Consider the following 288,358-nt stretch of genomic DNA (forward strand, 5'->3'; position numbering starts at 1 on the left):
AACATTAATCTCTTTATTATTTGTAAGTTATTTTATGTTTAATTTTAAGTCTCTAATTTTGAATAGAACTTAAGTTTTTAAAAGTACGAGTATTCATTGCTAATCTATTGCTCTTATATCACATAACTGTTTCATAAGAACTTTATTGTGAATCTATAATATTCGTATTAATGCATCTGAAATTTTTAATGCTGATTTTATTATGGTACTAAAACTAATGTATAACATAAATACTGCCATCTGTTCTTGTGTAAAATCCTTTTATTTTACACGTCATTCTTATGTTCGTTCAATCGTATCACAACTTAAGTGTCCCCAGCATAATATTTATTGCATTGCCTCTTTTGTTGCATTCCTGTATGCGTCCAACTCTACCATCGAGTTATTTTACTCGACATGTTCCGTCTCTTGAAGATTAAGCTACTAATGGTGCCTGACAATAAATAAATCTGAATCAAACTCCTGTGTAGGGTAGTCTAGAAGATGAAGAGGTGAAAAGTCTAGAACAAAATACTGTATTGGAAAGAAAACATAAAATCATCTTAGCTATGAAGAGTCGTACTGTCAGATAAGTTGCCCCATGTACCGCAGCAGCTCTATCATCAGAAAATCATCTTACAAGTAAGAAGCAGAAGATTAATCTTCTGCATCTTGAAAAATTTCCATGATTAGTAGTGCCAGTTTTAACTTTTCTACTGATTATATCTTCTTACATAAGTCAGCAATTTCCAAAAATTTAGTAATAAAGTTAGTGAAAATATCAGTCTTGAGAATTCAAAGTCCGGCTGTTTCGCTGCTTCAGTGGTCAGTGCGTAAGTTGTCTTTAGGTAATTTCCTCCTATTAGGAGCATTTTTAATGGAAAGATTTCCCGTCTCAGGTAAAGGCTTTACATCTGGGTTTCTTTTGTGAATTCTTATGCAAAGATCAAAGGATTTCGAGGAAGCACCAGGTCTTTCTTACATCAAACGCATGTCGGGCTTTCATTATCAGGAAGCCTACACATATTAGTCAGGTGATCCTGGCTGTTAGAGCACTTTTGTGGATTGTTCCAAAAGATTTGGCCATTTCCAAATCTTTGACAATGAAAACATATCATAATGCGTTTGTTCGTTCGACATCGTCTTATGGAGACTTTCAGATTCAAGATAGTCTTCACTTTGTAAATATTCATTCTTGCGTCATCGCTTTTTACCGAGGCAAAAAAAAGACAAGAAGCATCTCTTCTGTATCATGGATTTTCTTAGTAAATAGTTTGACTTTTCCCACAGAGTATCTTGCTATACAAAATTCCATCTTACTGCCTACATGGTCAGAATCTGCGGTAAGTACTCGGATACTCATTTTTATTGGTCTTTCTCCTTTAGTCCTAAATGTGCTAATAAGCAGTTCATTTTTCATCAAATGTCGTGAGAACTATCTGCTGCAGTTCCAAATATAAGAGTGGTTTTTATCTTTTGTCAGCGTTCCGGAATATTCTTTTATACCATGCCGGAAAAATGCCTTCTTAGTTTCTTCCAAACACAAAAAAGGGGCATTCTTTCTTTGCCATTATTTTCTTGATTGTCAAGGATGACAATCATGCTTTCCTCTTGAAAATCTATCTTAGTATCCTGCGGGGGGGGAACCGCAGCTAAGTGTCGAATTTATTGTTATCCGATGACTCTAGAACAGCAACATGGTTTGTGTCGTCTTGGCAAATTTCGTCGGTATGATCCATTCTTTATCTGAATTCAGCTGCTGTGGTGTAGCTATGGTGTAACTTTAGAAGAGGCGGGCTTATTAAATTTATTGTTTTTCCTCCTCGGTTAGAGAGAAGAGATATCATGTGTGTATTTCTTGAAAATATCTGACCTGTTAGGACCTCTAAACTGATCAAGAAAAGGCAATGTTTATCCATTACCGCTAGAAAGCCTTTCGTAATTTTGCATCGACGGTTTCCTACAGCATTTTTTAAGTTGCAGGCCCTCAGTAGTTCTAAGTGTGAGGAAGATCTCAGGAGAATCTTTACAATATAAGTCATCTTCCTCGTACCCAAATATATTAACAATATCTTTCACCTCCGCAATATTATTCGGAAAATGAAGAGAGGTTATAATGTCGAAAGGGTACGAGGCAGAGACGTCTCAAAGTAAGGAAAAACCAGCGGTGAACACGGAGCAAGAACATTCTGTGGTAGAAAGTCAATTGCAATGTGTAAATGTAATTACGGTATTATGGCATTAGCCAGCTAACCATGACAAGAATTACCCGGCAAAGCACTGTGTCGCGGAATTAAGCAAACTAGAATTTTACAAAAACGTGTTACCCACTAACTGCGCACGAGTTTGGAGTTCAAGCGTTGTGTTTGAGTTTTTTGTTTGTGATTAGTGTGTGGTTTCTTTTTTCTTGAGACATGTGCGTGTGTGTGATTATGGCAAAGCCTCGAGGGCTATTTGCCTAAGGGGAGGGATGCCTTCGTGGAGGACTTTCTAAGGGAAACTGGCTCGTATACACGTTACACATGGGGAAAACCACAAAAATGGAACGAATGGGCTGGCCCGTGCAGCCAGCCCATTTGCGGGATTCGAACCTCGGACCGAACTACCAGTGTTCATCGACTTTACCGCTCGGCCGCTTTTTCTTGAGACGAATAATCGTAATCCAAATGCGGAGTTTGCCTTCTAATGAAAAAGAAAATATTGCATATTTTAAGAAATATGGCATATTGCATAGTAGTAGAGAGTAGAAATGCGCATCCTTATACCAACAACCCTCTTTCTTACCAACAACTTTGGCGATCTATATTGATGTATAATTGATATCTTTACCGGATAATAAAAGTGAGTGTTGGGGTGAGAGAAAGTGTAGACATTTCGTTTAGGATATTCAAAATCACAATTGCCTGGCGGTATTACAATTTTGAAATAAACCTGTGATTGATGCTTTCTTTAAACATATGTTTTTGCCTTTCAGTTGACAGCCAACAATGGGTCCTTCTTTTCATCGAGCAAAAATATTTCCCTAGTAGTCTTTTCATTATTATTATTATATGCAAATGCAATGTGCATAGTAGGTAGTGAGGCAACACCTCAATTCGGAATCAATAAAAATTAAATCATGGTTTTCAATCTTCTTTAAAAAAGTTATTTGCTCTTCAAATGAGATAAACTACAAAGTTCTTTTCTCGTAAAGAAAGCAGAAAAGCAAAAATATTCTACCCATAATTGTTTTCTTCTAATAATAAAAATTTACTAATAAAGGTTCATATAACAAGTAATAGAGAAATACATCAGCTAGAAATATAAATTAAGGTAAAATTAGTCTTTGAATTAAAATTTTTTAAAGAATATTTCCATATTTTTAATTATACAAGCACACTGCACGCGATTAAAAGTATTCTGTTAATAATTCTTTTCTTATTCGATTTATCACTTTTAAATACAGCTTGCATAATGTATAGTAAGTAAAAGATGATGGGAATTGGAAAATTAAATGCGAGAGATATTCAAATCAGGCTTGAAATTGTTTTTAAAAGAAAACTTATTTCTTGAGATAAATGCTGGATACCTTTCTTCGACGAGCAAACAATGTTCTGCCAGGAATCTTTTAGCTTATTTTAATAAGTACTTACGAACATAATGTATATAATATGTACCAAAAGAACAGGAAAACTGCATATTCAGGTTAAGGTGAAATTCAATATTCGCATGAAATTTCTTTCTTTTTTTTTTTTTTTTTTTTTAATTCTGTGTATTAGTGTGAAACTTTTAAATTTCAGATTTATTTTTTCCTTTCCTACATACTCCAGCAATTTTCTTCTTGCTGTAAAACGCTGGAAATAACGGTAAATATACAATAAATAAAAATATTAACGAAGTTATAGGATGCAAAAAGGAATATTTTATTTCAACAAATTTATTTAATTATGCGTGTAGCTTTGTTTACAATTATCATATATAATACCTGTACTACTAATAATAATATTATTGTAATAATACTAATATACCAACAGACTCTTATCTGAAATTTACATTTGCTTCATTTTTTTATTACCAAATTTCACATTTGCTTATTGGATTCATGTCATCAAATATTGTACACTGAAAGTCTTGGGCAAACTCGGGCAGATTGGACATGGGTCCCTGCACTCTGAAACAAAAGGAATAGTATTTTAAATTCGTCCAAACATTTTAATACTTTAAATTTGTTGCAAAACCTTTTATTTTATTTGGATAATAATTAAAAAAAATTAAATATGCATTAAATATTTGGGATAATTCTGCAAATGCAAACATGTTTTATACTAAAAGCAATAATTTGGAATGAAAAATAACACACGTATCTCATCTCGGAGACCCCCAACTAAATTAAAAAGATTTTAATTTTACTTACCTAAATTTTTGTGGGATGCGTGATCCTGTGCGAATAATTTTGAGCAAATGATGAGGATCTATTTTCTCACACCATACCTGAAAGTGAGTTAGCAAAATTTACTACAAATATTATATTTAAAAAATATTATACACAAAGTGATTCGAATAGACTGAGGGAATACATTGTTAGTCCAAAGGGGGCTTTGTCCCTGAAGGACTATTGTTTTGGTTTTGCGATTTTGCGTTGGTTTACTATACTTTTCAAACTGTTGCTACCAAATGTTAGAGTCCTGCATTATATTTGAAGAAATTAAATAATGAAAAATCTGCATAAATGTATGTTTATTTCTCGCATTGTGATAAAACGACGGTACATACATCGATCGAATTTTGAATGACGTAATCCTCTTACAAATATGGGCATGTGGAAGACCAAATTTGAAATTTGGAATTTGCTTTATTATCGATTTCATATTTTGTAAAACTTTAAGGAATTTTTGATTAACAAACTCAAGGATTTCAAAGCGAGCAATAGCAACACTCTACGGGGGAAAAAAAGACCTTTTTATCTTCAGCGCGCGGAACTGTGTATCAGAAATTCTAAAGATATGCTCATTTTAAAATTATTTTGCGACATTGCCATTGAACTGAATTTTATTTAAGTGCAAAGACCATGATATTTAATAAATAAAGGTAACACACTGTAAGGATTATGTTAATTTGATTAACAATTAAATTTTAAGTTTCTTTCCTGTCAAATTCTTAACTTCAACTTACTACTTCCGGTCTGAATACATAATGAGGAAGAGCGGTATTTAACCGCGAAGTTCTTTGGTCTTAGTGAGAGAGAATCGGAGTTTCTGATTTTCTGATTTACGCGCGTCTGCCTTTTGACCACTCTTTCTCTCTCTCTCTCTCTCAAAGCTGTTATTACGCTCGGCCCGTACTCAGGCCCTTGATAGCTTCGCAGTCATCTGGTGTGTAAGGGGCCGACTGCATTAGAAACTTGATAGCTTCGGCTATATTTTTTTTTATTTAATCTTAGTTTTAGTTTAATTCTTAGTCTCTTAAGTTCAAGCCCGAGTGTCGGCATTGATTGTACACTCTAAGACGGAGTTCTGTTAAATCTTATTGGAATAATAAAGGGTTAGTTACCCTTCCATGTTGTTGTTTCTTGTCACACGAACTTAAGCGATTATTCGTTATCTAGTTCTTAAGATACGTAACTTTCTACAGTAACTGAGAAATACACTAGTGAAAGTCTTACAACACAAAACGTTAAAAAAACAACCCTTTGGACGTAATTTAAAATCTGAAACTTGCAGATTTTTTTTATTTATTGGCTGTTAAAATTATACCAACGACAAGAACAAAAGATATCACATAGAAATTTATTAGTAAAGTTAATAGAATAACAGATGACTATGCATATTCATATTATAATAAATCTTTCTAAACTCTTCATTTCACAGTTAAATCATGTCATATGATTATTGTATAATGCTAATAGCATAGGCAATTAAAAAACACTTCAGTCTATAATAATGTTAAAAAGTCGGAAAAAAAAAACTTTAGCAACGAATCAGAACTCTGAAAATGAAGTTAACCAAACCTGATTTCTAAAACTTCACTTTCCCCCCTCCCTTCTTGCTCTGTTAATATTGTTACGATTGCTGTTTTAAATAGAATCGTTGCATTTCCCCGTGCAATACTGCACGCGACTTAGTTGAAGAGAAAGCTAAGCCGGAAAAATTAAAAATAGAAGAGCACGCGCCTTTAATAAATAGATATCTCTAATTGCACCCTTTTGCTTTTCGAGAAAATACCAGAATATACTCGTGCGTGATTTAAAAAGCTTATAAAAGGAGGAAAACCTCTCAATTTGTGAGTTTCTTTATGAGTTTGTTTAGAATATTGCTGTTGTTTACTGTAGCGAATTCGCGGTGAAATCGGATTAGCTTTCTCTGTATGAATTAAGTTCTGTGAACCTTTTTAGTAATTTAAAAGATAACTGCTGTGAGATTGAGATATTGTACGAATATCTGACGAACTTTAAGCATTTTTTTTATTTGTTGTAATAATAATTAATTTTATTCACTTTTCATCGGACTTCTGCATTCAATTCATAACAAAACCGTACGCACGCAACAATATTTAGCTGGTTTTGTTTCATACCACTTATTTGCTATAAATACGTAAAACGCGCACAAACTTAAGAAAGGACGCATAACTTGCACTGCGTTAATAGTGTACATCAGTGACAAGCGTTAGGCATGAATGTAGAATTGGGTGCCCCTTCGATTAGCGACAAATTTTTTAAAATTTTGGTGATGAAACCCCACTTCTGGTTACCATCATAGTTTTAACATCGTTTTAGCTTCCTAATTTTATTTAAATGAAAGTAGATTGATGTGTACATGGACAAATTTAAGGCAGTGCGCAATGCCTAGTTTGTGCAATTCTAGGATGTTTTTTTAAGTGGAAACAGATCGATGTGTACATGGACACAAAGTTTGTGCTTTGACTTCTTATTTTGGCTTTGTGTAGCGGATATATTGAAATTGTGCCTTCCTGGCGCCGATCTTGGCGTCAAAAAAGAATCGTCAAGAAACAAGGGGCACCCAATAGTAAACTTTTACCCAAGCGTTATTTTAACAAGAGTTCAATGTGTTAAAAGGCCTCGAGTGCACCTACTTTTTTATGAACCTTCTTTTATCGTTAACATCTATGTAGTTATCCCTCTTTTTCTACATACATATAAATTATAAGTAAACAAGTAATTATGAGTAATTTAAAAAGCTGAATACTTGCACTAAATCTGCCAAGTAATAAATTAATGATTTATTATCAGAAAACTTTTTTATATATCATCACCAAGGAACATAAATTTATAAAACATCAAAAGAGTACCGAATCCACATGGGTGGATTCCAACTACGAAATAGAAAATTATTGCAAAGAATGGGTGTCTGGTCTAGGAGTTGAGACTTTTGATCAGTTGATAGATTTGATGGTGATTGACCAACTTAGACGTCAAGTTCCTCCTGAACTTCAAGATGATTTTCTTGATGAGTTGGTAGAGATGATTTCATTTAAAAAATTAGCTGAAAAACCTTATGCCTATGAAAACGTTCACGGAAACTTTCAAAAAAAGGCTTTCAGTGGATTAGCAGAAAAAAAGATACAATGCACTAACTCAAAGTAAAGTGAGTTCAGATAATAAAAATAAAACTGAAACTGAAAAAAAAATTGTCATCAGGATTTAATTCGCAAAGCTGATTCCACAGACCTAGAAGTCCACGTATAGATGATAAATATGAAAAACGAAAGACGCCACAATGTTATCAGGGTTGATTCTATCAACATTTAAGACCTCAATGTCTAAAACTTAAGAATAGTACTGAATCTTATGCTAATCTTAAAAGACTTAATAGAAATTTATCCTCTGGTTTTGCACTAAGTCTTTTAAGATTAGCAGAAGATTCAGTACTATTCTTAAGTTTTAGACAATGAGGTCTTAAATACCTTATACTAGTTTGGGTTACGTGAATGGTCATAAAATTCCTATATTAAGGGATTCAGGTGCTAATATTGATACAGTTTGTCGCAAATATATCACGGAAATGCTGACAGGTGAAAATACGTTGGTATAACAGCTTAGATTGGAATCCAACCTGTTTACCATTAGTTGAGGTCGAACTAGATTGCGATCTTGGGCGAGTAATAACTAAGGCTGCTATTATTAGAAATGAACTCGACAAAAGAAGGTATTTATTAGGCAATCGAACTTTTGCACTGTTGAATAAACAAAGAAAAGAACCTGATAGTCGTCCTCACCAGGTTAATGCCGTCTCTACTAAAGCTCAAAGGAAAACAGAAATAACTGAACGCGATCAAGAGAAGCTCTTGGAACCGATGGAGGTAGACATTGAAGCATCTAGAGATGCCTTTGAAGAAGAAGTTAAATTACCGGAATTAAACGTGGAAAATGAATCTCTCGTGAAAGTATTATACATTGACTCAAAAAGGTTGAAAGTAATGGCGTATATATGATTCCTGAAAGTGCAAGAAAAATTAATTAAATATGCAAGAAAAATTTTCCATTTAAATAAAACGTCGAAAAGAAAAATTCATTTTATTGTTTTTCCCTTTACTTTTTTTGGTGGATCTTTTGTTTTCTGAACTTTTTTATTTTTCCCATGGTCTGTGCACATCTGTGCAGAAAACTGTCACATCTACTTATAAATCGATCGCACGTAACTTCGAAGATATTTACGAAAATTTGAAAAACGACAAAGAAATTAATATTGAGAATCCTTTTACAATGCAGCTTTATCATCATCTTTCGGCTTTCGATTTAATATCAAAGGCGCTAATAATTGACGAAGAAAACAATTGCTGAAAGCAAATGGCAATTGAATATTATTCGAAAGGCACAGATGAACTGAGGAAAGGTTTGCTGTGAATTATAGCCGATGAACTAGTCCAACATGGAAGAGATCTAGGCGCCATCAAGAGAAAAAAAAAAAAAAGGAAGACTAATTTGAATACTCTCTATTTTCTTCCTATTTAAATTATAATTTGAATACTGTCTATTTTCTTCCTGTTTAAACCTGATGTAAAATTATTTGGTCAAAGCTTAAAATTTTGGTCTAAAGTTTGGAACTTATGAGAGAAATTACCTTCTCTTAAAATAACTGAGAAGGCCAAGCTCATAAATTTTCGAATTTTACTGAAATTTTCCTTCGGAAAATGTCTCTCCGTTGGAGAAGAGGTTGCAACAGATTTAATATTGTTATTAATCTCTCGTGCATTTGAAATAGATGAATAATAATGTACAGGTTACTGTCAATATTGAAGCGCAGGTACGAAAGCCGTATGCGGTTCTCGCACGAAGCATGTAATTATTTTATTTTAAATAAGTTTCAGTTTGTTTTCTTTTCTTGTTTGTATGTCGCCATTTTGAGTGTAAAATAAAAATTATTGCTGTGTTCCATCATTGGAGTTTGCTTCAAATTGCGAAAGAAGTATCACATGACACACGACAGGCAAAGAAGGGTTAATAGAAGACGGCTTACGTGCGCTGCCCTTATCCAAAATAACTGATCCGGTGTGAAGTCAGATACAGCCAGCGGCCTTGCTTCTGGCTCCCTCTCTGATATATATGTTTTATAGGCCTGTAGTGAAATAAAAACAAAAAATATGTATAAATATATCTTACAAAACTAAATTAGAAGGTTCAATTATACAAAAAGCCTCATCCTAATCTATATACATTGGTGTGCAAAAATTAAGGACGAAGTCGAAAAATTAGCATATCAGCTGAATGAAGAGGCAGAGCGGACAGAAAGACCAATCAGGAGATTAAGTAAGGTGATGTACGGTAGCACATGCGCAGATATGCAGGTAGACGTAATGGGGGAGTGTCTGAGTAGTATAAAGCATGTTGTTGGTGTAAGATCAGTATTTCTGGCAAAGAGATTGCACGCCGTATAGCAGTTAAAATCACACCGAGTTGCTGCCTCAACGAGAAATGGCGAATAATCAATCTGTTAGACGACATCTGGATGCTTTTACCCGAGGTCGAATCATTGGGAAGTTGGAGGAAGGCCGCAGTGTGACAAGTGTGGCTGCAGAGTTCGGAATTGCTCACAGCATCGTTTCACGACTTTGGAGACAATTTCAAACTACAGGAACAGCTATCCGGGGGTTTAGTAGTGGTCATCCACGAGGAACCACACCCGCAGATGACCGGTATATTGCCTTACAGGCCAGAAGAAACAGGCGGCAGACAGCGGGAGAAATCGCTAGACGCACGACACAGGCGACTGGACGACCGATATCGCGTTTTACCGTGGCCAGAAGACTGCACGGTGGTGGTTTGTTTGCACGACGCCCTGTACGGTGTGTACCTCTAACGCCTGCCCATCGGAGAAGGCGTTCTCTGTGGTGCCGGGAACACCGGAATTGGAGAGACAATGAATGGGGACGAGTACTCTTTACAGATGAGAGCAGATTCAGTCTGAGTAGCGATTCTCATCGCATACTCATCTGGAGAGAGCGGGGAAGCCAAGCCACAATCATCCCTCGAACATCATTGAAAGGGACAGGTATGGAGGTGGCGGTGTTCTCGTTTGGGGAGGCATCATGCTTGGTAGTCGTACAGACCTTCACATCTTCGACGCAGGTTCAGTCAACGGGACCCGTTATTGTAACGAGATTCTTCTTCCATATGTGCGTCTTTTTAGAGGCGCTATGGGTCCGCAGTTCCTTTTCATGGACGACAATGCACCATGTCAACGCACAGTACCTGCCGAACAGCTCTTAGAGAGTGAGGATATTGAACGTATGGATTGGCCGGCACGATCTCCGGATCTCAATCCCATCGAGCATGTATGGTATTTTCTAGGCAGACTCTTGGCAGCTCGTACCTTACCACCAGTAACGATTCCGGAGCTTCGAATGGCGCTGCAAGACGAATGGGCAGCAATGCCTCAACAACTCATTGACACCCTCATTCTCAGCATGGACAGACGCTGTGAAACCTGCCTAGCAGTCAGGGGAGATCATATCCCCTATTAAAGACCGGATGTTTCTTGCTGGACATCCATCACAGGGATGTTTCGGCCTTCAGTCGCATTGCGCTCCATGCTACTTTTTCAATAAAGCTTCTTTTTATCCCTCTATTTCTCTTTTAGTAAGTGTTGCTTACATTACTCATGTCCTTACGTATTGGGGATCTTACGGTATTAAATGTGTTGATTTGGAAAGCTTTGGTACAAAGTTATATTGAAAAAACCGTCTCGTCCTTAATTTTTGCACACCAGTGTGTATGAAATAATAAGAGCACATGCTTAGAGCACATACATGGATGCTTAGAGCACATACATGGATGCTTAGAGCACATACATGGATGCTTAGAGCACATACATGGATACAAATAATAAGAGCACATACATGGATACAAATAATAAGAGCACATACATGGATACAAATAATAAGAGCACATACATGGATACAAATAATAAGAGCACATACATGGATACAAATAATAAGAGCACATACATGGATACAAATAATAAGAGCACAGACATGGATGCTTGCTTAGATCCATATTGAAGAAGAATTTTGATTGCGTAGTATCTAAAGAACTTGGCAGTTGAGGCAGTTTTAATTCTATTTTTATTTGCAATTGAAATTTGTGGCCACAATCACTTGTCACTCTAGTCGTGCCTCTCCGCTACATCTTTGATATTTTTGAGATAGGAAGCAAGCCACCGAAATTACATCTTAGCAGAGTAGAGAGCAAAAGCTGAAGTGCGTAGTTAAGCAAGATGGAAGCACGCGAAGAGAAAAGTTTTGGTTTGCAATTTGGTGATTGGTCAAGAGGCATCTGCATTAAGGGTTAAGTAAGATCGCATGATTAATTTGAATGACGCAGTTTAGACTTAAGCGCTATTTTTAGGACAGATAGATGAAGTTCAAAAATGAAAATAGAAAATAAAAGATGTAATAGCGAATTAAATTTAGAAGTTTGCTTTCATATTTTTTATCTTACATATATAAAGAATAAGGTCTGTTTGTTTCTCCTCTAATAACTCATAACTAGTATAGCTAGCGTCACCAAACTTTCTACAATTCTTTTCTGGGCCCTGGAAAATGTCGACGTCGACTTCGAACTGGTAAAATGCATTATGCAATAAAATATGCATTCCAGTGAATGCATAATAGATATCTATAACTGAAACTTGTTCGAGTTTTAAAATTAGAGAATTTCGGAATTACATTGGTGTTACTTAAATTTATTTTTGGCAGTCAGGAGAAGATTTAACGCGATCTAATCTTCCCATGGCCATTTTGAGGATTAATGGAAAATAATTATTCGAATGTTTTTAGCTCAAAGGGGTATTAGCCAGGAAGGGCTATTAGTCTCGAAAGAGCATTTTGCGTTGAATCATTATAAACAGTTGTATCACTTTTCAAATTGTTGCCACCAAGTATTAGCCCCCTGTATTATACTTAAAGAAATTAAATAACGAAGAATGCGCATGAATGGATGTGTGTTTCTCTCATTGTAAAAAACAACGATACCTAGTGTCATCAATTTTTTAATGAAAGTCATCCACCCGAATATGGGCATCTGGAAGCCCGAATCTTGAATTTCGAATTTGTTTTATTATCTTTTCACATTTTTTAAAAGAACGAATTTTTGGTGAACAAACTCATCGATTTTAAAGTGAGCAGTGACAATACACTGTATGGAATATAATATTTTTATCTTCAGTGCGCGAGACTGTCGAGCGAAAATTCTATATGTAAGCTGTTTTCAAATATTTTTAACAAAAGGGGACGTTTCCCAAATGCTTTCGAAACGTGTAATGTATGTATAAATGAAAAAACGAGACTTAAATACTTGTTGAAGGTTAAAAAAATGAACCATTTAATTTTTATAACAATTTTTGAATATCTCAATTTAACCACTCACTGAAAAAAAAAAAAATTTACTAGACGAATATTGTGTTTTTGTTTAAAATTCTTGGCAATGAATTGGGAAGCAAAGAATTTCTTTTCAGCTGCCTGAGTTTAAAGAAATAATATCTTAAAAGTTTAAAGAAATAATATCTTAAAATTTTTTTTAGAAACAAATTACCCATATTTATGCAAAGTCATTTCGTAACGAAAAGTCCCGCTACTCGAAATTTTCCATTTATATAACGTGAAGGCGGACCAATTTCCAATTAAAAAAAAATCCATAAAGAAGCATATGGATTCCTGGCAGGAATCCTCCTGCTAGGCTGATAGTTTTCGTGTCTCAGCAATTAATAAAAACCTAACTATCTTCAAAGGTAGGCAACCTGATTAAAAATATGATATGTTAATTAAAGTTCAATTTTAAATTGAATACCGAATCAAATCTACATTCGTTTCTTCACTTTTTATGGTATTATTTCTTTATCCCTGAAATATATATAGTAAAGTTTTGTCCCTTCAGGCTATGTTAAGTAATATCTGGAATGAGGACCGCCAAAATTTCGATCATTAGCTACTAATAGGTAGCTGGAAAATTTTTGATGGTAAATATATTATCGATTTAAGTTTCGTAATTGATTTGCGACCTTGGAAACCAAAAATGTTGATTTTGTTTTTCATGATATACAAATTTTACGTAAACAGTACTTGCTTTTAAAAATAAGATCAATAAAATTAATGTAACTGTATTTTTTAGCGAAAGTGCTCTTTTCGTAGTTAAAAAAAACTGGAAGATTTCAGATTTTAAATAAAAACAATGTAACAGTATTTTTTAGCGAAAGTGCTCTTTTCGTAGTTAAAATAAATCTGAAAGGTTTCAGATTTTAAATGTTCAAAGGGGCGTTTTTTTAACGTTTTGTGGGTTACCTTTATTTATTAAATATTATGTTCTACGTACTCAAACTATAAAATTCAGTTCATTAGCAATATCGCAAATTGATTTTAAATTGAGCATATCTTTAAAATTTCCGATACAGAGTCTCGCGCGCTGGAGATAATTTTTTTTCCCGTACACTGCTGCCGTTGCTCGCTTTGAAATCGTTTAGTTTTTTAATCAAAAATTCGTTGAAGTGTTATAAAATCTGGATTCGATAATAAAACAAATTTCAAATTTAAATTAGGACTTCCGCATGCCCATATTCTATGGAAGATTACGTTATTCAAATTTTGGTGGCTCTAGGTTACCGTTGTTTTATCACAATGCAAGAAACATACTTACATTCATGCAGATTCTTCATTATTTAATTTCTTTAAATAAAAGACAGGGCGATAAAATATAGTGGCAACGATTTGAAAAGTGATACAGCCTTTTAAAGTTTTCAACGCAAAATGCCAAAACGAAATTAATAGTCTTTCAGGCAAATTGCCCCTTTGGACTAAAAAAGAAAGACAGCAAACAGGTTTCCACCTCATTTGAGCGAGATCTAATGCGATATTTGCCAAGATTATAATGTTTTATGAAAGAACGTTTTTCTAAAATAAATTTCTTTCTCCTTCCCCCCCCCCAAAAAAAATTCAAATATAATACTGTATATAGATTTTAGCCCAAAAATTAAAAAGAAATGTAATTATTATTTATTATAACATATTATTACAATTAATTAAATAACTATAGTAATAATTTATTATCATATAATTATTATAAATATTCATCAGCAAATTTCTTTTTGTTTAGTGTATATTAAGGTAAATACATTTTAAAAGATAAAAAAGATATATTTCAAAGATAAAAATTGAATATAATAATTATTTATTGTCATAAAATTATTATAATCAATTATAATAATTGTTATATTAAATTTAATTATAATGATAATATAATAAAAAAAATTATACAGTATAATAAAGAATTATAATAATTATTATATAGTAATAGTTATTTATTACACTTTATCATAAAGTTATGTATAAACAGCAAAACTCGGTTTAGAAAACACTTCAATTTTTAGCAATATATGCACAAATAACTAACTGTGCAAAATTTAACACAATATAAACAAACAGTTAATTACAAATGATCATACATACGTATAACAAACATCTATAAGTATAACTAACATATGTCTTACGTATAACAAACATCATATTACCTTAGATTACTTAAAAGTAATGTTCTGCCTTCTGAAATCCTTGAAAGCCGTGAAAACAATCAGAAAAAATAAGTACTGAAAAAATCCCGAACTTGGGATTTACAGCCATTTCGCCCTATTTCATAAGTAAAACGGTCCGAATGACGCATGCTTGTTTGTGTTCATGATCTCGGCTGTTGTGATTAAACTATAGCTAGGTACTTTGCAAACAATTTACGTTTTTTTTCGTATATTGCGATTTTGTTATCAACATCTACGTAAGCATTTAGGTTGAAAAAAACAAGAAATTTTCTTTTCAACTTCTGCTATATTTATTAATTAGTCAGTACCATGATTCTCATTTTCTCTTTTTTTAGATCAGAACTGGCTTTCTATCGGCAGAAACTAGTTTTTTGCCGTGCCGGTGGCAAAAATGAAAATGGCCATAACTGGCAGAAACTAGTAAAGGTAATCGAAATATTATATTGCTGAGTAATATACGAGTACTAATTTTTTCATAAAACACAGAGATATTTCTTACCCAATAAGCTGCTTTCAGACCTATGGTGTCAGCTGTAGTTTCAACTAAAAGTTTATTTGTAATCTGGGAAAGATAACTTGTTATATATACATATACAAAATACACATACTTACATATAACACATATACATACTTATATAATACATCTTTATAACTATTACAGCTTAATTAACGATAAGTCATCTTTCTTAAACTTTTTTATTCTTGTATTATCTCGGTAAAAATTAACCCTTGCACAAATAACTTTGAATATCGTTCTTAGATTATTCAGATGATAGTTTTTGATTACATCCTTTTCTATGCGTAAAGGAAGAAATTTCTTTTTGAGTAAATTTCTTTCAGAAATGTATAATAATAGTGGAAATTAAATAGATAAATAGTTTCAGCAGAAGTTATAATCATTTTCCTATTTTCCTTAAATTTTGTAAAATATTTCACACTTTTATTATTCTTAATTCTGCTTTACTTTGAGGCTGTGCAGAAACCCTCTGGATTTCTTAATCCCTCTTCGAAAGTTACTTCTTCTCTACAGCAGTGAACATCCATTAAAATTTGGTTTTCTTTGTCTCATGATATACAAAATATGTTATTCGAGAGAAACGTACATGCATTTCCATAGCAATGGGCTATTCTACGCAAAAATAAGCAAAAAGGGTAACCTTAATTTGACAAAGATAAATTTTACTTTTGTTCAAACTCCACAAGGCCCATTAGCCTCAGAGCTCCCGTAAAATCGCTAAACACTTATTGTTCGCTCTGAACTTCCCTTAGAAACTCCTACACGAAGGTATCCTTCCCTCAGACAGAAAGAGTATGTTTTGTCAGATTCAAACGACCTAATTTTTAGGAAAGCAGAAAACTTATGAAGTCTCGTTTTCTTTGGTAGAATCAAATGTAAGAAACTTCTGAAAACCTTAAGGGAATTATTAGTATATCTTGTAAAATACCACATAGACTGAGAATGTTAAACACCCTTTTATTTAACTCAAATACAAGTTAACAGAAGGCGCTTCTCATGCTTACAGAAGCCAACATTGATAGCCTAAATCAAAAGGAAATTGAATTACTAAATAAATGTAAGTTCGGCTACGCAATCAGAGAATGCGCAAGTTTGTGACTTAAAGTTGGCGTGACAAGCTTAATGGCGAGTATAACACAATACCGCAGAATGCAGATCTCAGCAGAATCAAACTAGTAACGTGGCCTTCAGCAGACGGAACACGCACTGATTCTATCCTCTTAAACCTTCGCTTAAATACTTTCTCCATTTTACCCCATTTGAATATACGTGAGCTAGAAATTTACATCCTGGCAGGAAAATAGGAAACGAGAAGGACAATAAAGCAAATTAACATGGTTAATAAAATTAAATGTATACTCTACAAATTTTATATGGATTGCAAACGGGACCAGAATTATGAATGGAATTATTGACCTTCTGCTGTGCCTCATATGTAGTTCTACAACATAATAAGGAGTTACAGCATTATAAATACAATAAGTCAGTATTTGTAATAAAAGCTGTTGTTTCTTTTAAGCATCACTTACTGCCGCAATCTTATCTAAATGACTTGGTATATGATTTTAACTTACCAAACGCAGCACTGTGGCATGCTATTTGATTTTCACTAACTTATAGAAATTTAATACATATTTTTCCTGAATGACTCATTTCATCAAACAATCGCTCATTCCAGAGAATTATACAGACTTGAATGGCAAACACTTTAGTATAAAGTTAGAGAAACAGCGCGTAGCGGTAGAAGTGTTTAGATTAAAGTTGGCTAACGCCCAGTACGCTTGTGTCTTAAACTAAACCTCTTTTCGAGGAAGCATTCGATATCAAAGTAATTTAGTCAAGGTATCTGGTAATTTTGTATTATACTGTTTTATTTCCTCCCTCACAAGTTGTAAAGCAGAATAATTTAAGTTCGATATTTTGTTGTTTGTGTGATTTCTTCATTTAGTTAAGCTATCAGTGATAACTCTCCTCTTAGCTTTTAAGTAACAGCTGATAGGTGAGAGATGGAACATGAGGTAGAAATAATTAGAAACATCCTCCAATTATTGCTACAGCATTACTTGTTTCAACATTTAAAGGCTGGAATCTGCCATAAAAATGACTGAAATATGCTCTTCCGTCAACATCAAAGAGAAATCAGGCAGGCATGTTCTAAATAAGAAATTGAATTCGATGCTATGTTAGTATTATTAAGGTTGTAGGGTTTATATTTATTTTAACTAACATTTATTTTAAGTTTAAACTATCTTTCCTGTCAAGCCTTACTTTCCCCTGGAACTGCCAATGCCAGAGTATGTAAATTTTAGTAGAACGCGCAAGGATTCAAATTATCAGCAGAAGTATTCTGATTTAAATAGAAAGGAAACGAGTTCGAGGTGTGATATTCTTACTTCACGAGCGCGGAGGTAGTTGGCCAGAAATTGAAGAACCCCGCGTTTCGGCCTGTGTGCTTGCCTGGAAGTAGTGTTAATCGTTCAAGTGATCTTCAAGTTTGCTGAATTAGCAGCGGTATTGTAAAACGCGGTGAGGTTAGTTACTTTTAGAGAGCCTCGTAGTTAGAGTCTTGTCTTTAGTTTCTTTTCAGGTTATTATTTTTATTTGACCGCCGAGTTGGCGCAGTTTGTGAGCGTCAAGAGCACGCACTTGTAATTTATTACGTTGAATAAAAAGGGACTTAAACCCTTAACAAGACTCTGTCTTTTATCCAGTTTTCACAGTCACCTCTTGGTTGCGTGCAAGTTGGAGGCGCGCAACGCTACGAGGTCAAAATAAAAGGCTTAATAATCACTTCTGTTTGTTGATTCTTTGAAAACTAGCTTGAAAACAGTGCTACTTCAGAAAAAGAACCTGTTTCTATAGATGTAACTGGCATAAAAGAAACATATGAAAACGCGAATCTTATACAAATATAATCCGAATACAAATATGAAAAGTATTCTTGGAAATTGCGTGGAGATCAGAAAGCGATTGTCCTCTAACCTGCATTAAGATGCTAAACTCTGCTGTTTCTTAGAGATTTACAGAGTTTGTCCGAAAAGTAGTAAGAGTGAATTTTTTTTACTTTATTCACAGTTTTGGCCCATCGACTTTAAAGTTTCCAAAATATGCCCCTTCTGCATCAACACAGCCTTTCCAGCGACTCTGTCAGTCACGGAAGGCCCTTTGGAACACAGAAATTAGAATGCTCTTCAGCTCCTTCGTTACGGCCACTTGAATGGCCTGGACCGAGCCGTGGTGCTGTCCTTTCATGACCCTTATCAGTCGGGAGAGGAAATCTGAAGGAGAGACATCTGGGCTGTAATGTGGGGAAGCTGTGTGATGCCATGTTTGGTCAGGAAGTCTATGACAGCAAAGGTAATGAGGCTTGACGTATTGCCGTGTTGGAGCCTGGACGGACGCAGGCGACTCGTTTTCTGAGTCTTTTAAGTACTTCCACGTAGAATGGAGCAAAATAGAATGCAGCCAATATAAAAGATATAATAAAATCGTAGAATGCAGCCAAAATAAAAGGCTAAAAATATCAAGCAGAATTGTCAAAATTATAATTACTTGTCAGAGTGCAGATTAAATGGCGCTGATAAGCCGCTTAGGTACTTTTCCGTTTTGCCGACTCAGGCGACAAAGTCGCCAATAATGTTACAACTGATTACCAAACGTAATATTTTCGCTGATAACTTTTTACGCCTCATTTTCAAAACAAGTCACAGCTCTTTCTTATCAGATTGATTGTTTCTTTCAATACTGGCATACAATTACATAGAATTTTTACCACATAGTTCAATTTTATGCCTTAAGGCCAATTCACGGTAATTAAGTCAATTAGGGTGTAATCACACTGCTCACTCGAAAGCGAAAATAAGGTTAAATAACACAAAGGGTTAAATTCGTCAATTATAATGAGAATGCACTAGCGAAGTAAAGCACTGTGGTTTTACGTAATTTCTGAGTAAGCTATTCGTACTCTTTCATTTAAACTTGTATTCCAAATTAAGATTTAACTTGAAATTAATGTAGATAATTACTGAGAGAATTAAGTGATATCACTTGGTGTCACGTGATATGAACCGGCGAATCAGGATGTTGAACCATGAAAGCATGGTAAATTCTCAAATTAATCTCTTTTTACAAATTTATTGTCTTTATTTATTGGCTTTATACAACATTTTAAACGATATTAAAATGTTTATGCCTTCAAAATAAAAAATTCTTAAGAAGTAAAATTTGTTAAAATTTTTTATCTGTATACTGTATGTTGTCGCCAATAAAGTCTGCTTGGCGAGAATTGCGCCGGCGAAACGGAAAAGTACCGCCGCTTATAAGATGCAAAAGTATATTTTCACCGAAACTTATGCAAGCAGTGGATTGCAATAGGGATCCATTTTTAACGCCTTCCTGTCCGTGAAGTTAAAATAAAGGAAGTCATATTTGTATGTATTAAGAAGCTGAGGAAATCCTGCGAAGATTTCTATGTCTCAAATGACGTAGAAAAAAATAAATGCAGTGTTAAGATGCCGAACGAGTTAAGATTGCAAATGGGGGGGGGGAAGTAACAGACTGTAAGAACGTTCTTCAAGATAATTGTCTTGGTAAAAAGTAGAAGATCTTCTAATGTTGATTTTAAATTTCATCTTAAGGTGTCGATATATTTGTAAAAGTCCATTATAACATTAATAAACTTAAAACCATAGCTTCAAAGAGTGATATATATCTCTCACAATTCCTTTTTCACCTTTTTTTACTGCTGCAAAAAATTCCAGTTTTCAAAATCTATGTTTGGCTACTCTGCATGTTAAAACTCGACAGAAGATATTAATTCCGCTTCTCTTTTAGATCCTTAGAACACTTATTGGTTGATCTTTAGATTATGGTAACTTGGCGATTTTTTGGCGAAAATTTGGCGACCAACTCTCCTACAGCAACCCTCTATTTTTTTTTTCCCGCCGCCATTTTGTCTTCAGGAAGTAAAGACATGTTTCTTTTCTTTTTATCTACTGAACACTTTTTCCAACAATCTACTAGCCGAATTACACTTATGCTAGAAATTTTATCTAATAAAACTGCTTAATCATGACAAATATTCACTGCAAAATTGGGAAAAGTGCACAATAGCATACTCCTTACGCGTTTTTCAAAATAACACATACACATAAACCATGTACACGTCGACTTATTTTTACTTAAAATAACATCCCAGAATTACACAAAAATGGCATTGCGCACACTCTTCACTATATCCATGTACACAGCTTTTTTCTCATAAATTAGAAAAATTTCACGAAAATACATGACAATTTTCTGAATCTTTAAACCCGGTAAAAAGAACATATATGAAATTACCTGATCGCGAAAAAGTATATACCCTTTCCAAATATGAACATTTCCACATATAAAATAAATAAAATATCCAAAAACTTTTACCTCTAAATCATCTATTATACTATAAACGTCACCAACGAATTCATACCGCAAGCATTACAAATACTTAGTGTCAAATATTTAAATTATTTCCATCCACGTTTACTTCAACTAAAACGTATACCAAATTCGTACAAACATAAAATTCACAAAATAACTATCATTTAATTAAAATATCACTAAACCATGTACACGTCAACTTATTTTTACTTAAAACAAAAATACCAGAATTGCACAAAAATGGCATTGCGCACACTCTTCACCATATCCATGTACACTGCTTTTTTCTGATAAATTAGAAAAATTTCACGAAAATGCATGACAATTTTCTGAATCTTTAAACCCGTTAAAAAGAACATATATGAAATTACCTAATAACGAAAAAGTATATACCCTTTCCAAATATGAACATTTCCACGTATAAAATAAAATATCCAAAAACTTTTACCTCTAAATTGTCTATTATATTATAAACGTCACCAACGAATTCATACCGCAAACATTACAAATACTTAGTGTCAAATATTTAAATTGTTTCCATCCACGTTTACTTCAACTAAAACGTATACCAAATTCCTACAAACATAAAATTCACAAAATAACTATCATTTAATTAAAATATAATTAAATTCAAAAACACTACTTAAAATATAAATAAGCACATACATTAAATTAATAAAAATTAGCTTACAATCCTAATTACTTTAAACTAAATCATTGCTAATAACAATTTACCCAATAATACCAAATTCCTTTACTTCCACCTTACATTTAGAACAATGCATAAAAGTAATATCCTCAAATAATTAAAAATACTAACTTACCTAATCTTCTTCAGAATCTTGCTTACATTTTCACCAGATTTCTTGCACCGCCATTCAAACTTATCAGTAATATCCTTCCTTTCACACAATCTCATTTCATTCCCACATTTTGGACATTCATACTTATCCGCAATTAAACCTACACTCATGCACCATTCAACCAATTCTTTTGAATTATCACACAAACGCATTAAAAATCTAGAATTCACTTTAGACAGCGCCATACAATCCCAAAATTATTCAACCCTACTTCACACAACACACAATGAAGCTTAATACAAAATAATATACAGCCACAGATATTTTTCCAAATTCCCCCCTTTTCCGATTAAAGAACCGTAATTCGTCCATTAATATCACATGACATATCCCATGATCTCTCATTTTCCTCACACAAAATAATGCGTAATCGGAACTGAGTACTGCTCACATTATTACCAAAGTCCCAGGTAGTAACCTTTATCGCCTCCAAAATGTCGCCAAACTACCAGTTACCATATTCTAAAGATCAGCCCTGTTATGCTTCGAATGATATTGTTGCGTTCTACGGATTTGTGGATTCGGAGTAACTGATGATAACACTTGATGAAGAATCAAAGCACAATTTATTCACCAGTAGGCACTATTACACAGGGCAGTTCCAAAGAAATGTTTATAGTCGTCGAAATTCTATGACAAACACTCTGAAACAATCAGCAACACAGCCTTCAGGCTATAATGGGGAAAACAGCTTCACGGCAAAGCATAAGGAACAATCCCCGTCTCGATCGATCGCTCTCAAGCTAACCTCTGAACTCAAGACACTACTAGGCTACTAAAGCTATATATACTAAAGAATATATAGCTTTAATCTACCTTCGAAAATGTTCTCGGGAAAACGGCCAAGAATGCGTTTAGTATGTTCTCGCTCTGTCTAGGCATCTTCAAGTTTGTTGCCCAATATCGCCAAATAGGCGATTTCCCGCCAAATCTGGCAACCCTGCTTTTCTCTGCCTCTTTCTGAAGCTCAGCGCAGCTGAGCTTTCGCAGCAATATTTTATTTTGTCAAGAGCTAGTGAATTCTTTAAACGAACCATTTCAGCAACTTTTCTAATAGATTTTGCTTTTTATAATTATAAATTAGGAAGAAATTTACGGATTTCAAATTATATGTGCTATCTTGAAAAAGCTAAAATAACAAATTTTCGAAATAGAATGAAGTCAGAACTTTTATTGACGAATCCAAGCAGAGAGTTCGAAATATTTTCTATTATATGTTTTCTGTAAAATAATGTCTTAAATGCACATATTGTATTTGTTTCTTTTTTTTAAATTTTTGTTCCAGAAATGTATACTAAGCAGTTATTTACGTGCTATGATTTTATAATCTCATTATATTTATGACCAGACGAGGAAACAATATCTGATTTTAATGCATTTTAATTTATTATTATTATTATTATTATTATTATTATTTTTTTGTTTTATGCTTTTATAATATTTAAAAAATTATTTTTATTTACATATACCATTCTCTGCTGATTACTGTCTTGGGCAAAAAGTACAATTTTTAATAAATATGCTGTAAATATTCTAATAATGATACAGTTTGATAGATTTTAATCTTGCAATTCTCAGTCAAGTGAAGTGTAGAAATAATAAAATAATGCAAAATGACTGTAAAGAGAAACACAGAGACTGGGCAAAATTAAAACAAAAAATTCTAATGAACCCAAAATAGGAAAGACCATATTTCATTTTTCACTTAAGCCCCAAAGGAAAATAATTATTCAGGATTAGCATAAAGGATTCATTCATTTTTAAAAGGTTAGATATTTTCAAATGTAATACTCGTACACTCATGAAAAATATATGAAAAGAACCACAAACTCACCAAATTATTTTCACTATTTCACCACTGAATATCACCTTGGTGGCGAAATCTTCATCTTCCAATGTTTCCTGCATGTTGACGCAAAAATATAGTCGACGGGAGTAATCCTTCGGCTTTAATTGTTGCAGGAGTTACACATGGTACGGTTTGAAATATCTGATATTTCAAAATATCCGATTTTTTGCGTTGACGCAAAATATTCTACCCAGTTTTTTTGCAGTATTCCGAATCTGGTCAATTAACAGGACGAACATCTAGACAACAATGCTACAAAATGTATGGGATGAGCTCGATTATCGTCTGGACGTATACCTTGTCGGCAAAGGAGCACATACTGAATATTTGTAAGAGGGTGTATAAACTTAATGAGTTTGTGATTCTTTTCATATCTCTTACATGTGTGTATGTGAAATACTTTTGAAAATATAGCCTTTTCAAAACGAATGAAGCATTTATGCTAGCCCTATATACACTCATGTCCAAAATTATCTTTACATACCCAAAAATGATGATATTCAATGAAGTATCGAATCAATGTGATCCGTATTTGCAGGGAATGTGTCAAAACCAAGCCTAATTAGCATTATCCAATCAAAAGTAATCAAACGGTTTGTGATATGCAAATCTAGGCGTTACGTCATCCAAGGGTGAATCAAGCGCTTTGCGCAAACTGAATATTTGAGTGAATTTCTGCAACATAGCGTTTGATTTCAGTGTGTAGGGACTCAAAGCGGTTTGTTATGGCTTCGAAGTATCATTTGGAAGAATCTGTAAAGTGGCGAATTATCGGCCGTTTAGAAGCAGGGCAGTCAATCATGGAAACAGCCACATGTCTGAATATTTCAAGACAGACAGTCTCTAAGCTATGGAAACAGTTTCAAAATGATGGAAGTGTTGTAAGGAGGCCTGGACAAGGTCGGAAACGAATGACAACTGCTTCTGAAGATCGGTATCTGGCATTAACTGCCCGTCGTAACAGAAAGGCTACTGCTCGCCAGTTAATTCAGAGCTTGCAGCTGCCACTGGAACTGTTGCATCACGGCAAACAATATACAGAAGGCTTAATGAAAAAGGCCTTTATGCCAGAAAGCCAAGGGTATGTGTTTTACTGTCTTCACAGAAAAAGAGGGATCGCTTTAATTGGTGTAAAGAACATCAAAATTGGACTGAACATCAATGGTCCCATGTTCTCTTTACTGATGAGTCGCGGTTTAGTTTAACTGGTGATTCTAAACGTGTTTACATCTGGAGGGAGTCAGGAACACGAAATAATCCCTCGAACAATGTTAAACGTGACCGTTTCGGTAGTGGAGGTGTGATGGTATGGTGTGGAAAAATGATCGATGGACGTACGCCCCTACACGTGTTCAGCAGCGGATCTGTGACAGGCCAGATATATCGAGATGAGGTCTTAGATCCTTATGTAAGACTTTTCAGGGGTGCATATGGACCTGACTTTTTATTTATGGATGATAATGCCCGTCCACATCAAGCAAACCTTGTCGATGAATTCCTTGAAAGTGAAGACATTAAGCGAATACCTTGGCCACCAAACTCTCCTGACCTTAACCCGATAGAGAACTCATGGGACTACATTGGAAGAGCAATTGCACGTATACATCCTCCTCCTAGAGATGTAAATCGCTCTGAAGACGGCATTGCTGGAAGAGTGGAGATTAATTCCCCAAACTGTGGTTAACAACGTTATTTCCAGCCTTAAAACACTTTGTGATATGTGTGTACAAGTCAGGGGAGATCATCTTCCATATTAAATTCGTAAGACTTGATTCTTTTTCTGAATCATTCCTTTTTTTCTTAACTCTCTTTGTCACACTTTATTACCATTTTTATTGTTTCATGCTACAATTTTATATCATATGAGGTGATCTTCAATTTTTTCTTTTGCATTTATGTGTCATCATGTTATGTATGATTCCACGAAAATTCATTAAATTATATGTCATATTCTCTGAGAAATCCGTGAATTTATACATGTAAACATAATTTTGGACATATACCAAATGTACGAATAGGATATTAAAACTTTGTCTGATAAATAACTTCAGTTTGTCGAAGCCTTGGGTAAAATAAAAAAAAGAATAAAAATGAATAAGTTTTCTTTTGCGTTTTGTCCTGTTTGTTTAACATTTCATTAAGAATGAAAAAGAAGGTAAAAATATAAAATTTATGAAAATACCTAAATGAATTTATCAATTTACATTAATTACTCATTGACTTTCCTATATATGTTGAAGAAGAAAGAATTTAATTGTATCTTACCTTAGGCGTGAATGCACCAGCATGAAATGCGTAGCTCCTGTATCGTTGCCTGATGCATTGTGACTTCTCTTCAAATCTTTGGGTTGCGTTATTGCTCCACCAATTTACATCATTACCCTTTCTATCAGATCTCTGACCTATAATATTAAGATCAGTATTGAATTAAAAAAAGGGATATTTTCCATTTTGATAATCAAGTTCGGCATTCTTGTCTTAAATGATCATTATAAATTTCCAATATAGGGGAGTCATAAAAAAGACACCCCCGATGTATGAATACGGTCTAGGCGTTCAACTACTGAAAATGAAATTTCAGATATTGTTATTTGAACGTATGCGTTCGAGATTGTGATGATTTAATAAAATAGAGCTCTTACGGTTACTGTTATAGAGAGAATATTTCGAAACCTATGAATGGCAACACAAATTGATAAGTGCATTGAAAAATCATAAATGGCGTTGGAAAGATACACGCATAATAAAAATTATCAGCGTAAAGCTTTTGCAAATAAGAACATTGTAAGGGACCAATAGTAACATAATAAAGGCGAGGGGGGAACTTTTATTGGAATTACAATTTTTTAACATTCCTACCTTCGCAAATGATAGCGCATTGCATGCGAGAGATTGCTGACAGCCATGCAAAGGTTACATCACAGGAGGAATCTATATATCTTCATGTTTTATGGCGTCTTTCAATTTTAACAAATCTCGTGGATGTGAAGTGTACGCCTTAGATTTCAGATAATCCCAAAATGAAAAATCTATCGGAGTTAAGTCGGGGTATCGCCATGGCCGCAAATTTACGGGAGATAACTCTATCTTAAAAATTTGTACGCACTGAAAACTTGCAATTCCAACAAAACAAATTTTCTCTCTTCTCTTAATGTTCTTCTTTGCAAATGTGACGGGAATTTTCGTCATACTTGTGCAGTTCCAACTCAATTTAGGGTTTTGCAATGGGCTCGGTTTCCACACGAAAAAAGTGGTGTTGTTTTGTGACTTATCTCACTTATCTGACAGTAAGATCAGGACAAGTCTACGAAGTTCGTCAGGGCAAGGACAACAAGACTCCGCCTATTGTTAGTAAGAGCTTTGAGCACCATATAGGTGAGAGTACGACTTCGCCCAGTTCCATCCTCGATTTTCCTCGATTTTCATGAAGAGCACTCCGAGAGAACGGACACGAGAGTCTTGCACCCCTCTTCCCTTACCACCAAACTCTCCAGAGGTCTTTCGGCTCGTCTTATATTTCGAGTGCCTCCAAGCCGCACAGCCACTATATGTTTACAGACATTCGCGCCTTCTCCGCTATTCGAATCCAGGCAGTTCGATAACGCAGTAGGCTCATCTGACCACTATACTGTCTGAGCGCCAGGAAAAAAGTGGGTGCTGCCATTCAAAAATTTTGAAATGTTTTCACTGTAACCGTCACCATGAGAGTTCTATATTCTTAAATCATCACAATATCGAGCGCGCACCTTCAAATAAAAATATCTGAAGTTTCATTTTGATTGGTTGAGACGATAGGCCCCTATGGATTCATACATCGCGGAAGTTTTGTTATGACTACCTGTACATACAACTACTCTCCAAGTTGAAATATAAAATACATAACTTTGCTTTAAACGCTCCACCACTGAAAAAAATTGGGAAAAGTGTTTGGCAAATGGCCCAGTTAGTTTAATGATTTTACACTCCTGTTTGCTAAGTGACATCGATTTGAATAAATAGTTCGTTGTCAATGTTGATTTATATGTATTTCTCCTTTCTGTGGTATGTGACTCGAAAAAAAAAAGAAGTAGAGAGCTTATATTTAATTTTTAATACAAACCGTAGTTGACTGTTATGTTTCCTTTAAAACCGGTCTTCTAAAGTAAGTCATATGTGTGCCAGTGATATTCCAGACTCCAAAATGGGGATACACGACGATTTCTGTGACTTAGGGTTTGCACTAATAAGCAGAAATAAAGAAAATATTGAGAAAGTACCGCAGGTTGACTTCTAATGAAGAACGTCAAAAGACCATTAGCTAGATTTCTTAGGAACCCTTCTTCAGCCGATAATTTTTGGGGAAAAGCAACACAGTGCTTACATCTCAATCACTCTAACTGGTAAAAACATCCTGCTCGGGATGCATTTATTAGCCCCTCCCTATATTACCGACCAGCCAGTCCAAAGGGGCTTTGTCTCTGAAGGACTATTGTTTTCGTTTTGTGATTTTGCGTTGAAAACTTTAAAAGGCTGTATCACTTTTCAAATCGTTGTCACGAAATACTATCGCCCTGAAATTATATTTGAAGAAACTAAATAATGAAGAATCTGCATAAATGTATGTTTGTTTATCGTATTGTGATAAAACAACGGTACCTAGAGCCATCGAAATTTGAAAGACGTAATCCTACTGCGAATATCGGTATTTGAAGGCACAAATTTGAAATTTGTAATTTGTTTTATTATTGATTTCATATTTTGTAAAACTTTAACGAATTTTTTATTAACAAACTCAACGATTTAAAATCGAGCAATGGCTCTACGGGGAAAAACTTTTTATCTCCAGCGCGCGGAACTGTGTATCGGAAATTTTCAAGATAGCTCATTTTAAAATTATTTTGCGACATTGCTGTTGAACTGAATTTCATGGTTTAAGTGTAAAGAACATGATGTTTAATAAATAAAGGTAACATACAAAACGTTAAAAAACGCCTTTTTTACATTCTACAGCTTACTTTTGGTCAATTAGACCTAGTATCGCTTTTAAAGAGGTTCTTGTAACCAAGCAACCACTTTCCAAACACTTTATTTTTTCTATTACGCAAATATAAAGCCTATTTTCCTTCTTCTTAATAACTGCATATGAAGATTAAAACATCCTTAACATTTTACACAGTGCGACCTTTAGCTTGTATTCTATCTCTTGAACAAAAGTGAATGTGATCTATTTTACTTAATATTATATACCTGAAAGTACTAAATGTAATACCTTACCTTGACCAACGATTACAAGTGCAAGTTCACGGGCAATCAGAGAACCGAGGGCTCCAAAATTTATGAATCTAAAATAAAAATGAAAATTGGTACCAAGATGCTTTAACATATTAAGGGTACTTGAAATGAAATCATTTCGACGCTAACAAGCATTTTCAGTTGCATTTAAATTTAATCAAATATATGAAATGTACTACATACTTACTTTGTCCTGTCATAGATAAAAAATGGATCTTGAATTATTCCTGCACGTAAAACTGCGAGAAAGAAACGTGCTATTAATTAATAATAATACTAAACACATAAATAAAACCAATTTTTCTTAATTCAAAGTTAATTCAGGTAGGTTAGGTTAATTTATTTGAATACGGCAAAGTATTCAAATAACCTACTGTGCGCCAATGATATTTTCAGTATATAACAAAACAATGCTTTGGAAGCTGGAAAGTTGGGTTTACTAATAGAAAATTGTAATACGTTTCATATATTAAATTCTATATTTCTTTCATATATTAAGTACTATTATGGGCATACTTTGTACAGTTTACAAGCGTAGTTACAGAAGAGAGTCACTTAAGCTGAAGTTAGATTTAAAGTTTTAAAATGAATAATTTAAGTAAAAACAAAATTTAGGGCGGATTAAAGACGAGTATAAATTTTGTGATTAATTGAAAAATAAAAAGTTCAAAGTCAAAATTTTGAAAATTATTTACACAAAATACATTCAAAAGTAATATTGACAAATATGTGTTACTTGTATCTTTAAAGAGTTCGTTTCATCTGCAGATTAGATTTATAAGCGTATTTAGAAACATGCGATACTGGTGTTGGAAATCACGTATTCTCTAATTTGGGAGGAGGGTATAAATATTGGTATTTGTTTATTCTAATACTGTATTGAAAAATTCAATTTTTATTTTGGTAATATAAATTTTTACGAGAATATTTTTTTTTTTAATTTGCTGGTTCAGTCTCTTGCTGTAATAAATATACAAAGTTTTCAACTTTAAAGCAAGAAGGTAACAAGATTATTACAGTTAATTGACAAAGAAAAAAAATTCACCAATTTTGTTCCTCGTATAATCATAGGTGAATTTCCCAGTTGCTGACATCAACCTGGAAAAAGGTACGTGTTAATTTTAATTATGATTTCGTGTTCTTAACATTGGTTTTCTCATACTATAAATTTTACTTTCAAATCATTGTTTTAAAATTTGAGTTTTCAAATGAAAACAAAAGATGAGTAATAGAGAAAATATTACATTGTTTATATTACATTTTTAATTGCTATTAAATTTCTAAAAAGATAATACATATGTGAATGATAATTTATACAAGTAATTTCTATGAGGGCTGTAACAATTTTGTTAGCAAATAATAAGTTACTTGAAAAATGTAAGAAAATCAAATCTCTAAAATATCTATCACATTTTATATCTTGCTTAACAACATGTATATAGTAAAAGATGAGTAAATTAATACTCTTTACATATTGGGAAAAATGAAAAATCAATTTTTAGGTATAAAACAACCTAATGACAGTATTAAAAACATTAAAATACCTAGTCACAAACTATGGACTTTGTTACACTGAAATCTGCTTAACGAAAATTTCATATACATATTTACATTGCAAAAATCCATGATAAAAAAGTGAGGTCTCTTACATTAGACAGATGCTATTGTAGAAAAGCAGATATTTTGGCAATCAGAATAAAAAATTCTTTGACAATAAAACTCCCAGTTTCTTCCTGTTTTCTTTCGATCTTACTTCTTACTTATAAAGCGCCAGTACAGTTTTCGATGTACAAGATGATACAGCACAACTGGCAAGCGAAATTCTGCACGAGGAATCTACAGTTCAGTTCGTTGAAGAAATACCTCAAGCATTAAGCATAAAAATCAGGGATCTATACTTTTTATTATGGAATACATACTAAATTGAAGAATTTCAGTTCAGCCGAAAGTGTGGAAAACCCTCCACTTTATGCTACCGCAACAGATGCAATGCTAGTGATAGCAAATGAATTTATTTTGCATTCTTAGCGTTAGAAATACTACCACATCATTTTGCAAAAGACCTTACTTACAGGAAAAGTAAAGCTACTTGTTGTGTGCAAGGACGTTATTAAATACTTTTACACAATCAATTTTAAATATGACTCAGTCGACTCAGTAAAGGTTTTTTCCCGCTATGAATTGGATTCATTGCCAGTGATGTAAATTTGATCAACTCTAAATATCTTGCAGATTTAAATATGTAATCTTAAACTTCTACGAATTGCTCGAGCATTCGTGTGGATATTAAGACTACTTTAGAAAGAACTTTTTATGAATAAAATAATGCCTTTTACTATCTGTCATCAAGACGTCCTGAGATAGAGAACAATAAAAATTACTTCCATCAAGTTTCCAACTAATGCCACTGATGATCATTATACATTGTAGATACAGCACTTTAAGATTCAAAATGGCGCTGATCACAGCTTTCGTTGTGTTTGTCAAAACTTCGTAAATGCTTTTGGACATCATGATTAGTCTACTAAATAGAGCTCTCCAGTGGTCTGCGTATTTCTTATCCAGACTTTTCAAAACTCGCTGTCAAATTCCTTTCATTTTTTGTCTGCTTATATTGCCGAAAACTGATTTTCAAAGATGAAAATATAATAAAAAAATCTGACGTGGGCGCCACGACTTCCATGTACGTCCTTTTAAATCATACATTTTTGCTGCACTTTATTAAACTTATTTCCTCGAATTTCATCAGAGATATATTTCTTATTCATTGTATTCAGTTCTCATTTCCCGGCAAGGCAAAAATACATAAAAATTCAAAACATATTCATTAAAAATTGTAAATTACATAAAAAACTAGAACACCAAATACAGTTAACAGCAGTTAAAGAAAATCAATTTTTGCAATTAAAATTAGCGTTTCTACACCAACACAAGCTAATCGGCTAACGTACGAGAAGACCAAATTATCTGTGCACACACGTTTACACGTCTGGTCCTACTGGGCACAATGACTGTCATGCACACACTCGGTAAGGGGAAGCTACCGACACAACCCTGCTGGAAGAACAGTTAAGCCAACGACCGCTATCTGAAAAAAAAAGAGAGGAAAAATCTGGCAACAGAAAAGGAGAAGCGTGGTTTATGCGAGAAGGACGGCATGCTCATGTGAGAAAACTTTGGATTGTTTTTCTGTATTCCTTTGGTTTATTTTTTTTTTTTTTTATTAACTGAAAGAGGAAATATATTAGTTGTGCGTTCGATGTAATTGTGAACCAAAAATACTTTGTGAAAAGATAATTTGTATTTCAAAAATGAAAATATAGCTCATGTTATTGTTAAACCTGCGTGAGTGTGCCAGTTTATTTTCCGTGAATAGAGTTGACCAATAACATTCATAAATGGATGAAAATGAACCAACAAAGATGAATTGATCTAGGATCATGACAATGACATTGAAATTGGTACACCAACTGACTTATTCACTATACTATTAAGAGTTTCAAATGTAAACGCTGCCACATTAGGGCTATCGATACTTTTAAATTGCTGATAATTCTAAAACTGTTCCAAGCAGATCAACTAAGGATATCAAATTCTTAACCAGAACACAAGAACACCACAATTCAATCATTAAAAATAGTCGCAATTTACCAACATATAAGAATAAAAACCTGAACTCACCGAGCCGGCCACCAGGATGGGAATATATATATATATATATATATATATATATATATGATATAATAAAATACGATGGCTGCTTTGAAAAATAATAGACGACCACGGAATTAACATTCTAAATTTGGTTTGGTGATCTAGCCTTAAATGTCTCTTCTCCGAGATTCCAGATTTTTCTATGTTACGTAACGTTTTAATGCAGATACCTCTTGTCCAATCAAATTAATTGTAAACCAAAACTCGGAAGTGAAACTTTTCCGATTCCCACCCTTCTTCCTCTAAAGTACTATGACACTCTTCCCTTTTTTGCATAAGCTCTCCTGCTGGCAAGACGTTTTTCATCCATACTGCTGCCACTTACTTGCTTAAGATGACGTCGTACGTCAAAATGAAACTTATTGTATTCAAATATAGTTAGGAAACATCTTGTGTGCAAAAGGTGGCTTGATATACGTAAAAAAAAAATAAAAATTGTGATTCTTCAAGATCCGTTGTGCTAAATACGTCATGCTTTCCCTCTCAGCCAACCTTCAAGCCACTACGGTATCCTCAGCTATCTACACAATACCGCAAGCTGTTAAAGTTACAATGTCTTCATCTACATATTTGGAATCATTACACATTTGGAATCATTACACATACACACACACATATATATATATGGTGCTGCTGATTGAAGCAAAAAAGTGGCGTGCACAACTAGATGTTATAGCAGTCGCGTATATAAAACTTCAACGTTCTACATTTATTCGATTTTGAGTTATGCGAGATACATACATACGCACGTACGTCACGAAAATATCTCTTCTGAATCTATTTTATATCCATTTCATAATCCAGTTTGGATAAAGAACCCTTTATTCTGTCCGTAGCTACAGATGTTCCCACTTCCTCTTTTACAGTTTTATTTTATTAAAAGCATAAAAAAATTAAAATTATATTGTTAATTATAATTAAATTATTACAAACTTCTCTAATTTTTTTGGACTTCGAAGACGCGAGAAGCTGTTGTCAGTTAACCACTTGAAAATCTTCAGGACGTTAAGAAAATGACTGTCTTCCTTCCGAATAATTAACTGAAAAAAAAAATCCGATTATTTAGAATATGGAAGTTTTTTAAATGAATACGTGAAAATATGATACTAAATATAATTTACTTACATTTCGGTGTAAGTCATTGACATAAGAATCGTTCAAAAGTTCTCTCTTATAGGCAATATGAAACTGTACAGCCTGAATCTACAAAATATAAACAAATAAGTATTTTTATTTATTCTGGAAACCTTTCGGTGAGTGTAATAATAAAACTATTGCTTCTATGTGCATCTGAAAGTTATATAAAAGCATTCAAAGCGAAGATTAGAAATATAGGTCACAATTTGCAAGCTGTTTAATATATAAGATATTTCAGTGTTATTGCTGGACAAATAGAGGTCGAAGGTTTATTTCCAAGTTTAAAAACTCAGTCTAAGAAATGAATCAAATAAACCTGACTTTCGAGTAAGTTTTGAGGATGGATTTGAGCTTTCTGGAAATATATTCATTTATATTTTATGAGGAATATCTACGAAGAAAGTGTTAATTTGTGACTTGCTATCCTTTTTGCTTCCTTGCACAAAGCAAAGGAAATATTGTTATCACAAAAAATTCGGGTATAATACTCGTACATCAGCGAGGAAATAACCATTTTGGCCTTTCCCAAATCCAATTGGACATTTTTTTGGCATGACATCTGTACGTACGACAGAATAAAGAACTGTCTCTTTTCAAAATGGATTGTAAAATGGATTCAAAGTGGGTTCAAAAGGGATTTTTTTTGTGACGTCTGTACGGATATACGTACATAGCTATGTATGTATGTGTGCACCTCAGGTTGCATAACTCAAAAACGATTAGCGTAGAGCGTTAAAATTTCGAATATGGAACTGTTATAACATCTAGTTGTTCACCTCCGTTTTTTATTGCAATGGGTAGAACAAACGTATATATACATATATACCTTCCTCCTTATCTGACTTACAGGTTCTTATCCAGCTTTTATATTAGCAATCATTGGTCGTAATCATATACTTTCAATCAGAGAAGTATTTTAAAGGACGAAGATGTTCATGTTTGGGCAATGCCAAATTTTAAAGAAATTTTGGACAAATAACGAAATCTAGCTTTTAATGCGATCTTTTGTTTCCTATATATATATTTGGGAAAGTTTTATACTCGTTATGAAATATATATATATATATATATAATTAGAAGTTTGATTCCCTATGACAAAAATTGATGGGGTTTTTTAATTTCGAAATTTGATGTCATTTTCAATTTGCTTTGAGAGGTCGATTAATTAAGTTAGAATAATTCAAGGAAATAAGTTAAAGTGAAGTGCAGCAAAAAGTGTGTATAATTTAACAGGCCATACAAGGAAGTTATGTAGTGTCCATATCATATATTTCCTTTATACTCTGTTTAGATAACGAAAGCATCCGTAACTATATAAACACTTCTTCAGAAAAAAAATCAGTATGGTTTAGTTATGTGATTAAGGTCTCGAAGGCTATCTGCCTAAGGGTGGGGATGCCTTCTTGGAGGGTTATCTGAGGGAAACTGGCTCGTATACATGTTACACATGGAGAAACCACGAAAACACCCGAATGATTTTCAGAATAGAGCTGATTGGATAAATATATTGTTGAAAATTTGTATGCTTATTTTCTAGTCAAAATTGATATTTTAGAATAATTAGAATTAACTGTAGTTTCAAACATTTCTTTTTTGTTACGATGAGAAGCATTTTGTATGTTAAGCATATGGAACTTATCCCTTTCCATATGAATTTAAACACCTGTGTACGAAATCACTGTCGTGCCTGAATGAAGTATTATTATGCAAGATATAATATCACTTATTAATTTAAGAAAGCAATAGGTATACTAATATCTTTGAATGACAAATTAACAATAGTGAATTGATCAACAGTTAATTTGTTAATGTTGAGTTGATCAAGTTCTCATTGACTTATGGGACTTTAAAATGAGCGCTACGAATCAGTAAAAAAGCTAAATACTTAAAATTAACTTCCTCTCGGTACAAATGAGACACATAGAAAAAACTTAGAAGACATGTGGAACCTTTTAAAAACTGCGTTTAAAAGCAAACGATTTGTAGCAAATACTTCACCTTTATATTTAGAGTTAAATCGAAAGTGTTCTGCAATGAAAAAACTGCATTATTACAGTCTTTATTAGTCTCTGTTAGGTTATGGAATTTTATTGTTTGGAACATTTAAGTAACAGAAGGAAATTAACAAAACCTTTTCTTTTGCTTTTTCTTTAGTTTCTTCGTCCATCCAGGTTGAGTTTGATAGTACATTTATGAATGCTGCACGAATATATTCCGTCATATTTAGTGCCTGAGGGAAGATAAAAGGAAATAAAATAATTTTATACAATGAACCATGTTAATACCCTTATTTGTATGGTTAAAGGTGTTAAATAATAAAGTTTTAAAGCAATCCACTGTGAAACATTATAATTTTTCCAATTTGAATTTGACTATATTTCAAATATCCTTTTTGTAACTACTAAAAAGCAGAATATTGTTTGAAACAAATACTATATTACATATAGATGTGAGCGTTGTAAAATAAAAATCACACTACCTGCCTACTAATACTACTTGTTTCAAATAATATCATGTATATATAAATATATGTGTGGGGCGTGTGCGGAAGATAACAAATACACTACCTCTCTATCTATCTACATATGTGGGTATGTGTGTGTAAGATAAATATATATACATATATATTACTTTAAATTAGCAGTGTCCCCTTAATTTTTCTTTTTAACTTGATTTCTTCCTCTACCTGTTCTAAAAATAGTCATAACTATTTCTAAAGAGCGTATTTCAAAATTAATTCGTTTATGTAATCGCTGTAATACAGGAATAACTCTCACCAATTAGATTAAAGAAAATTTTTATTATAAATACCATTGCTATTAAATGCGCAGTTTTTTTTTTCTCTTTTTCCCTGCTTTGCCTTACTTTTGCTAGCCACGAATGGTTTCCCTGCTTCACTAGGGTCCTTCGTCTAAAAACGATGTAAGCTTTCAAAATTGTGTGGGTGCATAAAGCACCCATAATGATCATATGTGAATCTGTTTTAATTACCAGATAATTATTGTTACTGTGTATGAATCAAAGCCATTTCTGCTAAAATATTTCTTCTCCCTTATTGTGTCACTAATGTATCTTCTAATCCTGAAGATATCTACACACGGCTGTGTCATTCCATGCGCGCAGCTGTTTATCAGCAAGTCATCTCACCGAATCATTATATATATATATATATATATATATATATATATATATATAATTTTAGGTTAACTGTGTCTTAATGCTTAGAATGAGGGAAAAAGACTGTGCATTCAAATTTACTTATTGAAAGTATACAAGATGTATGAACCCTAGCGTATATGTTTAATACGTTAGAATAAAAATAATTTTTAATTAATTAATCGTATTACAAAAGTCTGTTCTTCATTTGCAGATTTTTATAAAGAAGTTATAATAATTCGTCACGCTAAAGTGATAATCATTTTTAGCAACTTTAAGAAGCTTGGAGCATTTGTAAACTACTAAAATATACCTGTCCCAGTATATGGTGAGTAGCGAAGGTGCGTTCTCTGCTATCCAAATCGGAAATACAGAGTTTCATATGAGGTTCATATGAGGTTTATATGAGGTAATCTCGACGCCCAACATTTTAGGGGGCCTCGTCGATCAGAACCATTTGACGCTTAGTAAACGTTAAGCATATTAATAATTGAAAGCAAAATATGCTTTTATGTTGATGCCGTTTGTGAGAGCAACGATGTAAGGCTTATCCTAAGTTTATAACAGTTATTTTTAAGTGAAAGCTCCTTTCCTGTCTCCCCTAATTTCAGCTTACAAATCCTTACTAGAACGAGTTTTTAGAATCGCGTTTAATGCAAATGAGATAATATTTAAGTTCCACTGAATCAGAATTTCTGAATAGGGCGAGTTTGCCTTTTGGCCACGTCTCTCTAAGCTGTTACTACGCTCGGCCGTACCATATGCCTTTGATAGCTTCGCTAGATAGTTCGATATTTAGGGGCCAACTAGTTTAGACGTGTGCTAGTTTCGGCTAAATCTCTTTAGTTAATCATTAGTTAAGTTGTTATTTCTTACACTTTTAAGCCCAAATGGAGGCTTTGCTGTACGCGCTGAGAAAAGGGGCGACTATATATCTTTAGTTTGAGCAACAACGGGTAACTAAACTTTCCTGAGTTTAGTTTCTATTTATGAACTTAAGCGATTATTTGTTTAGCTGTTCATTAGGTTCCTCAACACTTAGTTTATCAGGACTGCTATTTCTTCTTAGCTGTTTTGAAAACATGCAAGTGTCCTGAGTAGGACAGTGAGTTTAACTAAACTATGTTCTTTAAACTGTAGAAGAGATGACAAGAAAGAGGAAGGGTTTAACTATCCTTTACTTTCACCATTCACAGGTGCTCCCGCACTTCGGGATACAAAGACCAGCACTTCTGGTCTGAACTTAATAATAACTACAACTAACTAAATTTAAATGAGAGCTAAACTTGAATACTTTACACAAACTAGTAACACCACGCTTTGGCCTTTTAGATGTTTACGCATGTAGTATGCAAACTGCGGGAAAACTACATTACGTCTTTAATATCAAGAGGACTGAACCTCTGGTCATAAAGGCGGACAGCAACTGACTGAAAGCACGCGTGAAATAAAGTGGCGAAAAGGCTCATTCTCTCTCTCTAACTCTTCTTTGCGAAAAGCCACAACTTATACTTGAATACTTAAGAGTTTGCAAGCACTATTTGCATAAGCAGACTAATGCGTTTATTCTTGCCGGACGTTTAAAATAAGAGAGGACAGTAAAGTTTTAAAATAAAATAAACGTTAGTAAAATTAAGATCCTTATAAGTCGTTAGATAAAAGGGTGGAACACTACAACTTATCTGGCATTCTTGAAAATTCGGCCCTCTAAGGTGATTATCCAGAAGGCGTATGCTTGAAGCCGGGCTTGATGATACGAGTTACCATTGCGTCAAAGATGGCCCTTGGGCGGTAAAGATTTCTTAGGTGAAAAACTTAAAAGACCAGTGGCTTCCGCCATACTTAGCAAGTGGTGAATCGTCATGTATTTGGCTGTTAAAAAATAGCAAAGCTGGATTTTTGTCTGGTGTGCGCTGTTTATGAACACGCTTTCCGTATATGATCTTCTCTGAAGCACAGTAATATGATATTCGCAAGGCTAATTTTCTTCAGCATAACGCAGTTACATTGATTATAAAAATATTGAGGTTATTTGGATCACACAAAAAAGATTTATAATTTTTTACCCTTGAATACGAAAGTGATTTTAATGCAATAAGCATTTGAGTAAATACGAATGAGTTCCACGTCGACTATAACACAGACAGCGGATTCGACAACTATTTAATAATCAACAAATTCAATCTTCATTAATTTTCAATTGCGAGCTTGCATACTAGATGATTCATAAAACTTGAATATTACTCATATTATTTTAAAAACATTTTCAGTTATTTATTTTAAGTCAAATCATATGTATATAGAAAGCATTTGTAAGTCTTAACATATATAGTTTATGAATTCTACATTAATCTGTCAGCAGCAGCAAATTCTAAATGAAATCTTTTGACAATAAGAAACTCACAATGCTTTGAACTTATTTAGCTCACATATGTACATGTGCTGAGAGTGATTATTAGATGATTTGCCCTTTTATTTCTTTTGAAATTATCATGATCGCAGAGGTTTCATTACTTGGTCATTTAATTAATTACGAAATGAGCAAGTAATTAATAAACTAATATATAACATTAAGTTCTTTAAATACCCAATCCACCTATGTTCACACATATGGTTTGTAAACTGCGGATATGCATTAATTTATAAAACAATTTTATTCATTTAATCACTTACGTCTTCCCTACTTTCTTCTGCAAGGTACCTTTGCATGTAATAGGATCTGACGGCCGTTCTCATGCTTTCCTGAAGTAGAGAAATGCAAAATCTCCAACGATAAATTGCAGCTGTGTAACATTCAGTGTATAAAGGGGGTTCCCACCACATTAAGGAATCTGTCCTTTCGTTTAGGTTCCTTGCAGTGCAGGATAATAACGGCAAAGACTGGTCGATAAGTCTCCACATCATGTAATTAGCCAACGTTCTGTAACGAAAAGAAAAATGTCATAGATTATCTCTAAGCCAGCGATTCTCAACCGGTGGTACGCGTACTGTCGCTGGTGCACAAGAGAAAAATAGGTGGTACCCAAAGAAACAAAGAATTTTAACTATTAGATTCAAAATTAAACAACCCAGAATCCTATTTAAGTTTTTTTCTAACACTTGTAAATTTATAAGATCTGAGCTTTGTTCAAGGTTAGTAGCCGCTTATAGACTTTAGCAAAATAATCGGTTTTTATTTTCCCAAATATTCTTTTAGCCATGCACATAACAGAATTTGTCTTAAATGATGTTTTTAAAAGAAATAATAGAAATGGTTGTTGTATTTAATAGAAAATAAAAAAAAAGTTCCTACAAATAGATAATAGTATCTCAAATTCTTTTAAAGTTTAGCGATTTATTAGCATATTTATACTTTATATTTCCACCATTTCCGGGTTCATATTGCTCTATTTTCAATTAGAATAATTTTTTATGTCGATTTGTCTTTAAAAGCAGGCATTTCGTCTTCTTGTTGCTTTGTATTTTTTACTTTTCTACGCGATATGAGAGTATCGTCGTTTTTGAAGAACTCGTAATACATTGTGCGTTTAAATATTTGTGAAATAATAATAAAACAAAAGTAGAGATTCATAACGGAAAACTAGCTGGGATTGACTAAGCAGAAAAGTGATGATTCATAGGTGATGGATACAGAACAATCTACTAGCACTAAAAATATTAAAAAGAAAAGAAAAATTTTTTATAGAAAATATAATAAAAGTTATTTATCATTTGGGTTTACTCAGAGTGGAGATGAAATGTACCATCAACCTCAATGTGTTGTTTGCGGTGAAATATTAACCAGTCAAAGTAAGAAACCACCGTTTCTTAAAAGACGTCTTGAATCTAAGCATGCCAGTTAAAGGATAAATCTGAAGGATATTTTAAGAGGAAATTAATCAATAAATTAATCAATAAACAAGTGAAGAAAGGTTGTTTTTTATTTCAAGGGAAAAAGCTTTAGAAGCTAATAAGCCCAAGAATTATCAAGACTGGATAGGCTCGCACTATTGAAGAAAACCGTATATTACCCTGCAGCTAAGGATATCGTTTAACTTTATTCAGCGAGAAAGCGGTTAATAAACTTAATAATATTCCATTATCAAATTATACAGTAAGTTGATGAATTCATGAAATGGCAAATTCCATGTAAGAGACACTCCCATAAAAGAGATTGAAAAATTAAAACATAGTGCGTATTTTGCATTACAATTGGATGAAACTACTGGCATAACGAGCTTTGCCCAATTATTAGTTTACATATGTTTCGAAGGAGATAAATTAATTGACAAAAGTATTTATTTTGTTTATCACTTCATGATAGAGCAATGGAAATGAAATTAAATTTACTCACTGCTCCATTCATCTTAAAGCTTTAGTAGTCAAACAAATTCCCAGAAAACCTGAAAATCGTTTTGAATTAAGCTGTGAAAACTGTTAACTTTATTAAGAGCTTTAAATTTAAGAATATTTATGATTTAATGCTGTGAAATAAGCAGTGAACATGAAACTCTTTTGTTATATTCTAGAGTAAGGTAGTTTATCCAGAGGCAAAGTTTTAAATCTTCTTTTTGAACTTCGATCAGAAATTCAAGTTTTCTTTTGTGATTCAAAATTTGAATTGCAAAAATGTTTATTTAGTGAATTATGGTTGGCGCGTTTAGCATATTTAGCTGATATTTTTGAAATGTGAAATGAATTAAATTTAAGATTACAAGGAAAATATATTAAATTGCTTTATCCTTAGAGATAACATAAATGCAATGATGATAAAAAATTCTAACTAATAATCAAAGAATTGGATAATAATATTTTAAGCTTTTTACCACGTTTAGAAAGTTTTCTAACCGAAAATAATTTGAAAATAAAAGAAGAATTAGCATCCGACATTAAAATCATCATTGTTTTTCGTTAATAAATAATTTCAACATGTATTTTATCGAGGATTAGGAAAGCAAAAATTTGGTTAGGAATCCATTTTGTTTAAATGTACCTGAAAGTTTACCTCGTGAAGAAAAAGAACAATTGGTAGAAATTTTCTGTGATCGAACTTGAATTGAATACTTAAAAAATAACACACTTGTTAACTTTTGGCTGAATCGAAAAAACGAGTTTAAAGGCATTTCAAAAAAAGCTTTAAATGTTTAGTCCAAAGAGGCAATTTTCCCAGAAGGACCTATTAATTTCCTTTTGGCATTTGGGTCGATTCACCATAAGCGTTGTTTCATTTTTCAGATTGTTGCAACCAAATATCGCCCTGTACTATATTTAAAGAAATTAAATAATGAAGAATCTGCATGAATGTAAGTATATTTCTCGCATTGTGATAAAACAACGGTACTTAGAGCCATCAAAATTTGAATAACGTAATCTTCCGTAGAATAGGGTTACGTGGAAGCCCTAATTTGAGTATGAAATTTGTTTTATTATCGATTTCGTATTTTGTAACACTTCAGCATTTTTCATTAACAAGCTAAACGATTTCAAAGCGAGCAATGGCAACACTGCGAGGAAAAAAAAGCATTTTTATCTCCAGTGCGCGAGACTCTGCATCGGAAATTCTAATGATATATATGCTCATTTAAAAATTATTTTGCGATTTTACTGTTGAACTGAATTTCATGGTTTGAGTACGTAGAACATGATATTTAATAAATAAAGTTAACACACAAAACTTTTAAAAATGCTTTTTTGGACGTAACTTAAAATCTTAAACCTTTCAGATTTTTTTATTTCCTTTTCTCACAACTTATTTGTGCGAGCAAGGAGTTTCTTCTATATTATATTTGAAAAGTACTTAACAAAATTAAAACTGGATCCTAATTTACGGTTAAAACTAAGTGAAATAAGACCATACATAAAAAAATTGACCTTTCTTAAACAGGGCCCAAAGTTCGCACTAAATTTTAGAATGAAAATATTATAACATAAATATTGATAATTAAAATGGTAACTAATTTTAATCTAATATTTTTTACGAGTGCATATATAATACAAATAGCAAATAAGTTGTGCAAATGGCAAAAAATATACATTTTTTAATATTCCTATTCAGAAATTGAAAAATAATCACCGTAAAATATAGCTGTGGTACTAAAGCTTTTCAGTTTTTGTTTATGGTATGCATTAGTCAAAAGGTTGAGAGCCACTGCTCTAAGCATTCTACTTTTGCTATCTATTGCGCTGCTGGACCTACTCTGGTCTCGTTGTGCCACATATAGGCTGTAATTGGAAACAGTCATTGTTAGGTCACCATCATAGTTCATACCGTAGATGTTCGAAACTGCCCCAAACTAAATATATTTCTCCAAATATATTAAGAATGCATTGTACATAATAAATTGTCACTGTTGAGAGACCTTGCCATCTAGACCACAGCTTGATACAGGTTGTGATTTAGTTGATACACTACATCAAGCAATATATAGCAATACCTCGCATAGTCATGCCTCGATCAGCCCGGTTTAAAAATTAAAAAAAAGTAATTAAAAAAGTAAAATATCTGAAAGTTTTCAGATTTTATATTACGCGCAAAAGGGCGGTTTTTTAATGCTTTGCGTGTTACTTTTATTTATTAAATATCGTGTTTTTCGGACTTAAACCATAGAATTCAATTCAATAGCAGTATCGCAAAATATTTAAAAAGAACACATCTTTAGAATGTCCGATACACAGTCCCTCGCGCTGGAGATAAAAAGTGTCGCCTCCCCTCCGTACAATGTTGCCGTTGCTCGCTTTGAAATTGTTCAGCTTGTTAATCAAAAATTCGTTGACGTTTTACAAAATAGGAAATATATAATAAAACGAATTAAAAAATTTGGGCTTCTGGATGCCCATATTCCAATGAAGGACTACGTTATTCAAAATTTGATGTCTCTAGGAACCGTTGTTTTTTTCATAATACGAGAAACATACATGCATTCATGCATATTCTTCGTTATTTAATTTCTTTAAATATAATGTTGGCCTCTATTATTTGGTGGCAACAGTTTGAAAAGTGAAACGCCATTTTATAGTGCACGACGCAAAATGCCAAAATGAAATTAATAGCCCTTCTTCCTCTTTGGGCGAATAAATTTATGTGAATTAAATTTTAAATAAATTCTAAAAAATAGTATATAAAATTTTTTTAATGCATAAATATTCTTTTTTATCCTTCCTACAGTCAATCCTCTTTATATGCAATTTATTTATACGTGATTTTAAAGTTATGCGATGCGATATGTATTTAAAATTTTTCTGAGGCCCATTGCATATGTACATGCATTTCGGCCATTCGTCCTCCAGCTCTGACAGGTTGACTGGAGAAAGTGAGGATAACATGTAATTGAGTGCATCCAATCCAGTACTAATGATCTAAATAATGAAGCGTCTAATAAACGTAAATGAAGAATGAGCTTATGACAAATGGATGGATAACATAAACAATAGCGACTGTATTGAAAGGGCCTGCATTAAATGTACCAGCTGAACAACTATCAAAAATTACGTGAACGTTGAAATCTTGCCAGAGTATACTGCAGAAGTTCATCCCGATATTCAATCATCATCCACCTCGATACCTTTAGCCTTATAATTTGTTGAACGATAAAATGGGCCATTCTAACTTGGAAAGAAATATAAGAGAACAAATAGCCAAAGCAGGAAAATGGGCAGATATCGATTTTGCAATAGTTAGAGCACAAAACATTATAAGGTCTTGTTCTTTCGGTAACTACGAGAAACCTACTTAAGACTTGAGTGACTTGTCACTATGTCATTGAAATTACGACAGACACGTGGGAAGGGAGTAAAAGACCATTTCATTTAACTCAGATAAAAGTTTAACTGAAGGCACTGCTCTCGCTTACAGAAACAGCCAGTATTTACGGCTTAACTTACAATGCAAAGGAACTGAAACTAAACAAAAATAATCGCAGGTAAGCCGAAAGGCTACACAGACAAAATAAGCGCAAGTTAGCTCAAAAATCTAACATCGGCGTGACAAGCCTAATGGTGAGAATAACGTAACGCTGCAGATAACCAACCCTCAAGAGAATAAAGTAGCAAACGTGGCCTTCAGCAGGCGGAACATGCACTAATTCTACCATCTAAAACCTTCCTTTAACTATCATCTCTGTCTACCTCATCTGAATACACGCGAACTAGAAATTAGCATTCTGGCAAGAAAACGAAACGCGAAAAAGACGGCAAAGATAATTAGAATAAACTAACTCGTTAGTAAAGCCAAATGTATATTCTTCAATTTTAATTTCGAAAGATATGAATTTAAAAAAAATTTCTAATAAGAAATTTAGTTTGAAACTAATCATCTTTTTTTCTTTAATACACTTAAGTTCATTTTTAGTCCGGTATCAAACACTCAGGGATATTCTCAGTAGAACTATTATGGTTCTCAGTAAAACCATTTACTCGGATTACGAGAAGTATTACTATACTTTAAGAAAATAATAATTCACAAAGTAGTAGCATAAATAAAATAGATAAAAACTGATATTCTGACAAAATAGCTGCCGAGTGGTTTACACTGAGGTAATATAAACAAGTTAATATTAAGGTTATATCATTGAGATAATATAAAGAAATTAATTTTAAGGTTATATCTACAAGCTATCAGCATAAAATCGTGAGTGCCCCTAGAGGATTTACGAATACGTTTTTCATAAATTAATTAATTTTTTTTTTGTAAGAAACAAATGTTTTTAACAAGTAGCAATAGAATTTTCTCAAAATTACAGAATTAGAATGGCAAATAAATATGTTTTTCCTCAAAATTAGAAAAATGTAAGAATTATTTCTCAAGCAAATATAAGATAAATAGTTCCAGCAAAACGGAAGTGGAAAATGCGTGTTGAACAAAACTGAAAAACAGCGAACATTTTTAATCTGAGAAAGTATTCATATGTTCTTGGCGTATGTGACTTTGTCCTGTATAAAATGAAAAAAAAATTATAATTGTTAAAAAAAATACAAAATCTGAAAGTTTTCAGATTTTATATTACGCCCAAAGGCGCCTTTTTTTCACGGGAGATCCAAAACGGGATTTGAAAAGTGATACAGACATTCAAAGTCATTCAACGCAAAATAAACATCGTAACGTCTTTGCGTTGCTACGCTACCAACATAATACAAGCAAGAAGTGTAAAGAAATTTAGTGCATAAAACATCCCTGCTTGGAAAATTCACGCGTTGTCAATGTTAATGGAACGCTTTAAATCCCCGAGTTTGTTAATCGAAAATTCGTTAAAGTTTTACAAAATATGAAATAGATAATAAAACAAATTCCGAATTCGGGCTTGTAGATGCCTATATTCGAGTGGAGGTCTACGTTATTCAAGATTTGATGTCTTTAAGTAGCATTGTTTTTCCACAATGCGAGAAACTTACACACATTCATGCAGATTCTTCATTGTTTAATTTCTTTAAATATAATGCAGGGTAGCAACAATTTGAAAAGTGATTCAGACTTTTACAGTGAACCACAGGGCTATTAATTTCATTTTGGCATTTCATCGCAAAATGCCAAAATGAAATTAATAGCCCTTCTGGGCTAACGAGTTAAAATAAATTGTAGATAATCGATCATGAAAGCTCCAAGTAACCAGACGTGTAGTTACAAGATGCTATCTGTAGTCGGTGTTAGCATATTTCAAGGATTAAGCGAAATTCACGCACAACATTTATTACGATGAATAAACACAATATAGAACATTACATTATATACAATAAACGGATGGAAGATTAAAAGAATGGCGCTACAAGATTACGCTCCTTACTGACGCTTCAAGATACAGGTCTTCACATGATGAGTTACAAGGCCTAACTAACTCTTTTGGCGCGTCAGCACAACCTATAATATCTCACACTTCATAACTAAAATATTTATTCATTTATTTAGATATGTAAAAGATATAAGTCAGGAAAATATCTTTTTGCAATTTAAAGCAAGTAAAAGAAGTTCAACATAAAAAGGATGAAATGCTGATGAAAAATCATCGCTGATTGTAATTTCTTTGGAACTAGTCCAACACTACCGGAGCGTTATTGTTACGAAAGATGTTTCCATGCATACTCTAAACATAACTTTCCATCCATATCTTTTTCAAGAAGCAGCGGAAGAAATTTCAACGGAACCATATTTCTGAATTATACCTGGATGAGTGTCAAAAACTAATTCATTATAAAATAAAATACTATATAATATAAATATTAACACTTCTACAGCCTACACTTTAATGTTTCGAGGAAATCTAAATGATAACAGAAGCCATCACAAATTGGGTTGTGTCACATTTTTCAACTTTCGTTAATTGATTCCCATGTATTTTTTAGAGCTGACACTGAAAATGACGTTCATTTTTTTCCCATCACGCCAGTATTTTTGAGAAACAGTTATTTTCAAAATAGCGTCGAAAAATTGCGAAAATTGCAAGTCGAAAAAATGTGAAAATTTTCAACTTTAAAATAGACTTAAAACGTTTTTTCCTTACAATTTATCCCCGTTTTAGCTTAATGTATGTAAAATACGAAATTTTATTTCAGATGTCGAAATTTCCATTACCACTCTTGCTCTGCCTCGTGTGTGCGTTTGCTTACTAGAACTTTACTTCCACGAACGCCCTCTGGCGAAAGAGACTAAAAGTAGTCAGTTGAACGGCTGACGCGTCTAACAGATGTATAGCGATAGACGGTCTCCGTATAAATTATGCTTGTAATCATTATAACTTGTAAATATTTTGTAGATATCTTTCATATGAATTAAAATTTCTTAAAAAAGTTTATAGCTGTGTTCCGCAGTGAATCGAAGTTCATCATAGAGACGGATACCGACAAGAAGGAAAGAAGGCAGTTCAGGGCAGCCCTATTTAGAAGGTAAGTGAACTTTCACTTATCTATTTAATGATCAAAAAATTTTAATAGTACAAAGTTGATAAAATTTTTAACATGGCGCCCGAACAGGGACTGCCAGTAACTGCGGTTTTCCTAACTGTTGAAACTGTCTAAATTGATATCAGTTATATAGATAATACATAAGCATAAATAATTAGTGAATTGCTGATAGTTGTTGAATTATTGAATATTGAACAATGACGGAATTCATCGATACATTGAAAAGGAAACGCGCCACATAAGGGCTGCCGTTACAAAATTAATTGGCCGAATCGAAACTGAATTACCAAAAACAGAAGTGAATGCAGAGGAACTAGAAATTTCCTTAGAACTCTTAAATGAAATATCGAACGAGTTAAAACAATAAATGCCGATATAGAAAAATTAATAGATATAAAGGATCTAGACCAGGAATTAAACGGTGTTGACGAATAATCGTGAAAGAATAACTACATTTAAATACAAAGCTAACAAAAAATTGAAAGAAATTAATATAGAACAACAAAAATTTAGTGTGTTAAGAAGCACTGAACAGTTAAGTGAAAGTATTATAGAAAACGTTAAAATCGAGAATCATAATGTGAAGCTTCCTAAACCTACGATTCCGAAGTTTTATGGCGAGAGCTGCGAATGGCTGACATTTTGGAACACTTTTTCATCAGGCATACACCAAAATAAAACGCTTGACGCCATAAGCAAATTTAATTATTTGAAATCCTTTTTGGGAGGTACTGCTTATAACACCATTGACGGTTTCGATTTAACCGAAGAAAATTACGAAACTTCAGTTAAACTCCTCACAGAAAGATTTGGAAATAAAGATGTACTGATAAACGCCCATATAGATAAATTACTGAAAATAATACCTCTAAAAGATTCTAATGACATTCAAAATTTCCGTAAGTTATTCAATTATATACAGAAACATATTCGATGTCTTGAATCATTAAATATGACCTCAGAAACATATGGAGCTTTATTAACATCTATTTTGCTTAAAACATTGCCCGCAGATTTGGTTTTGGAATATAATAAAAAAGTTCGAAAATCAAATTACGATTTGAATCACCTAGTGGAATTTCTTTCTGAACAGTTAGTTGCGCGGGAACGTACATTCCAGACGGTTCAGTCAAAGGCGGCGCCGCAAAAGCATAACAAACTGAGTGAAACCAGACCTATTGCGAAACACACAGCTTCGGAGTTGACGAACGCAAGTTTGCGGGGGGGGGACAAACACCATGTGTTTTCTGCGACTCTTCTGATCACGAGTCTATAACGTATAAACAAGCATCTTTATGGTCTACTGAGAAAAAAAGGGAGAAATTCAAAGCGAAAGGAATCTGTTATCGCTGTTTACACCCACGGCACCTTAGTTTTAATTGCACTTCTAGAATAAGGTGTGAATTATGTAAACAACGACATGCCACTATAATGTGTTTTAAAAACGAAAACGGAGAAATTAAGGAAGAGCAAATTGAAAATAAGGCCTTAACGAATAATTCATCCTATGAAAGCGTAATCTTGCAAACTTTAATTGTCAATGTTTACGGAAATGGTGAAAGCAATTTTATACGAATAATTCTGGATACCGGAAGTAGCAGATCATATATCAGCACATTTCTTGCGGAGAAATTAAAACTAAAATCTTTGGGTCAGGAAAGTGTGACTCATGGGCTTTTTGGAGGGATAGAAAAAAGGAAAATCACAACAAGTATCTGATTAAGTTAAATAATCCAGAAACAGGATTCACATGCGAAATGGTTTTGAGCCAAAAAACCATATGCTCACATATTAAACTGCATAAAGAAACTAAGAGGTGTCAAAATTTTTCCCAGTGATGTAACTAATGAGAATTCTTGTTTATTTGAAAAACACCCTAACGAAATATACATGCTTGTAGGAGCAGATTATGGCGGAAAACTCTTTACAGGGGAAATAAAACACGTAACGGAGAGTTTAGTAGCGATGAATACACACCTTGGTTGGACAATATTAGGGAGAACAAGGGTAAAGGGAAAGAATTTTAATGAAATTCTTTTATCACTACACATTAGTGACAGAAAAATTTGTGACTTGTGGTCTCTTGATTCTATCGGAATAACTGAACCAGATCTTTCGCAAGCAAAACAAGAAATAGAAAAGGCTACAGAAAATTATTTCATCGGTACTTTAGATAGAAATGACGCTGGAAGGTATCAGGTGTCACTTCCGTGGCTTCAAATTCATCCTGAGTTGCCAGATAATAGAATCCTTGCAGAAAAGCGTCTGAAGTCTTGCGTGAAAACCCTTCAGACAAAGAATTCCTTAGAAGCCTACGAAACTGTTTAAAAGGATTGGGTAGAAGAGGGAATAATTGAACCTGTCGATATTTCGGAGGCAGAAAAGATCAAAGGGAATTATCTGCCACATAGAGCAGTGTTTCGGGAAAATTCGACTACCAAAATTCGACCAGTATTCGACGCATCTGCAAAGGAGAAAAATTCGGTGTCTCTGAGCGACTGCCTGGAAAAGGGTCCTAATTATCTTGAATTGATCCCCAAAATTTTGACAAAATTTCGAGAGGGGAAAGTATGGAGTAATTTTGGATATAAAAAGAGCATTTCTTCAGATAGGTGTGAATCCAGCGGATCGAGATTTTCTCCGGTTCCTATGGTGGGAGAAAGGACAGCCTGAAAAACTGACTATATATCGGCACCGAAGGGTTGTATTCGGCGTAAACGCCAGCCCCTTTTTACTCGCTGCCACGATTAACTACCATTTAGAAAATGTACCGAAACAATATCTGGAAATAGCTTCAAAGCTAAAGAAAGCCATGTATGTGGAGAACTGCGTAGCGAGCGTGGAATCAATTGAAGAATTAAACTCATTTATCAAAGGATCTAGAGAAATAATGGCTACCGCAAAATTTGACCTAAGAGGTTGGAAACATAATAGACTTAAAAATGAAACCTCAATTCTAAACCTTTCTGATAAAGATTATGAAGATGTTGTGTCAGTATTGGGATTGAAACGGGACTTGTTTGACGATACTTTGTCTTGTCACGTAAAATATGAAGAAAACCCTGTATTGAGCAAAAGATCTGTTCTTTCCGAATTGAATAAAATCTTTGACCCAATTGGGTTTACTAGTCCAGTTACTCTCATGCCTAAATTGATTCTGCAAGAAAGCTGGAAACAGAAAATTAACTGGGATACTAATCTCCCTAATGATCTAGCAAGGAAATTTTTCACATGGTCATCTCAGTTAAAATATTTGAAAGACATCAAAATTCCTAGATTGCTTCCCAAAATAGACGAAAGTACCAATCTGCATGTATTTTCGGACGCAAGCAAAGACGCGTATGCGACCTGCATTTTCCTTAGACACAGCGGTGAGAGTGGAGTCACTTGTCAATTGATACAATCTAAAGCGAGAGTTGCTCCCTTAAAAGCACTCACCATAACTCGACTAGAGATACTCGCTTGCACTATTGGAGCCAGGCTCTCTCATACAATAAGAGAAGACTGGAAACTAAAAGAGGTTCCAGTTTTTTACTGGACGGATTCCACAAATGCTCTCTTTTGGGTAAAACAGGAAGAAAATTGGTCCACTTTTGTAGCCAATCGAGTAAATGAGATTCGAAAATTGAATAACCCAGATCACTGGCATCACATTCCCGGAAAGTTTAATCCTTCGAATTTGCCATCACGCGGTTGCTCTGCAAAAGAATTGAGGAAATCCGAATGGTGGAAAGGACCAGACTGGATTTATCGACCTCCAGAAGAGTGGCCTATTGCAGATGGAGAACATCCTGACTTCAATATAGTAAATGGAGAGAGAAAACGAACTGTGGTTTCAGCCAGCAATAACACGAATACAGATAAATTTAACCTTTTTGACAATATTTCAAAATTCGAAAAGATCATAAAGGTCGTATCTTGGATCTTTAGATTCATTAAAAATGCTACGACACCACCATCTGAAAGAACTCATGGGAGAATTTCAGTCAAGGAACTAAAAGGAGCTGAAACAGTGGTTTTCCGACTCATCCAACTAGAATCTTTCGAAGGATTGAAAAATAAAAGAATACGTGCTCTAGAACCTATCATGGACTCCAATGGCCTTATAAAAGTGAAGACACGTATCTTTCAGAGAGACGATGATGCTGACTTTCGTTACTCAGTTTTACTTCCCTCAGAACATCCATTAGTATTAAAACTGATCAAATCTGAACATGAAAGGCTAAGTCACGCTGGAGTACAATTCGTTATGTGCGCTTTGCGTGAAAAATATTGGATCATAAAGAGTAGGAAGACAGTACGCAAGGTTATCCAAAACTGTGTACGATGTCGAAGGTTCGACTCTGATTCATATAAGATTCCTCAAGCGCCACTACCTGAAGACAGAATAAGAGATGCTTTAATTTTTGACATTATTGGTGTTGATCTGACGGGTCCCTTAATTTTAAAAGGAGGCCAAAAAACATGGATCGTCATTTTTACTTGCGCAATATATAGAGCAGTTCACTTAGAGCTAGTCTCATCTCTATCAACTGAAAGTTTCCTGCACGCGTTCAGGCGATTCATCGCTCGAAGGGGTAGACCTGTCACTGTATACTCCGACAGTGGAACCAATTTTGTTGGATCAAATAATTTGTTTAAGACCATAGATTGGAATTCTATCTTAGAAAATGCAACAGTTAAGAAAATTGAATGGATATTTATCCCCCCCCTTCCTCGCCATGGGGGGAGGGTAGTGGGAAAGATTAATTGGAATACTAAAGAGAATTCTTCAAAAGGTACTAGGAAAATCTTCTCTGAACTACGAAGAATTGTTGACAATCATTTGTGACTGCGAGAGCATTATGAACAACCGTCCTCTCACGTATTTGTCAGAAGACGTAAAGGATTTAAGAGCTCTCACCCCAGCAATGTTTTTAACAGAAATTCCAGAGACTGGAGTCCCTGAATTAGATCTTTTGGATTCTAAATCCATCAATAAAAGATACCTTTACAGAGCCAAATTGAGAAAAGATTTCGATCAGAATATTTAGGGCAACTAAAACAAAGCTCAAAATTCATCCGCGAACCATCTTCTGTGAAAGTTGGTGATCTTGTAATTGTGTCCAACAACGAAAAAAGGATAAACTGGCCCTTAGCTAGAATCCTGGAAAATTTTCCATCCCACGATGGACACATTAGATTAGTGAAACTGAAAGCTGCACAAAGGGGAGATTATAAGACCTACTAAGAACCTCATACCTCTTGAACTCAACTTTACACCTGAGTCGGATATGCAAGTGAGGTACAGAACTCGACGTATGACGAAATCTCAAAAGACTTGAACTACAGGTCAGTTGAGGTCCATCGTCTGCTGATACTGGACCTCAAGGTGGGAGTGTCGCGTTTGCTTACTAGAACTTTACTTCCACGAACGCCCTCTGGCGAAAGAGACTAAAAGTAGTCAGTTGAACGGCTGACGCGTCTAACAGATGTATAGCGATAGACGGTCTCCGTATAAATTATGCTTGTAATCATTATAACTTGTAAATATTTTGTAGATATCTTTCATATGAAATAAAATTTCTTAAAAACGTTTATAGCTGTGTTCTGCAGTGAATCGAAGTTCATCATAGAGACGGATACCGACAAGAAGGAAAGAAGGCAGTTCAGGGCAGCCCTATTTAGAAGGTAAGTGAACTTTCACTTATCTATTTAATGATAAAAAAATTTTAATAGTACAAAGTTGATAAAATTTTTAAAATTCGTCCTTTTATGTTCTTGATGGGATTTATTTCTGTGTAACATAAAGCAATCAGTCATTATCGAAGTAAACCACTTTTCGGAGCATTTCGGAAACCTGCTTTCAATTTCTTTGGTATCTTGATGAAATCTCTCACCCATCTCTTAGCTAACGCACCCAAAGTTTTAGGAAAATAGTCCAAATAAGCATTTAGAAAGTGAATTTAAATATATGGAACAATCTAAATATTTTAGTTCTGCAGGATTCAACAATTGAACTTTCAACAATCGAATTCAACAATTCGAACTTTAAGTCAGTTAACAATGACTGAAAGTTAGCTACTGAAGTTATTGACTTAAGTTTTCTAACGTCAGGATCAGTAAAGGTACCGTCTTTTAGGTTTGGCAGTTGATAAGCTTGGAAATTTGTCACAGATGTATTTAAAGCCTTGAAATTCACTTGTTCAGGCTTTCACAAATTGCTTCATCAAGCCTAAGCTGATATACAGATGTGGAAGAGGAACTTTATTCGGATGTATGAGAGCTTTTTCGGATCGCATTTTTGTTCTAATTAGCCTAATTTTGGACAATCTTTCTTTATCCAAGTATTTTCTGTCTCTGCTATTCCATTAATGAGAGCACAGAAATGAAAAACCAACTCTGTTGTTGTGACTAATCTCGCTTGTCTGTTATCAGAACAAGCCTATAAAATGCATCGTGGCAAGGAGCCTGGCGTTGACAAGAGCCTTGGGCACCATACAGGTGACAATTACACTCCCATTTTTGAAGAAAAGACCCCCGGGGGTATGGGTTCCAAGTGTCTCCCATCCCTCTTACCCTACCTACTACAGCAGACTTCCGGCTAGCCTTATATTTTGAATGCCCCCGTTACAAACAACCATGCCTTCTCCGGAATTCGAAACCCTTGCCCTTCAGTACGGCAGATAAAGTCACTGGCCACTGTTGCTATACGTGATGTTCCCACCTTTGAATTCAGTTTTTGCATGCATGAACGTAACGGAGCGAATTGGAGAAAAAAGATTATGTAAGTTTTCACCGCGCCCTCGAGTAATTATAATGTTATATATGTTCTTGTTGTCGGTCTAAAATTATTTAAGAAAATGTCCAGTTTTGATATCTGTTATAATGTTTCTGTAAAATTTGTCTTCATATTAAATATAATAGCAAAAGCTGATCCTGATCTCTTAATAATTTACATTGTATAAACAGTTTCCTCGAACAATTTAAATAGTTCGGAAGAAAACAAATTGACGTATCCCAATTATTCTGGTAAGTGCTGTTTTACTTACCTCCTATCTGAATACTTTCATCACAGAGAAAGTATAATAATATTGTCTTGAGACAATATATTATTTGGCATCCCAAGCCGGGATACGAGTTGTTTTTAAGCGAAATCTTGTATAGTATATTTATTATTAGAATTACTATTTAATTTTTATGGATCAGTTAAAAAAGTTAAGAACAGCTTTTAGAAGAGCATTTACGCTCATAGCTAACGGACTTGAAAACAATGCTGACGGGGAAAATAAAAAAATTGAAGAGATGGAAATTTCATTTGCCCAGTTAGAAGAAAAATGAAACGAGCAGGGAACAAGATCTTCTTGTAAAATATGAAAATTATTCTCAAGCGGATTTTGATAAAGAATATGAAGGTTTTAGTTTCTGTAGATTAAGGTCAAAAGTGCACAAAGTTTTAAAAAAATATTAAAATCGAAAAGGATTCTCAAAAAGTTGATGATTCATTGAAACGGAAGTTTAAGCTTCCTAAAATAGCATTTAAGTTGTTCGGCGGTGATGTCAAAGAATGGTTGTCATTTTTGGGCACAATTTGAGAAGATACATAACGAGAATGAAATCGCGAATGAGGATAAATACTTGTATCAGTATTTATTATAAGTGACTTTAAAGGGTTCAAGGGCGCGAGAACTTGCTGAATCATTTCCGGCCACAGGTGATAGTTATGAAAACGTAATACAATGTTTAAAGGCGAGATTTGGCCGAATTGACATGCTAATCGAAATGTATGTTAGAGAAGTTCTTTCATTGATGATGAATAACGCAATCGCTAAAGGTACTAAAATGCCTCTTTTTAAATTGTACGACAAGATTGAAACTTATTTTATTTTATTTGATTTTGTTATTTAAATATGTTAGGTGTTTCCAGCGCAAATTATTCTTCGATTTTGTATCCGTTGATTGAATCTTGTCTGCCTGTCGACATACTGAGAGTTTGGGAACGAAATTTGAATTCCACCTAAAGACGAAACTGTTGATAAGTCAGATAACCTGATGAAAGTTTTATGTCACGAGATTGAACGCGAACAGAAAGCGCGTCTAGCGCGTACCGGATTTAACCTTGAAACCGAAATCGTAAGCAAAACTATTTCACTTGCATCAGCACAACCGAAAAGAGTTACTTTCGACAGCTGCAGAGTTAAGTAACTCTTTGGAAATCAAAGAGAAACTTATGTAGTTTGTAAGTAGACAAATTTAAGTGGCCAGTGTATCTTTGCTGCTAATTTGCGTTATGAAGAGAAAAAGCAAATAGTATTAATAAAGGACGTATGTCTCAGATGCTTGGCAGTAAGAGAACATATTTCTTGATTTTGTAAAATGAAAGAACCACCCTGTGAGATTTGCGATAAGGGTCATTTTAAATTAATGTGCACTGAAAAATATAATATCGAAATTTAGAACACATCGATCTATGTTGAGAGAAGGAAACTGAAAGTAAGGACTCCGCTTTATCCAACAAAGCAGCTGCTCGTAAAATTATTCTTTCAAACACTTACTGTTCATCTTACTAATAAGAATGAAACGAAATGCATATGGGTACCAATTGGCTCAGGCAGCAGTAAATCTTACTTATCAAATTTCTTGATAATGGAAATGGGATATGAATGTATTGTAAAGAAATTTTGACACATAGTTTATTCGGCGCTACGGAAACACATAAGATATATTTGATTCGTCTTTGTAACTTTTCGGATAGCTATCGATGTAATTTCGAGGTGCCATATCAAGAAAAAAAAAATTCCCAATCCCGAAAATAGCGCGTGGGAAATTTACCAGTGAAATTATGAAATGCAAAATTCTCCTGCCTGATTTGAATGATAAAATAGATCTGCTGTATCAATTATCTTCTAACGAGATTCATGGAATCGTGGGGGCTGATATCGTAGGTAAACTGTACACCGGAAACATTAAACAGTTAGACTCAAGTCTAGTTTTGATGGAAACACGGCTTGAATGATGGACACTTATGGATATGGCTGATACGATCGAAACTTAAGATAGCATGAATAGCGGTATGTCGCTACATGTAAACGATGCAAAAATATCAGACTTATGGCGACTTGACACACTTGGAATTTTTGACCTTGGAAAGAAGGGAAGTCGACAAGAGCTTGAGATGACAGCTGAAGAATATTTTAACAGAAGTGTGAAATTAGATGTTGATGGAAGGTACGTTTCGATTATTATGCTAATGTATCAAAAATATGAGAAAATATTTGATTAAGTTTATTATCATATCAAATTTTAGTATAATGTGTATTCTTAGTGTATGTACTTGTATGTTAAGTAATGTGCATGAGAGTTGAAGTAGAAAAATGTTTTAATTATAAAATTTATTTGTACTCAAACAATCGGGATGATTGTCAGGTCAGAATGACCGAATGTTATCAGCCGATAGATGGCATTGTAAAAAAGCCGACGATAGGGGGCACACGATGGCAATCGAGAATCGGGAAGCGAGAGAATGTGATTAAGGTTAAGAATGTTCCGTAATGATATGTATATATGTATATATTTATTGTAATAATAAAGCATTTATAAAATGTAAGAGTTATCCCGATTGAATAAAAAGTGAAAGCCCAACTTACCCCTAGCCGTCCTGAGATTAATAACGGAGATTAAAGCTAACAGACGAGTTGTTATCAGACTTTCTTGTATCCTTATCTTCTGGGAGCAACCATTCAATTTCATTTACAGAATGCTCCTCACCGTTTTGAGACAATAGCCACCAAGCTGTTGGAATCCTTTAAGGTGGGTAACTGTGTTACCAGTGTGGAAAATCCCAAAGAACCTGAGAAATTTATTGAGGAATCCTGGTTCTTAGTACTACCAAATTTGAACTTCGAGGGTGGAAGCACATTTATAATGATCAAGAATCTGAAATCCTTTACCGGAAAATGAAAAAATATTCTAGTTTAAATGCTTAATGGTTTTTTAAAGAATGGTGTTTTGACGGTAGATTTACGAGAAAACGTGGAAGACGATACAGCTGTGACTAAGAGAAAAATCCTGTCAGCCGTATATAAAATCTTTGTCCCCCCTTGGTTTCACCTTTCTCATTTCTTATTACTTCGCGACCTAAGCTCCTCCTACAAGAGTGCCGGAAATTGAAATTGTCATGGTATACTGAACTTCCTACTTCCATTGCAAAGAGGTTTGAGAAATAGATACAGGAACTTTCTAAGCTGAAAGAAATAGAAATTCATCGATGTCTTATTCACAATTGTGAGCTAGATAAAATCAAAGTGATATTAATGACCTAAAAATGGAAAATGTGGCGAAGTTTTTCTAGGTTGACTCGGCAAATGCTTTGTATTGGATCAAGGGAAACGAAAATTGGGCTCCATCAGTTTTTAACCGAGTGCAAGAAATTCTTTCTATTACAAATCCTGAAGACTCGCATCACATCCCAAGTCTATTGAATCCAGCAGATCTTCCACCACGTGGGTGCGATGCTGAAAGCTAACGAAAATCTTAATGGTGGGTAGGATCATCGTGGCAGAAAAAAACCAATAGAAGAATGGCCAAATTCTAGCGTAGTTCCTGATTTCGATATAATAAATTTAGAAAAACAAAGACCATTGTTAGCGCAGTTAATCATGAAGAATCATCTCATGAAAAATATTATGACCGATTCTCTTCGTACAGCCAACTTCTTAGAGACACTGTATAGATGTATCGATTTTTTACCAATTGTAAGGTTGAAAAGTCTAATCGAATTTCCAGAATCTTGACATTAGAAGAAATAAATACGGCAGAGATCGCGTTGTTGAAAGTTGTACAGAAGGCATCATTTTCAGGACAGGATGATAAACGCTTGAAAACGACTCAGTGTTAAGTTGATTCTAATGGTATTTTGAAAATTAAGACTCGAATCTTAATGAAAAAAGATACAAGAAATTTCCGATATATGACTATGCTACCCTGCAGTCATCCAGTTACAGAAAACGTCATCCGAACCCGATACATGTAATTGCATCATGCATGAGTTCAAATCCTGATGAGCAACTTAAGAGAAGATTTTGGGATTCTTAAATGCAGGAAGACAGTAAGAAATGTAATTAGGACCTGTGTAAGATGTAAACGATTTAATTTGCTGCCTAAACCGATCCCCGAAGCTCCTCTCCCAGAAGATCGCATCAAGGAAGCTGCAGTTTTCGAAGTCTCAGGAATGGATTATGCTGGCCCACTAATCCTAAGAAATGGCCAGAAAGCTTGGATTGTTATATTTGCCAGTTGCCATTTATAGAGATGTACATCTGGAGTTAATTACATCTTTATCTACAAAACATTTTTTGAAACTCTTAGACATTTCATCACTCGAAGGGGTTGACCTTCCATCTTTTACTGTAAACATGGTTCTAATTCTTCAGGAGCTGAAAATTTGCTGAAGAAAATTGATTGGGACGTCATTTCCCAGTACAGTGGCTCTCAAAAGATCATTTGGAAATTTAATCCCCCATCTTCCCAATCCTGGGGCGGGTGGTGAGAACGCTTGATAGGTATAATAAAAGGAATTCTATGAAAAGTTCTAGGAAGGTGCGTGTGTATGTGATTATGGCACAGCCTCGAGGGCTATCTACCTAAAGGGAGGGATGCCTTCGTGGAGGACGTTCTAAGGGAAACTGGCTCGTATACACGTTACACAGGGGGAAAACCACAAAAGCGCCCACACAGCCAGCCCGTTCATGGGATTCGAACCTCGGACCGAACTACCAGTGTTCAGCGACTTTACCGCTCGGCCGCTGGTTGGCCGTTCTATGAAGGAGTTCACTAAATTTAGAAGAAAGGAACATTTTTGTTTTTGACATTGAAGGTGTAATTAATCAGTTACCTTTAACCTATATTTATGAAGATGTTGAGAATTTAACTCCACTTACCTCTTCTATGTTTTTGCATGACCTTAAAGAAGCAGGAATCCCAGATCTTGATGTTTTGGATTCGTCGTCTCTAAATAAAAGACATGTTTACCGACAAGGTGTGGAACAAGATTTACGAAAACAATTTCTACTGAATATTTGGGCCATTTGCGCCAATCGTCGGAATCTCCTAAAAATCAGAAACCCATCCAAATTGGTTATATTGTTATGGTTTCTAGTGACAACGTCAAGAAACTTGAATGGCCTCTGGCCAGGGTGATCGTACTCTATTCTTCTAAAGATGTACAAGTTCATGTGGTAAAAATAAAAATGAAAAGCGGAGAATTTCTCCGCCCACTGCTCAAGTTAATACTACCTCTTGAAGGTGACTGATTAAAATTTGACCCCGTTATACCTGTAGCCGAAGAGGCTTCCATTCCCAATGAACCGAAGAAGATTGAAGATTGTCGTTCAGTGACTTCTTCTGACAAGCCAGTTCTACCTCAAAAGATAACCCCTTCTAAGCAAAGAACTGGTAATGACTTTTTTCCAGATACTGTTCCTAAGAGAAGACCCAGATATGGACGGTTAATTAAACCTAGAATTAGGATTTGAGATTCCCTGGCTCGAATCTCAAAGGTGGTAGTATGTTGCGATACGTGATGTTTCCACCTTTGAATTTCGTTTTTTTTTGCATGCGTGCACGTAACGGAGTGATCTGAAAAGAAAAGATTATGTAAGTTTTCACCGCGCGCTCGAGTAGTTATGATGTTATATATGCTCTTGTTGGTTTAAAAATATTTAAGAAATGTCCAGTTTTGATATTTGTTATAACGTTTCTGCAAAACTTCTATACAGATTAAATAGCAAAAGCCGATTCTGAACTCTTGATGTTTTACGTTGTACAAACAGTTTCCTCGAACAATTCGAAGAAAAAAAAAACTGACGTATCCTTAATGGTTCTGGTAAGTGCACTTTTACTTACCTCCTATCTGAATACTTTCACCACAGAGAAAGTATAATAATATTGCTTTGGGACACAATAGCCACTATCGCAGTTGGGTGTCCAAAATATTTTGTTGATTCTCTAAGGACAATTAGAGGGAAGAGATACGGCTTTAAAGGCCCAATTTACTTCTAAAGTATAAAACATTTAAAAAAATTAAAGGAAATAAATGAAAAATGCAATAAAATGGAAAATTAGTGTCATTGATAGCATCATTAGAAAATTGAATGTATCAATGGACCCCTCTCAAGATCAGATCTTTCAACTGTGTTGCTATAAGAATACTAGCACAAGCAATAAATAAATAAATAAATTATAAGAAAAAAGATTTATATCTATTTTAAAGTCTCATATTTTCGCAATTTTTCGACTTTTTAATAATTTTGAAATTTGCGATTTGAATGAATTTGAAGAATGAAGATAATTTTCGTGTTCAGCGTTAAAATATACTTGAAAATCAATTACGAGAAGTTAACAAACACAGCCATTGCAGGCTTATGTAACATTTTATTGCAACAGAATGTATTTTTCATAGACAAGCTATATTTTAGCTATAACTTAAAAATTTTAAGATTTTTGTTTTACCTGTTATCCGTTCTCTCGATCAAATGTATAACATCTGTCAGGAATTCAAGACTATTAATAATAAAGGGCTCATTTTTATCGACTTGAATCCCGAGTATGGAGCTGAAGTAATGAAGCCATTTAACCTATTGAAAAAAAGGCAGAAAAATACTTTATGTTTTTCTCACACACAAAAACATTCTAATGTATCCTACAAACCCGGATATTCAATTACGGAAAAATTACATAGCCTTAATAAATTTCATCTTGTAGCAAAAAAACAGGCTGTCAGTTTTACTTTAATTTTCTATGAATGTCTTAATATTTCTCATTTTACTCACGTCCCCATTCCAATATATATATATATATATATATATATATTATAGAAAGAAAGAAAGAGAGAGACAGCTACAAAATTTCGAATAAATATGTAAAAAATTAACCAATAGTCATAACGGATTAATTTTTAGCAGCATACTGAGCAGAAATACTATTGAGATAATTTAGTTTTAAAATTGGAAAAAAAATTATACTAAAGTGGTGTGCAAAACTTAAGCAACAATGTAAAAATTTAGCAGATAGCCATGAAATTGCAGAAAAGGAGGTAGGGAGATCAGTACAATGAACACGTAAGTCAGTAGACACGTCATGCATATGCAAATATCAGGAACGAAACGTCAGAGGCGACGTGAGCGTACACAAAACGCGTGATGTCGGCGCGCGCAGCTCAACAGTAGAATAAAAGGAAGGACGGAGACGCAATTCAACATATTCACTGCAAGTGCCAGTGAGCCAGTTCGTGAAATATGGCTAGAAAAAATCACCTGGACGACTTCATACGTGGAAGAATGATCGGAAAGCTGGAGGAGGGGCGTACTGTCACCATTGTAGCTGCAGAGTTCGGAATCAACAAAAGTGTCGTTTCGCGCGCTTGGAAAGCGTTCCAAATCACAGGTACAGCTGTTAGAAAGGTTGGTGGTGGCCGGCCGAGGACGACAACTGCAGGGGATGACCGATATATCGTCCTGCAGGCGAAAAGAGGCCGACAGCAGTCAGCAAGCGCCATTGCTCAGCAACTCTATACAGCAACGGGGCGACAAGTGTCGCGGTGTACAGCGGCCAGAAGCCTTCACAAAGGGGTCTATTCGCCCGCCGTCTTGAACGCTGCCTCCCGTTGAAAGTTGGCCACCGACGCCACCGTTTACAGTGGTGCAGAGAGCACAAAAACTAGACAACTGATCAATGGAGTCGTATCCTCTTTACGGATGAGAGTCGGTTCAGTACCAGAAGCGATTCTCAACGCGTTTTGATTTGGAGAGAGGTCGGGACACGGTTTTATCCCAGTAACATCAAGGAAAGACACCATAACGGTGGTCCTGGAGTTCTTGTCTGGGAAGGCATTATGCTGAACGGGCGAACTGAGCTTCACGTTTTCGACAGAGGGTCTGTAACCGGAGATCGCTATTCCGAGGAGGTACTCTTTCCCCTTGTGCGTCTGTTCCGAGGTGCCATTGGCCCAGACTTAAATTTATGGATGACAATGCACGGCCACATAGGACTCTTGCTGTTGAGGTGCTACTGGAAAATGAAGATATCACTCGAATGGATTGGCCAGCGTACTCCCCAGATTTAAATCCCATCGAACATGTGTGGGATGCTTTAGGGAGACGTATTGCAGCACGCTTACATCCTCCGGAGAACACCCAACAACTCAAACAGATGCTGATTGAGGAATAAGCAGTCCTGCCGCAAGAAATGTTGCACCAGCTGGTTCTGAGTATGCGGAGACGGTGCAAAGCAACCATTGCAGTGATGAGAGGGCATATCCAATATTAAGGAACATATGCTTTTTGTTCTTCCTCTTGGATAGACAGTCATGAGTCACGATACCTATGCGTTAAATAAAGCTTGTTTTTCTTTGATTCCATACCGTATGCATTGTATTCCTCTTTCAACTCCGATGCTTTCGTCAGCCTTTACGTATATACGTATATAATACTCTCCTTCATTTCTGCATTTCATGTCTCTCAGTTGATTTCTCGTGGAGTTATGGCAAAAAATTCTGCTGTTGCTTAAGTTTTACACACCAGTGTATAATATTATATATACAGGGTGTTTCAGCAAATCGTTACAAATTTTCAGGAGAGATAGAATACACCTACACGATGGAAAATAACATAGCAATAAATGGTCGAAAAGGATTTCCTGGCGCGGTAATGACAACACACACACACACACAAAAAAGGGAAGACCATGAACAGGGTGCGGAAACATGTTTTTCATTCTTAGCACAGCAGAAATCTCTGGCGAACTTGCTGGTCAATGCACTAGAAAATCACTGCCGATCCCAAGTCGAGGATACATTTTGAACGTAATTTCGAACACTTTCTTTGATTGGTGTATTGTATTGTATTTTTATTATGGCAAAGCACACTAGGGCTATCTGCCTAACGGGAGGGATGCCTTCGTGGAGGACTTTCTAAGAGAAACTGGCTCGTATACACGTTACACATGGGAAAACCACGAAAACACCCATGCAGCCAGTCCGTTCGCGGGATTCGAACCTCGGACCGAACTACCAGTGTTCAGCGACTTTGCCGCTCGGCCGCTGGTGGGCCCACCTTCTTTGATGCCGATCGTTTGTTTTTTTTATTCTTATTTCTTGGTTTCCATACTTTCCACTAAGCATAATAAACATATATTTCCCTCTGTTCGTGTCCTCTCTTTCTTGTGTTTTGTGTCGTCACTACTGGGCCAGGAAAGTGTTTCCGACCATGCATTGTAATATTTTACTTTTCTAATTTCGTCCATTGTTAAAGATGTAAGCTGTACAAAATTGAGGGCGGGGGAGGGTTGTGCATAGCGCATCCACAGTGATGATGTGCATTATCAAGAAATATAATTATTTGTGGAATTTACCGTTATGTGTGTTCTTCGAGTGTAATCTTTCTTTCTAACTACGCAGTGAAGTATCTTCAAGTTATAATGCAGAGAACTACCACCAATCCGTTGCAACTTTCACTAAGCCATCTTATAATGGCAATAATGGCACAGACAATATTACACACACATACATATATATATAATTTAACAAATATTCCTTATTCGCAAAAAACAAAAAGTTAATAATTTAAATAAAATTTAATGCAAACAAATAAATGATTTATTATTGTTGCGAACTAATCTACAATATCATTTAAATTCTGAGAGCATATGTAAATAAAAAACTGGGAATTTTATTGCTAATTTAATTCACTAAATAAAACTATTGTAGTTAAACAGATTACTTAGAAAAAGATAAGTGTAAAAATTATAATTCATAAACTAAAGAAAACCAAACTGTAGAACTCGAAAGTTGCATTTTGAAAATAATAATAATAATAATAAATAAATAAATAAAATAAATAAAAGAGAAACAAACTAGGCAATTAGCACTAAAAGCTGCTAAGTACAAACAAAATTGCTTCTAAAGAATAAAGTTAAATTTAATTTTAAATAATTCTCTTGCGCCATTGCTGCAAGGAATGAAATTTATAAGATATATATATATATATATGAAATGTATTTTCTCCTACATTATTTGTGTTGTGCAGCGGGGGCAACAGTAATGAGACAAATTTAGGAATATAATGTGATTCGTTTATTTTCCATCCATTCTACAAGCGTTGCCCTACTTATAGATATGTGTGCGTCATGCTTCTCATACAATCAGCGATATTAATTGGAATCACGAGGTGATGCTATCTCCTCATCAGGAGTGTTCTTAAGGACTTTATGTAATATGACAGATTTATGAGTTTGGCGATTTGGCGGGCGCCAATAGGTTAATATAATTTATAATAAAGAAAGGATTTTGCCAAAATTTAGAAACAGGGATGCAATTTAGGTAGAGAATCGCTAACACATTATTAAGCAATATGATAAGAATTCAATTTAATCAATTGATTTAAAAATATCATTACATATATATGTATAATATATAATATGTATACAATATGTAAGATTTTACAAAACGGTAACATTACCCGTTCGAACTTCTCGATAAGTTTCTGAATAGTGTAATTTTCATACGTACTTGTCTCATACTTTCGAGTAATCTATAAAAAATAACTCTTAATAACTTATCAGTTAGCAAGCACATAGTACATTTTAAATCAATAAGTCTTGAAATACCCCAGTAGAACATCTTAGGAAGCAGTATTTCAAATGGTACGAATTACAGCAATAATTAATAAATAACTTCATAAATATCAAGTAGGAAAAAAAGAATCCTCGTTACCTATAAAGATATTATTTTATCCTTTATTTCCGTTCTAGATAACTTTATATTAATGGTCTAAATGATCGAATGCAAATGAAAAGTAAGCAAATTTTAAAATAAATAGAATGCAAAGGATAATTACATAAAAAAATCAACGTTATCACGGGACAAAGAGGTTAATCATGCTATTATATTCAAACATGCTTATTTTTTAATCCATTATATAAAATTATTCAAATCAATTATAGCTCTGTAATAATTTAATATAATACTATAATCTGCAATGTAGTCGGTTTGTTTAATGAGATGGCTAATTGCATTCCAAAAATACATAACTTCTGAAGTGTCCTCGTGTTCTTAATAATTTTCAATTATGTTCAAAAAATTAATAAATATTGGTATAAAATATCCATATTAAACACGCAACAATTATCGTGCTTCCTTTTGCTCGAACAGAAGAAAAATCTTTCTAAGCCAAATATACATGTTTGTTAAATATCTCACCGTGTTGAAATTGTCGAGAAAGGGGTTTTATTCGAAGGCTTCTTCTACCGTACCTAAAATCTATCTTTCTATATGAATACTATCATATCTATGATTGATCTATATTCGACAAGGTTAAGTTAAATATTTATTTACAATGTATACAGTTAATTAGTTAATTAATCAACGTAAGGAAAATTCTACAAATCAAAGAATATGGCTTGATGCGTTATTCCCGTCTAGCATTTAACATCTAACTAACTTTTTACTTCAGGTTAAGGCGCTGCTATCGCCATATCACATCATATTTCTCAACAGAAACACTTGTCACATTATTCGTCTAAATTTTCATTTCTATTTAATTTCTCACTTTATAATTAATTCTAATTTACAAATACAGTTACTTGTATGTGACTGCCTTCAGCCAATCAACAGTTTACCTTTCTTTATGTCCAGTCAGGAAGCAACCTGCTCTCACGTGACACAGCGCATCCAGCCAGCTCTCTTTCAATCTACATTTACTTTAGTTTCATCTTCGACGCCGTCTGAGTAGGCTGCACCTCATCACAGACATCATCTTCCGCGTATCTCTCAATTCTGGCCAGTGTTCGAAAGCTACCCCAGTGGCTTTATCTCGCATTGTGTTCATCGTCCTCTTTCTTCAACATTATTTCTACGCCTACAATTTCAAACGCTATACAGGGTATCTCAAAAGGTCTTTGCCAAACTTAACATGCCGGTCTATCATTCCATGACAAAAAAGATTTAGGAACTTTCGTCCGAAAATGCGAATGGCGACCCTAGAACACAATGCTCGCAAGTGTAGAGGGGAAGAAAGAAAGGATGCGGAAAGAGAATTAATATAACTTTTATTAAAAACATGGTTAAATTGCAGAAGATATTCAAATTTCCTTCCATTTGCCACAATGCACGCTTCACAACGTCGACGCATGCATTCATAGACCCATTCAAAATCGGCAGGTGTGTCACGGACACGTGCCGTCACTTCTAAGATCCTGGCGACGAGATCCATGTGCTATGTTTCTATCGGTTCTTGCACCATGGACTTCATGAATCCCCACAGGTAGAAATCCAGGGAAGTCAAGTCGGGGAATCGCGTTGGGCATACGACTGGTCACTGCGATTCTGGTTACCGCGAGAGTTAGCTGTCTCTGCTAATCCAGTGATCAAGATATATTCTATCCACACAGTGGTGCTAAAATGCGCATGCACTCTATCATGCTGAAACCAGATGTTTCGCGTGTAGCAGTTGGAACGTAAACCATAAGATCCAGCAACACTCTTTCCACAAAGTGTCACACAAAAAGTCCATAAAGAACTGAGTTAGTAAACTGATTTATCTTTATCCTGCAACGTCCTTGCTTCAAATGTTCACACTACCTACTCGTCAATAACACTGCGAACATTGCCCTCTAAACAAAATATATGTAAGTCTTTAATAATCAGACTGGTTCAAATGTAAAGTAATAAACAGAGAGCGTTATACCACAGAACGTTTATTGACGGACACCAAAGACGAACTGATACATATACATAATTATGACATCACAGTTTCTTTTTACAAACTCTACCTCCATCTGTTGGCAATCTGAGGATACATAATAATAAACTTAACACCCTCTAACGGTCACCGTTCGCATTTTTGGACACACGTTTCTATGTAAATCTTGTTTGTCTTGGTGTGACAAACCAGCAACGACCAGTGTTAATTTTGGCAACCACCTTTTGAGACACCCTGTACATTGCTTATCATTTCTTCATTCAATATTTCTCCTGTAATGCTCACTTCACCTACGTTCGAAAAGTTGAATCATTTTCGTCATCTTCGATAGCAACACAGCTTTCTTGCCTAGATGCCGTTTGAAATGAACCTGTTTATTCGCGGATAGACTATGCGGATAAGAGCAGCTGAGAATCGAACTTATCTTTTCTATACAACACACTTTCATTCTGATAGCTAATCCAAAAGAAAACATGAAAGGAAACAGATTTTTCACATCCTTCTTACACCTTAAAAGCAAATTAAGATGACCTTCATTGGAACAATTCAAGTCTGCGAAGATCTTCGGTACGTCAGTTTTTGTTCGAACACCCCTGTAGAGATATGAAGATTTTTGGAGCAAGAAAAGCTCGAAACATCCACTTTGCCCCAACTGCAAATCCAGGTGAAATTTTCAGTATTGCGCACTGATTTGTCGAATAATGTAACATAAAAAAAGAATAGCTTACTAATAACTATTAACACTTCTAATCATATTATTCCTGGAATTTTATAAAACTTAAAAAAAACTGTTCTACATATGTATTGGTTTCATTTTACAGTCAAATCTTTTCTGCTACAAGCACGCATCTTCAATAATATGAAAATGCACGACACAAAGAAGTGTAATTTAGATATAAAAAAATTCATTTTATCCGAACATGTATAGAGTCTCGTATTCTTTGCTAATATAAAACTAACGAGCTGTAGAAAGGCAGTAGAGGAATTATCCTCGGGTCTTAGGATACAGACAAAGTCAGAAGAAGGGTGTGAATGACCCTTTTACTCTATCACAGAGAATTTACAGTCGACCCCACTTTGAGTTTACATGAGCCAACACTTTTGGCTTAACTTAAACAAGTAATGTTGAACTTAAAATGAAACGTAATTAGACTAGCCTAATGGCTCACAGGGTAAATTAAACGCGCAGGAAACGCTCTGGCTCGTAGAATCCAGCGGGTCAAGCCTAATTAATGGCTAGAAGAACGCAATGCCACAGAATCAAAGCGCTATTAAGTCACTGTAACAACGTGGCCTTAAGCAAGCTGCAGCTTGCTAACCCTTCGCTTAAATAGCACTTTTTCTTTCTTAATTTGAATAAACCCGCGCTGTCTAATTTACTGTTTGGCATGGAAAGCGGAGTTGAAAAGGAGAGTGAAAGGAAAGTAGCTTTGACTAAAAATTAACTATTAGTCAAAATAAAGAAACGATTTCTCACACATCTTAACAATATATTGTAACAAGAGTTATTTTATACGGCGAAGTTCATAATAATGCCCTACGATTTATCGGTTGCGAAATAGCTAACTCTACGCAGCAGTATGCTTCCGCAATGAAACCCAGTTCCTGATTAAATTTTGAGTATGTATAATTTTAAAGCTTTTATAGATATATTCTATTTTTAATTTTGTTAAATCAGTAGTGTAGTTTTTTGATATTTTGTTAGCTTATAATCTATGCATTTTATTTTGTAAAAGTGCAGAACCCAAATGAAACTTCTGAAATAGAAAATTCCTTTTATGTTGAATTTTAATTGTTGCCTTCAATAATAAATAACGAATTTCATAAATCTGTAATAGCAGATTAATTTTATTTAGCAAGAGTGTAAAAACAATTGTAATAAAAGTATGTATGCAATATTTTTAAATAAGTATGGTAATTACAACAATTAAATCCATTACAAACAGAACCTGCATGCAACAGTTTTAACTAGATGCACTTTATTCTTTCGCTAATTATCAAATCTTTTGCGTAAAAACACATGCATGAACTAAAGTGATTATACTGCAAATAGTAAACGCGCGAAAACAATAGGCAAATTTTATCAAGAAAAATGAAAAATGTTTATTACTTACATTGGCGAGCATGACTTCGAAATTAAGCGCTTCATTCAAAGATTCTGAAATCTCGGATTCTTCTACATAAGGTCTTCCGCGCTTACAATTATATTCCTTTATAAAATATTCAAGTCCCTTGTCCATGACGTCTGAGTAGGAATTAATGTAGTACGAAAAGTTATCAGCCATCAAATAATTACGAATATAGGAATAATTTAAGCCAAATGATGGGCGGTCCAACTAGAAAAAATGATAAATATTAGAAACGTATATAAAAGTCTAAAAGTTTTGATATTTTGTATTACGCCCAAACGAGCGGTTTTTTTTTATTTATTTATAGACATATACATGTTTCGAGAGCATTTGGGCTAAAGATATTTTTAAAAAGCATATCTTTAGAATCTCCGATAAACAGTCTCGCTCGCTGGAGATAAAAACATTTTATTCCGTACAGTGTCGCTTTGAAACTGTACAGTGTGTTCCGTACTGTGTCAATTTGTAAACTCACTTTGAAATCGTTGAGTTTTTTAATAAAAAATTTGTTAAAGTTTTATCAAATATGGAATAGACAATAAAACAAATTCCAAATTTCAGATGCCCATATTCTGGTTACGTTATTCAAAATTTCATGGTACTAAGTACGGTTGGTTTTTTACAGTGCGAGAAACTTACATACATTCATTCAGATTCTTCATCATTTAATTTCTTTAAATATAATAAAGGGCGATAATATTTGGTGGCAACAATTTAAAAAATTATACGCCATTTATAGTGAACCGACGCAAAATACCGTTTCAAAACTAATAGCCCTTCTGGGCTAACAACCAGAATATGGGCACACTCGAAAAAAGCTCTCGTTTGGGTGTAATCTAGAAGATATAACTAGAATATGGGCACCTGAAATAGTTTCGAAACTAATAGCCCTTTGGGCTCATAAAATTGCTTAGATGTTAGTTACTTGTATTTTAACAAGTCTGCCCTCTAGAACTGACTGATTTTAAAACAAAGAATTTTGCATGAATTATTTTTGTTTGTTTCAAACAAATAAAAATATCATTTATTAAAAAAATTTGTTTTAGAAAAATTTGTGGTCCCTTCCAAGTCAAAATGAAAGAATTCACACAGGACTGCGCAAGTCGCATTAGCCAAGTAAAGAATTTTGTTTACAAAAATGTATTTTTATTTATAGATCGCATTGCGTATTTATAGATTGCGCATTGCGTATTTTTTATTTATAGATTGAGATATCAAAGGAGCTCCTTTGATATCTCAATCCGTTCCAAAAACAGGGTTTCGTTGCGAACAGACAGCGCATGTTTAGTTACGAGACATAATTACACAATGAGCTTCGCAAGCGCTACGATTTCTTGAACAAATTAACAAGTTATTCTCCACATTTTTCTACTGCCTGAATTTGCTAGAAGGTAAATTCATAGACTGCTCGACATTGAAAATGCAACACCAAGTAGGAGTGGTCAGAAAGTGATGAAACTTGAAAAAAAGACAGAGACATCAAGCAGCAATAAATGATCTTTATTTCAAAATGATTAGTCAGAATACAGAGCGAGAACGGCGTCGGCTCATTAGGATGCGACATGTGACGAAGGACGTGGGCTACACCCCTTTACCATATGGTTACTTGGTGTAGCGCCACGTCCACCAGTATCTATAGTCGAACTTGAGGGCCACACGAGGGTCTCGCACGAGGCGCCGAAACCCAGCGCCCGGTGTATCCCGAGGACGGTCCCACTGACCAAAATCGCCCTCCGGGGATATTCTCCCATCCGCTTGTCCGAGCCTCTATATTTATTGTTATGTAGGACCACCGCGGACAGCGATGCACGAAGAAACACGTCTAGACATAGACTCAATAAGAGTGCGGATGGTGTCCTGAGGGATGGCTCTCCATTCCCTTTCAACCATTTGCCACAGTTCGTCTTCTGAACAAGGCAGGGGCAAAGTATGTAAACGGCGTCCAATCACATCCCACTCATGTTCGATTGGTGACAGGTCAGGAGAATACGGTGGCCAGGGAAGCATCTGTATACCTTCCAGAGCATGTTGGCAGATGCGAGCACTGTGTGTTCGGGCGTTATACTGCTGAAAAATTGCATTAGGCAGCCCCTGAAGGTAGAGGATTGCCGCCGGCCGCAGTACATTATCCAAGTATCGTTGGGCCGTCATAGTGCCCTGAATACGAACTGGAGGTGACCTGGAATCGTAGGAAATAGCGCCCCAAACCATTATGCTACGTTGTCGTGCGATGGGGCGTTTCACAGTTGCTGCCGGATTAAATCTGTCTCCACATCGACGCCACACATGTATGTGGTGACTGTCACTTGATAAACAGAAGTGGGACTCTGAGAATACGATATTTCGCCATTCTGTCATATACATCGCTCCAGTCCGGCACCATTCTAAACGTTGGCGTCTATGCTGTCTTCAATCACCATTCAATTCACCATTCTAAACGTCTATGTGGGTCAATGGCAGTCTTCTTAACGGACACCCTGAGTGCAGGCTACGTTCAACCAATCGATGGGAAATGGTTCTGGTCGATATATCCAGGTCCGGGAATATCCAAGGTATCTTGCACATGCTGCAGAATCGCAGTACAAGTGACCGCCACAGCTTGTCTCGGATGTGTCGATCCATGCATGCTGACGTCACTCTGGCTGCACCTGCACCGCTCCTTCTTCCGACGTTTCCTTGTTCCAATCATGTTCGCCATAGCCGATGCACCGTGCTCGTATCCATGTGGGTATCAGCTGCGATTTGACGAAAGGACCAATCCGTCCTTCTCAGTCCGATTCGTAAAATCGGCTATCTGCTGGAAGTGCCTTCCTTGAGGGCTGCCTGGCATTCTCTCCTATTACACGTATCTTCCGGGACAAAAACCAACTTTCTTCGATAATTCGTCTGGCAGAAATAACGACACGAATATTGCCCATTCTGCACGTTCCTTCCCTCATATCTTACTTCACGTGCGTCGGAGAGCTGCGCATTTCACATCATTCGCATAACTCAGTGACGTGCGTCTACTCTAAATTTGCATACATTTCTGACCACTCCTTCTTGGTGTTGCATTTTCAATGTCGAGCAGTGTACATCTATTACATGCAATGCACAATAGTACAATGTGTAATATTTCAAACAAACATTAGAAGATATAAAATGAAATACACATTCACGCTTACTAGATTCTCATAAGAAAATTTAAAGTACAAAAAACCTGAGAAAGCAGTATTTTGTACTTACCGTTCTCATAGGGACAGGATAACATGTTATAAGATGATGCTAAATCTAAAAGACACAAATCACAATAAAATATTCCAACAGGTACACAGTATTTCACAGATGCATTATTGGTTGGAGGAACAGCTTCTGTTATGTCCTTTCGGACTGGATTATACAGCTCAAGTTTGTATAATCTTTGTGATGGCATCAAAAATTTGTAAGTATCTGTTTTTATGAGATCAAATCTGATTTGTCCATCCTGGTATCAGTTTCAACGCACGTGCTAGACTCCAGACTGCATGTTTCTTGTTGTCTTCCCCAGTAGAACAATTTCCCCCTCCTCGAAAGATTTAGCCGTAAACTTGATTTAGCTGGAAAGATTTCAATGGATTGTTGAAATAATTGTCCTAGATACTTTACACGAATCTTACTCCGAATCGTTCTTTCATTTTTTGCATATTTTATTTGTTTTGCTCAGTTTTGCTTTAGTCACAATATCGATATCGGGAATTCCTGACTTTGAAATCTCCCACGAAAATATCTCAGAAGTTAATAGGGATACAGCTTCATCATATAGGTAAGTAGTTTAATATTCGCAGTCACAAAAATAGCCATCTTAATCCAGAAACTTTGTTTAGCGGCTTTTGAACACGGACTCGTGTGTTGTTGTTGTGACTAATCTCAAATGTATGACCTAAGCAGAACAAATCCACGAATTTTATCGTGGTAAGGAGCACAAGATTGCATCTGTCGTTGGCAAGAGCCGCGGACACCAAATAGAGGACAGTAGGATTATGCCCATTTCCACCCCAGTTTTGAGGTAGGGTACCTCAGGGAGCCGGACCGAAGGCCCTACACCCATCCCAAACCACACAAGACTGCCTCCATATTGCAGTGACACTCTACACTACAGCATCCATTCTTTTATTAAATATATACATAGAAGAATTTTAATTCAGACAAAGGATTCTCCGTTAAAGGCTTAAAAATGCAAAATGGCTCATATTCAAGTAATGAAGGGGACACTGTCTCGTAATCACATCACGCATGCATAACTATAACGTTGAATACAAAAACGTTACATGTACGGTAAACCGCATAATGTAACCAGGCCGTTGTCTGCGACTTAGTTCCAGTCCGAAATACCAGTATTTAGCCATCTGCTCATTCTTTTGTTGATAAGTTAAATACTCACGAGACGCTGAACTATAATACGAAACTGAATTCAGGAGAGAATTACTTTTACACTGGACAGCTTATTCAACGGCATTCAAAGCTATTACAATAGCTTTACCTTCCATCTTGCCTTCCTTACCCATTGAAACTTTTATTAAAATTTTGATATTTTAACAAATATATAATTGCAGTTTCTGATAAATCTAAACTTATGCAACTGGCTAAACGTTACTCGCCTGGCCTTCCATTTTGAGACTTCGAAATGTTCATCAGTTGCTAAAATGTATACTTATTCAACGGAAGTCTCTGAGACTTAGTACATGATTTGGATGCTACCTAACGTTCTTGAAAAGGAAGAAGTATCCAATTTACCATAGAATAGTATAATAAAACTCCACTTCAGGCAGACTTCCTTCCGAATTTTAAGAATAAATCCAAAATTCATTCTTCATTAACAAGATTCGACAGAAAAATGCATCTTCGAAACAGGATGGATCTTTCACTGCATGCATTTTCGAAACGTACGAGAGCCAAACAGACTCTCGTCTAGAAAACGTATAAATAATGCTGGTTGTGGCTTCCTGTGCAATGAATTTCGGAGGAATTTGCTGTGTAACAAGTGTATTTTGGTAATTGATGCAAATAAAAGAGCAGCAACGTTGATGACAGAAATCTAAAAAAACATTAAAGAAGAAAGAACCCATTTTTTCCAATAGCTGGAAAAAGGAGTACAACAACTACGGATTAGAGGTACAACTTTTCATTGAGATGGAGATAGTCAGAAAGTACCTTAGTTTCGTCTGCAGCGTTATGTGCAAAGGCTTCTGCAACAGATTACTTCAAAATATCAGAATATTACTTTATATGTAGCTTAAAATTTCATGTACTTTTGTTAAAAGAAGGAAATTTAGCGTTGAAAAATGTAAAGGCTGTACAGTCATTAGGTTATTTTGAAGCAGGAGACATGAAAAATTAGCACTGTCTTCGCCGGGACTCGAACCTGGACCACTCGAATACGCGCCGAGTATGCTAACCGTTACACCACGAAAGCATGCAGAAAGGAGGGAGAAAATGCCTTATATACGTTGATGACCCTATATACGTTCAATGCATCCTTTTAAATGGCGACTGGAGATTAGGGGACCCAATCGCCAAATCCTGGTGGTGAAGAATCATCATTCACCGCCTTTTAATTAGAGCGCAATTGTAGATTCATTAGGTATTTTTGAAACAGGAAAAGAGACAAATGTACAATGTCCTTGCCGGGACTCGTACCCTGACCTCTCGAATACGCGCCGAGTGTGCCAACCTTTACACCCCGAAGGCATGCTGTAAGGAGGGAGAGAATACCTTATAAGGTATTTTAACCTATAAAACAGTAAAAAAAAATATAGAAGACCTATAAATTTTATTACTTTTCTCAAGCATGAATACAAAAATATTCTATGTACAAGTTGTCATAACAGAAAATTTATCATGTTAAATTCAGAATCCGCAAATTCCGCCCAAGAACGTAAAGTATAAAAGGTAAATGTGTTTTCTTACTTATTTTCTTTGAGTTATTCTGCAAAGTTAATTCATAAAGAAATTTGAAATTTGTAATAGTACTTGTTTTCAAGGAGTACACAGTCAGGAAGAATTTTTCAAATATCATTAAACCTAAATTCTTTGTGATATTTATAACAGCGATATACCATTTTTGTCTCGAAGAAACAGTGATATGGATCTCCCGGTTACTATGAAAAGAACACATTTTCTCATTATCCCGGCATTTGCAGCAAAATGAATAAGCGCACCAGTGGCCAAGAGATGAAGGTGTTAGCCCTTTGAAGGCGAAAACGTCCGGACTGAAAAGACCGTGACAAAAAAATTAAGTTATTTACCATTATGAAATGTCTTTTATGGAACCTTCTGCATTTCAGTAGGAAAATCTGAGTTTTGAACATTGGATTATTTTTTCCACAAAGAGTAATTCTGAAGTTTATATATATATTCTAGGCAATTTCTGTATATGTAATATATGTATATATATGAAATAAAAACAACGCCAGAAGTAACTGAAGAGCAGGAAGAGGAATTTTGATTGCGTAGAAGTGTTGATCTATAATGACTAAAAAACTGGAAACGAACTCAGATTAAATCTTCAGTTTTATTTTCGACAACATGTTGCGACTACACACAAGTCGGCACATTAAATGCGCCTGTTCCAAAAGGCTTACATTTTTGATAATTTTGTAGCAAGTAAGCAGAGCAGACATACGACAGTGTAGTTAGGCCAAAGCGGGGAAATCAAGTACGTTATGTTGCGATGTTGTTTTCTTCCTTTTCCATAAGGTATGCAGTAGCAGGTGCAGTTTCCCGAAATGCATTGTATCAATTTATTCGAGACAGCTTGTCCTAAAAGGCTAATGGAAGCTTCTTTGTTTGAAAGTAGAAATGATGTCATTTGAAATCTTCACACCTCTTTGCGCGTTATTGGAGGAGAAGGGGAGGAAGCAGACGGGACGAGTAATGGACGGGGACGGGCGTTTCTGTATTTTAAGCGTAGAGGTTAGCGATGTAATGATTATGTTAATTTTATTAACAGTTAAATTTTGAGTTAAACTTCCTTTTCTATCGCTTCTTAATTTCAACTTACCACTTCCGACCAGAACTTAGTTTTAGAATCACGATTGAATGCAAATGGAGGAAGAGTGGTATTTAACCGCTAAGTTCTACTGTCTTAGAAAGAACCAGAGATTCTGGCTAGCACGCGTTCGCCTTTTTAGGCTACTCTCTCTTAAGCTGTTATTACGCTCGGCCGTACTTTAGGCCCTTGATAGCTTCGCAGTCAATTACCGTTAAGGGGCCAACTCCGTTAGAATCTTGATAGCTTCGGTTATATCTTTTTTAGTTAAGATTAGTTTAGTTTAGTTCTTAGTCTCTTAAGTTCAAGTCCGAGTGTCGGCTTTATTGTACAACTCCAAGACGAATCAATTAATAAAAGATGTTAATTACAGCCCGCCCGGGTATTTATAAAACATAAAGACTAATTTTCCAAATGAAATGGTTGGCATTGATCTGCTCGGACCCTACCCTAGAACAAAAATTAATAAAAATAGATATTTGTTAACTATTGTAGATCATTTCTCAAAATGAGTAGAAATAGTTCTTCTTAAACGAGCTTCAGGTCACAGATTCGTTTTTAAATAGGTATATTTTAAAATACTAATAAAAGTAATATCAGATAATGGAAAACAACTTGTTAGCAATATACTTAAAAATTTATGCCCAGGACTCGGCATACGCTATCTAAAAATGGTACCATATAGACTGATCGAGTACTGCGGAACACGTACATAAGAAAATTGTAAAAATTATCAGGGGATACGTTAAGAATTACCATGACCGCTGGGACAGCTGTGTCAATGAGTTAGGTTTTGCCTTGAGAACAGCAAAGTACGATACTACATAGAAGACCCCCGCGGAGTTATTTTCAGGAAGAAAAATTCTAACGCCTTTGGATAAGCTTTTCTTTGTACAACAAAGGCAAGAAGAATTTAAGTTAAAAGACATACAGAGAATTATCGATGAAGCAATTAAGAATTCTGATGTAGCAAGGCAGAAACAGAAAATATATTACGATAGAAATAGAAGGGAAATGGAATATACGGTGGGGTAGAAGTCAAGCATTCATTATCGTCCGCACCCGGAAACAGAGTTGCGAAGTTTGAACTCAGGTTTGAAGAGCCGGATATTGTAAAAAAAATAAGAGAAGCCACTTTTTATTGAAAGGCCGAAAATGGCCAACAAATCATTGCAAATATTGATCAAATACAGCCTTACTACAGCCGTAATGATTTTCAAGATTTACAGGATTTATTACAGGATCCTGGAAGGGAGGAAAGAATTCCGCCAGCAAGCCCAGATGGAGTCCTCCAACACAAAAAAGAAAGCTGACGGAGAGACCGCAACAATCACCGGTGAAGAGGATCCAACCCGGAAAAGGTCCAGGCGCACAGAAACGGAAAAAGGTAACGCCTAAAGATCAACAAGCCAGAACCGAGGATTCAAGAAAAACACCAGTACCGCCGGCTACGAGAGCGAGGCCTGCTGAGGAGGTTCCAGCGAAGCCGCAAACTCAACGACGTGCAGAATCTACTATGTCAAATTTAAACAATGTTAGATGTTGTTTATCTGTAGTTTTCTTCGCGGTAACCCAACATAAGTACCCTCAGTACATTTCAGAACAATTTCTGGACAGCATGGGGGAAACAGAAGTTTAAGTATGAATGTAAGTCGTGTGAGGGCCAATTAATGCAAAAAGGAGTAATTGTAAGGAACATGGAAATTTTTGTAAAAGCCAGCACTAATACTGTTTCCTTCCAAATATTGGAAGGAGCAAGACTAAAATAGCGAAAATAAACGAAAGAAGAGGAAGATGATTGTAACAAAATAGGATTGAAAATTGTCAAATTTTGTCAATTTCTAGCTTTAGTCTAGTTTTAGATTTTCTGTAAAGTTTGCCCTAAGAACAGAAGTTTAAGGTGAAAAGCTAGTTCATACAAGAGTTAGAAGAGTTAGTAATTTAACGTTAGAAGGTTTTTAGACTTTAAAGTCTTAAACAAGGTCGTTTAGAGACCTTTAATTTTCGACTATTTAAAGTCTGGTCGGGAATTATGTAAGGATTATGTTAATTTTATTAACAGTTAAATTTTGAGTTAAACATCCTTTCCTATCCTTTCTTAATTTCAACTTACCACTTCCGGCCAGAACGTAGTTTTAGAATCCCGTTTCTAAATTCTACTCTCTTAATCAGAGAGAACCAGAGATTCTGGCTAGCACGCGTTCGCCTTTTTAGGCTACTCTCTCTTAAGCTACTATTACGCTCGGCCCTACTTTAGGCCCTTGATAGCTTCGCAGTCAATTAGCGTTAAGGGGCCAACTCCGTTAGAATCTTGATAGCTTCAGCTATATCTTTTTTAGTTAATATTAGTTTAGTTTACTTCTTAGGCTCTTAAGTTCAAGTCCGAGTGTCGGTTTTATTGTACAACTCCAAGACGGAGCTCTGTTACACCTGCTTAGAATAATAAAGGGTTATTTCACCTTTCTACCTTGTTGTTTCTTGTCACACGAATTTAAGCGATTATTCGCTTAGCAGTTCTTAAGATTCTTCACGTTCAACAGCAACTTAGCCTTTACAAAGTGAGTCGCTTATCAGTTCTTAAAATTCTTCACATTCAACTGTAACTAAAAGTAAACAGTACAGAATCTTTATACCGAAGGCTGCGGTTTTCTAATGGTTACGTTTTTTAAGGGTTAAACACTAATAGTTTGACTAAGTTCGATACCAGGCAAATGTGCTGGAAGCATAAATATTTTCGTAGCTTTCTTCAGGTATATGTATGTATGCGCCAGTTTCTCTGAGAAATTCCTCCACGAAAGCATCTCTTCCCTTCATCGCAGAAAGAATATCGCTTGCGTGATTTGCCATAATCAAATAAACCAAAGTAATCAAGGCTTTGGAAAGGCTTCGGTACTCTAGAATGGGAGATGTGGAAAATATGAAAATGTCTTTTCAGTTCTTTCTTGAGATTAATTTTAGTAAAAAATTGCAACTAAATTCTGCTGCATTTTAACATTATAAATTAAAGGCAAAACAATATACTTCAAACCATGGGTATTTTCCAATATTTGTACTTTTCAAATCTAATTATTTGACAGACTTGCACGACTGAATATATTTCGAACATCTTATGGCAGATCTTTAGTTTTAATTCAGAAACATTTTAAATAAGGTAGTATTTCTAATTGCAAATCTTGGTTACGTGATACATTTAGTAAAAAAAAACTTAGTGTAACTTTTTTTTTTCTACAAAAAGTGATTTCAATTACTAAAACAATCCATATGCTATTTAAGTCATTAAAAGACACCCTGTTTCTCTAACATGCATAACTGGACCTTCAGATTTCGAAAGAATGCTATAGAAACCATTATGATTGATTGAAATGAAGTGACAACCTAGAGGATTTTAAAGAATCTATAAAGTTTGAATTCTTTAAATTTAGCATTAGGAAATTTTCGTATTTCTGTGAAAGATAGTATTAAGCACAAACTTATTTTTCTTTAAAATAAAAAGTAAAGTTTTGTAATTTATATTCGGAAACTTACATTTACGTAGGTGTGTTTAAGCTTCCTAAGTTAGCTATACAATACCCAAAAGATTTTATAAATGCGGTTTATCATAATAATCTTGAGAGTTTAAAGATAACATTTTTTATTTAAGTTGATCATGAAACGTACTTTTCTGTACATTAAGGAATTTCACTCTTCTTGTATCATTGTTAAAAGTATTTCATTATCAAAATTGACGTTATTTGATTTACACCTTAAACTAAAGTCATAGATTAATAACTATCATTCAAAATATTTTCAGTTGTCCAGTCTTATTATCATTCTACATTTTATAGAAAATAATTGGTAAAAACTTTATTCTGAGAATTACGAAACATATATAGATCTGGTTCATAACAAGTAAAATAAATGCATTACAATAAGCAGATTTCAGCAATATTGTTCGTTCTGCGGATTTGTGAATTTGAAGTAATTGATTAATATTATTAATTTGTGATTTGAAGTAATTTGAAGTAAACACTTAATTAAGAATAAAAACACTATTTTATTCGCCAGCAAGCACTGTTACACAGAACAGTTTGAAAGACACGTTTACGCTCGCCAAAAGACTATAACAAACGTACTGAAACACTTAGCAACATAGCTTTCAGGCTATAACGGTGAAGACAGCTTCGCGGGAGAACACTGAAGTACAGCTCTCGACTCGGTCGATCGCACTCGAGCTAATCTCTGAACTCAAGATTAATACTCTCTGCTGGGTGTGTGTGTGATTATGGCAAAGCCTCGAGGGCTATCTGCCTAAGAGGAGGGATGCCTTCGTGGAGGACTTTCTAAGGGAAACTGGCTCGTATACACGTTACACATGGGGGAAACCACGAAAACGCCCTTGCAGCCAGCCCGTTCGCAGGATTCGAACCTCGGACCGAACTACCAGTGTTCAGCGATTTTACCGCTCGGCCGCTGGTGGGCCTACTCTCTGCTGGGACAGGCAGATTATATATAGCTTTAACCTACCTACGAATATATTCTAGAGAAAACCGCTAAAAATATATATTCTAGAATGCTCTCGCTCCGTCTATGACAAATCACCAATTCTTTCGCCATTGCCAAGTCACCGATTTCGCGCCACTTTCTGGCAACCTTAAGCCCTCTTTGCGGAGAAGCTATCTCAACGCGTAGCCGCTGAGCATTTCGCAACAATATAATGCATTCAAATCTTCTTGAAATTAGCGCATATGAATGCTATAGAACGCATTAAGAAAGGATATTCATGCGCATTTTCTACGTAAATTGCAGTTTTAAAGCCGATGCAGAACAGTTGAGCCATAAAAAGTGTGAAGTTACATGTTCTGATTACTCAGAAGTAATAATTTCCGAAGTAATGTCTTTACTTAACATTTACAAAAGCGTCTATTGTCAGAGGATTTTAAGAATGTACAACTCAGTCTATCAATGAAAGCTGATCGATTTTGGGCCGGTCATCGACCATAGATTCGGCAGTTCTTTTGATATTGTCTTCAATCATATTGAATCAAAGGACTTAAAATGCAACAGGAAAGCTTAAAGGGTGTGAATAATTCAATCTCAAAATTGTGCCAGAAAATAAGGCTAACTAAATACTACTACTAAATATATGGTTTTATGTTTGCTATATATATTATTATCAATAATTATTAAGAGTTTCATAGAATAAGTATGCCAGAGATCAATGTTGCGGTCGTTCATGAGCTAGAATATGCAAACGAACCGCCAGTCACTACAAGTTTATTAAGCGTTTTCTACAAAACTTTCACACATTTTCGTTAACCACTGTCATCATTTACCATTTTTTTTTCGAATATACGGAGATTAATTAGAGTGAGATCTGCAGCATTCCAAGTACAAGTTTGCTAGTAACTGTATACTAACTTTTATGATGTAAGCCGAGGTGTTCAGGGGGTTCTCCGTAACAGATAAACTGAACAGGATGTCATAGCTGTATCCTTTATTACGGAATTTAATAAGAGTTTCAAGCCAGTCAAATGACGCTGGAGACCACGTACTGCCATCCAGTAAGGGCCAGGAGATAAAACTTTCCACCATATTTAACAAATGTTGGTCTGATATAGCGTTGATGTACCCTGTCGAAATAAAATGTTATGTGAAGACAGTATAAATAAAAAGCGTTGCTAGTTATACAAGTTTATTGCTATAATGACAACCTGACCACTTGCCCAGGGCATATGCCTATGATCAGAAAAGCAGATATCGGACACTGCAGGCCATGACCCACTAGGTCTGTTACGCCACAGAGTTTAACTTAGTTTATTGCTATAAGACCTAACTGAATTTATATTAAGAAGTGATATGCGCTATGTAACCGCTTTGGTTTATTACTATCTTTAATTAATTACGATGTCTAACGTTTTTTTTTTCATTCTTGTTCATTCTCTGACTCAAAAAGAAAAGAATTAAAGACTACGTAATCCAAAAATATGCTTTGGAAATAAGGATGTGAAAAAGGTAACGAACGCAAAGGTTATAATTAGCTGTAACTGGAAATGTAATGGCAGAATGCACATTGAATTGATCAATATTAAAAGAACTTCGCTTATTGCACCATTATTATCAATGGTGTACCATTGGCACGGGGAAGCAACAACAGCGACTACTACACAAGCTTCAGGCTTATTCATCAAGTCAATCGCCGCCGAATGATGTTAACAATTACAGTTTGTTTGGAAGTTTTATTTAACGCCCATGCTGATCGCATTTTTTTTTTTTTTTTTTTTTTTTTTTGTCTAATATGTGTATTATTTTGGATTAATTTGTCTATAAACATAACATTTACTATTTGTTAACGTATATTATATGTAATAATTATATCAATCCGTCATTTGCTATTTTACGTACACATGAATGGAATATATAATAAAGACCGGATTGCTTTTACTCTTTAGAAGTAAAATCAAAAGTTAAATCAACAGTCTTTTAACGAATATATTCTGTAATGTATTTTGTAATCTTTATTTGTGACATTCTGTGCTTTGGAGATTTATATCGTTACTGATGATGAAATAACCAACAGAGAACTTTTTAATTTGCATCTCAGTTAAAGTAACATTTTACCATTTCCTTTGACTTATATACTCTTCTGAATTTTACAGGCATTTAACATATTTATATCCCATAATATTTTGAATGCAATACTTTAGAACCTGCATTTTGTTTCATTATGGAATTCAAGTCCATTATAGAATTCGTATTTCTAAAACAGAGATTTTTTACCTACATAATGAATATAAAAATAAAAAAAAATGATTTTTAGTTATTGTTAAATAAATATTAAACATTTACAAAGGTTCGAATATTAAGAGTAAAATTGGGTGCTTACGCACCAACGCAACCACCTTTGCACAATTTGATGACTTTTTACAGATGAAATGATAAAAGTAACTTATCGGGGGCAAGCTGGCAATTTTCACGACATTTTTTTAAGAGCTGCAACTTTTTTAAGAGCTTTTAATAGCCAAACTATAGATATTTATTGTAAGTCGGAAAATATTATCAACATATCAAAAGGAAACGCACTTTATCATTTTAAGCTGCAAATTTTAATTATTAAATTAGAATTAAATAATGCATTAAAAATAAAAATCTCACACTTTTTACGAAATCCTTCTGCAGTATTTCCTGTGTCCTTTCCGTATACACATCCCTTTGTTTTCGCTTTAAAAAACCACAAACTCGGCATCGCTCACAGGCTAGCTAGTAAAATTTTCTCACTGTTGTTTCTTTTACAGATTTTGCTGCAAAATACTGCATTCCTACAGAAAATTTAAAGCAGTTTGTCCTTTCGCTGGAAAAATACTACAAGCGCATATTTTAAAATTAATTTTAAAGCAAAAAATATCAAGATTTGTTTATAAAATCTGTTGGAACTTGGAATATAACAACAACGCATACAAAAATGATGATGATGCTTGATTGAAGAATTCTAAGAGCATGGCTGCCACTATTCCGCACATTCTGAAAATTTGGCAGTTTCTACTAAAATGGTTGCGATAATACGCAAGTATTAAATTTTACTCATCTTCTATAGCAGGGGTTCTCAACCGGTGGTACGCAAAGGAGCAAAGTATTTTTAATTATCAAATTAAAAAATTAAAACCCCAACATCCTGATTGAGTTTTTTCTCTAACACTCGTCGTAAATTTATGTGATCTGAGCTTTGTTCAAGAGTCGTGGAAGTAGTACTCTGTAGCGGTGGTACTAAAGGTTTTCAATTTTTGTTTAGATGGTACACGTTAATCAAAATGTTGAGAACAGCTGTAGCATAAATGCCATTTCTACTAGTTAATTTTCTTGATTTATTGCATTTCCTTTTTGCTCTTTCTTGAACCTCAATTCACTTTTGTATATTAATTTAGCTATTTTCATTTAAACGCTTCACTTATGTCAAAGTATAAACATGTGGCTCTTGATATATTTGTTTTTGGTAACAATGAGCTCATTTGTTTCATTTTTTTACTGGATTTCCTAACAGCACATGCGAAAGTTTCAAAGATGGAAAACATGTGTTATAATGCAGCAGCATGTTAATTTTTTTGGATACATGCTGCCTGTCATCTGTAAAAGAAACTGTAAACTTGAAATATATAATGTGAACATATTATTAACATGCTACACTTACTGGATAATACCGATGACACGAAGGATTCCCTTGATAATTATTATAATAATAGTAGTTAAAAAAACACAGTGTAATAATATAATATTAATAATAATAGATTAAATTAATAATAATAGTTAAAAATTATTATTAATTTAATCTATTAATAATAATTTTTAATTAATAATAATTGATTAATAATAATAGTTAAAAAAACACAGTGTTGAGAGTAAAAAGCGTTATAAACAACTGTAGTGACAAATTAACAAGTATTTATCACTTCGCATAAATGCTGCCGCCATTATCCCATTCTATATATAATGTATTAATTTCATATGATAAGTTATTACCAATTAAACTAGCTTTAAAAACTTCAATTAAATAAATGAAATATGTATATGTGGGACGGCATCGTTCATTATAATCGGATGACGCAACAAGCTGTGAGAATAAATCTTTTATTTTTCCGATGATAGAATTCAGGCGATTTCGCCATTAAGACGACGATGCGACTGAAAGATGTTCACATGTAAAAGACGGTCGATTCTCTTTCATCTGTAAATATCATCTATTTCCTTCTACACATGTAATCATTTTGTAGTTTGTAGCAACTATTCATGTTTCATTAAATTATCGAGTTTTCCATAAATCGGACTAGATTATTAGCCCCTAGACAGCCACAAAAGGAGTAAGTTTACAGACATCATATTCCTAGACAGTAAGTACCGATTCTACAGATTTGGCCGCTCAGGCCACGATGAGCCTAGGAAGAAGCATGATGAATATTACAAAAGAAGAGAAGTAAGTTTTGTTTCGATTATTTACACATTGTTACTTCTAAGAATAGTGTTCTATGATACTGTGAATGAAGATGACTACCTTGAATTCTATTCCTAGAATTTCAAATTCTTTAAAGACTGGGCCTACTAAGTCAATTAAATTTTTACATCAAATTGTGTTTGGAACTTTGGGTGATCGAAAATATAGAGCTAGATTGCGTAACTTTTGTGGTTTTCCATCTGATTTTAATATTGAAGAAACAACACAAAAATTACTTAAAACTCTTACTGCAAATGATTTTATTTCTGTGTGTAATTTGTTACATCTTAATTATGATTCAAATCCTGATAAAAACTGTGATTTAATATTGAATAGTCTTTGTGATTTTAAGCTTTCAAAATCCGAAAGTGATGACGATGATGAGTTATCTGAAAACGAAAGTGTTTATGATTCTGATAAAAATGATGATATTAATTCTGTTCGGTCAGAATCACCTCCCATAAATAACTCAGTGGATGAAAACATTATAATGCCTAGCAATATTTCCCTACATTTTCGTGATATCTTAGAAACTGTTTCTGAATTTAATGGCACTGATACGTATCCAGTTGAATCCTTCATTGGTGATTTAGAAGAATCTTTTAAATTATTTAAGTTATCGGAACTACAGAAAATTGTGTTTGCTAAAAAATTGCTTACTGGTTCTGCTAAAGTATTTATTACGTCTTTGAAGGGTATAATATCATGGGACAAATTAAAAGAAAATCTTTTATCTGAATTTGGTTCTAAAATAAACAGTGCACAACTTCATAATTTGTTACAGAAACGACACTTAAAACCTGGTGAATTACTTTCCGAATATTTAATTGCCATGCGTGAAATAGCCAGTCGTGGTTCTGTTGATGAATCATCAATTCTTGATTACGTAATCAATGGGATACCAGATCAGAGTAGTAACAAAATTGTTTTGTACGGTTGTAAAACTATTTCTGAATTCAAAGAGAAATTAAACATTTATGAGAAAATTCGCGTTCCAGATACGAAAAATAAGGGTTATTCAAGTACTAACACACAAAATAAAACACGCGCTGTACCTAGTAAGATTAAAAGCCAAGGTGTTACAATTGTGGAAGTTTAGGCCATAAGTCGAATTTCTGTAACAATAAGAGTAAAGGATTTAAGTGTTTTAAATGCGATTTGTTTGGACACAAAGATTGTTCAAAACCATCATCTAAAAATATCCAAGATGCCAAAGCTGTTACTCCAATAACTCAGACTTGTCAGAAAGAAATGCATAAAACTGTTAATTTGGGTAATTTGAAAATTGATGCTTTAATAGATACTGGTAGTCAAGTAACGCTAATCCGAGAAGATATACATAAGAAGATAGGTTCTCCTGAATTTAAGTCGGCAGAGCTACAGTTAACGGAATTTGGCAACAAACCTATAGAGAGACTTGAAGGTGAATTCCAAATTGATGGTTCTTCATTTAGATCAAATATTTGTTTTATCGCAGAAAACAAGAAATCTGAGAATGATTCTGAAGAGCAAAAAAAAAAGCTTATTGCAATGGAAATGGTTCTGAAGAAGGATTTGAAAAAGTTGTTAATTATGGTTTTTTACTTCCAAAACCAGAAACTGATCCCGTTAGTATAGTTCCTGTTACAGTACAGAATATGATCAAACTGGACACTTCATCTACAATGAAAGCAAGTGGCATTGATTCCCTGATTGTGAATTCTGATGATGTCCAGAGTGATGCAGATTCTGCTGTAAATGAAAATGATGCTATTAAAGATGAATTAGTGAAAAAGGAAATTCAAGCACAATACAATTAGCTCTGAAGCCAACGAGGAGAAACGCAACTGCAGAAGGAGATTCTGAAGAGAAGCATTTTCCCGAAGAAGAGTCATTTGCTAAAGATGATGAAACAAATGCGAATTCTACTACTAGAACAATTTCAGTCAAATACCTTGCAATAGAGAAGCAAAAGAAGCCACTGGAAACGAAGAAACTACAGAGACTACCGAAGAAAAAGAGAAGATTGAAAAGCAGAAGTCAGTCAGAAAACCTGCATAACGACGCTGATACGGAAAGCAAAGACGGAACATAAGAAAGTAAAGAAGGTGAGAAAAAAGAAGCGAAAAAGCAGATTCAGAAGATCCAGGAAGAAAATTGAAAATCTTTGATAATGAAATATCAGTTTTTTACTTCCAAATGTTCCAAATGTTTCCTGATTTAGACGTTTTTTCCGACTAAACAAATTTCTCCTGATTTGACTAATGGACTATTGTTTTAAAGACGTGAACTAATTTAAGAAGACTGAAGATGATGTCTAAGGATGAAATGTATGAAGGAAGATGATTTTGAGAAGACGCATTCGAATGACGGATCTTGAAGATATCTAAGACGCATTCAGAAGACGTATCCAGACGGTATCTAAAAAGACGCATTCAGAAGACGTATTCAGACGATGTTTAAGAAGACGTAAATACGAAGACGTATTGTTCCAGACAACATCAAAGGAAGACGTGTTTGTGAAATGTATGTATTCAGATAGACTGTTAAAGATGAACGAGCACTGAAAGAGCATTGAAGAAGAGATAAAGCCGTTATTTCTGAAGATGTTAAGATGATAAGTGAAGATGGCTGAAATAAACCATTTAAGACGACTTTTCCCTCAATAGTAACTAAAAATCTTTTTTTGTTTTGTTTTGTTTTTTTAAATTTTATTTTTCAGATCCCTAGATGTAGACAGTGGTGCTACGAGAATGCGAGGCCGCATTTCATCAGGATGGACGAGCAGTTGTGGGATGGCATCGTTCATTATAATCGGATGACGCAACAAGCTGTGAGAATAAATCTTTTATTTTTCCAATGATAGAATTCAGACGATTCCGCCATTAAGACGATGATGCGACTGAAAGATGTTCACATGTAAAAGACGGTCGATTCTCTTTCATCTGTAAATATCATCTATTTCCTTCTACACATGTAATCATTTTGTAGTTTGTAGCAACTATTCATGTTTTATCGAATTTATTATTTATTTAAATTATCGAGTTTTCCATAAATCGGACTAGCTTATTAGCCCCTAGACAGCCACAAAAGGAGTAAGTTTACAGACATCATATTCCTAGACAGTAAGTACCGATTCTACATATATATATGAATGTTTATTTTAAAAGACGAACTTTTTTAGTGTGAGCTTGTTCATAAACAATGGTAAAGTACAATATTTGAATGACTTCATTTCCTATTCTTTGCAATGAAACCTACTTCATGCTATTGCTACGAATTTTATACAATGCAACACCAAAAATTTGAAAAGAGCGAAAAATAACGTTACAGAAGTAAGTCCATTTAACACTCAGGTAGATGGCTATCTCGCCAAATTTGCAGGACAGCACCAAGCTGGCTGTGGTTTTTGCAACTAATTTTTGTTGCTAAATTTGGCGAAAATTCGCCAAAATTATCCATCGAATTTGGCCACTTCATCATTGTCGGTATAGAGGGTTGCAACTCCCCTTAAACTTTATATACCTTCCAGTAATTGCGAGAAATGGAAGGAACTGGAAATTCCTCGGTGGACGAGAGAAAACTATGGAAGACCGAAGAGAGCATCAGTTCTCAATGTTTAGTTCAGAGTCGACTTCGAAATACTGAGTGCGAGCTTCGCTCTTTAGATGTGATTTGCATTGGATTGTGTTTAATGTCCCTAGTAGTCCCTAGTAGTAAGTGATAATAACTAATTGTGCTCTGCCATACTAAGAACAAGTATACGAGTACTTTTGTGGAAAGTTTCAGAACTGTAAATTTCGGGAAATAAATTTTATCAAACTGCCATAAGTTCTGTGTGCTTTTAATCCATTACGAACATCGAATTTGGCCACTTCATCATTGTCGGTATAGAGGGTTGCAACTCCCCTTAAACTGTATATACCTTCCAGTAATTGCGAGAAATGGAAGGAACTGGAAATTCCTCGGTGGACGAGAGAAAACTATGGAAGACCGAAGAGAGCATCAGTTCTCAATGTTTAGTTCAGAGTCGACTTCGAAATACTGAGTGCGAGCTTCGCTCTTTAGATGTGATTTGCATTGGATTGTGTTTAATGTCCCTAGTAGTCCCTAGTAGTAAGTGATAACAACTAATTGTGCTCTGCCATACTAAGAACAAGTATACGAGTACTTTTGTGGAAAGTTTCAGAACTGTAAATTTCGGGAAATAAATTTTATCAAACTGCCATAAGTTCTGTGTGCTTTTAATCCATTACGAAGCCGTACGGAAATTTTTGGTATTAGAAGTGGTACTAAATGCTGGTGACAAGAGGTATGAAAACGCAACTTACGGAGCTAGAAGTAGTTTTTCTTCATTCAAAGAAGAAATGAAAGCAGATCAAGAATCCGTTAAAGCAGTGATGAAAGCAGGCCAAAATGATAGAAGGGGGCCGTCAAATCAGTTCAAGAAAAAATGAATGCTTCCGATAGAAATCTGAAATAGGTCAAGAAGAAATCAAAACAAAAGTTACTGCCATAATGGAAAACAAGTTCGAGGCTATGGAAGGCAGAATAGAGATGGTTGAAAATAAAGTTGGAAAAATTGAAGAAAGAGTTTTGACTGTAGAAAAACAAATCGATGACAAAGTTTCTGCTGCTGTTGCCAAGGAAGATGACAGCTTGAAAAAGTCCATAGAGAAACTAGACATAATTTCGATGCCTTTACTTATATCTTCCCGACCAACTCAAAGCTATCCACGTATGATGGAAAGACCTTCTGGCAAGTATACAAGTGTGAAATGTATACTTTCAGAAGAGTTGCATACATTTGCACAAGACTTGATTAACATCTTGGTAAATTCTATGAAATCAAGATGCAAGGTTTGTATTTTTGTCATAGTAATCATATACCATATTGAAGAGAGCAAAACAAAGATAAATATTGCATCACTTTTAAATTTCTATAAATCTGGCTTTATATTCAACATTCTAAGATTTTTCACCTGGTAAACATTGTAGTTTATGTTAAATAATAGTTCTATATAGATTTTTTTCATCTCTTTTCTATAAGTAACAGCAAAGTTTAACTTCTGTCAATATCTTTAAATCTGACGAACAGTGCAGAACGTTTATATTTTATCATATAATAACCGACAAATTATACGTTTAATATATAGATTAAGATATATATTTGAAATGAGTCTTACTTGTATCTTTACAGGAATTGTAAATTCTTTTTATCTTTTTGATAAAAACAGCGTCGTTCTCATCTTCTGGGATTTCTAACATAGCTAGAAATAAAAACAATTAGCATTTATACAAACGAAAACTTTGTTTTAATTCATTCTTTCTTATAAAATTAATTCTTCAACTGAACTGAGGTGACGAGATCAGTATCCATTAACTGATAAAGGAGGTCCCATAAAACAGTAAATTTTGAAATGCCCGTCATTTCTGTTCTAGTTACATGATTTCTCTTCTACTTACTTAAATTTATATTCTAGTTACTTAATTTCTTAATATCATTAATAAATTTGCATGTTATTATGCATTCAAAAGTTGCGTTCTTTATTGGACATCCTTTATACAGTATGTGCAAGAATAAATTGCGAAACGCCGAATGTGCATTCTATGATAAAAGCTAAGCAAAAAATACTCAATAATTGTATGACGGAATTGTATATTTTAGGAATTAAGGTGAAGATCAGTAAAGGAGAACCTGTGGATTTATACTTCCCTCCACATTCTCTTTTCAATAAGTTTTCTTCCATGAAATTAGGCGTCACCAAAACATCCAAATCTTTTTTCATGAAGTCCGATAGCTTTTCAGAAATAGTTGTTCAACAGACCTTCAACATTCGGGAAACTGGGAAAATGTCAACAATCTCGACGACAACAATATGCCGCTTCTCTTATTGTTGGTGGATCGCATTTTGAACATTATTTATAACATCTAAATTTATATACCCAAATTTTTTATTGCCTTTTTAATCTCTTCTGTAATAAAGGTGGATACTGCATCCGAAATATAGTAACATACCCCACCTCCAATGCTTAATTCATATTCATTGAACAACCTTCCTCCTTGTTTTTAACCTTTTAACAATGCGATATCTGATTGGTTTTCATTCCTTTCCTGAGTTCCAGCTTTCTACCTTTCTTTCTCGGAGCAAGAAGTAGCTTTCAGCTTCGCATTTTATTGACTTTCAACATTTCATACCCAGATAAGCTAGGGGTTTCCAGCTCTATGTTTCCACAAGATGCATTTTGGTCACCTAGAATACATGATGCATTACCATGTTGTGCTGACTTTATTTTTAACGCCACTATTTATTAAACTATTAACGTTTGTCAGTGACGTTTAACCTCTCCTATTTCCTAAACTATGTTTTTCGTGCTATGTGTTCATATTTTGCGTACCTTCGTGCACAGAAGGTATCACGACGATTTGGAGATTTTCTTCTATGATAGCCTATATAAACTTTCATTTAATTCAAAACGATGTATAACTTTATGAGTAAGTAGTTAAACTTTTTTGTTTGACAAGAATCTCATATAATTTAACTAGCTTAATCTCAAACTTATACATCATTTTGGTGTGTATTAAAAGTTTATTACACTGCTGCTTATAAAGGGGCTCGATTTCTTCATTCGCTTTAGTTTTCAATGCAATATCTAACACATGTTATTGCTGCTTATTTGCCACGAAATTCCTCGTGGGCTTCGTGTTTCGTGGCAAGGAACGCTAGAACGTCGTTGACAAACTGCCTTGAGCACAGACAAACTCACACTGCGATTTGGCTCAGTTCCGCTCCCAATTTTGATGGAGAGCACCCCTGGGGACGGGGTTCGAGGGTGTCCCACCCCTCTCCTCTTCCACTAAGCCACACAAGAGGATGCTGCATATTTAGAGTGCTGCCATTCCGCATCGACACTATATATTTACAATCATCCATGCCTTCTCCAAAAATCGAACCCTAGCCCTTTGGGACGGCAATCAGCGATGCTAACTATACCGATTGGGCGGCAAATAGCATACGCATATATATATAGTGTGTCCCAAAAGATCGTTTACAGATTTTATGTGATGTTCTTTCAGACAATGACGAACAAATTTTATATAGAAAGATGTGTTCGAAACCATGACCAACCGTAGCTAGAGGGCGATGTTCGGAGACGTATTGGAGAACGGAAAACGGAACAATTTCAAGCGAGGATGTTGCTGGAGAAAGATGCATGGATTCATTAATAAAAGAACTGGCGGAATGCATAGCGTTTAGGGAGTTATGGATGAAAATGGACAATCCATCAGACGCATGTACTAGGCGGATGTATTTGGGTTAAGTGTTATGATATTTTTTAAGTTTATAATATGGCTGCCAACGATATTCCTTTCGTAAAGAATGATTTCCGTCATAGGTAACTCAGGTTCATTTGTCTGCCTAAGTGATTTTTGATGCTTACTTGTTTTGCTTGAATGATCAATAAACAAGATGGACTGTTACTCGTAATTCTGGTGCTTTATTGCGAATCTTATAATTGTTATACTACTAGCGCATTATTTGGTATTTAGACTTGATAAATTAGATTACACTGCATACAACTCACTGTTTTCATAGTATACTAGGGTTCAAAATTAAGAGAATTTTCATAAATAGTCGGTTATCTCCAGAACTGATGGACTGATTTTTAACGAAATTTAGTAGGGACATACTACACAGAAAGAAATCTGATATGGCCAGTACATGACCTTGATCGTTTGTAAACAAAATCTAATTCAGTTAATTCTAATTCGTTGTTCCGATTAATAGAAAGATCTGCAATACAAAATTTTGGACTATTTTATCTTATTAAGTATAGTTGGCCAAGTGTAAAAACCGGTTTCAATAAATTTATACCAGTATAACTAAATAGTTTCCCTATATTTTAATTAAAAATAACATATAATACAATTGGTTTCTAATTAAAGAAAAGTAGGCGTTTATAACATATTTAAAATAAATACTTTATAAGGAATACAATAATTTTATTTTCTTCTGTATTATTTCTATAGCATCAACGAATCTGAGTTCATTTTAATCTTCACATATATCCCTGCGATATTTAGGTATTAGTAAACAAGCCTGTTTAACTGCAACATTACGTTATGGTTTATATATGCAGCAATATGTTTTGTTAATTGTTGCAAATGTTTTATGGGCTTTAAGAAAGTAACACTTCTGGCTGTCCGTCAAAACCTGTTATGGGCTTCAAGTACCAAGTCTTGTTGTTCAGTTTTACTCAAAATATAATCAACTGTATAGATGAATGCAGAAAGTTTAAATAAAGAAAAAAGAAATTTTTAAAAGTTTGATACGAAGACAAACGTTGCAAGATAGAACGAAAAGGGAGGCTGAATAGATGGTATGGTCCTCTTCCCACAGCCATGGAGCTCCGATACTAGAAACTAGACTTCCTATACTAGACTTCACACTAGAAATGAAGCAGTTTATGAGTTTCTGTAACAATCAGTCCCCATTCTCACAGCAATGCTATTTTCAGGTTCTGGGAGAAAAAAGACGAATAACAGTTACTCCATAGTTCGATTATCTCCAAAACTGATGGACTGATTTTTAAAGAAATTTCGTACGGACATACTAAAAGGAAAGAAATCTGTTGTTGGCAGTAGGTGACCGGTGACCTTTATCATTTGTAAACAAAATCTAATTCGTTGTTCCAATAAATAGAAAGATCTGCAATACAAGATTTTGGATTATTTTCTATTAAGCATAGTTGGCCAAGTGTAAAAGCTGGTTTCAATAAATTTATACCAATATAATCAAATAGTCTTCCCTATATTTTTAATTAAAAATATTATACAATTTAATTGGTTTCTAATTAAAGAAAATTAGGTGTTTTTCTTTAATTTCTAATTAAAGAAAATTTCTTTAAATACCTTGAAGAAGTCAGATAGCCTTTGTCAAAGATATGAATATTTGTATACCCGATTTAACATGGTGCTAGGAAATGATAGGTCACAGTTTATGGGACATGGAGACACAATCATTTTACCAAGAGATTAGGTAGTATTGTCGCGTGTCCCCACATATCTAGTATTAGGAGATACATCGAATACCATTGTAAGATATTATAGAGCCGCTGAGGCTCAGAACATAATTACATAATTTTCATAATTATTACATCATTTGAGATACTCTGACAAGTGGACAAATATTAACCTTGATTAGCTGTCACGAATTTTGGATGACATTGCCAAGACGTTCTCTCTCTACGGATCCGATATCTTTAGACTATTTCCATATGTTGAACAAGAACGCTAGAATTTACATTAAGTGTCTAACAGAACACTGAGACAGACTAAATTGCTTCTATTTTCTCGACGACTCTCCAACTGATTCCGTCATCCAAATGTTAGTGGTTATTCATTTTAATTGTCTGCTTTTGAATTTCACCAAATGTTGGAAGGTGTGGGACCACGTAAGTGCTCAAAGAGTGCAAACAAACGAAGAATGAAAATGCCATTTAGCTTTTAATGACATTTCCCCTAAATATTCTGCCTACATGCATATGTATGTTTACTTAATCTGCAATAAAGATTTGCATCTTTTTTCACTGAAAAACATAAATTCAGTATAGTTAATTGGGGATTGTATTGCTGCGGATTGGTATCACGATTAAATGTCGATAGATGGTATTTATTGCGATTAAACTAACCTGTGGGTCTGAATGAGTGTGCTTGATATGATAGAAAGAGCAGCGTGAAACAGAGACGTGATGTGCGCAGTGATGCTGTTAAGACGATATAAGAATTTGACATCAGCATGTTCACTGCGCAAAAAAAGGTGAGGGAATCCCCTTCTAGTGGGCCGATTGATGAAATTCAAATTGCATTTTTCATGTCCCGAAAGCACGACATAGGATATATATTAGATTTATATAAAGCATTATTCTAACATAGATATTTTTACACAAAATTGGACTTTTTTTAAATAACATGCTAATTTGTTTCCATATTTCGATTCTACTACTCAAATTATGCCTAGATATTAAATTTTGTGATTTTTGGTGAGAAGTTATGGAGAAATTTAAAAATCTATTTGGCGCATTTCTTTCAACTTCCCCCTCGAATAATTCACTTGGCGAACTTCTTAATTTACACCAACCTATTTTCCCTTCTTTTTTTTTTTTTTTTTTTTTTTTTTTTTTATTGTACGCGAGAAGGAAAAAAGTCATCGTTCATACTTTCAACTTCAAAACGTGTCAAAATGTAAATTCACGTATATCTTAGGAAGTTTTGAATAAAAAATTCTAATTTTTTGCAGATGTGCTTAAAATTACATCTACTTTAAGATGATGGTAAAAATTTTACAGATTATGTTTTCCAAAAAATTTATAAAAATTTATAAAAATACAAAATTTAAAAATAAATCCCCAAAATGGGAGAATTTTATTTGGAATGAACCTAAATTTCAAAATGTGGAAAAAAAGGAAGGATCAAATCAGTTTAATAAAAAGGAGGTATTAGTAAATATATACCAAATTCAATTAATATGAAGGAGCTAAAGTTTTGAGAGCTGGTTTTTTAAAAACTGTGATTTTTACAAAACTTGGCAGTTTACATAACTTGAGTCGTAGAATTGAAATATGGAAAACAATTGGCATGTTATTTCAGAAAAAGTCAGATTTTGTGTCAAAATACCTATATTAGAATAAAGCTATATATAAATCTAATACATATCCTTAGTCGCGCTTTCAAGACCTGAAAAACGCAAGTTGAATTTCGTCAATCGGCCCAGTAGTTTTTTTTATCCGCAGTGTACATGAGTGATTTCCCTTGTACTAAAAACATTAGTATAACGGTTATACTAATGAACTTCAATTAGTATGTTTAGTGCATTGATATATGGGTGAAAGTTCTTGTTTATTTGTATCTTAAAAGAAGATTTAAAATTATGATTCCTTTCTGCGTTATTAAATTCGAAGAAGAATTTTCTACCTATTAAACTCACAGAAAATACAACTTCATATTGTAAGTTTGTATTCAAGTATAGCATAAATTTGTATATATTTACATGCATTCCCACACTAAATTCAAATTTATAATTTATTAAATATGGATTCAGATATGCTAATTTTAATTTCAAGCTCTCAAGCATAAATATTTGCTACTTCAGCATCGGAATCTCAAATTATTTATTTCAGAAGTACACGTTTTTCTGATATATATATATATATATATATATATATGATCATGTCTGCAATCAAATTATTTGCTAAAATTTGATTCTTTACTTACTTTTTAGTTGCATCTCATGGTTATGTGTTCGATTGGATAAGACTGAAACACTATTTTTGCCTTCGGGAAAGAGATGTTCCTCCTGCCAAGCACCACAAGAGAATTGGTAAAAGTCATCGCAGGGAATCTGAGACCTGTTCATATAGGCCGTGAAGACATGACCTACAATATTAGTAAAAATCCTCAATTATATAAAACTAATTTCAATTTAAAATTGACTTAAAAGTCTCGGTTGCAAACCAAGAAAGCAATGGAAAGTCACGATAAATAAATTTAACGTCTATCGTAGATAATCAATTTACAGATTTTTGGTCAAACATATTTCCTAAAATCTGAAGGCGCACATTAAAAAAAAGCTTTTTCAGTTCGTCTGCATGTAAACGGCGTAACACTAATTAAAGCATAAAATTATACCTCAAAATGCAATATGCATCACTTAAATTTCAATATCATTTTAAAAATATTTTAGTAATATTTTTTCCAATCATTACATAATAAACCTGTTTGGAATTAAGTTTTTTTAAATTATCTAAACCATTAAATGCATTTTTGGAGAACACATTTTTAAATATGAATGCTTTTCAAACATTAGCTTGCAATGCGCATTTTGTGCAACATCCGTTTCTACTTTAATGGCGTAGATCTGTGTATCTATGGAATTAAAGCAGAATTTAGAATTTAATAGTATTATAACATGTTCTATGGTATTATTCGGTTTTGAGAGCCGTAAAAAATCGCCAAACTATTGTTGATGTCAGTGCTGCCAAAAATAATTGCGGCAACCCTAACGCAAGAAAGGAAGTATAATAGTAAATAACTATCTAAGACTGATGTTTTAATTTAGATGAAAAGTTAATTTCATATAGTCCTTTTTTAATTATTATAATTTATATAAAAAGGCTTAAAATGACTGAATGGAAGCATAAGAGTAAATAACTATTTCAGATCATTTTTATAATTTATATAAAATTGCTAAACATAACTGAATAGATGCCTGCATCGCTATTTTGCTACCGAGTTATCTCTAAAGCATAATTTCATCTCATTGGTTGTTCAAACATAATTTTCTAAAGTGCAGAATCGTCCACTTATTTGTTTGCCGCTTTTTACAAGGGTAAAAACAATTGGATTTTGTCAAATTTTTTTTACTTTTTAAGTGAAAATAGGTCGTTGTGTACATAGATAAAGTCAAGGGTGTGCGCAGTGCCATTTTTGTGCAATTCTGCGATTTTTTTTTTTTTTTAAGTGAAAATAGTTCTGTTCATGGATATCGAGTATGTGCAATTCTTTTAGAAAACTGCTGTTGTTTACTGTAGCGAATTTGCGGATTAGCTTTCTATACATTTCTCTATTTTGAATTAGTTCTGTTGATAGTTTTTAGCAGTTTAAAAGATAACTACTGTGAGATATTGGGATATTGTACGAATATCTTTGAAGAAATTTAAGTATTTTGTTTTATTTGTTCTGATAATTATAAATTGTTTTCACTTTTCATCTGATTTGGGCATTCAATTCATAACGAATCCGTACACGCAACAATGTTTGGTGTCAGAAGTGGAATTTTGAATGCCAATTACAAGAGCTAGGGAAGAACAATTCAGGCAATTGATGACTGCATTTGCTGCATTCCAAGAAAAGAGGGAAGGGACCGTCAACTCTGTTAAGGAAGACATGAAAACAGTCAAAGAAAGATGGATTCTGGTCAAGAAGAGATGAAATTCAGCCAAGAATCACTTAAAGACGAGATGGTGTATTTTGGTGTATTTAATTATGGCAAAGCACACGAGGGCTATCTGCCTAAGGGAAGGGATGCCTTTGTGGAGGACTTTCTAAGAAAAACTGGCTCGTATACACGTTACACATGGGGAAATCCACGAAAACGCCCATGCAGCCAGCCCGTTCGCGGGATTCGAACCTCGGACTGAACTACCAGTGTTCAGCGACTTTACCGCTCGCATTAAAGACGAGATGAAAGTAGTTAAAGAGGCAATGAAAAGAGAAATCATGTGCATAATAGAAAACAAATTTGAAGCTATGGAAGACAGAATTAACACGGTTGAAAATAAAGTTGGACAAATAGAAGACAGAGTTTCTTCTGTAAAAGAACAAATAGAGGAGAGAGTTCCTGCCTTGGAACAACAAATTAATGATAGGGTTACTGCGGTTGCCAAAGAAGTTGATACATTGAAGAAATTGGTGCTACTTTGGTAGATGGATGCACGGATTTTTGGCGATTTACATTGGCGCAATTGTTGGTCCGGTTTTTACAGTCGTCAGCCATTTTGAAAAATGCTGTTTTTACTTATTTTACGCATATAGTAAAGTATTCGAAACTTTAAAAAAAAATAAATAAATATCGTTAAAATAATCGATTAATTTTTTTTGTTGAAAACTTTTTTTTTTTTTTTTTTTTTTTTTTTTTTTTTTTTTTTTTAAGATGGCTGGCAAATGGAAATAAATTCATTTACTAAGAGTATAAAATGCTAAAATAAGGTTAAATTATTATTTTCATATAATAGAATAAAAACACCGCTATAAAAACATTGCGCCAACATTTAATTGGATTAAAATATTACTTAAATTGAATATCGAATTAAAAACATCATATCAAGGTTTAAAAGAATTAAAATATTACTCAAATTCAAATACTTTAAAATGAGTTTTATAGGATTTAATTATTTAACATTAAAATATATGTGGGAATAAATATCTCAAGAATTTTTAAAAACATTGGATTAATTTTTTAATAAAAATTGAAGTATACAATTATAAAGTAAAAGAAAATTATGTATTTACATTTTTTTCTATCATTCAAGTATTTTATTCAAGTATTTTACCTGTCGTATATTGATAAGAACCACAAAAAAATCTAACGATCTTCATCTTGATCCACATCTCTCGCACTTCATTGAAGAAGCAATTAGCGAGATTTCCTCCAAAAATTTAAAATAAATTTCCTTTGACGCTTGTAACAATTTATAAATAAATCTTTGATTAAAAAGGCCAGGTTGGCCAAAATAAGGTCTCAAAGGGCAATTTTTTTATTCCGATACTAATAATTCTTGGTAATTACTAATAACAACATTCATCTTCGAAACGGATATATCCATTCCATTTGAAATCTGAGGAATTCGAAGAGATGAATAATAAAATTTTAAAATGGCGCGGTAATGCGCAAATATTCAGTAACCAATCAGGGAGCTGATTACATCACGCATAGAATTAAAATTATTTAAATAATCATTCATAATAAAATTTTTTTAAATACAAAATTAAATTGTATTTTAATATTTAACAACCATAAATAATGTTTAAAATATTAGATTAAATTTATAGAATATTAATAAAAACAATTACTTTTTAAGTAAGGTGACGTCATTGATTCATCATCCACAACATAAAATTATATAAAATATCATAAACAAAAAAATTTTTATTTCAAATAAAAATGCAAAATTAAATTGATTTTTAATATTTAGAAGCCATAAATAATATTTAAAAAACTTAATTTTTCATAATAAAACGCATTATTTTTTAAACAAAATGGCAACAAAGTATCGGTTACCATAAATAACTTGTCTAGCAATGGGTTTACCATAAGTTGTATCGCTCGCCAAAAAAAAAAATCGCCAAATCCGTGCAACCGTCTACCAAAGTAGCACCAAAAAATTCGTAGCGACGGCAGGGAGCAACTCCGAGAGTTTTAAATTCTTACCCATGCTTGCTCGTCCCTCACTGAAGCTATATACGTATGATGGGAAGACCTTATATGTGGGAAAATTTTCATACATCTGATAGCTGGTCAAGCTTTCAGAATAAAAATTTTTAAACAATTTTTTCTGTTGCTGAGCAACAGTTACATCATACAAATAGGGCGTTGCCACTTCAATAATTAATATAGTTATTTGTTAAATAACAAGATATTACAACCTCTTGGCAAGTATATAAGACGCAATTTTCAGTAATGGCGAAAGCAAATGGATGGAATTCCCAAGCTAGGACCTGTCATCTCGCCGCTTCTCTGAGAGCAGACGCAGCGGAGTTCCTTCAGACTCTCCCAGAAAACCAAAGGCTAGATTTCGAAGCTTTATCAGGCGCATTGGAACTGCGGTTTGGCAAGAAATGCGTAAAAGATGACAGTAGACTTCAATTAAAATCCCGCCAACAGAAGCCCACGGAAACACTCCAGAATCTCGCCACGGCTGTCCCATTTCGCCTTTTCGGAGTGGCCGAGAGAAACAAGGGAAATCCTGTCCCTGCAATACTTCATCGACGGCATCCGGGATCCTGAAACACAGTAAGCTCTGTGAATGGCGGATTTGAAGGACGTAAAAATTGCTCTGTTGTACGCCATGAAATATGAGGCAGCCCAGCAAGCAACTCGTAAAGATCACCACCTAGTCAGAGCTGTGCGAGTCCACGAGCCAATAGATCAATTGATGGCTCGTTTAGATGATTTATCCAGACAATTCGACGCTTTGATACGGAGTAGGAATGAGAACGGACTGGCTCTAAGGTGTTGGAGATGTGGTGCTGAAGGCCACATACGACGGCATTGCAGAACACCCTAGGGCACGGAAAACAAAATGGTTCATTTGGCAAGACCAGTGAATACCTTGAGAAGGAATACTGGCGAAACGAAACCAGCCCTAAAGTGCTATAACTGCGGAGCTGAAGGCCACATACAAAGAGACTGCAAAACACCCCAAGGTATGGAAAATAAGACTATTTCCCAGCAACGACGCAGGAAACAAATTAATGATCATATCGATGAACGGAAGTTGCAAGATAATGAGAAACGTTATTTTAAAATGTTCAAGATGTCTACTGTGAATGGCAACAGTAACGGACTGTCCACCAATGGGCATATCGTTGGAGTTCCTTGCAATATGGTCATTGACACAAGAGTTAATGTTACCATCATTCGGAAAGATTTAGCTCAACAGTTTAAAAATAAACTTATTTGGACGCCATCCTGTGTTACCCTGAAGACTGCGTCTGGTTATAAGATCGACATAGCTGAGAAATTAAACGTGAGCATCATGTTTGGAAGCGCCGCCTATCATCACATGGCTTATGTGGCCCCGATATTACAGATTCATGCATACTTGGGTTGGACATTTTAAGGAAATACGAATTTTCCTTAAACTTCAAAAACAACGAACTGCTTTCAGCATCTGAGAACATGACTATCCATCCTCAGAAGGGATCCTCACCAGGAAACGCCAACGTCTTGTCTCAGAAAGCTGCCGAAATCATACTAGGGTGGAAGAGAAACACCAGACTACTGGGTATTTTCCGTGCCAGATGCGACGGAAAAGGTGAGGACCCGATACGACGCGAGAGCTGCTCGACATCAATTCAACGAAGGAGACAAGGTGCGGTTGTAGAACCCGATTCGACAAAAAGGATGCAGGCCTAAATTACAGTCACCTTGGGATGGTCCTTACACAGTCCTGAACAGAGTGAACGACGTCGTGGTTCGAATCCGTAAGTCATCGAACTCTAAACCTAAAGTCGTTAATTATGACAGGTTAGCTCATTACTATGGCCATAGTACGTAGTGTAAATAATTGTAAATAGTGTAAGACCATGGTCCTTTTTGTTTCTAAATGTATATTTGATTTGAATTATATTTAGTATTTGATAGTATTTTATTTGTTTAAGTTAGTTATTTCATTTATTGTTCATGTTGTTTGCTATTGTAATGTAATGTTTATTATTGCATTTATGCCTTAGTTGTAAGTTTGGCTTCCTGCCTTGGGATTGTACTGCCCGGGGCGTGCAGTCCTTGGAAAGGGAGCAGTGTTACGGATTTAGTATTTAAATATCTGATGTTAGTAGATAAATGATAGTAGATAGATGATAAATTAAATAAATATCTTTTTTTTTGATTTCGGGAAATTGCTAGAACAGTCTCTTGCGGCTGATTTAAAAAGATATAAAAGCCAGAGAAAGAACACCTCAGTTCAGTTTTGTTTAGAAAACTGCTGTTGTTTACTGTAGAGAATTCGCTAATTAGCTTTCTCTAAGTTTCTCTATTTTAAATTAGTTCTGTTGAACGTTTTTAGTAGTTTAAAAGATAACTATTATGAGATATTGGGATATTGTACGAATATCTTTGAAGAAATTTAAATATTTTGCTTTATTTGTTCTGATAATAATAAATTTTATTCACTTTTCATCGGACTTGTGCATTTAATTCATAACGAACCCGTACGCACGCAACAATATGTAGGATATTTTTTTATATTGTTAATTATTTTTCTAATATATAAAGCCTTAGTAATATATGCATTTATATCAAAGCCACTTTGAAGTTAAATCGAGAAAACTGAAACATTTTGAATACTAATACTTGTCTTGAAAATAAAGTTTGCCGCTCATAATTGTTTAAAATCATATCAGACTTACTGGCGTCAAACGGATCCTCTGATTTATTTACCAAAACAAAACAGGATTTCCAGCGCAATTTTTTTCCAGTTCCTCTAAAACTATTACCGGTATGTAAGAGGAACATGTCGCTGAAAGCATCTTTCAGCATCCGGACCCCTGAGCTCCTAGAGACATGTTCAAAATTGTATTTACTGTTCATCTCGATAAAGTGTGAGTATGTTTTGCTTTTACTCCAAGAAATGTCACGAGCTAACTGAATGGGCATTTACTGATAGACTTAAAGACCACGATATGGAACTGAACAGGATTCTCTTAAGATTATGAACTTAATTCTTAACCTCGAAAAAGAAATAACTTTCAACAGCTCAAATAGATGAAAATTCCTTGGATGAGAATAATAAGATGCTAAATATGTTAAGAAAAGAGCATACAATCAAATTCAAGAAAACACTAGCACTGAATGATTAAGGAACAAAGTAAAAGGCATTTCTATAACCCAGGCTAATTTCGACTAACGCTAACAATGATAACTGGACTGACGCTCCCCGCAGTAAGTGGCTTCAAAAGCGTACCAATTTGGAGGAAAGCCTCCCTGCTACACAACTAAATAATTTTAATACATTAAATAATGAATAGAATCTGGACACGGAAGATACGAAAATAATAGTAACACTGACTCTAATCAATTCGAACGCCCTAAGAAAGTCGCTAACAAAATCCCACTACTAGTAATAACCCAACACAATATTAATTTAAGGAATTCAGAAAAAAATTAAAAGATACTTTAAAAATAGAAAAAAATGAAGGCAAAATAGAAGGAGAAACCTAAATCTCAAATTATTCAACATAGACGACTATCGAAAAGTATAATCTAAATTACAATTGACGAAAAATCCATTTCACACCTTCTGATTAATTTGGAGTAGTGTATACGTCTCATAATTAAACGTTTTTCCCGTAGATATGACACCGGAAGAAATAAAAGATAAAGCACAGGCCCAAAACGTCCCGACTATAAAATGTTAACAACTACAACGCATACGCGATGGAAATGTCAACCTACTAACAGTTTTCTGTATAGAAGTTTCCCGAACATCAGATGAAAAGGATATTTATCAAATTGAGTATTATTGACATGAAATTTCGTCTAGTGCCATATAAATCAAAGCCTGGGCCAACCCAGTGGTTTAATTTTCAACGTTATGGCCACACGCAGAGTGCGTGAGATAATCCTGCAAGATGTGTTCGTTGCCTCAAAGAACAGAAATTTACTGATTGTCCTGTCAGGTTTTTAAAACATTATACTGCCCAGTGCATTTTATGTCAGGGTTTGCACGCTGTGTGTGCTGTGTTGATTGCTCTAAGGGCCCGGGTAATGAACAAAAAAGAGAAATCCAGCACCTAAAGAAAAGAAACTCACGAAAATAGTCCCTAGCGCTATGAATGAAAATAGCAATTCAAAAATACCTGTTTTTCAAACCAATCAGAAAAAATATCCACTACAAGTAACGACCAGTCATATGAAACGGTTGCGGGCAGTAAACCAAGTCCCAGCCACCGCCTAAATCAACTTCCAGAAATAATTTAGCAGAAAAAAGTATAGATGAATTCCAGCATTTCATCACAGATCTTTTCGAAATCTATATTACGTTTAATCAACCACAAGATGTTTTCTCAAGATTGAATATGGCTCTCGAGGCTCTTAAGATATTTTCTAATACAACCATGATTAATACAACTTATACCAATTATACCAACAGTATTCAACACATCACTTACACCAGATTTATGTATTTCAGTTGCAACGGCTAAGGAAACAAAGTAGAAATTAAAGATTATATCAACAGACTTGGTTTGGGCGTAGTCTTCCTTAACGAATTAGATCTCCAGTCCACTTATAATTTTAGAATGACCAGTTTTGATGTCTCCGGAACAGATAGATTAATCAACAGAGGTGGCGATACAGCTATCCTCGCCAAAACATATTTGCATTGTTCAAAATTTCCTCTTCCTATCTATGTGTGCCTGTACATTCACAAGCAAAGACACAGAGTACATTATTGTAATCCTTCTACCGCAATGGACACCCAAAGTTTGGACGTTTTGCTAAATTTAAGACTCCCAACGATAATAGCAGGCGATGTAAATTGTAAACGTCAAAATCGGAATTCCAGGAATCAAAACCCAGATGGAATCGCGCTAAAGACTTATATTCTCATTCATGACATTACAATGCACGCTTCCACAGAACAGACCAGAGTTCCCACTGCAATTAATGGATCTCCAGGCATCATGGTATAGTTTTAACAATCAACGTACAGCAAGTTCATTTTCTACACGTCAGTAATGATCTGTTTTTAGATCATTTACCGGTTCACTTCACATTATATGGCCTCCGAAATGAACTTCCTCTTCTTAAAATTCGCATTAATTGGACATAACTTACTAGATAATAATATCTCCGCTACTGCTGCTCCACAAAATAGACAAGAAATCATTTATGCTATAATTTATCTTAAACAACAGATTCAAACTGCTATTGGTAACTAAAAATTTGCTGTGATTGTGAGCCGTGAACAGGTACTATGACCTTGATTTTTTAATCATTTGCTTGTATATGTTATTTATTACCTGTATATGAGCTATACACATATTCAATTTCATCAAAAACAGCCACTTCCTTCATGGTGCTTAGAATTTTCGGCAAAAGAGTGTATACAAATCGTTACAAAAATGCGTGAGCACCCTCTGTATTTATTATTTCTAAGTAACGAGAGTGGCGGGCTTCGTTGTTTGTGGGGCGCAGTTAAAACGTTTCTTCGCTACACTGATAAACTTTTTCTTTATGTTATCACGAGCTGCCACGTACCCTCAGGGAACTGAGCTAGAAGCCTTCCTTGTTGATAATGTTCAAGGACGCAATAAAGGAGTATATGATTGCCGAAGCTAAGGATATTTTAGTTAAGTATACAAAATTTCAGAATTTTCAACGTAAAACTTACACAATGCCAAAAATTGGGCTGCTCAGGGTTGAGCAAGTACCTCTACTGAACACCTAAAAACCTATCTTGAATGCTTATTTCTACTATTAGCATCTAGCATGAGTACTCAAGGTTCAAACGCGATCAATACGACATTAACTCCAAGTTCTTGCAAAAATTCTCGCAAAACGAAGGCGGCTATTAAAAAAGAGAATGATTTTCAGAAGTCCAGACTTACTCAGAAAAGAACTCTTTCGAACTCTGAAGTAAGGACACTGACCTTAAAAGATAAACTCGGAACTCAATCCCAAGGATCAAATGTATCAGTAAGATAATAACTAGGACTCTGGATTAAAAAAAAAAAAAAAAAACAAGAAAACCCGCTTTTCACATTCCTCCCCTCTCCTACACTGTTCTGGCGGATTTCAACGGCAACTGGGAAACACTGAAAGAACAGATTGGACGTTTAGGAGTTCAAAAATATAAAGGCAACCTCAACTAAACATAAGGGTCTTTGAAACTGATGGTTATCAGAAGATCACAAAAATGTTCCAGGATTGGTGGTGTTCCATTTCATACTTTCTTGTTCAATTCATAGAAGCCTATTCAGGCCGTGATAAAAAAAAATTCCCAAGTAACAGTAACATTGAACTTAATTCGATTCAGCAAAAATTAACAGAAAAAAGACTCTAAGTCATTAAGATGAGACAGATTACTAGTTTCAAAGTTCGAAAAATCACCCCATTACCCCTGTTTCTGGTTGAGGTAAAAAAGAAATGCCGAGGCCTCGATGTTTTTATTGAGTCCTATGAAATCCCTGGCCTTGTTCAGTGTCATAGGTATCAGTGCTATGGATCCACCCGCGAGCTCTGTCACTATAAAGAAACATGTCTGAAATGCGCTGGACCTCGCGAAACTTATGCTGGCAAGCAGAAAAAGAGAAAGCTCCTGCCGTTTATGCTCTTTGTGAAGGGAACCATGTTTCGTCTTACAAGGGATGTAGTAAATATCCGAAAAAGCTTAAAAAGGACTTCCAAAGCTCAGATAATACCACTTTTGAAAAGAATCCAAATTTTTAGTTAATACAGAAAATATTCCTGCTTTACTAGGATCAGAAACTGAAACTACTCAAAAAGCAGATTCGGCATGGAGCAATAATAAGGACAAGAGCTCCTCCCCCCAAAGAAACTTCATTTTTTTGATTGGATCAAGGCTCACATATCAAAAACAAAAGAATTCTTTGTGAAATTTTAAACGGCTAAAAACATTATGGAGAAAATCGAGGTTGACAGGAGTGCCATTGAATATTTTGCCACCATTGATTATGGATTTTAATGCTTCTCAGCAATTTAATCTTATAATGTGGCCATCAACGCCTACCTTCGCATTTCTTTCTTTAATACAAATGAAACACGGAACCAGCAAAATGAGATTTTGGACTTTCTTTAGAAGCATAAATTTGGCATCTTGATAGTAAATGAGGCTCACTTACAAACGTGCGATAAACTTAAAATTCGAAGATACCAGACTATCAGAACAGATGTCACGCATAACAGCATAACTGGTGCTGGTACCGCCATTCTCATCAAAAATTACATCAAACACTCAAGTTGCTATCTTCCCAGCACTTTCCGGATGGAATTTGCTGTTGCAATGATCTAAAGCGCTACAAATCAAAACTTTCTTCTCATCTAAGCTTATCACCCTCCCGGAGAAAGACTGCAGACAAGTGATTTAGACATTCCAACATCGATCTCCCTACTGTCATCACAGGCGACTTAAATGCCAAGCATGCATGCCACTTGGAACTCTCGCGTCCCAAATATTGGTAGAAGGATACTCTGTAATTACCAACTAAATTCGGATATAAAATTATTGCTCCCATAATCCTACAAGATATGATTACATGGGTTCCGGGGATTTCCTCGACATGGTCGTTTTGAAACACCGAACAATAGTTCCTCAACTTGAAGTGAAAGAAGAGTTGTCATCGGATCATTTTCCAGTATCTTAGGTTATACGCTCCACCTAAATTCCCCCGCACCAAAACTAACCGGAAAAAAGTTACTGATCACCTCAAAAATCTCCCTTGTAATTCTGCCTTGCAACACTGTGGTGATGTAGAGAATAAAATTTACAAGCTTTTCTCCAAAATTCAAGAAGCCATTCAAAATTCCTCTACTGTTTCTGAAGATTCCCCAAATTTTAATTTACCCAACAATATCAAGAACCTCATTAAAGAAAGAAAAAGGTTAAGAAAATACTGGCAGCTCACAAGATACCCAAGAATTAAGAGAGATGTAAACTACCTTTCAAGAAAAATTACCCGGTAAATCCATGAATTTAGGTCTGAGAATTGGGATAATCTTTTACTCAACATGGATATCCAGCCGAATACAGTATGAAAGATCGCCCACTCCCTCAGAAAAGGTGGGCCAATTCAGAAACATTCAAGAAATCACATGGGCTACGTATATCACTTAGAACATGACGTCGCTAACAAAATGGCAGCTGATTTTGCCGAAACGTTCAAGCCACATCCTCCTGAAGAGAAAATTACTAACTCAATAAATAGTATCAAGAACAGGAGCAGCACAAATTTTCTCAAATTCACGTCACCCGAAGAAATTAAAGAAATTAAAAAGCGGTAAAGACAGAGATTACGACAACATCAGTAATGGTGCCTTAAAAGCTTTCCCTATAAACTGTATATTTCACCTTAAATCAGGCAAGAATACAAAATTTACCTCTAGCTATCGGCCGCTTAGCCTTCTTCCCACTATAGGAAACGTTTTGGAGAAAATTTTAAACTAACGCTTAACAGATCACCTTGAACGACTAAACTTAAGAGATGACTACTAATTCGGTTTTAGGAAAGGCCATAGCACAACCTACCAAATCTTAAATCTTGTGAAACAGATGCCACAAGCATTCATTCAAAAATCAGGTGTTACAGCATGTTTTCTTTATTTTTAAAAAGCGTGCGACTATGTCTGGCACAATGGCCTTATACACAAGCTCTCCAACTTTCTTCTCCCAAACATTTTCACTTTACTAATGATATATTACCTGAAAAGAACTTTCCAGGTTCGATGTGGAAATGCACTTTCAGACAAGAAAATAATTCACTGTGGAGTCCCAGAGGGTTCAATTATAGCACCGAAACTTTTTAACATCTATATAGACGATTTTCTTTCCCATTCAACTTTAAAATTCTAAAGTATGCAGAGGGTGCGGTCATTTTATTAAAAGCTTTAAATCCTCAAATTGCCATAAATAATGTTCAATGTTCAATGTGTCAGTATCGTCGCAAAATGATGAAACCTGTGGAAAATTAGTCTTAATACCTATAAATGCTGTGTGATGCTCTACAGATGTTACAGGACTACAATGAGAGTGAACACCGACATTGCAATAAATGGTGAAATAATCCCTCTTGCAAGTTCGTACAAATATCTAGGAATTACCATTGGCCAAAAACTCATCTTCAAAGGCCATATCCACTCTGTGCTAAACCATGCCAGTTCTGATTTTACGGCCATTATTGGTTAATCATTAATTTAATTTTATGATAGAGGTCAAAACTAAATATTCGTATGAAATGAACACTCTACTTATCCCTCATTTGCCCTATTTTATTTTACGCAGTTCCGGCTTGCGCCACTGCAAATAAAACGGAAAAGTAAAAATAAATGTTTTTGCTGAACCAAATTCTAAGATCAATAGTGAACACGCCGTGGCTTGTGCGCAACTCATTTATCCATGAGAAATTAAAAATAAATCATATCCATGATCAAATATTAATTACTGCTTGTAAAGTTTTCGAAAATGCAAAGAACTCGCCTTATCGTGCAATTAAAGAACTCACCAAATATGATACTATGAAATATTTATCCCGCCTTCTTGGCATGCCTTCGCGGTGTGGTGGTCTGCACGCTGGGCGCGTATTCCAGAGGTCCGCGGTTCGATTCCCAGAGAAGGAGTTCCTAATTTTTCATCTTGCCTGCTTTTAAAAAAATACCTAATTTCTCTACAATCCATCAATAAAATATGTTGTAAAACGCCCAAAATCTATTCATCACAATGCACACTGGTGGTAACTGTAAACATGAATATATTTTTATAAATGTTTATCTAATGCAAACTTACATGCACAACTGCTTGCTTTGTCACTACTGATTTTTTTTTAATCCGGGTGTGGTGCGTAGCACCTTAATTTTTATAACTACCGCGAAAGGCCTTAGGGCACATTTTGATTTGCTGGCAAAAACTCAAAGTAGTTCATGCCAACAGCAAAGTGATGATCAATGATCCACTTTAGTACGAAAGCGTGTTCTGGCTTACCTCCAGGTTGTTGCTATTAGCCCAAGCTTGCTATTCTGCGGCCGTATTTAATACGTGCCTCCTAGAATAGGCCTGTAATTCTTAATTAAGGACCGACTCCACGAGTTTGATTCTGTGCAACTTCGGCTGATTAAATTTATCTAGTATTAGTTTAGTTTTATATTTTTTATATTGAGTTAAAGCCCGAGTTCTTGTACGTCCGAGAGGGGACGACTGTAAATAAACTTTGAGTTGAAATAAAAGGGTAATTTAATCCTTCCCTGGAGAAGTTACTCAAAACAAGAACTCAGCGAATATTCACTACATAGTTCTTCACAATATTCCAGCTTTCAAGGAACTCTACTTCAGCTAGGTTGCTATAGTATGTTTAAATTTAATCACTTACAAGTAATGAGATAGAATAAGTTAAATATTTTAAATATATGTCTGTTTGTTTGACTGCTAGATGTTATGGTAATGATCATTCACGTCATAGAATATGCGTAATACTACAAGTGACGTAGCGAAGTTACTTAGAACCCACAGCAGGACCACACCCAATTGCAAAATTTATATTATAATTTTCTTGGTTATTAACTAAACATTTAAAAGAATTATATTTTGCGCTGCTAGAAAAAGCATTTTTTCTTCAATATTTAGCATACTAATTAATTAATTAATTAATTAGTTTTCTTAAATCACTGTTATATATCAATTTAAATACTCATTATGTTATATTTTTCATAATCAACCGGAGATGAACGTGATGTTGGTAAAAGAACTTCTATTTTAAATGAAATTTTATGTTTAAAACGTTTTCACTACCTAAAAGTAGTGTCTATTTAAGATTAATTAATATGAATTAATCAAGTATCTAGAGAAAAATCAAATACTTTATTGCATTTGTATTTATAAGAAAACATGTAATTTCATTATTAATAAAATATGATATTCGTAATCAAATAAAAGATTTCTGTAATAATTTCTTTACTGTGTTTATCTGGTAACTTTACCTGTCAGTGCTTTAGAAAGCATAATACAAAATTCCAAAAGCATAAAGTAAAACAAATACTTCATAAACACAGACAAAATACGCATATCAGTATATATGGAATCTCTTCAAATAATTCATATAAACTCACAAATGCTCGGTATGGGCAGCCCCTGGTGGTATGGGCAGACTTCTGCCTTAGTTGACGTACCTGGTTGGTCTGTTCGTTCTGAAATGCATACTTTCCTTGTTTCCATGAATTTGTTGTGCTATGCATAAACATTCTTGTATACAAGTCGATGTGTTTCACATTTAGTCCGAAATCTCCATTATACTATCACAGTTGACTCACATATAACGAATTCGAAGAAGCGGTAAGCTTTGAATTCCTCCGAACCACATAAGTATTTAATGATAGCCACCTATCATCTAAATTCACAGTCGAGTGGTAGGGCTTGCATGAACACTTGGAAATTTTTTTTGCATCGCTATGCAGCATTTTACTGCAGTTTCAGTACTTATTTAATGACAAACTTTCCTAACACTGGATGAGATTGTGAAACACGCTGTTTTGGAAAATAACAAAACTACTTTAAACAAAGATAGGAAAATAAACAAATTACATAAAATATAATAAATTAGGTGAAGTTTCATTTTTTAGTAAGTTATCAGATCTTTACACACGAGGAATACACAATTTCTATTGGGAAGAAAGATAGAACAGTTCTTATGACTCCTAAGAAAACTAAAAATAAGAATAATCAAATATTACCTGCTTTGTAACATCCAGGTGTCCGACAAGCATCGGTGACATAGGATGTTCTTACGGCCGATACATCTGTCATGCATGTACCTGATAAATAAACATTTAAACAACTTTAATATTTAATTACTAAATTGAATTGTCTAGCGTCGGTAGTTCTTAAGGATTTATATGTGAATATATGTGTACACTGCGGGGGGAAGGGTTCAGTTCTATATCTCCCGTTCTACTGAGTCGATTGACGAAATTCAAATTTCGTTTTTCATGTCTCGAAAGCACGACTTAACTACCTATTAGATTTATGTACTCTAATATAGGAGCATTATTCTAGCATAGGTATTTTGATACAAAATCGGACTTTTTCTGAAATGAATGTCAATATTTTTCCATATTTCGATTCTACGACTCAAATTATGCCTAAATATTAAATTTTTTAAATTTTGGAGGGAAATTTACAGAGAAATTCAAAAATTTATCTTGGCGCATTCTTTTTTCAGTTTGCACGAAGAATAATTTACTTGGCGCACTTCTTAATTTATAACAGCCTACATTCTTTTCCTTTTTTACATTGTAGACGAGCGGAAAAACGTCATCGTTCACACTTTCAAATAATTATTACAAAGTGCGTAAACCACATTTGGCTTTATTATCTCTAAAAAAAAATGCCAAATTTCAAAATACGCCAACATGTAAATTCATTTTAGTATCAATTCCATTAGTAAATTTTCAATAAAAAATTCAATATTTTTTGCCGATATGCCTAGAAATACATCTACTTTAAGATGATGTTAAACATTTTATAGGTTATAATACAAAAATGTTTTCGAAATATTTATAAAAAATATTTAAAAATGCAAAATTCTAAAAATAAATCATAAAAAAAACTCTAAAAGGTTTTTAAATTTTAAACTACGTCCAACGGCTTTTTTTAACGTTTTGTGTGTTACCTTTATTTATTAAATATCATGTTCTTTGCACTTAAACTAATTCAGTTCAATAGCAATGGCGCAAAATAATTTTAAAATGAGCCTATTTTTAGAATTCCGATACACAGTTCCGCGCGCTGAAGATAAAAAGGTTTCGCCCCCCCCCCGTAGAGTGTTGCCATTGCTCGCTTTTACATCGTTGAGTTTGTTACTCAAAAATTCGTTAAAGGTTTACAAAATATGAAATCAATAATAAAACAAATTTCAAATTTGGTCTTCCACATGCCCATATTCGTAGGAGAATTACCTCATTCAAAATTCCATGGCTCCATGTACCGTTGTTTTATCACAATGCGAGAAATATACATATATTTATGCTGATTTTTTATTATTTAATTTCTTCAAATATAATGTAGGACTCTAACATTTGGTGGCAACAGTTTGAAAAGTGAAACGGACATTTATAGTGATTCAGCGCAAAATCGCAAAAGGAAAACAATAGGCCTTCAGGGACAAAGCCCCTTTGGACTCAAAATGTGCGAATTATATTTGGATTAAGTCTAAATCTCGAATTCTGGAAGAAGGAATCAAGTAAGTTAATAAAAAAAGAGATATTAATAAGTATACACCAAATGCAATTAACATAGAGGAGCTAAAATTTTGAGAGCTAATTTATTAAAAACTACGAGTGCGATTTTTACAAAACTTGGCAGTTGGGCATAATTTGAGTCCTAGAACTGAAATATGGAAAAATATTGGCATTTCTTTCCAGAAAAAGGTCTGATTTTGTGTCAAAATGCCTATGTTAGAATAATGCTATATATGAATCTAATATACACCCTAAGTCGCGCTTGCGAGAGATGAAAAACACAAGTTAAATTTCGTCAACCGAGCCAGTAAAACGGTAAATATAGAATTGCCTTTTTTTTATTTTGCGCGGTGTACATTTGTGTACACACATAAACACACCACCACACACATATACATATATGCGCGTGTGCATATATGCGTTCACATATATCCAAAGGTTCAGAATCAGTGGCATTTTTGTTTGTACAGGAATGGTGAAAAACAGACAAGCTATTTATTTTCCAATACGTAACACAAGAAGACAACCCTCAAATTGTAAATAATGGAATAATGGTAGCAAGTCTTACTTTTGGCTATACTTAGTTTTACTTATGCTGTACTTAGTGCTCGTGATTTATGAAAGATGTACGAAAAGTACTTTTACCAGTTTTACTTCTAAACGAAAAATAGGTCTATTTCGAGCTGTGATTCATGGCAGAACGCATACGACAGCTTGGTAGTTTGACCCAAAATCAAATCCCAGCAAATGAACTAGCTGTATGAGCGTTTTCGTGGGTTTTCCCATATGTAACATGAATACGTTTCAGTTTCTCTTTGGGAGTTTTCCACGAAGGCAATGCTTCGCTTAGGGCAATAGCCCTTGACTGCTTTGAAGAAATCAGACATTCCATTCAAACCCAAGCAAGCTATTATTCAGCAGTCACTTCGTCTTTAACGCTCATTTTATCAAGTGATTTAAGTAGGGTAAATCATTAAATTCATCTTTTATAGCACAATTTGTTTTTCTCGCCAAAGAATTGGGAATTGAATTTTTCTTCACATAATACAGTAGATAGTCTAAATGGAGCTGAAGTTTAGGATGCACGCACGCCGATCGTTTTCCCGAACATCCTGTTATATAAGAAGATCTCTGATTACTGGCTTCCAGATTTGGTTCCTTACAGCATGGCTTTATCATAAATAAATGAAATGTTTAGGCAGTTGTATCACGGAATAAGCGAACATGGCACACAAAGACTTCTTTGCAACAGTGATCACCAGCAATGGTATCATTGCTATGCGTCTGCACTCATTACAGCCATAGTCATAGTACATGGAAACAACGTTATCTCTACACCACATTTATGATACTTTTCTTGTAGTGTTTCTTTTCTTGTAGTGTTTTTGTGTTCATATGGGCTGCTATCCAAAATCTCATAGCAAACACAATATACTCTCATTGGAGAACCAGCATCGGGTGAACGCTGATCGTTGAATCCCAGCTGATCTTTTACCATTGCAAACTCCATTTCAGGCAGCACCGCACAAACGATCGAATTTTTAGCATATAGTAGCGCATCGAACCACAGTTAGATGAAATATGCTTGTTCACATGCTGCAAAAGATATGGCTGAGCGTTTGTTTGGAATTATAACATGGACTGGGTTTTATTGTGAAATCTAATCACAGGTACGCTTATCTAGTCTTAGAGGAAAGTCAGCCTCCTGCAAAGTGCCTGGAAGAGATTCCAGATATGTTACAGGCGACCACGCATTACAACTACATTGCACATTCTGTACGTATATTCCAGATACGTTGTATGAATTGTTCTCTAAAGCACAGACTCATATTTCAAGCGATTCCAGATTCTAATACAATTTCCACTATTTCGAGGCCTTCTTTCAACTCATCTGTAATCTTCCCGCATGTAATTAAATTTTTTGGCGGCGAATAACATAATTTCACATTTGTAGATTTATTCTGCCGCGTTCAGGATTCTTCAAAAATGTAATTTATCGATAACGTTAATTTTATTTTCTGCCTTCTTTTTATTTATTACGCGAAACGTAAATGCAAGAATCGGAAGTCTGCATATTACAGGTTCTCTGCGCGTATTTTCATGAAGTAGATTCACTCTATTTTTCCGCGATAGATAACCTTTCTCTTTAGGTTTTGGACACTATGTGTAATAATAATGATTAGAGTACTAATAATAAATGAACCTCAATTATCTATCCGCCACTGGGTAATTATCGTATTATATAAGAAAACATTCCACCATTACCTCTATGGCAGAAACTTCCTGCTTCGCACAGATCATGCATCGCTCACCTGTCCCCTAAATTTCAAGAATCCCAAAAGCCAAATAGCCAGGTACAGGTGCAAGTAAAAATGTGGAGGACTCCCACGATGTACCATGGGTCAACTGGTAATGCCTTCCGATTAACTAAAAATAACACTAAAAATATAGCAAGCTTAATAGCATTAATTTACAAGTTAAGCAACAAAAATCAGCGTTATATTTTCAAATTTTCATAGGACTAGTTTCGATGATTTTACCGAACCATTTTCCTCAGCTGCCAAAGTTCAAATGAACGAGATAGGATACAGTTATTAGATAAGAGAATAGTGGCTGGACAGAAGTTAAGCTACTGGCGCTATCTGTTGACCAAAGGAGAACTAAAACATAATTTCCTTAAAGGCTGAAGGCAAACATGGATTGGAATTAGGGTCGTTAACTAGAACAGAAAGATTTTTTTGAATGTGAAATGCCTATAGAAAATATAATTCACCAATAGAAGATGTTTGTTGAATAATGTTGGTTGCAGAAAAATTGAAATTGTTAGTTTCGGACCAACAATGCTGGGCAACAGAAGACTTCTGAGTTTTCTTTTTTACTTCCTTGTACGAAGTAAAAAGGAAGTATTGTAATCGCGAAAAGCTTCAGGCAGCATATTTCAACGAAAATATCCACTTTGACCGCTTTCGAATGCAATTTAACGATGTTTTTGCGTAATATCTATACGTAAGGACAGAATAAAAGACTCTTTTCCTCAAAAAAAAAAAAAAAAAAAAAAAAAAAAACTGCTTTAAAATGAATTCTGAAGAGAATTTTTCGTGGCGTCTGTACGAACGTATGCACGTACGTGCGTACGTACGTATCTCGCATAACTCAAAAACGAGTAGCCTCAGAACGTTGAAATTTTGTATATACGACTACTATAACATGTAGATGTGCACCTCGTATTTTTGTTTCAATCGGCCGCGCCAAACGTATATAAATATATTTATAAATATATCCACTCTGTTACCCGGCTCAATGATCTCAGTTTTTTTACTCTTATATGTTTGTAAATTGTACATTTTTTGCTTTGAAAATGATTGAATTATGTTGTTTTTATCTTCCGGTTAAGGGTTTTATGCCTTTAGTAAATCTGTATGCAATATTTTTAGTATTATCAACAATTTTAAAATTGTTTAAGTGCCTCTAAGCCTAATTTGATGGCGGCCGTTGCTCTTGTTTACATTTGAAACAGCTGAGTAGCGGATTTGTTGCCAATCTAGAGAAACTTAGCTTCGCAACAACAAAGATAACGCCTTCATTTATTATTTAAATCATGCTTAATCATTTCTGGAATTTTTTCGAAAAAATAAGCGTTTAAGATTTACTTCGTAATTTTTAATACAGATATTTTGAGTTTTTATGTATTTTTGCCTTGTCGCGAAGTGAAAACTGAATTAATTGAATGAGAAATACTCAATCGTCTGTGAAAAACTGTTTGTTTTTTGTTTTGTTTGCTTAATTTCTTTTATACATAGTTCTAGCTTTATTATAGTATTTGAATAGAACATGTGGCAACGATTAGATAATTCTTTAAATGATATAAATTTTGTGCATTCTGAGTTTTAATATGAACGAAATATAATACTGTTAAGTAAACCTAGCGCCAGAGTGTCGCTATGGTAAACAAAGTGAATTTTAAAGAATGCATTTATTCTATTGTGGTTTATGCGCTGTCGGCGAAGTAGGTTTAATTCAATCTAATAAGTTTAAATGAAATGCAAGAAAAAATGCGTATAATTTAATATTCCATACAAGGAAGTCATGTGGTGTACATCAGATTTTTTTAAACTTATGCCTCATGTTCCTTAACGCGAAATTTTAAGGTACTCTTAGTTTTGTCAACGTAAATTAAACCGCACTGGCAAGGAATACTGTAAATACCACAGGAATTCATATCCGGAATGGGGTCCTTGAGTATGGAACTTTTAATTTTATTGATAGAAGAATAAACGACCCGAAACTTAAATTTCTGTAAAATACGTGCAATTTTATAGCTAATTAATGGAAAGAAGGGAACGACAACAGAATTCTTATAATCTCCTAAAACAAGAGTGTGCCTTTTGGTGTGTTGAGATTACATTTTTTAACTGTTTGATTAATAATGTTGGGTGAAAAGCCCCTGTCAATAGCTACTGCTTTTAAATAATTTAGTTCTTCATCAAGAGACAGTTTGGAGGAGTAAACTTGAAATGCACGGAAAACATAGGAATAAATGAAGCTAACTTTTGTTTAGTCGGATGACATGATATGAAATGTGGTGGAAGGTAAACCGATGAAAGTTTACGGTAAACCGTAGTACTGAAGTTGGATGCATTACGTGTAGCCAGAATGTCGAGGAACGAAAGAGAATTGCATGTCTCAAGTTCAAAATTGAACTGAATAGCAGAATCAGTAGAGTTCATTGTTGAAAGAACTTTATTTAAATCATCTTTATTACCTTCAAACAGGGTAAAAGTGTCGTATACGTAGTGGAACCATACCGGGAAGTTTCAAATAATTTTGATTGATAATAATGCATGTAGATATCAGCCAAGATGGGACTGAGTGGGTTTCCCATGGCTAATCTCTCAGTTTACTTGTAATGCTTATTTTAGAAAACAAAATGCGTTTGTTTCAAGCAGAGTTGAGTAAAAGAAATTAGCTCATCAATTCCAATGCGAGAGAAATGAAATTCATGAAATCGGTTTTCTAGACATCTTAATGCACGCTCCACTGGAATACTGGTGAATAATGATTTTACATCAAAAAAAAAAAAAAAAAAAACATGAGTAAATTTCTAGGAGAAATGCTTTTAACTTATTTACAAACTCTATTGAATTTTTATGGTGTAAATGTTATTATCTAATAGAGTTGAAAATCTAGACACTAAATATATGGCTAATGGGTATGAGGCAGTGCCTAAATTTGATACAATCGGCCGGAAATAAATACCACTTTTATGAATTTTAGGAAGAGCATATAATTTGGCACAATTCGCAACAGATGGGATAAGTGACTGTTTTAAGTTGGTCGGAAAGGATTTGTGAAAATTTGATCGCAGTTTTTATTTTTGACAGGTCCGAAGGTGAAGGATCTTTAGGGATCGGATTATATGGTCCTTCGTTTAACAGTTTAGTGACACCATCGATGTAAGTGTTTTTGTCCCTGACGACTCACCTTTGTCGGCCTTTGAAATGATAATATCCGAGTTAGAATGAATTTCGCGCATTGTAACTCTTTCTCTCGCGTTTAAATTCGATTTAAAATGCTTATTGTTGAATTTCAGATTATGAGCGATAAGATGCCTAATTATTTCTTTCCGTGTATCTGAAACTTGAAAGTTTTTTCAACAGGAACCAAAATCTTTGGAATCGCAGTTTTTATTTTCGACAGGTCCGAAGGTAAAGTATCTTTAGAGATCGGATTATATGGTCCTTCGTTTAAGAGTTTAGTGACACCATCGATGTAAGTTTTCTTGTCCATGGCGACTATCTAGCCACCTTTGTCGGGCTTTGAAATGATAATATTCGGGTTAGAATGAATTTCGCGCATTGTAGCTCTTTCTCTAGCGGTTAGATTTGGTTTCATCAAGCTATATTGGTATCAATATATTTAAACAGTATACTAGTACCATGAACTTATGTGTGTATAAATGTTTAAACGTATAAATTCATTTATTTATTTATTTTAATTAAAGAAACCCAATAAGTTCCCCATGTACCACATAGTATCACATGGGGCTTACAGAAGTATGTATGAAACACAATACAAAATAAACAGAAGAAAAAACTAAAATAAAATTAAGGATGATTACAAAGTTTCACAATAAATTGACAAAAAGTGTTAAAAGCACTTCTCTCGGAAATAAATTGATAAAAATCTGGAGACCAGTTAATATTAAAGTTTCTCAGTTCCATTTTCAAGACTTTTCTTTCGTTCTTATATTTAGGACATAGAAGAAGCACATGTTCAACATTCTCCTCTCCACCGAGGCTACAATCACAGACAGAATAGGAGCTTAATTTAAATCTATTCAAATAACTTTTCAAATTTCCATGGCCAGTAAGAAATTGGGTTAATTTATAGTCTGTGAAGAAGTGATGACATGATAATCTCATCTTGATAGAAGGGCAAAATAAATTTGTTAAGCTCCCTGTATTTGAATTAATGAATTCGTGGTTACACGAATCCACAATACTTTCATACATGACCTTCTTATAAAAGGAATTAGGTATATTGACAAAAGTGTCAATTTCCTGCTTAGTCGCAGCCTTAGCAAGGAAATCGACTCGTTCGTTCCCAACAACATCTGTATGACCACGAACAAATGAAAATGCAACCGAAATATTTTTATCTTTTAGGTTTTTCACTTCTTTTTGAACCTCGATAATGATATTATTAGAAGAAGAAATACATTTTAAGATCTCCAAGGATGAAAGGGAATCAGTACAAATGAGATAGTCTGAAACAGCACTATTTTGTTCAGAGACCCATTTGATGGCGAAGTTTAAGCACAAAGTTCAGCTATAAAAACGGTACATTCATGTCTAATTCTAAATTGAAAGTGCTCAAATTCAAGACCATTTTTGAAGACAACAAATGCGAGACCAACCTTGCCATAAATTTTTCTGCCATCAGTATAGCAAGTTACAGGCGAATCATCTACGATTTTATTGCTAAACTGAATAAAATTAACATCATTTCTTTCTGAAGGATGAGGGATACTGAGAGACAGCAGAAGCAGAAATATTTTCCTTATAAGCAATAGGCATGAAGAATGGCAATGTCAATTGGAGGAAAGCCAGAAATTGCATAAACAGACTCATAGCTAACGGTGCGATATCCACATATGACCCGCAGAAGTATACGCCTTTGAACGCGTCGTAAATATCTATAATTTATCTTCTTCTTGAGCGATATACCCCAGACTTTAGAGCCATACATAATGAAGGGTGCAATTCCTTGTTTATAGATGAGCGAATGAACATTGTAATTAATACCTTACGTGTTGCATGCAATACGACTTAATCCACGCTGTAATTCATCACATTTCTCTGATACATAAGTTAAGTGTTGCTTCCAAGAAAATTTACAGTCGAGAAAAACCCCAAGATATTTCATATGCTTTACCACAGTCAAAGGTGTACCATCGAGAGATAACTGAAATGCATCATAACAGATGTTTCTCTTTTCAATACTCATAACCCTGGTTTTATCAGGATTAAAGTCTAATTTAAATCCTTCCGACCAGTCGGAGGCGAGATTTAAAGTTTCTTGTGCCTGTAAAAAAGTAGCAGAAAGGTCCCTACTCTGGAAGCTAACACAAGACATCATCCGCAAAGGCTATAGTATCACAACAAGTAAGATTTTCAAGTTTTGATAGGAGATCATTAATAGGTAATGATCTCTTAGGAGCAAGGAATCATATGAATGTGTAATAAAATGATACTTCTAACGTAAAATGCAGAATGATATTCATTTCATTTCTACAACTGTGTTTTAAACTTTTAATTAGAATAATTAATTTAAGACTGCCAGGATGAAGAAATTTAATTCTTTAAGTAAATACATTTAAAAACGATCTTGAGATAGAAAATAATTGTACCTATTGCTAAAAAAATAATCAATTATATTCTAAAGATTTTTTTTAATTTGAGGCATTTCGAAAAGTAAAGTGAAAGAAAATAAATATAAATTGTGAAAGCCAAATGAAATTATTTTGTATGCAATAAAAAGAAATTACTTTCATTTTAAAATCTCTTCTTCAGAAAAAAAAAAAAAAAAAAGACTTTTCTAATCATGGATGTAACTGCCGTAAGCAAATAAAACTGAATGAAAGTTAGTGTTTAAAAGCAATAGTAAAAAATAATAGCATGGCTTAAAGAAGAAATTCGAAATAAGTATTGAAGAAATGAAAATGCTGAAGTAGCACATGTAAGTAAAACATTATCAAATATAAAAGTTAAGAGTGAAAATAACATATTTTTATAAGGTTTTACCATAATTCAGTATTAAGTAACTTGGATTTTACGAAAAACATTTATACTGATAAATATTTTAGTACAATAATTTACTTTTTAAAAACCAATTATTCAAAAATTCAGTTTCATTTATAATTTTTCTGTGCTTACGCGCCGCTCAGTGGCGAGCAACATAGGGAAGGAGAGCGAATCTCCCTTCCCGAGTGAAACAATTATCATGTTATTCTCCTTCGAAATGAACAGGAATTTTTATAAAATATTTTTAAACAATTTTTATAAAACGTTAATAATTAAAGTTAAAATTGTCTAATTTAAAGTTCTTATATTACTCGCAACTCATTTTCTTATTTCAAAATCGATATTCTTTGTCGACAACTACATACAGAAGCTGTTCGAGCATTTTTAGACTACTCTGCTTTCCTTTAAAAAAAAAAAAAAAAAAAAAAAAAAAAAACAGGTCTTCTGTTTGGAATTTTTTTAACTGCAACGGCATTTTTGAAAGTATAAATTATCGTCTCTGCTACTTGGCCCTTTTGTTTTCGTGTAAAATATCGCTTTTAAAGATGGCAATGGATAGAAGTTTACGTTTGTGATCTTTCTGAAAAACATTATTCGTATCTAATTATTCCAAAGCGTTGTGAAAATCATGATGTTTCAGTATGTAAAGCTGCAATAGATAATGTCGTCAACAACAAAGGAAAAAAAACGTAAAAAATTTAAATTCAAGTGTAAGAATTGTTCCAAGTACGTATCCAAGGAAAAAAATGGAATATTTCGAATGTTTCAAAAATAAGATTTTTTAAATGTTAAAAGAAAATCCTCAAAGGAAAGTTACAAGATCATTAAAATGCTCGATGCCAACTGTAAAAAGTGATTAATGCTAATTCGAAGTTTAAAAGGGCGAAAAAACAATGTGCACCGCCTTTCTCCACGACATATCACCAAACGCGCGGGCAGAAATATTTATCCGGACAAAAATGGAAAAATGTTATTGCAATAGACGAATCGGGTATACTTCAATGAGTTCGACAAAAGAGGTCCATTTATTTTCATCAAAGAAAACAAAAAAAAAAAAAAAAAAATTAAACATGGTTCAAGGAATCTAAAGAAAACTTTTCTAAGAGATTTATAATTGCTGCTGATTTTTCATATAACTACAAATTAAAAATAAAGAGAGTGTGGGGGGCTATTAAGATCAACTCCACATATTGTCAAAAAAAAGTTTTATACCAAATTTTCAAATGTGAAATACCTTCTCTTTACACAAAGCATGCTCAGTCAGTAGAACTACATCAAGACAAAGCAAGCAGCAACACGTCAAAATTAACTATTAATTTCCTGGAAGAAAATAGAATAAGAAACGGGTATCAAGGCCATACCCTTCGCTCGTATCTCTACTAAATTACCTGATCTATCACCAAAGTATTTCAGAACTTGTAGACTTTTCAAAAGCGGGTTTGTTAAGATGTCGACCTACAACTTCCTTAAACTTTGCAAAGCTATTCGAGAGCAATGGGATAAAATATTATCATCCTATGCTACAAAAGGCTTTATTGTCTTGGAAATTACTCTGTATAAATATAACGAACAATAAGGGTTATCAAAATAGGATGATTAAAACATAAAATGTTCAGGTAAAATATATCTATAAGTACAATGCAAATAGTTTAAACAATGTACGAACAACCTTTGTAATTCGAGTTTTTGCTTTATCTCATACGAAAGAAATCACCACCTAAGACTTATGACTATTAATAGATCTAAATTATCAGCACGTGAAGCAGGATGACTGTTTTGGTTCTATAAATGGCATAACTGGCAGATATATACGCTGAATCATATTCTAATTAGCTAACTGCAGTACGCTGTTCTTTTTGTTTTTGCCTAAGTCAACTGGCTTCTTAAAACAGTATTTCTACACACGACGTCAAAATCTCTGGATTAAGCGGAAGAATCAGTAATACCTAAGTTGAACGGTACTGCTGAAAAATAAATTTATGAAGAATAACAATTTATAAAACAATATCATTGTATTTGAAAATAAGTAAATATTTTCACTTACAAGCTAAAAGCAAGATTTGACAAAGGACATTCGTTAGGAAATTCATTCTCAACTTATTATCGAGAAATCCTTCTTTCTACAAAAGTTTGTGACAAAGGACATTCTTTAGGAAATTCATTCTCAACTTATTATCGAGAAATCCTTCTTTCTACGAAAGTTTGAGCAGTGACGCTACTGCCGATTATAAAATAACAGTGGCCTTTTCTAACAGTTTACAGGCTTATGTCACTTATATATTACACAAATGAATAAATATGAATGACTTTAATAAACATTCATTGTATATCAGGTTTTTGATTGATAGAACACATGTGGTGAAAGTTGAACGATACTTAATTCGAGTTCTTCTTGCCAAGTGTAGATTAAATTAATAAATAAAGGAAGGATTTTGATTGACATATCTATGGTAAACAGAACACATATGGAAAAGGTTTGAACAGGCAGCTTGAGCTAAATGTCATGTTAATTATAGAAAACTGCAATTTGATTGTTTTATTATTTGCACCAATAAAGACAAAAGTATCATCTGCATATCTAACATATTCTAGATATACCTTACAGAAAACAATTGGACAGTTATAGTACATCTCCAGTTCTAATTAGGCCGGTTGATGAAATTTAACTTGCGTTCTACTTGTCTCGAAAACGTTACTTAAGACATATACTAGATTTATACATAGCATTATTCTAACATAGGTATTCTGATACAAAATGGGACTTTTTCTGAAATTACCTACGATTTTTTTCCATATTTTGATTTTACGACTCAAAGTGCGTTTTGTAAAACTCGCACGAATAGTTTTTTAAGAATATAGCTCTAAACATTTTAGCTCGTCCTCGTTAATTGAATTTGATATATATTGATATATATTTGATATATATATTTTATTGTGCACAGAGTTCTGTATAATTTTAAGCATTAATCTAAAGACTCGGAAAAACATTTACTAATTTAAATTCTCACTTTGTTGTACTTCTGGGCATGAGTCAGTTTTCCTTAGGAAGACCACCACAATGGGATCTTTCGACTTAAATAAGTCAAACCTATTGTAACTGATTCTTCACCCTATTTAACAGGGAAGCAAATTCTGTCTAGTTATCCTTTAACACTTTTTTCCAAATATTAAATTTCAAAATATTAAAAATGCTTTCTTCACTCAACATCACATTTTTCCAGAAGGAAGGGTTTCCTTTTCCGGATTTACAAACACTTCATACTACGTACCACAATACTATTAACTGTCTGAAAATTCTTTCATTTTGCACATGATCCGCTATTATTTCTTTACAATACACGTGTTAAATTTATCACTAAACCTAAAATTGAATTTTGGAAAACAAACCTTGAAGTTCTTTAATCCGAAGTTTTTCAAAACTGTTTCCTTTTTAGAATCAATAAATTGTTTTCACCGCCTATATTTACCTCATTGCAACGTATTTCGATATTTAGATCTAATAATATCTTCTCCAGTAGCTACTGATTTGCTTTATTTGATTATGGCAAAGCACTCGAAGGCTACCTCCCTAAGAGGAGGGAAGCCTTCGTGCAAGTATTTCTAAGGAAAACCGACTCGTATACACATCAGACAGTGGGAAAAAACTACGGAAACGCCCATGCAACCAACCCGGTTGCCATAGTTTTGAACTTAACCGAACTATTATATTCTTCAGCGAATTTACCGCTCGGCAACCAGTGGGCCCAGTAGTTACCGAATGGTGACCAGTGAGTACTGGTAGTTTGACCTGTATTTGAACTCTCACAAGTAGACGGTTATGTGGTTGGTTTGGGGGGTTTTCGCCATGTGTAACTCAAATAAGTAAGTTTCAGATCCCTTTCGTTTAGCAAGTCCTCCGCAAAAAGTCGTTAGGCAGATAGCCCTCGTGTGCTCCCCTTAGGCAGATAACCCTCGTGTGCTTTCCCGTATTCAAATAATTTAACCTAACCATGATGGCATGCTAACTTGTACTGCGGAATTTCCTTATATTTTTACGTATTAATTAGATAAGAGCAAAATATACTATTGTTACTTACCTAAATAGAAGAAACCTTGTAAAATTAAAGATTTGGTTTGGTTTATTGAGATTACGGCAAAGCAAACTCGGGCTATCTGCCTAAGGGAAGAGATGCCTTCGTGTAGGACCGTTAAGGGAAACTGACTCTTATACAACGTTATATGTAGAGAAAACCACGAAACGTCCATGCAGGCAGCCGATTTGCGGAATTCCAACCTCACACCGTACTACCAGTGTTCAGCATCTTTACGCTCGGCCGCTGGTGGGCCTGAAGAGTTAGAGAAAACTTGCTTTTATTCGTGCTATACATAGAAAGAACAGCGAAAACGCCCATGAAACTAAACCATTCAGTAATAGTTCAACCGAGCCTAACAATACACTGAATTAATCTATCACTGATAAGGCTAATTGACCAATCTGTGGTTCGTTTTAAAATAGCAATATTTAAACTCCGTGCAGTCGAAATGGGCAAGTTGTCTCTCCATTGAAATTTAAATTAGAATTATCAATCGGCTGGTTTAAGTTTTCTGATTATATACGAAAAACCGAGATACGCTATTATGTCCTTCTCCTTTACTTTAAACTCCATGTTAGAGATAGTAAACTTTTTATGAAAATTATTTTGAAGAAGAGGTTGCACATAGTAAAAATAAATAACATTTTTTAAGATAATTTATTTTTATGGTGCATTTCAAGCCGGCTATGTACTTTGATAAAATGTTTTAAGAGACCTAGTTACGTCGAATTTTATACTTTTTCCGCATTTCAGTACTTATTTAACCTTTTCCACATTTCAGTACTCAGTACCATTTTTGGAAATTGAACTGTATGCAGTGTATTCTTGATTTCCCTTAATTATTTTAATGTATTTTTTAATTTTATTCTTACTTTGGGGTTATATTTTTCGTTACATAAAAAAATTCAATTTTTAAATAAATCAGAAGAGATGTTTGGTATTTTTAAGAAATAGAGTATTGCTTTTAATGCTTAAAAAAGTCGGTATAAAAAATTTATTCAGAACTTGCTTTTTCTTACTAAAATGTGTAGTTAATTTAGTGCTGCTTTTCACATTTGTTATGTGTTTCTCAGTTTCATCCGTGTTAAGAATTTAGTGCAGCTGCGAGATTAATTCAGGTAACATGACATTTAAAACTCTACCAAAACATTAAAGAAGTTGAATTATGTTCTATCTCCAAAGGATAACAAAACAGTATTCATAACGTATGCTATATTGCTCCTAAACTAGAGAGTTTGTGCTTCTTTGCGACTCGTAAATCAGTAAAGTTATTTATAGTAATACATATTAATGATTCTTAAATTGGTTTGATTTGGTTTCACTTATTTGATTACGGCAAAGGACGCGAGGGTTATCGTCTTAAGAGAAGAGAGGTCTTTCTAAGGCAAACTTATTCATATCTACACTGCATATGGGAAACCCATGAAAATACGCATTCAGCCCGGCCGTTTGCATGAAAGTGAATCTAGGTTGAACTACCAGTTTCAGCTACTTTACCGCTCGGAAGCTGGCGGGTCTTGGAATTTGAAAACACCTAACTGTAAATTTAAATCATAACATACGTTAATAGCTTAATTTCATACAATAATGCACATTTTGGAGTTTTGTGTTAGAACTTTGCCATAACTTTCAGACTCACGCCACGCTGGTGTTCCACCTGATTCCTAATCCCAGAGGACGAGCTAGCTACATGGACTTTTTCGCCATGTGCAATATGCAAAGAAAGTAGTTTACCATAAAAAATACCGTCACGAAGGCATTCCTGCCCTTCGGCAGATAGTCATTGCGGGTTGTGCTGGTATCAGACAAACGAATCCTTTAATTTTCGATTCTCGCAGTAAAGCTAAAGAAGTTTGTAAGCACAACCAAAACCTTGAGCTAAAGAATCAATTAACAGCGTGAAAAGAAATGTTTCCTAGTAGCTTGGTTTGGTTTAGTTTATTATGGAAAAAGGGGAGGGATGCCTTCGTAGAAGACTTTTCCAAAGAAAACTGGCTAATTTACACTTTGCACATTGGAAAAACACGAAAACACCCATGCAGTCAGCCCGTTCGCATGGATTCGAACCCAGCTCGAAACTACCAGTGTTCAGCGATTTTACCAATCGGAAGCTAGCAGGCCTTTTCCCATGAGCTCTCGCACGCTACTTACTCTTACGAGAAATATATTTCTGAATTAAAGATGCAAATTTTGCAAAGCTTAAAAATTCATGAATACCATTTAGTAATTTTAAGAAAGAATTACTTACAATGTTTTGAAATACAGAAATTGTTGGAAATTTATTACTTTATTGCAACAGTTTCATTTGGTAGTTTCTGTCTATTCAATTTTATGTTGAAATAATGCTTTTCCCAAATAATATTGCCTACCAGATCCGAGCGGTAAAGTCGCTGAACACTGGTAGTTCGCTCCGAGGTTCGAATCCTGCGAACAGGCCGATTGCATGAGCGCTTTCGTGGTTTCCCTCATGGGTAACGTGTATACGAGCCAGTTTCCCTTTAGAAAGTTCGTCACAAAATTATCCCTTCCTTTAGGCAGATATCCCTCGAAGCTTTGCCGTACTCACATAAACCAAGCCAAAGTAATATTTTTGTCTTTCGGGCAATAATAGCCCCACACAAGGAAGAATGAAATTTAGTCCATCTGTCAACTCAGGTAATTTGACGCAGGCTGTAATTTTGAGGAAGGATTAGTGTGCATGTGTTTCCGTGTTTTCACACTTTTTCTTTATGATAAAACTGTTTACCTTTTTAAGTTTTCCTCAAAAAAGGCCCAATCAGTGGCCTAAGTGGTAAAGGGTGTTTAACACTGGAAGTTCGACCGGGTTCGATCGCAGGCGAACGAACTGGATGCATCGTTGTTTTTCATAGTTATCCCCCATGTGTAATGTAAATACAATCCAGTTTCCCTATCAAAGTCCTCCACTAAGAGATCCCTACTCTTAGACAAATAGCCCTTGTATGCTTTGCCATATTAAAAAATCCAACCTAACCTCCTCAAACTTTTTTTCTGCTTTTAAATAAATAGTCATCTTTGACATCCCAATATCCAAGTAAAGTTTAGAAGCGACTAAGTACATCGCGCTTATTATGTTCAGCTGAAATTTTCCTCTGGGAGTATTTGTTGGAGCAGGCTGAAGAATAGAGTTGGAATGTATTCTTGTACTTTGGAGAGAGGTAAAATTAACAGCTCTCTTCCGAAAAGTTGTATATCATTCCCGCATACTATGTAACATTAATGAGGACGTATATTTTCAAGTAGACTGCTGCGAAAGATAGTTAAAGCTATACGGAAGTGATTATCAAATGAAGTACCTTATATGACTAGTAGAAAAATTTTGTATATATATTTATATGGACAGATACGATACTCTTCCTTGTGAGATATAAAGTATATCTAACCTGAAGTCTTAAATTTATAGAAATAAATACATGCAAAGATTGACTTAAAGAAATGCAAAATAAAATATGGTTTCTTTTTGTTTACCAAGCTGGTTACTGTAGTTATCAAGTAAGAAATAGTTTCTCTCAGTTTATTAGACTGGTACGTCTCGTTTTAGTGGGCTGGTTATTTACTATAATTTTCAAAGGTGTGGCTTGTAAATAAAACTTAATTTCATAAAATTTGAGAGAATAAATTAATCGTGTGGCAAAAAGCATTAAGGTGTCAACCTAAAATTCATGGAATTCTGCCATTCCTCCATTACCAAGAAATAAAACATAGGTGTCTATGTCGTGTTCAAATTTTGGGTACTTGCTAATATACCACGAAAAGTGACCAATGGGTAGTGTTGAATTAGCAATAGTTAATGGAGGTGGGGAGGCCTTTCCTTTTGAGACGAGATGTTGCTCACCGATTCGTTGGATGTACAACAAATATTTTAAAACACGGAAGAAGAAACTTCTTCCACTAGTCACTTAAAAGTTCGATTTAATCACACAAGAGAAGGAATTGTTCGAATAATAACTGCCGAACTTTGAACTGTTTTCTCATAGTGCATTACTACGCTGAAAATTTTTTCTTAACATTGCAAAGTTAAGTCTACGGAGGTAAGTGTCCAAATAAACTCTGGCAGGTTATGCACATTACATTGAATGAATTTGCATGAATATTTAAATTATATGTAATTCTTTGTGAGTATATAGTACTTAAGGTAAACTAACAATTCTACTTCTGAACTAGCAAAAAAGGAAGCTTAAGAGATGGCAACATGTTCATATCTCTGGTCTGAGGAATATATTCATCAATTCAACACTAATGCTGAGATAAACACAGCGTAAAGTAAAGGTATTTCCCCAATATGAAGTGCACATATATCTAAATATTTAAGAAAAATTAGAAATAAATCTAACACACCAAAGCCTGAAATGCGATACTGCTTTGTGGAAAGACCGTAATCTAAAACCAGGAAAATACCTCCTGTGTACTTTTAATTCAATCAAATCTTTCCAAAACTTCAAGAAATTTTAAGCAATTCACATGTTTAGTTAATACTGAAGCTAAAGGGAGCTCGCCAGCGGTAGCGCAATAAAATCACCGAGCACTGACAGTTCGACCGGGTACAAATCCTGGCGAGCGGAGTTTGCATGAAAGAAAACAAGAACCCCATGTGGAATGTAGGTCGAATCATTTAGGGTAGGAATCATCGAGTTGTCCCTTCCTATGTGAAACGTAGAAAACGAGAACACTATGGGTCCTATGTGGTTTTTCCCATGTAGAACATAATAAGAGTAAGTTTCCTCTAGAAAGCCCAGCATTAATGTATTACTCTTCGTTAAATAGATAGCTGTAATTTAACGAACCAAACTGCAGTTAATGTAAATTAATTTGTTATCTCGTGTGTCAAAACCAATAACTAAACTGAAGGTGCGGAGCACTATTTAAACTTCTCCCCCATTTTTTTCGAGAACTATTAAAATAAGACCATTTAACACAAAGGAAAGGAAAGGCATTAAAATAACCCCGCATGGCATACTAGTTTAAATATATACCTGCTGTTTTTAATGCTATGTCCCTTGGTGACATGAATTTCACAATAGAATAAGCTTACCGGGGAAATGTAAATGCAGAGCTGAATGTAATCGAAATACTGTACTAACAAAGTAGTGGAGTCAAATTTAGATTTAAAACCAGGTTTTCCAATAATTATTCGCGTGTTGCTTTCGTGCCAAAAGCCAAGATTTACAGAAATAATAAACATGGAATGTACATAATGCTACATACCAGAATATTCAGTTTTAAATAATTATTTCGTTGCGAAATTTATTTTATGTACACAGTCCAATCAGTTGCGTGGCATAGCAGCACTTTTCCTCACAACGGCAACACTCTCCTTAGGAAAAAGGGCAAACTCTCGTGCGTTTTACCGTAACTAGTAAATAAACAGTAATCACATTTTTCAGTTGTTTTAAAACAGAAATGTACTTTGTAATGAATTTTTAAATAATCCAAGTTAACGTTCAGCATGGCGTCTTAAGCACTATATATCCGGTAAATATAAACTTGACAAGTTTAAAACAGACTTAAATTAATATGAAAATTACCAGATGCAATGAAAAGTTAAATTTATTTTAAAACACAAATTCAGTGTTTAACACAAGCGGCAATATAATAATATTTTCACATACGAATGCAATAACGAATTAAAAATTAGTACACAGAACGCAGGAGTGTTAAAAGTATTAAACAGTTTACCTTCGGAAGGTATTAATTTCTTTCGTGGGTATTTCTCTGTTCAGTTATTACAAAACATTTGGTCTTATTTTCTTGCTACTTTCTTGAACAAATTCATTTAGTACACTATTGGTTTTCCACTCCACCATCTCTTGAAATTACGTTCATCACAAGCTGAAAGGCACACGCCTAACCCCCGGGTGCTCCGACATTATTGACCGTTTAGCATCTTCTATTACAGGGATGGTGGCGCAGGGATTTTCAAGTTCGGAAATAAAGTTCCTTATGCTCTGATGGTGGGGCACCAATATTTGTGCTGTCCTTTGCAATTTTGCCCAGAATCTAGGCATTTGAAATATCGACCGCATATTCGAGGAGAAAAATGTCATCCAGCATTCCGGCGCACGTTGTAAACAATCTATCTCACGATTAACATGACACTTATACAGGGCATATTCAGCATAAACCACAATGGAGGATAATACTTGAGTAAATAGACCTTCTTCTCGAGTAGCGTCTATAGTAACGTCGAAATACCGGGACAGTTCCCTAAGAAAGTCGGGATGATCCATTTCATATTGTGGCAACAAATTGATTGCCGACTGTATAGTGCTTCTGAAAGACAGCTGCATGCAAGCAACAGTATATCCAATAACTTCATTAAATTCAGATTCTACGTTTCCATCTTGGGGATACATATCTTCTCGCGACCTGAGATTTGGAATTATTTCGAATGTTCTCCATATGAAATGGAATACATCATAAGCAAACATTCGAAGTCTCGGATCATCCATTTTCGTCTTACCGCTCCAACTCTGAAAATCAGAAGGAAGAATTTCCCGAGGCAAGTCTTTTAAATAGGTTACAAACTCCAAGTTCTTTTCAACGATTTGAAGTCATTGGTGTTCATCACGCAGCTTCTGTGGAATTCTTGTCGTACTGCTTCTTTACGGCACATTTATTTTATTAAAAATTCCCTGTCGTTCCTTGAGAATTTTAAAGAAAGTTAAATTTCAATTTTCTTGTTAAGGATTTGCCAGTTTATTACCTCGAAGCTTTAATTTCATAAGAATATAAAATTAAGTAATCATATCACAAACTGTATTATCAAAAAATATTAAAAATAGAAAACAATATACTGTTAATACTGCAGTTTAATTGACTGATTGCTTCGCTTGCGAAGCACACGACGGCTATCAGCCTAAGGCAGGGGTCGGCAACCTGCGGCTCGCGGCGAGCCGCGTACGGGTCTTTTGATGTAAAGTTGCGGCTCTCCAGTTCCATACAGAAAAATTAATAATTTATTATCAAAACCCTTAAAAAATAAGAAAATATATTTTTAAGTACCTAATTTTTCAATAGCTTCTATTTTTCATAATCGTCAATTACGCTTAACATAACCGTGATGAGATAAATTTGAACCATTTTTACTGTACTGTTAATTTGAACTATTGTTCATTTTGTCAACTCCGCCGTCAGCATGGCAGCTGGTAAAAGAGAAGGAACTGAAGACGAAAACCGAGAATTCAATCAGGATTGGGCGGAGTAGTTTGAACAGATGGCCTTCCGAGTTGTCTCATTTGCCACCAAAAACTCGCACACAAAACTAAGTAACTGGGCATACTTCCATACTAAGTAACTGGGCACAATCTTCCAGTAATGTAAATCTGCCAAGCTCTGCAGTATCATTAGAAATTGCAAATAGAGTAAAACCATTCACGTCAAATACGTCAAAGATTGTTTTATACGTGCATCTGAATAAATGTTTCGTGATATTAAAATCAAAGCAGAAATCATAAGAAAATCAACGATTTGCCATTATCTGCAAAAACAGTACAAGATAGAACTGCTAAGATGTTTTCAAATGTAATACAAGTGGGAGACATTCATCTGGCTTCTGCCTTATCACTTGCTATAGATGAGTCTTGTGACATAAAAGACAAGACACAAGTTACCCTTTTCGTAGGGTAGATGACCTCCCAAGGTCCAAATGAAGAACTGTAGGATCGCAATCGCTCTGAGGCAAATTCTCGTGGAGAAGGTATAGTAAATGTGTATGCAAAAATGCCTGGAAGACAATGGAATCAATATAAATAAAATCGTTTCGATAGCAACTGACAGAGCCAGAAGTATGACAGGAATACATAGAGGATAACATCAATTCTTCAGAAAAAATAAGCCATGAAATCCTAACGTTTCACTGTTTAATTCACCAAAAGCGCTTTGTAACATTTCCGGCCGAAATAGTTGAAGTCATGAACTTGGTAATTAAGATTTTTAACAGCATTTTGCAAAAGCACTCTACCATCACTAGTTTAAAGATTTCCTTCATAGATAACCAGTTTTCTGACCTGCTTCTGCACAATAAAGTGTGATATCTTTTCAGAAGTAACGTTTTGCAGCGTTTTACATTGTAATTGAGTGAAATGCAAACATTCCTCAATGAAAAAAAGCATTGACCATTCCGAGTTGAAACAAGACAAACGGCTGCAAAAATTCTACTTCATGGTAGATACCACAATGAAATTAAATGAACTAAATCTAAAACTGCAAGGAAAGAGCAACCCAGCCTCCGCCTTGCTTTAAGAAGAAGTTTGTTTCGGAAACAAATTTCTTATTTTTGTTGAAGACATGGAGAGAGGTAAATTTTAAAAATCTGAAGTATATCGCAATGAGACCAATGCAATTATTGACACGAATTACTTCAACATAGCTTTAAAACTATGAAGGATGGATTCGCTATTCAAAACAAACAAAAGTACTCTTGCGTTTGTAGGGTTTATATTTATTTTAACTAACATTTATTTTAAGTTTAAACTATCTTTCCTGTCAAGCCTTACTTTCCCATGGAGTTGCCAGTGCCAGAGTATGTAAATTTTAGTAGAACGCGCAAGGATTCAAATTTTCAGCTGAAGTAATCTGAGTTAAATAGAAGGGAAACGAGTTCGAAAGTGTGCTTTCTTGCTTCACGAGCGTGGAGGTGGCTAGTTAGAAATTGAAGGACCACGCATTTCGGCCTGTGTGCTTGCCTCGGTAGATTTTTAAATCTTTCAACGTAATATTCAGAAGTTTGATGAATTATCAGCGGTATCTAAGAACGCGGTTAGGTTAGTTACGTTTAGAGAGCCTCGTAGTTAGTCACTTGTTATTATTCCTTTTTAGTTTCTTATTTTTATTTTACCGCCGGGTCGGCGTAGTTTGTGAGCGTCAAGAGCACGCATCTGTAATTTCTAAAGTTGAATAAAAAGGGATTTAAACCCTTTTCAAGACTTTGTGTACTTTTCAGTATTTAGCCGTCACCACTTTTGTTGCGTGCAGGTTGGGAGCGCGCAACATTACGTTGGCGTCCGAACACTTGTCGAACTGAAATGGCCGAAAATTGCATGGAAGCTGCTGGACAACAACAAGAAATGGCAAGCCAATTGGAAGGATTTGGATACCTGGTCCAAACGATGAGAGCGTCAATCAAGCCAAACGTCAATTTCGACGGAAAAAATTCGGTGGCGATATTTCTAGAAGCCCTCGAAAATCACTTCCAGCTCTACCCTGTGCCTGAAAGACAAAAAGTTGCCATCGCCACATCTACACTAAGAGGACAGGCCTCGCTATGGTGGAAGAATATAGGCAAATTTTTATTAGGGGAATTCGGAGGCCAGACATATACATTTGAAAATTTCAAAAAATCGTTATTAAAGGCCTTTCCCATAGTGAAAGACCGAGCAAAGCTAGAAGCCGAACTGTATAGTTTTTATCAACGGAATATAGAAGAGTTGACGGACTTTATTCTGGGAAAAATTAAGCTGACGGATATGCTGTATGGGAAGAAACCCGACGCGGAGATTATTGAAATAATCTTACCAAGATTGCTACCTGCGGTTCAAGATTACTTTGAAATTAGAAACCCAAGCACATTGCAGGAGCTCTTCGAATTGGCGGTCAAGTTCCAAAATCGCAGAATAGCGGAAAAAGCTAGAGGGGCATCGTATTCTCAAAGTATCCGAAGGCAATCTTCAAATGAGCAAACCAGAAACGCATATGGCTCTTATGGGGGAAAGAGCTATCAAGCTAACTCCTCGAAGGTCAATAGTAGATAGAAAATGCGGGTTCACCCACACGCGGTGTGCGGTGTGGGCGTGGCCAATGACGTCACACAGAGGGCGGGGCCAAAGGCAACGTCATCACACTAGGAGGCGTGGTCACGAGTGGAGTTGAGGTGTTGGTAGATTGCTGATTGAGTTGTAGACCTCCTGCTTTTCATTTAAAGTTAGTTTTTTTAAATTGGCAACGGAGTCATGGCGTCCTCTAGGGACGAAAAAAGAAAATAATTTATTTAGGAATTGCTTATGGCGTCCTCTAGGGACGAAAAAAGAAAATAATCTATTTTAGAAGTTTCTTTTTTTTTTTTTAAATGTTAAAATTCAAAATATAGAATTGAACTCTCAAACAAAATATCTCACCAGCTCAGTAGTTTGAAGATTTTAACCACTAAGCTGACGGGATACATTCAGATTCAGGTAAAAAAGCCTATTAAAGAAAATGGAATTTGAATCGACTCATCAACTTATTCTGATACTTTTATCCTTTCTAGTTTTTCATCCTTTCTAGTTCATCACTTCATTTACTTTTTTTAAACCATTCTAGTATTCTATACACACTTTAACTTAGTGGTATGAAATTGTATTTAAAAAGAAACGTTTATTTTTCATGATCTTAGTTCTTTTACTAAATTTTCTACAGAATTTCTAATTTCTTTCACGTGTTTAACAATATCTTCCTTACATTACCGAATATTTTTAAAAAAAACTCAAGTCTATAACTGTTAATTGCTTTTCTTACGTTCATGATTCCCCTTCTGTGTTTATATTTCTTAATTCTAGCTTAACTTATTTATTATAATGTTTTTATTTCTATCTCATCACTCGTAATTCCAACATTTTATCCCTTTTTATTCATTTTAACGATATGGATTGTTTTCATTTACTCCATATTCAAATATTTCCTTACAATTTTTATAATACTTGTTTTATTCCTCGATCATAATAGATCATCTACAGGTTTTACTCAGAAATTTCCATTCACAACTTTACAGTTTAATACCATTTATATCTAAATGTATTTCTTTCTCATATAGTTTTATGGTCTTCAAAGTTTCTAACATCATATTTAGTTTTAAATCCCGATTACCTTTAAGTGTGTTGATAATTTTCATTTCTAATTTTACAACCACGTTCAGTGTTTCATCCACACATACCAAAATATTTCTTACATTTTCTGATATTTAGTCTATGTCATATTTCAGTACTTCAAATGAATTTACACTGCTCACACTATTATTTTTTCATGTTTTAGAGACACTAACTATACTAATTTTACTATTTTTCCTGCACTAATTGCATCTTTGTCAGCACTCATGATAAACTAGCAATTGTTTTGCATCACATGCATAAAGAAATTCTTAAAACCAACTTTTTCAATATCGTACTCAAATTACTGTTTTACAGATAGGAATTACCAGTATTCTTTGGTTTTACTCTGTTACATCTTTTTAAATTTTAACATCTTACTTTTAATTCTAACATACATCTTTTAAACAGTTTTTTCTTTTAATGATAGCCTTACCTTATTTGTTCAAATTAATTCTTTCATTCACCTTCTTTACTACCTTTCAGTACCTTCATAATTCACTATGCAAACGCAATGTCTTTCACTGACATTCTGTTTAATAATACCACAAGTTTCCTTAATTGACAAAAAGCGAATTATTTCTCATTTCAAAATAGAACTACTACTATATTTTTGCACAAACATTTCCTTTATCCATTCAAGCCACCCCTTAACCCGTAACTGATGTAGCGATAGGAAAGGAGATTCTTATCATATGCTCTTTCGACATTTGAGGTTTCTAGAACTTCTTTGACAAGTATATCAATACCATCAGAAAATATACTTAACACTTTTACCCAGTTTAAAGGCAACATACTGTTATAAGAATGGTTTTAGTTAAATTTATAACACAAATAAACGCATTTTGTGCTAAATAGGCATAAACATTTAGATTCAGAATATTTCTTTTTAATCCGATGTAAGACTTGAATTTCATTCATGATACGGATTGTCTCTTGATTTTCTTTTTGTTTTCCTTACACTAATAGAAAATTTTTATTTTACAAGTTCAGCTTTTAATGAAATAGAAATAAAAACTACGATACACCTGTTGATTTTAAGAAAAGGAACTTTGATATATTTCTGGAAATGTAAATGCTTTTAGAGTTTTCTTTCAATAACGTTGATTTTCATTACTTTACTAACTTCAATAATTCTCTTTTTAGCTAATATGAATGAAAGAAGATTGTCAAAAATGTGACACAGTATAATTCTTACGAACATATGTACCTTTACCAGCATACAGATATTACCGATTGAAATGAAGAAAGATACAGATATTTTACTCCAATCTACATTAAATTAAAAAAAAAAATATTTAAACTTTCATACATTCCAAAGAATAAACGAAAACTCAATAGATATTGTCATGTTTGTATATATGAGATAAAAGTTTTATGAATGGTATTTAAAGTAATGCTTAGAACTTCATAAAAGCGAACATTCACTATGTTAATACACATATCATCAGTTATTTACATTAATCAATGTAATATTAATCATTTTATGTACTATATGCACATATATTTAAAGTTTAATTGTCTTACAATTGAATAATTAACTATTGAGAGAAAGAGGTTCATATCTTACACTATTTAATTCACATGGAACAAATTTTTCCATCAACCACATTGAACTGCGTTTTTTAAATTCGCCAAAGCTCTTTTATTTCTGCATTTTCACACTCACGACACATTTTAAATGTAACTATTGATTACCATTTCAAACACCGATATCATAACTCAGTGTAAAACTACATCATAACTCATTTTTCCCTACTAACTACAATTTTATATATTCAAGAAGTACATCTAAGACATGATCATTTTCTATGTTCTAGCAAATCGATTCAATTGCGAACATACTATTAAGACTTGCGATTTTAGAAGACTTGCATGTATTAACGATGTCAACGTTTCTTCGTTTTTATAAGATTCACATCAAATCATGTCGCATTCGAATGTGGTGTAAGAGATCACTTTTTCTTTTAAACACTTGTAAACAATGGATGCAATTTATAAGAAGAGAAGTATCATGCTGTTTCAAAACATCATCATCAGCATATTTCTGTTTCTTTTGACACCGGCAAAATTTAAAAATGACATTCAATATGATGTAAAGATTCATATTGTTTTAAATTCTTATGCTCACTAAATATTTTTTATCACGATTTACTCTTAAAAGTAACTTTATAAGTTTTCATATCCTTTTTACATGAAAAGAACTTGTGATTATTCACTACAAAATTCTAAGACGAGAAGCTTCGCGACTTTTCAAACTACAAACTTAAATTTCTTAGGACATACACTACATCTGATGTTTCTTTCATGAGATTTCAAATATCTCTTCAGATTACTCGTATTCAAGAAACCTTACAAATATATCACATAAGTTCAGCGAATAATCGCTTCATAAAATCTTAAATTTTCAACACGAGTGAATCACTTGAAGCATATACTGCACTGTAAACATACAATACTTAAAAAATTGTTATAAAAAATAAAAATACATTCATTTCACCAAGAAGCTTTTCTATTTAAATACATTTATTTATTTCCAAAGAACAAGTTTCTGTATTATATATAAAATATACTTAGAATTTTCTTTCATTAGTTAATATCAAATTAACAACAATATCCATTTACTGATATTTGATATACATGTTTGCTTTAAAATTATAACTAAAATTTCAATATATTTCTATTAAAAAAAACATAAGGAAAAAAAAATACTCATAACATCAACCAAAGACAGAAATTTAAATAGAATAGCTGTACTTATATTAGTGCATTTTTATAATCTTCATAACATTTCGATTCAAAAAACCTATTACAAAATAAATGAAACATTTTTTTCTGCCTTAAATAATCTCTTATATTTTTAAAATTAATACATAAAAATATATCTTCCCCAATATATTTAATTCTATCCTCAACACTTATTATAATGCAATCATGTCTTGTTTGTGAAGGATGATTTACAATACAACTTTCGCATTTAAATAGTTTTTTAATCACTGAATTTAATTCAGTTTTGATAGAGTTTATGAGTTCTTTAAAACGTTCATCATCATCACTTACCATATCCGAACAATTGTTTTTACATTTGATTTGCAACGGTAAAATAATTTCAAAAATTACAAAATAAATGAAACATTTTTTTCTGCCTTAAAGAATCTCTTATATTTTTAAAATTAATACATAACAATATATCTTCCCCAATATATTTAATTCTATCCTCAACACTTATTATAATGCAATCATGTCTTGTTTGTGAAGGATGATTTACAATACAACCTTCGCATTTAAATAGTTTTTTAATCACTGAATTTAATTCAGTTTTGATAGAGTTTATGAGTTCTTTAAAAAGTTCATCATCATCACTTACCATATCCGAACAATTGTTTTTACATTTGATTTGCAACGGTAAAATAATTTCAAAAATACTTTTATATAAAGTATTAGATACATCAGGAATAATTTCTTTCAATTTTTTAAAAATATCACAGTTTACTTTTAGGTATGTAGGTTTTAGTTTAAAAGAATTTTCATCTTGTTTAAAAACTTGTTGAAAAATACACTCACCTTCTTTGTTGAAAACTACCAACTCATTATTGCAAATGATGCTGGCAGTCGTATAGACAAGATTAAATTCATATATTTTTGAGGAAAATTCTTGCCATGTTGCAGGAGTTATAACAACACCGCGTGTAGTAGGGTATAATATTTTATTTTGTTCCACACATTCACGTAGATGAATGTTCATTCTGTTTTCAAACTGATTTATGGACACAAAATATCCCCAACCAAGAGTCCACTGTGCAATCAACTTCGAACTTTCTTTTTCCTGTTCTCGATTATTCGGCATGAAGATATTTTCAGGAACAGACTTCATATAGTGGGCAAACCAGTCATCCTCTGGAAGTTCATCCTCATTATCTTCCAAGCGTCGTTTTTTAATTTTCGAAATTTTTATGTTTCGGAATGTGATACTAATTCTAGGATCTTTAACGTCAGGTTGAGAGGGTATTCCGTGCATCCAAAATTGATTCGTTGGGGGTTTCATTACAAGGAGAGTTCCATGAGTTAAGTCCACGCTTCGAGATGTGAAATTTCGCCTGGTAAATACCATTTGACGTTTTGCACCTAAACTGATGATAGGTATATCACTTTCAGGTTCGAGACAAGTTTCATTGTCTTTATGCGTTGAAATTTTCGCCACTCCGTCAGGATAATAGTTCAATAAAGCAAAATTATATTTTTTGCCAGTTATCGTTTCAACATAATCTTTTACATTTAGAAGAGTTTGAGTCCATGGTTCTGCACAAATGCTCGTTCCAGAGAATTCGTAACTAAGTCCTTCATCACCAAAACCGAGTACTTTCCTTCGTGGAACATACTGAGTCCCATTAATTTCAAAACTAATATTTTTAAAATCATAATTTGATAGTTCATCTAGCAAAATATCAGCTTCATTTCGTGAATGAAATTCTTCGTATAATTCCACATTTAACTCTGTATCACATATATTCCTCATATTCGCTTCTGAATCTAACGACAATTCTGAATGATATAGAAATACGTAGCATTCTTAAATAGCAAAAATTATCTAAAACATACATTAACGAAATGATTTCATCAACACTTATCGTAATACATTCTTGTCATGTCTTGTTTGTGAAGCCAGTCTTTCCGGCGTCATATGTGTAAAAATAATCATGATAGGATAGTGGGAACGAGTTATAGTGTCCTAATGTTGTTATTCTGAACCTCGATATTACATATATGCATAAGGAGAATCTTAAAAGCATCATCCACTTATCATGATAGAGTAATGGAAAATTTCTAAAACTCTGATAATCATACGCGAAAGAATGTATTATCTTAAGGTTATTGTTGCTATTCGAAGTTTGACAATACGTGAAGTCTACAGCGCTTATCAAGGATCTTCCTTCACTTCTGTATGTACTGTCAAATTTGGAATAGCAACAATAACCTTAAGGAAGACCTTTGATAAGCGCTGCACGTTATCATGATAACGTGAAGTCTACAGCGCTTATCAAGGATCTTCCTTCACTTCTGTATGTACTGTCAAATTTGGAATAGCAACAATAATCTTAAGATAATACATTCTTTCGCGTATGATTATCAGAGTTTTAGAAATTTTCCATTACTCTATCATGATAAGTGGATGATGCTTTTAAGATTCTCCTTATGCATATATGTAATATCGAGGTTCAGAATAACAACATTAGGACACTATAACTCTTTCCCACTATCCTATCATGATTATTTTTACACATATGACGCCGGAAAGACTGGCTTCACAAACAAGACATGACAAGAATGTATTACGATAAGTGTTGATGAAATCATTTCGTTAATGTATGTTTTAGATAATTTTTGCTATTTAAGAATGCTACGTATTTCTATATCATTCAGAATTGTCGTTAGATTCAGAAGCGAATATGAGGAATATATGTGATACAGAGTTAAATGTGGAATTATAAGAAGAATTTTATTCACGAAATGAAGCTGATATTTTGCTAGATGAACTATCAAATTATGATTTTGAAAATATTAGTTTTGAAATTAATGGGACTCAGTATGTTCCACGAAGGAAAGTATTCGGTTTTGGTGATGAAGGACTTAGTTACGAATTCTCTGGAACGAGCATTTGTGCAGAACCATGGACTCAAACTCTTCTAAATGTAAAAGATTATGTTGAAACGATAACTGGCAAAAAATATAATTTTGCTTTATTGAACTATTATCCTGACGGAGTGGCGAAAATTTCAACGCATAAAGACAATGAAACTTGTCTCGAACCTGAAAGTGATATACCTATCATCAGTTTAGGTGCAAAACGTCAAATGGTATTTACCAGGCGAAATTTCACATCTCGAAGCGTGGACTTAACTCATGGAACTCTCCTTGTAATGAAACCCCCAACGAATCAATTTTGGATGCACGGAATACCCTCTCAACCTGACGTTAAAGATCCTAGAATTAGTATCACATTCCGAAACATAAAAATTTCGAAAATTAAAAAACGACGCTTGGAAGATAATGAGGATGAACTTCCAGAGGATGACTGGTTTGCCCACTATATGAAGTCTGTTCCTGAAAATATCTTCATGCCGAATAACCGAGAACAGGAAAAAGAAAGTTCGAAGTTGATTGCACAGTGGACTCTTGGTTGGGGATATTTTGTGTCCATAAATCAGTTTGAAAACAGAATGAACATTCATCTACGTGAATGTGTGGAACAAAATAAAATATTATACCCTACTACACGCGGTGTTGTTATAACTCCTGCAACATGGCAAGAATTTTCCTCAAAAATATATGAATTTAATCTTGTCTATACGACTGCCAGCATCATTTGCAATAATGAGTTGGTAGTTTTCAACAAAGAAGCTGAGTGTATTTTTCAACAAGTTTTTAAACAAGATGAAAATTCTTTTAAACTAAAACCTACATACCTAAAAGTAAACTGTGATATTTTTAAAAAATTGAAAGAAATTATTCCTGATGTATCTAATACTTTATATAAAAGTATTTTTGAAATTATTTTACCGTTGCAAATCAAATGTAAAAACAATTGTTCGGATATGGTAAGTGATGATGATGAACTTTTTAAAGAACTCATAAACTCTATCAAAACTGAATTAAATTCAGTGATTAAAAAACTATTTAAATGCGAAGGTTGTATTGTAAATCATCCTTCACAAACAAGACATGATTGCATTATAATAAGTGTTGAGGATAGAATTAAATATATTGGGGAAGATATATTGTTATGTATTAATTTTAAAAATATAAGAGATTATTTAAGGCAGAAAAAAATGTTTCATTTATTTTGTAATAGGTTTTTTGAATCGAAATGTTATGAAGATTATAAAAATGCACTAATATAAGTACAGCTATTCTATTTAAATTTCTGTCTTTGGTTGATGTTATGAGTATTTTTTTTTCCTTATGTTTTTTTTAATAGAAATATATTGAAATTTTAGTTATAATTTTAAAGCAAACATGTATATCAAATATCAGTAAATGGATATTGTTGTTAATTTGATATTAACTAATGAAAGAAAATTCTAAGTATATTTTATATATAATACAGAAACTTGTTCTTTGGAAATAAATAAATGTATTTAAATAGAAAAGCTTCTTGGTGAAATGAATGTATTTTTATTTTTTATAACAATTTTTTAAGTATTGTATGTTTACAGTGCAGTATATGCTTCAAGTGATTCACTCGTGTTGAAAATTTAAGATTTTATGAAGCGATTATTCGCTGAACTTATGTGATATATTTGTAAGGTTTCTTGAATACGAGTAATCTGAAGAGATATTTGAAATCTCATGAAAGAAACATCAGATGTAGTGTATGTCCTAAGAAATTTAAGTTTGTAGTTTGAAAAGTCGCGAAGCTTCTCGTCTTAGAATTTTGTAGTGAATAATCACAAGTTCTTTTCATGTAAAAAGGATATGAAAACTTATAAAGTTACTTTTAAGAGTAAATCGTGATAAAAAATATTTAGTGAGCATAAGAATTTAAAACAATATGAATCTTTACATCATATTGAATGTCATTTTTAAATTTTGCCGGTGTCAAAAGAAACAGAAATATGCTGATGATGATGTTTTGAAACAGCATGATACTTCTCTTCTTATAAATTGCATCCATTGTTTACAAGTGTTTAAAAGAAAAAGTGATCTCTTACACCACATTCGAATGCGACATGATTTGATGTGAATCTTATAAAAACGAAGAAACGTTGACATCGTTAATACATGCAAGTCTTCTAAAATCGCAAGTCTTAATAGTATGTTCGCAATTGAATCGATTTGCTAGAACATAGAAAATGATCATGTCTTAGATGTACTTCTTGAATATATAAAATTGTAGTTAGTAGGGAAAAATGAGTTATGATGTAGTTTTACACTGAGTTATGATATCGGTGTTTGAAATGGTAATCAATAGTTACATTTAAAATGTGTCGTGAGTGTGAAAATGCAGAAATAAAAGAGCTTTGGCGAATTTAAAAAACGCAGTTCAATGTGGTTGATGGAAAAATTTGTTCCATGTGAATTAAATAGTGTAAGATATGAACCTCTTTCTCTCAATAGTTAATTATTCAATTGTAAGACAATTAAACTTTAAATATATGTGCATATAGTACATAAAATGATTAATATTACATTGATTAATGTAAATAACTGATGATATGTGTATTAACATAGTGAATGTTCGCTTTTATGAAGTTCTAAGCATTACTTTAAATACCATTCATAAAACTTTTATCTCATATATACAAACATGACAATATCTATTGAGTTTTCGTTTATTCTTTGGAATGTATGAAAGTTTAAATATTTTTTTTTTAATTTAATGTAGATTGGAGTAAAATATCTGTATCTTTCTTCATTTCAATCGGTAATATCTGTATGCTGGTAAAGGTACATATGTTCGTAAGAATTATACTGTGTCACATTTTTGACAATCTTCTTTCATTCATATTAGCTAAAAAGAGAATTATTGAAGTTAGTAAAGTAATGAAAATCAACGTTATTGAAAGAAAACTCTAAAAGCATTTACATTTCCAGAAATATATCAAAGTTCCTTTTCTTAAAATCAACAGGTGTATCGTAGTTTTTATTTCTATTTCATTAAAAGCTGAACTTGTAAAATAAAAATTTTCTATTAGTGTAAGGAAAACAAAAAGAAAATCAAGAGACAATCCGTATCATGAATGAAATTCAAGTCTTACATCGGATTAAAAAGAAATATTCTGAATCTAAATGTTTATGCCTATTTAGCACAAAATGCGTTTATTTGTGTTATAAATTTAACTAAAACCATTCTTATAACAGTATGTTGCCTTTAAACTGGGTAAAAGTGTTAAGTATATTTTCTGATGGTATTGATATACTTGTCAAAGAAGTTCTAGAAACCTCAAATGTCGAAAGAGCATATGATAAGAATCTCCTTTCCTATCGCTACATCAGTTACGGGTTAAGGGGTGGCTTGAATGGATAAAGGAAATGTTTGTGCAAAAATATAGTAGTAGTTCTATTTTGAAATGAGAAATAATTCGCTTTTTGTCAATTAAGGAAACTTGTGGTATTATTAAACAGAATGTCAGTGAAAGACATTGCGTTTGCATAGTGAATTATGAAGGTACTGAAAGGTAGTAAAGAAGGTGAATGAAAGAATTAATTTGAACAAATAAGGTAAGGCTATCATTAAAAGAAAAAACTGTTTAAAAGATGTATGTTAGAATTAAAAGTAAGATGTTAAAATTTAAAAAGATGTAACAGAGTAAAACCAAAGAATACTGGTAATTCCTATCTGTAAAACAGTAATTTGAGTACGATATTGAAAAAGTTGGTTTTAAGAATTTCTTTATGCATGTGATGCAAAACAATTGCTAGTTTATCATGAGTGCTGACAAAGATGCAATTAGTGCAGGAAAAATAGTAAAATTAGTATAGTTAGTGTCTCTAAAACATGAAAAAATAATAGTGTGAGCAGTGTAAATTCATTTGAAGTACTGAAATATGACATAGACTAAATATCAGAAAATGTAAGAAATATTTTGGTATGTGTGGATGAAACACTGAACGTGGTTGTAAAATTAGAAATGAAAATTATCAACACACTTAAAGGTAATCGGGATTTAAAACTAAATATGATGTTAGAAACTTTGAAGACCATAAAACTATATGAGAAAGAAATACATTTAGATATAAATGGTATTAAACTGTAAAGTTGTGAATGGAAATTTCTGAGTAAAACCTGTAGATGATCTATTATGATCGAGGAATAAAACAAGTATTATAAAAATTGTAAGGAAATATTTGAATATGGAGTAAATGAAAACAATCCATATCGTTAAAATGAATAAAAAGGGATAAAATGTTGGAATTACGAGTGATGAGATAGAAATAAAAACATTATAATAAATAAGTTAAGCTAGAATTAAGAAATATAAACACAGAAGGGGAATCATGAACGTAAGAAAAGCAATTAACAGTTATAGACTTGAGTTTTTTTTAAAAATATTCGGTAATGTAAGGAAGATATTGTTAAACACGTGAAAGAAATTAGAAATTCTGTAGAAAATTTAGTAAAAGAACTAAGATCATGAAAAATAAACGTTTCTTTTTAAATACAATTTCATACCACTAAGTTAAAGTGTGTATAGAATACTAGAATGGTTTAAAAAAAGTAAATGAAGTTAAAATTCAGAATATATTGAACATTATAACGTTAAAAAAAGTGTGAAATTGCATCTAAAATTAAGTAATGTAACAAATAAACAGCACGTGCGGGAACGTTTGTGAAATATAACGTATAAGTTAAAAATCAGGTATTCTCAAATTTATGAAAGGTATGAAAAAAAATAGTATGTGGAAATTAAATAAAATATTACAAATAAATTAGAAACGTTAAGTATTAAAAAAATATGACAGTAAATGAATATGTTATTATGAAACAGAAAACCTGAGAAATAAGTTAAAGTTTCATGAAAAACTAGAAAGGATAAAAGTATCAGAATAAGTTGATGAGTCGATTCAAATTCCATTTTCTTAAATAGGCTTTTTTACCTGAATCTGAATGTATCCCGTCAGCTTAGTGGTTAAAATCTTCAAACTACTGAGCTGGTGAGATATTTTGTTTGAGAGTTCAATTCTATATTTTGAATTTTAACATTTAAAAAAAAAAAAAAAAGAAACTTCTAAAATAGATTATTTTCTTTTTTCGTCCCTAGAGGACGCCATAAGCAATTCCTAAATAAATTATTTTCTTTTTTCGTCCCTAGAGGACGCCATGACTCCGTTGCCAATTTAAAAAAACTAACTTTCAATGAAAAGCAGGAGGTCTACAACTCAATCAGCAATCTACCAACACCTCAACTCCACTCGTGACCACGCCTCCTAGTGTGATGACGTTGCCTTTAGCCCCGCCCTCTGTGTGACGTCATTGGATACGCCCACACCGCACACCGCGTGTGGGTGAACCCGCATTTTCTATCTACTGTCAAGGCCCAAAAAGGAAATTTGAAAACCGTCCGCGTACCCAGAAGGCAGAAGTTAAAAGGAAAGCTTTAAACGAATAGAGGGCCCTGTGAAAGCGAGGGTCCAGACCCCGGAAGTTTTGTAAAAACCCTCAAAAAGATACTTAAATACGGTTATCGTAAAAAAATCGCAATTACCAATTATACAAGTCTTGGTTGGCGATGTACCAGTAGAAGCCCTCATCGATACAGGAGGAGAAGGTAATTCTATGAGTGATATTTTTTTAAGAAGAACTTTAATAGGTTACGATTATTTAAAAATAAAAACACAGAAATCATAGCAGCGCAAGGACAAACTTGTCAATGTATCGGAAAACTGTCTTTAAAAATACAGGTTCAAGACGAAAGCCTTAAAGTATTAATTTTTGTAGTAAAAAATTTGCAAAGTCCAATTATTTTAGGTATGCAGTTTTTAAAAGCCGCGAAGGCCAAACTAAATTTTCAGGAAAGTTCTATTGTGCTGGAGATGGACCGGAGGGTGTTGGAACCAGGGGAACAACCGCAAGTTGGCCTTAGCCATTTGAATGCCCATGAAAGCCAAACCATCCAGCAAGTGGTGAGTACTTTTTCAAACTTGTTTTCAGAACGGCCTGGTAGCTGTCAAATAGTTACGCATGAGATACAGTTAACTGCCGACAAACCCTGTAGGACTAAACCATATCGTTATGACAAACAAAAAGACGTAATCATCGAAGAACATATTCAGGAGATGTTAAAGAATAAAATAATAACGCCCATAAATAGTGAGTACGCCAGTCCAGTCGTACTATGTAGGAAAAAGAACGAGTTTCCTCCTTCGGATAAAAGGGCTTGGAGGTTTGCTATCGATTACAGAAAACTTAATAGTGTTACTAAATTTCCAGTTTACCCTTTGCCGGTTATAGAGGAAATTATTAGAAAGATTAAATCTACAAGATACATGACTACGTTGGACTTAACGTCTGGCTACTATCAAATAGCTATGAGACCCGAAGACATACATAAAACCGCGTTTATAACAAAATCGGGCACTTATGCATTTTTACGCATGCCCTTTGGGTTGTGTGCGTCCCCGTCAACATTCCAGAGAGCTATGGACATTGTTCTAAAGCCTGTCCTAGGAAAATCGACTTTAATCTATCTAGATGATGTAATTATAACGAGTAGTACGTTGGAACATCATATTAGAATCTAGAAGAACGTTTTAAATTATTAAAAGAGGCCGGTCTTACAATTAAAGCCTCAAAATGCAAGTTCGCAACTAAAGAACTTAAATATCTGGGTTATAAAATTTCGCAAAAGTATATAGAAACTGAAAATTCAAAATAAAAGCCATCAAGAATTTCCCACCTCCCAACACCGCCAAGAAACTTCCTTCTTTCCTTGGGTTATGTTCTTATTGTCGGTCATTCATAAAAGATTTTGCTAATATTGTTGAACCCTTGTTAGTAATTAAAAGAAAGAAAAGTAAATTCATATGGACAGCAGAAGCAAATACCGCATTTGAAAGGTTAAAAGAAGCGCTCATCAATGCTCCTGTTTTGAAATTCCCGGAGGGGGACGAAAACCTGGAAATTGCAGCAGATGCGTCGGACTATGCTGTAGGTGCGGTTCTAATGCAAAATGGCCATCCTTTGGCATTTTTTAGTAAAACGTTAAACCCTACACAAAGGAATTATACAGCTACAGAGAGAGAAACGTTAGCCGTATTAATGGCTGTACAGAAATTTCGAGTTTATTTCGGCAAAGCGCCAGTAACTGTCTTTTCGGATCATGCGGCTGTTGGTAGACTTTACTCGGGGAAAAACCTAACGCCCAGGTTAATAAGATGGGCTTTAAAACTTCAAGAGTATAATCTCATAATTAAATATAAACCGGGTAAGGAAAACAATGTAGTTGATGCACTTTCTCGTATAAAACTGGACGATGAAAGCAATGAACTTAAATGCGCTGTGTTGACTTCAAAAATTTTAGATTCTAGAGAAACAATTATTGCTGAATTGATAGTTAATCCTGAATTTGGAAGTATCTATGCATATTTGAAAGACCCCGAAAGCTTTGAGCACACAGATATCGATGCGATACGAAATAGAGCAGAAAACTATGAAATAATAGATAATTTATTATTTTATACGAAAACAACAAACGAAAATCTCGAGTACAAACCAGTCATTCCAGCCTCGCTTCGATTAAGCATTTTGAAGGAATTACACGACGCGAAAACAGCGGGTCATTTAGGGGTCAGAAAGACTTTAAAAATGGTACGCGAGGCGGTATATTTCCCGCAATTATACAAAATAGTAACTGCGTATGTCAGGTCCTGCAATCAATGTCAGTTAATAAATGATATTAATTACAGCCCGGCCGGGTACTTAAATAGCATTTGCGCTACATTTCCGAATGAAATTTTAGGCATAGATCTTCTTGGTCCTTTCCCCCAGAGTGAGTTAAATAAAAATCGTTTTCTTTTAGTAATTGTAGATCATTTTTCAAAATGGACAGAAATTGTTCCACTTAAACGCGCGTCAGCCAAAACAGTCGCAGATGCATTCTTACACAGATACATTTTAAAATACGGTGCACCGATAAAAGTCATTAGCGATAACGGTAAACAATTCGTTAGCCAAATATTTGAAAACATTTGCACTGGACTTGGCATACGCCATATCAAAATGGTTCCGTATAGACCACAGGCAAACATCGCAGAAAGAGTTAATAAAAATATTGTAAAAATAATTCGAAGTTATGTTAGCACACATCACAAGCGCTGGGATGGCTACATAAATGAGTTAGCTTATGCTTTAAGAACGGCAAATCACAATACTACGCGAAAAACTCCAGCAGAATTATTTTTAGGACGGAAGTTAATTACGCCATTAGATAAATTATTCTTTGTGCAACAAAGAGAGCAAGAATTTAAACAAAAAGATGTGCAAAAACTCATTGATCAGGCGGTTAAAAGCTCGGATACGGCAAGAAATAGACAAATATTATACTATGACAGAAAACGCCGTGAAGGAGATTTTAAAGTTGGGGATAAAGTGCTGAAGCGGAAATTTTCTTTATCAAGTGCCCCAGACAATTTTACTGCAAAGTTAACTCCAAAATTTGAAGGCCCTTATGTAATTCAGGAAATAAAGGGAGTCGTATTGTACACTGCTCAAAAAAAAAAAAAAAAAAAAAATGGGACAGTGCTATATCTCCCGTTCTACTGGGCCGATTGACAAAATTCAAACTACGTTTTTCATGTCTCGAAAGCGCGACTTAGGATATATATTAGATTTATATATAGTACTATTCTAACATAGGTATTTTGACACAAAATCGGAATTTTTCTGAAATAACATACCAATTTTTTTACATATTTCGATTCTACGACTCAAATTATGCCAGAATACCAAGTTTTGTAAAAATCGTACGAATAGTTTTTAAAATATTAGCTCTCAAAATTTTAGCTCCTCAATGTTAATTGAATTTGGCAAATATTTATTAATATCTCTTTTTTTATTAAATCTTTTTGATTTTTTCTCTCACATTTCGAAATTTTGGTTCATTCCAAATAAAATTTACCCATTTTTTGAGTTTTATTTTTTAAATTTCTATTTTTAAATAATTTTTATAGATTTTTCGAAAAACATTTTGAATTATAACCTATAAAATTTTTACCATCATCTTAAAGTAGGTGTATTTTTAAGCATATCTGCAAAAAATTAGACTTTTTTATTCAAAATTTTCTAAGATATACACGAATTTACATAATTTCGCGTTTTGAAATTTGGCACGTTTTTTTTGAGCGATAATAACGCCAAATGTGGTCTATGGATTTTTGTTACACTGAATTGCCACGCTATTTTTAACCTTAAACTTCAAGTAAAATTTTACGGATAATTAATTATATGACATTTTTTCCCTTAATGATGCGTAATAAATATTTATTAATACTATATGAAAGGTTATTTTTTTAAAATTATAGATGATATTATTAAAATTTTTAACTATTTTTTTTTTTTAATTTCTCTCGTATCTTTTCTTTTTTTAAAAAATTTAAGAGTAAGTTTTTGAAAGAGTAAATTTTTACCTTCGGCGTTTTATCGTCTGCTACTTTACTTCGTTTAAATCGAATTGTCTGAAACTGAGAATTTTCGTTTGATATTTATTTGAATTTTATGACATTAACTGCATAATTTATTTCTAAACAAACTGTTGCTTTTGAAGTGGCTGAAAGAGCGGCTGATACTATTATCCATATTTTTAAAGCACAATATATTTTTATACAAACATAATATTTAGAATAATCATTTTTTATAAAAGTCAAATTATGATATAAACATACAACCCTCTAGAGACTGAATTAATGGAAGTTCAGTGGTTATGTAGAAATGATCTGCAGCTACTTAATGGCTGGATAAGTCAGCAGATTCTGTGGACAAGTAAGAATAATTATATGAACGACACCAACATTCTGGATTCAATAAACCTTTGGTAAAGAGAAAAAGATCGGTCACAACGTATCGCAGTAGAAATTCTGCATCGAGGAGAACGCTTCCAGGGCCAGAGTGTCAGGTGCAAACAAGGCCGCTGTTCCCGAGAATGAAAAGACAGCAGGAGGAACGAAAAGACCACCACCAACAGAAGAAATTCAGGTACTATTCCAGACCGGAGGATGCCAAGACCAGCCGTCCAGGGGCAAAACGGAAAAGACAGCAACCCGACGACTACCACTCCAAGAGGCCAGCATGCAGAGGGCGAAAAAGAAAAAACAACATGGACGAAACTCGAAGGACTCAAAGGAGACGACTGACGTCGATGAAGTCCATATAGTGGGAGCAGTTAAGAGGATGTCGGAGTTCCAATCATCGAAAACTCAAAGATAAGTTAAAATCCTCTATAAAATTTTTTCTTTTGTTCCGAAATGTTATGCGTAAATACGAAGTTCTATGTTTTGACGAAAGTCAATGTGTCTCGGTTGAGACTTAGTTTTGTTTTACTTATATAGCTAAGGCAAAAGTATTATTTTCTTTAAGTATAAAATCTAAGAACAAGCAGTTTCTGTTGGTCGAAAGACTAATTCTGTTATGTTAAAGCCAAAATTTGGCCGAAGATAAAAATAACTTCGTATTCTTGTATTAATAAAAACTTTAGTTTCAGTGCCGCCAGCTCGGCGAAGAATGAGTAAAGTAAAAATTTATTTTTCTCTTATTCATTTTATGGTAAATTGTAAAAATCATATGTATTAGAATTTTATTAAATATACGTAAATACTTGAAAGTTATGTAAAAGTAGACTTTAGTTTAGAAGCATAAAATCTTAGATGCTAAAAGTAAATGCTCAAAAGAAATGAATTCAAATTTAAGTATTAAACTGTACATAAAATCATGCTTTAGAGCGAAAGCCTGCATGTCTAAAGATGAATGAGGGGGAAGTTAGAATGAATGTGTTTTGTAGGGTTCCCCACCTACACTTGAATTTTAAGAATGTTAGAATAGCCCATCGAGTTGTAGAATGTCGAGTAAGGTGTGTCTATTTGGTCGTTGAATTCTAACAAATCATTGTGGTTAGGAGAAGTTTTGCAATACTAAAACACGAATATTCCTGTTTGACACCACACATGGTGGAGAGCCAGGGTAAAGTTAAATTCATGTTTGAATACTTGAATGAATGAGAATTAAGCAGTAACTAAGGAAAATAAATCGTTCAAAAACAAAAACTTATTCAGTGTCAAGAAAGTGTAAATTATAATGTATTTAGAAAGATACTGATTCTTATTCCTTCCATATGCTGGAAGGAAGAGAACAGATTGATTGCTGAAGTCCAGGAAAGGTTGCTGTAAGAAGAGAGAGTTAAATAAGTATCTACATAAATTTATTCTACCTTTTGTGAGAAAACAGTTTTTTTATGTAAACAAGGCTCTTAAATTTTAGTTCAGAATTGTGTAAACTTTTCAACAGGTCGTTTCTAGTACCTGCTTACAAGTTTACCAAATTCTGGCAGCGGCAAATGTAGGGTTTATATTTATTTTAACTAACATTTATTTTAAGTTTAAACTATCTTTCCTGTCAAGCCTTACTTTCCCATGGAATTACCAATGCCAGATTATGTAAATTTTAGTAGAACGCGCAAGGATTCAAACTGTCAGCGGAAGTAATCTGAGTTAAATAGAAGGGAAACGAGTTCGAAATTGTGCTTTCTTGCTTCACGAGCGTGGAGGTGGCTAGTTAGAAATTGAAGGACCACGCGTTTCGGCCTGTGTGCTTGCCTCGGTAGATAGTTAAATCTTTCAACGTAATATTCAGAAGTTTGCTGAATTGACAGCGGTATCTTAGAACGCGGTTAGGTTAGTTACGTTTAGAGAGCCTCGTAGTTAGTCACTTGTTATTATTCCTTTTTAGTTTCTTATTTTTATTTTACCGCCGGGTCGGCGTAGTTTGTGAGCTTCAAGAGCACGCATCTGTAATTTCTAAAGTTGAATAAAAAGGGGTTTAAACCCTTTTCAAGACTTTGTGTACTTTTCAGTATTTAGCCGTCACCACGTTTGTTGCGTGCAGGTTGAGAGCGCGCAACATTACACGTTCATAGTAAATCCTCCCAATGCAAATACAAATGATATCAACAATGAGACATTTGGAATTGATGCTGGATCGCCACAAATGCATCTGTTATATTAGAAAACCAAAGACCTGTGGAGTGGCAAGTTCACGGAACTCAAGAGAAAATTGGAAGAGTTTTGAGGTCCAGAAAAGCATGCACATCGAGCAGCACAAGTGGACAGCTCTAAAAGAAATTCCGCGAGTTGAGGCTCTCATATTCGGCGCATGGAATAGTCTTCCAAAATGGTACAGTGAGGTGAAGAAGTTGGCATATGGAGTACTGACGATCTTCGGGTCGACATATTCGTACGAGCAAGTGTTCTCTTGCGTGAATATAATAAAAAGTAACGTTTGAAGTCAACTAACAAATAAAAATCTACAGTAGTGCTTGAAACTTAAAACAACAAGTTATAAGCCAGATTTAATCAATTATCCAAAATCATGCAAAGCCAATGCTCCCATGGATGTAACTATCTATCTATCTATCTATATCTATATCTATATATATATATATATATATATTATTCCGTATTTAAAGCTGTTCATTTCAAGTCAAAAATCAAATATATACAAGCAGAACTATAATATTGAAACGAAACTTTTTAGTGGCTCTTTAAAAACTGGGAAATTTTGTAAATTGTAACTTTGGCTCTTCCGTTTCAAAAGGTTGCCGACCCCTGGCCTAAGGGGAAGGATGCGTTCATGAAGTGCCCCACCAGTGGTAAAGTGACAGCTGGTTATTAGAATTTTGCTTGGGCATTGATCACAAGAGTTGTTGGTTGAGTGGCTGCTGGATTAGTATTTGTGATTTTGCCCTTTGTAACATGAATGCGAGCCAATTTCTCTTAGAAAGTCTTCCACGAAGGCAGTTCTCCCCTTCATCTCCCTTATCTCGCCCTGGACGTATAGCCTTCGTACATTTAGTCATATTCAACTAATCTAATCTTAATGGAGGACTTTCTAAGGGAATCTGGCTTACATTCTTGTTAGGGGTTAGGGTTATTCAATTATAGCAAAGCACACGAGGGCTTTCTGCCTAAATGAAGGCATGCCTTCGTGGAGGACTTTCTAAGGGAAACTGGCTCGTATACACGTTACGCATGGGGAAAACCACGAAAACGCCCATGCAACCCAGCCCGTTCGCGGGATTAAATTCTTGTTAGACATGTAGATAATTGCGAAAACCAACCATGCACTCAGCTCGTTTGTTCGGGTTCAAAACCGGCAGTTTGATCAAAACAGGTGAGAATTCTGGTATTAAAAATGAAAATGCTAATTAGAATTGCATCTGAATATAAATCCTACAGCTAGGAGAAATAAGGCAACTGAAGCACACGCTCAAATATTTAATTCATACATAAGGGGATTTAATTCATACAAAATATTCAATTCATACAAAATTCGTACAAATACTGGTTTTGAGTGCTTTAACAAAATTATACCTTTTAGTTAAAAAAACGTATGTAAAATGTTCATAAAAACGTAGCCTGAGTAAGCATCAGCGAGATTAAAATCTGACAATTTTATAAATTAGGACTAAGGATAGATTAGGGCGTAAAACGACTATTTGCCTACCCGCAAAGATACTTTCGTAGAGAACTTTTAAAAGGTAACTGATTCGTATTCCCCTGACCTACTAAAAAACCCATGAAAACAAATATGCATCCAATTTGTTGCTCGGATTTGAATCCGAGTCCGACTATGTCCAATGTGCGACTTTACCCTTCGACAACTAGTGAACAGGTATTTTATGATGAAGATATTTTACTACAATAAATTATATTCATATAAGGACACAAAAGTGAATTACATTTGGAACTTCGTGGAGGATTTTGTTCAGTGAAACTGGCTCATAATCAAGTTATACATACGGAACGCTACGAAACTTAATCATGTACTCAGCTTGGTCTCCTGGTTCGAACCGGAGTCGAACAAGTAGCATTCAGACATCCACCACTAGTGGGCATTTGAAGAACTGATGCTATGCCATATGTCCAAATGTAAAACTCTAGCATTGATTTTCTATACATTTAAAGAACTGCTCTGCTGGATGGTTTAAGCATTCTTTACATTATTTATTGCGTTTCACTAGCATAGCTGTTCAGCACACACATCTCTAATATGGTCTTCTGCTAGTACTGTACTTTTAGTCAGAACCTTAACACTCGGGTATGCCACGATAGATTGTTTTAATACTGAAAAACACTCGAAGATTAATTGCCTACAGAAAGGGAGGGCTTCGTGGAGGACTTGGCATTTATAAGACATACATTTATGGACAAAATTAAGAAATGGAAAACCTTTTTTCACACTTGTCTCCTAAACCACCGCACAAAACCTGGACAGTTGGTTGCCATTTAATGCCACTGTGGCGCTGTTGTTGCTGTTTCTATATTCCTATGGGCATCGCTATGCCAGCAGTAGGTATAAAAGTCAGACTTCCAAAAAAAATTATAAAATATAAAACTTTAAAAAAAGTATAAAACTATGAAAAATGAATATAAAAACTAAAATTTATTTCATCAATCTTAATTTTATTTAACTCTATCCCTAAACTTTCTCGAGCACATGTGGCTCCCTCTAGCTTGCATCAAGTAAACTAGCTTATACATTTTTCCGGTTTCTGCTCACTTTATTTAATTCTGATGAGGAGGTTTTGAACCACAGCCACTCCGTAAAATGAAATCATTGGCATCCAGAACAAGGTTCTGAGAACTGGTGCGCCCTACTTCGTTAGAAATAGAAGTCTCCACTCCGACATCAAGGAATTTACAACTAGAATTAATGATAAGTTTTTTACTAGAACGATTAGTAATAATCCTGCTAACTTCACCAAAATTCTCAACTACGAGATTTTGAGCGAGGAGAGGCTCATACGCCCGTTCACCGCCCACCTCATTTGCTTGAATCAAGCGGACCAATAAGAGAATAGATTGACCCGCTGGACTCAGCAGAAAAGTATTTTCATATTTTCCGTTTATTTTATGCTCTATGGAATACTTTTGACGTAACCAACATAAGGAACGAATTTTTATAAACATTTTGAGTGGTTACTTTCTATATTTTGGACGTTTCTTCCGGTATTCATGTACGAAATGCTATTTCTGCCTTTTCGAATTCTGGACTTTGCAACTGCCGCTGATAGGCTAAGTAGCTCCTGGCCCCTAGACACCTACAAATTCGCATATATTTATCTTCGCTCTTTAAGAGCTGACTGGACTGCCTATTGCATATAATGTAAATAGTGAACTTTTACTTGATTCATCGTTTACTGTTTGTATTCTGTATGTTTTACTTTGGCAAGTTAGGAGTTTAGCACTCGCCACCACATCCCACGTGACCAGTCTCATGCGTTGCTTTCAAAACATCGGAGCAAAGGGCTTCTTCTTGTATCACCTCTTCAATTTTGCCTCGATATGGCATGCCTAGTCGGGATTTTCGAGGATACTGGCAAGAGCAGGAACGAATTATCTGGCTGAATGCCGGGGGAAAAATGCCAAAGTATCAGCTCATTCCGCTCTGCAATACAGTGTCGATTTTTATTATCTTTCTTGAACAATCTTCTGGTTTTTTGGGTGAAATGAGTGCACATCAACACATAGACGAAGATTTGAGATGGAGAATCTTGGATAGGCTTGAGGCAGGGCGGTCCCAAGCTCAGGTTCCAAGATAACTAAATGTAACACCAAGTGTCATCTCTAATTTGTGGAATCTGTTTAGAAACAGCGGGACAGTGTCCAGACGACCAGGATAACGTCACCCGGGAGACACAACGACTAATGACGGCAGGTATTTGGTATTCTCAGTGAAACGCCAGAGGACGCCTGCATCCATACAACTATCTTGCGACCTTGTTACTGCCACAGGTTCAAGGAAGACAGTAGTCAGGAGGCTCCTTGAGAAAAGAATATATGTCAGAAAGCCCGCTATTTACATTCCACTCACTCCCTCCCACAAAAGAGAGCGTTTACAATAGTGCGTACAACATCAACAATGGACAAGTTCAGTGGGCTAATGTTCTCTTCATGGATGAGTTCACATTCAGTCTACAACTCGATTCTCGGCGATTGTTGATATGGAGGGAACCGATACCATTTCACCAATATCACGGAAAGGGATTATTATATTGGTGGAGGAGTGATGGCCTAATTAGGGATTATGCAAGATAGTAGCACACCACTCCATGCGTTTGACACTAGTTCCATGAATGCCCTTAGGCACAGGCATGAGATGCTTATGTGCGACTTTTCAGGAGTGCTGTTGGTCCTGAGTTCAATTTATGGAAGACAGTGTACGACCACATCAGGCCCACCTGGTTGATGACCATCTGGAAAGCGATGATATTCACTGAATGGAATGGCCAGCCAAATCTCCAGACCTTAATTCTACTGAACATGCTTGGGATGCTCTTGGGATGACTACTGTAATATGCCAACCCCACCCAGAACTATTCAGGAGATAAAAATTGCTTTGGTGGAGGAGTGGGTGTGACTTCCACAGGTATTCTTGAAATCTCCTGTTAATAGTATGGCTACTCGTTGTGGATGCTGTCTGTCTCTCAGAGACGACCACACACTATACTAGCCCCGTTTTCACTGCCATCTTTCAACCTCAAGTTTGGACAACATTGGACACTTAACCATAACTCCTGCCAATGAATGTTATTTTCACTAATGTTTTGTACACATTATTGCCATACAATAAGCTATATCCACACCTAATTTCATTTATTTCTATCCAGTACTTCTTGAAATATATGGGAAAAAGTGGCCCATCTCTTAATTTTTTCCACCAGTATATTTTCATCTAGGACAAGGCTCAGCAAACTACGACTCGCTGTCTATTTTACTGCCGCTCGCGGCTTAATATTGCTTTTAATTTAACAAATTTTAAATTAAATTACGCTCTCTGATGTAACTGAGAATATGTGAGTTTAGATGTTATAAACAATGACTGCATGTGGCGCTAATGACGTCACATATTCACTTTTTGTTCCCTGCTGTTGACGTAGAACACGAGTTACCAGTTCTCTCACTTTTGCTTTAGAGGCACATGTCAACTATGCCGTTTACTAAATATCAGCTCCGTGATATTTTGTTCTTTTCATTTTATTTTATTTATTACCTACCGTGTCCATGTCACTCTCAAGAGTTCAGGTAAGAAAAGAAAAGTGAACTGTGAATGTCGTGCTTTTAAAGCAGACTGGAGTGCGAATTATTTTTACTTCATTATACGAAGTAAAGGAAGTGTTGTAGTCGCGAAAAATTGTGCATATCATGTTTCAAAGAAAATATCCATTTTGACCGCTCTTGATTCCATTTGAAGTATATTTTTGTGTGACATCTGTACTAAAGGAGAGAATAAAGAACTCATTTTTCCAAAACGTATTGTAAAATGGATTTAAACTGGATTCAGAAGAGATTTTTTTCTTGACGTCTGTACGTAGGTAGGTAGGTATGTATGTATCTCGCACAGCTCATTAACGAGTAGCCTCGAAACGTTGAAATTTTGTTTGTGTATGAGGCCGCTATAACATGTAGTTGTGCATTTCCTTTTTTTGATTTCAATCGGCTGAACAAAAGATATATAAATATTTTTATTAAATTTATACCCCACTGTGTTACCCTACTAATATATATATATATATATATATATACACCTACTCTATTACCCGACTCAGATATTATATTCTTACAATGTAGAGACATTAGGTTAATCGAAAAAAGCTAGAGAGATGAAAAATGAGCAACGCCTTCGCCGGGAATCGAACCACGGACCTCTGAAATACCGGCTCAGTATGCTGACCACTACACCACGAAGTCACGCTAGGGAAGTGGAAGAAATACTTTATAACATGTTGAAAAATTGTGCATTATTTTCTTTACAAGTGATTGAATTGTGTTGTTCTTATGTTCCGGTTAAGGGTTTTATTCTTTTAATTTATCTGCATGCAAAACTTGTAGAATTATGGATAATTTGAAAGTTATTTTATAAGTCAAAGAACAAAAATCAAAGTTATATTTGTAAATTTTCCAGGACTAGTTTCAATTGTTAGGTTGTTAAACCGAAGCATTGAAGCTAGTCCTGGAAAATTCGCAAAGATATTGCTGATTTTTGTTGTTTGACTTCTAAAATAATCATTGTTTGGCGTGTTATTTTAATTTAAATTTAAAAGTTGTTTGAGTGGAACTAAAGAAGCTACCATTTGTTTACGATTGATATTCTTAGTATTGTGTCAGTATGTGTACTAACAGAGTCTTTTTGTCGAGTAGGACCAAAAGTAAACGTTCACTTCTGTGCACCGAAAAATACGTCGTTCTGCTCGCTGGCCGAATTGCTATGTATTTTTGCGCAGAAACTCTAAACTGTATTTAGTGTCTTACTTTTTTATGTACAGGAGAACTCCAGTTATCCGAATCACTGGGACCGGACCCCATTCGGTTAATGAAAAATTCGGATAATTGGATTTTTTCTGAAGCAAAGATCTACGTACACTTTAATTAATAACTAAAGTTTAAAAGTTAGATCCAACTCATCAGCAAAACTTGAAATTTAATACATGAACTACATAAAAGTAAAAATCTAAGATACTAAGACATTGATCTGAATGTAGAAATAATAAAGAAGAAAGGAATTTTGTTAAAATTAATCTCCTTTGTTTGGAGCTTCATAACAGAACTTTTCAAGGGAAAAGTGTTTTGAAGCTCCATACAGTAGGCGCTCAATCCCGGAACGAATTCTATTGTTTGCTGGAAGAGTCCAAGATTTGTAGGTATGGTACGTGAAAGTAGGGATGAGCTAAGAGGAGAAAGGAAAAGGGATTTTGAGTATAGGGAATTTCAGTCATTCCGGGATTGAGCGTCTACTATGAAACTAGCTCCTACTTTGTGAGCGTAGCTAGCGTTTCGTTAGTAAGTATATTATTTATTATTCTTATTGATTGTCTGCCCCCCCTTTTTTACAGTTACAATTTTCTACAATACCTTAAGTAAATAAAAACTTTACAGTTACGTATTGTAACTTCATGTAATACTCTGTTACTTTACCGTAATAAGAGTTCTAATAAATATTAAATTTCATTGGAATAATCAAAATTATGTAATTTCGCCAAAACATTATGCCTTTAAGCAAATTTTAAATAAACATACAATTTTACATTGCAAACACGTATTTCTCTACGAAATATTTTTTTTTGTTTCATAAATTGATAAAAATTAATCTGTCCTTAAACAAAATGTTCAATAAAACATGGAGGATAAAAATAAGCAGTGAAACTCCTTCCACGGTTCCGGAATAAGTCAGTGAGCATATCCATATTTTCTCTAGTACCCATTGAAAGCCATTCCACTATCTAATTATTTCCGTTGGAAACAAATCCGGAACCTTTCCTTTCTATTCCTCTCACCTGCGTATATTGAGCTCGCCCAGCTAACAATAGCAGGCATTCCGAGATTGACGGTCTAGTGCTCCATACCTGGTCGATTAATGAGAGAGTCAAGACAAATTTCGTTCCGACTAATTCACTGAGACTCGGAAGCGTAGTACTTAATCAATTAGTCAACTAATTAGTCACATTAAGAGTCTTAATGAATTGTCTCTTTTTCCTATTTGTCTTAGCTTTCTAACACAAAAATATGAAAAGAGAAATATTTTACGTTTTACAAAAACAAGTTATAAACATTTTGCTTCAAAATCTACAAAAGATAAAAAACCTGTGAACTCATGAAAAATTTTACTATGTAAAAAGTAAAAATGGAAAATTAAATATTAGTCTCTTTTGAAGAATTAAAAGAGACAGTTCTGTAAAACAACTTAAGAAAGGAGTATCTCGAAAAAGAAGAAGAAAAACTGTTTAGAAAATTTTAAATTTAAAATGGATTAAAAGAACTATGTAAGTGAATGAACAATAAATTAGTAATAATTTTAAATTACGATTTATAAAAAGAAAAAAGAAGTGGCATCAGAGCAAGGTAAAATCGATTTGTTACGAGGCAGCTTTGCAAAAGTAAAAACATATTTATGTAAAAACTTAATAAGCAAAAACAAGAAGGAATAGTTAAAATGAAGAGGTTCCAACACAATAGAAACTGCAAGTGCTAAATGAAACATAACATCGTAAAAGTAACAAAGAATACAGCCTAAGTTTAAATTAAAACAGTCTGAAAAAGGAAAGAGAAGTCAACTTACTTAACCCCAATGCTGCTTGGAAAGAAACTTGAAAATTTAATGTAGGTGATGGTTTGCCATATAGCATTGTGTAGTAAGGTGTATGTACGGTACGTTGAAAATGGAAGAAGAAAACTATTTTTAAAGAAAAAGCGGTTTTAATTAATTAAAATGAAAAGGCAATGCTTTTACGTACATTTTATATAGCGTACCGTACAGTTACTTACAAGTACTGAAAGTCCTTGCTTGCTGAACATCTCGGTCAAAGGAAGCTGTTTGACGGACACCGTGCCTGCACTTAAAATTTCTTAACCAGCCGTTACTTGCTTTAAATGATGAACAATCAAGCTTTTATGCTAAGATCTTAGCTTTTTCATAAAGAATCTAACCCGAAATTGGGTTTCTCGTAGAACATTGCTGCAAACACCATTTGAAAAGGACATCTAAATTTTTGTTTGTTGCTACCTTCACTGATTTTCTTGAATAACTTCCATCTTCGTTTTCAAGCAGTGACTCGAAATTTAAAAGTGTAGGTTTGCTCTTTTTAATGCCTGAAATCGTTGATTATCCAACACTACGTTTCTGTCTTTTTTTTTCTTAAATTCTGAAAGCGATTTCGATAATCAGCGAGTCGGATAATTGGATTTGTACTGTATTTTATGAATTTTAATGAAGATGTTTTGAGTTTTCATGTATTTTTGCCTTGCCACGAAGTCAGAATTGATTGAATTTGTATACCTAATGAAATTCGAGGAAATAAGTTTAAATGAAATGCAGCAAAAAATGTGTATAATTTAATATACACATTTTAGACAAGACAAGAAAGTCATGTGATGTCCCCTCAGATATTTTCGTAGAAGTATTATGTTTATTACGTAAGGATGGAACAGCCGTGCAAAACGAGTACAATATACGCGGTCAGTGCCAAACTCAGCACTCGATTCAGTATTTAAAATCACAGAAAGTTAATAATTATTAAAACTGAAAAGTTTGAAACGGAGTACTTCATTCCTAAAAGCAATTTATTCAAAAGAAATTGATCCTAAAAGCAATTTGAGCACTGCGCAATTTATTCCTAAAAGGAAAAAGTGATAATAAAGTAGTAACTTAAGCCAGCTTACGAATTGCTTATGTATTAGCTACAACAAAGAAATCATACACCGATAACAAATTAATTAAATCATGGGTGGTTGTGGTAGCCGAAAAAAAATGTGTCTATATAAAACAGATTAATTTCGATTTCAGTTTTTCGGCGAGAACAACTTTTGAAAAGAGCTGAGGATATCATGAAAACGAGACGTCAAAAGTTAATTAAAAGACAAGCCAAAAGATTTCACATGTTTTTATTGGCTCTTGATGAGCCGACAGATGATACTGATACTGCCTAATTTCTTTTTTTTATTTAAAGGGTTAAAAATGAGTGTGAAGTGAATTAGCTTCTATGAATAATTTGTGTGGAACAACTACAGGTGAAGATGTCTTTACGGAAATCGATAAAACGATAACAGCACAATTTGCAATGGAAATCAGTTAAAATGTGTCACAACTTGTGGCGGTAAAAATATGTATGCAATGGTTACAGGTGAAAACATCGTGGATGAAAACGTCAGGAAGAAAACAACGCAAGGCGAAAACATCGCCGTGCAAAAAAACGGCAGAAAAGAAAATAAAGAGAAAACATCGTAGTTCTAAAACATCTTAACACAAATCATCCTAGTTTAAAACAAAGCAATTCAGAAACTTCGCAGTTTAAAAACATCGTCGTCCAAAGAATCGCAATAACAAATATTGTACATATAAATCATCGTATAAGGATAGCATCGCAGACATGCGTTTTTCACACTTTTAAAGTTGTAATTGCACAGTCGCATAACTATTCGTGAGCACAAGAAGGAGTAAAGAAGTTTTTTACTTTTACATTTTCGAATTAGCTATAATTTTTGACTGAAAACTTAAGAAACATAAGCATTCAAAAACTGAAAATGAGTAAAAAATTAATGCTGCTTTATAGCAGTTAGGAGAATTTTACAATTTGATAAATAATGAACAAATTTTAATAGAGGTAACCACAGAAAATTACTTATCTTCCTTTTGTCTAATCTTCTTTAGACCATATTTCATGAAACATTACCAATAAAACTTGATAAAAGGGATTAATTATTTAATTACCTTTATTAGTTAGGTATTTAAATTTAAAATTCTTTTAACTGCTATTGTTTTGCTACTCATTTTCAGTTTTTAATTACTTAAATTTCTTTCTTATTTTTTGGGCAAAAATTTGAAATATAAAAGTAAAAAAAAAAAAAAAAAATCCTCATTCTTTCTTGTGTTCACACCTTATTATGCTAATATGTGAATTTAAGCCTGAAAACGCATGTCTGCGATGATTTGTAGGTGCTTTATTTTTTGTCATGATATTTTCGACGATGCTGTATTAAAAGACCGATGTTTTTGAACCACTTTTTTTGCGATGACAGGGTTTTGTACCACGATGTTTTCTACGACGACGTTTTCTCATTGCGTTGATTTCTCAGCGGCGTTTTCGTACTCGATGTTCTCACAGGACACCGTGCTGAACGGGAAAGGATTAGATGCAGGGGCGTAACTAAAGGGGGCCAAGGGGGGACATCTGTCCCCGGCGCAGAATCCAAGGGGCGCCAAATTGATGTTACGACATTTTAGAATCAAATGTTTTCCATCCTTGGCAAGCAGTAGGGGGTGCGAAATCTTCACTTGCCCCTGGGCTCTGAAAACCCTAGCTACGACTCTGATTAGATGGTTAATTTTTAATGCTTGTAAAGATGCTAAATTTTCAAAATCCGAAATCATTCACTGTGTTATTCATTAGCGGAGTGTTTGCGAGAAACACAACAATTTGTCATATGTCACTGAACATGTTATGTTATCGGTTAGTTTTGCCCGGTTTCGTGGACTTAACCATTGTCAGTTTCGTTAATTTTTATTACAGATCGAAGTCGAATTTTCTGACTTGCCTTCCGAAACAGCAGTTCTATGCGTGAGCAATATAAAAGTTTTATTGAGATTTCTTGAAACCGAAGAACTATTAGAAATATAAAAACCACTATAATGACAACCACTATTCTCGAACAATTGAATGGCTATGGAAATTTGCATTTGCTACAGACATCATGAATTAAAAATTAAAGAATTTAAAATTTCAGGGAAAACATTGTGCTCATATATAAAAAGTATTCTATCGTAAAGTCAAATTTCCGAAATTTTGCCTTGTTTGAAACACAGATCAATTTAAATAAGTGAACATTTTGCTTGCAGTAAATTTTTCAAATATTCGTGAATTCCCGAATCTCCCTGCCAAAACAAAAGTCACGACGGATGCATTTTCTAAACTGAAATTACAGTTATAACAGCGTTTTTCGGTTGTTGAAAGATATTGTTAATATCTGCATTAATATATACATTAATATATTGTCGTATTGTACTGCATAACTGAGAAGCTTTCGTCAGACCTTCATCTGGAAATTATTCGTTTGCAAAATGATGACATGTACAAATGATGTTTAAAAAATGATCTAATCCAGTTCTATACTTATCGTTCGGAAGATAATACAGACAATTAAAATTATACGTATGGGTATTTATTTATCTGTAATTGAGAGAACTTGTCAATGTGAAAAGACGTTTTCAGAAATGAAATATGTAAAGTGACAATACTGATCATTATTAACAGATGATCATTTGCAAAATGACACGAAATACTAACTTCAAATTCCTGTATGATGAAATGCTATCTTGTCGAAAAAACGCACGTTCACTTCATTAGTAAAAATTTACGTTATTGTATAATACTTTTATTAATAAATGGGAATATATGTTTCAGCAAAATGTGTATAAATATTACATGAAAACATCACTTCATAGAAATATTTTTCAACCATTTTTCTCTTTTGTACAGCTGGGCCTAAAGTTTACGTTCGAGTTATTTTCTAAGGGAAGAATGCCTTCTTTGAAGATATTTTGAGAGGAAATGACTCTTAGAAGCACACTAGTTATGAAAAGGGTATATACACATTTTTAGAACAAATTCTGGACCGTTTAATTGATGTCCAAAATGTAATGCCATGTGAGATAATTTGTGAAGATTGTCCAAAGATAAGTAACTTGCTTAGATTATAGCAAAAATGTTCCAGAAGATTGCAAATTCTCACCGATAGTCTTTTGTGAAGAAAGATAACAATAGTCTCATCGACGTTAACTTGGATCTCTCATTTTCTTAGTCAGGTATCCAGTGCATGTACATGATTTTGTAGATGTTAAATTATTGAACTAAGAAATGAGTTTTCAGCAAGGATTTCTATCACCAGCATACAATAGTAGTGTACTTTTGATGTGAGTAGAATGTCGTTCACATAAATGCTAAATATGGGTTATAATAAGAACCCCTGTGATACTCCTGCTAAGATTGCACGAGGGGTAGAATAAATGTCCGAAATATAAAAGACAAGAGTGCATGTTAATCAGGTAGTACATAATTATTATGTGTGTAATGTAATTTGGGAATCCCAGCTTGTACATTTTGTAACTAGATGTGTCTATCAAAACACAATCGAAAGCTTTGGCGTTGTACAAGTAGATAAAAAGAGTCCTCCTGTAAATTTCTTGGTTTGCATACTCTTCGAAATGTGTTTCACTACTCTGTAAAGCCGGTATTAAAGGGAAATTCCGACTGATGAGGAATTAGGGTCTTGCTTAGTCTCTTATTCTTGCCATACATTCTATTAACCAAACGTTTCAAGCGCGTAAAGCCGGACTCTACTTCCTGACTACTCTAAAGGGCGTTCTATCTATTGATAATAAGTTAGTTATAAATACAGTTTGCACCCTGTGCTATGTTACACCTGTTTAGTGTAGGCATAATCATGTTAAACTAACAGAAAGCAGTTGCAGACTAATCAAAACTGCGTTTTTTGGCGAATAAAACGAATTCGCCATGGTATGATAGAAACAACTCTTTAAGGACAAAGGAAGACAAATGAACTAAACATGAACAACACATGAAGAAATAAAAAATTTTCAGTTTAGAATCTTTTACTACCATCTAGTGAGAAATTTTCACCTGAAACTAAAAAATCTCAATAATTCTGGAATAAGAATTATAAAGATATCTAATCAAAAAAGGGACCTGTGGCCATTTTAAATCCAAGTATTATTATGGAAATTTAATGCGTTATTGTACACTATATTTTGTTAAAGTACTATATATATATATATATATAGAGAGAGAGAGAGAGTTCCTTAATTTTATATCTTGTAACCATTAATTACTACTGGCATTTAGTATTTTGCATGTACTCATTCATCTGTGTCACCAGTTCAATAGCTTTCTGCAATTTCATTTATTTATGTGAAGCATTCCTTTCAATTTTTAGAAAAACAGTTACTTTTTTCTAATAATTTAAATATTCCTCAAGCTATGTCCTGAAATTATGCAGGAAATTTTTAGTTTATTCGATAAGAGTTAGGGCAGTGTGCCCAGGTACCCGGGGTTTTAACCGTTTTCTGGAGTAGGAGGAAGGAATGAAATTCACTCTACCGGAAGATGGCGGCACATGTGTACAACATTTAAATCTTATGCAAAAAATAATAATAAAAGATATATAAGGCAAATGTAGTTCAATTAAGATAAAGTACATATTATTCAGGATCATGAACGGGAGAAGGAGATAAAATTAATCAGTAACCATACAGTTTAGAAAATGTCATAAAAGCTTTGTTTATGGGATTATGGCAAAGCTTCGAGAGCTGTTTGGCTAAGGGTAGGGATGCCTTCGTGCAAGATTAACAGAAACTGTTTCGGATACACGTTACACATCAATTTAGAAAACGAATAGGTTTAGGGGCAAAAAAAAATAATGCAGATACAATATTAATGCAACTTTCATATCCTTAGGGACATTGCTCTATTTCCTTTATGTGAATGACTTCCAAGAATTTAAAGACTACACGCACACCATGATTGCGTGTTATACCGATTATACAGTCATTATTACCCGTTCCAGAACCCGAATAGCACTCTTGAAAGGATCCAGGATAAGATTCTGGAGACTGAGAAACAGTGCCAAAAAAATGGAAGATAAAAATCAACTCTGAAATATCCCAAATTTTAGTTTTCAGGAAATATAAACTAGGCTGTAAAATGACTCAAATGTGTGCTGTAAAGTGACTGTAAAATAGAAAGTAAGTGCCGCTTATGCATGCGGCTATCTACTTAGGAGTTTGGTTCACTAGATCATTCATTTTGTCGTCGCCATTAACAAAGTACGTGAGTACGTTGGAAAGTCCAACAGCATCATTCGTGAACTTTTCCCCATTATTCTTAATTGATTCAGAACTCCCTCTAGTCCAAAGTTTTATCTTTATAAAGCCATCATCCTCCCAACCTTTATTACTGTCACAGTCTTGGCAAGTGGGAGAGAAATTGAACTCAAGAAATTGAAAATCCTCTAAAACAAGTTGATGACGATTTATCACGGAGGCACCTTACTTCACACGTAATGAAAATTTGCATCACGATTTTAAAACTGACAAGATAGGAATACCCAAACAAGCTTAGTGTAAAATTCTGCAACAAGCCAACAGTTCTGCAAACTTCGCTGCACTTCTGAATTTTAAAATTTTAATGAAGATTTTTTATGTTAAAACCGTTTTATATGTACTTCGTATATTTTGCATTGAATGTTTAAACTTAGCCAAGTCCACTCTTATTTTTACTGTAATAGTGATATTTTTCCCTTTCCTGGGTCCATAGTTCTTTCGACCATCTACTTTCCTTGCCCTTCCCTTTCATGAGATTTTAACGAATTATTATATTGTATAATATTTTTCATTGGGATGGACGTTTAAATTTCGATCATTTTAAATACTACAGTAGCTATTACGAAATTTTGCTACCATCCTTACGTGTTAATCAGCTCACCTTTAATTACGAAGTTAGACCTTGAACTGAAATAGAATTGCTAACATTTATTTGTGCGCATCAAACGTGGCTCTTCGTTTCGTTTGATGAAAGTTAAGGCTGCGAACACAGACGTTGTATACAGAGGCTGTTAGCTCATTTTTTAGACGATTTTGGTGAGCGGTAATAAAACATCGTTTGCTGCAAGAGAAGTAATTGCAATTGTACCATGTTTTTAAAAGTCAAAATTATCTGTGGCTTGAAAGTTTTGTTTTTATTCAAAATGGCGAATTTAACAAAGCAGTGGTTCGAAGGCTACATTTACGCTCTTTCCGAAGAGAAATATGCATACTCCGTTATCCAACAACGATGTGAGAGTCATCGTTTTGTGATAGCTAAAAAAGCATCGATAGGTTAATATCAGCAAGAAAACAAAAAAACGTCAAATTGGAGCCTCAAGTGGGACAAAAATTCCAAACAAGTATCCAAGGAAAAAACGGACATCATCGACTATTGCAAAGGTACGTTGTTTAGTGTTAAAAGAAAATCCCCCTAGTCAAAGGACAGTTGCAAAATCATTAAAATGCTCGGTGTCCACTGTAAAAAAATGATAAGCGTTGATTTAAATCTTAAGAAAGCGAAAAAACTCAATGTGCATCGTCTTCTTCCAAAGCATATCGCTCAATGCAGGACAGGCTGCAGAATTCTATGAGAAACATTTATCCAAAGAAAAATGAAAAACAATTGTCACAATAGATGAAGCATGGGTGTATTTAAATGATTGTAATAAAAAAACAGCCATTTATTATCATAAAAGGGGAGAAAAAATTTAAGTACATGGTTCAAAGAATCGAAAGAAAGTTTTTCCAAGGGATTCATGATTGTTGCTGGTTTTTCTTATAATGGCAAGTTAAAAATAACAAAATGTCAAGTGCAAAAAAATGTCAAGATTAACTCCAAATGCTATCAGGAACACATTTTATCGACAATTTTTCTGAATGAAATACCATCGCTTTACCCATGCCATCCATCTGTGAGACTCCATCCAGAGAAAGCTAGCAGTCACACATCAAAATCCACAGTAAATTTCCTAAAAGAAATGGAACAAAAACTGGTATCAAGGCCATACCCTTCACTGATATCCCTACTAAATCTCCCGATGTGTCACCTATGGATTTTTGTACTTTCGAACTTAAAAACTACATTATCCAAACGTTGTCCCAAAACCCTAACATGACTCTGGAAAGCTGTTCGGGAGGAATGGGATAAAATACCTCTTGTGCCACTTCAAAAGGCATTATTATCCTGGAAATTGCGGTGTCCAAAGATAGTTCAGAATAAGGCATGTCAAACAGAACATTTAAAAACAAGAATTTTATGCAATTTAGTTTTGTGAATACAATATACATCGTCTAAAAAATGTATGAACACCTTCTGTATGTACAGAAGTTACAGTGAGAATCTGTGCATAATTCGAATAAAGATTATTTTGGCTTGAATAAAAGAAATTATGACTACCTACGACTCTCCAACCATTATTCAAACTGACCGATTTGAGCTTATTTAAAAAACCCATCATAATGAGTAGGCGTTAGTTAAAGCTAACTTAATCTCTCATTTTCAAATGAATATTGTATCGTTGGAAATCAGTGACGTAAAGCAGGAGTGTAATGTTTTAAAATACATTGCGATTAAAAAATTAAATTCGTAATTTGTTTCTATAAATTAAACTACGCCCTCATTGTTTCAAATTTTTATTGCATACTTGATAACAATATGGTTTCAGACTCCTTATGTAGAGCATGGATTAGCTTACGCTATCGAATTAGTCTACATTAGTCTACATAATGAATTAGCTATGAATGTTAACAGAATTTCAAGAAGTGCCCTACACATTTAGTTAAGAAATTTTCCAAAACATAGATGATAGCTTACCACCCGCGTCCAATATTTTTACTACCTTCTAAATTCCACATGTTTTCTTAAATGTAGTGTTTCCAAAATTTGAACAATTAATTGCATCATTAATGGTTACGAATCATTTATTTCCATCTTTATAACTTAGTCTCATGTCCTGTTGCTGAAGTCTGGCTCCTGCGAAACTTTGATCATAGAGATGACTACCAATTTTCTCCAGTTAGTAGTTTGTAGATGATTGCTAACTATTGGCATTTCTAAATACTATTTGCTATTCACAAAATTCTTAGCTGAAATACTACAGTTTCTTATTACGCTTACCAGTCTGTCTATACCAAAGATTTATAACATATCAGATAGGCTGGACATAATACAAATTAAATTTTGAAATTATTTCAGAAGGCACCTTGTAATAAGCCATTTTCGTTTAAAGGAAGATCCTTATTTGAAATATAATTTCATACGTCAGGATTTCGTATGCGCATTTTGTAAATGTTTGCGAATTGTGTGCGAATTGATTTCAGCCAATTCTCTGCACTGTTCGTAGGAAAAATTATTCAACATAAGACGGATAAATGTTTGAAAGCACTCAAGATCATACCAAGTAAGTCAAGTTTGCATGTTATCTGCTTAGGATATTCTAAAATAAAACAGGTTACTTTAACAAAAACAAATTTATTGAAACTAAAGCGTTAAACTTGGCTGTCATAATTTAGACCGACTAGTATGAAATAATGAAGCCAATTAATGAAAGATTATTGAAGCAGGTCTTCCAGAAAGCTACAATATACGTTAATACGAAATATCTGGTAGTCTTCAAGGATTCGGCATTATTCTGGCACAGGAAATTGAGGCGGCACAGCAAGCTTTCTTACCATAGGACTGACAATCTTCCCAATCTTTGTGCATCGGTATACATATGCTAAATTTTCGAAAGCATCTAGGTTACATCTAGTTTCTTCTGGACAGTCACAGCTGTAAAGATAAGTTTATATTAAAGCAAGGAAAATATTCAAACATGTATATTAATTAGAAAAACCATATTTTTATCAGAAAAGCAACATTTGTTACGAAATTTCAGTTACTTTCTGAACCCAGCTGGTTCGCTGTTTCTTCTTACACCAACCTCTAAGCAATACTGCTTAAGAAAACATGCAGTTTAGTTTTGATGTTCAAAATATTTGTCTCGGTCGATCTTTTGTACATAGTTTTGCCATTTAAAATGAATAAACTGAAAAATCATCTTAATCGATAAAAAGTTTACTTTTTCATAAAAATTTAGAGAACTTTCATAGCATTATACTTTCGACATTAAACGACATTCGAAGCGATGTAAAATGCAAATATTTAGATTACCAAGAAAGGCCCCAGATTAAATTTTTAATGCAATTTCTTAAAACTTTTAGAGAAGTGCGAGCCAAGCAGCATTTAAAAAGGCAAAAGTTATACGTCCAAAATATTTAGAAGTCATTTTATGTTCAAAACTGACACCAACTTTTCGGAATGCTAAAAACAAAGTTATTTCGTGGTTCTTTCGAAACTGCAGTTCGTTAAGTTTCTTTCATGTGAAATCATTTAGAATTTTACATATTTCTTGTATGATAAGGGTATGAGAATACATTAAGTTTATTATACCATTGGAGCATGTGATCTAAAAAATAGGGTGAAGAGTTTACAATCATGAAGAAGCTTCTTAAATATTTTAAATCGTACTTTTAAACTTTACTTTTTAATTTAATTTTAAAGTAGATAGCGGGGAAAGAAAATGACAGGAGCTGTTGCAGTGTTTCTCCACCTAATAAATATGTTTTCAAGTTTAAAACTTATAACGTTGCGCGCCTCTAACTAGCACGCAACCAAGAGGTGACTGTGAAAGCTTGTATAAACCACAGAGTCTTATAAAGGGTTTAAGTCCCTTTTTATTCAACGTACTAATTTACAATTGCGTTCTCTTGACGCTTACAAACGGTGCCAACTCGGCAGTCAAAATAAAAATAAAAACCTGAAAAGAAATTAAAGACAATATTCTAACTACGAGGCTCTCTCAAATAACTAACTCACCGCGTTTTACAATACGGCTGCTAATTCAGCAGACTTGAAGCTCACTGGAACAATTGCAACTACTTCCCGCCAAGCACATAGGCCGCAACGCGGGGTTTTTCAAATCTCTATAACTACCTCCGCGCTCGCTAAGTAAGAATAACTCTCTGTCACCGAACTTGTTTCCTTCTATTTAAATCATACTACTTCCGCTGATAATTTGAATGCTTGCGCGTTCTACTCAAATTTACATATTCTCGCATTGGCAGTTCCAGGGGAAAGTAAGGATTGACAGGAAAGATAGTTTAAACTTAAAATAAATGTTAGTTAAAATAAATATAAACCCTACATTTGCCGCTGCCAGAATTTGGAAAACTTGGAAGCAGGTCCTACAAACGACCTGTTGTAAGTTTATCTAATTCTGGACTAACTGGCGAAAGCCTCGTTTACACAAAAATAATCTTATGTAACAATTAAAATTCTGTTACTCTTTACAAAGGTTTCTTCTTACAGCAACTTTTCCTGGACTTCATCAATCAATCTTGGTCTTTCCTTCCAGCATCTGGAAGGAATAAGTATCAGTATCTTTCTACATACATTATAATTTACACTTTCTTGACACAATAAATTTTTGTTTTTAACGTTTCGTTTTTCTTAGTTATTGCTTACTTCACATTCATTCAATTTTTCAAGCATTAATTTAACTTTACCCTGGCTCTCCACTGTGTGTGGTGTCAAACGGGAATATTCGTGTTTTAGTCTTACAACACTTCCCCTAACCACCATGATTTGTTAGAATTCAACAACCAAATAGACACACCTTACTCGACATTCTACAACTCAATGAGCTACTTTAATATTCTTAAAAATTCAAATGTAGGTGGAGAACCCTACAAAACACATTCATTCTAACTTCCCCCTCATTCATCTTTTAAACATGCAGGCTTTCGCTCTAAAGCATGACTTTACAGTTTAATACTTAAATTTTGACTTCATTGCTTTTAAGCATTCACTTTTAGCATCTAAAATTTTATGCTTCTAGACTAAATTCTACTTTTACATAACATGCAAGTATTTACATACATTTACAAAAGTTTAATACATATGCTTTTTACAATTTACCATAAAATGAATAAGAGAAAATAAATTTTTACTTTACTCATCCTTCGCCAAGCTGGCGGCACTGAAACTAAAATTCTTATTAGTACATACAAGAATACGAAGTTATTTTTATCTCCGGCCAAATTTTGGCTTTAACATAACAGAATTAGTCTTTCGACCAACAGAAAATGCTTGTTTTCAGCTTTTATACTTAAAGAAAATAATACTTTTGCCTTAGCTAAATAAAGTAAAACAAAACTAAGTCTCAACCGAGACATATTGACTTTCGTCAAAACATAGAACTTCGTACTTATGCATAACATTTCGGAACAAAAGAGAAAAATATTTATAGAAGGTTTTAACTTATCTTTGAGTTTTCGATGCTTGAAATTCCGTCATCCGTTTTTGACAAAATTGATCCCAAGTTAGAGGTGTCATGGATGTCAATCTTCTCCTTGTTGATCTCCAATTGTCGTCCCCGTTGATCTTTCTTTTGCGTCCTCTACATGCTGGCCTCTTGACGGAGTAATCGTCTGGTTGTTGGCTTTTGCGTTTCTGCCTGGGACGGCTGGTCTTGACGTCCTCCGGTCTGGAGTCCTTGAATTTCTTCTGTTCCTCGTACTTCTGTGCTTCCTGTTGGCGTTTCAGTTTCCGGAACGGCGGCCTTGCTGGCACCTGACTCTGTGGCCGTGTGCGCGTTCTTCTTGATGTGTAATTCCTCCTGCCATCCTTTGTAGGTGGTGTTTTTCTTTTTACCACGGTTTCTTTACCCGGTTCATCTGTACTTTTGTTTTTCTTAAACGCCGGAGTTTGATAATCATTTTTTCTTTTTGATACCGACGTCCGGGTTGTAGAAGTGCTAGGTCTCTCTTCAGTTCTCCGTTTCTTGGGTGGTGGAATAGTTGTTGCAGTCTCTGGCCCTTCTATTTCGTTTAGACTTGAGTCCTGCAAGAAACTTTTAAGGATTTCAAAATCATTGGGATTATAGTATTTTTTCACCTGGTCGGGACTTGCTTTACAGATTTCCCCTCTCTCGTTTTTAAGATATAAAACTACTCCTTTGATTTCCTGAATTACATAGGGGCCTTCAAACTTTGGAGCTAGCTTTGCCATAAAATTGTCTGGGGCACTTGATAAAGAAAATTTCCGTTTCAATACTTTATCACCAACTTTAAAATCTGCTTCACGGCGTTTTTTATCGTAATAAATTTTCTGCCTATTTCTTGCCGTATCCGAGGTTTTAAGCGCCTGATCAATTAGTTTTTGCACGTCCTTTTGTTTGAATTCCTGCTCTCTTTGTTGCACAAAGAATAATTTATCTAAAGGCGTAATTAACTTTCTGCCTAAAAATAATTCTGCTGGAGTTTTTCCCGTAGTATCATGATGTGCCGTTCTTAAAGCATAAGCTAATTCATTTATGTAGCCATCCCAGCGCTTGTGATGTGTGCTAACGTAACTGCGAATTATTTTTACAATGTTTTTATTAACTCTTTCTGCTATGTTAGCCTGTGGTCTATACGGAACCATTTTGATATGGCGTATATCAAGTCCATTGCATATGTTTTCAAATATTTGACTAATGAATTGTTTTCCGTTATCGCTAATGACTTTTATCGGTGCACCGTATTTTAAAATGTATCTGTGTAAGAATGCATCTGCGACTGTTTTGGCTGACGCGCGTTTAAGTGGAACAATTTCTATCCATTTTGAAAAATGATCTACTATTACTAAAAGAAAACGATTTTTATTTAACTCGCTCTGGGGGAAGGGACCAAGGAGATCTATGCCTAAAATTTCATTCGGAAATGTAGCGCGAATGCTATTTAAGTACCCGGCCGGGCTGTAATTAATATCATTTATTAACTGACATTGATTGCAGGACCTGACATACGCCGTTACTATTTTGTATAATTGCGGGAAATATACCGCCTCGCGTACCCTTTTTAAAGTCTTTCTGACCCCGAGGTGGCCCGCTGTTTTTTTTTCGTGCAACTCTCTCAAAATGCTTAATCGAAGCGAGGCTGGGATGACTGGCTTATACTCAAGATTTTCGTTCGTTGTTTTCGTATAGAATAATAAATTATCTATTATTTCATAGTTTTTTGCTCTATTTCTTATCGCATCGATATCTGCATGCTCAAAGCCTTCGGGGTCTTTCAAATAAGCATAGATATTTCCAAATTCAGGATCAGCTTTCAGTTCAGTAATAACCGTATCTCTAGAATCTAAAATTTTTGAAGTCAACACAGCGCATTTAAGTTCATTACCTTCCTCGTCCAGTTTTATACGAGAAAGTGCGTCAGCTACATTGTTTTCCTTACCCGGTTTATATTTTATTGTGATATTATATTCTTGGAGTTTTAAAGCTCATCTTATTAACCTGGGCGTTAGGTTTTTTCCCGAGTAAAGTCTACCAACAGCCGCATGATCCGAAAAGACAGTTACTGGCGATTTGCCGAAATAAACTCGAAATTTGTGTACAGCCATTAATACGGCTAATGTTTCTCTTTCTGTAGCTGTATAATTCCTTTGTGTTTGATTCAATGTTTTACTAAAAAATGCCAGCGGATGGTTATTTTGCATAAGAACCGCACCCACCGCATAGTCTGATGCATCTGCCGCAATTTCCAGGTTTTCGTCCCCCTCAGGGAATTTTAAAACAGGGGCATTAATAAGCGCTTCTTTTAATCTTTCAAAAGCCGTGTTAGCTTCCGCTGTCCACGTAAATTTACTCTTTTTTCTTTTGATTACTAGGAGAGGTTCAACACTATTAGCGAAATCTTTTATGAAAGATCGATAGTAAGAACATAGTCCAAGGAAAGACGAAAGTTTCTTGGCGGTGTTGGGCGGTGGGAAATTCTTAATAGCTTTTATTTTTGAATCTTGCGTTTCTATACCCTTTTGCGAAATTTTATAACCGAGATATTTAAGTTCTTTAGTTGCGAACTTGCATTTTGAGGCGTTAATTGTAAGACCGGCCTCTTTTAATAATTTAAAAACTTGTTCGAGATCACTAATGTGTTGTTCCAACGTACTACTCGTTATAATTATATCATCTAGATAAATTAAAGTTGATTTTCCTAGGACAGGCTTTAGAACAATGTCCATAGCTCTCTGGAATGTTGACGGGGCCCCACACAACCCAAAAGGCATGCGTAAAAATGCATAAGTGCCCGATTTTGTTATAAACGCGGTTTTATGTATATCTTCGGGTCTCATAGCTATTTTATAGTAGCCAGACGTTAAGTCCAAAGTAGACATATATCTCGTCGATTTGATCTGTCTAATGATTTCGTCTATAACCGGCAAAGGGTAAACTGGGAATTTAGTTATGCTATTTAGTTTTCTATAATCGATAGCAAACCTCCAAGCCCTTTTATCCGAAGGAGGAAACTCGTTCTTTTTCCTACATAGTACGACTGGACTCGCGTATTCACTATTTATGGGCGTTATTATTTTATTCTTTAACATCTCCTGAATATGTTCTTCGATGATTATGTCTTTTTGTTTGTCATAGCGGTAAGGTTTAGTCCTACAAGGTTTTTCGGCATTTAATTGAATCTTGTGAGTTACAATCTGACAGTTTCCCGGCTTTTCTGAAAACAAATGAGAAAAATTACTCACCACTTGCTGTATTGCTTTACTTTCCTGGTCATTCAAATGGCTAAGGTCCAATTCAGGTGTCTCCACCGGTTCCACTACCCTCTGGTCCATCTCCAGCACCACGGAACTATCTTGAAAATTTAATTTGGCCCTCGCGGCCCTTAAAAAGTCCATACCTAAAATAAGAGAGTGTTGGAGGTGTTTCACCACAAAAATTAATACTTTGAGATTTTCCTCTTTTACCTGTACGTTTAATGCTACTTTCCCGATGCAGTGACATGTTTTTCCTTGCGCCGCTATAATTTCCGTATTTCTGGTTTTAAAGAGTCGTATCCTATAAAAATTCTTTTTGAAGAACTTTTCACTCATGAAATTGCCTTCTGCCCCTGTATCGATGAGGGCTTCTACTGGTACATCGCCAACCAGGACTTGTATAATTGGTAGCTGTGAGTTTTTTACGATGACTGTATTTAGATGTCTATTTGAGGGTTTTTCTAAAACTTCCGGGGTCTGGACCCTCCCTTTCACAGGCCCCTCTAGTCGTTTAAAGCTTTCCTTTCAATCTGTGTCTTCTGGGTACGCGGATGCTTATTTTCAAATTTTCTTTTTGGGCCTTGCCCTTCAAGTTTCGATGCGTTAGCTTGATATTTCTTTCCCCCATATGAGCGATTTCCATTTCTTGTTTCCTCCTTCCTTCTGGTACGTTGAGAATATGTTTCCCCTCTCGCTCTTTCCGCGATTCTGCGATTTTGAAACTTCACCGCCAATTCGAAAAGTTCCTGCAATGTGGTTGGGTTTCTAATTTCAAAGTAGTCTTGAACAGCGGGTAACAATCTTGGTAATATTATTTCAATTATCTCCGCATCGGGTTTCTTGCCGTACAGCATATCCGTTAGCTTGATTTTTCGTAAAATAAAGTCCGTCAATTGTGCTGTATCCCGTTGATAGAAACTATATAGCTCGGCTTCCAGCCGTGCGCGATCTTTCACTATGGGGAAGGCCTTTACTAACGATTTTTTGAAATTTTCAAAAGTATACGTCGGGCTTCCAAATTCACCTAGAAGAAATTTGCCTATATTTTTCCACCATAGCGCGGCCTGTCCTCTTAGTGCTGATGTGGCGATAGCAACTTTTTGTCTTTCGGGCACAGGATAGAGCTGAAAGTGGTTTTCTATACCTTCTAAAAATACGGACACCGAATTTTTTCCGTCGAAATAGACGTTTGGCTTGATTGATGCTCTCAAAGTCTGGACCAGGTATCCAAATCCTTCTAACTGCGTTGTCATTTCTTGGTGTTGTCCAGCGGCTTCCATCCAGTTTTCGGCCATTTCAGTTCGATAAGTGTTCGGGCGCCAATATAACGTTGCGCGCCTCTAACTAGCACACAACCAAGAGGTGACTGTGAAAGCTTGTATAAACCACAGAGTCTTATAAAGGGTTTAAGTCCCTTTTTATTCAACGTACTAATTTACAATTGCGTTCTCTTGACGCTTACAAACGGTGCCAACTCGGCAGTCAAAATAAAAATAAAAACCTGAAAAGAAAGACAATATTCTAACTACGAGCCTCTCTCAAATAACTAACTCACCGCGTTTTACAATACGGCTGCTAATTCAGCAGACTTGAAGCTCACTGGAACAATTGCAACTACTTCCCGCCAAGCACATAGGCCGCAACGCGGGGTTTTTCAAATCTCTATAACTACCTCCGCGCTCGCTAAGTAAGAATAACTCTCTCTCACCGAACTTGTTTCCTTCTATTTAAATCATACTACTTCCGCTGATAATTTGAATGCTTGCGCGTTCTACTCAAATTTACATATTCTGGCATTGGCAGTTCCAGGGGAAAGTAAGGATTGACAGGAAAGATAGTTTAAACTTAAAATAAATGTTAGTTAAAATAAATATAAACCCTACAAACTGAACGAACAAAAGTGTTGTATCATAAATTATAATACGACGTTTAGCTTAAGAGAGCTTCTCCTGATGCATGCGCCGTTCGCGTTTATCCGCGTGATGATGATGACGTAACTGTTTTTTACGTATGTATGTATATGTATATCATTCTTACTTTTTCGCCCTTTTTTCTCTGCTGTATGCAACTATGTTTAAGTTAATCTCTGTCATTAAAAATGTTCATTGATATTACAATCTATTTAGGCTCATTTATTTCTTCAATGGTTATGGGCCCAGGAACGTTTCAACTGTGCCTAATTAGCAAAATACTTATTTTAAAATGAACATTTTGAAGTTTTCGAGCATTGAACTCTTAAGCCTAATTCAGTGCAAGAACTGTTACGTCTAATCAACGGTAAGAACTGATCAGCGTTCAGTTAAGCCTATTTTTATAGCGCTCGATCTTTTTTGGGGGGGGGGCTGTGAGAGACTATTACATTATGTCGCATTTGACTACTATAGAAAAGCTCGGAAAAGATAATTTTGACAGTTGGAAATTACAAATAGAAGCAGTATTGATTAAAAACGACCATTGGGATTATGCAACCGAAGACGAAAAGAAATGGCTTCAAGCTGATCAAAAAGTTCGCGCGGATATAATTCTTGCTATTAATCCTAATGAACTGTGTCATATAAAGCATTGTGTGACATCAAATGCTGTGTGGAATAAACTCAAAGCCGTATATGAATCGAAAGGACCTGCGAAGAAGGCTACATTATTAAAACAGCTTTTATTTAGAAAAATGGCGGAAAGCGAAACGATGTCTGAACATTTGAATAATTTCTTCGAACTAGTTGATAAGCTTAAACAAATGGAAATTGACATAGCTGATGATTTATTATCGATTCTGCTCTATAGTATTCCATAAAATTTTGAAAATTTTAGATGCGCCATCGAATCAAGAGATCAGTTACCTAGTCCCGAATCTTTGAAAATCAAAATGTTAGAAGAATGGGAAGCAAGAAAAGGGAAAACGTCTCAAGATTCACAGAACGCATACTATACTGATTATAAAAGACGAAATCAAGAACAGAAGAAAAATGAAAGGTAAATTCAAACAAAAATTTTCCTGCTGAAAGAAATTTTCAAAATTTGAAGTGTAATTACTGTTCGAAAATTGGGCACAAGGCATCTGAATGCAGAAAAAAAATAGCCGATAGAAAATATGCGCAATCAAATAAGGGAAATCAAGGTTCTATGATGGCTTCTAATTATGAAGAGCAGATTAGTTTAGCAGTAAACAATGCTTATCAGAAGACCTCCTCATGGTGCTTAGATAGTGGCTGTACATCTCACATGTGCAATGACAGAAGGTTATTTTCAGAATTTCACCCTCGAACGAATTCAGCCATAAAGTTAGCAGTTGATAAAACAGCAAAAATTACAGGAATTGGAACTGTCCTTATAACAGTACCTAACGGAAATAAGACAAACTTACGCTCAAAAATGTGTTATGTGTTCCGGAATTAAAATGCAATTTGCTGTCAACATCTAAAGCTACTGCAAATAATCGTTCAGTGATTTTAACAGAACGACATGCTAGAAATAATAGAACCAAATGGATCTATACTAGTGAGGGCTATTCGTCAAGGTGATCTTTATTATATACATTCAAGCACTGAAACAGCTGCAATAGCACAGGTAAGTGATTTTGTAAAGTGGCATCTTAAATTAGGTCATTTAAATGAGTCTGATTTGAAAAGACTTAAGTCTGATAACACGGTTAGAAATTTAAATTTTAATAACACTTAATCTCTAAAAGACTGCAAAGTCTGTATCCGAGGTAAACAAACTGTGCAACCTTTTCAAAAAGAATCAAAATTTCAAAGTGATGAAATACTGAACTTGATTCACTCAGATTTGTGTGGATCTATGAGAGTCCCATCCCATGCTGGTTCGCGTTATTTTGTTACTTTCATAGACGACAAATCGCGTTATGTCGAAGTTAGTTTTCTTAAAACTAAAGATGAAGTGAAAAATGCATTCATTAAATACAAAGCTGCGGTCGAAAATCGTCTAGGAAAGAAAATAAAAATCCTTCGGACTGATAACGGTCTCGAATATCGCGGAGAAGAATTTAATAAATATATTCAAGAATACGGGATTAAACGAGAATTCTCTGCACCAATGACTCCTCAACAGAATTCGAGAGCTGAACGCATGAACCGCACTTTAACTGAAATGGCCAGATGTTTGTTACTACAAAGTGATCTTTCCCAATCCTTTTGGGCTGAAGCCTTGAACTGTGCTGTTTATATTCGTAATCGTTGCCCGAATCGAAGCCTGGGAGTAAACAAAACACCTTATGAGTTATTTTTTGGCATCAAGCCAACTGTATCTCACTTCAAAGTATTCGAACAGAAATGTTTTGTACTTAATAAAAGGTCTAAAGGGAAATTCGATCCTCGATCAGAAGAACATATATTTGTAGGATACTTAAATGAATCGAAAGTATACAGGCTGTGGAATAAAAATTCCAGAAAAATCGTCATAAGCCGAGATGTTAGATTCATTGATGAATTTGAAAACTCTACTAATTATGATAAAGATTTAGAAGTTTTATTTTTCGAAAATATTCCTGATAAAAAGAAGGAAGAACCTCTGAATGTAAAGCAAATATCGGCTGATGAAATAACAGAAGACCCCTCAAATATGGCAGAATCATCTGATAATGAAGATTCTGATTCCGAAGCACTACCTAAAATGCAGATTAAAAGGGGACCCAGGTCGTCCAAAGAAAGTCAAGACTGGGAAGCCAGGAAGACCAAAAAAGGAGTACCACAATATAAACATAGAAAAGGAAGATGCACAAATTGCTGAAGATACAAATCCGACATTAGAAGAAGAATTAAATGGAAGTTATGCTGAAGAATGGTATAAGGCTATGCAAAGTGAGTATGAAACACTTGTTAAAAATGGTGCATGGAAATTAGTAAAGCGACCACACAACAAAAAGGTAATAGGATGTCGCTGGGTTCTTAGAACGAAATAGAATGCAGATGGAACAGTTCAAAAGAGAAAAGCTCGATTGGTTGCTAGAGGATTTGCACAGGAACCTGGAATTGATTTTAACGAAACCTTTGCTCCAGTAGCCAGAGCAAGTTCTATAAGAACTGTGATTGCATACAGTGCTGAACAAGACCTTATGTTATATTAACTAGATTTTGTTATGGCTTATGTTAACGGAGATTTAAAAGAAGAAATTTTCATGGAACAAGCTAAAGGTTTTGAAGATCAAAATAATCCTGATTATGTTTATGCTTTGCAAAAGTCTCTTTATGGTTTGAAACAAAGTGGACGACAGTGGTATGAAAAATTAGACAAAAAAACTCAAAAACTTTGGATTACAACCATTACAATCGGATAAGTGTGTATACAGGATGAAACATTTCGAGGTGAGTTAATTCTAATCTTATATGTTGACGACTTAATAATAGCAACTAATAGCTGTGATTTATATGCTGAACTTAAAGGTTATCTTTCTAAAGAATTTCATGTTGAAGATTTAGGCAAACTTCATTATTGTCTTGGAATAGAATTTAATCAAGATGTAAATAATAATTCTATTAGTTTATCTCAGCAGAAATATGTTGATAATATTCTACGAAGGTTTAATATGCAAGATGCAAAACCAGTAGCAACTCCTTTAGATCCTAGTGTAAAATTAAGTAAAGAAATGTGTCCTTCTGAAACTGAAAAGGAAGAAATGAACAATGTACCTTATCGCCGTCTAATTGGTTCGCTTATGTATCTTTGTGTTTACTAGGCCGGATATTACATATGCCGAGTCACCTGAGCCAATTTAATAACAATGCTGGAAAATTACACTGGTTGGCTGCAAAGCGCGTTCTTCGATACTTAAAAGGAACTAAAAATATTGTTTAAAATTTCGAAAGACTGGAAAAGCACTTATTGGATATACCGATGCCGACTGGGCGTCTGATATTAATACTAGAAAATCGTATACAGGTTACCTATTCAAGTTTGCTGGAAATCCAATAACATGGGAATCACGAAAGCAACAAACTGTTGCATTATCAAGTACTGAAGCAGAGTACATCAGTCTTTCAGAAAGTGCCAAAGAAGCAGTTTATTTACGTCGTTTCCTTAAAGAATTAAATTTTACTGCTGATTATCCAACCATTATATATTGTGATAATCAAGGTGCACAGAAGCTTATGAAAAATGCTGTTTATCACTCACGCACTAAACACATAGATATTAGACATCATTTCATTCGTGAAATTTATGAAAGAAATGAAATAGACGTTAAATATGTGCCAACAGAGAAAATGCCTGCTGATGTACTGACAAAAACATTGACTGCTTCGAAACATTCTAAGTGCTGTAAGTTAATTGGAATGACTGTAAATGATTAATGTTTATTTTTTTTCCACCGCCAAACGTCGAAAGGGGAATTGTTGTATCATAAATTATAATACGACGTTTAGCTTAAGAGAGCTTCTCCTGACGCATGCGCCGTTCGCGTTTATCCGCGTGATGATGGTGACGTAACTGTTTATTACGTATGTATGTATGTATATATATATATCATTCTTCCTTTTTCGCCCTTTTTTCTCTGCTGTATGCAACTATGTTTAAGTTAATCTCTGTCATTAAAAATGTTCATTAATATTACAATCTATTTAGGCTCATTTATTTCTTCAAAAAGCAATAAAATATCACGTAATTTGCATACTGCCAAATGTGTAATAAAACAAGAGATGATGATTCTATTAAGTTGACGCTATTATACGATCTATTTTGCATGACATCTTAAAATTCAAGCGTAAATTTCAAATCCTTTAAAACTATTACTGTCGATTAAGGGAAAATTATAAAGTATACTTAAAACAGCCTGGGAAAGTTCATACAGTAGTATATTAAGGCAAATTGTATAAAGGCTTCTCTAAGGTAGACATAGAAAACATTCTTGTTGTAGTCATACAAGAGGAGCAATCACGAAATCTTAACACAGTTCGTTTGCGAACAAATGAATTGAAGTCGATTAGTTCTCGGATGTTTTACCTCCTTTTTCTAGTAGTAGGTGGTTTCGGAGTACTGTATTTTGAGAATAGGTTAGGTTTGGTTTATACGATTACGGCAAAGCCTCGAAGGCTATCTGCTTAAGGAGAGAAAGGGTTACCTGAGAGAAAGGGTTACCTGCGGAGAACTTTCTAATGGAAACTGGCTCGTATAGACGTTACACATGGGGGAAAATCACGAAAACAAACATTATTACCATTTAATTCTTCTTCTAATGTCGGATTTGTATTAGCTAGCCCGTTCGCGGGATTTGAACCTTGGACCGAAATACCAGTATTCAGCGACTTCGCTGGTGGGCCTTTTGCGAATAAAAATATGAAAGACTAAAATAAAGAGTCCTACCGCTAAACATTCTGATAAATGATTTTACCAACAGATCAGGAATTTCGACCGTCTTATTTGGTGGTACACCTATAACGCTTTGGAAAAATATTTTATTGTACACCTCTACGTTAGAGCATGTCCTTCGAAAATAATCGAAAGACAGTTTTTGGTGGACGGTAAAAAATTGAAGCACGCAGTGTTTATGTGAAACTATTCATCCAACACATTTGCCCCTTTTCACAGCAACTATATACGTATGGTTGACAAGATTAAAAAATTTGAGAAGACTGCTTTAGAATATCAATACTTATAAATAAGGAGAACACCCTAGAGTTTCCAATTCATGTGATTTATTGCAGAAATACGTAATAAAATTGTATAAGAAATGTATATAAATGAGTAGGTAACTTCATTTATGATAACGGCAAATACACCACTTTAAAAGAAAATCGCACTAAATAGAAAAATTACCAATTTTCTTTCAGTTGTAATAGAAGAAAGACTCAAATGTTTTTTGCTGATGTAGCATTACAAGCCAAATTCAGAGCCGAAGCAGATTTTGCATTGTTTGATATAGTACTTCGATATTTGAAGCAAAATTTGTCAAATATTAAAATCGCTTCCAATGTTAAATAAACAGCTACGGTAATAAAATTTGAAGAAAAGTAAGTATTTAAGTTTCCTAAAATTTTCGTTTTTATATTGTATGCATTTTCCCGAATACCCTCATTAGAACTGATCTACTTCCCACTAAATTGAAAAGGTATTTAAAAGGCCTTTCATTATTATAGTACGATAGGAAAGAAACACCAGCAGAAATTTTAAGACAGAAACTTAAGCTTTTTCTTTCGGTATTTATTTATGCAAATTTTGATTTAAACTAATTTTTTGACATCGTTGATTAATTTTTTGGAGGGGAAGGTACATTAAAGGTAAAGTGTCCCGAATCGATCCCTCTCTAAATCAGCCACGAATTCAATTATTTAGCTCAGGAGTAGTCAGCTTTTTATGCCTACCTCCCATTTTGCAGACAACAAAATTTTCTTATCGCACACCGGTTTCCGGTTAACTAAATTTAGCTTAAATACAAAGTAATTTTTTGAGTAGAGGCATAGCAAAAATACTTAAATTTATTCACTAATTTATATTTTGTTTATATTTACAGGAGACAAACTTTGTCTCATGTAGCTAGCCGGGACATCGGTTCCAGTGAAGCTGTTTCGGCTAGGAACCCTCAGTGGTAAAAAAATGAGAAATTTGTTTCTTGTGAAAACTTCTCCTAGCCTCACGCTTTATTAGGATGTGATAATTTATACTATGCGCGCTATATAGTCGCAGAACAACACCTAAGAAACGTTGCAAAGCCTTATAAATATATAAAAGTAAGAGTTGCACGCGGGAGAACAGACTCATTAGCAAAAGTCTACCGCTCACCATTAAAGCTTAAATTCCCCATTATAATAATTAATATAATAATAATTAAAAGAATGGGTTGTTGAGGTCCAGATTGACTATTCCGGATTTATCTTAACCTAGCTTCTTTGGAAATAGTCTACTGAAGAAACAGAAGGGGGGGGAGCTATTTCGTTGCCTTTCAATTCTAGCATCTAGTTTAAGTAATTAATGGTACTTCATGTATCCTTAAGACTTAAAACCTAATAGTAATATAGAAAAGTGAATGTTTATGTTCTGCATAGCGTGCTTAAATAGGAAATTTTTGGTGTGAAAGCAGCATAGCATATGGAAATGCAGACTTACTCGCCCTTAACGAAAATTTCCTCAACCGGTGGAGGTGATAAAATTATATAGCCACAAGGTAAGCCTTCAGAGCAAGTACCAGTTGTTCCCGGCATCTGAAAAGGGAACAGAAATGTTAGTTCATAAATATAAAAGATTAACTTACATATGATTACTCTGCATAGTTTTCAATTCGATTCGATTACGGCAAAGCACTCAAGAGATATTTGCTTAACGGGAGGGATGGTCTTCATAAAAAAAACTACGTGAACTACTTCATAGCTACCTTACACACAGGTAAGGTACGAAAACGTCTTTGCAAGCTGCCCGTTCGCCTAAATGCGAACTCGGGAGGAACTACCAGTGGTCAGAGACATCACCGCTGTTGAAATTAGACTATTTCAAAGTAGATATTTCAACTGCTATGCAATTTAAATTCTTTGTTGATTAACATCTTATTTATCGTGAGCTAAATTTCCTCAAGCGTAAAGAAGGTTAAATTTGTTACAGACCTAGTTCCGGTTTATCGAAAGTTTGAAAACTAAGAAGTACAAGACAGGGAATTTTATTAACAGGAATAGAATTATAATGATAGAAAAAAATTATCCATTTATATAGCTAGTTGCCTTACGATGGCAAATGAATTGAAATGGTTCTTGTGAAGTTTAGTTTTGAATTATTTGATAAAGTTAAAGCAGAAACCTTATCTGGAACTGAAAAAAATGTTAGGTATCGAGGAAAACTGACCAGCAAATGTTTTACGAAGAAAAAAAAATTCCTCAAGCAGCTAGCAATTACGACGCGAACGAAAATAGAGATTAATTTAAGAACATGTCTGCAATTAATCACCCCCACTTCCACTCACAGAATTTCTGTTAGATATTTCCTAAAAGAAGCCTCATTTTCTCTCTTGAAAGAAACAGATTCAACATTTTGTACTTTTCAGTCAAAACCAAGATTTATGGAAGTTACTTACCGTTAATTATAAGTACTATAAAGACAGTTAAATGTACCCAAAAGCTGAAAGCATTCGGATTCATGTAGGATATGGTTTTAACGGTACTATTCGGTTTCGAGGGCCGTAAAAAAATTGCACTGAAAATGTACGCGCAAAAGCGCCAAATCTAGCGTACGCACTGATTTCAGATTGCGTAAGTTTAGATAGTTCTATATTTCTTAAGACGCCATTGAAATACTAGTTTAAATTTTAAATCCTGCTTTGATTTTATTTTTTTTTTTTTTTTTTTTTTTTTTTTTTTTATTCTATGGATTTAACAATTTGGGAATTGCCCATGACGAAAACTCGGCAACAGAATTTTGGGTAAAGTGCAGAATCACTCACTGCTTGACGCGTTTTTAAGAATTGCATATACTCGGTATCCATGTGCACATCGACCTATTTTCACTTAAAAAAGTAGAAGAAAATTGACAAAAATCCAATTGTTTTTACCCTTGTAAAAAGCGGCAAATAAGTGAGCGACTCTGCACTTTACAGAGAATATTTTCAAAGAAAAGGCATCATTCATTATAGAAAATTACGTCTGAACAACCAACGAGATGAAATTATGCTTTAGCGACAAGTCGGTAGCGAAATAGCGATGCAGGCATCCATTCAGGTATGTTTAGCAATTTTTATATAAATTATAACAATGATCTGAAATAGTTATTTACTCTTATGCTTCCATTCAGTCATGTTGAGCCTTTTTCATATAAATTATAATATGAAAGTATTATATGAAATTAACCTTTCATCTAAATTAAAACATCAATCTTAGATAGTTGTTTACTATTATACTTCCTTTCTTGCCGCAATTTTTAGGGTTGCCGCAATTATTTTTGGCAGCATTGGCATCAACAATAGTTTTCGATTTCGAGAGCCGTAAAAAATCGCCATAGCACCATTTTAAGTTAGTGATCTTAGCAGAAAAATGTTAATATCAATGGAGATAGTTTTACTATAATAACATAAATGAAATTTCAGTTTCTGGAGCTTTAATTGTTTAATTAAGACGTTATTCGTATGAACTAAATAGGATTAAGATGAGTAACCAGCTATATCACTTATTTCATTACAAACCTATGAAACAGCTCAGTGTTACGGTAAAGTCGCTGAACACTGGTAGTTCGGTCCGAGGTTCGATTCCCGCGAATAGGTTGGCTGCATGGGCGTTTTCGTGGTTTTCCTCAAGTGTAATGTGTATACGAACAAGTTTGCCTTAGAAAGTCCTCCACAGAGGTATCCCTGCCTTCCGTGTCGTGTGAAGGGTGGAGCACGTAAATACCAATAAACCTATTAAACAAATTTTAGTCTTACTAATGAAATTTAGGCGAGTTTTTGGTAAGATAATCGCAACGTTTCTTATTAGCCAATTGTATCAGCATACCACTTGCTTTATTTGGTGTATTTAGAGAGGGTATCTTGAAGTATAAAAGATCCCTTTTCGCATTCAAGTCAGCTACCTTAGAATACATATAAAGCCAAACATTAATTCGAGAAAAGGAAATTAAACCGCTTTCCTTAATTTATTCGTAATCTGAAAAACCAGAATGGTTTAAAAAGAAACTTTATATCATACTACAGGGAATGATAAATATTCTCAAATTAAAATAAAGACATTAAAATTATTAGAAAAATAATCGCATTTTTACTTACAGATCACGAAATAAAGAATTAAACATACTACGTACACTAGCCATAATTTTGTTGGTCTATGAAGCAATAATTAGGCTACCATGATTCAAGAATAGTAACTGGTTTAGTTTAATTACGGAAGGTATGCCTTTGTGGAGGAGTTTCCAAGAAACATTTGCTCGTATTTACGCTAACCATGGGAAAACCATGAAAACGCCTATGCAGCCAGGCCGTTCGCTTGGAAATAAACCCATGTCGAACTACCAGTGTTTAGAGACTTTTCCACTAGGCCACTGGTGGGCAGAAAAGGGATCGAGTTAAAAGAGATAGTATGCTTTAATTGCTTACGTTAAAGAATAACTATTCCTGTATATAAAGATAAACGGAAAGTATGGCATTTTAATGTTCGTTTAAATCTCTCGCTGCGGTAAAACAAGCCGTCATTACGGAATTTGACTACTCTGTATGTTAACATAACATAGCACGTAGAACATAAATATACTTCACTCATGTTAAGAACTCTTTCGTGTGCATTATGCTAATACATGGTATCCAATTCGTTACTGGAACTGTTGTTATACAGTGCAATATATTTGAGATGCAGCTGCGCTGGTCAGTGGCAAGCTTTTAACGGATGCCTAATATAACGGGTTTTAGCCGTTGAAACGTTTGATATAACAGGCAAGGGACATTCCGCATAAAGGCTGGAATACCGTTATTAGAGAATTTATATTTCCATATTCTAGTATTTCTCTAGATGCTGTTTATCAGAATTGAGTTAGCACACTGAATCAATTCTTAGGAGATCCTTTTCGCTCAAGAAGTTAAAACTTCTTCCTTCTATAAACTACTTTAGAATTTGGTGCTTTGTGTTTTATAAGATCGGAACTATTAACTGTAGACTTATATCGGACGTATTTTTAAAGAAAATATTTTTTGCAAGATTTAAAATTTAAACTAGGAATTCAACCTTCTCGTTGAAAATAAAAGTAGACTTCAAGTTTTCGCTACGTTACTAAAACGAAGAGTTTCAAAATAAAACGAAATTTACCTAGTTACAGTATTCTTACTATAAATATATCAATTTTAAGGAATGCGTTAATTAAAATGTTCCATCCGGATGGTAATAGTGAGCGTTTACTAGTTCTTTTATTAGATAACTTTCATAGTTGTACTCAACTTTTTCTGTGTACGTCCGATAGCAAAAAAAGTCCTTGCTCTTACTGCACTATTTCGAAACATTTACGTTACATAGGCTCTTGGACGATTTTGCTTTTCTATAGGAAACGTCGTGTGTTGAAAACAATTTAAATGTAGCTACTATATTTTTGGAAGTATAAATTATAGTCTGCCATTTAATAATTTTGTTTTCATGCAAAATGGCGTTTTAAAGAAGTCATTGATGGAAAACTATGTTCATGCTCTTTCTGAAGAGCGTAATTCGCATATAGTTATTAAAAAAAGCGGAGAAAGCTAGGGTTTTTCTGATATCTAAAACTACAACAAATAGTATTGTCAACAAGAAAAGAAATAACCATCAAAGTTTGGCTTCATGTGGAAAAATTATTCCAAATACGGTATCCAAAAGGGGGAAAATGTTTCGAATGTTGCAAAGATAAAAATTTTAATATTAAAAGAAAATCTGCTAAGTGAAGTAGCAATTGCAAAATCCTTAAAATTCTCAGTGTGAACTCTAAACTAAGTGATTAATGCTGATTTGAATCTTAAAAGGGCGAAAACACATAACATACATAGTAGTCTTTCTCCACGATATATTGCCGAACGCGCTGCAGAATTCTTTACGAGAAACATTTATCGGGACAAAAGTGAAAAAATGTTAACACAATAGATGAATCTATTTAAATCAATCTACTTAAATGAATGTAATAAAAAAGAGATCTATTTATCACCAAAGAGGAGAAAAAGATTAAAAACATGCTTCAAAGAATTTAAAGAAAGTTTTTCCGAAGGGATTTATGATTTCAGCTTGTTTTTCACGTAACGGCAAATTAAAAGTAAAAATAGTGGGGATTATGTCAAGATTAACTCTACATATTAGGAACACATTTTATACCCAATTTTTAAATGCTAAATACCTTCTTTTTTCCACAGTGCGATCAGTCAGTAGAACTGCATCAAGACAAAGCAAGTAGCCACACATCAAAATCAATTATTACTTTTTTGAAGAAAATCGAACAAGAAACGGGTATCAAGGCCCTACCATTCACTAATACTCTTACCAATTCTTGATTGTTAATAAATCTTACTAAATTTTTACCCATAGAATTTTGCGCGTTTAGACGTTAAAAAAGCGTTTGTTCAAACGTCGACCTACAACCCTTCTTGGACTTAGGAAAGCTGGGTAAAATCCTAGTATACGGTGCAGCCTTGCCGCGATTTTGAAAATTATCGCCAACACCCAAAATGATCCAAAGAACGCCTATATATATATACTATACACTATATACTATGTGTGTATATATACATAATATACTCTATAGAGTTTATACTATGTATAACCATATATATTCTTTGAATGACCTGTTTACTACTTATTGTACATGTCGCGTTTTTACTGCTCATCATAAAGTCGCCAAAAGTAACCAAATCCCGTGTGCACCGGATTCTAGAATTAAACCGGAAAGCTGTTCAAGAGGAATGGGATAAAATGCCTCATCCGATACTACAAAAAGCTTTATTGTCTTGGAAATTACGGTGTGGATAATTACGGCGAAGAATAAGGGTTATTAAATAGAACACTTAAAAACACAAAACTTTTATGTAATGTATTTCTATAAATACAACGAAATTCGTCTAAAAAAAATGGGAGAACGATCTCTGTATTTTCTAAAGAAAGAATCTATATTACATGGATATAAAAATTTATTAATATTATATTTTCTTTTACTTCTGAATAGTCTACACAGAACATAAGGTATAAGAGCTCGAGAAAATTTAAATGAAAGATAAATAAAAGAACTTGTTTACAAGTAATGCGACATAATTTAATAATATACTGACCTTATAATAACTACGGACGAACTCGTCGACTTTAACTGTATAAGATTCCTTATGATCAGGAAATCTTTCCAAGGACTTACGAGTGTAAGGTTCTCCCAAAACGGGAACGCAAAAAATTGCAGCTAAAATTACAACTTCGACTAACTTCATTATAGGCAAATTAAAAGGATTAACTTCAATAACCCACAAGAGTGCGCAAAACTGTTTTATCGCAGCAAGCGGGGTGAATTTTATACTCCAGTTTACTCGCAAATGGAATGCGCAGATAAAACAAATTTTGAGTCATACGACACTTTCCGATTACATGCGTAAAATATTCTTCGATACCTAATTATTCCGATGAGTTTAACATGAAAATTGAGCCTACATTAAAAAAAAAACAGGTTAGTTTCATATTTATAGGAAATAGAAAATTCTGAAAATAATTAGTACTTTTAATCAATGTAAAAATTTCACAAAATTTATTGTGCTAATTTAATTTTTAATATATATAATTACACCATATGACTTCCTTGTATGGAATATTAAATTACACGCATTTTTTTCTGCATTTCATTTAAACTTGCTTCCTCGAATTTCGTTAGAGACAGATTTCTCATTCAATTGATTCAGTTTTCCCTTCGTGGAAAGGAAAAAATACATAAAAGCTCAAAATATCTTCATTAAAAATTGAAAGGTTTAAAAAAAACATAAAACACCAAATACAGTTAAAACAATTAAAAAACAATTTTTACAATTTAAATTACAATTTCTACGCAAAAACAAGCAATTCGGCCAGCGGGCAAGAAGGCAGACTTTTGGGTACAGATGTCCGGCAAAAATATCGTTACATTGCATTCGATAGTGGTCAAAATGGATATTTTCGTTGAAATATGATACCCGGAATTTTTCCCGATTACAATAGTTCTTTTATTTAAAAAGTCCCGATTACAATAGTAGGAAGTAATAACTGATTTGTGTAATTAAATAACGGGAAGTTATATGTGAAATATAAAGCTAAATGTTTTGAATCTTTTAATTTCAGATTTAACTTCGTTGGATAAGATATAAAAAAAAATTTCTTATATGTAATGCATGGTACTTACTCTGAACATCCAAAATTTTTTTGCGTACAACATCCAGAAATTAGACATTCTAATGATGGCTTGGTATTTGTTTTGCACAATAATTAAAACTATAACTGAAAAATTACCTACAAATTCAAATTATATATGGGAAATTTTCTAATTTGTAATCTAAATGCATACACAACTTATATCTTTCTTTAAAAATTTTTTCAAAAAATATATGGCTTAAAATGAATGTTAATTTAAAAGATATGTTGCTTTAAATTAAAAAATTTCATTAACAGCGATGACTATCATAAGATGGATTTGCGCAAAAGATTCAACAGACCATCTGCTGGATATCAAATGCTTCAAGAAACTGTGTTTCGCTAATAAAATTCCTGCTACATTTTAAAATGTTACGTCAAGTCTTTTGCTGTGTCTCTGTTTTTTTCTGTAAACAGAGAAAATACGAACAAGAAAAAAAACTTTGAATAAATCGATTCCCATTAAATTAATAAGAAATTAATGGAATATTATCCTTTATCTTGTTAGTAATTTAGCAATAGATGACAGATTTGGAATATGAGCTTTAAAAACCCTCAAAATTATATCTTGTTTTGGTGTTGATTTCAAACGAAAAGTTTATACCTGCTTTAAGCGAAACTTTCACCGATTTTCATATTTGGAAGGAAAGTTTAATATACTGATTCGTTTCCAGTTCAAATAACTTTCAAGAGGACGGAGAATTTTGCTTATTTTATACGATATTTTAACTTTGTATTCTTTCTATATGTTAATTACTTTTCTAGTATTCTTCTTTAATGTAACGGTCGTATCTCTGTTTTTACATGATTGAATGTCCATTATCTAATTAACATATTTTTATCTTTATGCATTTGAAGTCTCTAAACATTTAATTATAATTTCTATATCTTGACGTACTGTTATTATACTTCTTTCGACAAATATGTATTTGTTTTTATAAGTGAGAAGAAATGCAAGTTATCTGGAACTTATTATCAGTAAAGGCTCACATGGACTTGTCATATTAAGCATGTCATAAAAAAAACCTGTGGTATGGCCTACCAACTTTCTGTATTCCTAGGAAATTACTCTCTACTGGCTGTCAACAAAAGGAGAACGATATACCTATGCATAAGGTTAATTCTATGCCACGCATCTGCAGCCTGGACTAGCTTTTCTTTAAAACTGAGCTGTGATGCTGCAAATTTTTCAAAAGTTCTTAATTACTATATCATTTCAGGCGATAATTTGATCAGACCATTTGCTTCTCACATGCTTAGAGACCATAACTTCGTAACCTAGCTTTGACGCCTACATTTGCTAGTTTTCTTTCGCAGCGCGACTTTTGTCGCATTTTATCTGGTTGCCACACATGCATTGCAGGAGACAATGGTCTCCCTAATTTTACGTCACTTTCTTGACCGTCCTTGGAGTTTCACCTGTTATCTCGTCAAAGTGCCTTCAGAGGTTTAGTTTTCTTATATAGCTTATTAAGGCCTATTCTGGGGCTACGTCAGTAACTTCATAATCTGTATTCGTAGCTGTTAGGTGAGAAGAAATAGGAATTCTCTCCTAAAATATGATAACAATGTTTGGCTCCGCAAAGTGTTAAAAATGTGGAGGGCAAAAAGAGAAGTAGAATTCAGCATACAAAATTCAAAAATATTTTACCATATAAATAAAAAATAGCTAAACCTCTTGTAAAAATAAAAGTACATACATAAAAATATATCCTATTCCTTCCTATTTATGTTTGCTTTCTAGTCCTATAAGATTCTATTAGTTGAAATGGCAAAGTTTTATGTTGTTTAACGAAGAAAAAGAAAAATTTCTATATTACAGGAAATTGATTGATTGCAAAGATCCACAGCTTGCAAATTTCGAACATTTCTGGGACAATAAAAAAGTGTATTTGGTCTTTATATTCTTTCAATTTACATACGTGACAAGAAATCACGTATTTCCCTAATCATTTTAGTTCAAAAGAGCAATTTGCCCTGAAGGACTATTAATTTCATTTTGGCATTTTTCGTCGAAACCTTTAAAAGGCTGTATCACTTTTCCAAATCGTTGCCACCTTAAATTATAGCTCTGTCTTATATTTAAAGAAATTAAATAACGAAGAATCTGCATAAATGTATGTTTCTCGCATTATGATAAAACGACGGTACATCAAAAAAGTAGAGTCATCAAAATTTGAATAACGTAATCTTCCATGGAATATGGGCATGTGGAAGCCTTAATTTGAGTATTAAATTTGTTTTATTACCGATTTCATATTTTGTAACACTTCAACGTTTTTCATTATCAAACTAAACGATTTCAAAGCGAGCAATGGCAACACTGTGCGGAAAAAAAAGATTTATCTCCAACGTGCGAGACTCTGTATCGAAAATTCTAAACAAATGCTCATTTTAAAATTAATTAGGAATATTGCTGTTGAACTGAATTTTATAGTTTGCGTACTTTGAACATGATGTTTAATAAACAAAGGTAACACACAAAACGTTAAAAATCTGAAACATTTCGGCTTTTTTTTGTGTGTTTTTACTTTACTTTTTTCTTTCGTTTTTAATTTTATTAAGGTAAACGAGTAACAATTTTACCTCCCGATGACCTTTAAACTTAAGTAAAGGAGGCAGTTTTTCTGTTCAAAAATTCGATAATCAGTTTTCAGTGATTAAGCAGCATGAAGTAGGGTTCCTACGACACGCGTTTCCTGTTTTACCAATATGTCTGTCTATGTGTCAGTATGTATGTGATGACTTTTTCGTCCATGATAATTCTTATATAAAACTTCCAAAAATTTCTGTGTTCCATACTAAAGCTACATTCATGTAAATTAAATTTTAGGTAAAACTGGACAGCCGGAAGTATTACATAACTTGAAGCCCGTAAAAGTCTTTCAAAAACAACTGGAAATGATAGTTTATTTAAAGCCGATAGCACTTTTCGATAAAAAGTTATATTAAAATGTAATTCAAAACTTTCCAAGTTTAGTATTTAAGACTTTTATATATAAGTGAACGACATATTAGATTTGAGCTAAAACTGGTGAACCGGAAGTCATGATTTATTTAAAGCTCTGAACAGATTTTCGTGAAAAATATAATAATAATTGGAGATAATCCAAAACTTCTCATATCTGGTATTTAAAATAGTTATATGATTAAATGTATTATTGATTAATGTGCACATTAAATGTATCTTTGGGAATTAGGCTGAAAGCAAGGAGAATAAGCTCATTATGAAGACGAGTTTTCCTTTTGAAGTAATTAAATATATTAGTGTCAGTTCTGAAATTTGTGTTCACTTCACCCTTGGGCCGCATCACTTTTCAAATAAAAGGATGCTGACACTAAACGTCATCTCTATGTATTTTAAAGAAATATTACAGCAAATAGGAATAATATAGTGAATAAAAAATATAGCAACAATTAACAGATTATTGTGAATTCTAAAGGTATGGTGATTCTAAAGATTTTGCGATTTTATTGTTGAATTTTACGTGGCGTAGGAGCGAAAAAAGTGATATTTAATAAATAAAGCTAAAATGACAAATAAAGAAGTTGGCCATCTTATTAAAAAAACTGAACACTGACATTAGAAACTGTGAAAAGACTGAAAAAGAAATCTGTGACAGCACATAACACTCTACAAAGAATTCAAAAGATATGCTGCTTTTAAAAAAAAATTTTAATTTTAAAGTTTTTGATTTGTGAATCCTAAACATTGTACGATAAAAAGGTAAAATATGAAACACATGTGTACATGAGAAAGTATAGTAATCATTTTCTGTTGCCTGGAAGAATAGAATAATAAAATGTAAGTAGTGTTTACTCCGAGTTCGTTGTATTTCCACCCATATACCGCCATAGCGATGGCGGAATTCCATGTCATCAATGGAATTCCGTGACTTAACATGGAGATGGTGGTTTGCACATTTATGTTACAAAATCTGATATGGTAATCAGATTTTATAAAGTAAATGTGCTAAAACGTACAAAGTATAAAAATGCATATTGTGCAAAATGTAAAACTTGTTGACCATGAAAAATAGGAAATAAACGTTTAAGCAGTAGAGTAGGTACGGGGAGCAAGGGAGGACATCTCTCCCGGGTCTCAGCATTCAGGGGACGCCAAACTGATGTTCTGAAGTTTTTGAACGAGAAGTTTTCCATTCTTGGCAACCACAAAGAGGGCGCGAAATCTCCAGCTGCCCACGGGCCCTGAAAACCTACGGCTCTGCGCTGAAGCATAACAGTTTCACATGAAATTCGAAAATATTTATTTTACATCTTTGATTAGTGACTGGATGTTTTAAGAAAAGACCTACTGGTTTGATTGGTTTAGTTGATTACGGCTAAGCATACGAGGGCTATCTACCTAAGAGGAATGATGCCTTCGTGGAAGACTTTCTAAGGGAAACTGGCTTGTATGCACGTTACACATGGGGAAATCCACGAAAACGCTCATGCAGCGAGCCAGTTCACCAGGTTTCGAACCCAGACAGAACTACCAGTGTTCAGCGTCTTTACCACTCGGTCGCTGGTGAGCCGAAAAAATTGTATGTCGATTCTACGATAATATAGAAAGTTTCCTGCTATTCAATGCATTCTATGGTTTCTCAAAATCATAACTTTGTCAAAAAACTCTCGAATAGATTTGACCATCACTTTGCCCCGTTAACAAACATAAAACATTCCTTGATAGTTTAGCAGTTGTGAAGAGCGCGTCTGTAGAAAACACGTGGATATTAACATGCCATGTTATCAATATGGCATCTCTAATAGGCTTATCAAGTGAAACAAAAGATCCCGTGTTTCAAATTCCAGACGAAACTCGGAATTATATTTAGGCGTCTGAAGTCCTTGGACTTTGTTACTTTTGATGGGATAATCAGCAGCCTTCACATCCTTGTTCTCTGCCGAAACGCAGAGGGAAGAAAAGGTGTAAATAAACTACTTGATTAGATTATAAAATTAAACAAAATTAGGCTCTAAGGCGAGCTGGTCATATTCAGAAAATTCTACATATCAGATAGTGAAGAAATTAATCTAAGCCGATAATGAATCAGAACAGCTTCACCCACGAGGGAGGAGTTGTTCATAAACAAATGAAGAAATAAACACAATTTTATTACATACTGTAAATTCATGAGAACTCACGTCATTTCAGTTTTTCAGTCTTGTTGCTACAGTTAACTTTTACAGCAGAAGTTGTGATAATACGCCCGGATACTAGGGCGCTTGATCAAAACATTTGTGATTCGAAAGGGGTTTTTCAATTCCTCCGATCAAAATAAACTAGGATCTATTTTGTCTGGAATCGACACTGTCTAGGATAAATACGATGTGGAGCAACGCACAACATGTAACCGATGTTATAGCGGTATAAAATTGGCGCATTTTAATAAGGATTAAATAATGAGTATGAAAATTAATGCACTTTTGTCATTTTTACAAAATTGTCACAGGGGTAAAATCGACATCGGCATAACATTTCCGGAAGCTGAACTAATTATTCCTAACCCTTTTCTTTCACCTACTCCTTTTAAAAGAATGGTTCACCTTACAGATTTCTCTCCGTTGTATAGAGTACAACAATCATAACACAAATAATTGCACATAAATAATTTTAAAGTCAATAATTAGCCTAAGAATACGAACAAATGTTTTCGTAAAAGGATTTATCAGATTAAATGTTTTGTTATTTTTGATTTTACAAATATAAACACGTTTTCAGAAATAATATCGCAAACTCTGAGTGAACAAAAATTCGATTTTAATTAATGTAATGGCTGCTAATGAGGTACTAATGTAATTTTTTAAATATTTGGCATAAAACTGCTAAATTAAATTTTTATATCCCTTGTTCAAAAATAGTACACATGTTTCTTGTTTTCTATAGTAAATTACTGATTTGACTAAAGCCTGTTTGCACTAGACAAGAAGATCTATCTGTTTTGAGTACGACTTGGTTTATGATATAGCTTTATAACAATAAACAGTTAATTGTAAGTTTGATTAATATAGTTATTATCTTGATCAGCCGATCTGTTATTGGTGCATATTCGGTTATAAAGCCACACGAAATCAAAACCAGGCTGCTGAGAACCCATGTTCTAAACAGTTACATCTCAGCAGTAAAGTACCTGAACATCGACAATTCGACCCGGGTTCAGATCTTGATAAACGGGCTGATTGCATGGGAGGTCTGGTGGTTCTGTACAAAAGTAAGGTGGATATGAGAAAGTTTGTAATAGAAAGTCCACTTAGTGGAACAGCCCTTTCGTACTTTCCCATGATCAAACCAAAAGAAAAAAAAAGACTTAACTATAGAAATTAAAAATTTGAGTTAATAACAATAACTTTCACTTTCGAGAAGAGTATTAGGATTTCATTTCGATAGTGGAAGATTTTCTCACTGCTTTATGTCTAACTCAGTATCCGAATTCTGCACTTTGGTAGTTCCAGAATACTTGTTCCAAAGTTCAGGCATACTGAATACCAAAAAGAGCGTGGACTGGGTTCCTGTAGTACGGCTGCGTGGAAAACTGCGTGGGTTTTGGTAGTACTGCTTCATGGATGGCTTCTGCGGCGCTTATGTAGATTTGCTAGAATCCTTTGTAGATGTTAAATATTTAAGATAAGATGATTAATATTGAAGATTGGGACACGAAGGCTAAAGATAGCCCTTGTCCGTTTTGCTACATTAAAATAACAAAATCAAGCCAAATCATAACAGGATAACAAATATATAACAGGATTTTAAAATTCAGGATTAGACGAAACCACACGCACAAGAATTTGAGAAACTGGCTAGTATACTAAATGAAAAGAAACTTTCTAGTATAAATGAAGCTGATGTATTCTGTCATTGCCAATTATGGTTTATCCATAAGCTTAAGTTATTAAAATACTTAGATGAAAGATAAAAGAATAGCCGTGTTTCGTATTGTTAGTTATACTAATTAAAGATGAAAAGGGAAACAGAATTAAAGAAAAAAAAAGAAATTTTGAAAAGTTCTTATATACAGACTCAACGGTAGTAGGATAAAATTGAAAGCAACGATGAATTTTATAACATTAACTTTTGTGTCTTAAAGTGGCAGGAGTAGAGTATAAATGACGAATAAAGCTGTAAACTGTTCAACTTTTAGAACTTCTGAGTAGTGCAGCCCAATAAAATCTAATGAGGAATTCTAGCATCCGACAAAAATACACCAAATGTTATTATAAACATAATTTAACATTTTATTAGCAATAACAGTATAAGCTGGCCCCTGTTATAGCCTGATGGCTGAACTTGTTTCGGCCCGTAAGGCCGGAGGTTTCATCTCTTGCAACAACAGCAACAGTATAACCTATATTTTAACTGTGTCTCCTAAAATCAAGGGTAAAATATAAAAATATTTTTTCCATGTGAACACTAAGCGTAAACTTTTGAACACTAATATTTTCATAAGCAGTCCCAGAGATATCGTAGCAGTTGTGAACAGTATGTTCAAAATCAATGTCTAAAACTTTTGTCTTTTATTTTGTGTATTTTTATAACAGAAAAGTCGATTTGCGAATGACGTGCCTTTCACTGGAGAGGTATTGAACAATAATGATTGTTTAACTAATGGTTCTGTTTACTTGGGAATCGCAAAGCTCACGAGAGCTTTCTACCTAAAGAAATATCTTTGTTTAGGATTTCTTGAGACAAACTGGTTCGTACTCATATTACACGCGGAAAACAACGAAATGCAAATATTCAGGCAAATCTTTTGTTTGGAATGAACCTGGATAGAAATTAAGCGGTCTTAACCATTGGGCCACTAGTGAAGAGACTGGTTAACTGTCAGATATACGAAAGCTGTTTTCCTAGAATTTTAACTTTTGGATTGCGGCAAAGTACCCCGAGACTCTCTTCTTAAAGGAAGGAATGCACTCGTGGAAGTTCATATCTATTTGGTGGAGGGAGGCAACATACCTTCCTCAGGGAAAATACAACTAACAGACCTAGACCCACAGAGACTGATTACCTTGGAGCTTACATTGCTGTGGGTGATCAGTTATATCGGATTAAGTTGGGTACATAATGACTAGCCTCGTCCCTGAGGGCTCAGTACAACACAGTGGTGAACCCTAACGGTACTGCTAAATTCGAACTCGAGCTGTGTAATTTTTATATTTTTTTAGATAATTTCTAAGTTCGTGTTACAGTCCTATTCACTTAATGTTGTGGCTAGGCAGCCTTCTCAGAAGCTCATAGCCTTCATTGTAGATTTTTTGAAGTAAAATGGTTCGGATACGCATTATGCATGGGGAAAGTTATGAAAGCTTCCATGCCACCTGCTGGAATTTGAAACTGGTTTGGTTGTTTAATTATGGACAAACACTCGTGCTATCTGCCTAAGAGGAGGGATTCCTTTGTAGAAGACGTTTTAAGAGAAACTGGATAGTATACACATTACACATGAGGGAAAACTACGAAAGCGCCTATGCAGTTAGCCCGTTCGCTGGGATTCGAGCCCCGACGGAACTAGTATTCAACGACCTTACCGCACAATTACTAGCGAATGCGTAGTTAAGTCCGTGTTGAACTCTTAGTGTTCATTATTTTTACTATTTGGCCCTATTGCGCCACTATTTTTCAAAGAGAAGGAATGCTTTCATCAAGGATATTTCTAGAAAGAAAGGTGATATAATGACGTTACACACAAAGATTAAAAAAATGCTAATGCAAAAAGCCAGTTCGCCAGATTTTGAACCCGGCTGGTGCTCCTCTTGGGCACCCGTCATCCATGAACTTAGAATGCCTTCAAGATTCTTAAAACTCTACTTTGCATAGTTGAAACGGTATTTACGTATTATCCCGTCGACCGCTGGTGTTTGGGCAACGGTTGCCAATCGCCAATCGTTACTGCTTAATTCTGAAAAACACGGTCATTCATAATTAGTCATCCAGAACTGGCGTTAAATTGCGCTGCTTGGCCAGTTGACCGGATTCAAAAATTATTTCTTATGTGGTGTATCTGATTGCAGTCGGCTATGATTTCAACGTAGAAACGCCAAAACGTAATCTCAAATACTCTCATTCTTTTAAATATTTTATTAGTAACTTTTGAGCTTAAAGATACACATCCAGTTTATTTAAACAGTCCTAACAACTAAAATTTATCCAACCTTGATAGTAAGGATATTTGCATGTTTACAGAAGTGTCGTGAAAACAATCCAAATGTGGTACAATGTGTTATTGCTTTTGACACAATAGGTTTAGTGAGGGTAACTGATTATGGAAAACCACGAGAGCTATCTGCCTAGGGGAAGGGAGAGCTTCATAAAGGATGTTCTAAGGGAAATTGGCTCAAATTCGAGTTACAGTTGTGGGAAAGCACAAAAGCAGGCAGCTAGCCAGTTCTTCTAGACTCGAGCCTGGGTCGGACAAATTCAGTTACCAAAATTCAGTTATCTAATCTGGTGAGCTTATAATTCTTTTTTCAAATTTCGTATCGTGAGGATACTATAATAATGCATAGTGAGATATTTACAATGACGAGAAAATGTGACGGATGATTCTAGAAGCCTACAACCAAACTCGAAAATTATGGATGTTAAAATTAACATAGATGCATTACTATCACGAAAAAAATATCCGAGTAAGGCTGATAGCTGAATAATTAAAGACTCATTCAGGAAACAGACTTGTTTTAACAGGAGAATAGGGAACAAAAAATATGAAATATTGTTTTTAAGTCCACACCTCACAAGCAAAATCCTAGTAAAATACACTGCGCAGCATTTTCTAACCCAAAATGCGATTACCTAATTAAAGTATCCTAGTAAGTATCATTAAAGTATCCTGACAGTTATTTATTATTCCTCTTAATTTTCAAAATTGGTACCCAACTGAATATGAAATCGGTACTCAAGTGCGTTACAGATAACGACTATATTCCAGGAATGGTTATGCCGTTTGAATCTGAACATTGATGCACAAAGAGACAGTACCCGCTATATTATATGATTACATATTTACAGGGTGTTCGGAAAATATCTCAAACTTTTTAATGGTGTCGTTGTTACAGTAGATGCTCAAACAATCCACCACCAAAACACATTTATGGAAGTGCAAGGCAAAAGAATATAGAATCCGCAATGATTACACCGAGCACAAAAATGCATAGCGCAGCCCTGAATTTGCTTATGGATGGCCATACATTTTCAAAGATGCGAAAATGTCCCTTATATCTTCGGTAGCAACAGACTGACAATAATAGCCTGTTTGGAGTCGGTGGAGGTATCATGTACACTGTTTCTCAAAGCCTCCGACAAGAAAAAATCCAAACGTTAAAAAACTGGCGATACACATTGGCCAATGGAGTAGTCCAAACTGAACCCTATCCATTCTCTACCCCATAGATCAAATGGACAGCTTCAAATCCCAGCCAGGATATGACACGATTACTCGAAGATTATACCAACTGCCATTACCAGCGTAACCTACTGGCGCTTAAACGCATTATTTCTAAATACATATTTCACGACAAAAATGCTCATTTTCATTCGCTCTACTACCCTCTATTTTTAGCAGATGTCCAAGCAACCCATTTAATTTATAAAGCTGCATTTGAGGAATTAAATTTTTGCCTCTTTTAAGGATGTGTTTTAACACCGATCATATATCAAACTTCATTGAATGTAAACCAATATGCTTTTATTAAGTTCATCTTAAATTTAGTTCTGTCTCCGGTAGAGTTTTCTGAAGTTATGAATAACATTTTATTTCTAAATTTTTTTATTCTTAATTAGAATGACCTATACACGTAACATAACATAAGTGCTGGTATTAATAGTTTCCTTTAACACATACTTTTGCAACCCTTCATTAAAATTGCTTCCCATAAAATGAGTTTCGCATCGGAAATCTAAATGTATTCAATTCAGTGCGTGTTTTTTTCACAACACTGACATACTGAGCAACTTCTAACCTAAGTTAGCCTAAAGGCAACAAACGGAATTTGTTACTCAGAGGTGAAACCATCCATTATCTGCTGGCCACAACCTTAGGTTGGTAACAAAACAGATCAGTCGGGCATTAGTTGTCAAAACCAAAATTTCAAAGTTTACATTGTACAAAATGCATAGTTGTTTAGGTATATTGCATACGGTCAAGAAATACATCTGAAGTTATATTAAGATTTTTCAGAATAGTTAAGACAGTAATTGACAGCCGCCTACAGTAACAAAAATGGTAACAATAAATGCAAAACTTTTAAAGTAGAAAACCATAGTTAGATAAATGAAATTTACAATAGAAAACACAGGTAAATGAACAATAAAGATCAACACCCTGTTCAGAATCTGCACGCTATTGAAATGAAGCAGTTACACAAGTATATAGTCATTAAAGAATTAAGTCTGTTCTCTGGAGACCAAGTTTAAGTGTAAGTGAACGTACTTTGTTGCATATAAAATCCAGTACTAAATGTTTAGTCGAAAGCAAAGTATTGTACAGTTCATGCAAGATTCAAGTCGTACGACTCATGTGTCTTGAGACAATCGAGGTTTTCTTGGAGTTCACAGCTTCCTTGACCAACTTTTCTGTGACAACCGTTTAATACAAGAACCTTGTTTCGTCAACTAAACGCTTTGGTTAATTTCTAAGTAACAAAGTTTTGCTGGAGGAAAAAAAATTCAGTCTTCCTGACTAATGTTTTTCTAACACCAAGTAGTAAAATTTTTCAAGGCTAAGACAAAATGTGTTTGAGACACAGATATTTAAGTTTAATATCTGCTGTCTAAACATCATTACTCGATCTACTATAAAGGTAGACAGGAAAGAAATGGCACTCTTTCCGCATCTTAATCGAAAGGCCAGGATACTTTCTATTATGAATTTGCGAATAATACTTATTAAATCTTAAAACATTTTTAGTTCCCAAATTAAGGATATACATGTGTCGTTCGCTGTGGCGCATTGAACTCTGATCTGCATTTAAATTTAAGGCAGTTTCGTAAACTGTAAAACTTTGTAAACTGTAAAAGGAATCTATGGATTTAGTCACATTTAAGAAAAGTTTCTGTAAATTTATATAGTTACTTCTGTTATAGGAAAAGTCATATTTACAATATTAATCTTGCGGTATTGGACAAGACGCTCAAAAGGATTTTTACAGTAATGTACCCAATTACGCCTTTTGGTCACTACTGAATGTGTAGGTTGGATTTCCTTGCAGTGTTCTTTTATACATACCAAGTAGTCAACAAGTTTCAAATCATTCTATTTAGCTCTTTGTTCACCGAACTAATTTTGAACTGTCACTGAAATTTTTCTACATAAAGTGAACTAATGAAAGTTTCTTCCTAGAAGTAAAGTTGTGCATATATTTATAGAAATGTGTTCGGCCTATGTTGGTAAAACTGGAAATCATAAAACATTATTTGCTCATGTCAAAGATATTTAAAAACTATCGAAATCAAATGCAATTTGTTTAAAGAATGCATATAATATTTATACTCAAATAGGCCTCCCTTTAATTCTTGCAAGCGGTTCTACAAATTGAAAACCTCAACAAAACTTGTAAAATTTCTTTGCTTAATTATAATATCCTGAAATAAAAACTGACAAGTATGGTAGGTAAATTAGTTTATTGAAACTAAACTGGTGTAAAGACCAATTTATATTTAAAGCCAAATTTTGACAGTACTGAAGCAATGTTTTCCAAGTAGGCAGCACCACACTTATTCGTCGTTGTTGATCATCGATATCCTCCGAAGAATACGACTACCACTCTGGGAAGGAAATTGAACCGGCACAGAAACTTGGTTGAGGATAGGATCAGTTTCGTTCCAAAACTGCGAGCAATGGTACACGTATGTCGCACCTTGGAGAGCATTCAGATAACATCTAGTTCCCGTTTCGCATTCGCAGCTGCGAAAAGAAATTTACACATTTAAAGAAGAAAAATGTCATGCATATTAAAGATTTTAACTCTTTCATAAAATTCCCACCTTCTTCCTATGTTCCCGACAGTTTAGTTTACAGTGAGCAAAGAATCTTTGTTAAAACTGGAAGAATATTTTTAGGGCTCCCCACTTTCAAAATAATTCGAGTCCATAACTTAACCGATTGTGTTATGGAAACTCTTCCAACAAAGAAACCGTAGCTTTATACGAGGCAAGAGAGTTTATGCTGATTTTATGGAAGCTATGTCTGTTGGTTTAAAGCTGTTGGTTCACAGAAAAACTCCCAAATATTGGGCAAATTTAGTTATGCCAAAAGTAAATTTAGTTTTCTGGTTTAAATAGCATGCTAAACTTTCAGTGAATAAATCCAGTGCTAAAATACGAAATTAAAGACAAAGGCATTAGGATATTGCTATACTAAACGTGATAAAATAAATTACGACAAACTACTTCAAGTCAAACTACTTCAACTACTTTCTCCAGGTTTTCACAAGAAAACATTTTAATGGCTGATGAACCACTTTAACAAGGGATGAAAGACTGGCAGTTCTGTGACACGGGAACTTATTTTCATTGGAATGAAAACAGACGAACTACTAAATATAAGCAAATCTCTTGTTCATAACAGCACATCTAAAGCATTGGACTATAAGAAGACAGGGAACATTAAAAATATTTGTAATCAAATCATTCCAGTAAAATTGATTCGAGGCTCAATGAAAATTTATCAATTACTGAAATGAAGAAACTTAACTATTCTAAGAACTTCACTTCTACACGTGAACATCTAGAATAAAACCGCTTTTAAAAGAGAATCAAGGACATGATTAGAGTTTGTAAAGACCAACATTAAAAACTTTCAATTTAGAATTAATCTGCATTTGTAGAATAAAGTAAATTCAGTATTTTTGGTAGTGGTGTTAAGCAGATGGCACTTGCAAAAATCCAATATGGAACTGGAAATTAAGTATTTCACTCGTTCAATAAGACATGGCGGAAATATACAGATGTCTGGGACTGTACCAGTACTTGCAACAATGAATCCGCGTTTTATTAAATCAAAAAAAAAAATGTTTTAAAGCAAAACTTTATACAAAGCTCACAAGAAATGGACCGAATATGTAATCAACATATAGGGCTACGATGGAAAACAATGCTCATATTTGTAGCAAATTGCAGAAAATTCTTCATAATCAGAAAGCCTACGTAAAGCTTAGATCTCAAGTCCGAAGCACATTTGGGATGAATTTTATTAAATTTAACACTTTCAGTAGAAGTTAACCATCAGAAAAACTCCCCACAGAAAGCGAAAACGAACATATCGATATCTTGTGAAATAAGTCTGGGAAAACTCTGAAGTCAAAAGGGGTTCCAACATTAAAACATTTTAGCCTTTCGTAAATTGTGTGGCGCTGATTTTGCATAGCCCTAAATATGGTTGTACGAAAAAATATTCCTTTAAACTTATTTCTTGTTCTCTTGTGGTGTAGCTTTAAAACGGCAACGACAACGTTAAGAATCCACACCGAAATACTTTCAAGCTATGTAGTAAATTGGTCCAATTATGCCGAATACGTTGTTATTTTAAGCAAGACCGTTTTCAAGTATCCACTAAATTCAGATAATTCCTATTAATCTGAAGAAAAATTAATTAGAGTCCGATTTAGAAGTGAGAATAATTATAATTAAATGGTTTCGCATGAACCTCGCAAAGCAGTCGATAAAATGGGTAAAAAATTATACGTACTTGTTCTTTACAAAAGATTCCAGAACTATTGTTGAAGCTTCAAAAATTGCATAGCCACACGGTATGCCTGAGCAGAGATTAACAGTGGGAACCTGAAAATAAAAAAGGAAAGCAAGTTAGTTAATTTACACATTATCGCCCTTGTAGTTAATTATTCATACTGCAGTTGGTTTAAAAGCAGACGAGTTTTTGATAATCTAAAACATTTCAGGATAAGTCAATTACTGCCTCTTATTAAAGTTCATTCATTCACAAAATCAGTTAAGATTAAAAACCGATTTCTTCAAAAAAAAAAAAAGCCAGCTTATTACTCTTTCCTAACGATATTTAATTGCGTGTATGGATTGAATAAACAATTTTTAAGTCCGTGCATCATTCTGGATGATTTATGTAAATCTATTTCCTTTTTCCATTTCCAATTCTGTAAATCAATTTTGATAGTTATTAAGCAAGTTATTAGCCGCTTCGTAATTACTTTTAGGCGAAACTAAACATTAGCATAAAAAATTCAAAAACACATGGCCTTTGTTTTTTTTATTAAAACAGAACTAATCTTAAGCATCTGTATATGTCGCCAATAATGACGATTTGTCTATTTAAGAAATTTAAAATTTTTATTCATTATTGAAACAAGGTTGCCCTTGTAAACGTTAATTTTCTTTAAATAAGGTTTTATAAAGACAAGAGCAAGCTAGTAAGCAGAGTTAATGTGAAATAAAAGTCAAGATAACAGAATATTAAAAATAAAGCAAGGAATGTTTCTGTACATCCCGTACGGATTTACGATACCTATACGAGATCATAGTTGAGGACGTTTTTAGAGCTCGGTTAAAAATAAAAACACTTAAATCTAATGAGAAACACTATCCTTTCAACGTTGGCAGATTTCGATAGCTTAATTGAATAAGACGAACACTACAGCTTCCAGATAAGTAAAAGGAAATCTTATTTTTTAAATGGAACTGGTCCATGTTTACTCTAATTACGAGAGACTCCTGAAAAAGTATGCAGCCATCCGTTACGCTGGGCTTCAATAAGGTTTGATAATGTTTTGATTATTCACCTAAGAGGAAGTCAGTATGAATGATGCATAGCGAGATTAAGAGAATAGAAGACATTTACCACAAAACTCCTCTATAACTAAATTATTAGTATTAAAACTAATTATGAAATGCTTTGGGACAACTAGGAGTGCAAGCAAGTAGTGGGAAACAGTCAACTTCTGTAGGTAAAATGCAATTTCAATGAGATAAAATTAAAGAGGTACTCAGTTTTATGTTGTGTAACGGCAAAGCGCATTAGTTCAATAGTTCTGCAAAAGAAGATTCTTCGTAAGCAAATTACTATAGCATTTAATGCCTACAGTTAAATTGTAATTAAATTGACTACAAAAACCTCACAAAGGATGAGAGAAAGTTGAGGTAAAATATTAAATGCTTCAAACCTCAGTTGCATGTGCACCAGTTGATCACATTTCTCCGTTATGCGACATACATTACAATACAAAATGCTGTATTTAGTTAAGCTTAAAGTTAAAATTCATCACATTAAAGTTCTTTAGACCTGCCCCACTAGCATGGATTAGGATTATTCAATTATGGCAAAGCACACAAGAGCTATCTGCCTGAAGGGAGAGATGCCTTCGTGTAGGACTTTCTAAGGGAAACTGGCTCGTATATACGCTACACATGTAGAAAAACTACGAAAACGGCCATGCAACCAGCCTGTTCGCTGGATTCAAAACTCGGACCGAACTACCAGTGTTCAGCGTCTTTACCGCTCGGTCGCTGGTGGGCCTCAGGTCACATGGAACGCACATCACATAATATTAAGTGCAGTTTACATTTAGTAGTTAAAGGAAATCCGAGTAAGCTTTTACAGTAAGTGACCAGTATCACTCAGTTCTTTAAAACAATCACATTGAAAGCTTTTTCTAAAGTATAATTTGGATTTAAGGTTCATTAACTTAACTTACGATTTACGTCAGTATTAAATTACACATTTTTTATTCATAGCTTTGAAATGTGGAAAGGATAATGTTTGACTGAGTAAATACAGAGAAATGTTTCGCTGTAATGCCTTCAAAATAATCCAGAGTTCAGTGTTTGCATTAGAAGAGAAAGAAAGTTAAGTTTTCCAAAGATTCTTATCTTACGTTTAGTGATAGACTCCCATTACTTCATTAAAAAGCAAGTTAACTTTTCGTAGAGCCCTCGATTAGAAAATAAGTTATATATAGAAGATACCAATGTTCACGGATTCAGCATAAAAAGGATTACATTTGTGACGATTATCCGTATGCGATGAGTTATTACATAAATTGTAAAGCAATTAAGAATGAAAATTCCATCTATTCTTACCGTTGTCGTCGAAAATGGATCGGCCGTAGTAGTTTCTTCTTCGTAAATAATAGTATCATTATCTCCCCAGAAATCGTCTCCAAAAGCAAGAACGCATAGAACTGCAGCTAAAATTGTAATTCCTACCAGCTTCATCTTCAAAAGCTTAATTCAGTCTTATTGCGATAACATAAACGTAACTACACACGAAATGGCATTTGCTTTATACTCTAATTTCTTCGCCAAATAGTTGCTGCGCAGATAACAACTACGCACACTGCTGCCTTCTAAACAGATATGCAAATGTGCTTCACCAAAATTGCTTACAAATTCCGTCACCAGTTAGACGGAATTTGTAAGCTATTGAAGTTAGACATAAAAACATTGCTTATAATTTTTCCTTTAAAGATATCAATTACCTTTGGGTCATTTATTATTTTTAAAATGAATGTATTCAAACTTCACAAAAGTTATTACTACCAATAAATTCTGTTAGATAAATTCATAGTATTTGAATGATTATTTACAATAAGTTAAGCCAAAAAAGTTTTATAGACTCTTAATGTCAGATCAGCTGTATTAAATAAAATTTTAACGAAAACAGATCCAAAATGTAAAAATACAGTATGTTTGTAATGAATTTCGAAGTTTACAGGCTATTCTAATAGATTTTCATATTTTAGGATTTCGTGAATATAATTAAGACCTTAAACGGTATGAATGTTATGGTATATATACTTCTGCGCAAGAAATAAGCAACAAAAGTAAAACACGGAATAAAAAAATAACTATTTAATGGCTATGCGGGAAATAGATCCGAGAGGTTAGTGCAGCATTACTAGACCCCATAGCCAACAATAAGAAAAGGCACACAAAAACATATATATTACGACGATCATATCGCGAAAGAGCAAATGGGTCGGAAGAAAAATGTGCAACGAAAACATCATGGTAGTAACGGTTGTGATACCCTCTAGATCAGGGATTCTCAACTGGTGGTACTCAAAGAAGCAAAGTATATTTAACTATTAAATTCAAAAATTAAAACCCCAACATCTTCATTGAGTTTTTTTCTCTAACACTCTTAAATTTATGTGATCTGAGCTTTGTTCAAGAGTGGTGGTGGTAGTAGTACTTTGTAGTGGTGGTACTAAAGGTTTTCAATTTTTGTTTAGATGGTATGTGTTAGTCAAAAGGTTGAGAACCGCTCTCCTAGATGAAATGCGTGCTTGACAACGACGAGACAAGCTTTCAATAGTGTTCTTGATTGTTAAAATAGTAGCTCCCGTTCCTGTAGTAATACATGTCGGAACTCGTGGAGAGTACCTGGTGGCACACTGCGACCTGCTATCCATCGTACTGATGTGTCCTATATGATCTAGCAGACCGCGGGAGTTGTGGAAAGGATACACAAGAGGATGCAGAATTTCGTCGCAATGTGATTCCTGGTGGTCTGTGACAGAACCACCAGGAATCAGAAATCAGTGTGGCAGTTCGTTGCTATCCCTGTAAGCCTCCTCTTTTATAATGGTCTCTTTCGATGTTGTTTGGTGCCCGATAGCGTGTCCCTGGTTTTCGCCATATCATTGCTCTTCGAAAAATGTTCTGAATAATCGAGACTCGTCTGTCAAGAGTACGTTGCCCCTCGCCTGCTCTGGTGTCCAAGTGTTCACAGGCCCAATTCAACCACGCTGTGAGGAACACAAACCGCAGGTCATCGGACGCACAGTGCCACCTTCATGAAATCTTGGCGGGACATGGGCCGTCCTGCAGCATCATAGGAATGCGACACCAGCTGTTTTACTTTAAGTGATCTACGGCATCTTGCACGTAGTAACAGGAAGCGATCGTCTGCCATTGTGGTAACCCTCCGGCGTTCAGACCAACATCTTCTACAGGGGTTTTGATCCCTTTGGTAACGAATTGTCTTGCACCAACCTGCAAGCCCTCCAACTAATTTCATCGGGCGAATGGTGTTTTCCGCTCATACTTTATGCATAATATGAAAGACGGGTTATGATGCATTATATGAAATAATAACAATATGCATAATATGCAATCTGAATATATTCATATCTACTATGTCGACATCGTAAATTTTGTGAATATGATTTTTGTAGTCTTTAAATGGTATTTCTAGAAATTTCAGGAAGTTAGATTAACTCAAAGGAAGGGATTAATTAACAAGGCCCCTTTAAAAACGAGATGTTTTCAAATACTGAGATTGCATTCGCAGAAGAAATTCAAAATGCGACATTATGAAATCACGCTTGAAATCTTTCTTGAAATCATTGCCTCTAAATAAGCATTTGAAAGCAATCACCATTCAAAATATTTTTGATTCAACTTTAAAAAAAGATAATTTGATATCTTCATTGCGTTTATAAGTAAATGATATTTGTAAGCGACATATTCGAACTTACTTAAAAGTATTGGTGAAATAAACTTTGGTTGATCATCGGCTTGAAGGAAAAAGGAGTATATATTTTAATGAAATTTTGACTGGATCTGTCTTATTTGAAAATTTACGCTTGCTACTTCAAGTTGACACCAAGCAAAAACGTGTTTATCTTAAAGAAAATTATAACTTGATAGTTTTATTTTATAGTTTTATTCCAATTGCATGCCGTGTAAACTAACAATCTGATTTCTGTTTTTGTATTTTGCAATATCTTCTTTTAGTTATGCACGTGCTTGCAGATTAGAAGTAAAATATAGTGCCCATAAAGATCAGAAAATTAGCTGATGTAAGTATCCGAAAGCATTGTACGTTGAACTCAAAATTTGAAATATATTCTCCTGCTGTTAAAGATTCTGTTTCAAACCTATTGCATATATATGGGTCTTTGTGAGCAACATGTACTCTCAAAATGCTTGCACTTGATGACAAAAAATTGTCTTGAAGGTTTTATTCCGTCCATATGGGTAATTTTACAGATGGGTACATTTTATATGGGGTAAGTTTTCTGAAGGGTACTTTTTTTACCATATGGGTATTTTTTATATCTCAAAATTCCTTGTTGATTGTTTACATGACAGTTTCAATTTATTAAGATTTTTTAATAACTCTTGCATTTGAATTGTTAGAGATCTCACATCGAAAATTTAATTATAAATATAATTTTGTTAATTATTTAGGAGACACTTTTTATCGAAATCTCACCTGAAATGATCACGGGACCTACGTAAGGAACAAACTAATGCACAATCTGTACCCACTCTTAAGAAAATATTCAATTTAAGTCTAAAATACATGATACACATCTACCTTTCAGTCATCCGGCAAAGTCTATGATTACTAGTAAGTCGATCCGGTTTCGAATCCAGGGAATTGGGATAGTTGCATGGTTGTTTTTCTTTGTTTGACCTGATATGTAACGTAAATAGAAGCTAGTTTTACTTAAAACATCATACAAGAAGGCATTCCTTCTATTGGACAGATAGCTCTCATGTGCTTTGCTATATTCGAATAACCTAACCTTTGTTTCGTTTGCCTGTCTTTACCCAAGCTGAAATGCAATTAATGCTTTCTGTAATCCGAAAATCTTTTCTCCAAATCTTCCGATATAACAATGAACACGGCATATATTAGTTTTTCTTGTGACTATTCTGTAGTCAGAGTTCTAGAAAAAATTCGCTTTTAATTTCAAAACGCGAAAAGGCCATCAGCCACAGAGCGGTAAAATCGCTGAACGCTGGTAGTTTCGTTCCGAGGTTCGAATCCCGCGAATGGGCTGGCTGCATGGGCGTTTTCGTGTTTTTCCCCTGTGCAACATGTATACGAGCCAGTTTCCTTTAGAAAAGTCCTCCACGAAGGCATCCCTTCCCTTAGGTAGATAGCCATTGAAGCTTTACCATAATCACATTCACCAAAATGCCAAAAATTAATCCGAATCCTGTCATTCTTTGAAATCTGTTTCATTAGTTACTTTTGACACTAGGATTTCTATCCAGTTAACTTAAATAAACAATCAGACTATTAAAAATCATCGAATCTGATGGGAATAATGCCTGTATGTTTACAGCGATGGGAAACTCTCTGCAAGAGGAAACAACTTATTTTCTGGAATAGTTACTTGTTATCGCCTTAACGTTTGTATTATATCAGTACCACCTTAATACTCGTGTGTGAACACATATGGACTAACAAGTGCATAAATTTCAAACCGATATTATTTACTGGGCAAGGAATTTATAATCAACATATGAATTCTGGAGTAAAAATGGGCAACGCAATTTAGAGCACCGTATTAAAATTCTTCAGAGCAATCGGAACATTTTCTACTAAAGTACTAGACATTTTGTTAAATTTTTCTTTGTTTAATCGATAATGGCAAAACACACAACGGCTATCTATCTGAGAAAGCGAATGCCTTTGTGGAAGGCATCCGAAGGAAAACTGGCTTGTATTCTTATTACAAATGGTTAATATCCTGCAAATGCCCATAGATCAAGTCTATGTGCTTGGTTCTACACTTGGGACGAAACACCAGCGACGAAGATTTTCTTAAGTTATTAATTTCAATTTAGCCACTGGTGGGCCTGCAGTTATTGCAAATGGTGTATGGTGACGATAATATGAAATATTAGAGAGCTTTAGTAACATGCAAAGTTTAGAAGGGGACCAGAAGGTTCATGGATGACTAAGAAGCGAAAATTAGGGAAACTAAAATATTTCATAGCTTTATTGCAAGTGTATGGAATGTGTTAAACTAATAATCAGATTTCCATCTTTGTGCCTTGCAATAACATCTATTAGATAGGTACGTACTTGCAGATAAATACAGTACTCAGAAAGTTAGTTGATGTAAGCATCCAAAAGCGTATGTTGAACTTAAAATTGAAATATATATGCCATATGTTTGAAGGAGAATCTAAGTCTTTGTGAATAACATGTATTCTCAAAATGATTACAGGTGATGACAATAAAATTGTTGTGATTCGATTTGGGCAAAGCAAGTGACAGCCATCTGACGGAGGGAATAGTAGCTTCGTAGACGTCTATTTAAACAGACTCTTTTCAGCGTTACCCAAAGGGGTCCCACCAGCTGCCCAGCGGTAAAATTACTGAATACTGGTAGTTCGCTCGAGGGTATCCTGTTCGAATCCCGGGGAACGAGCTGTCTGCATAGGCGTTCATGGTTCTCTCCTTATGTGACGTGTATACGAGCTAGTTGTTCTTAGGAAGTCTTCCACGAAGGCATTCCTAGTCATACGCAGACAGCTCTCGCGTGCTTTGGCAAAATCAAAAAACCAAGCTATCCATATCCATACTGAAAACTCGCCCATGCAGCTTGCGCTTAAGCAATTAGCAATATCGCTCAATACTCGAGTGAGCAGGATATAGACAAACATTTTGGAACTTGCAAATCTCGTAAAGGTTTCGTTGTTGGTGGTGAAAGTTGTTTTCTTGCCAATTTACGGAGATTTTGGAGCCAATTATTTTAAGTTTTGGCCCCCCTTTTTTTTCACAAAACATACCAACCGCGGTAGCGACATTTCTGAAAAAAGGAGACTCTTGGCTTTACAGCATACACGTCAAAAACGTATACAATTAAGTGAATGCGCAGTACGGAAAAGCGTTGCATAATTTCAGACAACAGTATGTCGTTTAAAAACCTATGCCATCTTTTTAAAAGCGGGTTTGCTTCTGCAACATTAAACTATTAGCACTTCCTGTTAAAAGCTTGTGGCTTAATTGATGACGGCAAAGCACAGTAGGGCTCTCTGCAAGAACATTAAGCTTCTAAGAAACATTAATGAGGAAAAACCGCAAAAAATCAGCCAGCCCGTTTAACTAGAATCCAGCCAAGGTCGGAACTACCAGTCTGCAGAGATTTTACCGCTCTATCACTAGTGGGCCTCACATTTCCTGTTCGAAAACGTAATACAGGATAACTTATAGCCACATATAGGATATACTTAACGTATGATAACTTATAACTACAGTTAAGCCCACCAATAATGCATCATCTTTAATTTTACTACATGTTTTCAAATCGTTCCGTTCTAGCACTTTCTTCGATTAAAATATCAAGAATTAATTCCATCCTGGTATTACATTTACATTAATGCATGGTTAATTACCATGTAATGCGTGTTCTGTTTACAGCTTCACAATCTGGAAATTACTTTTAAACTTCCAATTATTATAGTTGCATTGAAAGACTATTATTAATTCACGTGCTTAAGTAAGTTTTACGGGCAAGTGCTCGCTCGAGTGCCAGGAAGTAGCCCCATAAAGTACTTGAGGAGATGAAAGTCCTTTAGTTATTATCAAGAGAACAGGGAGTTTTTCCCCAGATTCATTATAACTTTAATAAGCTACTTCATATCTGAAAACGCTTTTGGTAATCTGGGTTAGCAAAATGTCATTTAACGAAAACGATCCCGTTTTATGATCTCCATTGATAATTACGGTTATGTCGTATAGGAGTGTTGGTCATTTAAACAAACAGTTTGAATCATTCTATTTGATACTTCAATTCTCGAAATAATTTAAGAAATGCGTTTACGTTAAGAGAAATTCGACAACGAAGAAATTAACCGAGGCTGAAAGCTTTTGTGGATTTATTTGCGAAATATCTGTTGGTGCATGGACGTCTAGAGAACTATTCAGAGCACGTTGTATAACCAAACACCATGAAATGAAGTTATTAGGCATGTTAATATCCGATGTTTACGATACTTATGTCCGAGATGTTAGATGTCAGGAAATTTTAGAAAGTAAAGAATGCAGTTGTTTAAAAGCTTCATATAAAGTTTTCATCGAAACAGGTCCTTTTTAATGTTTAATTTTAAAACGTCCTTTATCTAATGACCGCACCGATTAAAATCCTGCAGAGGCTACCTCAGAAATCAGTCATCTTACCGTGTATTACACAAATAACTTGCTTAAATAGCTCAGATTTTTTAGGGTGGTCTTAACTATGCTTCAGTATTGCTCATAGAATCTAAACAGCAAACTTCATTCTGGTTTGACGTTCTGTGTACTTCGTTGGCAGGTTTTATCCTTTCACTTCAAAATAAAAAGCTCACAAATATAACAAGTAAATTTATTGAACTTAAACATTAAGAACGATTTATAATGAAAAGTCTTAATCAAATCGTGGACGATATCCAAGCAACAGTTTTCCAGTAGATAACATCATTGACTTATTGGTCATCAATAGAGATCCTTCGAAGAATTCGGCTACCAGTCTGGGCAGGAAATTCAACCGGCACAGTAGCTTGGTTGATGACGGGATCAGTTTCGTTCCCAAATTGAGAGCAACGGTACACATACGCCGAGCCTTGAAGAGCATTCAGGTAACATCTTGTTCCTGTTTCGCACTCACAGCTGTGAAAAGAAAAAAAATCACATTAATCATGCACAGTCAAATCATGTGGCCAATTTAAAACAGATTTCAGCTGTTCCCCCGACATTCACTATTACTGGCCACTTCAACACTACGCAACATCCTGTAGATTTTAGAAGTTTGATTTGTTCTTGTAGTGGGCGAAATTCTTTAAAATGGACGGCTGAGAAGCCAAGTTTCGAATGAGTGACCATTTTAGAAGTAATTAAAAATGCAAAACCCCGATTCGGTTATAAAAGGACTTACAACTAGAGAATTTCGAAATGGTTAAGTTACTTGAATGTGGCGAATGGCGAAGCACACTGTGGCTATTAGGTTAAGGAAGGGATGTCTTCGTGTAGGACTTTCCAAAAAGATTGTCTCATTTTAGTTACAGACGGGGAACTAACCACGGCAGCTGCCCGTTTGCCTGTGATCGAACGGAGATCAACCCCCACCTAGTATTCAATCATGGAGGTAGGAAGCAAGTCCTTTCTTTCCTCCATGTATTCAATAGTCAACAACTCCGCCACTGGTCAGGTAATTTCGTAATGAATGGCACGTTCCCATTTCTAATGGTAGAACTTTTACAAGGGCATAAGGAAGTAATCTGAAGATTTTCTATAACCGCACGCCAGCTGTGTTATAAAAGACAGATGAACTCTAAAGGTAAGACTTTAGAAAACTTCAAATATTCAGCCGAATTTTTATCCGAACTAGTCAAATATAAAAATTTAGCCACTGTTCCGATCCTATGCTAAATGGATTTAAACACCATTCAATAATATGGCGAATACTCTCTGCTAAAATAAGAATAAAATTAACGCCAATAGAAATTTAGATATTCTATCCATGTACGAAATTAAAGACAAATACTGGCGCAGCGCAATAACACAGTTCTCGTCAGACATTTCCAGGTTTAAAATACTTCCATGTGTTTTACTGGGAAGTTAATGATTGATGAAGCACTTTATTATCAATGGGAGAAACTAATTTTGAAAACCTTCATTGAAATCGAGGGGAGGGAACATCCGAGGAAAATAGGTTATTAGATGCAAGTTAATTTTATTCGCAACATAAATTCGAAATAACATGAAAGAAATCCGGAAACAAGAGCAGGTCTGTACTACTTAAGGGTTCACCGAAATACACCATGAAATATTAGATCCGAAATCACGCGATTTAGAATTTATAAGACAAGAATATGTAGCAATCCTGCTGAAGTTAAGAATGGCTTTCATAGTCGAAAGACTAGGATAAATATGTTTATTAGTAAAACAAATCTAAGGGAAAGAATACAATTACCTGAAACCCACATTAAAGATCTGAAAATTTAGAACAGATGTATTTGTAAATGAAGGTAAACTATATTTTCGGGAGTAACGGAAAGCAAACCATTTGCTGAACTCTTAGAACCTGCGAGTTCAGTAAAATATGGGAAAGTAGCCAAACTGTCTCGAGTTATAGTTGTGCATCTAGTGATAATAAAATAAAAATCTAATCAAATACTTTGAAACAAATTTAAAACAGCTCTCAAAACTGGCATATTTAGTCATCTTTGTCAGGACAAAGGTCCCTATACTCATATTTAAAGTAGAATTCCTATGATCAAAATGCCTTGGCGAAATCCGGACCTCTGTTCTATTTAGACAGTTTGATATGTGTTTGCACTACAAAACGTTGAATCTATCTGCACCAAACCTATGAAAGGTAACAAACCAAGGAAACTCAGATTAAGAAGTATGTTAAAATATTCATATCTTGGAGATAATATCCTTTGCAGATATTATCTCCAAGATAAATTTGAAATTCAACAGAAATGAACTTAAGAAAAACCTCGGACAGTGTGAAAAATGAAGGAAACTAAGTCAAAATTTCATACCTAGAACACTAAAGTTAAGAGAAAAGAAAGCGGAACATTATTCTCGAGATACTATTTCCGGTTAAGTAGATAATTTGACCACTGATTTCTCGTTTATACAGGAGTTAACAATTCCATACTTATGCAACATTAGTCACTTTTTAAAAGTTATGGCTTGTAATGAAGGGGTGCAAACCTTAAATGTAAACTTTTCATAAGTGTGTTGTGCTTCATTACTTTAACTCACTGTGTACAGTGTTAAAATTTCGTTCTAACTATTTGGAAGCAGTTTTTACTTGAGAACGTAACCAACTGTTAGGAAAATTTTTGTTTACAGTAAACCTTTGTTTCAAATATTAACTACGATACTTGATGTCAAGGACAACTCTTTCCAATCCGATTCAGAATGACGTAGGAGTATTGAAACTATTTCTTCGTTAAATATTAAAGCTGATAATTGCCTTTAATCTCTTAATAATCAGTAGAAAAAATAAATTACAATATACATACTCATTCTTGACGAAGGATTCCGAAACTGTTGTCGAAACTTGGAAAATTGTATAACCACAGGGTATGCCTGAGCAGGGAATAGCTCTGGGAGCCTGCAAAGGAGGAATGAATTAAGTTTTAATAGAAAAAAAACTGGGGTTAATTATGATTCCATTTGTAATTACTATGGACACCAGTATTTTCATCAGCTTTAAACGCACGTTCTTGTATTATAAAAAATAATTGAGAAATCGCTTACCGCATCTTGTACATATATTAAAGCTTATTTCTATTATCGAAGTTTTGAGATTAGCAACGATTGTTTAACAAAATCAGTTTACCTATCCTCATTTCTGAAGTATTACAAAGTACCCATTTCTTGAGTATGGGTTGAACTCAACCAATTTTTAGTTCTTCGAATTATTCCGAAATTTAAGTACCTTATAAACCTATTTATGAAGTTACTCGCGATTTTCTAGCTATTCTATAGAATTGAAGAATTCCGTCATCCCCATTCGTAGGAATGAAGATTCTCGTAAATAACTGTACGTTGTTTTTCATATTAGAATTGAATTCTCCGTATCTCGGCATGTCGCTAACCATACAAATTTAAGTTCTTTATTATAGAATTTTACTCGCGGCAAACGTTCAATTAAAATATTTATCCAAGAAAAGAAATTGGTAAACACAGTTTTTGCCTATGTTCCAGCTATTGATTTCCGTCGAAATTCGCATTAAAAAAGCAACAAAATGGAAGTTTTAAAAATGAAAGACACAGTAAAACTTCGGATATTTACAAGTGATGTAAATAGACTTAGAAGTTGAATATTAAACCCTACGATGCAGCATTTTATTTTTGCTAGATTTGGATAGCTTAATTGCATACGGCGACTTACACGACGGGCAAGGAAAAGAGCTTTGGTTTATTGGAATTCAAGTTTACTTTGAACACGAAAACTTTTAGAAAGATTTATAGTTATCTCCGCTGGATCTGAAAACATTACCGGGCTTTAAAGGAGATTTGGTGGGATTTAAACGATTGCTTAAAAGAGGCAACATCAACAATGGAATTTAAAGTTAAATCCTTGAAATCCATTTACCCGAAAGCACATTTCTAATTAAGTTATTAATTATAAATAAACCTAAATAGGAAGGACGTTTAAGTTCGAAGGAAACGCAAACAGTCGGAGACGAAATGAACATCTCCAGGTTAAAAATTGAATTCTGACAGGTTAGGAAAATCAAAAAAGGTTTTAAATTAGTTAAACACAAATTTCGTTAACTCCACAACTCGGTATAAGACATACCTTACGGTGAAGTTTCTATAGCAATTAGATCCCTATTAAAATTGAAACTGGGTGGGGGGGAATACGAAAATAATAGAGGTTACTCAGCAGAGAAATTCGAGGGGAAATATTGTTTCTAGTTTTAGAAGCAGAGTCACTGGTCATTCGCCTTTTTCTGGTATTCTAGACATTCTGAAGAGCAAGACGCTGAACTTTATGAATAATTCTAAAATCCGAATTTAATTAAGAAATTAAAGTAAAGCCAGTTACAAGCTACTTTAAATAGTTTCAACAAAATCAAAAGGAAAGCTTAAGGTAAGCTATGAAAATCCCTCAGGTTATAAACATGCTTACCGGTTATTAAAGGGCTTTAAGAGTATGAACAAAACTAAAGCTTATTTGCAACAAAAAACGACGTACAATTTGAATTTAAGACTATTCCTTTAACAAAATTTAATATTTACTTCATTAGTAAATTAGATATTAAGTAATGTTTAATTTAACAGCGAGATTAAGTTCAACGCTTAAAACTGAACTAAGGAGTATGCATTTCTTCTATACATAAAAAATTTATCGTTTCAGGATTTAAAAATATTGAATTCAGTAGCCACACTGAGAACAAAAAATTACCTTTACTATAGTCCACCATAAATATGGTCAGGCCATAAGAATAGATTTTCATACTTTTAGAACTCGTATTTGAATTTTAAGCGAGTTAATTTAAGAAAAGCTTCTTATAATAGACTTGGCCTTCAAAATTTACAATTTCAACATAGTTAGAGAATTTAAAATGAAACAGTTATCCGTATTAAACATAAACTATTACACAAACTGTAAATAATTAAGAGATTAAGCTTCATCAATTCTTACTGTTGTCGTCGAATCCGGAGCAGCCGTAGTGGGTCGTTCGCCGTAAATAGTAGCAGGTAATTCTTCGTCAACAATAGTGTCAGTATCCAAGGAACTGCTCCCAAAAGCAGGAAAGCATAGAACTGCTACTAAAATTGCAAGCTCGATCATCTTCATCGTGGAAAAACTAAATTCAGTCTTACTTCGATAATACAAAGGCACATCAGTACACAACCGCATTCGTTTTATACTCTAGCTTTTTCAACTAATAGTTGCGCAAATGACAAACTATGCATACTGCTGCCTGGCGAACTGGTATGTAAATATACTTCACCAGTTAAATGAAATTTAGAAGAATACTGAAGTTAGATATCAAAACAACTGATATGTAAATATATTTCACTAGTTAGACGGAATTGAGAAGAATCTTGAAGCAAGATATCAAAACACTGCTTATGTTTTTTGTTTAAAGACAGTAATTACTTTTGAGTCATTTAATGTTTTTAAAATGAATATAAGCAAATTGCACTAAGTTTATTACTACAAATAGTTCTATTCGGTAAATTCGTATTATTTAAATAATTATAAATATTAACCTTAGCCAGAAGAGTTTTAGAGCATCTTAATAACAATTTCCTATGTGAAACAAAATCTGAAAGACATATGAAAAATGTAAAAATATAGGATTTTTGTAATGAATTTCGAAAAGTGTTTTAGGTCTATTTTAATGTGGCTTCATATTCATGATTTCATAAATTAAGACTAAAAACGGTATAAATACTTATTGTGTATAGTTATGTGACAAATTTGAAGTTTCCCAGTTTTGAAATAGAATATAATTTTTTTTAAAAATACGGAGCTGAAGTCTTTAATAATAAGCAGGGACGACTCGAAGGTTTTCGGCGCCCGGCAACAAACTCAGAAATATCACTAATAAGAAGTTTTTAATTTTCTCTCTCTTTGTAAACTACAAGAGATTTATGTAACAGAAATGAAAGCATAAAATAATATTTTAATTATGTTATAAAATTATTTAAAATAATAAAATTACTTTAAATATTTTATTATATAAAATTATAATTATATAATAAAATTACTTTAAATATTTTTATTATTTTCTACATTTTAGTTTGATGAACATAAAAAAAATGTCTTCGAAGTCTGTGTGTCGTGTTGTTGTGACTTATCTCTTTTATCTGAGAGTAACATCACCGCAAGCCCACGAAATTTATCGAGACAAGGAGTGCAAGATTGTGCCTGTAGTTGGCAAGAGCCTTGAGCACCATGTTGGTGACAGTACGACATTGCTCAGGTCTGACACCAAATTCGATGGGAGCTACAGGTTCAAAAGCCTCCCACCCCACTTCCCTACCACCATCAGCCTCCCGAGAGGACTTTTAGCTCGCCGCATATTTAGAGTGCCCCCATGCTGTACAGGCACTATACATTTATAAACATCCATATCTTCTCCAGGATTCGAACCCGGGCCCTTCAGTACGGCACTCAGCGTCAGTAACTACAATCCTGGTTAAACGGCTCTTCTATGTCTAATTTGGCACATATATGGATATATAATGGATATAGTGTAGATGTATAATCCTATGGACCAAGCCCTCACTGGTTCAAGAGTTATGATTTTGAAGTTCGAATAGATGAATGCGCTAAAGAATAAATGGAGGAAGAGTAGACACCTTTATGCCGATGCAGTGATGACTTTGTTTTAGGGGTAATATTTCAAATACAAAAAAATGACACAATAGTGTGACAAAAATGCAATAAAAACCGCATTAATGACAGGCAGAGTCAAGAAATAAAATCAAAAATGTGTAATATGAGTATTCACATGAAAAATTCACAGTATACAATCCTGCAGAGAGATCCAAATTCTCAAGAATAAGAAAGCAATGCAGATAAATAACACAAAAGGCAAGGCAAAAAAATCTATTTACTAATCAGATTATGTACAAATGTTTATGAATTATAAATTAGAACATGGAAAAGAATATAAATATTCATAAGTATATATTTTTTAATGGTAGACACTAACCACTTTAGGCTTTGTAATACTAAAATCAGAAGCGTCGGTCATTTCATTGTGGAGGCACCTAATAGACGGCCACCGTTATCTCCTTTGAAAGAAAAAACAATTTACATCCATGCCTTCTCCGGGATTCGAACCAGGCCCTTCGGTACGGCTGTTAGTTCCCGTCTGGGCGGCATAAGTAGGTAAAACAAGCTACTAATTAGGAAGCAAAATTATAGTCACTTAACAGGTCCTCAGCGAATGATCTAATAAACCCATCCTCTTCCAGTGCTACGTAATTGATTATCAATGAATAATTTATACTATATCTATTAACCTTTTATAGGCCAAAACGGCCGAGAGTATCTTTATTCAAACGACCAAAACCACCCGAATCGGTCGAGATTGCAATGTTGTTTTCTTCCTTCTCTCTACGCTATACAGTAGCAGATGCAGTTTTCCCAAATGCATTGCATCAGTTTGTTGCAGACAGCTTGCCCTAAAAGTCTAATGGAAGCTTCTTTGTTAAGAAGTAGGAAGGATGTCATGTGAAATCAAACCTCTTTGTGCGCTAATGGACGGGGATGATAGGAAAAAGACGGACGGGTAATGTACAGGGACGGGCGTTTCGGTATTTTAAGCATACAGGTTTTCTAAGCATTAATTGCCTTAGTAAAGAATGCTTCGTTAGTATTTCTGAGGTGCTCGCTAACCAGAGGAACTTTAAGTCCTTATGCAGCATCTAATTTCTGATGAAAATGCAAGCTTTAGTGATGATTTATAGCTATTTATTTTGGAAAATTTGCAGTTTATTTGTATATGTCGAGGTACCCGCTGCCCAGGCTGGGGAGGCATACCAGAAAATAGGTCTCATATTCATTATAGATGAAATTCTTTAAGGTCCAGATTAATCACGTGAGACTGTACTGATTGCGTAATTGTTGTGTTAATCCCATTTAAGACTGTAATAAAAGATAACCACGCATATTTAGCTTTGATTATTCGATACTTCTTCATTAAATAAATAAGGTTCTTTTTGTATTTCTCGATTGGTCTTCTTACCTCAAGCAGTTGAAGTCTGCTTCCATTAATTGGAAGCATTAAGCTTCCATTCTCGGCACCAATCTTCAATTTCGTAAATTTGGCCTGGAATATTTTAACTGCTTTAATTTGGCAAGTAGATATATATTTATTTTAATACAAAATTTCAAATTAATAAAACGTTTCTTAAGAACATGCATATATTTAGGTAGGTTTTAATCTCTCAATTCCACGGTTTTCCCGACAGAATCCCGTAAATTCCTCTTCCGTCAGATTTGTTCCGTAAAATACCGTAGCTTAAACCACATGCTAAATAATTATTTTTTTTTAAGTTCTGAGAAGTTAAAAGTGCTCAAAATTCAAATTTGATTATAAATTAGAGCACAGAAATTAGTCCGTATTTTAAGATCGATCATGATTTAAATAAACCAGTACGCATAGCATGAATAAACGTTATCTGTAAATAATAGCTCACCGCTCGCTGTAACAGCAAGTACAACTAACAATTTTCTCAAAGCAATCAATTAACAATATAAAATTATTAAATATGTGAAAGGGCTTTGGTTTCTTAATCCTACAATACTTGTACTTGATCTCCCAAACTGCAACGTATGTTTGCAATTTAAAAGTCTGTGAATTTTAATTTTTGTGTAGCTTACTATTTATCACATCTTTTGTTAGAAAATTTAATACCATTTTATCTTAAAATAAGTAACAACTTATGAATTATACACTGTAGTAAAACAAAATCATAAATATTTGTATACTCAGGATTTTAGTAAAATGCCAGAGAAAGCTTTCTAGAAAGCGTACAGGTCTGATTAGAAAATTTGAAAGTTTTTTTGCTCCTTACTTATCTGCTTATCAGCGGCCTAGCACGAAAGTCGCTGAGCACTGCTTTTTCGGTTTGGACTTCGAATTCAGGCAAACAGGCTGGCTGCATGGACGCTTTCGTGTTTCTTCTGCGTGTGTAGCATGTATATGAGCCAGTTTTCCTCGGCATAGCCTCCACGAAGGCATCCCTTCCCTTGGCAGATAGCCCTCGAGGACTAAAAATTTAATTTCGGGGTCCTCGAGGAGTCCCCGAGGACCCCGAAATTAAACAACCCGAAATTAAACAAACCACATTTTTAGGCTGCGTTTCGTTTCAAAAACAATCGCTTAAATGCGAAAGCATGCTGACATGCTGACTCTTCCAAAGTTTTTGAACTCTTAATTTTCTGAAAAAAACCATAAGTGAATCTACTCATCTATAAATATATAATAGTAAAATAAACGATACAGCTCTATTTGGCAACATATAATATTTACAAAAATTTTGAAACTTTTGAATATATGAAAATAATGAAAATTATCGAGTCTTGCAACAAAACTATAAAATAATGAATGAATAGGTAATACGTGAAAAATACATATTTTGGCTTTCAGCACACGGTAATTGAAAACGGAAAGTTAAACACAAGTGATCAACAACTTTTGAAAAATTAAGTTAGAATACAAGAAATTCTGGAAATTAGTTGCGAACGGGCTGGCTGCATGGACGTTTTCGTGGTTTTCCCCATGTGTAACGTGTATACGAGCCAGTTTCCCTTAGAAAGTCCTCCACAAAGGCATTCCTTCCCTTAGGCAGATAGCCCTCGAGGCTTTGCCATAATCACACACACATACACACACACACACACACACACACACACACACTGGAAATTAGTTTGCTGCGGAAAGATGTTTTACACTGTAGTTATTTTAATGCTATATAGACAATACATACTTGACATAATAATAAATGCGCTGACTGCGGTTTGAATTTATAGTACAGATGAAGTGCATTAAATAATGATTAAAGCAGTAATCTATTTTGCATTAGTTGCAATTAGCGAAATATATAGAAATATAAATTTCAGATCTGCAAGACCTTATGCAGTTCCAAGTGTATTAAGATCAGGATGGATGGATTTGCAAGGAAAGTTTTCATTTTTTTCTCCACGTTTAAAAGTGAATGTAAGCCTTGAAGAGGGCTTTCCCCCCCCTGCCATTTTCTCGAACTCTTTTCCCATTAATGAAATTGCTGAAAAATGTCTACCCGCCCTAAATTCATTTTGGATACATTGTAAGTAACATTTCGTTCTGTTTTTTCCCTCTTATATTATGGCAAAATTCCTTTGATTCCGTGGCCCACGAGCAGCTGAGAGGTAAAGTCGCTGAACACTGAAGTTCTGACCATGCGAGAATTGGTTGGCTGCATGAGTGTTTTCGTGTTTTTCTCATATGTAATACGAGCCACTTTCCCTTAGAAATTCCTCCCCGAAGCCATGCTTTAATTTAGGCAGATAGCCCTCGCGTGCTCTGCCATAATTAAGTAACCCAAACCAAACCCTTAGAAAGTCCTCCATGAACGTATCTCTTACCTTAGGCAGATAGTCATTTTGTGTTTTTCCATAATCAAAATAAACTGAAATTTTTAATCCAATAATCCTTTTCCCTTATAATCCCGTTAATAGATTAAAAAGTCTTCAAACTTCATTATTTGACGAAAGTCTATGAACTCACTTTTAGATGCATTATCAAGTTCTTTTCAGAACTGAAAATACGTGGATTTATTTTCTACTACTTTGTAATCAGAAATTTTCTTTCGATTTTTATATTTTTAGAAACACCAAATACCGCTTCGTTTTTAGGGCTTGGTAGAAAAGTTTCCTTGATTTTTACTATTTTGTTAGGCCTTCCGTTTTTACTGGAAGCTCTGTGTAGAAAGCTATGAGTAAAATCTTCAAAATCTTCCTCTATTTAATTGTTCAATTCTAATGTTATTTGCTGGCCATATCCAGCTGTTCTTTTTCCCCCGTTCAACGAATTAATTTTCTCCACCAGCAGTAAATGAACCGGAATGCAGTCATAAAAGTGCTTCTGCACCCTTTAAACTCTTTTTTTTTTAAGTCAAGGAAAAACAGTTAATTTACATTCTTATTCATAAAAACAAAGACTAATTGAAAATCAGTCAAGATTACTCAAACAAAAGCGCAGATGTTAACAGCGTGTTGGGACGCAGGCTCATCCATAACTGACGTTAAATGGCACTGCTTGACGTCCGTTCACTGTTCACAGTATAATACGCAAGTACCGTGCCTGGCTGTATAATTTAAAACAATATCTAAATCTCACTGTATGTATCTATACTTTCAAAAAAAAAGATAGTAGTTTTTGATTAAAATTCTAATTCCTCCTCTGTTGTGGTCGACTTAATTTTTAGACCTTAAAAAATCATCTTGACTGCAGTCAGTCCAAGCCCACGAAAATGCCTCGTGGCTAGGAGCGCTAGATTACGCCTGCCGTTGGCAATAGCCTTGAGCACTATTCAGGTGACAGTACGATTTAGCTCCTTTCCGCCCGCAATTTTGACCCGGGGGGGGGGAACGGGTCCGAGGGTCTCTGCCACTTCTCTAGCCTTCCACCAAAACCACACGAGAGGACTTCCGGCTCTCCGCAGAGTGCCGCCATGCCGCACCGACACTATTCATTTACAAAATCTATGCATTCTCCGGGATTCGAACCCGGGCACCGCAGTCAGCGACGCTGACCACGATATCGGTTGGGCGACTCACTTCCTCTTCAGGAATTAAGCTGTTAACACTAACATAATATTTTTTCCCTGCTGGAATCTAGGCCCACCAGCAGCCGAGAGGTAAAGTCGCTGAACAGTGGTAGTTCGGTCCGAGGTTCGAATCCCACGAATGGGCTGGCTGCATGGGCGTTTTCGTGGTTTTTCCCATGCGTAACGTGTATACGAGCCAGTTTCCCCTAGAAAGTCCTCCACAAAGGCATCCCTCCTCTTAGGCAGATAGCCCTATTGTGCTTTGACCTAATTAAATACACCACCCTGCTGGAATCTATTGTATTCTTTTCCTTCAGTCGGCTTGAAGTTTATTTAAGTGCAGATTACCATTTTACTGACAAATTGAGGAGGCGTTTTCGATAAAAAGTTTGAAGTTATTGGAAATAAAGCAAAACACAAAATAGGTACAAAACGTTTTCTCTTATTTAGATGTAAATAATGTTAAAATAATTGACTAAATCAATGTGAATGGGAAATTGAAAATATGCAAGTTTAAATATATTTAGCGATGCAGCGCTGTTTTAAAGATTTATGGAAATTTAAAACTTTCGTCGGAGAGTTCGCTTTTGGTGATTAAATTCATCACAGGGTTCGCCAGTGGCGGTTAAAAGGCCCATATTTAACAATTTAATTTTACTTTTAATTCTAGGAGTGGCCAGTGCTGAATAGGCAATTGCCCACCATTGGATTTAAAAAAATAATTTTCGTTTCATGAATAGAGTATTAGCAGTTAATTCTATTATTATTTTGTAATTCTTGATAAGCTGATTCACACATTTTTTTCGAGAAAATTGGAAGATTTTCTTTAGAAGTTAATTATTAGGTTTCAAATACTAACATCTAAAATTTTTTCCTACAAATTGACAGATTAAGGCCAAAATTTGAGTTTTCGGTCATTTTGTTTATCGAACTATCTGATAAGCAATTCTGATTATATACGAAACATTCTGCGACATCAGATGTATACTTTTCCTTTACTGCATTTTTATATATTTCATATTGCAGAGTACAAGTGGTTCATAACTCCAATCTGGGATGCCTTATTTCTAAAGGAAACTGGATCGTACTCATCTTACGATGAGAAAATCTCGACGAAGACCTCCCTGTAAGAGAAACAACTTGCCATTGCCTTGGGGACGGTTGGGAACTTGGAAAAGCCATATATGGTTTTTAATACTATATTATGCCTTCGCGATGAAAGGGCGCTTAAAATACTTTCGAAACGAAAGACCTCTCGAGTGGTTGGAGGAAGGGGAAACATGGGTGGGAGACCTTCAAATTCGTTGCCACAGAAGTTCTACTTCAAAACTGGAACAAATGCTTGGTGAATTCTTACTAAAATTTATTAGGTGCTCAAGATCTATGCTAAGGACAGGCACAATTAGCTGGTCATAATAAAATCTAGTAGACTTTATCTGAAGTTTCTGTCAAATAAATGCCACGTTACAAATTTTTGTGAATGTACCCATAACATTAGATCTGCGGTATAGAGTAAGCCTGCTCGAATTCATCCGAAGTGTCTGCGTATTTTTTAAGTTTTTAGAAAGGAGTATGCTCTACATTTGGTTTAACCTTAATTTTCATTTTTAACTAATCATTAAAATCTCAATGTCATTTTGTTAAATTTCAGTTGACATTATAAACATTGAAATTCTATCTAAAATAGAATATCTTTATTGGACTCTTCCCAAAAAGGAATGCTTTTCCCAGTGCCCTTAATTTTTTATCAACTTGTATGTAAAAATTTTTTGCAGAATTTACATTCTTGCCACACCAGAGAAATGTAGTTAGTTTCCGTAAGCGCTAGTAAAAACTGTACTCATAATTGTTCACTGTAGTCATTCAGAAATTTAGCAAATATTTGTTTATTTTTACCTGTTCCCCCAATTTTTACAGTGCACGGAACCTACATAAAAAATTAATATTTCCTTCTTTCATTTTCAAACAAAAATTTCGAAATAAAAAATTTTCACATGCTCTTGTTTTTTTCTATAAAGATATATGCGTTAGTTTGGTACGCTGAGAGAAGAAATATTTTCGGCATCAGCTCATTTCATGTATGGTAAAATGTTTTTAAACCTAAATTTATCTCGATTTCGTTGTTTCAATAAAAAGAAAGAAAAATGACAAACTTTGAAACCCTTTTAGTAACAATTAATTAATTAATTGTTAATATTAAATTTAATGATCACGAATAGGCATCTTTGGCACTGTAAAATATTGTTTGATGTGTCTTTCACAAGGGGGAAAATCTGAAAATGTCCAAGAACTGTTAAAGATTTTCTTCAGTAGAGCCATGTCTTATCACTTTTTGAAACTTTAACTGACGCAACTGATTCTCAAATTTAAAAGATGTGCTCACTGCTGAATAGCGTAACCTCAGAAATTATTTTATAATCAGTAAATTAAGAAATTTTTAATACACATCGATTTCGTGTATGCCATAATATAATAAGAAACAATCCTTCAAGAGTCTAAAGAAGAGAATTAATGTAAAATATCAGTTACCATTTCTTCTGCATTACTGTAACCATTTTACTTAATAATAAATTTTTATGCGACTTTCGAGATATTGAATTCTAGCGACAATTATTTAATAAGCAATGAATTTTATTGCATACCAAGGTCACATGCAGCACGAAAGTAGCAATTTGTAGTACAAATGATATGATAGGATCCTTCAAAAATAATGCAAAACGCATTCAAATGTGACTGAGGGGTGCAGAAGCGTTCTAATGGTTACACTGAAGTCGCTGAACACTGGTAGTTTGTCCCAGGAATCGAATCCCTGTGAACTGGCTGACTGCGTGGCCTTTTCGTTGTTTTCTGTATGTATGTAGCGTGTATACGAGCCGGTATCCATCAAAAATTCCTCCACGAAAGCATTACTCCTCTTAGGCAGATAGCCTCCGATTCCTTTAACATAATCAAGTAAAGCAAGCTAGTCTAACGTGACTGCAAGTCCGCAATGAAAACCGTTTTTCCTTAAAATGCGCTATATTCCCGCAAACTACGGTTCGTTAGAAAAGGTAGGAAATAACAAAATAACAAAAAGATGGGTTTATTTTATAAAATTGAAAATTTTATTACTAATGTTTACTTATTTGGTTAACATAAGCATATATTACATATATATTAAACTAAAAACGCAATAAATTAAATATTATACATATAAAAGTAAGAATTTAAATTTCTGCTGTGGAGTGATATTCAGCGAAACAGGGTACTTACTATACACAATGGGATTTTGCAAATCGAACAATAGTAACGCGATTCCTTCCTGATCTTACATTTTTAGCAATGTGAACACCTTCGCGTAGGGTTTCGGGTATATAATCCGGAACATGATTCCCGCCTAATTGGCTTATATTAGATCTAAAAATGCCGAGTTTGTGTCGATTTATTTCTTTCAATTGGATACGTCGCAAAAGTGTCAATAAATTTGCGCAAAAATTTGATACGCGATAGTACTTTTTGAGTCGTTTTCTTGCTGTGGAGTGCGCTATAATTCCATCGCTCATATCCACTTTTATTATAATCAATCACTAGCTCCGGTTTCTTTGTTATTATTTTTCTTTTCTCCGTTTCTATTACGTTGTCATTATGTAAGGTATTTGCTAAATAAACCTCCCTCTTATCTTTCCATTTTATTATACGCATGACCAGTATACTCGTCAATACACAAAATCGTGCCGCTTCTCCATGACGAGTATATTCATCAATCACAGTTAATTGGTTAAATAATTTAAAGTAAAAGAAAAGGAGTAAAGAAAAGACTTATGTGGAAAGATAAATTCAAATGGTTTTAAATACAGCCACCGTGACAGAGCGAAATATATTCAATTGAAGAACTGATCAAAGAATTAAACTATTCTCACTGGAAGCCATGCTGGAAAAAAAATTAAGTATTTATCTTAAAGAGCAAAAACAAATTAAAGTCTAAGAATTCAGTTTCCTATATTCGCGAGATGCAGTGTAATACGATACATATATTTAACCTACCCGAGTCAAATTAAAAAGAATGCAGATAAACGCTGAAGTTACATTTCATAGCAAAGCACCAAAGTGGAAACATCACAGCACAGCATTAGGAACTTGTGATCTTGTGATGGCTAGGATAAACATACGTGTTCTTATTTTCGGGCCTTGAATCGTGAACATAAGAAAACTTACTGTTCTGAAAAGATCTAAAACTGTTCAATATATTTTTATTAAAATTTAACACTTCATACGATTTGCTTTAAAATGTTTGAAATATCTATCCAATTAGTAGATTTAAATAGGATTGAAAATCTAGATTTATTTATGTGTTAGTATTACACGATGTAACATTAACTGGAAGAATTATTTAATAGAAAGTTTTATCGTCAAAATCTGCATAAAGTTTCTGTAGTCCAAAAACTAGTGTTATATTAAATATTAAGCAAGGATAATTGTTCCAAAGTTTTAATGAAGATTCATCTTGCAAAAGTTACATCCTATTGAAACTTCAGCGAAAGAGCTTTTAATTTCCGACACGTTCTTTTTAGTGACAACAAGTACGCTAATATTCGACATAACAGAATTTTATTGAAACATTATGTTTATATGTTTATTATGTTATTTATTATGTTTTAACAGAATTTTATTGAAACTTGTGCTTTCGTTTGGAAGCAAAGGGTTCCCTTTTCTGTACACTATGCAGAAGGAAAACTTTATTGGCAAGATTTAGTAGAACCAAGTAATAATCCTGATTAAAGGTGCAATTAAAATTTTTTGTGAAAAATGAACCATGTTAAGAAATTTCCTAGAACAGCTTCAACAAGCTTAATAACGCGCAGAGAATCACCAGCTCGCACTTAGTAAATTCCACGTTCTAGACATAATAAATGCAGAACATTCAAAGCACTCGAAACCTGTTTACTTAAAGGAAAGGATGACTTTGTGGAAGACTTATAATAAACTAGTCCCTATTTATCTTGCACATAGAGATAAAAATCGCGAACAAATACACATGCAGTCAAAGTGTTCGTCCATGTAAGAGTTCTGACCCAATTGCCACAGCCCAAAGAACTAATCCGCCAGTGGTGATAACTGCACTTTAATTAGAAGATTACATTTCCTAGTTATTTAAACACAAATTGATTGAAATTGGTATAATTTTCGTGAAACTAAGTGGTTAACAATTATAATCAAAGAGCCGTCATAAAAATTTAGAATTTCGAATAGGTAGCTTGCACAATAAGAGAGCGTAAACATAATTAACATAATTTGCATTTTAAGTGATATTTCTGATGCTAAAGTCTCAGTACTAGTCAATTTAGTACCACTGCGGATAGGAGCACTAATCAAAGTTAAGACATTTCTGGTAATAGTAGTGCTGAAAAGAACTTCTTATAAGAGTTAGAACAAGAAACAAACCACAAAGGAAGCACCATGAGCTTTGCATTTTATCACATACACTCACAACTTAAAATAGTAAAAAGAAATAAATGTGCCTGTTTGATTGAAAGAATTGAAATTTCACAGTCAAAATATCAGTAATTTTTAGGCGCAAGTATAAAGCGAGATTCAGAAATCTCGGGTCACTCATTATGAATGTCATTTATGCTAGGAATGGAAAGCATTTCTACCTGGGAGAGAATTTTGGCAAAATTTCATCTTTACGGGGGAAGTACTAAATGTGGCGCAATAATTAAGAGGACAGTCTGTACTTTATATGATTCATGGAAGTAGCATAGGTTTTTGTGCTAGAATATTAGAAGCTGAAAAATTTACAGATACTAAAACAGCCAAGCAAGTTTTCAAAAATCACCACTTTGTACAATATGGCGAGAAGTTTGTTATGTGCTGAAAACAAGGTGGTCTTTTGCAATATGTTCCACAATAAGACCCTTTATATTACCATTTAGTAATCCTAAGGAGGAATACCATTCATCTAAAACTGAGTAAAAAACTAAAGGTTACCTTTCCAGACAAGAATTCAAGAACTTTTGAATCTTACATTCACCCCTATGCTTTTAATGTATATCAGATTCTAGTATTCAATTTCTCTGAACATGTCCAAGTTGCAACTGAAAGCTTTGTATGACATGCTATTATTAGGCAAATGTTTCCCTACACTTTTCTGGAAGCATTTTGTAAAATGGTGAGGAAAATTTATAGAATCATCAAGACATATTCAAAATTACAAAAAGCAAGAAACATTTTAAACTCCACTCATTAGGCATTTTTATAACAATTCAGATCATCATTTTATGCCTTGCAATAAAACTTTGTAGTATTTACATGAATTTTTTAACAGTTAAGATTTCAAGCCATAAAGGGACAAACTGTAAAATGGATGAGTACTAATGAATGAGTACTGTAAAATGAATGAGTACTAATTTCGGTAGAACGATTTAATACACGTTCTTAGATTGCTGAATTGAAATTTAATAGAGATTTTAGAAGAAATGTCAATACATGTTAAAAAATAAAAAGAATTCCATTATGGGTTCTACTAGAGCATTTAATTTGATGAATGTTTATCAATTTCACATGCCGTTATAATTTTATTCTCCTGTGAGTTATGACTTAAAACAAATTTCCTACTTGAGCTCGCCATGATAAATTATATGAAGGCTGATTATTGATGAACGTACACAGTGAAGATTATTTGAACTATACAATTTATTCAACCGTAAAATTCACAGAGCTATTTAAGTAAATTAAAAACATCGACAACATATAAATTTCGAAAATTTTACTATTCAACAAGATTTATTTACGAACTATAAACATATTAAATCTGATTAATTTAATAGATAAATAACAAGAAACATTTCTCATAAACGATTCAAACTGTAAATGTAAAAGTCAAAAGCACTGTACGAAACGTTCTAAAACCTGTGCAATTAACCTAAACCTATTGTGCATTAATTAGAAACTTAAACCTGGTGCATGAACAGTTCAGAAGTACTTAACCATTATGCAGTTTGCCTGTGAATATTACGAATTATTTATTATCCATAGTTAACTCATTCTTGCAGATATCTTATTTAACTTTTTGAGCAGTTTCTTGGTATTTCAAACTAGCACTTTTCCTAAACGATTCTCAGTCGGGTAGGTATAGCACCATTTCACAAATAAAGTTCATAACCGGAGGACATAATTTTACCTTCAAGTCCAATTTTCATTTCGTTTCAGCTTTCGTAAAGACATGAAACTCCGTACCTTGCTTTCCGCCATTTCTTTCATAAAGTCACAAACGGCTCTTAATTCCAGGATGGTCTTCTGGCATTTCGCGCAAAAAGTCAACAATAATTTTTATTTCACTCATCTTTAATATTCTGGTCTCATAAGGGCGATTAATGCTGGAAAGATGACCCATTATTTGCCCGTGTATTTCTTTTAGTTTAGCTGCTTTCGTATTCAAACCTTTCCAGCCTCCGTCTCGGTCAAAACGTTTTTTTAAGTTGTTGCAGAAATATTCAGACCAGCATACTGGCGCTGAACGCAAATTATCTTCCCCACTCGTAGTGTACTTCCATAACGCAAATTCAGCATAAATCATGCAAGAAAGCACCGTTTCACAAAAAACATTGAGTGAATGAAGAGACGTAAAATATTGTACCCTTCTCACTAAATCATCATCGTCGATACTAATCGTTGAAAAATATCGTACAAATACTCGCTGCAAGAAAGTTCTGAACCCCAACTGCATAGCAGCCACCGATTTTCCAATAGGTTCCTTAAATTCAGATTCACTAGAGTCATATTCCGGATACATATCCTTTACAGATTCGAATGTTAAAGGAACTTTGAATGCCTTCCATATGAAAAAGAACAAATCGAAAGCAAAGCACCGAACTTTTCGATCTGACATTTTTACAGCACACAATAGTCGTTGCCAGTACAGTACGAATGCATTTACAAGCGACAACTTTTTGAGGACTAAAGTGATGAATATGGATTACTTTCAAACTATTGGGCTTCCTGAAATTTGCATATCAGGACTCTACAACAATTTGTTTTCATATTCCTTCTTTACGACCCATGAAATGATAATTTTCCAGTCCTGAATTATGAACAAAAAATTTAAGGAATTTTAATTACTTTACAGAAATTTTACTCTTCGTTATCTAATGAATGAATTTCATAGGAGTATAAATCTCTACAATCAAAATCTTGAATTATGCAAACTAAGAAAAATTTCCGGTTACCACGATGTAATATATGAGAAATTTCAAATATTTGTCAATAATTATTTAATATTTCAATATACATTTTTCTATGAGAAATTAAATGTTTTATTGACTTTAGTATGTGTTTGTTTGATTTTCAATGTATTGACACTAAATTTTACATGAATGTATTTCATGGCCTTAGAAAAATATTATAGGTGTCCCCACTGCTATAATAACGAGATATCCAAAACGCTACTGAAGTATTACCACTAGAGAAAAATCCATGAAATTTTAACAATGGCAAAAAATACTGAACTTTATTCACATTTATTGAAAATTATTTGAATAGGGTTTTTTTCCTTTTCTTTTCTACACCTTACTATAGAAAACTATAAATCTACTAAGGCTAGGCATGCAGGAATGGATATTTTCATGCAGGAATTTCAAGATAAACTACCGCATACTTACGCAGAGGCTGAGGTAAAAAAACGAGTAACAAAAGTAGCCTGTAAAAAAACAAAGAAGGAAAATGTGAAAGGATTCAGATTTTAACTTCGCGCCAGTAGATTTGTATAGGTTTTTATGCCCTCGCTGAGCGTCGCGGGTTACGATTCTGCTCTTAGACTCTTGCTAACACATTTTTTGTCTATTTAGTTTTTTATTAAGCATCACTTTCTTTGCCCTTATGCCACATAAAATTCAAGAAAGAAATCGCAAAATATTTAAAAACAAAATACCTTTAGAATTACCGACAGAGTATTAGAGCTTTCAATTTTATATATATATATATTCGCTATATTATTTCTTTGAAAATTAGCCATTCGAGCGGTCAGCAGCGTAAAAGGGTTATCATATGAAAAGAAACCAGTATATAATGATTTTAAAGATTCCAGTTAATGCCATTTCATAAAATTATATAATATTTCTGATTAGCTATCTCATTTAAATAGATTTTCATTAAATCAATGAGATTAACATGTGTAAGAAATATTTTTCAGAACTGCGTTGATTGCATTTCAATCACTTCGTTTGCTACTCAGTAACAGAAAAATTAAATCTGAAAGTTAAATATCTTACGCTTTACTGAATGACGATACGCTGGTAACTGGCGATAATAAATATTCTATTTGCAGTGGCGACACATTGCTTTCAAATAGTCAAATTTCTTGATTAAAATTGAAAGATAGATATCTTACATTTTATCAAATAACAATAATCTGGCGCGCAGAAGATAAAAATGTTGTTGCTGTTGTTAAAACTAATTTCACTTGTCTGATATCAGAGGCAAGCTCACGAAATTCATCGTGGCAGTGAGGCAAGGATGCGCCTGTTGTTCGCAAGAACCTTCTACGCCATATGTACAACTTTGCTCAGTTCGACCCCAATTTTGAAAGGGGGCCAGGGGAAAGGGTCGGAGGTTCTCCCACCCCTCTTCCCCTCCCACGAGCCCCTTGAGAGGACTTTCCGCTCACCACATATTTACAGTGCCCCATGCTGCACAGACACTATACTTTTAAAACATCCATGGCTTCTCTGGAATTCTAACGCGAACCCTTCTATACGGCAGTCAGATTCACTAACTACCGTCTCGGCTTGGCAGCAGATAAAAATGCTTCATTTCAAACAGTGTTGCCATGCTCGCTCCCAAATCGCTGAGTTTCCCAAAAAGAAATTCGTTAAATTTGGGCAAAATCTGGAGTAACTCAAAACCAAATTCAAAATTCGGTCTTCAGGTGTCCATATTAGGCTTTTTTTTAATACAGACTACATGGATTAAAATTTCGGTAGCTGTAAGTTTTCGGTAGCTGTTTTTCCACAATTGAGAAACATACTTGAAAACAAAACAAAACAAAAAAGGACAGTTCTATATCTCCCGTTCTACTGGGCCGACTGACGAAATTTAAATTACGTTTTTCCTCGAAAGCGCGACTTACGATATATATTAGATTTATATACAGCTTTGTTCTAATATATGTATTTTGACACAAAATCGGTCACTTTCTGAAGTAATATGCAAATTTGTTTTCCATATTTCGATTCTACGACTCAAATTACGCCTAAATATTTAGTTTTGTAAAATTTGGTGACAAATTTACGGAGAAATTCAAAAATTTATTATGGCGTTTTTTTTTTTTTTTTTTTTTTTTTTTCTCCCCAGTTTGAGCCAGGAATAATTCACTCGGCGAACTTCTTAATTGATGGCAACCTATTTTCCTTGACCTTTTTACACTGTGCATGAGAGGGGAAAAAGTTACGTCATTCTTACTTTCAAATAATTTTAAAAAAGGGTGTAAACCACATTAGATGATATCATCGCTTTCAACAAATATGCCAAATTTTAAAACGCGCCAATATATAAATTCACGCATATTTTCGGAAATTTTGAATAAAAAACTCTAATGTTTTGCAGGTATGCTTAGAAATACACCTTCTTTAAGAAAATCGTAAAAATTTGACAGGTTATAATTCAAAATTTTTCTTAAAAATTATTTAAAAATACAAATTTTTTAAACATATCATAAAAATGGGTGCATTTTTTTATTTGGAATAGTCCTTAATTTCGAAATGTGAAAGGAAGAATCAAAAAAGTTTAATAAATAGATATCAAATTAAATTGACAATAAGTAACTAAAAGTTTGAGAGCTAATTTTTTAAAGACTACTGTTGCGATTTTTACAAAACATGGCAGTTTGTCATAATTTGAGTCGTAAAATCGAAATATGGAAAATTTTGCTATATTATTTCAGAAAATGCGCCTCCAAAATACCTATATTAGAACAAAGTTATACATATATCTAATATGTATCCTAAGTCGCGCTTTCGAGACATGGAAAACGTAATTTGAATTTCATCAATCTGCCTAGTAGAACGGAAGATATAGAACTGTCCCCTCCTTTTTTTTTTTTTTTTTTTTTTTTTTTTTTTGGCAGTGTACATACACACATAAGGATTCTTCGTTATTTATTTTTTTAACAATGCATCACGATAACATTTGGTGGCAACAATCTGAAAGTGATTCTGATACAAAAGTGTTACAGACAGAAAGAAACCCATAACCGACCATGTGTGGATCACGTTTTTCCAAGATAATGGCATTCTGGAAGTTTCCAGAAATGATTTATTGAAGTTTGATGAGCAAAGTCTCTTAGTTTTGCTACAAACTTCTGGGAGAGGTAAGACAAGTCATAAAGATTAAGATTTGCACAGTAACCCATGCCCGGAAGTGTCAGGGGCAAGCGGTAGCAGAGGTAGAAGACGAAAAAGGAAAACCAGAGATTGATTAATTTGAAACATTTATTGGACATGAATACAAATGGTGTACGACAGCTTGAATATTACAACAGATGCTGGAAGTTGGCACCCTCAGACGCCAAATATTCCTGACACCGACGGACCATCGATTGCCGGACATGTTCAAACACACCGGGAGTTTTTTTTTTTTAATTATTATTACTTTATTATTATTTCTTTATTATTGTAGCAGTTGCGCAAGTGAGACCATGAGTTCGAATTTTTCGAAAAAAATTTTGAATTTTTAACCTATAAAATTTTTGTCATCATCTTAAAGTAGATGAACCTTTCTAAGCACACCTGAAAAAAATTAGGGTTTGTTATTCAACGTGGTTTTGATATACGTATTTTTTTTTTTTTTTTTTTTTTTTTTTTTACATACGTGAATTTAGATTTTGACGCGTTTTGATATTTGGTGTATTTTATAAGCGATAATAACGAAAATGTGGTTTACGCACTTTTGTTAAAATTATTTGAGTGTATGAACGATGACTTTTTTCCGCTCGCGGACAAGGAAAATAGGTTGCTATAAATTAAGAACTTCGCCAAGTGAATCATTCCTAACTCAAACTGAGAAAAATGCGCCAAAGTAAATTTTTGAATTTCTACGTAAATTTCGCACCAAATTTTACAAAATTTAACGTTTAGGCATAATTTGAGTTGTAGAATCGAGATATAAAAAAACATTAACATGTCACTTCAGAAAAAGTACAATTTTGTATCAAAATACCTATTACAGAACAATGCTATATGTAAATCTAATGTATATCCTAAATCGCATTTTCGAGACATGAAAAACGTAATTTGAACTTCATCAATCGACCCAGTAGAACGGGAGTTTTTTAGGGTCGAAAGGGGGTTCAAGGGGGCTTTCTTTTAATTAGGATAATTAAAATTGTGTTATTTATATTATGATAATTAAAAGAAAGCATGTGAGCCATACAAACCACCAATTGTACTTGGATAATACCGTACTCGAAACGGTGAATGAAATTAAATATCTAGGCATTACCTTGATCATAAGTTTTGTTGTAAAAACATATTATGCATTTATCCAATAAGTGTGAAAATATACTTCGAGGACTTAATCGTGTCTCTTGCAATCCTTTTGGTTTAAAATCTAATGTTATCGATATGATTTGTAAGCAGGGTATTGTCCCCTTTATTTGCTATGCTTCTAGGGGGTGAGGAACAACTTTAGAAAAGAAGATTAATTCCCGTATACTTCGCAGAATTCAAAAAAGAATTTTACCAAGAATTGTCCGTGGCTACAGAACAATTAGCTATGAAGCCTGTTTCGCAATTTCGGGGTTTCCTTCGATTGACCTTAATGTTTTAAATGACAAAAAGTTTAAAGATACAATCAGCAAATTTATGTTCGATACCAAGGTGTTGTTTGAAGATCTTTCTCATCCTGCCAATCGCTTGCCAATTCAAGCAATCATTTATGACAATTCCGTTGATAATTTTCCTGTTGGGTGTTATACAGATGGCAGTAAAATTAATAATCGAGTTGGATTAGCTTATGTCGTTTTCGATCATGGTTCTGAACTGGAATACAAACTCTTTAGAATTCCCAATGAATGCAGTGTTTTCCAAGCCGAATTACTGTGTATTAGTGAGCCAACTAAGTGGATATCTAACAACTGTTCGTTAAGTACTAAATTTCTTTATTCGCACTGATTCTCTTTCATCCTTGTATTCTCTTAGGAATATCTTCTCATGTAATAAATTAATTGTTACTTCTAATGCCCTTCTTAAAGACCTTAATAATAAAGGTGTCGATGTTATCTTTTCTCATGTACGTGGCCACACTGGCAATCTAGAAATCTAGAAAATGAAAGGGTTGATTCATTGGCAGAATAAGTTACAAATCTTCAAGTAAAATACTCTAGTGATACTGCCTAAGTCATTTTTCAAGGGAAAAAAATAGGAATGATGCAGTACTCAAGTGGAATGAGTTATACAGGAACTCTACTACTGCCTCCTCGACCAAATTATATTTTCCTTCCATTCCTGACAGACTGTATAATAAAAACTTTCTCTGCACTTTTAAAATTACAAAATTTCTAACTAGACATGGTAATTTCAAGTAGTATCTGAAGAGATTAGATTATCTAGTACAGACTTGAGTTCATGCAGTTTCGGGGGAGTGCAAAATGTCGAACATTAGTTGTTCTATCGTTCAAAGCTCACGGAAGGACAAAAAGAACTCATTTCTAGGTTAAACTCTGTAAATATTACATTTCCTTTTTTTTACTTACCTCTGTAAGCCTTGTGGTATACTATGTGGTGCACAAGGAATAAACAATTTTCAATTAAAAAAAGGGGACTTTGTCCCTTAGCGACTATTGTTTTCGTTTTGCGATTTTGCGTCGAATCACTCAGAATGTCCGTTTCACTTTGCAAACTGTTGCCACTAAATGTTATCGCCCTGTATTGTATTTGAAGAAATTAAATAATGAAGAATCTGCATAAATATATATATATGTTTCTCGCATTATGATAAAACAACGGTACATAGAGCCCTCCGATTCTGAATAACGTACGTTTCCACCCGAATATGGGCATTTGGAATTTGTTTTATTGTCGATTTCATATTTTGTAAAACTTTAAAGAATTTTTGGTGGTGTAGTGGTGGTGTATTTAATTATGGTAAAGCACACTAGGGCTATCTGCCTAAGAGGAGGGATGCCTTTCGTGGAGGACTTTCTAAGGGAAACTGGCTCGTATACACGTTACACATGGGGAAAACCACGAAAACACCCATGCAGCCAGCCCGTTCGCGGGATTCGAACCTCGGACCGAACTACCAGTGTTCAGCGACTTTACCGCTCGCCGCTGGTGGGCAAAGAACTTTTGATTAACAAACTCAAGGATTTCGAAGCAAGCAATGGCAACGCTGTACAGAAAGAACAATTTTATCTCCAGCGCGTGAGACTGTATCGGAAATTCTAAAGATATGATCAATTTAAAATTTTGTTTTCGCAGTGTACGTAACAATGTTGGTTTTTATGAAGATATTAAAACTAGTTTCAGAGAAATGTTCTGTGCTTCTAACTATCCTTCAGGCTACTAAGAACTCTAAGGCACTGGAATTCCAACCAGCCTTTACAAGAATGTTTCGTAGCAGCAACAAACAAATATATTATAACAAAGCACTAGAGGGCCATCTGCCTAAAGGGAGGAATGCCTCCGGGCAGAACTTTCTAAGGAAAACTAGCTCGTATACACGTTACACATAGGGAAAACCACGAAAATGACCATGCAGCCATCCCGTTCGCGGGATTCGAACCTCTGACCGAAGTACTAATGTTCACTTTACAGCTCCTCCCTTGGTGGGCCCAAACTTCCGAAAATACAGTACTGAAAATGATTAGTCTTTTCACAATGATTCAAACTATAGCTGTAAAAATTGTAATGTGTATTAGATGTGCTGAGAGTGAAATCAGGGTACATAAGAATCAGCCTTCTTCCGATCTGGATGTAAATGAAATAGCGTATCCTGACATGAAAATATTTTTAATTATTAAGGGTAATTTTTTAACGTGCTTGGAAATCAAGACTCGATTTTAAATTAGTTTATGAAGCGTGCACTATTCTATTAAAATATGGAAATACATTTACAGATGTATGTACTTCCATGTGGTTCGTATTAAATTCACAAGCTCCAAGTCTGAAAATACCATTAAATGAAATATTTACTTAAATTATGTCTAATTAAATTATCCACCCTGAATATCATGTGCACACTTTTGTGCTTTTAATACGCTTTAATTTGTCACAAGCAATGTATTGGCTAGCTGTTGCCATAAAAATAGAAATTCATATTTTTGTTAAGGTTATTGAACCTGAAAATATCCCTAAACAACAAAATACCTCAAGGGTTAATTTCTTAATTTTTCAAAAATAAAGCTTGTTGAAGGTAAAACAAATGTAAAATCAATTTAGTATTACGCTAGCTCAGATTTAAGTTTATAATCATCTTCATATGCTAGGAACTTATTTACAGATCTGACTGGATTTGCTTAGCTATTGCAAAGCATACGATGGCTATCTGCTTAAGAAAAACCGGCTCATATTCATATTAAGCATGGGAAAAGCTACTAAAAGGCCGATGCAGCCAGACCGTTTGCCTGGAATGGTTTGCGCAGGTCAAACTACCACGGTTCAGAACTTTACAGCCATTAGGCCCTTATTTACAGAATCACTCTGGAAAACACCAAAGAATACAATTTTCTTTTCAGTTGCTGCTTGCAAAGTTTCTCTTCAAGCCTATCCCTTTCACTACAGATTTTTATATAACATGTATACGAGCCGGGTTTCCTTAGAAAGTCCTTCACGAAGAAATCCTACCTAAATATTTGAATATGGCATAGCACACAATGGTTATCTGCCGAAACTTTTATTGATTCATCTTTAACTTGTAAGATGCATCTTTCACTTCGGATTTTGAAGATGGGCGAATCCATCAAGAAGATCAAACCCTGCATCTCGATTTCCTTGCAGCTATCCAAGTTTTGTGGAGTAAATTAATTTCCTTCTTGATAAGCCTCATTTCCGACGATCATAATCAGCTTTAAAAAGTACTATAATAATTTGACAAACTATACCAATTAAGTTGTTTATTCAAAGTAAAATGTTATATTTTAAGTTGCCCTTAAAACCGACTTGAAATGCTCAAATGAAATTGTAAATCAGTACTAGAGTAGAGGTTTTTCAGCAGTCAGCATTAATCCTCATCCCTTGTTCTCGAACATTGAACCGCTCCGAAGAATTCGGGTGCTATTCTCCACAGGAAACTCAAGAGGCACCTCAACCTGGTTGAGGATAGGATCCGTTTCATTTCGAAACTGAGAGCAACGGTATACGTATGCCGTAGTTTGACGAGCATTTACGAAACACTTCATTCCTTCTGGGCAATCACAGCTGCAAAGAAAAAATAATATACATTAAAAGCAATAAAGCGTTAAAGACCATGCATATTAAAATCTTTCAAAATGGCAAAGTTTGTTTAGCTTTCAACTTTTTTTGCCACTGACTGTTGCTTCCTTCACCAAATAATACATACTGTTCAATTTCTAGTTCAGTCTTCTAGGACTAAAGCAAGTTTTCGTAAAATACTAGTAACTGAAAACGTTGTTTCCAAACCAACCGAAAATATGAAGAATATGATCAGACTTTGGTTAATAAAGTTGGTTTCATTGAAATATTTTAACTGATATGTCTTTTTTCATGAGTTATAATTTTTTCCCAAAATCTTAGTTCATGAAATATTTTAATTATAATATTTAATATAATTATTTGGGTATTAAATGCATACTGTTTAGAAGTAGCAATTTTTCATAAGGCTTTAGAAAATTTTCAAAATATATAAAAAGTGATAAGACAAAACTGAAAAATGCCATATGGCTCGTAATTTCTTTCGTAAATAAAATATTTCAAGAAACAACAGTAAGGAAATAACCAATGCTAAATATTCGTCTTTACTGTTCATTTCAGATAATGAACTGGACAATTCTTTAACAAATCTTCTACAGAACCTTATTTTTATGACTGACAAATATTAGAACATTATTCGCTAATTTTCTGTGGGAAAATATAAATTATCTGAAGTTAACTGGCCATTTTGCATAAGAAGGGTACTTACGCATTAAAGCAAACATATTATTCTAAAAAGTAGCCAAATTTTCAAAATGCGCCATATTGGCAACCATACGCGTTACAATATTTCAGTGTTACAACGTCGGCATTTTTGTCTGCATTCTTTTTGTTGCATTCGAATTGTTTTTATAGAAAAAAAATCCTAAAATTTTTTTATCTAAAATTATGATGTTTTATGTATGTGCTTGTGAAATTTAGCAACTACAGTGGAAGAAAATTGCTGTAAAATTTCTGAAATTATATATTTTGCCAAAAAATCTCTTAAACGGAACAATTACTTTAAGCCCATTCTTAAAGCGATAGTCATGAATTTTTCAGCAGAACAGAATAAACAAAAACTCGCTTGTAAGTTTTTCGACTGATTTTTGGATTAAATACCTTCTTAAAATGTAAAATACGTACGCATATAATGGATAATTTTTTTTTCAATTTTAAGTCATCATTCTTTTTTCTGTAAAAAATCACCAATTTGCGCCAATATTATAGCGCTAACTAAGACATTACGAGCATAGCATATACTTTACGTCTTCCCACTATACAAGTGATTTTCCAATTAAGTGTCTTATGAAGTGCGTTAAAAAAAAGACGTTAAGGCTAATCTTTGGAATATGCTAACAGGTAGTTTGACGACATTTTGGTAAGGCGATAAAGGTTACTCGCTAGGACTTTAGCAGTGTACATGGATAAAGTCAAGAGTGTGCGCAATGCCATTTTTGTGCAATTCTGAGATGTTTTTTTTAAGTGAAAATAGGTCGACGTGTACATGGATGATACCGTGTATGTGCAATTCTTAAAAAAGCGGCAAGCAGTGGGCGATTCTGCACTTTCTCCCAATTTCGCACCTAATCGTCATGATTAAGCACTTTTCTTCCATAAAAGTTCTAGCATAAGCGTAATTCGGCTAGCAGATTGTTAGAAAAAATGTTAAAAAAAAAAAAAAAACGCCTTGACTTCGTGAAAACAAAATGGCGTCCAAAACAAAAGCTAGCAGGTTGCTGTAGCAGGGTTGGTCGCCAAATTTTCGCCCAAAAATCGCCCAGTTACCATAATCCAAAGATTAACCGATGTGGCATCACAAATTATATTATTCCATGTAATATCAATTTGTTTTAAATATTGTTTACTGTTTTATGAAAGAGGAATTATTAACTATAAAACACATACTTGCTCTTGAGAAAGATTTGTTGAAATGTTGCTGCAGTTGCGAAAGTTGCATAACCACAAGGGATGTTTTCATTACAGGTACCATTTTCCGTAATCTAAAAATGATAGAATACGAGTGACATTTGAAGGATTAACTTAAATATGATCACAGTAGTTGATACTGAATTAGAACTCACCTATTACTAACCAGATATAACCATTTCCGCCATTCAAATTCAGTCTATATTTATCTCGCTAAGCTATTTCAAAATCTCGCTGGGAAAGACTTCATTAAGACCTGTTTTCCCACCCGAAGAACACGGTAACAATATTCCTCGTAACCATTTAGAAAATATTTAAGAATAATGACATGCACAAGAACAACATCGTATCAGGAACACTGATTGTCCTCAGTCGCAAAGGGAAGTTAAATTTTCCTACCGACTATGGTGAAGCAGACATGATTAATTCCGTACTTTCTCACTTTTGTGCTAAAGAAAATTGAATATTTCACATTTGTTATTTACGGATGTTTATCGTCATAGCACTTTAAATTAATCGTAGGTTTTCTCTTTACCCAATGTAAAACACTGGCTTTATTTAAATGCACAAATTTCAGGTGGTTTGTTCCAAAATTTTAAATATTATTTTTTGAATAGAATAAATTGCTAGAGCCTCGAAATATCAACAGAAATAATTTCTAGCCTTCTTCACGAAATGTCCTGGTAGATGATATTTTACCGATTATAAGTGTAATACTTCGTAACCTTGAGTGCTTATGTATGTAATAGGTAAAACAGAAACTCAATTTGAATAAACATTTTGAATTTCAATTATGCGACACAATTGCGCTTTGATTACTGGGGTTTCGATTCTGGTAAAAAATTCGAACATGGTAAAACACACAAAAGCTCTCTTCTTAAGGCGTAAAATGCCTTAAGTTTTCTAAAGGTAACTGGCATGTATTTATAGTATAGTAATCATGGCGTGTACACGTAGGCATCCAGTCTCTTTGCTGGGATCAAATATTTACGAGATTTCAATATGATTTGACAAGTATTTACTACATGCCTAAACAATAAAGCCAGTACTTAATTATGTTATTTATGAAATTGTTTCAGAAGCCGATTACCATAAGGCATATTTAGATTCCTTGTTTACGGAGTTCTTTTATATTAACTAGAAGCTATTAATAAACTAGGTAAATAATTTTAACTAATAAAATTCCAGAAACAAATGAAATCGTCAAGGATAGTATTATCATGTGTTTTACTAGATGATTCGAACTGTAATTATATTTCGGATTTTTAATAGACTAACAGTACATTAAAATTCACATTTCTGAAACGTTATGTACAAGTTGAAGTGTTAAGGAGTATTAACAAATTATTTTTGTTCTCATATTTAGAAGAGCTTTAGCTGATACCATGCTTGAATGTTCCAACTTATTGGTAGGCTCTGGTTAAATGTATTGGTTGTATCTTTACACAGAAAGAAAGCCTCCTTTTCGCATTAAAAGTTCGAAAGATTTTAGAAAATATGAACTTACGAGGATTAGGTTATCTGAGTACGACAAAGCCACGAGAATTATCTGCTCAAGAGGACGAAAGCTTTCATGGACTCCTGAAATAAGCCTACAAAGATATACGATTGGCGAAAGGAAGCGAATCCTAGATTTCTAATACTGAATCTCTTGCCTTATGAGTTGGCTTGAAACGAATGTGGGTTTTTTTGAAATCCTTTAATTTTACTGTAACTATGCGGAAGATTTATAGATAATCAATACCCATTATTGATTCCATTATCTTTTTAATTAACACCCAATGTTCATTATAAAGTCACTCATGAAAAAATAACATTCTACAAGATCAATTAATATTACACGTATAAAGAGAAATTTAACTAAATGAGAATTTAAGCAAATTATTTCATAAGAATAATTTAACTACCAAAGATAATTGCATATGTACGTATAATATGTCTAACTTAAAATAAATTTTTAAAAGAAATGAATTAGTTATAGAATTTCTTGATAACATTTCAGCCTTTGTAAAAACTTCATTTATCACGTTTTTTAAATTGCTACTTTAGATTACTTTAAATTTAATACAATTTAAAAGGTCTATTATTTCACTATTTAAGAGATAAATTGAAATTTAAAAATTGCAGTAAAAGAGGAAATTAAAAGATACAAAATTCATTCAATGGCCTAAATCCCTTTAAGCTGAAACGTCTTTTTGTTCAAAATTTAGCAGGTAAGTTTTAGAATGCTTTAATCCAAAAAAGATCTAACCGGAAGCTTTCTTTTAGGATAATACTCTACTACAACTTCACGACTCATCAACTTTATAAATATTAATAATAAAATATGCGAAAAGAAACACATTGTAACACAGAATTTTTAGAGTCTTTTGCTCATAACGTGGACGTTATCAACACAGTAGGCAAGGTAATATCTGGAAACAGTTGTAACATAAATAACTTACATGAGATAATTATCCATATATGTTAAAATGGTATACTAACCGTAAAATGACTATGGCTGAATACTTTGTCGACTTCAGCTGACAAATGTGGATCAGCTGTAGGAATTTCGGGCCTATAAATCAAAAGTAAGTTGTCTTCAAAATCAGAAACGTCCTCAAGACTGGAAGTATCACCGTGAATGGGACTGCACAAAACTGCTGCCAAAACTGCAAACTCGATCACTTTCATTGTGGAAAACCTTAACACCTTCATTCAAAAGCCCACAGGCTGCGGAATGAGACACTACTTTAAAATGCTATTAACGTGCATTTTATACTCTAGCTGGTGCGTGATGAGTGCGCTGATAACAAACTATAAGTTGCTGTATACTATTTTCTGGGGGATTTAGGTAGGCAGATGTTTATTATTGCTTCACAAATTAGTTGCAGTTTTTAAGGATATTAAAGTCAAATTAGAAAATATTGATTATCTTCATTATTTAAAGAAAACAATAACATTGAGTCAGTTATTATTTTTAACTCTATTGGGTAATATTTTTCACTGAATTTTTAACTTCAAATAAATCTATTCGATAAATTTGTATTATTTAAATAATTATATAAAAGGATATTATAAAAACAAAGGATTTTGTGAACCTTAATATCACATTTCAATATGTCAATTAAATTCTTAAAGAAAATGCGTGTAAGACATAAAAAACTTTATATTTGTAATAAATATTAAATGATTTCTGACTTTTATTACAAATTTACAAGTAAGAAATTTATCAATTGCGAATCCCGAATGTATTCATATCCCAAATCTTCTCTTTCAACACGTCGTTTTAAAAACTCTCCTTTCTTTTAGCCCAAACGTACGTTAACCAGAGGGGCTATGAGTTTTGAAAATGCACTTTACGTCGAATCACTTTAAATATCCGAATCACTTCAAATTGTTGCCACCAAATATTAGATTCCTGTATTATATTTAAAGAAATTAAATAATAAAGAATCTAGATGATTGAATGTGTTTTTCGCATTGTGAAAAAACAACGGTACCTTGAGTCACCAAATTTTGAATAGCATAGTCCTCCACCCGAACATGGGTGTTTGGAAGCCTGAATTTGGAATTTCTTTTATTGTCTATTTCATATTTTGTAAATATTTAACGATTTTCTATTAAAAAATTCATTTCAAAGCGAGCAGTGGCAGCACTGTAGGGAATAAAACATTTTTATATCCAGCGGAAGAGACCGTCTATATGAAATTCTAAATGAATACTGTTTTTAAATATATTCCGTAATATAAAATTTGAAAGATTTCAGATTTTTTAGTGCCTTAAAATTTAATAATTTCAGTAACTTTAATTTCCAAAAATAGATTCATATAAAATCGTATATTAAGCTATCTGTTTTAAACTAAATATTTACAGAAACTGAAACGGTGGCATATAAAATGGAGAATGCGGTCTTTTTCAGTACCACATTTTGGGAACGGCATTTTTCACGTGAGATATTATTTTATACGGATGGATCGCTGAGGTAGATGAAGAATATAGAGATTTTTATTTACTACAGGGAATTAAACTGAGATGAAAATTTACTTTTTCTGTAGACAAAGTATTCAAAGAAATGTCTAGAAAAATACTTTTTCTCTAGAAAAAGTATTCAAAGAAATCACCGCGAGGTTTTGAAGATACATATTTTTATCATACCTTTTTTATTCCTCGTAACGTTTGAGCAAACATTACGAACATACAGTACATTATGATCACGGTGACATTAATACGGAAGAATTTCTAGCTAAGAAAGTATTTCAGAGTTTTATTCCCTTTACTGCGAGGGAAAACCAAACAGGAAGATGGAAATGCGGTTCTTTTACAAAATATCGTAATAATGCTGCAAACCTTCCTCAAAAATACTGTAAATGTTGCTGGTTGTAAAAAGAGTTTTGTTAGTGAAGACCTTTAAAGATCTGCAAATGTTTATTTTAGATTTAAATCATCTTTTGTCTATATAACAGCAGCTGGAGCAAAGAACACTAGCCTTGGGAAAACACTAATGTTGGACGTGCACGACCACGGGTAATCACTTTTTAAAAAACTTCAGAAAGGAAAAACCATTATTTACCATCCTTTTTCCCAAAGTCACACATCCATTACGTCATGGATTGTAGGAGGATACACTCATTACGGACACCCCACAATCTACCACTCATCAATAAAGGATATAGGGAATTAATAACGGACCACTATAGGCAAAACGTTCCCCGAAACCTTATGATCTATGTCAACTCAAAAACAACTTCATATCAAACTAACCGAGTTACAATACCAACCTCGAAGATTTTAAAGGCAGCAAGCCTCCCTTATAAATAGTTCCTTCAAATTTTAATAATAATCCCTTCAAATTTTACAAACCTGTTTGATCTTTATAAACCTCATAAAACATTGTAAGTTGGCACCCCCAACATAGGAAACTTCTAATGTAATATTCTTAAATGAATAAAGATAAGGTGGTTGTTCAATTTAGGGTTGCTGGCGCAATGGCCGGAGTGATATGGACCGACCTGTAGTGCCCAATGAGAGGTGAAGTAGGTTGTAATATACTATATTATTATTACCCGCTATCATAAATTCCTTACACTTCAAAAGCATAACGTTTGGTATGAGAGTGGGGGATTTCCTTACCTTAAAAATCTCGACCTCCATCAATAGTTAATTTCTCAGTAAAAAAGATAGACATACTTTCAGAAGTTAGAATCGACGCTTGTTATTGAAATAAAATTTTGGAGATCAACAAAATTTTCTGTTAAATTGTGTTTCAGTCACCTAAAAATATTATTGGGGCCGTCTTATTTAGGGCTCTGATGCGATTGAGATTTATCTCAAAAACTGAGAAGCACTGCAGACAGGCTCCTGATAACTTAAGCTGTGACGGTAAAATAAAGACCTGTTTCCGCAAATGACTGAATCTTCGCTAATATCATCTTTAATATCATAGCCAAATTTTTATCATATTTTGCTTATAATAATAATTATATACAAGGGATGGCCAAACTTCATGACAACAGGAGTCGCATGTTAGAATTCTGGAAATTTCCAGAGCCGCAACTAGATTTCTTTTTAGAGCTAAATGTAAATGAATTTCAGAAAAGAAGGCATGCAATGGAAGATTCACATTAATATTCCTGCCAAAACGTTTTATAGAAAACACACATCAGACTGCTATCAAACTTTTACTAATTATAAATATTTTTTTATATTTATTGAATGTAATCAAGCTGATATTTGGATCGTAATACAGCCATAGCCAGGTCTTAGTAGCCTTCCTTTGGGCTACTCATTTTCATGAAGAATATATCAAACGGTCGCCCAACCGGAATAGTGGTTAGTGACTTTGACTGCCGTCCCGAATGGCTCAGGTCCGAATCCCGGAGAAGACATGGATGTTTGTAAATATATAGTGTCTCTGCAGCATGGCAACAATCTAAATATGCGCCCAGCCGAAAATTGTGGAAGGGGAAAAAGGTGGTGGAAACCCTCGGACCCGTCCCCCGGTGTGCTCTCCATCAAAATTAGAGGCGGAACTGAGCAAAGTCGTACCGTCACCTGTATGGTGTTTAAGGTTGTTGCTAACAACAGGCGTGGCTTTGTACTCTTTACCAAGATGAATTCCGTGGGCTTATTATTTTGTAAAGAATTTACCAAGACTATATATTCCAGGGGGATATAATTATATTTCACAATAATATCATTCACCTGTAAAATAATGAAAGTTTCCGGTTATTAAATTTAGGAATGAGCATGGAGATCTAGTTCAGCTTCTGAAGATAAGCATTTTCAGTGAAAATACCATGTCTCGCTTTAGAATCATGCTGAAACGTAAAGTAACGATAAGTCATACTGGACAAATTTTGAGTGAAAGGGAGGCAAAGTGAGCAACTTCGCCTCCAAACAATACCACCTTTATCATAATTTTTCACTTAAGACATTCACTTTCTTTTATGGAAGTACAGTAAAATTACACTTACTTTAATAGTAAATTTATCCTTTTGTTTAATATTTACTGAATTTTGTTTTACCTATTGTTTTCGTGTTATGAAGATGTGCATTTTATGTACAACGTATTGCTGAAAAGTTTACATACGCAATCATCTGTAGCCTTGTAACAAATTAATCCATTTTACATTAGTTCTTACATGTAAAATTGCTTAGTTTTTCGAACATTTCGGTTCTGTATGGCTTCAGGGATGAATTAAATTCCTGGACCGAGGTTTTATTGTAATTCCATAGATTTCAAGCTATCCTTTGTACGTTAATCATCAGAGTAACAAAACAATTCCAGATTATTCCGTTTCTGAGAACTACTATAACGGCTACGTTAATTTTAGGGCAAATGATAGTCATCGGGAACACCTAGAAGACAAATACGAAATTCATTAAAAAATTTTAATGCGCTCGAATGCGCTTTTTCTATGCGCTTTTTTATGTGCTTTTTATTTTATGCGCTTTTTCTCTTAAGTACTGTTTTAGTTCAGGCAGTTTCGCTTGCAAAGTTGGGTATCTAGTACTTCGGAGACTTGCTATTTAATGTAAGGTACTGCTTCTTTTCAGCCTTCGGATGGCTTGGATAATCAATCAAGAGACTTCTTTTCTTGATTAATTATCTAAATCATCTTTATTTCAGTGCCAAAAAAAGACGCGTGCCACATTGGCGTCGTCGACTGGGAAGAATTTGTGGTTTGGCATTTTTATATATAGACAGGCGAAGTGGAACTTTTAATTTGTGCATGGTAACCAGACTTGTCACAACCTTCCTATGTCCAAACCTATGCATGTCAGGTGTTTTTCTTGTGGCTTTTTTGCTCAAATGCTGCTATCACAATTTTTTAGGCTTCGAAGAAGTCCTACTTTTGTAATACTTAGTTTTTTTAAAACTAATTAGACCTTTCGGGCAAATGATTTATTTAAACCTAAGAGAGCTAAAGTACTTAAGTTGTTTGGTTTATAAGATTACAGCAAAGCACTCGAGGGCTATCTGCCTTAAGGGAGAGATGCCTTCGTGGAGGACTTTTTAAGGGAAACTGGCTCGTATACACGTTACACATAAGGAAAACCACGAAAACACCCATGCAACCAGCCCGTTCGCGGGATTCGAACCTCGGACCGAACTACCAGTGTTTAGCGACGTTACCACTCGGACGCTGGTGGGCCCTAAAGTACTTAAGAGTTTTATTTGATGCGCACATAAAGTCTAAAAGCCTTATGTTGGCATAAAAAATCGAATTCTTAAAATATCTTCATACGAGAGTGAGGAATATCCTCAAATGAGAGAAAACGTGTTTTCGTAAAATGTCAGACAACGCAAAATTGCCCATGAAACTGAAAGACATTCTGCAGAATTTTAACCTTTACCCGGAAAGCTGCTTCAAAAATTCTTCTTTAACTAATATTTTTCTTACAAAATCTGCTATGAAACTACCATAGAACATAATATTAACAAAATATACATGCAACGAAATGTACTGAGCTGAAAAGCAATTTTTGTACCTGTGCCAAAGTCCTAAAATTAGTTTCACAAACTAGCTGTGCTATAACATTTGCATAGTGCTATAACAAAATTTTCATCATGTTGTACAGGATGATTCTTTCTTTACTGGACTCAAATAATTCTGATATTCATCAATCTGTAAAACGTTTGTGTATTATATATATGAAATTTGCGTCAAATGAACGTGGTACTTTGGGAAAGAGGGGAAATCCCTAACGCTGCTACAGGCGCATAGGCAAAAGATGGCGAATGCGGCACATTGCGATTTTGCGACATTCTATCTGTACCTGGACAGTAGTTAGTGATCAGCATTTCGAGCACAGACATGCTTCTCCTAGTGCAGCGTATGTAATCATACATGCAAGTTCAAAATAATAATCTTTGAGATATCTTTTCTTGAGGGAAGAACATAAAAAATAGCCCTCTATATTTTTTGTGATAAATAGTATATTTTAATAGTATATTTATCTCTACCTGCATTCCTAACAAATGTGCATTTAGAAAAACGAATATTAAACTTCGTAAGTTTCAGCCGAATATAGTACTTGACACCTGATATTAGCGACTAAATATAAATCAGATTACTTCCCAACCCTGTGAACTGATTACTTCAACAAACATGTAAATATTGTGAATAGTACTTTATTCTTAAAGCTATATCATTCGTTGCTTTTTTTGTTTTGTTTTGGCACTCCTCAGCGTTAAGCGTTCGTGAGTTTGGATTTTGGCTTCTTTCATCTCGATATCTCCTCATAATCATTGCTCATATTACCATGTTTTTCACATATTTTTACTGCAATGGATTCAGCACCTTGAGATTTGCCAAAAGTTGAGGAAGCGTCCTTCTTGTTTGGAGCTTCTACGAGAAAGAAATGTAAACGCAACGTATTAATTTTATTTAAAATGTATTTTCCCGATTGGCAACAACAGTTTTTTTCAGAACGATAATATTTTTGAACTGTAAGTTTTTGAGCAGTAATGTTGACGGTAATGTTTCTGAATAAAGCAAGTATTTAACAATTAATGTTTTGACGGAATGTGTTTTTAATAAAGGAACTAATTAAATGCTAACATTTCAGAAGTGGGATAAACTAGAATTATTATCTAGATTTAACAACGTATTGCCGTAACGTACGCTAAGCCTAAACTGAATGTGGAAACTCGCCAAAACTGAAAGTAGAAAGGTACGTGAATTTATAAACTGTTTATGTTATGTCTAAGTATTAAACGGAAAGAACTTAAATATAATTATTGTATTATTATTTGAAAATTGAAGTCTAATATGGCTTATTTGGCAAGAAGCAAGAAATGGGACTTAAAAGAACTTGCTTTGGAACTTGATGTAGATGTCCCTTCTGATATTAAAATTGTAGGCTTAAGAGATATGATTTTGAATAGTAAGAATTATAATGAAGACTTTACTAAACAAATGCTAGATAGAATTATAAATGATCGTTTAGACAGGGAAAAGTTAGAAATTATAGAAAAAGATGAGCAAAGAGCATTTGAAATGGAAATTATAGAAAAAGATAAGCAAAGAGCATTTGAAATGGAAATTATAGAAAGAGATAAGCAAAGAACTTTTGAACTTGAAAAATTGAAAATAGAAGCGGAAATCAAAAGTAGTAATGTAAATGATTGTTTCTTCTAATGTTAGTAGAAGTAATATTTGTGATATGAGTAAATTAATGCATAAGTATGATTTGAATGAAGGTGATATAAATTTTTATTTAGTTTTATTTGAGAGACAGGCGCGACGTATTGGGTTAGAAGAACAAAACTGGGTTTCTCAGCTGTTGGGTCTATTGCCTTATGAAATAACTCAATTAATTGCCCGTGAATCAGAAGAGAAAGCTAACGACTATAAGCACGTTAAGCAACTGCTACTGAGAAAATTTAAGTTAAGCCCTGAACAGTTTCGGCAAAAGTTCGTTGATCATATTAAAACGTTGCGTAATACGTGGAAGGACTTCACGTTTGAATTAAAAAATTATTTTGAAGAGTGGCTTGCTGGATTAAATGTAACAGATTTTGACTCTTTAAAACAACTTATTATTATTGATCAATTAAAGAAGAGGGTCCCCGCTGCTATTCGAGACCATTTAATTGATGATTGGTCTAAATTCATTAATCCTGAAGAGTTGGCTGAAAAACTAGATGAATATGAAAATATTCGGGCAGGGATAAAAATACTTCAAGTAGAAAATAAAACTTTTAGGCATAATTCTAAGCCCAAATCTGGTTCTAAATTTTATGAAGGATCCTATAATCAGTATTCAAGACAAAGAAATGTTAAAGATTCCATGCAGACAGATGGTAATTTCAAAGTTGGTTTTAAAAACAGTTTTGATAATAAATACAATCTGAGAGATAAATTTTATAAAACAGACGAAAGGAGAAGGGAATATAATTCTGGCATCCGCAATGAAAAGGGTGAGCCGAAATGCTTCAATTGTAATGATTATGGACATATAGCGACGGATTGTCCTCAGCCTAAAAAAGAAATTATTTGCAAGAAATGTAATGAAAAGGGTCATACTTTTAAAAAGTGTACGTCTAAGAATCCAGACTTGACAAATGTTAAAAATTATTTATCCGTGGACCAGAATTCAGGTGTTTCACCAGCTGTATATTTAAAGTATGCTCGCATCAATAATGGAGAAGAAATTACTGCAATCATAGATACGGGTTCTAGTTCGTGTTTATTGAAACAGTCTGCGTCTAAGAGACTGAATCTTATTGTAAAACCTGATGTGGAGGAATTGTTTGGCTTTGGGAACCAGAATAAACCAGCCGCTAGAACATTGGGAAAAGTAACTGTTAACTTAGAGATTGATAACGTGGAAGGAAAGGACATTACAGTTCTAATTGTAGGAGATGAAACGCAACCATGCGACTTATTAGTTGGTCGAACATGGATTGATTTACCGCATATTGCATACGCCAAGATAGGTAATACCTTGCACATACGCTATGCTAATGACTGCCCATTTTCACAGTTGCAAAATGATAGCAACACTCCGCGAATTAAACTGAAGGCTTCCCAAGAAACTCAAATCGAAAGTAATACGGTTAATTTCGTGAAAGTTAAAACTGATGAAATAAATAACGGTTATGTTTTAATAAGTGGATTGGAAGATGAGTTGGGCTCATTATTGGAAGTAATACAGGGAGAAACAGTGATACCAGTCACTAACTACAGCGATCGAAAACTAATTTTGAAAGAGAATCAATGTATCGGTAGAGCGGAAGTAGCAGAATTAGTTGAACCAAGTTCAGATCAGAAAACTGAAAATTCAAGTCAAAAGGAAATACTGATAATAAATGAAATTAAGAAGATTAGGAGACCGATTACTTTAGAAGAAATTAAAGTTAATAATAATACTACGCCAGAAAGAAAACAGGAAGTTTTACATTTGATAAATGAGTATCGAGATTGTTTTGCATTAAATATGGAGGAATTAGGGTGTACAAACTTAACAAAAATGGATATTAAAGAAATTGAAGGGAATAAGCCTATTTGCATGAAGTCGTATAAAACCAATGCCGAAGAGCGTGCTTCTATAAAGAAGATAATAAATGAATGGAAGAAATATGGAATTGTTACTGAAACAAGATCTCCGTATGCTAGTCCAGTTTTACTCGTAAAGAAAAAAACAGGTGAATTACGATTAGTGACAGATTATAGAAAGTTGAATTCGCAAACTGTTAAAGATAAATTTCCACTCCCTAGGATAGATGATCTCCTTGAATGTCTTAGTGAGTGTAAAGTTTTCACTACATTGGACTTAGTTCATGGATATTTGCAGATTCCTTTAACTGAAGAAGCGAAACTGAAAACAGCTTTCATCACTCCAGATGATACTGGTCAATTTGAACGTATGATCTTTGGGTTAGCTAATGCACCTGCAGAATTTCAGAGACTTATGAATCAAGTTATATGTCCATTGCTTAATAAAGAAGTATTGTGCTATTTGGACGACATATTAATTCCGGCTAAATCTTGGGAAGAAATGATGGAAAAACTTAGGAAAGTGTTTGATAGATTGAGAGAAGCAATGCTGACATTGAAACTGACAAAATGCGAATTTGGAAAAGATGAAATTGAGTATTTGGGATTTCTAATAACATCAAATGGTATGCAACCTGGACCAAGAAAAGTACGAGCCATATTAAACTGTCCTAAACCAACCAATGAACATGAAGTTAAACAATTTTTAGGTCTTACAAGTTTCTTTAGAAGGTTTGTACCGAAATACGCAGAGAAAGCTGAGCCGCTAACGAGACTGACGAGGAAGGATGAAACATTTCGTTGGAACGAAGATCAGCAAGAAGCATTCAGTACTTTAAAGGATCATTTAACTAATCAACCAATACTAGCATTATATAATCCCGAAGCAGAGACTGAAGTGCACACAGACCCGAGCAACAAAGGGCTGGCAGGAATGCTGTTGCAAAAAGGTGAAGATAGAAAGTGGCATTTAGTTTATTGTGTAAGTAAAGGGACAACAGAAACAGAAAAGAATTATCATTCAAGCAAATTAGAATTAATGGCTATAGTTTGGACTTTGACACGACTTCGACAATTTTTAATTGGAATCCGATTTACGGTAATTACAGACTGCCAAGCTTTAGTTTATTTAAACGCGAAGAAAACTTCAAACCTCAGATAGCAAGGTGGAGTAATCTGATCCAGGAATACAATCTTGAAATAAAGCATAGACAAGGTAAAAAAATGAGTCACATAGATGCATTGAGCCGATCGCCAGTTGATCAGCCAGAAGAAACTTTAGACTCTATAATTGAAAGCAACTTGGAAGTTTGTTTAACGCTAACGATAGATGAACAAATTCTTATGATTCAACATTCAGATCCAGAATTACGCAAATTAATAGACATTTTAAAGAAAAAGATAAATGATAGAACGAATGCAGAGAAATATGTAACTGAAAATTACGTCTTGAAGAATAATCGATTGTTTCGTAAAGTGAAAGATCAGGAAAAGGAGAAATTGTTATATGTCATACCTAAATCGATGAGAAAAGGTATTGTAGTAAAATTTCACGATCTTTTGGGACATTTTTCAGCAGACAGAACTGTTGCCAAAATCAAGGAATCATACTGGTTTAAAGGAATGAAACGATATGTTATGCGTCACATTTCGATGTGTTTTGAATGCCTAGTAAATAAAATGTCTAGTGATAAGAAACAAGCAGTACTGCATCCAATTAGACCTGGTAGAAGACCTTTTGCAATTATACATATAGATCATTTAGGACCATTCGTAAAAAATTCAAGAGGAAATACAGAATTATTTGTAATAATTGATAATTTTACGAGATTTACACGCTTATATCCTATGAAAAGTACTGCAACCAAGTATGTGTTAGTTGCATTGAAGAGTTTTGTAGATGATTTTGGGTTACCAGAAAAAATTATCAGCGATAGAGAAACATGTTTCACAGCGAAGGAATTTCGAGAGTACTGTCAAAATAATGGAATCAGTCATACACTCAATTCAACTCAACATCCAAGTGGTAATGGAATGGTGGAAAGAGCAAATCGAACAATTTTGGCTACGATTAAAACGAGTATGGAAAATCCGAATCAGAGAGACTGGGACAAAAAGATTAAGGAATGCGAAAGAAATCTAAGCAATATGATAAATAAGACTACAAATAAAACTCCTTTCGAAATGCTTCACGGTTATTCACCAAAATTTAACGACGGATTGATGAGGATGATTACAGATGAAGACGCAAATGAATGGGAGAATCCAGTAATCTTACAAAATGAAGCTAGAAAGAGAATTGAAGATATGCAGATGAAAATGAAAGCAAATTATGACAAGAAAAGTAATTCTTTAACATTCGAACGAGGAGAAATAGTAGTTATGAGAAGAGTACCTAAATCAACTGGAGAATCAACCAAAACACAACAAAAGTATCGAGGACCCTTAAGAGTTACAGAAATTTTACCAAGTGATACCTATATAGTGACTCAATTAGAAGAGAAGGTGAAAGGACATTTCTTTAGTACGACAGCTCATGTGAGCCAATTAAAGTCATGGCAGTGTCAAGCTGAATCGGAAGAAGACGATGATGATGGTGATGACATTAGTGTTACTGAAGATAACAACACGCCGCATATTACTAAAACTAGGACACGGAAAAAGAATAGAAAACGACGGTGAATCTATATGACAGCTAAAGACTTTCAAACTATAAACATTAATATTACAGATTTAATTTTTTTAAATATAAGTTCTTAATGTTCCGAGGTCGTAACTAAGTCAGGATGCCCGAATGTAAACGCAACGTATTAATTCTATTTAAAATGTATTTTCCCGATTGGCAACAACAGTTTTTTTCAGAACGATAATATTTTTGAACTGCAAGTTTTTGAGCAGTAATGTTGACGGTAATGTTTCTGAATAAAGCAAGTATTTAACAATTAATGTTTTGACGGAATGTGTTTTTAATAAAGTAACTAATTAAATGCTAACAGAAATGTTCTTCACAATGAAAGACTATTCGAATACCCACTTCATGAAACTTAAAATGCGACTCGAAGCCGAAATGGATATACAATCTGCTATTCAAATTCGCTTCGGAGAGAAAAAAGGTGTCCCAATACAAACGCGGTTTGTTAGATTATGAATTTCTTTGCTATACGATTCATTTACTTATGTACCGGGGCTTAACATCGAATTAATTTTGAAATTCAGAAATTGCTTTAAACGAAATCAAATAGTTACTTCAAACACAAAAGCTGACTAGAATAGTTGCATTCGAGATGTACAGTAATTCCTTATCTCGTTCTAATGGATGTTACAAAATTTTGGAAGCATGAAAACTTAGTCGCAAGAAAAAATAATGAGAGCCATGTTCTTGTCCTATAATTGGTTTGTAGAGAACTTTTTTTCAAGAAATTAGAAAACTTTTCTTGTTGGTGTTCCCGATAATTCTGTTTAGGCGAGTATCGAAGGAAAGGGGAAAAATCGTTATGGGGCCGAAAACGCATGATATGTCTTTAACAGAAAAATGCTTAAATTGTTCCGAAGCGTGTCTATTGAAGATTCATCAGATAGCAGTTAAAGTGTCAGTATACAAACCAATTCCACCCTTGTTAATTGAATAGGGTAAAACAGATGATGGCAATCTACCCAAGGTGATGAATGCCTTTGAGATTGACTTTCTAACGTTAACTCTTCCGAACTCATGTTACACATGGGAATGATCATGAAATCGACATGCATTTGACTTGTTTGCCGGGATTTGAACTATTAGTACTTTGAACAATTAGTTCTCAGTGGTCTAATTCAGTCGCCAGCTGCAGCATAACCCCATGCCCAGAGATTAGTCAAAATGGAACTAGTTTAATTTTCCCTGAAGTTTTCACCTGGTAAAGACTTCTGAAAATTCCCCTCTCGCACATAATAGTTACAGTGCATTCTTTGTGAGGACTCCTCGACCACTGATGCGATCAAGACCCTGCCTTTTCAGCTGACTAAGCTATCTGCGCGTTTTGGTTATTTCCAAAATTTAAAAGCTGCTTTGAAGATAGGAAAATTTTCCAATATAATTGATAGGCCAGCAGATTGCGAGAAAAAATCTCAGTAATATTTCCGAATTTGATTTCTTCGTGCGCATTAAATTTTGAGCTGTATTTAATTTAAAGCAGTTAAGGCTTAAAACTATCTTAAATCTATAGTAGGTCTCAAATGAAAACTGTTCAGTGCTATGCAAATTTATACCCATTCGAATAAAGATACATTTTTAAACAAAAATATATCGTGTTTACGCGTGATGCTACAGGCTATTTTCCAACGTGACCAATGGCATAAAAACGGCCTTGCAATTAAGTCAAAAGTGCAAAGTTAAATGTAGAGAACTCTATATTGAAAAGGAATTAACTAATCTTTTAAGGAATTCATAATGTCTTTGAAATAAACGAAACCATGAATTTGGCGGTTCAGCAACCAACTAGTTTTTGTTATCACGGAAGGCTAATCCAACAGTGCATACATGATATAATCAAGTAATTGCTGAAATATGTTATCGGTAGCGTCTTATGTAAACCGTTTTGTCAGTAATGTGGTGAATTTATAGATTAACATTAAAATTAAGAGTAAAAAACCTGAACCAGATGTATTAAAGTGTGCGATTTTAATATGTACCTGCATGTAGTGGACGTTATATTTACCGGATCTTTTTGCAGTTACCATTCTGAATTTACCAATTAGATAAGGCTGCGCATTTCCAAGTGCATCATTGAGGTTGATATGCATTTCTGCGTTTTTAACACCACTTGATTTACTTGAAGTGCTTTTCATAAACAGGCATTCGTCCGAAAGCAAAATTCTTTTTCCATGTAAAATAAGACATCGAGCTTTTCTATAGGCTGTAGAGGTTAAATAACAAATAAAATATTTTGCTTTTAAGACCCTGCCATTAGGTTATTTGCTTTTGAAAGGTTCCTAAATGGCAGAGTATTTGCTAAACAGTTTAGCTTCCGTATTTAAAATCTGAATAAAAATTACATTGTTCACTTGTATTTAAAATACTTTCAGTCACAGAAAATACCTTATATTCCAAAGGCTGCACGTAATATTTCTCTAAATGTATCCCTTTAATGTAGTTATTTCGAAGACCCAGTTTGAAACTGATTATCTACGGATATACTTAACATTTTGAGACCTCAAAACCCACAACTTGTTGAATTAGGTCAATCGGATTACTTCCGTTTGCAGAATCAATTTGTGTGAATATGTTTCGAGAAGTTCAAGTATAATCCGACACTTCGTGCTTTAATATTGCTTGCAGATCTAAGCGACAAATTCCGTTCTCAGTGGGCATCGTCTGTTTAAATAATACACCATATCTAAAATAAACAGTCGGTAAATTTATTGAAACTACAAGGTGAACTTTAAGCTGAAGTGAAGACTGAATAATAATTGATGTCTTGATGTCAAATCCTAGAACAGTATTGATTCAGATTTTCCAACAGGCAATATCAAAGCTCATTTATTGTTCTCGAACATCGAGGAGCTTCGAAGAGTACGGGTATTATTCTGGACAGGAAATTCAGACGGCACAGCAACTTCTTTGAGGATAGGGTCAGTTTCATTCCGTGACTGAGAGCAACGATATACGTATGATGAACTTTGAAGAGCATTTAAGTAGCATATACTTCCTTCTGGACAGTCACAACTGCAAAAGGAAATTAGTACATATTAAAGAAAGATAATGTTAAGTATGCATATTAAAATTATCAGTAACAAGATTTGTGGATTTCAGGTATGATTTGAGATGATTCGTTGCGTTATCTTTTGCATCCTACTTTCAAACTAAGCAACACAGAACTAGAAATGGCTTAGTTCCTGTTTGTTCTTGCCACTCACAAAGCTTGTTAAACATTTAGAACCTCATTACAATTTCAGAATTAAAAATATTGTTGCGACTGTTTACAGAGATGTATGGTTTTAATGCAATGTTATGTGAAAATTGCATTTTTCTTTGTAATGCAACACAAGAGACATCCGAAACAGAAACGCTATGCCGGAAAAGGTAATACAGGGGCAAGCCTATTTAACATTGAGTAAACGGGTAATATGGCGACAGTTTTGGAGACTTATTTTGTTCCCAAATTTGGCAAGAAGTTGTCAGAAGTTGGTTGCCAAAATTGTCGACCATTTGGTCCGGTTCGGTTCGTAATATGCACAGAAATTGAATAAATGTAATTTATCATTGTATTAGCTAGCACCATAATTCGACCCTCATTGCTTTCCAGTGACTTCGAGAAGCAGAAAGTACTAGAAATAGCTCGGCGGCCGTGTGCAAACCATAAGGCCGGAGAGAGAGCATCTGCTCTTAGCTGTTGGTGTTGAGAGTTGAAGTTCAGTGTAAACAGATATCTCCGGGTTAGCTTTCGCTTTAGATGCCCTTAGTAGTTTAAAGCTGAAATACCGATTGTGATACTCTGAACACCTGTACGAGTATGAGGAAAAAATTCCAGAACTTTGAAGTGTTTCTTCTGATAGAAGAAATTTTATTCATTCAATTTATAACAAACCAATATGTAAAGAAAACCAAATTCGGTAATTTGGTTTCTTTCAGATGAATTTTACAGGAAATTGCTTTCCTTCGTACATATGTATTTCTAAAATGTAGCATGTATAACTAGTACCATTTTATGCTACGAATAAAGTTAAATTAACGCAATATTTTACATTTAATATTTTCATAACAGGCGAAGTTAAAGGTTTCAAATTATCACGGTCTAATGAAAACTGCTACTAGAAATTACTGAAACTGATCTTTATATATTAAAGTTTCATATTAAAATATCCCTTTTCAGAACGACTATATAAAAATCGGTACTTTTCCAATACAAGGCTGTATTTTATGCTACATTCCTAGTAAAAGCGGTTATAAGCCTGCTTTTGAAGAAGGTAAGAAGATTAAAAGTTTCTATTCAGTGTAAATCTTTTGTTATCAATAGTTCGACTAAAGGTATATCAAAAGTATAATACACGTACTTGCTCTTAACAAAGATTTCACGAGTTGTAATTGAAGTTGCAAAAGTAGCGTAACCACAAGGAACGCCTTCTTCACAGGTGCCATTTCCTGGAATCTGAAAATGAAAGTAGGAATCATAATTGAAAGACTAATTTAAATATATAAATTGCATTTGTTGAAAATTGGTTTTTTTGGTTTATTTGATTATAGCAAAGCCTCGAGAGCTATCTGCCTAAGGAGAGGGATGCCTTCGTGGATGACTTTGTAAGAGAAACTGCCTCGTATATACGTTACACATGGAAAAACCAAGAAAACGCTCATGCACCCAGCCCGTTTGCAATATTTGAACTAGTATTCAGAGAATTTACCGCTCGGAGGCCAGTTTAGAATGTACTACCGTATTCATAAGATTTTCCTTCTTTCGAAAAGATGTATTTAAGATATTCCAAAATCGCTCTAGAAAACTCTGTATTAAAACCTGCTTCTTCACCCGAAATAGTTCAAGTTGATCCCTATTTCCCATTTACAAATTATTTGCAACTATTGACATGCATGGGAACAATTATTCAGAAACAATGTCAAATACTTATCCGGTTTATATAGCCTGAATGGTTGTCCTCGGTGGGCTATGGAATTTAAAATATTTCTTTCTCACTACAGATGAAATAAACCCCTTTTTAATTGCTTACTCTACCCTTTTTTCTCACTCTGATAATGCAAAATTAGAAATTCCAAGTTTGTAATCGGTAATATTAAATAGCTTTGGGAACTCTTGTAAAATAAGCCACATTTTTTCCGAAATTCAGTCTCACGATATCATGCTATTACGGTTATCAGAATTTTTATTATTTAACTGAATACGGCTAAGCACGCAGACGGAGGGTATATGCATAAAAGAAAAGTATCGCAATTTTCTAAAGATTCGATTTGTTTAGTTACGGAAAGAAGCACTTGAGAGCTATCTGCCAAAGCGAAGGGATGTCTTCGTGGAAATTTTCTAAAGGAAACCGGGTGGTATACACGTTACATATGGGGAAAATCACAAAAACGCCCAACCAGCCAGTCTGTTTGTAGGAATTTGAATCTCGGACCAAACTACCAGTGTTCAGAGATTTTACCGATCGGCCGCTTTTCTAAAGGAAACAAGTCCGTATGTGGCTTAAACACTGGGAAAACTTGGGAAACACTTATGCATTTAGCCCATTTGCCAAGATTCGAACATTAGTGCAGTTTCAACACGTTTCGAAAAGCTTTTTACCGAAATATACAATAAGGAACAAGAGTTAAGGAAGAACTGCACAATATGTCGTAATCTATTTGTTATAAGTTATGTTACCTAAGGGAAAGGGTTGTCAATACCGTGTTGTTTACAAAACACAAATGTTTTAATTCCAGAATTTCACAGATTATACGTTTGGAGCGAATGAATATTTTTGGAGTCAAAGGCACCTTTTTTTTCTTTTTTTTTTTGAATTTCAGTTATACGATATAAAAACGTGAAGTAACATTATGAAAGATGCAATAAATTTTAGAGCTAATCGCTGGAAAATAGATATTTAAATACATGCATTTACCCTGAAATTTCCAAAATAAGATATTGTTTAGATAAGATATTGCATGCAACTTACAATGCATGCAAACAAAACTGGACGGAATGCATTCTTACGAGCAAGACTCAATTTTAATAAGTTAGGAACAATAAAATTCATTTCGCATCATTTGATAATGGAGAAAAACACGTTAGTCCACGACTATGTTGAAAAAAAAATGGCTTCGTGAACTTCCTAAAGGAATTATGTCGGTAATCAAGTTGCGTAGCAGCAAAACTACGAAATCCTCTCTCTCCGCAAAGTAAGTCGGTGGGAAAATCCAACATTAAATACCAATAGTTCGGTCTTTCTCGCGTGGTCACTGATCGATCAGTCTCCTAAAAATAATTTAATTAAATTACACTGCGAGACGCGTATTTATTTCAAGGCACAGATTTAAAAATTTATATACTACCTCATTACGATCATTGGCCTTCAGACTGAAAGAAGCTGCTTTGTGTTAATTGTAAACTAGGTAAATAAACTTGGATATTATAAACAAATTCAGTCCAGCATGTTAATACCTTAGCTTTAACGTGAAGAAATCCGAGTGTAATAGGACTTATTTCCAAATAATTCATAGAACATCAATTGATAGAAATTCGCTTTTTTAACATAACTAGTTGCTCACAAGGTAAAGTACCATTTTTACTCCTCCCTTAATGGTGGCTAAAGTAAAGCTATACTTCATAAGAATTCAGATTTTTTTTAATGGCATGTTTAATTCTCAGTTCAATAAATTGTCAACAGACTGCTTTATTACAGTATCTAAGGAAAACTAACAGCTTATCTCATACTAATTAGTTATTTTAATATATTGGTTTAATGTATCGACAGCATTTTCATACAGAAAGAAAACATTTTTGTATTAAAAGGTCGATGAATTTTTAAAATATAAATGTATGAAGAGAAATTAAAATTAGCGAGGTCACCGGAGGTTTCAGTTTTTAATACTACATACCTTCCTCTACGAGTTAATTTCAATTGAATATAGTTTAATTCCGTTAGTTTTTAGGTTAATTTTTAACTACGTGGTACAATTTATAGGTAAAAAGTCACAAATGAAAAGTTAACATTTGACAAGTTGACATTACACGTAAAAGAAACATCTTCAAATAAGAATTTAGACACATTCTTTCATGAGAATAATTAAAACTAACAAATAATTACATTTATATATTTAAGATATGTAGCTTACACCACTTGAAAAAGATGAACTAGTCGTAGAATTACTTGATAACAGTTGAACTCGTAGAGATATGAAAACTTCATTAGTCTCATTGCGGAAAGAGCTACACCGGATACAAGTTAGAAACATTTGTTTCAATGTTTGAAAACTAAAGTGAGGTTTAAAAAATTACACTAAAATTGGAATTAAAAAGTTTTGTTTAGAATTCGAACGATGGGCTGAATCTCGAAGCTGAAGGATTGTGTTGAAGATTTAACATATCAGTTTTAGAAGGGCTTAATGAAAGATCTGCCCGGAAGTTTTGATGTAGGACAACATTCGAATAACATTTCTACTCGTCGATTTCACAAATGCCAATAACAAAACATGCGAATTCTTCAGCAACCTTAGGGAACTATTTCAAAAGGAAATAAAACTTAACATAGGACTAAACCAGTATAACAATACTAATTCAGAAGTCAAACAACAATCTTCTTCAGTATAACAATATTGTACATTGTTTTGTACTTTCATTGAGCTATAAACTTGTCTACAGAACATACGCTAGCAATTCGAAACAGTTCGAATTTAAAAAATTAGCAATAAGTGGCTGAAAATAATATACCAACCACGAAAAAACTATGAGTGAAAATTTTGTCGATTTCGACCATCGGAGATTCATCAGCGGAACCCTCTTCATAAATAACAGTCGAATTGTCGTCGTCCTCGAGATCAGAACTATCTCCAAGAACGATTACACACAGAGCTGCTGCTAAAACTGCAAATTTAATCAACTTCATTGTGTAAATGGAAAAGTTAAATGCAGCTTTACTTCGATAACCCACCCGCAACGGTATACGAAACTGTACCGCAATCTTAGCAGCGTGCATTTTATTCTCTGGCTGGTTCGTGTGACTGATGCGCAGGTAGCAAAGAACTGTACACTATGGCGAGTGGATATGCAAATATTCATTGATGCTTCCCAGGTTAGTTGGAACTTGTACGAAGATTGAAGTTAAATAATAATAAAATATTGATTATCCTGATTGTTTAAGGAAAATAATTGCTATTGAATCATTAGTTATTTTTTAAATAAATATGCGCAATAAATTTTCATTAAGTTCTTAATTTCAAATAACTCTAGCTCATAAATTCACGTTATTTTAAATGCTTAAATAAAATGATACTATAACATTAGAAACACACGACTTTCATAATCTTAAAAACAGATTTCCATTTGCCAAATAAGCTCTTAAAGAAAGTAAACAGGGTGCATAGGAAAGTCCCTTTAACCTGAAAATTCTTGCGAAAGGAGAGAGCTACAGCTATATAAGTGAGGTAAACGATATAGTATAGTGTACTAATATCTTCTAGTACACTATAGGTATGGTAAAGCGGCTACGCCCGACCTAATGCAAACGACAACAGCGTCAGAGCAAAATTTCCGATTAAAAAGTTTTAGAGCATCAATTAATTAATACGAAACGACATTTGGTTCACAAGGATAATTTCAATTGTTGCCTGTATACCAAAAGATGTCCGCAATTGTTGCGCGACGATTATGCTCTGCATATTCACATTTCGGAAATGTAGCAGTGCGCAATTGCAGATTATGACGTTGTACTGTACTGCAACGTCTGTAAAACTTCAATTTCCTATGCATATAAAATTTTAGTTTGAAAGGTGTTGGCTCTGGCTTCATACAAAGAGCATAATTTCAAACCTGATTATCATATCAGTGGCAGATGATAACATTGACTTGCTATCACTGTGTGACAGTTTTCTTTTGCGTTTTTTGTTTGTTATGGTGTGTTATGTGTGTGTGCGCGCGATGTTATGAAACTGCATTGACATGAGTAGGTATTTTGTGCAATAAAAAGGTGCGTATTTCTTAATACCTATAGCTGTTCCTTCCAAACGTTTACACAAAAATGGAGTTCATCGATTGCGGACATCTTTGAGTATACAGGCAACAAATTATCTTATCTGTGTGAACCAAATATCGTTTCCTGCTAATTAATTGATGCTCTAAAACGTTCTAATTGGAAATTTTGCTCTATCTCTTTTCATTTTCAATTTGCAATGCCTATCTTCCAAATTTTGCCACAAATGGTGCTGCTGTCGTCTGTATTAGATCGGGTGCAGACGCTTTTACCATTACCTCACCTGCATAGCTGTAGCTTTCTCCATTCGGAAGAATTTTCAGGTTAAAGGGACTTTCATATGCGGCCTGTATATAAAACACAAAATATATTACAACTGTTAAGCCGAACAATTTCAAACATTTTTAAAGCGGTTGCATATTGTATGGCTTCAGAAATTAAAATTGTAAATGGAATGAATAATTGTCCTTGATTTTAAGATTTCAGATTAGCAATTTGTCAGTTTGAAAGCTAATAAATTAATATTTTAGTTAAATCTCCTTTTCGAAAATTTCGTTTAAAAAAACGCTTTTTATGTCTTAAATGGTAAGCTTAAAATTTCGGTAACTTTGATAACATCAGAGTACAGATTTATGAAAAATGAATAGAAAATTTAAGATAATTAAAATCATCATTCAAATAATTTAATAGAAATCAAACTTTTCCATAAAAACGCTGTTTTATCCGAAGAAAATCTTGCATGTTAAATTTCGAAATCTTATTTGAATTCCTTTCTAAACACATGCTTACTTTTTAGAGAGACCGAATTAAAGCTAAAGCACGTACACAATTAAACCGATTTGAAGTAAATTTTTAAAACAAAGTAGGATGATGATGGCAACGTAACTCAGAGTTCAGATTCCTTATGTGACATGCTGATCACATGATCATGTGGAAGGAATACTTTTAATGCTATTAACTATCTGGTAGTTTTCTCTGAATATGTTAGTATAAATCCCAAGCCTCGAAATTTTGGGATTTATTGTAGTACCAGCCGCCCATTTAGTCCAGTAATTCTGCAGAAACATTGCACAGTTATTGGGGGCAAAACTTCTTTCCGTTCGGAAGCCAAAGTTGCAAATATATTAACATAATTTCTAATCTTTGCTTCGTACCTCTAGCAACTGCTAAAATAAGCTGAGTGCTTGCAAGAAATGTTTCCATGCTCAATGTGCAAATTAATCTTGACGTTTCCTACAACTGACCCTCAGTAAAATTTCGAAACTGGATCGTATGTAAGCGTCACAAAGATAGGATAGCAGTAGATGTTTAGTTCTAGTTTGTAGCTCATCGTCTTAAAATGGAAGTTCCCAAAGCTTTCCGTGAGTTGATGATTGAGTTACAAAATGATGGATTATCTATGAAACAAATCGGTGGAAACATTAATAAATCTACAGTTCATTATGTTATTGAAGGAATAAGTCTACAGTACAATATGTTATTAAAGGATTACGCGAGCTTCAAACATGTGAGGATCAAGATCGATCCGGAAAACATCCAAAGTTAAACTGCTTACATAAATGAAATATCATGAGTAAGGTTAAAGATAATTCAAGAGTAATTGCACCTCAAGTCGCAGCTGACTTCAAGACTGATGGCAACATTGACGTGATACCTTAAACGGCGAGAAATGTCATTAAAAAGCAGGTTACAGTGTAAGTGCAGACTGTGAAAAGACTTTTTAAGTCTTTATTTTGCATTTATATACACATTTTATTTCGTTATTCAATATACAACGGTTCTAAAACATAAGCATAACATTTTTATATATTGTTCTGTTGCCAGATTTCAAAGTTAAATGAAACTCCGCCGTATAAGAAAATCGTGACTACATCTCGAGCAGCAGTTGTGTATCGAGAGACCGAGACATTCTGAAGCAGAAAAAAAGCGCCTCGAGTTTCCAAAGAAGCATGCAAATTAATCTTAATTAAGCTTTTATCTTTTGGGGAATCAGTCCTTTTTAGTCATGAATCAAAATTTAATACCGATGTGGCACATGATCGAGTTATGGTCAGGAGAAAATCAAATCAACAGATACTAACTAAAAATTTATGTGGAACCGTCAAACACGGTGACGGAGATATCTTGATTTAGGGTGTATAAATGCTGCTGGTGTCGGCAATTTATGTCTTATTGAAAGACGAATGGATACGTACATGTATTTTGACATTCTAAAGGAAAACGTCTCAACTACTGCAGAAAAATTTTTCCTTGGTATTACATGACACTCCTGCTCAAACAAATGAGCAACAAAGGTGAAACATGGAGTAAAACGAAAAATTTTTAATGGATACGCGTGAAATTGATCCAAAAGTTTGGTATGGTATTGCTAGAGCACATAGCATGCAATAAAGCAAAGACATACAAGAACACATGTATTACGATCATCACATCGTTAAAGACCAAATGTTCGGAAGAATGTGCAATGAAAACATTACGCTAATAACGGCTGTGATACCCTCTACCTGAAATGCATGGTTGAATACGATGAGGCAAACTTGCAGTAGTGCAGTTGATCGCTTGTTGTGGCAGTAGCGCCCATTCCTGTAGTAATGCATGTCGGCGCTCGTAGAAGGTGCCTGGAGGAACACTGCGATCTCCTATTCGTCGTCCTAACATGTCCCACACATGCTCTATGCGGTTCAGGTTCGATTATCTAGCAGGCCACGGGAGATTTGGAATAGTTTCACCTCCAGATAACTCCGCACCACTTCAGCTCTATGCGGGTGGGCATTATCGTCTATATATAAAGCGTCGGTACCCATTGCAGCGATAACAGATCGCACAAGAGTATATAGAATGTCGCGATATGGAACGGCTGTGATAGAACCACCAAGAATCCCGAAGAGGTCAGTGCGGCCATTCGTTGCTGGTCCAGCCCATACAAGTAAACTTCCTCCTCTGTAATGGTCTCTCGACGACATTTGGCACCCGATAGCCTCTCGCCATATCACTGCCCTTCGGGAATCGTTCTGGATGTTGAATTGAGACTAATCCGTAAAGAGTAAGTGGTCCCACCGGTCTTGGTGTCCAACTGCTATCTTGACAAGACAAATTAAACCGAGCTCTGACATGCGATGGGGACAAAGGAACACAAATGACAAGTGGTCGGGCGTACAGTCCACTTTCATATAGTAGTTGACGCTACCACAGTTTGACGGAATATGGGCCATCCTGCAGCAGCATAGAAATGCGACACCAGCTGTCGTGCTGTTATTGATCTATGGCTTCTTGCACTTAGCAGCATGAAACGATTGTCTGCCGTTGTGATAATCCTCCGTTGTACAGCCCCACGTCTTCTGCAGGAGTTTTCATCCCCTTGGTAACAATTTCAGTCTGTTGATGACACTACGATGCCATTAAGATCTCCTGCAACAGCGGATTATTTTGCAACACCTCGCATTTCATCGTGCAGATAGTACGCGTTTCATCGTGACGATTATGTAAAAAAATAATATACCGTACAGAAACGTTTTTTGTTTCTCAGTTCCTCGCTCACTCTAGAATACAGAGGAATGAAGTTGTTGACAATATTGCGAAGGAGGCTGCCAACGATGTAACTATGCTACAACAGAAAATACTTCTCCCATTGTTGTATCTCAAGCATTTTACAAAGGTGTATCTTATGAATAAATAGCCGGAGCAGTGGCCATCTGCAAAGACGAGCAGACGTGTTCTACAGTTCTGTCCATAAGTAAAAAATGGAGCTAGGCTCACACAGTTCTTAACGGGTCATGGCCCCTTTCTCAGCTATCTCAAGTGATCAGCATATTAAATCACAGTGTAGTTACTCGAACAGTAGCTTTATTTTCATCTCAGGAGATCGGCTAATGCAAATAATCAAGAAATATAAATAACTTTAAATCCTCTCATGTCTTTCGCTCTTAAAATATGCATATTGTTATTCAAAATTGTAAAAGCATTTTCTTTGTATATACCCAGATTACATCATAAGTACTTACCTATGTCTAAATAATCTAACTTTGAATATAATATATATATATATATATATGTACTATCTGCATTTCTAATGTTCATCTAGTATTTTTTTAATGTTCTAATGTAACTTAAGCTAATAGTAGATACAGAACACATCCGCCGGGTTGGCAACCATCCTTGTTATCTACACCGGCGCCGTTATGTTCTGTTCCTCATTTGTAGTATTTTTTATTTCTTTTATTATTTAATTATTCATATATTTTTGCTTTATAATATTTATAAATAATATATAAAATTGTGTTGAAATAATTTGTTAATTTTTATTTTCTTCAAAAAGGATTTGATATGAAAAATTAAATTTTTATTTAAGGTCTTTGTTGAGTACGAAAGCGTTTTTTTTTTTTTTTTTTTTTTTTTTTTTTTTTTTTTTTTTTTTAAACCCACTGTAAATATCCTTTGAAGGTTTGACTGCACTGTTCCAGACGAACCAAATAAATTAATTTAGACAATAGGTTCATTACATGTTTTAGCAAAAATATAGAAAACTTTTGAATTCTTGCATGGAATGTCAGCTGAAAAATTGCAATAAATAAGCAGTTATTTTGTAGAGTCATTAGGTTATTTAGAAGCAGGAGACATGAGAAATGAGCAATGCCTTCGCCGGGACTCGAACCACAGACCTCTCGAATTCCCATCGAGCATGCTGACTACTACACGACGAAGGCATGCTAAGAAGGCGAGAGAAATGCCTTATATATTCCCCCTTTTAAAGGGCGACTGTGGGTTAGGGGACCCAATCTCCAAATCCTGGTTGTGGAGAATCATCATCCACAACGTTTTTTAGTTCGGGCGCCAGTGTCGAGGTTTATTTTGAAGGAAAAAAAGATGAAAAATGAGCAACACCCTCGCCGGAACTCGAACCACGGGCCTCTCGAATACGCGCCGAACGTGCTGACCACCATACTACGAAGGCGGGGGAGAAATACCTTATACAGTGATTGTATATTGTTACGTCCCAACTAGCACAAGAACGTTCAGAGCAAGTGCTTCACAAACGTGTCGGGAACGTTCAAGCAGAACGTTCAAAATGCCGTCTACATGTTACAGTTCTAAGACGGGTAATAACACAACTAATACTTGTGTTTGTAACACTTTCATGCAACGTGTCATTAACGATCTAGTACAACGTTTTTGGCACGTTTTACCTGAACGTTCTGAACCACGTCTATATATTGCAGTTCAATAACGGACAGTAGTACGTCAAAAGTGGTACTACTATCAAATGTCCCTTGAACGTTATATGGAATCTCCGTTACCTTCTAACAGAACGTTCCTTCAACGTTCTAGCAGAACGTTTCTTTAACGTTCAGGCAAAACGTTCTGAGTTACGTCTGTAAGATGTAGTTCATTAATGGACAATAGAACGTCAAAATGTGGTACTAGTGATAATTTTATATAACGTTCTTTGAAAGTTTCTATAACGTGCTAGCAGAACGTTCTCTTAACGTTTGGGCAGACGTTCTGAATGTCGTCTATAGGTTAAAGGTTTATGACGAGCAATACCACGTCAAATACTTGTACTGTTAACACTTCTGTATAACATGCAAAGAACGTTACGAATCACGTTTAACTAGAACGTTCTGAATCCGATCTATATGTTCAGACTCTGAAGGACAACAGTACATGAAATATTTGTGTTTGTAATACTTGCGTCTAATGTGAAACTTAGTTTCCAAATAGTGAATTCATATAATAATTTACATTTCTTTAACGGAAGAGAACACTGCAATTTTCTGGAAAAGACATTATCTGTTTGAAGAGTTGAGCCTGAAATGTTACATTTACAGATATATGTTATGCTTTATATGTGCATCAAAATTCAAATTATATTATTTTTTTGTATTCTCTTAGTTCATTACATACATGCCATTTATTAATGAAACTTTACACTTTTTCTCTACATTTACATGCAATTCCTCCAATGCAATATTATCTAGACCTTATATTCCCATAGAAGTTTTACACACCATTCTTATTAACTACATGTAAAAACAAGATTTGTTACAGTTCTAATGACAGAAATGTATTTTAAGTTTAATAAATTAACCAAGAAATTAAGTTATTGTTCTCACTGGAAGGAAAAGGAATCAGACTGCAAATCACGATTTTTAATACATGGCCAGAATCATTGCAATTTTCAAAATTCTGAAACCTTATTCATGTGATCATATACACCAAACTATTTTAATGGGAGACTGTATTCTATTCTGGACGAAATAATTATTTCTTATTAAATATAATCCTCGGTACTTTTTTGCAGTAAATTAAAAACAAATTGTTTTCTTTCAACACTAATAAGCTCTGATATGCCAGTTTAATAACTGTACTTAAACTTTATATGAGACTACTGCTATCTAGAGTTTTTGTCATTGCAGTAGACTAAAAGCATCAGGATGATGGGAATTTAAACTGAATGCTTGGATATTTCTTTTCATTAAAATAAATTTAAAAGTTTGCATTTAAATGTATGAAAATTTTAAAAATAATAAATATTTTTTCTCGTGTTCTGTTTACAAGCAATTTAACTTTAATAAACAGTTCTCTGTTAAAATTACTTCTGTCCATGTAATTTTTTTATAAAGGCGTATTTTGAAAGTTAATAAACAAATAAAATGACATATATCTTTCACAAATTCATTATTTTGCCATAAATTTGATTTATAAAATTAGTTCAGTGGATGGTCCAGTCAATGGATAAGGTTCTTAACAAGCAATTTTCTGTTAAAATATAATTATTGTCATAATTTAAAATTTGAAGCATTTATTGCAAAAGGTTATAATTTAATTCCGCTACTAGGAATGCATTAAATTCCCAAAATCTATAAACTGATAGTTTTATATTATTTCATAACATTTTAAAGCAAATTAAAAGTATTAAAGGAAATGTAATGAAATTAATTTCCATATTGCATATTCATTTAATAAATTTCTCTTCTAGAATCAAACATTCAAATTCAATGAACTAATTATTTTCATATTCAGTAATACAATGTATAAGATACAATATTTTCTTAAGCTAAGTATCCTCTACCAATCTAAGTCTTCATGAAAGTTAGGAAACAAACTTAACAATTAATAACTTTAATTACAGTATTTTCGTACAAGCTAATACACAAATTTTTTTATTCCATTGTTTACAAACTTCTTTCTGTTGTACATTTTCCTTTTTGTTTATGATACTTTTCTCTAAATGAAACACTTTTCAACCAGTCTTTTATAATATTTTCAATAATATTGCAAGGTACCTCTCTGGTGGCCCGATTTTCTTTGAAAGCACCTAAAAGAATAAAAAAAAAAAATTTAAACTAAATAATCAAGAAATAATAAATTTTCTCAAACTTTAATAAAAGCGATGCTGTTTCATCCTATGTGGTCGGTTTAATGTAAAATTATGTTATCTTGAAATAGTACTATTGAATAATGCTTCAATTTGAGATTTCGCCGTTAGAGTTGATTTTAAAAAAATCAAAATTTTAGATAAATTTCAATTTTTCAAAAATTAGATAATTGCAAATTGAACTGTTATTTAGAAAACGGGAACTAAAAATGTAATGGAATTAAGAAAAAGGATTTTTTAACAGATTATTTTTGTTAAAGATTTTGAGGTTTGCAATACAAATACCTCATTTTTTCGCATTCTCAGATAGCATTATGAACAATAAAAAAATGAAATTTGTTTCCTTGCCAGAAGAGAAACGAAAATGATTATTTAAATCATGAAATGCTGGTCTAGTTAAAATATTTGAAAAGAATGAAATGGTCATAAAATTATGAAATATTACAAACAAAAAATGTCGAATTGTGTTTTTCAAGTAGCTATTTCCCCATTTAGTTTCTCTAGTGAACAAGGGTAACATGTGCTGCAAAAGATTTTCGATTCTGGAGATTCGTTTTTCCTATTTTTCTTTTATTTCGGCACCGCACTTAAAGGTTCATATGAGTTACAGTCATGGAGTAGAAAAAATTATTTCATTGAAGGGATGGCAACATATATTTTACGAACGAAAATAAGGAGCACGGATACTGTCACCTTGAAATGCTTATATTAAAATAACAGAATACAGTGCAACTATGATAAAAATTTAACTACATGTGCATATGCATGTAAAGATATATATATATATATACTCTTTTAAAATAATTCTACTTTAATTAAACTTAGGATATAATATAATCAATTAATCAATATTGTTTAGGAAATAAATTATTATATATATATATATATATATATATAATAATTTATTTGCGCAAAATGCTGCAAAAATATGAAATAATAGGAAGAAATATTCTAGTGAGCTTGCTAAAAAGTTACCAGGAGCTGTGGCTCCATAAAATAGTTCAACGCAGTATTTTTTAAAATATTATCATGGAAGTAATTTTAAGAAAAATATTAACATGGAAAGGTGAAAAAACAGCCTACACGCGAAATAAAACTGTTAGAATCAATGTTGGAAAACATGTGAATGCACTAAAAACTAATCTTATCGATGTGATATGTGAAAAGTTAATACATATAAAAAAACAGATCGACGAATATATATAAATCTATACATATGTATATAATTAATTAATATAAAGTAAAAAATCAATATGGGTTATCCTAGAAATGACTGACGGTTTTTAAGTTTAAAAGTGAAATAGCAAACAAATTATAACACTTACTAAAATTAATTTGTAGAAGATTATTGGTAAAGAATTGTTTTTAGCACCAAACGTTGCCAACAAATTGCGCTTCAATTTCATATATCGTCAGATATGTCAAAATGCTCTCGAAATGGTCGCCGTTTAAAGCAATCATTTTCGAGATTGAAATACAAAATTAACACGCTCTGTAATGTCACTATATGAATTTAGTTAAATTCACTTGAAGAAAAATATACAATCCTTGAAAAAAATCATTAAAATTTTTTTGAATATGATTAGAATATGGTTAGAATATGATTTTTATGTATTTTGAAATCACGATTTAGTCTCAAAGATCATGTTAAGTGAAATATTGGAAGTGAGGGTATTTTTTGATTTTAAAATTTTAATTTCCAAATGTACTTTTAAGCAATCGCTTTTGAACTTACCTCTTCCTTGCATATATATATATATACATACAGAGAGACATGTGAATTCAAACAAATGGAGTTAATATAAACCTAAAATGATGAACTCTGTAACAATAAGTCACAAATCAAAAGAATGAATCAAAAACATGGAAAACAAAATTAGAGCAAAATTAAATCAATACATAAATAAAACAAAGTTCGCATGAAATTTAAATAAGAATTTAAATAAGAAAAATAATTAAAGAATTAAAAAATATCTTAGGTCTTTGACAAAGAGCAGCCGAAAGAAAGTAGAATTATAAACAGAGAAATCAAATTATATCTGGATGAATTGTACAAGTAATCAGAGTCCTTTGAATTAAAAGACCAAAACCTTAATTCATAATTAAAATTTTTCAAAAAATTTAAAACTGTTTAAAAATTATTTAATGATTATTTAAGGATACTCGAATATAACGAAGTGTACAAGTGATATCTGCTTAAGGGAGGGAATGAATTCGTGGAAGAATTTATAAGGAAAACTGGCTCGTATTCATGCTACTCATGGGAAAACCACGAAAACCAACTACGCAACAAAACCGTTCGTCTGGAATAGAAGCCAAGACGAACTCCCAGTCTTCGCTAGTGTTATACATTTAGCAACCGATGAGGCAAATTAAAATAATGATAAAAACTGCAAGTATCTGAAATCAGTATTTATCACGATTTATTTGCTCCGATGTGACTCAAAATCGAATACATAAATGACAAAATAGACTAGACTCGCCTTTTGAAGTATTTTTTAACGCGCCTTCTTTAGAAGATTTTGAAGAATAAGTGAAAGCATATTTATTAATTTTAAATTAAAAAGTTTTTAAAAATTAATAACTTGGAAAATAGGAATGACATAATGTACATGAAAAAAAAAAAAAAAACACATGCGGAATTCAAAACCACAGAGAAGGCAAAGCTGGCCAAATTTTGAAAATATGGACTTAGTAAACTTATGAAATTCAAAAAAAGATTAATTAATTTAGATCGTGAAAAAATAGCTAATAAGCAAAGTTAATGCTGAGGAATTAAACATAGCGCTAAGTGTCTCTGAAATGAACATTCTTGAAAAATAAAAGTAAATGACTAAATAGCTAGTTAATTTTTGACGTGATTCAAAATTAGTTACCCAATATATAAAAATATGAAAAAGTCAACACTTTTTTGAAAAGAGCAAATTTTGTTAATTTGAAAGTTAAAAACTTTTTATATAAAATGTACTATAAAAGTACTACTAAAGTACAAACTTTTTATAAAAAGAAATTGAAAAAGTACAGTGACATAAAGCACAAGCCACCAAGAAAAAGAAAAATGTAGAATTCAAAAATCTTATAATAGACAAACGTTCATAATGTGAAATTGTTAAAATGCAAAATTTCAAAATAAAATTTAACTTTGATAAAGGAAAAAATAAACAGCAAGCAAAATTATTATAATGGAATTAAACATATAATTTCGATTTAATTATAAAAAAATAAAAACTGGAATAAATGATTAAAAACATCTTCTACTACTGTAATTAATATAACTAAGTAAAGAAGCTAAAATTTAATTCACTACTACATGAGGAAAAATTAAAAGGGATTTCTTTTTATTTAGCTATAATTTAATTTAGTAGGAGGTAATTCTGTTTTGTTTCTTTTTGTATTTAATTTATCATCCGAAGAATTAACATTCTGATACATGTATATTAATATATACATGTATCAGAATGTTAATGGCCTCTTTCGCTTCTGTTTTGGTGTTTCAAAGTCTGAACCTGAATCTAAAATTCAATGTCTTTAAAGCCGTTTTTGGACTTAAATTCAACTGTAGCATAATTAGCTACAAAAATGCATACATTTTTCATTAGATACAGTCTCATCTTTCAACTCAACAGCATATTTATTGTTTAGAATCGTTAATCACTTTAACATTTCTTATAGAAAACTCAAATCTTATTATTGAAAATTATATTTTTATTCAGATTTGTAAATGAAATATATAGATAGGCGTTTTTTAATTAAATTTAAACACAGTGTTAACATTCTGGAGCCTGATTCATGACTTCACTCAATGAAATTGAATTTGACATTTATATGGATTCGCAGGCTAAAATCTCTCGTTCAGTCTTCCTTTGAGCATCCATTATTTTATATATGGGTAAGTTTTTAAAGAAGTTGTATTAAAATTCACAAACTAGCAAAGTATATTGAATATTAGTCTTACTACGAACCGTAATTAAGAATGTAGATATGATTTATTTCGGAGCGAAACTATTAAAACATAAGCTGATATAATATGAGCACAATTAATTAGAGAGAATAAGGATAAATAATATTTTTTTAGAAAAATTAAAGTATGCTTAATACATTTTCCTACGCATCAAAACAATTTTTTTTTAATTTCAATGTTTCAATTCATAAAACAAATTATTTCAATTTTATGCTCTCGAAAAACTTTCTACCAATTAAATTAATATGGGAAAACAGACGTAAAAATCATTTGTAGAATACTTACAATATTCTCCCAGGACAATTTAAAAATTCTCTCAGGATGTATCTGGTTCTCTGTGTTCCAGAATTGCTCTTTTCATGTGACTTCTTTCTTTATCCGAAGGCCAGTTACATGTCCCTTTTTATCATTTGACACTCATTTGCTTGGACGACAGCCACTTCATCGGTCATTAGCAAATGTACAACGCTAAATGCCATTTTCTGTGAATGTAATGAAATAAATCCGTAAATGTTCTGAGACTGAATTGAAGCAATCTTACTTTATATGTAGTTAATTATCAACATTAAAAAGCTTGTCTTATACGAACTCAACCTTCCTGACATTCTGGGAAAATTCCTCCCTGACTTTCTGAATATATTTTGTATTTTCCATAGCAGTCTAAAATTTTCTAGGTGAGGGAAACTCTGTTAGTACACCTGATTAAAAACATAATGGATAACAAACATAATAATCCCTATATGCCACTAGCATATATATACAGTTAACAGATTCCACTGATGTAGATTCTAAATTTATTGATAGTTCTGAAATTATAATGACAGCTAAATTTAGAGAACTGAAAGGATGACTAAAATTCTTTTTGTTTATTAAATCTGTAAAAAACCAATTTCTTTTTCCGATGAATTTTCTAACAGATACTTGATTATTAGAACTGATTTGTCTATAAATAAACAACAATTATCTCCAGTGTCAGCAGATATCTTAAATTCTGAGAGTTGAAACGATATATTTTGCTAATTTCACTTATTGATGCCTTTTCTTCGTCAAAACGTGTTTGTTAAGCATATCTGCGTGCAAGCTGCTGCAAAGGTTTTGAAAGAGCACAAAGCATAATTTTCAGTTCCCCCCAAAAGTTCAAATGTTTTCAACAAAAAGTGTCAAGAGGCCCAAATATTTGAACATCATTTATTAAATGAATCAAAGATAGAACATTATACATTATTAAATAAATATCTTCCCATGTAATCGAATACTGTGTTTAGCAAAAGCTCTTAAATCATTTTCTGCAAATGCATCATTAGAGAAAGCAATATCTGAAGCCTTTATTAAAATAAAAATTTCCACATGTAGTAAAAGAAAGTTGTTGTACATAGCAGATGGTAAAATTGAATTCATAATAACAGGCCTAGTGTATAAAAGAAATAAATGAAACTTTGTTGCCTTCCGACTCTGTATTTCTTAAAGTATTCTAGGTTTACGACTAAATTCGCTTCGTGCGTAATATCTTAGACCAATGTGAGATGAAGATATTTCATTTACATCGCTCCAGTGCAGTTCCAGTGATTTATTGAAAGTTCAAATTTTTACTTATTTATTTGTTTATTTATGTATTGCCGCTTTAGCTGGAGAACTTAAACTGCTCTAAAATAGTTATCAAAAAGTTAAAAAAACTTGCCAAAATTTCAGTTTTTAACTCTAAATAATAAAAAATGTCTATTTCATTGCTTGTGTAAATATAAGATATCTAATTCTCTTAGTGTTTTAATTTTTCTTTACAATTTAATGAAAACAGTACGTGCATAAAATACCAGTACTACATTTGAATAGTATAAAAATTGTATTTCTAAAGCCATAAACACAATCGTATATGCATAAAGATCATAGTTTCCAGCCTTGGAAAATCTTAACAGACGGGAGATTTTCTTTAAAGACGGGTTTGCTCTAGAAAAATGAAAGTTTTTTCACTCTGCGAGGTTATACCATTTCAAAGAAATTCCAAACTCACTTTGATTCAGTTTATGATGCATGATGGTTCAGGTTACTATAGTACTTGTAATTCAATTTTGATGTAAGATGCATTAGCATTTTATTAGATAGTCTAAAATTTATGCTCTTTACTAATTTCATTTTTTTTTTTTTTTTTTTTTTTAAATTTTCTCGCTTTTTTATGCTGTGGAAATCTTTAGTAGTGAAGCAAAGCTTTTGTTTATCAAAGTATTTTTAAATATACGATGCATGTGAAATTAATAATTAACATACATAATAACACTAGATAAAATTAGTAATATGCCAGGTACTAAAGTAAACAAAATTAAACACGAAAATTAACTAATTAAACATTGCCTAAATCTTCACATAAAAATCTACTGATGTCTACAGCAGATAAAAACAACTCAGATTAAACGAAATCCGATAAGAAAAATTTATTAAGGTCAATAAAATTAATAAAAAATAGTTTTGTGAAATAAAGTTTAACAAGAAAAATTATTATGAAAATCATTACAGGTGGACGAATACAATTCGCCTAATTAAAAATTTCATTATTTTGATAAATTTTGTTTTTTTGCTGGGAAAAATTTTCTTTAGTAAAGATTTAAATTTCGAAACTTTCAAATCTCGAGATTTGGTAATTTACCTTGAGATGTGATGAAAAACTGGGACTGAGTTGAAAACTTGAATTGGCAGCTATGATAAGTTTGAGATCAACATGATTATAGCATTTGGAAGATTTTAGACATATACAAAACAATTTTAACAAACTTTCATTATTAAAAATACGATTAAAAATGTGAAAATATGCATAATTACACTTTTAGTAGAGCGGATAAAACAAAGACATCAATACTTCCCTTCGATCTGGAATAATTTTAGCGGTGTTCTTGATGACCTCAAACCCCGGTCTTTCGAATCGTTCTTCTTTAAGAATGACTGAGGTCAGAGTCAGCCGGACGTCAGTGATTTCAGGATTTGATTGGTTACATACGTTTTTTGGACCGCAGGGCATACTTTGAGGGAGAGTACTTTGAGGGAAAAAGTGATTTCGTCCTTGAGAGAAATAGTGCTGTGGGACAACATATGGAGAAGCGGAAAGAGCTCCAGCCTAAAGTCTACTGTGTCCAGATCCATAAGTCAAGTGAGATGATAAAAAAGTAAACGTACAAAAAACATTTTGTTTTGATTAATCCATCGACCAAAAATTAAAAATGTTTTACTAGGCACTTTACAATTTACAACACATTCACTGCAGAGACTTGGCTTTTATAGTGTTTTTATACGGTAATAGTTTAATAATTAATCAAAAATGGAGGTGTTAATTTTAAAATTTTTCATTAAGTCGAGAATTTAACTAGCAGCTTTCCTTGCAAATGATATAAGTTCCACACATTGCAAAAGTTACTTTAATTTCAAAATTTAATCAGATAAATATGGTAGAAAACCAACATATTTTCGTATTCTCGTCGACATCAACAAATGTTTTTATAATTTTAGAAAAATTATCATAGAAAAATTAACGTACCATAGCACGACTATGATGAAATATTTTATATCTGGTAGTAAACAAAAGTTGGTTAAAAAGTATATTGGAATATTTTGAAATTTGTCCAATATATCTGGAAATTAAGCTGATCTTCATGATTGGAAGGTAGTAGGAAATTTAAATCCATTAACACAGAAAGATTAGAGTGTCCTTTTCCGAGTTTAATTTAATTTATTTATTTATTGGGCATGTTCGTGTGTGTTTTTGAATTCTGCATCTGAATGCTTCACGAGAAAGCATCCTTTTTCTTAGCTTTCTTTTTAAATGCATTGTGAAATATTAAAAAGCATACATCTTTATTTATTACATCATAATGATATTTAAAGTAACATTAGTATTTCAAAGAATCCATAAATGCACATACGTATTTGATTTATATATATTAAACTATTCTTAAGAGACATTTATGAATATCATACTTAAACATATAAAAAAGATACCCTTCATGAACATACACTGTCCATGTGCTCTACTACGTAAACTTTTATACTTTGTTGTTGTTGTCGTGTCCCTATTACATGAAACAATGGTTGCCAGAGCTTATTCCGAAGAGAGGTTCGACTTCTATTTTCCACCCCAAATTTCGAGAAATAGCATCCCGGAATATCCCACTCCTCTCCCCTTCCACCAATCCCCACGAAATGACTTTCGGGTCGCCGCATATTTAGAGTGCCGCCATGCCGCACCGACTCTATACATTTACAAACGTTCATGTCTTCTCCGAGATTCGATCCCGGGACCTTCGGTATCGTAGTAGGCTTCCCTAACCACTATACCGTCTAGGAGACACTTTTATACTTTCTTTACATGTAATGGAAACTGTTAATACCGGTAATTGACGTGCGATTATACGGATAAAAGGTGTAACAGATAGGCAAAATTCAGAACGTTCTTGTAAAACGTTACTGACACCACCGTGAATAACGCCTGCTTTACATTTTCGGAACATGATCCTATTATTTGTGTCATTGGTTACTATTTTTGAGTCGATTATATAAGTAACAGAATAGCAGGATCAGTTACGGTATCGTAGCATCATTAGGTTAAATCGATCCAGGAAACATAAAACACGTGAGGAAAAGAAGTCTTATATACTTTCTCTATTAAGGGTGACTAGGTATGAGGTGGCTCAGTCGAAAAATCCTGGTAGTGACGAATTGTTGTCTACCATCTTTTATTTCGGGCGCCCCTTGTAAAGCTTTTTAGAACACACGAAACAAGAAATCCGCAGTACTCTCACCAGGATTCGAATTCCGAATCCTCCGAATACGTATTAGCGTGCTTGCAGTTACACTACGATGGTATGCGGAAAGAAGGGCGAAAAAATCTTATAATGTAAACAGCAGAAAAACTGTTCTCCACAATTAGGTAAAACATATCGTATCGTTAGGGTTGGTTTAAGTAATTTTCGTAGTCCTCGCAAGCTGGATCATAGGGCCCCTTAACGGGGTTTCTCTTTTAAATTGCAATTTCTATAGTATGTTTAGATTATCACCTAATTTATTACCCTTCACCCTATTATTCTGAAATTGAAAATTGAAGTTACTTATGAAATATATTTTGTGCATCAACAATTTTCAAAATTGCGTTGTTTTCCACAGCCAAATAGGATAGAAGCATAGTAAAAGAACTCTTCAAATGCGGCACTTTCTTCCTGTAAATTGCGATTTCTAATTGCAAACCTTTCTGCTGAATTATTTTATTAACTTTATTGCAATGAAAATAAGTATTAGACCAGATCGTAAGAGATAAATAAAATCTAAACACTGCAATTTATTTAACTAGATGTCTCACAGAAACATATGGAATTTATTTTAAAATTTTCATTAAAATATTTTAAAATATATATTATATTTTGAAGTTCTTACTTATCAGTTCTAAAGAAGCATTTATAAGACTGACGAGTCGGAAGTCTTCTCGAGTGTTTTGCTGGCTAAGAAAGAGAGGTGAGAGTCCCTCGGAGTGTTCTCCATCAAAACTGCGACGAAACTTTTCCCTCTCTCACGGCAGAAGATCGGTCGCACTCACAGCAAAGTTCTCGCTGATGGAATGGCTAAATAACTGATGAAGACTGGCCATTCCTAAGAATGTATTAAGTTACGAATGCCCGGAATTTGAGACTACAGCTTTCAGTTCTCATTTCTCAACTAGTTTCACAGATTGTTTTCAGCGTGAATTGTACATGACTATCAGAATTTTTCGCGCTACATAGATGCAGAAAATAAAATTAAAAATCCCTGCCTTTTACGAATAAATAAATAGTGTAATT

General features: G+C 33.9%; 6 protein-coding genes across 7 annotated transcripts; all 6 read right to left on the reverse strand.

Annotated features, from left to right (window-relative positions):
* Nucleotides 1–3,863: 3,863 nt before the first annotated feature.
* LOC118186901 (neprilysin-2-like) lies at nucleotides 3,864–124,368 on the reverse strand. 2 transcript variants are annotated; one of them, XM_085810342.1, is made up of 20 exons: nucleotides 124,185–124,368; nucleotides 112,332–112,412; nucleotides 96,869–97,030; nucleotides 90,780–90,863; nucleotides 82,053–82,264; nucleotides 69,635–69,856; nucleotides 65,280–65,351; nucleotides 61,276–61,400; nucleotides 39,592–39,838; nucleotides 35,894–35,992; nucleotides 33,751–33,828; nucleotides 33,559–33,665; nucleotides 29,957–30,009; nucleotides 29,099–29,150; nucleotides 28,894–28,961; nucleotides 25,906–26,042; nucleotides 15,493–15,555; nucleotides 9,432–9,530; nucleotides 4,373–4,449; nucleotides 3,864–4,129 (listed from the first exon to the last, which is right to left on the reverse strand). In XM_085810342.1, exons 1-20 carry the CDS (start codon nucleotides 124,228–124,230, stop codon nucleotides 4,030–4,032), a joined length of 2,184 nt encoding a protein of 727 aa, XP_085666468.1. In that variant the 5' UTR covers nucleotides 124,231–124,368; the 3' UTR covers nucleotides 3,864–4,029. The 2 variants fall into 2 exon arrangements, with proteins under 2 accessions (XP_085666468.1, XP_085666469.1); XM_085810343.1 differs by lacking the exon at nucleotides 65,280–65,351.
* A 48,009-nt stretch (nucleotides 124,369–172,377) lies between these two features.
* Nucleotides 172,378–193,387, reverse strand: LOC146998792 (uncharacterized). The gene is made up of 3 exons (XM_085811617.1): nucleotides 193,179–193,387; nucleotides 187,547–187,641; nucleotides 172,378–172,693 (listed from the first exon to the last, which is right to left on the reverse strand). Exons 1-3 carry the CDS (start codon nucleotides 193,326–193,328, stop codon nucleotides 172,549–172,551), a joined length of 390 nt encoding a protein of 129 aa, XP_085667743.1. The 5' UTR covers nucleotides 193,329–193,387; the 3' UTR covers nucleotides 172,378–172,548.
* Nucleotides 193,388–206,871: 13,484 nt separating this feature from the next.
* Nucleotides 206,872–211,495, reverse strand: LOC118196329 (uncharacterized). Its single transcript, XM_035367763.2, has 3 exons — nucleotides 211,316–211,495; nucleotides 208,956–209,047; nucleotides 206,872–207,173 (listed from the first exon to the last, which is right to left on the reverse strand). Exons 1-3 carry the CDS (start codon nucleotides 211,448–211,450, stop codon nucleotides 206,984–206,986), a joined length of 417 nt encoding a protein of 138 aa, XP_035223654.1. The 5' UTR covers nucleotides 211,451–211,495; the 3' UTR covers nucleotides 206,872–206,983.
* Nucleotides 211,496–218,333: 6,838 nt separating this feature from the next.
* Nucleotides 218,334–223,355, reverse strand: LOC118196330 (uncharacterized). The gene is made up of 3 exons (XM_035367764.2): nucleotides 223,138–223,355; nucleotides 221,003–221,094; nucleotides 218,334–218,633 (listed from the first exon to the last, which is right to left on the reverse strand). The coding sequence occupies exons 1-3, from the start codon at nucleotides 223,291–223,293 to the stop codon at nucleotides 218,450–218,452; spliced, it is 432 nt and encodes a 143-aa protein (XP_035223655.1). The 5' UTR covers nucleotides 223,294–223,355; the 3' UTR covers nucleotides 218,334–218,449.
* A 22,483-nt stretch (nucleotides 223,356–245,838) lies between these two features.
* Nucleotides 245,839–250,809, reverse strand: LOC118196331 (uncharacterized). The gene is made up of 3 exons (XM_035367765.2): nucleotides 250,562–250,809; nucleotides 248,057–248,151; nucleotides 245,839–246,157 (listed from the first exon to the last, which is right to left on the reverse strand). Exons 1-3 carry the CDS (start codon nucleotides 250,772–250,774, stop codon nucleotides 245,968–245,970), a joined length of 498 nt encoding a protein of 165 aa, XP_035223656.2. The 5' UTR covers nucleotides 250,775–250,809; the 3' UTR covers nucleotides 245,839–245,967.
* Nucleotides 250,810–264,936: 14,127 nt separating this feature from the next.
* Nucleotides 264,937–270,201, reverse strand: LOC118196328 (uncharacterized). Its single transcript, XM_035367762.2, has 3 exons — nucleotides 269,959–270,201; nucleotides 266,593–266,687; nucleotides 264,937–265,264 (listed from the first exon to the last, which is right to left on the reverse strand). Exons 1-3 carry the CDS (start codon nucleotides 270,127–270,129, stop codon nucleotides 265,075–265,077), a joined length of 456 nt encoding a protein of 151 aa, XP_035223653.2. The 5' UTR covers nucleotides 270,130–270,201; the 3' UTR covers nucleotides 264,937–265,074.
* Between the last annotated feature and the right edge of the window lie 18,157 nt (nucleotides 270,202–288,358).

Source organism: Stegodyphus dumicola, chromosome 2 (genome assembly GCF_044657685.1).
Source record: "Stegodyphus dumicola isolate Sdum_Otavi_A_Nest chromosome 2, ASM4465768v1".
NCBI lineage: Eukaryota > Metazoa > Arthropoda > Arachnida > Araneae > Eresidae > Stegodyphus > Stegodyphus dumicola.

Bases quoted from the DNA above. Each gene is read 5' to 3' on its own strand.
- LOC118186901 (XM_085810342.1), bottom strand. From the start codon at position 124,230: ATGAATTTCCTAACGAATGTCCTTTGTCAAATCTTGCTTTTAGCTT. The intron at 39,839-61,275 runs GTAAAACAAAAA...TTTTCGTTACAG, and splicing joins ATCGAGAGAACGGATAACAG to AACGTTGGCTAATTACATGA. The intron at 28,962-29,098 runs GTAAGTATGTAG...TTTTTATTTTAG, and splicing joins TTTATCTATGACAGGACAAA to ATTCATAAATTTTGGAGCCC.
- LOC146998792 (XM_085811617.1), bottom strand. From the start codon at position 193,328: ATGAAGTTAGTCGAAGTTGTAATTTTAGCTGCAATTTTTTGCGTTCCC. The intron at 187,642-193,178 runs GTCAGTATATTA...TTCCCTTTTCAG, and splicing joins TCGTCCGTAGTTATTATAAG to ATGCCGGGAACAACTGGTAC. The intron at 172,694-187,546 runs GTAAGTCTGCAT...TTATCTTTACAG, and splicing joins GAAATTTTCGTTAAGGGCGA to CTGTGACTGTCCAGAAGAAA.
- LOC118196329 (XM_035367763.2), bottom strand. From the start codon at position 211,450: ATGAAGCTGGTAGGAATTACAATTTTAGCTGCAGTTCTATGCGTTCTT. The intron at 209,048-211,315 runs GTAAGAATAGAT...TTTTATTTTCAG, and splicing joins ATCCATTTTCGACGACAACG to GTTCCCACTGTTAATCTCTG. The intron at 207,174-208,955 runs GTACGTATAATT...TTCTTTTCGCAG, and splicing joins GAATCTTTTGTAAAGAACAA to CTGCGAATGCGAAACGGGAA.
- LOC118196330 (XM_035367764.2), bottom strand. From the start codon at position 223,293: ATGAAGATGATCGAGCTTGCAATTTTAGTAGCAGTTCTATGCTTTCCT. The intron at 221,095-223,137 runs GTAAGAATTGAT...CCTCCTTTGCAG, and splicing joins CTCCGGATTCGACGACAACA to GCTCCCAGAGCTATTCCCTG. The intron at 218,634-221,002 runs GTATGTATATTG...TTCTTTTCACAG, and splicing joins GAATCCTTCGTCAAGAATGA to CTGTGAGTGCGAAACAGGAA.
- LOC118196331 (XM_035367765.2), bottom strand. From the start codon at position 250,774: ATGAAGGTGTTAAGGTTTTCCACAATGAAAGTGATCGAGTTTGCAGTT. The intron at 248,152-250,561 runs GTTAGTATACCA...TATCATTTTTAG, and splicing joins TCAGCCATAGTCATTTTACG to ATTACGGAAAATGGTACCTG. The intron at 246,158-248,056 runs GTATGTGTTTTA...TTTTCTTTGCAG, and splicing joins CAAATCTTTCTCAAGAGCAA to CTGTGATTGCCCAGAAGGAA.
- LOC118196328 (XM_035367762.2), bottom strand. From the start codon at position 270,129: ATGAAGTTGATTAAATTTGCAGTTTTAGCAGCAGCTCTGTGTGTAATC. The intron at 266,688-269,958 runs GTTGGTATATTA...TTTCATTTTCAG, and splicing joins TCACTCATAGTTTTTTCGTG to ATTCCAGGAAATGGCACCTG. The intron at 265,265-266,592 runs GTACGTGTATTA...TTCCTTTTGCAG, and splicing joins GAAATCTTTGTTAAGAGCAA to TTGTGACTGTCCAGAAGGAA.